The 288,358-nt window shown below is 40.2% G+C and overlaps 1 protein-coding gene across 2 annotated transcripts; it reads left to right on the top strand.

The window, feature by feature from the left end:
* Window positions 1-103,316: 103,316 nt before the first annotated feature.
* Window positions 103,317-221,442, top strand: Nectin3 (nectin cell adhesion molecule 3). 2 transcript variants are annotated; one of them, XM_051150012.1, is made up of 9 exons: window positions 103,317-103,519; window positions 140,231-140,572; window positions 144,471-144,767; window positions 146,257-146,374; window positions 149,451-149,602; window positions 165,797-165,935; window positions 169,014-169,098; window positions 220,332-220,397; window positions 221,150-221,442. In XM_051150012.1, exons 1-9 carry the CDS (start codon window positions 103,354-103,356, stop codon window positions 221,324-221,326), a joined length of 1,542 nt encoding a protein of 513 aa, XP_051005969.1. In that variant the 5' UTR covers window positions 103,317-103,353; the 3' UTR covers window positions 221,327-221,442. The 2 variants fall into 2 exon arrangements, with proteins under 2 accessions (XP_051005969.1, XP_051005968.1); XM_051150011.1 differs by lacking the exons at window positions 165,797-165,935; window positions 169,014-169,098; window positions 220,332-220,397; window positions 221,150-221,442 and adding an exon at window positions 155,507-157,644 and having other exon boundaries at window positions 103,320-103,519.
* Window positions 221,443-288,358: the final 66,916 nt, after the last annotated feature.

Genomic DNA, 288,358 nt, shown 5'->3' with positions numbered 1-288,358 from the left:
AGCCAAGAGCTCTCCAGCAACCTTTCCTTATAGAATGACTCCATTTCAATGACAACAGCAGTACCCGGCAGGAGAGACAGCAGGCCAGAGAGACCAGCAGGGCTGTGTGAGCCACATGGGAGTCTTCTTCTTTTTGTACCTCAGCAGAAGTAAAGGTACTGTGAGGGATAGAATGGAAGCGCAGCCGATGAGACAGGACACCAACTCTTAAAATGACCTTATTTCCACTCAGGCTGGCCTGCATGGAATACAATACTCAGGGTGGCATGTCAGCAACACAGCTTCTATCCATCAATCATTCCAGAACCTCATATTTAGTTAAATTAATTTTATATGGTAAGGAGTAATATTGTCTTCCTTTCAGATGAGAAACCTGAGTCTTCATGAGATGAAGTTATTGGTCCAAGGCTAAGAGATGACGATCAGTTGTAGCCTTGGGATATGAACTCAAAATTGAGCTTCCTGAGACTCATGGGGAACCAATCATGGGTTCTATAGACTGTTCGTTTGCAGTATGTGATAAGTGAGTTTATTAGAAACAATGAATAGAAATTCCATGTTCCAACAAGGTCCAGAATTCTGTGGCCATTTAACATTCCCTGAGCACTCACCCGAGAGTCTACATAGTTTGTAATGGGACATCCTGGGACAGGCAGCCTGCCATCTGGACAAACAGGTTAAGTCAGCTCTGACTATACTATCTCTGAGACTGTGTGGTGCCCAATGGTGAGATGACACATTTGGGCATTTTTTTATGTAGATAGAGGCACAGTGAGATAGAGTCTCTCTGAATGTTGCAAATTGGGAAGGCTCAATTCTTGATGTGCTTCCCTGGGCTAGACTTCGGAAGATTTGAATCTTCCTGAGTTTTTCCCGGAAATTCACTTCCTCACTCTGGACATCAGTTTCTTTTATTATAAAATGATGGAGATGGAATAGCTTACCTGTCAGTTTTTCTTTTAAATTAGGAAAGACACTAAGAAAATTGAAAACACTCCTTTTATGTTATTTCTATTATTTTATTTAGAGAAAGAAAGGGTGAGTGATTTCAGGACTACATTAAATCTTCCTTCGTTGTGTTAAAACACCCACTGGATATTTTATGGGCCAACCTACGAAGCAGGCTCCTCCAGTCAGGACTTAGTGTGTGAAAGGAATGAAGTGGCTATTCCCAGGGGGCCCTGAAAGTGACTCTGTCAGCTGACACTCGGGACACACTTCTTGACCTTGTACATGTTGAAACGTCAAGACTGGCCTCCTTTAGAGGGAAGTGAAACTTTATCCCTTAGAAGATGTGAAAAGAAGCAGGACAAAGAAAGCCTTGTTCTTATAACACCGTGCATTGTGAAGAAGAGCAAGCAAGCAAGCAGAGGACCTGGTGGGAATCCCCAGGGGCTGGAAAGAGGCTGACCTCCAGCTTTCTATTCTTGTGAATTTCTGTATCTCAAACTTTTTGTAACAAGCAGCAGGTCCCTGAGGAACGGGAGAATTGAAATACAACAGGTGGTTGGGCTGGCTCTGACCAGCAGATGCAGAAGACATGTTCTGTCGCCAAGATCACCTACCGTGTCTGCGTGTGCTCCAGCTCTTCCCCTCTGTGTCAGTCTCTCTGTGTCTGTTTCTGTGCATGTGTGCATGCACACACGTGTGTGTGTGTTGTAGGTTTTCTCCCTCTCCCTCTCTCTGTCTCTGTCTTTCTGTGTGTCTCTGTCTCTCTCTCTGTCTCTGTCTCTCTGTCTCTCTCTGTCTCTCTTTCTCTCTCTTTCATACACACACACAAACACACACACACACACACACACACACACACACACACACACACACACACACACTTTTTCCTGCCCAGGACTTTAGCTAGGGCACTATGAGGCATGCTGAGGAAGGTGGCTTTCTACCCTGCTCAGTGCAAAGAGTTCCCCATAAAGTAAGGCACAAGAGGAGACATTCAACTGTGCTTTCACGTTGTCAGTTCCCTAACTCTGTACCCAATTAAGCTCTACCTGTAGGCTGACATGCACAGAAAGCTAAACAAGAAAACAAAGCATCCTGCAATGCAGTAATGACACAAGAACACGTCCATGCAAGAATCATTCAATTATCCCACCTTAATATAAACAAAACCCAACACACCACCTGAGAGAGAGAAAGATACTGGCCGTTATGACACTATTACACATAGACTTTTATAGCATCAGACCTAACAGAACGTCTAAAGATGATTCCAAGTAAAGAAAACTGAGAGAAGTGGAATGAATCTTGTGATCTCTGCTTTATGAAATGTCATCATTTTTTATTGAACCTTTAGTAAAAATTAGGCATGGTAAGAATAAGAATGGCCATTGCTCCATCCCTCACAGTACTTTCAGCTTACTGCATAAAATAGGTGAATAAGCAACCAAGTGAAACAGAGGGTTAGGCTCTAAACAAGAGAATACCAGAAAGGAAAGGAGAACCATGAAGGGATGGCCTCCATAGTCAGAGCATGTCACCTGGGCAGCAGAAAATGGAGAAGCGGGGCCTTTTCTTAATGATTTTGCTTTTTTAAAGAAAAGAATTAGTCTTACGTATGCATATGTGGGAGGAGAGTGTGCACGTAAGTGCGGGTGACAATTCAGGCTGAGGCGTGGCATGCCACTGGAGTAGAATGGCAAGCAGCTGTGAGCTGCCTCCTGTGTCTGCTGGGGACCAACCTTAGGTCCTCTGCAAAGCAACATGAGTTCTTAACTTCTGAGCCACCTCTTCGACCTCTCTTATACATCTCTTAATATTGCAGTTTGTAAACAAAGGCATTAGAGCAGAAAGGGAATAAATCACTTGCCCAAGCTGAAAGCGACAGAAATCCCCGTCTGCCTGCAATCATTATTTAGGAAAAGGTTGCCTTCTTATATTATCTTATAGACTCAATACTTGCTGCTAATAGCTAAACTATTATTGTTTTTCAGTAATCATTTGAGAAATGAATGAGATGTTTTAAAGTATAAAATATGGCTTAAAAGAAATCGAGTATGATGAGATTGGGAAAACGGAGTTTACAGAAGCAGACACACAGATTATCCTAAAGCCATTACTCTTACGTAATCTTCAAGGTCCTTGAAATTCTATTACTGGCCCATGCTGAACTAATCCCCTGTGCTTTAATAATGGGGTTGGAAAAATAAGGTCATATGACTCACAAATTTGCACAAACACCATAAAAGATAAATCTTTGGGGATGTTCCCATTAGTTCATCTTCTGCTCCCTCAAATTCAACCTCATCCCTGCAAAATATTTTTCTTTATGACTCAATTTAATCTCATGCTATGATTCCAAACACTTTGGTGTTAGTCCTGACATATAGACTTAGTTATAACATGATGCTTGTTCCATAATATCTATACTGTATGACAAAACTTTCTTTTAAATACTCAAATTATTTAAGAATTGTATTTTTTCTCAATGTCATTCTTATTCAGTTAAATCTGACTATGTTTTCCCCTAGGATTACTTCACAGGATCCAAAATATGGCTATTCCTTTATCTGTATAGAATACTAGATTAAAAGTATTACTTATGTTTCCCTATAAAGTTGAGACAAATCACAAACTTACCAGGTTGTAATTAATCCAGTCAATAAAAGGTAAAGCCAAAATTTCTTAAGATTGTTTATAGTGAAAGTGTCTGAGATTCTATTCTGAAGCTACACTGTCTGGTAAATCTGTACATCCTCTAGTGAATGAAGCCCTGCATGAGAGAATATTTGGCTTGAGCTGGGTTACTCTGTTCTAAGCACTCTGATGTACCATGTCTCCTCAATAGTGTTTGTATTGCATAAGAGATTCAGCCATTCCCCCAGATCCACACTGCAGCCTATTGGACCCCACCAAACTTAAAATGAATAAAGTGGAGTGTTTTCATCCTATGAAACTGACAACTCTTTCTGAAGAGAAACCATAACACAAATATAACTTATAGAAGATTTTTCCCTCAAAACTACATTTCTCAGAAGTGAAAAATAATAATCAACTTTGAAAATGATTCACTGTGGTCTTGCAGCTCAAGAATTCAAGAAGTTAAAGATACCATGGGCATTAGCTTTGTAAGAGAATAAGACCAAACATAAAGGTTTATTTAACATTTGTCCAAAGTAACCTTTTCCCTGCTCCACCCTGATGCTACTCTGCCTTCAAGTGCGGGGGGGGGGGGGGGGGAGGAATACAATATTCCTTGAAAAGTTTGAGTGTAATTTCTTGGTGTTGATGCTCTTATATTTATATTGTTTTAATTAAATTTGTTCATTGGAAATTACATGCATGCACATAATGCATCCTGATCTTACACTTGTCAACTCCCCAGTCACATTCCCTTCTAAACTATTTCCCATATCATGTTTTCTCTTGTTTAGTTGACCCATTGATTTTTAACTAAGACTGTTTGAGTAGCCGTGGGTTTAGACCTCCCTGCCAGAGCTTTGTGGGCTCAAAAATGAAGATACCGGCTCTCCATTCCCCAGAATCTACCAGTAGCCACTAGTTCATCAGGGAGGGTAAGAGCCCATGAGCCCAGCCCAATGCACCCAATTCACTACTAACTGTCTAAAGACCAGTCTCTGCCAGACTCAATGCAAATACCCACAGCTGCTTTGAGCTCATGACTGTTTCATGCCCTGAAAATAGCATTGCTCCTCTTCCTTCACCACCATTCACTGGAGAGAGAGAGAGAGAGAGAGAGAGAGAGAGAGAGAGAGAGAGAGAGAGAGAGAGAGAGCGCTCTGATTAAGGCAAACCCTATCATTTGTCCTGAGTCAGCTCTTGCCCAGGCTACTTGCACAACCTGATCCATGTCTTACGAATCATTTCCAAAGCAAGTTCTCTGACCTGGAAAGGTCTATTCAAGGGCTTCTCTCATAAACTTCTATAAACCCTGTGCACAGTTCACAAGCTGCATTGACTGACTCAGTCGCACTGTCTTTGAGTTGCTACTTGTCCTTCAGAACAAGATGCATAGCATACTCAACAGGGTGTTCTTTATGCCTGTATTCGGGACAAAGAGCCTGTCCAATAAATGTTCGTTTGGATAAGTAAATGAGAAGCAAACAATATATATTCAAAATATAATAAATTCTTTCTATGTACATTTAGAAAGTTGCATCTTTGGACCTTCCGATTCACTCTCCACCCTATATTTTAATGTACAAAGATAATCTAATTTTGGCCTCTTTGAAAAATCTGGCACCTAGATTTTGATTTTCAGCATTATGGATTCTACCTTACCAAAAGGTTATATATATATATATATATATATATATATATATAATATTAATATATATATGTATATATATATATATATATATATATATATATATATGTATAATATATATTATATATTATATATACTTATAGTATATGTCTACATACAAAAAGTTACTCAAAAAACAATGGCAAAGGCTTATGAAAACAGTAATAAATGTATAATCTGAAACTCAGTGATTGTTTTCTACTGTGACTGGGGTGTATAATTCTTTCTTCAGGCAAGGGGCTGTCAATAGGCAGCTTCCAGAAGTAATGAATGTTTGCAGTCATAATTTCATGGGTTGACTGAAACTTAATAGCCTTTATTTCCAATTTAGTTTGTGATGTGTTCCAGTAGAAGTAGTCGCAAATGAAATATAGTCGATCATAATACTATTTAACCCTCTATTCTTTTGTTAATCATTCAATGGTGTTTGTTTGGGTTTATGTGCCTAGCTGTGGCAGACTGTGTGAGGCACCTTCATTCTTCTCTGCTGCTTCTGGCTTAGGCTTTCTCAGTCTAGTCGCCAGTACAAGGAGGAGGTTGTCCAGCAACTGTCTCAGAGATGCTTGCTTTGTCTGTCAAAGCCAACTGTTAGTCATCTGTTATTAAAGTATGGCTACCAGCAAGAAGTAGAAGAGGAAACAGAGCGATACACTCCAGGGTTGCTTTTTCTGCATATTATCCAAAGATGAAATTAGGACAAATGTTAGGATTCACAAATTAAATTCTTGTTATCTATATCTGTGGAAAAGTCTGACTACTTAGGATAGACTGTTCCTGGGTTAGTGTTTAAAGATCCACATACACAAGGATGACAGAGAACTTTGTTACCACACAGAACGTGGTCAGCATTCTGGGAGAGGAAGAGATGAGTCACCCTGGAGTGCTGTGCTGCTTCTGGGTGAGCTAGAGAACATTCTTGAAAATGCTTCTTGGTCAGGGGCTCACCTGAGGCTAAAGTGATGGTCTTCTTTCTTGCTTTGGAGACGAGAGTCTCAATATACAATTCACAGTGGCCTGGAGCTCTTGATTCTTCTACGGCAGCCACTCTAATGCTGAGAGTGTACACCTGTACTCATACCAGGGCCACTTTTGCTTGCTTCACCCCCCAAAATACTCATAACTAGTGATTATTGAAAACAAGAATCAAAAATCTCCCAGAATGTCTCAAACAAATGACTCAAACTCATTACATTTTTTTTGTTTGTTTGTTTTTGGAAAAGCAATTAACTCTCCAAGTGGCTCAGGTACACATTCTTATAATAAATTATCACTCAATGATCATCTGGATTGTGTCAAAGCAAATTATTTTCTACGAAGACAAAGTTTAGCATAGTTAATGCACAACTCATTAGCAGGCCTTTACTCTTCCTTGCAGTGGCCCCACCTACAGGAGTGCATAGCTTCCACGGCACTGGTGCCAAAGACAGCAGGCCTTACATTCATTCTGCAAGAGAAGAGGCATCTCACTGTTCACCTAGACACGAGACCACACAGACCTACCAGCCATAAGTGGTTAGGGTAGCTGGTACCCAAATGACAAGTGGCTGCTGGTAGGGCAGGTGAAGAGGCAGAAGGCCACATCCAGTATTGAAGGGAATGTAAATTGACCAAACATCACAGAGGTGACTCCAAGCCACAAAAAATAAGACTTCCACACACCAAACAACCATAGTTCTGAGTACATTTCTTGGGCAATGAAATTGTCATCTCAGAGAGAAAGCTAGCTGTCCTTAGCAGCATCATTCCAATAGGTGAGATATGCATGGGTAAAGGTTTTTGGTTTGGGAGTTTGTTTGCTTTACATATACACATGAAAGCAGAATCTGAGGAAACCCTGCTCAGTGAAATAAGCCAGGCAGAAAGGTAACTACTGCATTATATCCATGATATGTAGAATCTAAGAAGAACCAATTTCATACAAGTAGATAAACTGAGTGGTTGCCAAGAACCAGGGCGTTGGAACTACACAATACAGTCTTTCTAAAAGGAGGTACAAACTTTGAGTTCTGAGATGAACAGTTTCCATGGATTCTACATTTAACTCTGTTAGTTACATGAAACTCTCTCCCTTCCCTGTGCTAACAGATAACAACGTAAGTGTAGCAATGTGTAAATTAATTTGATTGTGAAGATCATTTCTCCCAATCTATACACAAATGAAATCATTAACCATAAGCCTTGAGCATCCAGCCTACCCTAATAACCATGTGCTCCACATCTGTGAAGTCAACAAAGATTTAAAATGTTTGGGAGGAAAGCTGAGCCACATTCAACAAACAGACAGTGTGTGTGTGTGTGTGTGTGTGTGTGTGTGTGTGTGTGTGTGTGTGTGTGTGTGTGTGTGTGTGTGTTTCATAGTTCCCTAAACAATATGGTGTGGCAGGTATTAATCTATCATTCACATTGCATTGATTGTGATATATAATACAGTACTTTATATAAGGGGATGTGCAGGTTACAGACAAATACTGTCACATTTAATATAAGGGACTTGAGTATTCAAGGAGTATCATATTCTCAGGGGATCCAAAAACTGACTCCCCAAAGATGCTCAGGGATGGCTGTATCCTTTTTTTTAATGGATTCTAATTCAGTGAAGCTGGAAACATAAAATCATGTCACAAAGAATCACATACTTTGGACAAAAATTCAGCAAGAACTAATTTGTGTATGCACGTTCATTAAAGTAAGTGTAGATGTGAGCCTGCCACGCTGTGTGTGAAGATGAAAGGGCAGCCCCGGGTGCCAGTCCTCACCTGCTACCTTGTTCAGGATTGTATCTGTTTGATGCTGTTCGCCACTGGGTAGGCCAGGCTAGCCTACTCAGGAGGTTCTGTATATCCCGCCTTAGCCTCTTCTTTCTGGAAGTACAGACGCACACTGTTGTGCCTAGCTTTTCAAACTCAGCTCCTCCCACTTGCACAGCATACACGTTATGTACTGAGCCACATCCCCAGGCCAGGAACTCATTGTTAAACCCTAATGAGTGGCTGACAGAGCATGTGGTTCCTTCAGTGCTCTTCTTGATTGGTCTGGAGCTGATAAGGTCCTTACTAAACTGAGGACTTAGGTGCTCTGTGACAGTGAAACTGCCATTTGAATAAGCCACCAACCACACTTTGTAGCACCTACTAAAAGGAATGTGATGATTCTCAATGTGTTTCTTTTTTCCAGAGTAAAGACACTGGGGCTGCAGAAGAAAGCCTTTGTGTTTAAAGACGATGTCTGGGATAGGATTCATGACAACAAAAGCTTGGTCTCTTTGAGTCAGCATAATTGACACCTCGACAAAGAAAGAAATATAGGGACAGAAACCCTCAAAATGTTGACCTCTTTACAAGAACAAATGATTCCCTGAATATAAATCTGGGATGCTGCTGTGCCCTTTACAGCGCCCATCACTTCCTGGCCTTCAGTCAATGGTAATAATTACAGCATGCCTGTCCCACTGTGACTTCTGAAAGAACATGCCTTCTAAGCCCTCCCCCTGCAAAGACCCTCCGTTTCTTCTGCACCAGGGCCATCCCACTTCCTTAGATAGGGATGGCTCTCATCCAGATCTAGGCTATCCTGCTGGCTGCTCTTGTCTGGACCCAATAGGACTCAGCTAGACGTCCAGGTGGCCCACTCCTCATTCCCCGGCAAGGCTTCCACAGAATCCACCCCTTCCGGATCTAGCTACCATTAGTGCAATCAAGCCTGGAAGGTCCTCCCTGCATCCAAATGCAGTTCAGAAGCTCACACAGATTTCAGTCCCAAAGAAGAGACTGAGCCAGCAAACAAAGATTTAGACAAGATGCATTACCTTAATACAATGCAGAGAAAAAGGTACAACTACAGAGTGCTCCCCAAACTGATTTTTACCTATAAAGCTTCCTGATACATATATAGTCACGTGTGTCCCTCTAAATAACTATATCTGTATTTGATACATGAATCCACTAACATATTAATGATACATAGATAATTAAATAGATGATTGATACATAGATGATAGATTATAGATAGGTTTAGATGACAGGTGAAAGAAAGAAAGAAAAAAAGAAAGAGAAAGAAAAAGAAAGAAAGTCAAACTCTGGATTAACAGAAACTTTGAAAAAATAATATATTTCTATGTGCAGATATGAGAGGCTTAAGTGCATGGGCCGAATAGACAAATGTGTATCTAAAGCTACATCTAGGGAGACAGAGACATAAAAACTTCAAACTAACAACTATATAGACATTCTGCTTAAAAAATGGGATCACATCCACCCATCTGTAAAAGTATTTAAAGGCATTTTTGACAATTTGTTACTTTCATTGCCACACTGTGCATAACAAGCTAAAAAGATTTTCAGCAAGTTTGAAAGGTGTGCTGGGAACATTGTAATATGACATAAAGAGACTCAGTCAAATGAAACATCTGTCAGACTTTGCAAATGGTCAAAACTGAAGATGGATGTTTGGTATGCACTAACAAAATATTGATTATGTGACAGACAAAAATTCACTCTGTGGGCTTGAAAGAACTTAGTAATCTTCCAAAACAGGTCAAACAATTGAGGAACTTCATTAGTTTCCTGGGGCTGCTGTAACAAGAGACTACACAATCTGAGTGGCCTAGGAAGACAACAGAAATGTAATTTGTAAAGCGTTAGAAACTAAAATATGAAATCCAGACAGTGATCACATTGAACCATCTAAGAAATGGTGCTTTATTGCAGCATCTTCCCGTTTCTTGTGGTGTTGGCCATCCTTCACAGTCTCTGTTAACTCTAGTATGTAACTCCATTTGCACATGGTCCCTTGGGTGCCCTCAAGTCTTTCTTTCCTCTAGCATCTCTAGTCACTGGATCCAGGGCCCAATTCAACCCAGTCAGACATTGTCTTGACTTGGTTACTTCTGCACTGACACAGTCTCTACCTAAAGTCACATTCACAGGTTAGGACTTTGCATCTGTTACTTTTCTTGTTGCTGTGAGCAAATGCTTGGCAGTTTCAAAGAAGAGGCTTCATTTTGGTAAAACCTCTCTTGGTCGGAGGAAGTATGGCAGCAGATCATATTTCTTTGGTAGTCAAGAAACAAAGGACAGGAGGGAAGGAAGGAAAGCCAGGCTATCAAACCACAAAGTCCCACCCCCAGTGACTCACTTCCTTCCCCAAGGCTTCTTAAAGGTTCTGCTTCCAAATTGCATAACCAGCTGAAGACCAAGTGTTCAAACACAGGAACCTATGGGGAGATGAGTCACATTCAAATCACAACAAACAGTCCAGGTACATTTGTGGTAAACTCATTGAAACTGACAACAAGAAGTGGCTAAGGAATACAGTTTGAGAATTTACTTTATGGCAGACCCTAAATACCAATGAAGATGTTAAATCCAAAATCGTTGCTCAGAGACCACCACTCACACATGCAATAGGCAAGAATGTTTTTATTTGGAGAAAGTAAGAATCCTACATGCAGGGGTCTGCCACCTTACAAAATGGCAACCACAAGGTGAGCTCTCATGCTCTTTATAAAGCCAGTTAGGGGAATTCTAGATACAGTTAGGTTGTCTTTATTTCCATTGGTATAAACTAGAAGCTCCGGTATGGGTGCACTGAGGATTGGCTGACGCCAAGTTAGGAGTTAGTCAGGAGCTAGAGGCCCACTTAAAAGGACAGTTGAAAAACCTAATCTCCCCTGGCCAGGTGTCTTGGTCAGTTTTGATTGGCTGCCCATTTTCTGTGTTTTTTTTTTCCCTGTAACTGAAGGTTCTATTTCTGAGAAACAGAAACTTAGGCCTAGGCTTGCTCCATGAGAAAATGGAGTCGGATAGGCTTATTTAACCAGGCTCCTGACATATAAGATATGAAAAACACAGGATATAAGTGATCTGAGGTTAGACCTCTAAAAAGCTATTTTAAAATGTTGTCTAAACTGAGTTACTTTTGATACTGTAAGTGGGAGCAATTAATTTTTAGATCAAAATGATAGAAATAAAAACAATACTTTTTGTTTGTTTGTTTTTGTTTTTCTTTTTGGAGACATGGTTTCTTTGTGTAGCCTTGGCTGTCCTGGACTCACTTTTTCGACCAGGCTGGCTAGAACTCACAATGATCCACCTGCCTCTGCATCCCGAGTACTGGGATTAAAGATGTGCACAACCACGCTCAGCTAACAATACTACTCTTAAACTTCCTTAGCCTTAAAAAAAATTAGATACAGCCTTAATTTTGAAATATTGTTTTGCATTCTAGTTGTATTTTGAAAGGGTACTCCCATGTTCTGAGTTGGAGGCAAGAGGTATTTATATATTTAATGATGGATAATGATTTCTTTAGAGAAATGCTGGATAATTGAGAGAAATAAATTATTTATAAGCACATGGGTGTTTCAGTTCACCTCAAAACTCTGCAACTAGCTTTTGCTGTGAACTTTCTCATGTACATATAAATAAGACTTTGCTGCCTTTAAGCATGAAACCCCTTTCTTGAAGAATGTACACAGCTTAAACGCTCTCGGTTGAACTGTCTCTACATTTCCTTCCCTCTGTGTGTTTCATGCAACAGATTTGGATGGGGTGATCTTTTATAACTTTTCTGAGTCTGGTTTTTTATGTTTCCAAAGTCAAATCTACCATTTAGATCCTTAAGGAATCAATCGGGTTGTACAGTAAGTATTTAGCTATCCATAATCACTGAAATTCAAACACATTAATAGGGTGAGAAGCTTGGAGTTTGGCTTTGATTTTTACAAGAAAAAAAAATGTGGAAAAAAAACTCAGCCAGCTGATAGTTTATTTTAAAAAGTAGGTCAGCTCACAGAATGAAAGGCCATTTAATTAACTAGAAGCTTAAAAGCCAAAGTGGGTAAGCTACTGCTTGCCTTATTAGAGATTGGCCTTTTAGACATAAATCTGGGTGGGTCCTACAGAATAATAATCAATGGCATGGTTACTGGAACCCCTGGTTACAACATACAATAATACGTAGTATAATAGCTACATAAAATAAATAACCCCAAGTCCACAGATGTTATTCCAAGTATCCGGGATAGTCTTATACATATAGCTGGGGGGCGGGGATTCCAATAACAAAGTAATGATTCCCAACTAAAAATAAGAATTCTTAAAAGTGGGCTGCCAATCATTGTGAGCTGAAGCACTTAGGAAATTCTCAGGGTAGGCATTGTAAGTGCAGCTCCTTGAAGTGAAAAGGCAGGGGAGAGGACAGCATGGAGGGAAGAAGATGCACAAAGATACAGTGAGCAGCGGGAGGGACTAGCGGAGGTTGAGTAACTACCAAAGGACAGGCAGAGTACAGGACTCCTCGCATTCATTGTATAAAGGCTGGGAGGTGAGCATGAGCTGGCCATATTTAAAGGGACATGGCTAAAAGGTGAAAGATATAACATCTGTGCAAGAACTATCTGAAGCCAGAACCTGCTTCCTTGCTAAGGTAAAGCATGACCCCAGTGCCACTTTGTGGGAAGACCACCCTAGCACCAGCGGAGCCTGAGAACTTAGCAGTGGCACTCCACACAGCAAGAAGAACCAGCTCGTAGGAGCGCTCCTCACCAAATACACACCCACAGAGGTGCTGCTTCCTGATTTAGAAATTGGCACCTCGCCTTCAGTTTTCTCTTCTACAACTATTTAAAGGTATTACTCTAAGACTTCACATATTACAAGGGAATGTGTGAAAAAAAGTGGCTTTGCACAGCTGCCTACAGGAGTAATTTTAGCAGTTTGAATATATATTAATATTAACTATAGTCTAAGTGTAAATGTGGTGAGTCACTGCACTGCCGTTTGGTATATTTAAGGGCCATTTTTCTTTACTTGTTCGCCATCAGTTATGAGACAAATTTTTCTCTCTAAAAGAGAAAAGAGATGGGAAAGAATGGTAAAAAATGATAACTCACCTTTTCCTAGAGGTTACTTGGCCTGCCTATCCATTTAGGGGTCAAAATTTAAAGGATTCTTAAATAACCATTCCCCAGATCATCTATATAGAAATGACCAGCAAAGGACACCGAAGTTTCCAAGGCAAAGAAATGCCTTGAACTAACACAGTGTCCAGTGTTCCATTTCTCACCGTTGGAAAGGAATCTGCTGTTAGTTTCTTATTTCGGAATTTAACAGGGGCTATTGATGCCATCTTCACCTCTGCACATGGAGCCTTGCTTCTATTGCCTCATTAGTTTTGATAAACCCCAGTGAAATCCTAGGAGAAAAATGCTATTACGTTATACATAGGCGATGTCGGTGACTGTGTTGTCAGCATAATTTCAGTTCTCTCATACTGAAATACAGATTCCGCTTAATGCTTTTTATTCCTTAATATGAGGATTGTAGCAAGGTAAGTTCGATGCTTGTTAACTCAGGGTTTTACAGGGAAGTAAAAGTACCTAATAGGAGGTAAAAATGCTTTCCTCCCATGGTTAAAGTGGGCAGATGTGCAAAACATTAACTCATAAACAGGCTAAGTACAAAACAACTTTTCTTTTGGTGGATTTTGCTAAGGAAAACTGTCTAGGTAGAGAAAAGCAGCGAGGTGGGGAAAGGAATGCTTTAAAGGCTGCTGGGGGAATGAAATAAGATCTTCTTAATCTGAACACTCAGTTGAAGCATTTTCTTAAATTATATACAGATTGTATACCAGGTACTTGTGGCTCAACCTGATGATGGCCAATACAGAGCTTAGAATCTCACTGGGGAGGCAAAAAAGTGGGGCGACCGTGAAGACAACGTGGTGAGTGGTGAGGACACTGCTCTCTGACTGGAATGTCTAAGAAGGTTCTTCACTGTGAGGGACGTGGAACTTGAGATGTAGCTTATAAGGATGAGTTGTCTAGTTGAGCACTGGCGGTGGACCAAACTGGAGTCAGAGTAGGAAAGGGGCTCATTTGGGATGGGCCAGGCCATGGTAGTCATATATCCAAGGAGCTATGGTATATCTTACTATATTTTAAAGCAATGAAGAGCAGTGTCCACAGAAAATTCCACAGTAGGGATCCCCTAATACACATATTCTAAATATGCAGAACTGGGGGGATTCCCTTTAAACAAGTTAAACCGACTGGAGCAGACAATACTGAACTGTGATGTAATCAAAGACTAGCCACACAGGAGTGTTCAAAGAGGATCCAGGGGGTTGGGAGAAAGAGGCTTCAGTGCCCCTCTGTGCTGTAAACACTACATGAAAATGCAGAACAGCATGAGGCCAAGTGGCTCCCTCCGATTCCTCAGAGGAGGCTTAAACTTTGTGTGCCATGAATATGCTCTCTGCCTCTCTGGTGAGAAGAAGAGGCAATTACGTGTAAGGAAGCCCAAGAAAGTGTTTGATTGACATCAGGTGCGTACAGCAAAGAAGCTATCATGGCAAAGCATCAGATAACCTGACCACAGGCAGAATTCCATGAAAAACACAGCAAGCTCTTCCATCTAAATGGGATTACTGTAGAGTGGACTGAAAATGTATAGCCGGAGGTGCCTGGAGAAGAGTGTGTCCTAAGATTTTTTAAAAATTGTATTATTTAAGGCTAAAATATAACCATTTCTCTTTTCCTTTTTCTGTTCGCTAACCTCTCCATTTCTCTTTTCCTTTTTCTGTTTGCTAAGCCCTGCCATGTACCCACCCTGGCTCTGTCTGAGATCTATTTTAATGGATTAAGCTTGTTTGACAACTTCATGCATGTATTTAGTATATTCTGATGACTCTCTCCCTCAACCCTCTTTCACCTCTTTTATCTCCCTCTCATCCTCATTGCACGTACACTGCCTCACAAACGCACCAGCCCCCATCACTCCCTTGCCCAGATTCATAGCCAGCTTCCATCCACACCTGTAGGTCTTGTATCTTCAAGAGTCTGGATTCTGCGATACAAACTAAGTTTCATCTTCCAAGTTTCACACAATGGTCCTTCAAGCCTGATTGCAGGGACTCTGATTCTGCCACATATGTTATAGTCTCACCTCATCTCCAGGACTCTTTAAAGTGTTGCATCGTTCATGCTTTAAAGCCAGTAGCATGCGGGATGCCATGCTAGAGACAAGCCCTTTCCCATGGAGTACAGCTGTCTCAATTTCTCTGTGCTGACCCAAAAGGAACACTTTTATGTTGTCACAGTGCAGTGCCCTAGGTGTCTCCTTAATGGTACTGACCTTCGTATAGTCTGAGATGCTTTGTTGTCTGTGCAGTCCTTATCTGAAACATGAACTTTCCTCTCGAACTTTTCTTTAACAAAATTAGTCCATTATAATCTTTGTTTGTTTCACCCTCAATTTCACTCAAGTTCACGGGACACAAATGTGATAAAGTCAGATTCATGACCGTCGTGTCACACAATTGGCCTTAGGCAAATTCATGGTAACAGTTCTTGTTCTCCTTTGAAACCTCACAAACTGGAACTCAAGTGTCCACATTTCACTCACTGTCTTTCAGCTTCCCACTAGAATGGTCCATTTAACTTTGCTTCTACCATTCAACTGCTTTTTTAGCCCAAGATTCCAAACTCTTCCACATTCTTTCCACAAAACAGATCCAAAGACCTAAAAGCCATGTGGACAAATTGATGCCTCTTTTGCCATCAATATCTGTCTTAGTTTCTTTTCTGTTGCTAATGATGAAATGCCCTGAGTAGCTAAGAAAAGGTTTATTTAGCTCACAATTTCAAGTTAACGTCCATCGTGGCAGGTACATCGGAGCAGCAGGAGCTTCAGAGAACTGGTGGCAGTACGACAGCTGGAAGCGGAGAGCAGTGACGTAATACTTGCATGGTGTTGCTTAGCTCCATGTCACCACTCTATACAGTCTATCATCTCCTTCTCAATGGGCTCATCTCCAAATACAATGAGTTTCTCAAATTGCTTACCTTAATCAAGGCAACCTTGTCCAAAATCCTCAGAGGCTAAACTTATTCTAGACAAGCCTTCAAAGTATGCCCAGAGGCCTGTCTTGTAAGTACCAAATTGACAAGTAATATGAACTATCATAAGTAAGAAACTACCATTGCTTCCATCACCAGAGAAAAAAGAAAAGACCAAGGAAACCATAGTGTTACTCGATGGTCAGAATTTACCTAATACCCACAAAGGGAATGCTTTTCCAAGAAAATTATTGAACTCTTGAGTTATCCAAGAGTTTGGATATTTGATGCCAACAAACTTACCGTGCTTTGCTGAGTGGACTTAGTAGGCTATTGATGGTAATGAAGGCCACAGCACAGAGTACCTCTGCAAAGGTTTTTTCCCAGGAGAAGGTAGGGAAAATTTTCTCTGGTGTTCTTTCTGGTATATAGTTTAAATAAATATTCTCATGTGTTCAAAGTGAAAAAACCCAACAAATATGAAGAAAGAAATTACCAAAGAGTAAATATGAACCACACGTAAGTGTGAGAAGAAAGAACATACAAAAGACAGGGCAACAAAAGTAATGAAAAATGAGGAACTAATTGGCTAAGGAAAACATTCCATACTATCGTTCATATATTTTTATATGTGCAAACAAAAGTATATATTGTTTTAGGGACAGGTTTATAACTAGCTTTTTAAAACTTACTGCAAGGTCACAGGAAGGTCACTGAGAGATGCTCTTCGTTAGAAGACGAAAGGATTAATTAGAAGAGGCTTGAGTCCAGGAAGACTGACAGCTTTACCTATGGTGCTAAGTTTAAACATAATGTGACCATAATCACATTTTAAAATTCCTTGTTCCTATTCTCTGCAGCCTCACATATGTTCTTTTTGTTTCATTTTTACTTTCGTAACTTCTCAAAGACAGGGATGTGGAAAAGATTTTAAGAACAAAGTGAAAAATCAAGGCTATGGAATCCCCAGACAACAATCAACCGAGGGAGTCAGCCAGTACTTAAAGCCATAGCATGGAGCCAGTGACTGAAAGGCAGCTTCAGATCTAGGGCAGAAATAATACTCTTTAGAGTCCTTACTAGTGTGCTTTTCCCACAACTACCCGGAAGAGCCATTCTGCGTGGCTCAGGATTGTTCTCTGAGGCTTGGCTTTGTTTATTGTCTGAGGTTGATGATTAACTGATGTGTTTTCTGTCAACCTCTGTTTACACTCATGTTATCATGTTTGACAAGCACTGTGAGCCTGCACAGGTACACACTCAGAATTCATGTGTGCAAGATCACAGGGCTTCGCACTTCTCCAGATGAGGCGGCGTTCCTGGCTCCACTTGAACTACTGCTGTGAAAAGTTCACAAAGTTTCTCATTAACATTCCCTTTTATTATATGCCTGCATTCCCAAATGGTGACTTGATTCTAAACTAGTGCCAATATATGACATATACTTGTTGCACAAAATATTACTAATATTCTAAATATGACTGATAGATTGTGTTAGAAGAAGAAGAAGAAGAAGAAGAAGAAGAAGAAGAAGAAGAAGAAGAAGAAGAAGAAGAAGAAGAAGAAGAAGCTTTCCATGATCTACAAACAAAGACAGAGTGGGGTTTAAAGTTTACAAGAAGTAACCCAGAGCTTTAAGTTCTTGCAGAACTATGTAAGAGAGTCTGAGAAATTTTGAAAGACAAATAAACAGAACCCTAACACAAAAGAAATAGATCACAGTGTGTTTTTTACTTTTCAAGAGTTTGAAAGAAATAGCAGCTCAGAGGACTGGGCAACATAATGCATTCTCTGAGATAGATAAGTGAGTTGAGGAATAGTCTCAGAAGATGAGTGCTGGATGCCTGTAATCCCAGCACTCAGGACACCGAGGATGAAGGATCTAGAGTTCAAGGCTAGCCTGCTCTAAAAGGTGAGACATAGTCTCAAAACAAATAGGAGCTGACAAGATGGCATAGTGGAAAAACAAGTGCCTGTCACACAAACATAAGGACTGAAGGTCACACCCTCTGCACATGCACGGAAGCCAAGCGCCTATGTCGGTGTGTGCCTGTGATCCCAGCATTCATGTGTTAGATGCAGGGACTAGAGTAGCTGAGTTGTCAAGCTCCAGGGGCATCAAGAGACCACTCCTTGGTAAATCAAGTGGACACGAATAGAGGGAGATACCCATTGTCAACTTCCAGCTTCAACTGTCACGTGCTCGCACACACTTATACACATGCAGACACATGCTTAAATAAACATGCAAATAACACAAAAACAGCTAAACAGAATCATTAGTAATCCTGCAAATGAAATAAAAAACTCAACACAGTGTGGTTTTTTTGATCTTCAAGCACAAGGAGACCTCGAATATAAATGTCAAACTACCTCAGAAACTTTCTGGGACTCTGTGATTAAGAAGCACGTAGAATTTTTACTTACTTATGCATTGTGAGTCATGTCAATACTCAGTCAGCCTACTAGTCCCATCTTACCAAAAAAACGAAGCAAAAAGTGTCTGAGGGTCACAAAGCAATGCAGATTATAAATTATCACTTCCAGGCCTGTTGCTTAGCGACCAAAAGAGCCTGTCTTCTTGCTAGCAGCATCATTTGCATTCACTTACATATACTTGAGTGAATTCTCCAGCTGAAACAGAAGCCAAAGAATTATTACCTGGCTACATTAAATGAAACAGACATTACTGCATAAATAAGATAGAAATCTATGGCCTCTGTAGGAGTCTGGGAACCCTGAAAAGCTTAGTGGTGGCTTTAGAGGACACCTGGACCACCGTAGAAAACTTCCTAATGGAACTCGACACTGGGAAACAATAGACTACTCACCTGAAACAACTTCCAGACACACCTGACTCTTCAGTGGTTTTGTGCTAAAGAAGAAATGGGTTTGTTTCCTGCCTGACAGGAACTGACAGTTTAGCTGCTGGTCTTCAAACCCTGCTACACATTATACTTGTGACCATGTGCATCCATGTGTGTGACATATCACACAGAGAGAAATGTCATTCCTGAGTGTATTTGTGTAGACACAACATTAGTTTTGCTATAGTAAGAGTGGAGTGTTACAATAAACGTCAGTTTCTCCTGTTACTAAATGTAAGAAGAAAGAAAGAAAGCACAGGGGAATGAAAACAGCTTTAGCAGAGGCCTCTCTTCTCCTGTGGGGTTGTTTTCTAACCAAGGATGAAATTCGGATGAAAATGAAAAGTGAAGGTTTAAATGTGTTTTGTATAAAGTGAGGAGTCAACATGTCGAGGGCTGAATACATAGCGTCTGTGCTGAGAGAAGTGTGATATCATTGGAAAAGCTGGCCGCGGAGGTGAGCAAGGACAGAAACAGAGAAACATACTGTTCAGGTGTTAAGTTTCAATATAGGAGATGAGAAACAGCAGGGCAGCTGCAGAGGGGCTAGGGTAAACAGTCGGAGCAAATTACATTCGGTTGGGACTTGAGAAAAGTGTAGGGAGAGGAATGTGGGCTAAGCTTATGATTAAGAAAAAGAGGCACAGAAGCCCACCTCACATACTTTCATAAGAAACCAAATAAATATAACTTTAAGTTACTTTTGCATGAAGATATCAATGCACTTTTAAAAGAACTTGCGCAAAGCGATGAGGGCATGTGGAGGAAGCATGGAACTTGGTGAGTAGGAGGACCAAAACTTTAGTTCATGGCACCTTATGTTTCCAAGTTGCTATGCCAGGAATGTGATGGACATTTCTTATAAGTAATAATTAAAATATAAACCAGTGAAACCATATTCTTTAAAAACCTCCTATAAAGCAACGTAACCATTCTGGTGTGTAATGCTTTTTTTTTTTTTTCTTGCTCATGATAGTCTCTGGGATAGCATTTAGCTTTTTTTTCCTGGAAAATAGAACCTCTTTCCTGGGTGTCATATGCTAACAGTCTGGATATCTCCAGGTCGTTGAGGACTGAGGCCTCAGACTAACTAGTCTAGTCTGCTCATGAGCTTTGACTCCTCTTCCCCAAAGTGGTGATTCCAGGGGTTCACAGGGCGGCTGCTGGAATAAATGACTTTAGATGCTCTGCTTCTTCAGATATTAAGCCAGGCTCTTCCTTTGTCCCCTTGATGCCTTCCCCTGAACCCCTTGCTTACTTCCCGACTACAACCTAACATGAAGGGAAAACTGACAGGAAAATCTGTTCTTGTTGTTTGAATTTGTTTCTATTATATAGTATTTACAGACACAGACAAAGGAAAGCAAAAATGAGCTTCTGCTAAGTAAATGTTATTCAGCTAAATAACAAAATGTATAAAGTTCATATGTGTGGGGGCTATAATCATCTCTCTCTCTCTCTCTCTCTCTCTCTCTCTCTCTCTCTCTCTCTCTCTCTCTCTCTCTCTCTCTCTCTGTGTGTGTGTGTGTGTGCACATCTTTGCACCCATGTGGAGACTAGAAGAAGACAGTGGGTGTTCTCCTCTACCATTCTCTGCTTATGCCTTTTGAGGGAAGATCTCTCCCTGTTTTCTTGGGCTGGGAGCCAGCAATTCCCATCAACTCTCTTTGTCTCCACCACTCTCAGAGCTGAGATCATCAGCAGCCACAAGATAGCTGGCTTCTTACACCAGTGCTGGGACCTGAGCTGCAGTCCTCATGACTGTCTGCTGAGCACTCTAATCTGCTGAGTCATCTCTACAATCCACAGCAGTTCAGTTCGGTGATTCCCAGTCAGTTCTCACCTTCTGCATCTTGGTTTATTTCATATGTCCTGGTTTGTGATGGAGCAATATAAATGCCTGTCATTTTGAAGGTTCCCTTGAACCATTTCCTGTAATTACTATCATCATTATCATCACCATTATTATTATCACTATTATTATTTTTACTAATCATGTGACAGGCATATTCAGATTTTATTTGGTAAAGTATTCACTTTGTTTGTTTGTTTTTTTTTTTTTTTCTGAATAGCCTGTTTGGGTATTCATCCTTAGATTTTGTTTTATTTTTTTATCTACATATTTTGAGGTTATAAAAGGGATTTGAACTCATCTTAAGTCACTTTATATCTTCAGTTCACAGGCAATTAAGTTTTCTCTGTTGTTTGGAGCTTAAATTGCCGTTTGGCTCCTACCACTGTCCTGGAACAAAGAGTAAGGCTTTGAAAATAGTGTGCTTACATTTGATTTTAAGAAAAATTTTTTTAAATCTCTGTTGTAATTGGTGTATGAATTAAAAAAATATATCAAATAAGTGCTGTCTTGGTGGCCTTTAGGGGAAATTCCTGCTGACTTGCCCGCTCATGATCTCAGAGTGCACTCCAAACTAATTTAACAATTTTTATATGTAACTTTACATATTAGTCCATGCTTATGATAATTCACTTGATGGAAGTTGAAAATTGATGGCTGTATCAATGATCTAATTAAAGATGCATAAGCATACATGATGGCCATTTGAACTTCAAAGAAGAGAAACAAATAGCTTTGCTCACTTGGGTGACTGCAGCATCTTAACAGATGTGTCAGCAGTGTATGACAAAACCATATGTAGAACTCTCACAGACACTCAGTTAGGAACATTCTAGGCCTGCAGCACTCCAACAGTATATCTGCAAGGCATTTTTGGGGTGACTCATACCACACCTGGATAAAAATTTTCTTCCAGAAAAAAACTCTAACTTTGGTAATTTTTCGTGGTTCTCAGATTATGTTGTTTCTTAGTGAATATACAATGTTTATATCTATAAATGGCACTTGTGAGTTATCTGGAGAATAGACAAAACTTTATATAGTGCTTTTAAAACCTTGTAAGAAAAGATTTATTTGTCATTGGGTGATTCAAATCAACACGCTGTTTATTAGGTTTTTTCTTTTTATAATATTTTTATTGATTATTTGGGAATTTCACATTATGAGCTTCCCTGATCTCCCAGATCTGCTTCTCCACCTTTGTCACTCCCCATGAAAAGAAAAAGAAGAACAGTTTGTGCTGCCCATATATTCATTGGAGCATGGTCAAACTACCTGTGGCCAGCCGCTTAAAGAGAACAGAGCCCGTCCACACTCGCACCTGCCAGAAGCCCTCAGTTGTGCGCAGCTACACTTGAGCATCCTTATCACAATTTTTAAGAGTTCTCTTCTATGGTTTCCTATCTAGGTTGTTACTTGGTGGGAGGGGGGGAAGGTTAGCAGTTGTCACATAAGCCTTCTATGTCCCTCTTTCTCAACTATGAAGTTATATTCCTCTACACCACTGAAATCGTAGCTTCCTTGCCCTTTACAGTCAGCAGGGGCAGAGATCATTGACTTCCAATTCACAGTCTATAAACTTTTTTGAATATTAATCTATTTTAAATTTTTAAAAAGACTAACATTAAAAGACTAAAAAATGCACTGTTTTATTTTTCCTGTTGCTATTTTTCTTCATACTGTTTACAGAAGATTCTAATTATGTAACAAGCACATTATAGCACTGTTTAAATGGCCTGACCACATGTGAGGTACACTTATTTTCGTTTATGCTATTTTCAAAACTTTAAAAGAATATTTTAAAATGTGAATTTTCTAAAGGACTTTCTATGGTAAACATTTAATACACCACTGTAAATGGTGCCTAAATCTCAGTGTCTGAACAATCAAGACATTCATAAAAATATTATGTTGCTTGTAGTAGCATTGTCAGGTAGAACTGGCATGAAAGGGGCTGGGAAGATGCACACACACACACACACACACACACACACACACACACACACACACACATACACACACGGGAATAAAAACAAACTCTCAAGTATTAACATAGAAGATAAGATTTTATGTTGAATTTAGATAAATTTGTATGGTTTTTCCTGATTTTTTTTTTCCTTTGGGATTTTGACTCCTTAGGAAATTTAATCTTAACAAAGATTATTTCACTTGAGTGTTTGTTTGGGTTAGAGGCTTTCAATGACACCTGTGGCTTTAAGTCAACTCTTGTACCTTTACTGCCCTGTGTATCCGTGACTAGAAACAGGCAGAGCTGTGCTTTAGAATGCTATCTAAACCTCATGCCTACACTTGCATGGTTAAAATCTAAAATACATTTAAAATATAAAAAGTGACCAGGAGATAATCTCTCATATATACTATTCCACCTGGATTTTAGATAGGTAAATTGGCAAAATAATTGACAACTTTGCTATGTTTCAATCGGTGCAACTCAGATGAAAGGCAGACTGTCTGGGTAATCTTGCTTTTAAAAAACGCTGGTCTATGTCTATTTTCCTGAGACAAATGAGTAATTTGTTATTGTACCTAAGAGAGGTAGTTGTGCATCAGAAAATGAGTCTATTTGTGGTCATTAAGAGTTCGCTAAATTTGAAATAAATGTTAAAAATTCTGCCAGTGCTTATTTTCAAAGTAGTTTCCTTCTCAGTGTTGTATCTTGTTGGCTATGATTTGTACTTCTCTTATAAAACTTGGTCATTGTTGTCTTTTGACCTTGTGCAGAAATTTCAAATATCAGTGTACTTTAAAAAATTTTAAAGTCTAACTTGAAAAGATGAAATTTAATGTGTTTTTTTCCTAGCCAAGAATCTAAGCATCATTATTTGAGGTGCTGTCATCCATGGAGCGGACAGAGTGAAGCTCTAGAATACTCCAGGAAGGCATGGCCGGGAGCGACTCCTTCTGTCTTGTGGAGGTTTGAATTTGTCCATGAAGGGTTTTATTGACGCCAGTTCCTTGACATCTGTCACTTATTCTGCTGCCCTCCCCCAACAGACACACATTCTTGGTGTGAGATCAGAAAACCGGAGTAGATGTCCCTGCTTCAAGGAACAGTTGGAATCAAACCAGACAGTTAATCAGCGGTGGCCTCAGAGAATATTGTTACAAGACAAAAAAAGATATTGTCAGAATAAAATGCAGTCACTGTGGACACGCAGCACTGCAGAGCCTGAACCAGATGGTCCTGAGGTCAGAGACAGCCTGGACTGGGAGGACTCGATTGGGACAGTCCTTGTGAATGTAACCAAAGCAAAGAGGTTATTGGGTAATGGATTTTGTGCATCAATCAACTAACAGTAACTGACTTTATTGCAATGTTGATTCCTGGTTGTATTTTATTTATGACATTTGCTTTAGGCTCACTTGTATTGCAGGAAACTGCACACCAGCTCTAAGATGTCATGCAAAACTGTGCAAGACTGAAAAGAAAGAGAGGGGCATTGTAACTGCCCTGGGGTGTGAGTGCATGCATGGTGTGTGCATGTGTGTGTGTCCTTGCTTTTTCTTCTATTATTTTTTTCTATAAAACTGTAAGAGTGCTACAGGCAAGGAAAGAAACTAGGGAATCTTTGTCTCCCAATTTTTGCTAGACTATAAATGAACCCATTTCCTCTATGAATTTATTTTCTACTATCTTTCTCAAAGAAGCATGTTTATGAATCTAAGTACCTCTCCAATAATAATAATAATAATAATAATAATAAGAAGAAGAAGAAGAAGAAGAAGAAGAAGAAGAAGAAGACGCCTGTTTTTCAAAGAGCTCTTGGCAATACACCTTCACCTCTATTCCTCCTGCATTCTGAATCTGGTCTTTCTTATAGCATATGTAAGTAGATCAAGCTTTCATCTTTTACAATCTTGGGGAGAATTTTACACTTTTCACAAGAGAGCTCAGAATTCCTAGGGTCAATGATTTTGTCACCACTTCTTATTCTACTTCACGACAGTACTAAATGGCCCCAAACCAACTACTATACATTCCTGGTTTTTTATTATAATTTATTCATATTACATCCTGATTGTTATCCCCTTGCTTGTATCTTCCCATTTCCACCCTCCCTCCCTCTTCAGCCCTATTCCCCTACCATAGATCTCTGAGCAGAGGCTCCTTCCCCACCATCTGACCACGGCCTGTCAGGTCTCATTCCGGATAGCCTGCATCCTCATCCTCTGTGTGCCCCCATGGTCTCGCCGACAAGGGGAGGTGATCAAATCAGAAGCACCAGAGTTCATGTCAGAGGCAGTCCCTGATCCCTCCACAACTGTGGAGAATGTGCTGTCCATTGGCTATACCTGAACAGGGGTCTAGATTCTCTGCATGCAATGTTGTTGGTTGGTGCAACAGTTTGTTCAGACCCCCCTGGATCCAGATCCACCAGTCTTGATGGTCTCCTTGTGTGGTTCCTGAACTCGTTGGGTCCTTCCATCCCTCCATTGTTCAGTACCACTCTCAGCACCCTGCCCTGAGTGCAGCAGCAAGTCCCAGCATCTGTCTCGATCCCCTGCTGGGTAGAGCCTCTCAGAGGACATCTATGTTGGGCTAATATCCACTTATAAGTGAGTATATACCATAGAAGTCTTTCTGGGTCTGGGTTACCTCACTCAGGATGATCATTTCTAGTTCTATCCATTCACCTGCAAATTTCAAGATTGAGGGATATCTAGGTTGTTTCCAGATTCTGGCTATTACAAATAAAGCTGTTTATGAACATAGTTGAGCAAATGTCCTTGTTTCACAGTGGAGAAACATCCATGTTTTTATGTGTCTTTGACATCTCCTGATCCCTCTACCATGGTGCTTTGGTGTCGCTTGGAAGCTTTTCACTGGAGAACCTTTTCCTCACAAAGCTCGGCTTCCCAACATATTAATGCATGATTCACCATCAGCACCCTTCAGTATTATTTTTATGAAATCCCTAACTGCTACTTCACAGGCAGATTTTTTTTATGATAAATTATTCACCACTCAGCTTTGCCCTCTATTTCACGATCGTGGCTGCTCTTCAGGATCACAGAAAGAATTAATAGCATAACAAAGTTTAGGCTCCACCCAACCCCAAAGGACTCACAGAACCAAGCCACAAGATCATTATGTTTTAAATGGTCTCCAGGTGATTTGTTTGGCTTTAATATCTTGAGCATTAATGTGTGTAGGAGCCACATGGGGCTCTTGCTAAACTATACTTTTTGTTATAGCACTAATGTGGATTCCCAAGACCCCACATTTCTAAAACGCACCCAGGAACACACTGGCTCTGGGCCAATGGTTTAAGCTGGCTCTACAGTGAATCACCTGAGGAAATTTACAAATCCCTGCTCCATGGTTTCCAGCGTCAGACACTATCGCTTCAAGTTCCCTGGTTGCTTCCAAGTCTCAATTTTAGACCATGACTACAGGAAAGATGAGGATGTCATGGCTGTCATCTCTTCCATTTCCAGACCTAAAGCCATCTCCACAATATATCGTTCATGCAAAAGCTTCTGTAATTGGCTCTTACTTTATTTTTTTTTTAATTTTTTATTAATTTATTCTTGTTACATCTCAATGGTTATCCCATCCCTTGTATCCTCCCATTCTTCCTTCCCTCCCATTTTCCCCTTATTCCCCTCCCCTATGACTGTTCCTGAGGGGGATTTCCTCCCCCTGTATATGCTCATAGGGTATCAAGTCTCTTCTTGGTAACCTGCTATCCTTCCTCTGAGTGCCACCAGGTCTCCCCCTCCAGGGGACATGGTCAAATATGAGGCACCAGAGTACGTGTGAAAGTCATACCCCACTCTCCACTCAACTATGGAGAATGTTCTGTCCATTGGCTAGATCTGGGTAGGGGGTTAAAGTTTACCACCTGTATTGTCCTTGGCTAGTGCCATAGTTTGAGCGGGACCCCTGGGCCCAAATCTGCCTATCATAATGTTCTACTTGTAGGTTTCTAGGACCCTCTGGATCCTTATACTTTGCTATTCTCCCATGCTTCTCTCATCTAGAGTCCCAATAGGATGTCCTCCCCTCTGTCTCAGTTTCCTGGTAAGTGAAGGCTTTCGAGGGACATGCCCCTTGGGCTAGTATGCAGATATAAGTGAGTATATCTCATTTGAGTCTTTCTGCTTCTGAGTTAACTCACTCATTATGATCATTTCTAGCTCGATCCATTTGTCCACAAATATTGGGAATTCCTTGTTTTTAATAGTTGAGTAGTATTCCATAGTGTATATGTACCACAGTTTCTTTATCCACTCTTCTGCTGAGGGACACTTAGGCTGTTTCCATGTTCTAGCTATTATGAATAAGGCTGCTATGAACATGGTTGAGCAAATTTTCTTGTTGTGTGCTGGAGCATCTTCTGGGTATATTCCAAGGAGTGGACTAGCTGGGTCTTGAGGAATTGGCTCTTACTTTAAATGGCATTTTCCATGCTATTGTGTGTATATTGTATGTATATCCGAAACAACTGCTTAGTAAATAAGTGATAGTTGTTAGTGGTTAGGAGTTCTGTTTCCATAGAGTATGATAATCCCTTTAAGTATTATCTCTGACAGATATTCTAAATCCAGGTGAACTTTTTCACCTATCAGATCTTAATAAAAACATCAAGATATTGCTTCATAACTGGTACCATGGCATGCTTTCCTTTCAACATGAATATATAATCAGAGATTCTAAGATCTTAACTTGGCATGTGTGTTGGGGGGATGGCTCAATTAATACACACACACACACACACACACACACACACACACACACACACACTTGAAATGAAATTTTGCTACTGGGCTGACAAAGCTCCCCTCAACCACTGTACCAGGCATGAGAAACAGCCTTTCAAGTTGTTGGTGTCACAACAAACCTCCTTCCAAGAGACTACAACAAAAATATGGGGTACTAAAATTGCCCTTGATTATCTCCCAGAGGTCAAGAGGAAGCCAAAGATACTACATACCTAAGGACAAAGGACTCAGAATACTTGATCTGGATTTGTCCTGAAGGCAAAGCTGTCAAAGGAGGGGAAGAATCGGTGTTCTAAGCCAATGGTGCAAGAGTGGTTGCCACAGTTGGCAGTAACCAACTGCTCTCTCATTGAATATAAGGCTTAGTCTATTTGAAGGAATCATGTCTGGTACTAGATAGCTAGCCAGCTAGCCAGGACTAACGAGGTCCTGGATCTTTGAGGAGAACCTACAACTGCCCCTTTACTAAACCAGCATGAGCCCTAACTAAATTCCAAACTTTCTCCTTACACCCACAAATAAGTATAGCTCTCACTTTGCATCAAAAGCGGACAGAAACCATTACAGAAAAGCACAACTGGTCAAAATGCAGAGATCAGTTGATTGCAGGATACGCAGCTGCAGCATGTGCATCTATAACGCAATTCCCCCAACTAAGGCTCTGGTCACTTCTCAGAAAAGGAGATGGAAAGATTACAAGAGTCCCAGGAGAAGGAAGCCTGTTGTGAGAGCATGCTGCCTAGAAATGACAGGGAACCTCAACAATGCTACCTCAACAATATCTTAACGACTACCTTAAAAAAGGTCTGAACATCAACAATTCTGATAGGCATACCAAGATGGAAGGGAGAAACCTTACGAGGCTCCACTCATTGACAAAGAACTATAGGCAACCTATCACAGCTGAGATAGGCAGACTACATCTTTCCCAAGGATAAGCCCCCTAATTAGTTGTCCAATGCTAAATATTCAGCACTGAAATTGTAGACAAGCAATGAACACTAAATTGACTTTATAAGTTGTAGTAATATATTTATGTATGTATAACTATATATCATGTTATATATAATATACATTGTGTACATAAATATATAACTATATGTTATATCAATATAAACATAGATCATAATATATTATACATAAATATATACCAATAATAAAAGAAAAAGGAGCCATGAATTAGAGCAGGAGTAAGAGGGGTCAAAAGTAGAAAATATTTTTTAAAAATAGTCACTGAAAAATTTATTGAGAGGCAGGCTCTAAAACATTGTCTATTTAGGCATGCTATCCTCTATTATAAATCTCTTTTCACAAAGATAACCAGTGTGAGCTTGGAAGCTAAATATTTAATTCATTTTTCTCTATCTACAAAATTAAGCATAATTAATCCTACAATGACAACAATGACTACTACTACTACACACACACACACACACACATACACACACCCTTTTATATTTATACAAAAAAATGTAATGTATATATTAAATTATTACTTTTAACCAACACTTCAGAAAATTGGCATCCTTTATTTTCATGGTATACGTCAGCCAATCAAGTTGTAATTATAATTGGCTACTAAGATTTTTCGAAATGTCAGTGCTTCATAGTTTGATTTTCTTTTTATTTATAATTGAGAGTAACAGCATACAGCAGAAAAGAGTACTAGATTTGTGGAGAGCTGTGAGGAAAGTAGGTATGTTTTCTGAATCTAAAATACATGTCATCTACATGCAGACAGGATAAAGATAAACACGTAAGTATACAAAAACACACAACGAAATGCACAGCTACTTTCAGCTCTACAAAGAATCAGATATGAGCACTGCTGTTACCAAGAGACCAAGCCTAGAGGCCATCTATCTGTGAAAGCCACGTAAAAACTGTGATTTTTGTGCAGAACCTTTAAGGCACAAAGGAGAGAGTCCTTGGTGTGACTGGATGGGACCTGGGGAGCAAAGGACAGGAAAACAAAGAAGCCTGTCCTTTAAGCAGCATCATGGTAGTGGTTGATAGAATTCTGTTGGCAAACACTGTAAGACAGGACTTAAAGACGACATTATCAAAAAGTAAAATATACAATGGATTTGAGTCTTAAAAATAGCTTAAGATCCAGAGGCACTATTAGATCCTGTTCTCTGGCAACATCTTCCAGTGCTATATCTGAAAGGCATAGTTCAAGGGCCTGAAAGAGTATCTCGTTACCTTGAATGTCGGTACGATCTGCTGGTGCCTTGCTATTGTGTATTGTTACTGCAGAAACTGGAGACCTCTGAATAGTTTTCACTTCAGGGTACTTTAAAATCTGTCCCTAAGTGCATTGTGTATTTTTAGTATATATCCAGCAGGAAGGTACAGAACAGTAGATAACAATCCTATTGTACTCGCTACTCTAACAGTTAGAGTTTCACTCACCTACAATGAGGTGGATGAACCTCACAATGAACAACAGCTGGAGCATCCTCTGATCATCAGGTGTCCTTTCTTGTGTAACTAGATTTCAAGGATCTGTGGGCCAAAAGGCAGTAATCTCACTACCCATGAAAAGTGTTGAATTCATCCACTATCCTTTAAGAGCTCAGGGGAACAGGCACTGTGACATGAGAGCTTGGGGCTCTCCAGCACCATCTAACACTAGACTTGGTTCAGTTGTCTTTTCTCTTTTTAAAATAAAATCAACTATCAAAGCAATTTAAAAAATCATGATTATAAGATGCAGTTTATGTAGCTTTGTTTCTGAAATTATTTTCAGTTTAAAGAAGAGGTAAGGATTACTCTTTGCCCAGATCTTCTCACATGTAAAATCTTCACATGATAGAGCTTTCCTGGTAAGGAAAGCATCTAATTTCAGCTTCAAAAGCTCCTCTGATCAAAAGTGCTATGAATGGAATAGGTGGCTGCTCTGGCCACCCTGCTTGAGTGCTCATGATATCAGCTCTTGATTGGAGTCTATATTCAAGATGTCGCAGGTCACTCAGAAGTTCCATTGTAGCCTTACATTGAATGCTAGCAGTAGATACTTGAGTCTACCATTGAGTTGTGATATATAACAACAGACTTGAAGTCCAAGAAAGAAAGAAAGAAAGAAAGAAAGAAAGAAAGAAAAAAGAAAGAGAGAGACAGAGAGAGAGAGAGAGAGAAGAGAAGAGAGAAGAGAGAGACCGACAGACAGACAGACACAGAGAGAGAGCGAAAGAGCAGAGGACAGAGAGAAAGAAAGAAAGAGAAAGAAAGAAAGAAAGAAAAGAAGGGAGGAAGAAAAGGGAAAGAGAGAACAACAGGTACATCTGAGGATAACTTAAATGCAAGAATCTGCTGACCTGACAGTAATGCTGATGGACACATGTCAAAAGAATTCAGCTAAGAATATTTAAAGAACTAGCTAGCTAGAGAATACAGAACTCCATGGGCTGCAGACAGGACACTTGTGTTCTCTTATGGGCTTTTCCATACAGCCCCAGAAAATGTGGACAAAAACAGTAGAGAGGGAACTAAGACAGCTTTTCCTGAGATTCTGCCCTTGGAAGAGGACCAAAGACCTTAAGCTGAGACTCTATGATCCTTGGAACACTGTTGGATATGAACTTTATCTAATCACTGGGAATAGAAAAAATAGCATGTCTACCAGCAGAAGAGGGGAAAGGAACACTGGCTGGGCACAAGTCTTCTGGAGCTGAATGAGAGATTGATAGCCCTATGAAAATTAACTTTAATGGTAAAGAAAACAGTGCTTACCTGCATCTAAAGCTTTATCAAAACAACAAAGAATACCCTAGTAGTGCATGCACATACACACACACACACACACACACACACACACACACACTCACACTCACATTCACAAACCATCATCATCACCACCAGCACCACCATCATCATCAACATCATCATCACCACCATGCAACTAAAGTCGAATGAGAAACAAGGAATTTTCAGAAAACGACCATAAAGGGAGAAGCTCTCTTTTAGAGAGTTCAAGGAGTTGGGCTATTAGTGAGGCCAACATTTAGGGAATTCTATTGGCTCCAACCATATATGCACAAAGTAGTGCTATAGCACATGGAGAGCCAACTGTAAAGAGAGCCCAACTTACCTAATGGCTGCGATGTCTCTCCTTCCTAAAGGCATAGTAGAGACAGAAGGACTCAGCCATGTTGAGCACAGGATTTACTCATCTCATTCTTTCCTATCTATACAAGATGTAAAACTTCTAACCAAAATTTAAAAGGCTTCCAGAAAAGCAAGTAAAAGCAGTATGTTCTTCAAAGAAAAAAGGCAGGAAATACACTTAGTCTCAGAAATGAAACAGGTGTTAGAAATATCAAACTGGGAATTAAAGATAACTAAGATTAATACGTTAAAAGGCTGCGGGGGGGGGGGGGGGGGGGGGGGGGAGGGAGACCACATGCAAAGCCAGACGGGTAATTTGAGTAATAAAATTCAAACTAACACAAAACTCAAGTGGAAATGCTAAAAATTAACATATAACACAGACAAGAATGACTTCAATGGGCTAAACAACAGACCTGGTTCAGACGAGAAGAGAATATGAGATATTTATAATAAATTAGTGGAATTTTTAAAAAAGAAACATAAAACAAGAAGTGCCTGATGAAATGAATAAGTCATTCAAGAGCCATAGAATAAAATCAAAGTAACAACTGAAATGCCAGAGGAGAGAAAAAACAGGGTCCAGAAAATATTTTCAAAGAAAGAGTAGCTGAGAATTTTCCAAAATACAAACAAATTCAAAATGATACATCCAGGAAGCTCAGAGAATACTTACCAGGATCAACATAAAAAGAAAAAAAAGCAAATGTATTGTATTTTAGCTGGTAAAATCCAAAGGGAAAGAGAAAACACAGAATATAGTTCAGAGAAAAGATACAGGAAAACAAAATAAGAATTATAGTAGATTTCTCAACAGAAACAATCTAAGATGAAGAGGAGGAAAAGATGATGATGAGGAGAAGAGTGTACAAACTGAAACAAAAATTCAATGCCTAATTTCCATTAAATATATTCATTAATTATATACATTATTAACTATCAAAAAATCAAGAATAGAATAGGGGAAAGTCTTCCTTAGACAAATAAACTCAGAGAGAATTGGTGGCCAGCAGAGACAGACTATCCCAAATAAAGTAACAGTGATGTATCACATCAAACTACCAATTAAAGGTTTTTAGGCCAGTGGCACTTTACTTATCAGAAGCTTAGATCCACAGAAGGAGTTGAAGAACACTAAAAATAGGTAAGAATGTAAATATAATGTTTTTTCAGTTTTAAATATTTCAAAAGTTAATGTATAATGTCTACAAAAGGATTGTATAAACTAAAGCCAGTTGTAAAGTGCTGCCCGATTGCTGTATGACTACAAGGGTCTGAGGCATACATAGCATGACAGAGGGATAAGACTGATGCAAAGGTCTTACTTTATAAAGTGCAACATTATGAGCTGTCTGTAAAGATGGATAATGTAAATACTAGGGCAACTCTTAAGAATGATGAGGAAGAATAAACGACAAGTGAATAAAGATGAAAACAATAGTACAGTCTACAGTAAGGGGGTGGCAAAGAGCAAGCAACTGGCAAGTAAATAACCAAATAAACTAGTCTGAAAGGCAAACTATTATTCCATGAAAATGCACAACATAAATGAGTGCTCTTTTTAATATAGCTACTTTAAATGTAAAGCTTGTTGTATGTACATGTAAAAATAAAAGTAGAGCTATAAAAGGTAAATCATGTGTACAGTAATAAGGAAAATCTGAATACTCATTATGCTATGGGAGTTTCATCCCAAGTAGACTTGATTACCGCAGATAAAGAGGTCAAATTGAAGTGTATAGTCACCTGAGAAAACACAATAATCCACAATTTTTATGTGCCCAATAGTAGAGCACCAAAAACTGTAAGGCAAAAACTAAATGGAATAAAAGGAGTAGATGAACTCCTAATGGCAGTTGAAGATTATAACCTGCCTCTCAATACTAAAGAATGAATAGTCAGAGCTGGTAAAGATTTGGGGGACCTAACATCACTCTTTCCTCACTGTTTGTGTACCACTTCACCCAACTAAAGCACACAATTTTTAAAAATACATGGAATATTCAGCAAGACATGACATTTAAATAGAAAAAAATAGAAGAGAACTTAAATTATATATATATATATAACTCCCACATAATCAAAGAACTGTACATTAAAATTAAAATGCAACCACTAAATTTAAATGAATATCCTAAATTATAAAATGTAATTTTGATAAAGATTTCCAAAGTAGACACACTAATACACAGTGGGAATAAAGATTGGTACAGTCACTCAAAAGAACATCTAGCAATGTATTCCAAGACTTAAACACTGAATAATTTGGCTTCTAAGAATCTTCCTTAGTTAGAGTTTTTATTTTCATGAAGAAGACCATAATCAAAAGCAACTTGTAGAAAAGAGTGTTTACTTCAGATTATCATTCTCAGGTCATTCACCATCATGGAGGGCACTCAGGATAGGATCGCAAGGCAGGACCCTGGGATTGGAACTGAAGTGTGGGGGAATGCTGCTTACTGGCTTGCTCTTCATGCCTTGCTCAGATTCTCTTCTTCTAAAACTGAAGACCTCCTGCCCAGCGGTGGCACCACCCATGTGAGATGGGCCTACATCAGTCACAAGTCAAGAAAATGCACACAGACTTGTCTTCGTGGCCAATTTGGGGCAGCGGTTTCAAAATTAAGGTTTCCTCTTCCTTAGTGACTCTATTTTGTGCTAAGTTGAAAAAAAACTAGCTAGGGAAGAATGTATTCCACACAAATCATGACAAATATGCACAAAATATAATATTTCATAAAGTACTATCAATAATAGTAAGTGATGCATTAGTAATTTGAATAGGTAAAAATACAACGAAGCCTAAATGGATATATGGAATGTATCTATTTAGTGACTACTGTCTGTCAAGAATTATTTTATTCAGTAAACAGAAAGAAATACGACAAAATGAAACCAATTTTCCTACTTCCATAGATCTTCTAATCTGCTCGATCTTCATTTTTTAAAGAACCAAACTATAAATAAATGTAAATAAGAAAGGCTAGAAAGATGGATCAGTAAATAAAGCATTTGCTATATAAGAATGAGGTCTAATTTCAGAGGCCCCCCAATGCCCACAAAATGTTGGTATCTCATGATGGCTCACCTGCAAAGACAGGTGATTCCCAGTGAAGAAAATTTAATTTCATGTGGCCAATTTTTTTTATTAAATATTGGACTCATTACAACATAATACAAAGAACTTTCTATAAACCCATGAAACTTAGAACTTCCAGTTGCATATACAATGGCACAAAGTTGGAGAAAATCCCATGGAAAACTGGGCAAACTGAAGGCACAATAGTCAGATGCTTGCCAGAGTTGAGGTTAAATTGAACTTGACCCCATTAATAATAAGTGCAAAGGAGTAGCTGGCTAATAGAATATATACATAGATATATATACACTTTATTATATTCAAATAATATATAATTATTTCAATGTGTGTGTGTGTGTGTGTGTGTGTGTGTGTGTGTGTGTGTGTTTGCCTTTACTGTTACTTCAAGCTTCAGGAGAGGTATGGGACAACAGTGGGCTTCTTAACTCTGCTGCCAGTTCTACATAAATTAGGTAGAGTCCCTACATAGTGGTGCAGAAGGGAAGCAAAGGCCTGCCTCCGGTTACACATCTTTAGTCCAGACTCCCAAGATGGGCAGAGTAATACTCTCCCCCAAGCCTGCCGATGATGAGATGTTAATTCTTCCTTTAGGAGAAGCCTGTTAGAGAAAGAGAACACCTTCAGTTTTAATGTCTTCCCCAATGAAACTAGAGAAGGCTGAGATAAAGATTCCTCACACCAGATATACTGAGTATTGCCTCTGAGAATATCATTGCTGCTTTCCAGGGAATATGTGGAAGAAGAAGAAGAAGAAGAAGAAGAAGAAGAAGAAGAAGAAGAAGAAGAAGAAGAAGAAGAAGAAGAAGAAGAAGAAGAAGAAGAAGAAGAAGGGGTCCTCTTTAGCGGGTGGAATTTTAAATGATGCTATGGAAGGAGAAACTTCCAGTTTCTATTCAAGGGAGTGTTTCATGGTCAAGGGACAGATAATGCTTTATCTATCTTACAATTCCTTTGCCGTACTAATGGCCAGTGGATACTTTACACGCCAAGATGAAATAGACTGAGCTCGCTTAACAGCAAAGAGTGATAACTGATGATTATCTGTTGTTTTATAGCCATGTATACATACATGATGCATTATAGAGTTCAGAGGGGGCCAGAGGCCCCTGCCGGCAACTGACCTTGTTGTCAGAGGTAGTCATCAGGAGCAACATGGCTTATTTTTCTGACAAGTTCAATGTTGGAAAATAAAGTGCCTCGATTGTTACGCCTGGTTTTATTAATTCAGTCATTCAACTTCTTCGTATCTGAAGACAGTAGATTATCTCCCGTCCCACAAAATTAAAAGTAGTATGATTACTTTTTAGCCAGTGTTGAGTGTTCTGATAGACCGCCTCATGCTTTCTCATTCAACTTTCGTTTCTCTCTGTAATTAATAATTCCATCTTTTTTTTAAAAAAAATCATTTTAAACTTGTTAAAATTTGTGATACTTTTTTCCTACGTTCCAGAAGGGTGTTGCTTTATCCTGAAGGAGAGATAAACCTGGTTTTTAGCATCCCAAGTGTGGCATGGTGAACAGTCTTGTAAGAGAACAGGTGATGTTAATCCACTAGAAGACCAACCACCTCATGCGGGCGCTGATTGTTGCCAGCTGAGAAGATCCCATGAAAAGACTCTGGGAGGAGATATATGAATGAGCCCAGAACTGGAGGCAGGGCTTATTGGAGACTTGGGATAGTTTTGGCTGTTCATTGCTCCACTTTGCGACACTCCTAGAGAGAACCACTCGAGGGAAGACTCCAGAGCTAGCTTCGGGCTCCTGCTGAGGTTCCGGGCTCTGGTTACTCCAGGTTCCAGCAGAACAAATCCTGCTGATTATGCCAGGAGAATTGTTCCTCAGAACTGATATCCTTACAGTTTTGCTATTGTGTTCCTTAATCCTCATTTCCTATTGTTTTGGTTAGTCAGGTTATAAGTGACGTACACTCAATTAATAAGTTGTAATAAAATATATTGGTTAAGAAAATTGAGCCTACATTATCCTTTCACATGATGTACGGCATATGTTTAGTGTCTGACAGTTTTGTGCTTTTCCAAAATTCAGCTGCCTCTCTCTTCCCACTGCGACTGGGACACTGCATAGCTCTGCACTGGCCCTTGCCCTTGAAGCACCCTGGGTACTGTTTTCACATCTCCTGTATTGGGTCTTCTGTTATGAGATCCCTGCCTTCCCTTTTCTTGATTGACCTATCCTTTTAGAGTAACAACTAAAACAGTCGAACGCTGAGGCAGGAGTGCAGGCTATCAGCTCTTACATGTCTGAAGATGATATTATGCTAGCCTAACAACTTTGTGCATGGCTCATCTGTGAGAAGTCTAAAAATCCCATTTTCATTGGGATTTTAAAGCATAGCTCTCTTACTGGCTACTGAAAAATCTGCAATTCATTTCCTTCTTCTATACACAATCACTCTTGCTCTATGGAGAATTGGAAACTTCCTTATTATTCTGGTGCTCTCAGTGTCATAAAGGAGCTCACTGGTTTGAATCTGTCTTCTTTCCTTTTTCAAAATTAATTTTCCTGTATTCTCAGAAGGTCCCTGAGCTGGTTCGTTTCTGTCAAGTTGACACAAACTAGAGACACTGGGAAGAAGACATTTCAGCTGAGGAATTCCCTTCATCAGATTGGCCGTGATCATGTCTGTGGGATAATTTTTCCTTCTAGTTGATAGAGGAGAAACTAGCTCACTATGGGCAGTGCCCCTTCTGCTCAGGTGTCCCGGTTTGTGTAAGAAAGACAGCTATGCATACCCCTGAAACGAGACAGTGAGCGGTTGACCCGAAGCAATGCCGCCTTCAGGTCCTGCCTGGAGCTCCTGCTCTGATTCTATTCACTGATGGGTTGTGACGTGTGAATTGTGAGAGAAAATCAACCCTGTCCTCCCCTAGGTGGATTTTCATCAGTGTCTTATCCTGCCAACAGGGAAGCAAGCTACGATGGCTCCTTTGATCTAGACTCCGTATCCTTCGTTAGTTGAATGCTTCCTATGTTGTTTCCTAAAGAACTTTTCCCCCCACCTCCTCTACACTGTATTTATGGGTCATATCTACTCAGCTATAATGGATGAAGGATGTGTGTGTGTACCTACCACAGATCTGCGATGATGATCTTCCATGATGTTTACCCCTTCTTTTGTCCTCTCTTAAACTATGTTCAAAGGCATCTCTTTCACTTAATATTCTAACCAGTGTGCCGAGTCTCTAATTTTAGGTACAAACTGCTTATTTTCTAACACTTTATTCTTAAGTTGTTATTGAATTGTTTGCATTGATTCTTATTTCACAATAATAACATCATTTTATATCTCTAAAGAGTGTGTGAATCAATCTTTGTTAAAAATTGTCTTCTGACTCCAGGATTCCTTCTATTTTTGTGAATTTACTTGTATTAATTTTGTTCTCTCTCTTAATAGGGACATTCCTCTGAGATCATGCTGTCATGTTTAATAATGGCACGTCATAAGCCAATCTGTACCAGATGGTAAGTTTTTCAGATATATGTGCTTTGCTATGAGCACTGTGTGGCCAGCTAGCCTTTAGGAAGGTACACAAAATACAGTATCTGTAACTATTTTCTCTTTGAATCTTCAGTTTTTTCAAAGAAGGGTTCTCTGGGTCTGGCTTACTACTGGTTTTCATGCAGTAAGGTTATGTTATTATCTTTATACACACTTCTTTTAATACAGTACAGCTTTATTGAGCCAATTTACCCTTATCTATCTCCGTGCCTGCCAGGTGTAAGCCTCAAGTATTTGTGGTTAGTTTTTTTTTTTCCCAAATCAATATCATACACTGGTTGCGTATTTCATGCTTTTTGTTTTTTATTTGTTTCACTCTTCATCATACCTTTCCTTCTCAACTACTGGTGCCTGAGCCGTTCCATGGTGCGGCAACTGATTGGTTTGACGTTGCTGTCTTTCTCCTTTGCTCTTTAGACATTTCTCCTGCTGTGCTGTTTGTCTATCCACTGGCCGAATATGCTGAATGCTGTTTTAAACATTCCCACTTGTTGCAATCTTTTCTCCTACATCAGTAACATTCTCTCTCACCATAACAGAATACTGGCAAAGGCCACTTTATAAAAAGATGGAGCAGCAGCATCTTTACCTACAGTTTCAGAGGCTGGAACTCCAAGAGGCATAAGACAAACTCCGTTTTTTGGGCCAATCTCCTGCATCACCTGTGACACAGATAACTGTGAGAACAAGCAATTTATTCCATCTTGACCCAGGCACAGAGGGAATTTCATGGGGCCGGCCTACTTTTCTCATAGCATCCCTCTCTTGAGAGCTGAGGAGGACACAGAGGGAACCTCCTTCTGTGAGCACACCCTCAGTTACCTGTGGGAGCCCACTTCTTAATAGCAGGCTACCAAGAAGAGACTTGATACCCTATGATACCCTATGAGCATATACAGGGGGAGGAGGTCCCCCTCAGTCACAGAGGTAGGGAAGGGGAGTAGGGGTAAAGCAGGAGGGAGGGGGGAATGGGAGGATACAAAGGTCGGGCTAACAATTGAGATGTAATATGAATAAATTAATAAAATATTTTTTAAAAGCATACCATTATCTCCCAGCATGGGCCCAGTGCGGACCCGGCCTCCAGTCACACAGACACTTGGGACACACCTTAACCTATTTGTGTTGCCATTTGTTACACAAACCAGAACGCCCTTCCTCTTCCTTTCTTTAACTGTGAATAGCACTCAGTCTTGTTCATGAATTTTAGTGAGATTTTTTAAAGTAACTAATCCACGCTAGGCACAGAGAAGCATACTAAGTAGTAAGAATTGAGGCGTTGCCATAGGAAACATTAACAAATTCACTCTTTAAGAAGATGCTCCAGCACACAACAAGAAAATTTGCTCAACCATGTTCATAGCAGCCTTATTCATAATAGCCAGAACATGGAAACAGCCTAAGTGTCCCTCAGTAGAAGAGTGGATAAAGAAACTGTGGTACATATACACTATGGAATACTACTCAGCTATTAAAAACAAGGAATTCCCGAAATTTGTGGATAAATGGATTGAGCTAGAAATGATCATAATGAGTGAGTTAACCCAGAAGCAGAAAGAATCAAATGGTATATACTCACTTATATCTGCATACTAGCCCAAGGGGCATGTCCCACGAAAGCCTTCACTTACCAGGAAACTGGGACAGAGGGGAAGGCATCCTATTGGGACTCTAAATGAGAGACGCATGGGAGAACAGCAAAATAAAAGGATCCAGAGGGTCCTAGAAATCTACAAGTAGAACAATATGATAGGCAGATTTGGGCCCAGGGGTCCCGCTCAAACTAAGGCACCAGCCAAGGACAATACAGGAGGTAAACTTTAAACCCCTTCCCAGATCTAGCCAATGGTCAGAATATTCTCCACAGTTGAGTGGAGAGTGTGATACGACTTTCTCACGTACTCTGGTGCCTCACTTTTGACCATGTCCCCTGGAGGGGGAGACCTGGTGGCACTCAGAGGAAGGACAGCAGGTAGCCAAGAAGAGACTTGATACCCTATAAGAATATACAGGGGGAGGTAATCCCCCCCAGGAACAGTCATAGGGGAGGGGAATAATGGGAAAATGGGGGGGGGGAATGGGAGGATACAAGGGATGGGATAAACATTGAGATGTAACAAGAATAAATTAATTTAAAAAAAAAAAAAAAAGACACAATAACGTAGCGTAAATAAATGGTGTAGATAAAAAAAACAAGCATGCTGCCAGATGAAGGACTGAGCAACATGTGAGCTTCGTGCTGAAGGACTCAGGAGACTTAGCTAGTTCCTGTGCTGTCATACAGGCCTAAGAAACTAACATTCCCTGTCTCTGGAAGACTGAACCAATTTCCTAGCTTTTCCTTCTGTACACATAACTTAAAAAGAATTCAGCTTAATTTCCTATTATATTGAAGTTTGGTATAAAGTTCAGCAACAGAACTCTTGCCTAGCATGAACCTCCTCATTGGAAAAACAAGTATCACACAGCCAGTGCCTGACATTACAATGGGCTTTCCATTTTTCAATCTATTCATCTAGTATTCCTCTCCAAAATGTTTTGTTAAGAGCTGCTCACCCAGCCTTACAGTTTCTCTTTTTTCTTTATTGTTCCAAGGAAAACATAGTATTGTAATGACTAAATTCTCTAGTGCCTCCCAGGCTACCAAAACCCCAATAAAATCACATCTAGACACTGAATTCTTGCCTGTTACATGTGAATGGACATGTTTCTCCGGAAAAACCAAAGACACTGTGTTTGAAGAGGTAAGGAATGAGAAATTTCTATTATTTGATTTTACCAATTAAAATAATGAAACAAAATAACCTTGCCATAGATTTCAATTATAAAGTTTTAGTTTAGGGCTTTACGGAAACTGTGAGAGTTTCAAATGGAGCGTTCTAACATTTTGCAGGACTGCCAAGCCAAACACCAACAGTTGGGAGATTTAGCTCCAAAGCACGTGGCTAATGACCTTTAAGGCAACTGGCCCCATATGTCAATAAGGAAAAAAATATGTGCTATAACTGTTGAGGTCAGATGCTTTTCTTATTTTTTCCCCCATTTAGGCAACTCAAGATCTGGTTTAATAGCTGTACCATAAGGACACAGAGGTGTTTTCAATAACAATTTTTCTCTTAGAAGATGTCATTTTTGAAACTAATTATTAAGAAATTCAGATTTCTTGGCATTTTGATCTAAAATATGTCCTTGTTTCTTGAAGTAGTTGGGTTGCATTTTTCTACAAATGTGTATATTGGCTTGTGATATTCTTGGCTGTACAAACTGTTACCATGAGATTGTGTTTAAAACAACTAGTGGGGCTTGTGGAAAACACATTTCAAACACTAGTAACTTCCCTTCATATTATACATTTCTACAAGCAACTCAAAGGAATTTGTAAGATGTGTGTTTTATTGCATACCTTAGAAGAACTTCCAAATATGAGGCATTACATTGATAATGGTGAATTTTCCATTCTTTCTTATAAGAAAATATTATCAGTAAAATTTAAAAAAATAAGGAAACTAGTATATTGATAGGGCTAGCTGTCTTCAAATAAACCTTGTTCTTAAACAGGTAATGCTATTATATTGGATTTACATTTATGATTTATAGCTATCATCAAAAATATAATAGCATTGACAGCTATCTAGTTAAACGACAATTTATTGCATGCCAAAAAATGTACTAGTATACTCTAATGTGCTGAATATGGTATTTATAGGCTTGTGATCAAACAAGCTTGAGGTTATATAGTTCCTACCACTTCTGTATGCATATCTGTCTGTCCACCTGTAAATCTGTCTGTCAATCTGTGTATGCAGGTCTATGTGCAAATATGCATTTGTGTGGATGCCAAAAGATAACGTCCAGTGTCATTCCTCAGGTACCACCACCCAGTTTTCTTTCAAACAATTTTTAAACATGGATTCTTTCCTCGGGCTGCAACTGGGCAAGTAGGCTAGCCTGACTGGCCATGAACACACAGCTCTGCCTGTCTCTTCCTCCGCCACACTGGGATCACAAACAGTCCATCAATCTACCCAGCATTTCTTACATGCTCCTAGCAATACAACCATGTCTTGCCCAAGCACTTTGAAGGTACTGAGCAAGCCCCAATATCAACCATGTCTGTATGACCTGAGTTTGTTCATACATGCACAGCTCATGCAAAAACAACTGGAAATTGTTGTTTACTTGTGCAACACGAGAGTTAAAAATGGGTCAAGATTTGGCGTATAGTCAAATGGACAGGAACTTGTCTGTTTTCATGGAAATATATTTCAAGAGAAGAGAGATGTTGTTCACCTTACTTGGGAGAAAGGTCTTTTCTCTTTTGTTCTATAGCCTGGAGAGTATTTTGCACTTCTGTTTGACACCTAATAGTTCCTTGTTTTCTTTTATCTAGTGCAGCAAAATGGTTGCCTTCAGTTTTGGTAAAATAATAAATACATAAGTAATTAAAATAAAATCACAGCTGGAATTCTGGGAATGCAGAACGCTACTTGGTGTGCTATAATGAAATACGTGTCAAAGAATTACCAGAGAAAAAAACAGAGAGTTAGCTATAAATCTAATAATGAAGAACTCTGAGGATTAAGACTGAATTTGTCATTTATCGAGAAGGCAGTTAGAAGCCATCAGGTACACATTCTGAAAGGATGCCTCTAGTGAAAGTGTGAGGAAAAGATACCAGGAAAATGAGACTAGTCATTAAAAGCATTAGGAGAATACTGTAGAACATCTGGCCATGCAGATACTGAGGATGCTGGGACACTGGGCATGGTCTTTGGCTTTAAAAGGAAGAAGGCATCACTACATGGAAAGTAGAAGACTTTGTGGGCTTTATTTTGTGTGGCAGATTTAAATTGTTATGTTCTTGTGACGTGTACTTTATAGTTCATTTGAGAATTTCACAAATATGTACTATGTATCTGGATCACATCCACCCAGCACTTTCTCTCCAATTGTATACAAACAGGAAATTTAGTTCAAAACTTCCTACACATCAAATGTCGATCCCAGGTGGCTCAGTTACTAAATTTTATCAAACACTGAAAAAGTCATACCAGCCCTATTCATGCTCTTTCATATCACAGATATAAGAAATTCCCCAACCCATCTGTAAGAGCTTTATTAGGTCAATATATCCTTAAAAAAAGAAAATTACATACCTGTCATAAATATAGTCTCAAAGTCTTTAACAGAACTGCAGAAAGTAAGTACAGAGATACATAAAACACCATCAGTGAGGGAAAATGCCAGAGAATTGAAGGATTAGTGTCAGGCATTGACTGTTCAGTGTTGGGATCTAAGGAGGGAAATGAGCCGAGAATCAGCTACCAAGGCTTTCTATAATTTTGGACTAATTGAGGATTTATAAGTGGTAGTAGCCAAAGGAATGGCCATCAGTTGTATTTGGTGGTAGAATGGGCACTTATTACGTACTAGACCTGCCTAGGCATTGTCCTGTTTGAATTTCATGCCACCTCTATGACAGTCTGACTCGTCTTTTTTTTTTTTTTTTTCACAGATGAATAAACAGGAGTTCCCAGATGTTGAGGAAGCCTGTGACGGGCTTCCCTAGATTAAAATCCATGTATGTTCGGGCCAAAAGATGTAGTTTCTAATCTACCATACACCAGCCAGCTACCCTGGGTCTAAGTGAGAAGCAATGTGAAGTAAGGATGCAGGCTGAGAAGAGGCACAACGTTTGGAAAGGGGAAACAGCCCATCTCCAGCTAAGCTGGAAAGGAAGTAAGCACCTACAACTTGAAAGGAATGAGAGGGCTTTGGAAAGACTTGTCCCTTCAAAGATACAGAATGCATCATCAATTAATTAGCCAATGGACTCTTCTATAACGCCTACATGTGTAACAGAGGGTTTTGTATTTAACTCAGGGTTCTATAGTGGACCAGGCAAAGATTTCCTACTTTAAACCTAAAGTGAAAAACTCCTAAACAATTATGTCTCTAATTATAGAGTTGCTAACTTTTTTCCCTTTGTTCTTTGCACTCATATTTTCACAGTCACTGAAGTCTTTGAATACAGAAGCACCTCTCCTTTTAATAAACATGTAAGTATTTACACAGCATATAAGTGTTTATGCAGCATAAATATCTAATACTTTATATAAACATTTATTTATTCAAATTTAGACCACTCATCTTTATAGCTGTTGATATACCACACACACACACACACACACACAAACATACACACTCATCCAGTATGTGTATATATATATATATATATATATGTGTGTGTATGTACACATATATCCATATATATGTTTTAAAAAGATCACCCTAAGAAGGTCATAAAGGGCAGAGCATGTTATTCCCCCAATTATCGCCTGATACAAGCCCATCCGTGTGGAAAGACAGGCTGGGGAAATCCATGCTGTGGGCCTTTTTTTTTTCTGATAACACACTGAGTCTCTGGAAAAATCAACAGATCCTTACACCAAAGCTCTAATCTAGGTAGCAATTGGATTTATTTTTTAGGATAATCATTACCTACAAAACTTTTTGTTTGCTTAAGGAAACTTTTTACCAACTCATATAGTGCACGAAGAGGTGTATTTAAGATATAGATAACTGTTACAAATAAGTCATATTGGAAGTTCCTTGCAACTCAGTGTTTCTTCGGCAAACAGCTGTTCATGGGGGGGTGCCACTTTTTTTTTTTTTTTTTAAGAGAAATTGCATCTGTGTGCCTTCAGTGTGATCTTGGGTTCCATAATGATTTGGTTCAGCAGCATACTTCCAGCTGAACTTCTGAAGAGCAATCTGAATAAATGTTTACTGTCTCTTTCACTTTTGAATATGTAGTGCATTTAAATTTAGAGCTGAAACCTTGGGCAGCTCCTATATGAAGTAATGGAAACTACATTGTAATCAACATATTTGAGTTTGTGTCTCCTAACCATGGCATTATGTTTGCATGCAAATATAAAGTATTTAGCCTTGTAAGAGGGAAGTGATATAAATAAACTTCACCTTGAAAAACAAAACATTACTCAACCGCTTTCAAAGCCTCTTGTGAATGTTTGCAGAATTTTTAAAGAATGCGCTGGAGAGGAAAGTGTTGTTTAAAAAAAAATAATAACCTTAACATTTAACATCACTGTGTCATATTGATTTCTTGGGAGAAATTTCATAAAACCAAATTGCCTGTGCATGTTTTCTAGTACATAATATTTGAAAAAATCCAACTGCAAACAATGATAAGTAAATTTTCTTATAATTCACTTCTTCCATAGTCTGGCTGCAATAGCATGAACACTGGTTCAAAAACTAGGTGGTAGATGCAAAACCAAGCCACAATACAGCCATTGAACTCTCCAAATTAGATTCCCAACTCCTATAGGCATTTCTATAATATATATATTATAGCAAATTCAGTTTATCTTAAAAATCTAGCTTTTCACATTGCTTCCCCCAAATTCAAACATAGAAACACTCATTTTGTAATGCAGTGATCAGGTTATGAGACACAAAAGCCTGAAATACTGCTTCATCAGGCATGTTTTTTCAGCTATTCAATCAAGCCATAAAGTCCTCTTTGGGTTTGGTGTCACTGTCATTGTCTCAGAGCACCCACTGAACTTTATATTTCTCTAGTTAGTGATGAATCTGTTCTTAATACATTCTTGCTCCACCCCCATGTTTCTTCAGTTCCTAAAAGCAGGTTCCTCTTCCATCTCCCTCAGCCAATAGACTTTAATTATTCATTATTTGGTGCTAGGCTTCTGCCTGGCATTGGTGTAATTCTCTATTACCCTGGTCTAGCCCAATAGTTAGCTGATTTTGTGTACCTGGGCTTTGTAGGGAGGGCCTTTCTGGCATTCCTGACTCTATTCCCATGGCAACCAAATCTTTCTTTGTTTCTATGGCTCATTTAGTCTCAGGCCCTCAATCCTTTCTTTGTGATCATCCAATGTAAATCAGGGAGAAAACTTTGTAAAGGACTCTGAGCTTGGGAGGGTGCGCAGGGGGGAGAGGGAGCTGCCTTAGTCTTCATGTATTTGTTAACAGTTCATGTGCCTTGTCACTCATTCAGAAGCGTCTGTTTTCCTAGGAATTTACTGGGGACAATTATTTTTATTCTGAATGCTGACTTTTTCTTGTTGTGGGTATAGGGACAAAACTTTGTAAACAGAAGAGGAACCTGCAATTCTCAATATTGTCTAAAACAAAGCATCCTTCATCCTTTCTCAAAATATTTAAATTGTATTCATTTATTAATAACTTTGTTGAAGGGACAGACACAGAGGAAGAGAGAAACAGAGAAATAAGGGTGGCATGCCATGGCATGCATGTTGAAGTCAAAGGACAAGTTAAGGGAAGTCCAGTCATACTTTGTACCTTGCTTTTGAGGTAATCTACTGTGATTTCTGCCACTATACTGGATATGTGAGTTTCCAACTGTTTCTTTGGTCTCTACCTCTCACCTGATCACTGCATTACAAAATGAGTGTTTCTATGTTTGAATTTGGGGGAAGCAATGTGAAAAGCTAGATTTTTAAGATAAACTGAATTTGCTATAATATATATATTATAGAAATGCCTATAGGAGTGGGGAATCTAATTTGGAGAGTTCAATGGCTGTAGGAATACTGGGGTTGGGTTTATAGACTGTGCCACTGAATCTAGCTATAGCCTTTTTACATGGGTCCCAACAATTGAAATCTGGATGTCATGGCTGTACACAAGAGGCTTTAGCTTCTGAGCCATCTTGCCAGACCCCCCCCCAAAAAAAAAAAAGTTTTCAGTCGTCTCAGGGAATTAAAAGAAAATAACAAACAATACACTTGGCCTACAGGTCAAATATCAGGTTAATAGGCTCTATACAAGGGCATGGGAAGTAATTCATAAAGATGAACAGTCTCAGGACTGAGGCACTTAGAGTCTGAATAACCAGGAATTGAACAATCAAGAGTTTTAGCCTAGAAATTTCTTGGGGGGAATGAACACTGTTGTCCTTTTGCCCCAGATGGTGGGAGTATCTTGTTCAGGGAATGCTAGTTATCAACAGCCATGAATGTTTAGATGAGTAAAAACAAGCTATTTGAAGAACTGTGCAAGATCTGTGTGATCTGACGGTGTGAAGTCACTCTGTATGATGGTCAACAAAGGGAGCAACCATGAATTCACTGTCCCAGACACACACCCTGGTAGTGACTTTCCTTTTCTTGTGTCTATCATCTTCATGTCTTTTGAACTTGATTTAACATTTAAACAACTGTCTTGGTATGACCACAGCAGATAAAGACCCTGTGCATAGTATGAAGTTCTTGTTCTTGTAATAGGAAACAGAATTAGGCAGTGTTTGTGATAAGTAAGTGGTATACTATTCAGGAAGTTGTATGTGCTACCAGGGAAAGGGACAGTCACAAACCACTGGGGTGGTCAGTGTTGATTTTAACTGGATAGGATTCAGTGCAATGACCTGTAGGAGAGAATGGAATTAGCCACAGAGATGTCTGGGGAGAGATATATTGTCCTACATAGGGAATATCCTGCTGAAGGCCAGGTTCTCCTGCAGGAGAGGAGCAGAAAGAAGGCCAACAAAGGGAAAAGCAGCAGTGGATGCAAAGACAAAGCACAGAGGCAACAGGTTAAATAAATACAAGTAGCGCAGCTTATTTGTGCAAGTTGTTTCTATCCCCAGGCTGCTATCTACTTGTCAATGGACCCTTTCTTTCCCTATCTGCCTTTTCAAATAAAAAAGAAACTTGAAATGTTCATGTTAGGAGTCGCCAGATAGGGATTGACTCAAGAAGAGAAGTTCAGCCCCAGATTTTTTAATAGAGCAGTTAATGGAACAATTGTTCCCAGATAGTCTAAAGAAGGTCAGGGTATAGACTTCCAAATAGAGGCAGGGCAAGAATTTTGTTAGTAACTGTGAATAATGTATTAAGATCATTTAAAAAGAAAGAACTACCAATGCCTATTAAGAAAATAGCAAGAATATACAATCTTGATGCCATCACACTATAATTTTCTGCTCTCTGCAAAGATTATTTCTATATGGCATAGTCAGATTACAGATTTTAATATCTAGAGTGCATCACTGAAGTGCAGGTGACAACTCCCCTGAAAAACAAATTGGCTTCATCAACAGTGTTCTGACTGGACTCTTCTCCACTATTCTAGATGAAGCAGCACTCATGCTTCTCTGGAAAGGACGTGGACTGGGCTTCTTTGTATGGTGAGTGCCTGAAGCTTCAAGACCTATCTCCGACTCCACTAAGTAGAAAATGGCTACTAACTATAGGCTGGATCTGCCAAATCAGTTAGGTTTTTCCTACACTTAGTCCTTCTAGGTGTAGGTATTGCTGAAATGATTCTTTGGTTCATATTATATAATTAATGAGACGAAAACTGGTTATTTTTCTCAATGGAAATATCAATATATATTGATAAGTAAACCAGAAAATGAAAGATGCTGATAAATAAGACGTAGGTAAATCTAATTCAAAGAAAAAAGGTTTGATATGGAAAAGTTCCTTTTCAAATGCTTTAGCTTCTGTCTCCATTTTAAATAAGTGGAAACAAGACTCATAAGAGATTGATTCACCATCATGCTCATTTATGAAAGATGATGACTCAAAACTCCTATCTGAAGAACTCTCTAACAGCACAAATATTGCAGAGAATAAAATCCTGACTGACATTAAAATATTGGTGAATAAAGATCTATAAATCAAATAAAATATAAAGTATGCATTATTTAAAAGTGTTATCTTTTTTAACGTATTCTGGTTTGGGGCTGGAGGAATGGCCCAGCTTTAAAAGCACTTGATGCTCTTGCCAAAGACCCAAGTTCAGTTCCCAGCATCCACAGTGAGTCGCTCACAACTGCCTTCCACTCCATCTCTAGGAGCTCTTACACTTTCTTCTGGTCTCCACAGACATCAGCGTACATGTGACATGAATTCATACCACATGACATATACACCTAATTAAAAGTAAATATAAAATCTTCAAAGGAAAGGTATTGTGCATTAATTTCCTTTTATGTAATCTGTAACTAATATTGGGTAAGATGACTTTCAATATTTACATCAAAACAGTTTTAGATACGCAATTACCTTTCCAGTCTTATCAGGGGCAAAGCTTAGCGAGGTCCAAATTGTGCTAACTAACTAGTATTCTTTAAAAGTGACAAGTCATGAAAAATGATTTGGAAAACATTACAAAGATATAGAAATTAAATGCAACATATTTTATGAATTGGACTTAGAACAGAAAAAGAGCACCGGTACTGTAACTCAATCAGTACTACTAACAGATTCTTAATACCAATAAATATGCCAAGATTATGATAAGATGCTTATATCAGAGAAAATTAGATGAAGATAAATTAGAGAAAAATTAGAAAACCAGAGTTAGAAAAACTGTATTAGCATTGCAATTCCTCTCTAAATCTAAAAGCGTTTCAAAATAAAGTTTTATAAATATGCAAAATATCCTCTATTGAAATTCCAGAAATTCTATTACTGATCACTTATCCAAAGGAAAAAAAAAGGACACAGGCAAAAATTGAACTACAAGATAGTAATTGAAAATAACTTAAAGGCCCAATTAAGTAAGTATTAAACATTAAAGTTAGAAACATTATAGAAGCATTAAAGTGAATTTTTATAAGCACAATAATATAGAAATATTTGCTATCAAGTGACAAAAGATTGACTTGAAAATAGTGTTTAAAGTATAAGCTTATTTACATATAAGTATATACATGCTCCCTCAGGAAAAAATACACACATATGAAACATATAAAAAGACTTTTGGAAGACTGAAAGTATTTTATTAATAGGAATTATCACTGGGTTTTGAGCTAAATGCTGTTTGCTTTCTATTGAATGGAGGGCTTCAATATTTTTTACTTTCTTTGATTTTATGAATAAAACTCTACTCTCCTTCTCTTCTTTCCTCCCTTCTCTCCTCCCCGTCCTTCTTCCCTCTCCTCCTCGTCCACCTCTTCTAGTCTTCATTCTCTTCTACTCCTGTTCCTCTTCCTCCTCCTCCTCTCTTTCACTTTTCTACAGAAAGTGCTGCTGTTACTTACATCTGTGACAGCACCTCAGTTAACCACATTGGTGTAACATTAATGACCCCAAGACTCAAGATTATTAAACCTTGTCAACAAAGATTAGGATAGCTCCAAAAGGGGTCCATTGACAAAGAAAATGAAAACAAACAACCCCACCCCCTCAGAAATCAAAGCTGCTGCTGTGAGGATAGCAAAGGCTAGAGGCAAGCAGCATGCTGTAGAGCGGAAAGTGACTCTGTAAGCAGGAGGCCAGCCAGGCAAATCCAGTTTGCCTTAGACAGCCTTACATCTTCCCGAAATATGAACATAAGCTAAAAGAGCTAAAATAGTCAGCTTTAAGACAGTGTTACCGGGGAGATCTAAGATGGCGGCGAGCAGTGTGGACCGCGTTTGGAGGCTCCAGTGAACAATTCAGGGAATTGCACAGATTTCTGAGCCAGGAACACCGAGGTCCGAACATCACGGCAGCAGGAGTGCTCCACGGTTCGGAGGGACCAGGGTGCGGAGGACCTGCGTGCCCCTGCACACGGGAGGAGCGTGGTTTTTCTCTGATCGGAGCGGCAGCGGCAGAGGCAACAGCACCAGCGGCACCAGCAGCGGCGGCTGAGGTTTGCAGCTCATAGCCTTCCGGTGGAGGCGATTGGTGTGGTGGCTGGTGGGAATTGCTGCGGGAGAGGGGACTCGGGGCAGGATTTGGGTCGCGTGGAGCCTTTGGACCCAGACTGGACTCGGCGGACAGTTCGGCCCCAGAGTCCCGGGTATTGGCCCGGCCCAGCAAACAATTCTGCCTGAGGCACTAACTCAGCGTGGCCATAGCTCCCCTGCTGTGGCGCAGGCTTAGTTGAGCTCGCTGCTCCACACTAGGCACCACCTCAGCTCAGCGGCAGCTCCCCTGAGGTGACACAGTCCAGGCGGAGCACTTGTTCCACCACTGGCACTAACTCAGAGCAGCCGCAGTTCTCCTGCTGTGGCGCAGGCTTGATGACGTGCTCGGTTCCATCCTAGGCACCACCTCAGCTCAGCGGCAGCTCCCCTGAGGTGACACAGTCCAGGCGGAGCACTTGTTCCACCACTGGCGCTAACTCAGAGCAGCCGCAGTTCTCCTGCTGTGGCACAGGCTGGACAGAGCTCTCGGTTCCACCAGCTCTAAGACTCTGGTTGGACACAGTGTGCAGTTTGAATCCAGAATTCCTGGCTGAGATTGGTGGTCAGCTCGGGCCCTGAGTCAATAACTGACCACAGCACGCACTTTGGGCCAAAAGGCCCTAGTGGAGCTTGGTGCGTAGTCCCAGCCCAAAAATTCTGGCTGGACCCTGTGTGCATTTTGGGCCCAAAATCCCTAGCTGAGCTTGGCAGACGGTTCAGGCCCTGAGAATCTAGCTGAGTTCTGCCCGTGGTTCGGTCCCAGTGCTCCTGGCTGGACTTGGCAGGGAACACAGAAGGCTGTGGATACCTTGGCCTGACCCAATGCTCATTCAGAGACCCAGAACAATTGCAGGATCCACAGCAGAGGGGGACTGAGGATCACTGGCTGTGAGAGACCAGAACAACAGGGCTAACCTCCTAACATCCACACCAGTGAAGCTTTGAGCTCGCAGCCTAGGGAAATCATGAGAAAACAAGTGAATCTATCGTCAGACACCCTCCATTCAACTCTGGAAGCTACCCAACAAAAACAAAGACGGCAAGATGTCTAAAGGACAACGAAAAAGCATACGCAAAAAACCCCAAAACAACATGGCGTCTCCAGTTTCCAGCTATCCCAAAGAAAACCACCCAGAGAACTCAAATACAACGGAAATACAAGAAAATGACCTCAAATCCTTAGTAATGAGGATGATAATGGAGGAAACAAATAAAATTCGTAATCAAATGCAGGAAGACGCAGACAAACAGGTGAGAGACATAAAAGAAGCACATAGAGTGGAACTGGAAAAATTGCAGGAAAATGCAAACAACCAGATGAAAGAAATAACTAAAACGGTTCAAGCTCTGAAGACCTATAAAGAGGCAATGGAAGAAACTCAGGAATATACAAAAAATCAGATGAAAGAAATCAAAAAATCAGTTCAAGATCTGAAAATGAAAATGGATTCAATGATAAACACACAGACAGAAGAAAAACGAGAACGTGAGACCTCAGAGAAGAAGGCGAGCAACACAGAGGTGAGCTTTTCTAACAGAATCCAAGAGATGGAAGAACGAATCTCAGGGCTAGAAGATACAATTACAGATATTGAATCAACCATTAAAGAAAATGCCAAATCTGGAAAACTCCTGACACAAACCATCCAAGAAATTAAGGACACCATGAAAAGAAGAAATTTGCGGATAATAGGCATTGAAGAAAGAGAAGACATCAGACTCCAGGGCCCAGAAACTATTCTCAACAAAATCATAGAAGAAAATTTCCCCAATCTAAAGAAAGAGATGCCTATAAACATACAAGAGGCCTACAGAACACCAAATAGAATTGACCAGAAAAGAAAAACTGCCCGCCACATAATAATCAAAACACAAAACATGCAGAACAAAGAAAAAATATTAAAAGCTGCAAGGGAAAAGGGCCAAATAACATTTAATGGTAAACCTCTCAGAATTACACCCGACTTCTCAGCAGAGACCATAAAATCCAGAAGGGCCTGGACAGAGATCCTGCAAACCCTAAGAGAACACAGATGCCAGGCCAGACTACTTTACCCAGCAAAATTATCAATAACCATTGATGGAGAAAACAAAATATTCCATGACAAAAACAAATTCAAACAGTACCTATCCACAAACCCAGCTTTACAGAAGGTACTAGAAGGAAAACTCCATCCCAAAGGGTCAAGCTACAACCAAAACTACCCAGGAAATAGATAACTATCCCATGGCAAAAACACAACTACACAAACACTCGACTGGAAACAACATCAAAATTAAGACTCTTAACAGTCATTGGTCATTAATATCTCTCAACATCAATGGCCTCAATTCTCCAATAAAAAGACACAGACTAACTGAATGGGTACATAAACAAGATCCAACATTCTTCTGCATTCAAGAAACACATCTCACCCATAATGAAAGGCATTACCTCAGGGTAAAAGGTTGGAAAAAAATATTCCAAGCAAATGGTCACAAGAAGCAAGCAGGCGTAGCCATTTTAGTACCGAACAAATAGACTTTCAACCAAAATTAATCAAAAGGGATGAGGAAGGACACTTCATACTCATCAAAGGTAAAGTCAACCAAGATGACATCACAATTCTGAACATCTATGCTCCCAATACAAGGGCACCCACATATGTAAAAGATCTCCTAAAAAAGCTTAAACCACACATCGATCCCCACACAATAATAGTGGGAGACTTCAACACCCCACTCTCACTGAAGGATAAGTCATTGAAACAGAAACTAAGCCGAGAAATAACATCATTAACCAATGCCATGGGTCAAATGGATCTAACAGATATCTATAGAACCTTTCACCCAAACAAGAAAGAATACACCTTCTTCTCTGCACCCCATGGAACCTTCTCCAAAATTGATCACATCGTAGGTCACAAAGCAAGCCTCAACAGATACAAGAGGATTGAAATAATACCTTGTATCCTATCAGATCACCATGCTCTTAGGCTGCAATTCAACAACAACAGAAATAACAAAAAGCCTACACGTTTGTGGAAACTAAACAACTCTCTGCTAAATGACACCTGGGTCAGGGAAGAAATAAAGAAAGAAATCAAGGAGTTTCTGAAATTCAATGAAAATGAAGAAACAACATACCCAAATTTGTGGGATACATTGAAAGCAGTGCTAAGAGGAAAATTCATAGCACTAAGTGCCTTTAAAAAGAAATTGGAAACATCGAACATAAGCATCTTAACAACACAACTGGAAGCCCTAGAAAAAAAAGAAGCAGAAACACCCAACAGGAGTAGACGCCTGGAAATAATCAAACTCAGGGCTGAAATTAACAAATTAGAAACTAAGAAAACAGTCCAAAGAATCAACAAAACCAAAAGCTGGTTCTTTGAGAAAATCAACAAGATAGACAGACCATTAGCCAAACTAACTAAAAGGCAGAGAGACAGTATTGAAATCAACAAAATCAGAAATGAAAAGGGAGACATAACAACAGACACTGAAGAAATTCAAAGAATCATAAGATCCTACTTTGAAGGCATATACGCCACAAAATTTGAAAATCTAAGGGAAATGGACGATTTTCTTGAACAATTTCACTTGCCAAAGTTGAATGAAGAACAGATAAACAAGCTAAATAGTCCCATTTCCCCTACAGAAATAGAAGCAATCATCGATGGTCTCCCAACCAAAAAAAGCCCAGGGCCAGATGGTTTCAGTGCAGAATTCTACCAGACCTTTAAGGGCGAGCTAATACCGATACTCTTCAAGCTACTCCAAAAGATAAAAATGGATGGAAAATTACCAAATTCATTCTATGAGGCCATAGTCTCATTGATACCTAAACCTCACAAAGACTCAACAAAGAAAGAGAATTTCAGACCAATTTCTCTTATGAACATAGATGCAAAAATACTAAATAAAATACTTGCAAAACGAATACAGGAGCACATCAAAGATATCATTCATCATGACCAAGTAGGCTTCATTCCAGGCATGCAGGGATGGTTTAATATACAGAAATCCATCAATGTAATCCACCATATAAACAAACTGAAAGTAAAAAACCACATGATCATCTCCTTGGATGCAGAGAAAGCATTTGATAAAATTCAACACCCATTCATGTTTAAAGTTTTAGAGAGATCGGGGATACAAGGCACTTTCCTCAACATAATAAAGGCTATATACAGCAAGCCAATAGCCAAAATCAAAGTAAATGGTGAGATACTCAAGGAAATTCCTCTAAAATCGGGAACAAGGCAAGGCTGCCCACTCTCTCCATATCTCTTCAATATAGTACTCGAAGTTCTAGCCAGAGCAATAAGACAACAAAAGGAGATCAAGGGTATCCAAATGGGAAAGGAGGAAGTCAAATTATCCCTCTTTGCAGATGATATGATAGTGTACATAAGTGACCCTCAAAACTCCACCAGAGAACTCCTAAAGCTGATAAACACCTTCAGCAAATTGGCTGGATACAAAATTAACTCAAAAAAGTCTGTAGCCTTCCTATACACAAATGACAAGCTTGCAGAGGAAGAAATTAGGAAAACCACACCCTTCACATTAGCCACAAGCAATATAAAATATCTAGGAGTTACCCTAACTAAGCAAGTGAAGGACTTGTATGAAAAAAATTTCAAAACTCTGAAGAAAGAGATTGAAGATGACCTGAGAAGATGGCATGATCTTCCTTGCTCATGGATCGGGAGAATTAACATATTAAAAATGGCCATCCTACCAAAAGCAATCTACAGATTCAATGCAATCCCTATCAAAATACCTACACAATATTTTAAAGACATTGAAAGTTCAATTCTGAACTTCATATGGAAAAACAAAAAACCCAGAATAGCTAAAACAATCTTGTACAATAAAAGGTGCTCCGGAGGAATCTCCATACCTGATCTCAAACTGTACTATAAAGCAATAGTAATTAAAACAGCATGGTACTGGCACAGCAACAGGCTGTTTGATCAGTGGAATCGAATCGAAGATCCAGATATGAATCCACACACAAATGGTCACTTGATTTTTGACAAAGAAGCCAAAACCATTCAATGGAAAAAGGATAGCATCTTCAACAAATGGTGCTGGTCTAACTGGAGGTCTATGTGTAAAAAAATGAAACTGGACCCTTATTTGTCACCTTGCACAAAACTCAAATCCAAGTGGATTAAAGACCTCAACATAAAACCAGAGACACTAAGCCACTTAGAAGAAAAAGTGGGAAAGAGCCTGGAACATATTGGCACAGGAGACAACTTCCTGAACAGAACACCAACGGCCCAGGCCTTAATGTCAACCATTAATAAATGGGACCTCATGAGGCTGAGAAGCTTCTGTAAGGCAGGAGACACTGTCAAGAGAACAAAGTGACAGCCTACAGACTGGGAAAAAATCTTCACCAACCCTACATCTGACAAAGGTCTAATATCCAAAATATATAAAGAACTCAAGAAATTAAACACCACCAAACCGAATAACCCAATTGAGAAATGGAGCTTGGAGCTAAACAGAGAATTCTCAACAGAGGAGTATCAAATGGCTGAGAAACACTTAAAGAAATGCTCAACCTCCTTCGTCATCAGGGAAATGCAAATCAAAACAACTCTGAGATTCCATCTTACACCCATCAGAATGGCTAAGATCAAAAATTCAAGCGACACCACATGCTGGCGAGGATGTGGGGAGAGAGGAACACTCCTTCATTGCTGGTGGGAATGCAAACTAGTACAGCCACTTTGGAAATCTATCTGGTGCTATCTCAGAAAAATGGGAATAGGGCTTCCTCAAGACCCAGCTATTCCACTCCTTGGAATATACCCAGAAGATGCTCCAGCACACAACAAGAAAATTTGCTCAACCATGTTCATAGCAGCCTTATTCATAATAGCCAGAACATGGAAACAGCCCAAGTGTCCCTCAGTAGAAGAGTGGATAAAGAAACTGTGGTACATATACACTATGGAATACTACTCAGCTATTAAAAACAAGGAATTCCCTAAATTTGTGGATAAATGGATTGAGCTAGAAATGATCATAATGAGTGAGTTAACCCAGAAGCAGAAAGAATCAAATGGTATATACTCACTTATATCTGCATACTAGCCCAAGGGGCATGTCCCACGAAAGCCTTCACTTACCAGGAAACTGGGACAGAGGGGAAGGCATCCTATTGGGACTCTAAATGAGAGACGCATGGGAGAACAGCAAAATAAAAGGATCCAGAGGGTCCTAGAAATCTACAAGTAGAACAATATGATAGGCAGATTTGAGCCCAGGGGTCCCGCTCAAACTAAGGCACCAGCCAAGGACAATACAGGAGGTAAACTTTAAACCCCTTCCCAGATCTAGCCAATGGTCAGAATATTCTCCACAGTTGAGTGGAGAGTGTGATACGACTTTCTCACGTGTTCTGGTGCCTCACATTTGACCATGTCCCCTGGAGGGGGAGACCTGGTAGCACTCAGAGGAAGGACAGCAAGTAGCCAAGAAGAGACTTGATACCCTATGAGAATATATAGGGGGACGTAATCCCCCTCAGGAACAGTCATAGGGGAGGGGAATAATGGGAAAATGGGGGGGGGGAGGAATGGGAGGATACAAGGGATGGGATAAACATTGAGATGTAACAAGAATAAATTAATAAAAAAAAAGGAGAAAAAAAATAAAAATAAAATGTGACAAGTTTGAAAAAAAAAAAAAAAAAGACAGTGTTACCCTGAAATATTATTGTCTCGTAGAATATTGAAAGGGTGTTGGGTGGACATGCCTTTCTTTGAAATCTTGAAATAATCACTAAACAACTACCATGCAGAAAATCTACTGAGAAAAAAATCATTTAAAATCCACTCTCAGGTTTTTTTTATGTACAAGAATGTTAAGAACATCTCCAGTAGTAAACCCTGGACAAGAGGATTTCATTCAAACCTGTCATATACTTGGAATGATCACTGGCAGGGAGTCTTGTACTGTGGAAAGAAAGCGAGCTGCACTTTGAACACAGCTCAGGGAAAAGGAGAATTAAAAGGGTAGGTTTAGTGGTAGAACAATGATGAGGAAGCAGTAAGGATAAGCCAGGTTCTGAACTGATAGACCTAATAGGATTCAGCCTTAAGATGGGCCTGGAAGATAGCAACACCCAAGGGTGGAGGATGAAGCAGCCAGGCCGGTCAAGGATCACATGATCTTGAGTCCTTACTAAACTAACTCAGCATGTATTTTAGCTAGAACAACATTTTACCAAAAAGTACACAGGTGCCTCTAAATATTTGTCAGAGACACCAGCTCCCTTTAATAATTACCAAATTTTTCTTCAAGGAGGGTGTCAGTCCAGCAGTGTGGAAGCTACAACGAATTGGAGGAAGTGACCAATGTCTATAGGCATTTGGAAGGCCTCCATCTCAAGGACAAAGACAGCCAGATTTAGCCAACTATTTCATAAGATGCCAGTGAGATGTGAATGTCAGTGAAACCGTGAATAATTGTTTGGTATAAGCGTGACCCTGGTGTTGCAAGATGACAGACTTACATAAACCACTATTGTACTTACTGTGCATCTGAAACCGACATTTAGCTGAGTAATTTTTATTTGGTTTGATGTCCCTGTCGGTAGAGTCTAACTATTCAGCCTTCAAGGATAGTTCACATATACTTCTCATTCTTGTACCTTTCAATGTTACTAGATTTTACTTTCAATGCAGGAGGTCAAAACCGTATTAGTCAAGTGCTCTTAGCACTGAACTACATTCTCAGTCACAAAATGTGAGTGAGAAAAGTATTATAATGGAAACATTTTTTGTTAGATAATATGGTGCTTAGAATCTACCCACTTAGCAGGTAGATATAAAAAAAAGAGAGGGAGAGAGAAAAAATATGGGAGAAGAAAGCTCACTCAGACACTCTTTTAGTGAGAAAAGTGCTATTACTTTCTTGCTAACAGTCACAGCATGTTGACTTTAATGAACTTTTAAACAGAGGAATTGTTTTAAACATTTTTAGATGCAAGAAATAATATATATATATATATATATATATATATATATATATATATATATATATATATATAAAACTAGAAACTGGGTAGAAAAAAAACATGACCAGCCTGCAGAATTCAGCAAGAAAAGAATGTGAGCATCAGGAAGTTCCAATTTCTTGTTAAGCCCCTGATAAAGTTTGGTGATGTTCAGTAAGAAATACAGTTCACTACTGGGGGAAATTTTCACATTCCAGAAATAAATCAGAATATCCCTACCTACACATGCAATGACCAATGAGGTGTGCTCATGAGGATTATGCAACAAGGAATAGGAATATTGGGGCTGGAGAGATGGCTCAGCAGTTAAAAACACTGGCTGCTCTTGCTAAGGACTCAGGTTCAATTCCTAGCACCCACATGGTTGTTGACAAACCGTCCGTCTAGGGGATTTAGCACTCTCACTCAGACACAAATGCAGGCAGAACAGCAATTTACATAATAATATAAAATAACCAACTTTTAAAAGAGAATAGAAATATTCAGAAGTTTAAAAATAAACATTTGTCTTGTTGTCAAAGAAATTTAGAATTTAAATGCCATATTCTGTGTATCTCTGGGGCTTTTGAAGACCTTATTCAACTAATTTACCACATATATTAATAGAGTTATATCTATCTGTTAGACTAAGGAGATATTGTCTTGTGTTAAGATTTGCCAAGTATTTGACATGCCCATGTTTTGTATCAGTATACCAAATTCTATAGCAATGACTTAGACATAACCTTCATTATAAGTAACAATAAAGCCCTTGAGTTAAAGAGCAGGTTCAGTCATCTAGCTTTTGTCCATCCTCCCTCTGTGTTCCTAAATCTCAAGTCTCTGAGGGGCATTGAAGACAAGATAGTATAGTTTTACAATCAAGCTTAGTTGGTTAGGGGGCAAGATCATTTTAGATCAAGATAAAGAAATTAAGCTATTAGAGTTGAGATAGGATAGATATTGAATCTCATTCGGAAATTTAGACCCAACAAGACAGGAAAGACACTTACTTCAAACGGGACGAATGCAGATGGCCAATTCACTATGAATGTAACATGTATAGAACTCATTATTCTCATGAGTGTCACATGGTTCTCCCTGCTGTATGTAGTTTGTTTTATAAGTGTGTGATAAAATAAAAGTATAAAAAAATAAACAAAAACTTTTGGAAATAATCATGCCAAGAAGAGAGAGAAAGAGAAATCAGATATGTCATGTCACTATTGTCAAGAAATCCACCGAAGTGTACCATAATGGACAAGAACACAGACAGCCTTCATCGCAGGCAGGAAGCACTTGGCTTCTTAACATTCTGTGCCAGAGGGAAATTCTTAACAAATTCTGCTTCCCTGGAGCTGCAAACGCCTGCAGGGATATTATTATAGCTATTCATGTGCTCCTATTGTCTAGGTTTTGCTCATCATAAATCAAGATGTTCGTTGATAATTGATCTTAAAATGAGAACTCTAGCACAAGATGTGGTTCTACTGTGCCTTCTTCAGTAATGAGGGATATCAATCCACTTTGCAGCCTTGATTCTCCTTGCAATACAGTGGATAAACACGTAACAGATGTTCTGAATCTGGAATGCCATAGACGATAATAAAAGGGGCAGAAAGAAACTTGAAGGCAAATTGACTGCCACCCATACAGAGAGAGACAAACCTGACAGGAAAAGTCAGCTGAACAAATATTTGACTTACTGTATTTGTCTCTATCTGTCACTGCCCCCAGAAGGATTTTTTCAGGGCTTAGCTGGGTAAATGTACTTTTGCTAGGTGGTCTAGCAAGGGACACATATAATGACAGTGAGTTATCTCTTTCTAGCTGTGTCACATTTCCTTCTAGAAGAAATTAGTTCCTTTAAGAATGGCTAAGTCAGATTAAACAATCATGGCATCTTTACCTTGCACTGCATCCACAAATATGTCCTTCAGATGTGATGTTTCGTACATATTTTGAAGGAAACATTCAAGTAGACTTTAGAGTTCCTACCAAACCATTAAAATAGTTTCACTCAAGCATTTGTCAGGACCTGCTATGGGCAGATTTTGTTTGTATTAAAAATTAAATTTCTTGGATGAACAAAACAATCCCTGTGGTGAGCAAATATCTGAGGGTTTCCTGAGTGCTATCAGTAATGGCAAAATTGGAAGAAACCCAAAAGTTCATTGACAGTACAACGAATATTTAGACTTTATAGCATTCATGTAATGAAACATTTTTCATCAATGAAAGGAACTAGTTCACCCTACACTATTCAACATGAATGAGTCGTAAAACTCATGTTGCTGAAGTCACAAGCAAATTCAAACAGCATCTCTCAATTCATATAAAGACTAAAACCTGGAAAGACTAAATTATATAATAATGTTTGATACCAGGTCTTTCATTTGACAAAACTATAAAACAAAACAAATGAACAAAGAGAATGCAATATAAGAACAGAGTAAATGAATGCATTTGGCTAGGTGCCTCTGAAGCACTGGTCGTGCCCTGGGTCTTTTTTCTTTTGTAATTGTACCTAATACTTTATTCATGCAGTCATTACTGGTATCCATGCAGGAGTGTTTCTTGAACTCCCTGCATATACCCAAATCTGCAGATGTTCAAGTCCCTCCATGCATTGTTTCTGGACTCCAGGTGGTAGATGAAGAACGATTTATTGCTTAATTTTATTAGGTAAATTTTATACATCTTATGTATGTGCTTCATATTATTAAACATAAATTTAAAAATAATTGGAGAGTTTGAGGCAATGATTCTTTGAGTAAAAGGCTTGCCACACGAGTACGAGCCTTAGTTCAAATTCTTAGCAATTCTGCAAAACGTCAGGTGCAGCCATGAGTATCTATTATACCAGCACAGGGTTGCAGAGGCAAGAGGATCTAAAAAGATTACACCCAGACAGCCTCATTAAAGCATAAAAAAAAATTACTCTATCTCAAGACCTAATGCAGACATTAATTAAGGAAGATATTCTAATATCACAACCTATGTCACCGTCAGGCACACGCATTTGCACATGCACATATACATGCATATACCACCCTCTCACCACACGTACTAATAGTTAGAAAATCTGTAATGGAAATAGATTTTCTATTGGAATATTCCAGAAATAGCAAGCCTTTAAAATACTTGGTTATTTATTCTACTAAGAAAGAGATTTCCTTAGGTTTCTTAATATTCTGAGGTTGGCATTCAGTGAAAACTTGAGGTAGCCACCATTGTTGGGGGTAACGCAGAGAGGTGTGGCAGCTCTGTGGAAAAATTTTGTCCTCCGTCCAAACATGGCTTTGGTAGTCACATCTTATTGGATAACAAACCGATGCCTCTAGGTACAATGAGTCAACTGAAATGACATCTTATTTCACATAGCTACCATACCTTTTATCTGAAAATAATCAAATGAATGTCAAACAAAATTAGGCATACGACTGCCTGGATGAGTCAGTGACTCCATTACACAGACGATAGGACGGTGATATAGACCTGATCCACATTAAATTGTAATGTTGAACCGTCTTGCATTTGATTAGAGCACTTTACTCATAGACAATATTTGTATGTGCTGTGAAAGGGGGGAAATGTTATTTTAAATATTTAAGTGGATTTACCAACAATAAACTAGCAGAACTGAGACAAAAATGAAAAAGCAGGTGGTGTCTGGCCTCAGATCCTGAATTGTTGATATAGGAAAGGCTGGAAGAAATGTCACCTGTGTCTGCGGAGCAATAAACAAGAGATGCAATATTTAAATTGAAATAGGATGGGTAGGTAGGTATGCATTTTAGTGGCAGGGTCGGATACATACATATGCAAAATAGTCAGAGGGATGTGCAACAGCAGTCAACACAGATTTAGTTCCGAGACAAGTGTAAGCCTTACCTACTCTTCTTTCAAATTATTAGGAAAAGTTTTAATGGAAAACATTTTAGCCAAATAACATCATAGTTCCTCTTTCAAACCACTAGACACAGCAATTATGCTAAATGCTGTTGTAAAATGTGTGACACTGCACATGATTTTGGTAATTTCATAATTCCTTTTAGAGAAAATACACCTTTTAGAGGTAAAATTTTGAATGGTCATCTTCAAAGAGCCCTGAAGTGATTATTTCAGATTTAATAAATAAAAAACTTGTCAGCAACCTCAAAATTCCCAGCCAGTGTGTTCCTTTGTTATCTAACTGTGGTCATCGCGGGGAAGGCCTCATACAGGTAAAGGATGTGTTTTACAAACCAACCAACCAAATTTGTGAAGGAGCAACTACAGATGCCATCCTTGCTATGAATGGCTTCATTTAACACAGTTCCACCAGGCTTGTAGCGCTGATACAGTTTCATGATGATCACAGGGGCTACAGCCTCCATCTTGTTTCAAATTTCCCTTGATTCATCTCTATAGATCTGTATCTATGGAACACCTTTCTCCAAGTTTAACTGCTCGGTAGTGATTTCCCATCTGATTGAGACATTCGTTTATTTACTCAGCCCCTGAACTGAGTGGGGGCGTTTAGTTCACACTGACCTGAACCTAACATCGTGTACAAGGATTTCCTAGGCTGGATGGCTCAGCCATTCTTTAACTTTCTCATTTGATTCAGACCTGTAAGGCTCTCTTGGGAGACCCTTGACTTCCTTCTGTTACTGTTCAACTGTGGCCACAGTTTCAGTTTGATTCATCTGGAGCTCACTAACGTCCTCAGGGATGAGACCTAACTTGGTCTTATGCTGATTGCTCATCTGGTCCTGGACTCTCAGTCTTCAAAAAAAAGTCCTTTGAAATGACCATTGATAGAGGAACTAATTTTTTTAGAATTAGGATCATTCACCTCGGGTTGGTCCTGAATGACAGGATAGATGGGTTGGGAGGATTCTGAAAAGCAGTTTTGCTGTGTGCATGAAACAGCTGTATTCTGGTCACAGACAGGCCAGCAGCAAGCTGCTGTGTTTTCTTGTTGGCTTGTTTGAAATGAGCGCACTGCACTATAGCTGAAAGGCTTCTTGAGGTGCCATTTGGAGAATACTCAACAACATAAATGACAGCGTCTGCCTGATCATCTGGCAATGTTTTAATACCCTGCACATCTACAGTAAGAGCCTGGTTCCCTCCCAAAACTTTAAGCAATGATTCTACCAACTGCTACTGTTGGCTTCCACTCTACTTCTTTCTTGTGGAAAACTAAAATCATTAGCCCATGTCCGTCATTTTTTACTGGGCATGCACCTATAGCCTACTGATGATTTGCTGCTCTTGTGTGTTGAATCCTTCAAATCTCAGTGCAGTTCCAAAACCAGTACTTAAAACAGTGTTGATCCCATTGCTGACTCAAAAAAGTCCCAAAGCCAAAACCTTTATTCTAAGCATCATGGTTAAGTCTCGTAGAGCCAGTGTTTCCTGGGGCAGGAAATCCAAAAGCAGAATGTACAGTAGTAAATGTTTTCTTAACACCTCCAAAATCACTCACTGGTAGGGGCTAAAGCCCTGTCTGAAGTAATGGAGAGACCCTCCAGAATTAACGGCCATATTGAGACAAAACTAGTTAGTTGGCCTGGACTTGCATTATGCCATTTTCAGTGCACTTCTGTCTAGAAGGAAATGTCTAGTTATGCCATGGAGTTCTGCCTCCTCTGGCTTAGCATCATGGTTCTGATTCTGAATCTGCTATCCCTATTTATCTGCCGTCTTGGCATTTGGAAATGAACTTTTATCCACAAGCTTTAGCACAGGGAAACATTGTAGAGCTGAACTGATGTTTGACCTAGCTTAAGTAAATCTCTTTCAGAGGACAGGAAGTTCAGAATAGGAAGGAACAAGAAAGCCATAGACAAGAGCCACCAATGCAAATGCTGTCTTCTCCCTGTTCCTCCGTGCTTCATTTACACTGCTATTTCTTTAGTTTATGTGCAAATAGTTTTCCTACTCTTCTATACACAAAAGATGGTGTTACTGTAACAAAATGCCTAAAGCTGGGTATTTGAGGAAAAAAAGGAAGTTTCAATATGACACAAGTGTCTTGGCAAGTATCTCTGGCTGTTACATAACATGGCAAAGGAGGTAATAGGGAAATGCTTGCATGCACCAGGGACCAGACCAAAGTGCAGGCATTATTGTGTAAGAACCCATTCTGTCTAGAATTAACTTACTCTGCAAGGGCAATATTAGTCTTTCTGGACAACAGTATGGGAACCTGCTGTTAAGGTCTAAGTCTGACTTTACCAGATTGTCCCGGAGCTCAGTGCTAAAATGATGGACCCCCTTTGTCAGCAGGGCTCCCTCTTCTCTGCCTGATCTAGTGAGCCTGAATCACCACATTATCTACCTGAAGAATGTCATGTAGTTTTTAGAGAAAAATAGGTTTAATTCCCTGTCTCCTGGTAAAAATCTGTCAGCAAACACCTGGATTCCTGGAAGTACCCCATCTTAAGCTAATGAGACCTTAGCTTTCAGCAAATGACCTTTAACCATACCTAGAGTTATTCCCCCACCCATAGGATAATTAAGTACTGTATTTCCCTTCTTGTGATTGGAGTGCACTATTGCATGTAAATGAAGTATCGCTGGCACCCCTCTCCTAGCCCAAATGAATCAATCACATTCTCCCTCAATACGCCTCCCACTGCCCAAGGTTTATAATGTCCCTGATTCACGAAATAAATGCTTGCTCCCTCTCTCACTCCATTCCTCCACCATGACCACCTGAGACTTGTCATTTATTCTGGAGAAAGATAGGCTTCCCTGCTCCTTGAAGAATTATCTGCTGGACCCTTAGGGCTTTGCTTTCGGTCAGACAGCCATAGCTGCCTTGGTCACTGCTGAAGAGGAGGCTAGTCACGACAAGGAACGCGTCCTCTGCTTTTAGCAAGACAGCTTAACCTGAAACACTGCCTGTGGTATCACCATCAGCTTTGGGACCCCAGGTTTTCCACTGCCTTCTGGTACCAACAATCTCATTCAAAAAAGCTAACTGTAACACCCAGTGAAAAACTCTTTTCCCACACCCATGAGATTAGGATCCTTACTCACTGACTTTGCTCTGAGCAGTCTGGCCATTCCTGACAGAAGCAGAACCTTTGATTCTGAGATTCCATCCACCCTGCCTAGAAGCCAACAGAGCCTGAACCAGCCCAAGAGAAACGTGCACTTCCAGTGTGGCACTGAGCAGGTGGGCACCATCAGCCATGACCTGATTACTTGGCACTATACCCTGCCTCTTAAAGATTCCATCCATCTGGGGAGCAAGTTTTCAGCACAGGAGTGCTTAAGCATACAAACAATAGCATTGCCCCCCCATTTCAGAATATATAATACTTTCCAAAACTAGCCTCTATGGTAAGATATATCAATTTTATTTAATTTTACCAGAGTATAGGATTTTTATTTTAATTTTTCTACCTCATTGGGGGAATAATATTTCTGAGAATGAGAAATGGAGATGTTACCTAATTTTTGTAATGTCCCTACATAAGAGGAAAAATAACATCCTTATTGTAAGGTCACTGGAACATCCTGCTCAGGTGTGAGTTTTAGACGTATTCCGTCCTTATTTTTACAAAGCTTAATAAAATATAATAATAATGTTCGTACATGATTTTCAATGACATTGCACTTGAATTTTTATTTAGCTATATTATCCTTTGACATTTTCTCAATGTTACTGTTATTATTATTCAAATATATTTCTATGAAAACTTAAATATATAAGATATATTAAATATATACAATACTGTATATCAAAAAGATTTGTCTTATTTTTATTTGTATGGTATATGTAGGCATGTTAACTCCCAAGTGTGCATGGGTGCCTACTACAGAGGCCAGAGGATGCCATTGGATGCCGTGAAGCTAAAGTGTCATGTGGTTGTAAGCCACGCAATATGGGTGCTGGGAATTTAGCTGGAGTCTTTTGCAAGAGCAAAACCACTCTTATCTACCAAGCTATCTCTCTAACCCTGTGGTGTACTGTTTTTCTAAAAGAGAGTAGTCGCCATGTAAATAAAAAAGTATTTCAGAAAACTAAAAAATTGGGAGAAAATAGTTTAAAAGTCTGTGGAAAGTCATTCTGGGACTCTAGACATTCTGAGATTATCAATTCTAAGTACCCTAACAGTGGCATGTCCAAAGCAATTCTTCCAGTCTCCTCTAGGCTGAGAGATTGTCTATGGTATGTGGGTGTGTATGTGGGATCATGAAAGGCAGACAGAGAACAGAAATTCAAGCATGAGGTGTAAAGATAATTTGTAGGAACATGAGCAATAGAAACCATTTGTAACAACAACAACAACCCTGGAAGCCGCAATATTATGTACAGAGGAATAATTGAAAATACGCAAAGCCTATTTTAAGAGTGTGGTTTTTCATTTATTCCCCTAACCTTGAAAGTGAATTTTCTATGCCTGTTTCTCATCTTTACTTGAGAATTTCTATCTGCCTTAATTTAACTAGACAGAATAACCTGGAATTTAACTAGACAAAAGCTAAGTGTGGTGTTTATTTACAATGTAAATCTGTTGTTAATTATGTCTTAACAGACTGGTATCAAACATCTGGTCACAGAAGCTTCTTATTCAGGCAAGGAAGATGCAAGACAGTGCCACCCTGCACAACCTGCATCCTGGAACCAGGCAGTCAAGGAATGAAGAAAGGACAGGCACTGGAAATGGGTGCACCATGCTCACACTGATGGAGAGCACCTACTATTGGCAACATGCAAGCTCGCATGTTTATGAAATGCAGCATGGAGTCTCTGTAGGCAACAAACCCCAGAGAGTCAGCATCCAGATGAAAGGGAAGCTGCAGTCTCTAGTCTTTGCATGCATTGGTCATCCACTCATACTCCGGCTCCCTAGGAAAGCATTGCCACCCCACAAAGCATCTCCCTGGTAAAGCTATGCCATGTAAGTGGGGTTGAGGTATTGGAGTCCTGAACACGGCCATGCCCTGGTCAGAGATACACATTTACTCAGGTCTTCAATAACTTAGGTCTTCTTCCACTCTCTGCAACAAAGTACAGGCTAGATTAATGTCTTTCCCAAAATGCCTAAGTACAAAATGTTTTGAAAAAGAGCCCTAAAAACAGATGCAACATAAGTTGTTAATCTGTAGAAAGCCCTGAGTCACTGTAATGCTCTGCCAAGGTGCGACCTAGAAACATACTGTCACCTCCCTTTTTCCCTAGGGTCAAGATCAAATATATTGAAAATATTTCATTACAATTCAAATTATAAAATTTATTTTTTTTATATTTCAATATAATCCATATGTTGAAGGATTATTATTATTTAGTACTGAATTATGATTTTAGTAAAATTAGAGGTTATTCCGTTTTTTAATATTATCTGAGGTTTATTGTGTGAGCATGAAGAGAGAAGGAAAGGGGAGGGGTACCACAGAGAGAGGCGGAGACAGAGGAAGAGAGGAAGAGAGGGAGGGGTGAGGTGGGTCTGTCTTTTTATAATCTTGGGCAAGGGCATGCTGGGTGGCAGGTCGGCAATGACATCATAGGTAGGCAGACTGGGGCAGAATCCTAACTCTCTTCCCTTTTCCCATAATTAAAAAAATGAGGACCATAAGGTTAGTTGAATATATATATAAATGTAGGTTCCTTGGAAGCAGCTTTTGGCTGTCATGTAATAGGGAAAGAGAAAGAGAGAGAGAGAGAGAGAGAGAGAGAGAGAGAGAGAGAGAGAGAGAGAGAGAGAGAGAGTAATAGCAAGAAAATGTCCAGATTATATTGTGAAGAGGAAGGAAAAGCTCTGGCCTGGCAAGTTCAGGGTAGAGGGCAGGGTATGTCAGCCATGTCCTGCAGCAGATAGAGACCGAGGAGTGCTGGGAGAACCTGGAGCTGTTTGTCCCAGGTCTGGGAGCACACCATTATAACCTTTTGTATATGGATAAGGGGTGGATAAATTAGTCTTTGCCTGCTTCCTGCTTACAGTGGGTGTATCCTGTCAGACTTCCTACATCCAGGACATCGTGAAAGCAGCTGCCCACAGTTGCTCCAGTCCAATCTCACAGATCTGTGCCAGCTGGACCTGCATTATTCCTCCTAGCTGGACCTGTTTTGCCCCTTCTAACCACAGATGTTCTCAGGCCCTGGACAGTAAATGCAACAGCCTGATCTTCCAGGAACTGGCCAACATTTCTGCCTTTTAACCCCCTGTCAGCGGTTACTCTTTAATCAACTTTATACCCAAATAACCAGACAGAGTATGATCTGTTTAATTAACCTATAGCACAATGTTGCACAATAATTACTCCATCCTAAACCTCTCCGTGTTAGTATAGTTTCCTCCCATTCTGATTATACTTGCTTTTTGTTCACATCTTAGGTCTGGCTCGTTCATTCTGGTCCTCCCAAGTCTTCTCCTCATGGCTCCATACTCTCCCTTCTTCTCTTTGTCCTCCCATTACTGGATAAGGGTGTCCCACCCTATTCTCTGTTATTGCTCAGCATTGGACAGTTTGGTTTTTATTGACAACAATGAGAACAAATGGTGACATGTTTACACAAACTTGAAACAGGAGATACTTAGACTAAACATCACAATGCTATGTCCTGATAGAAACCAGATTACTGGGGTAGAGAAATCAGCATTTGAATGAACAAAGGCAAACTGTACACAGTCCACAAGAACACTATGACAACACCCATACTTCTCTTGAGTTAACTATATTGGTATTGGGAGATAGATATCATGGCCTAAAACCTTTATAAATATTTAGATATCAATTTTTGGCTAGGACTTCAAGCTTTGCATAAGCTTTAAACCTCGAGAACATGTACTGTAGTTTAGTCAGGAATGATACTTGGTATGACACAGCAGGAAGTTCAGTACATTTTACTAGGCTCACCTTATATCACTATTTTTGAAAGTCGTTCTTGTATAGTCAGCAGTATATTTCCAATAAAATATGCTATGTCATAAAACCAAGCAAAATGATTTAATCAGGTATTTCCTTTACCCTCACTGAAACTGGTGAATCTCTCCTCTCAGAGGAAGATGACTGGAAAATGACAATGAGTGAGTGGCAGTCTACAACTTGTTGGTGTTATACAATTTTAGGATTTGCAGAGAACTGCTGAACTGGAAACTCCAGAAGTCGGAGCCCTACAATGTTAACAAGCCTTCCAAGTGACTCATGCATACTAAACATGAGAACAAGCTTTAGCCCACTCGCAGCTTATGACCTGTACTGAAAGGGGGAAGGAAGAACCATTGATAAAAACAGAATTCCCCATTAAAACACCTGCCAATGAGTTCTTAAGTCTTGATGGATTAACCATACTGCCTGGGATATAAAAACTAAGCAAAATAATTTTGCAATTCAAAAGTCTTTAAGCAGTATATTATTTTTTGATAAAAGAAGACAAGTTTCCACTTTCCAAGTGAAAAGTATTACAATAGTATTGGAATGATTTTTTTTCTGCCGTTGAAAGTTCTAATTATGGTAGTCTCTAATCACAGCACTGAGAAATCACACTCTGGTGATGACTGAGAATGCATTTAATGAGGTCATCTAATTCAAGAATTTAAATTGAAATTTTAGGGCATGGTTTTCCTACAAGTAAAGAAACTTCCATCCTACAACCCACCCCCCAATCTCTGACCTTTTCTCTTTCCACACTTCAGTTACTTGTAGCCAATCAAGGTCTGAAATGTTAAACAGGAAATTCCAGAAGCAGGCAAGTCATAAGTTTTAAGTTGTGCGTTTTTCTAATGAGTGTAATAAACTCTCCTACCATCCATCGTCCAGCACACTCATGCTATATTTACCCCGACCTGTGAACCATTTAATAGCTCTCTCCATTATCAGATCAACTATGCCATAGCATGATGCTTATGTCGCAGTAGCCCTGGCTTCAAGGCACTCTGCATGTGCCTATGTCACTCACCTCACTTCATCTCACCATGTAGGCACTCTAGAAGCTCCCGTGGTCACAATATTACAAAATCTTTGAAATTAAAAAAATGGATGGTATTGTCATAATTTTATTGGGCTATCTTGCACTCTTTGTTCTATATTATTATTAGTTGTTATTGCTAATCACCTATCAGGACTGTTTACAAAATTAAATTTTACTATCAGTCTGGAAGTATAAGGAAAACGCAGCCTATGTAGAGTTAGTTATCATATGAAGTGTAAGCATCTACTAATGTCCCCATGGATAGAGAGGATGACTATACTTATTGGTGTACTATAGAATAATCCAAAGATGTATCTTTCATTTGTACTTCATCTTTCTCACTTCACTATTTTTCCTAGGGTTAGAACTCCTGAGGATTTCAAGCACGTGATCAATGCTAGTTAACATGGAAAAAAAAAAAAAGGCAATTACTCTCTGTTTGATGGCCTATTTCCTCCATTTTCTTTTACCTATATGTCTCTGTATGCATCGCAGACCCCCTCATTAGTCTATTAGAGTCCTTATAGACTAATAGTGTCCAAGAACTAATGAAGCCAATTATGGAAGAAGAAACCAATTTAAATTACTGAGGACATTAACAAAAACTTGTATAAGACTTTCAAAATATGTGTTTAGATAGTCATAGGCCTAATCAAGCTTCCTGCAGACAAATGACCCATTTTTTTAAAATAGGCTCATTTATATTACATTATTCTCAAGAAGGGTTTTAAGTATCCTGTCATTTATAAAGAAAATAAATTACTTCTTTGATTAGAAAGGAGAAAGACATTATAGATCAAGGAAGGGGGACATAGTCTCTTGAACATAATTCTTTCTGTATGAGTAATATAAGAAGAAAACATTTAGTCCTGTTTGTAAGATAGCAAATGTTATTGCAATATATTTATAGACTATATAAGTAGATAGAGCATCTCTGCCTTGTTTTCTGGCACAAAGTTCTTAAAACCCTCAGAATCATTGAAGTGTTGTGTCTTTGTGAATACTAATGAGATGGCTGATGGCTGTGGTCTCTGGGTTAGCCTCAGGATGCAGGCTGGTTGCCAGGGCAACCAACCATGTGAGTTGGGAGTTGGGACTTGCAGCCTCACCCCTCCCTCAGCCTCTGCAGAGAGAAGAACTGAAGGTTGAGCTGCTTAGAAATAGCTAATGATTAAATCATGCCTATGTATGAAACCATTACATCCCAAAGGATGGGTTCAGAGAATTTCCTTTTTAAAGACATGGCGCTGGGAAGGTAGTGTGCACAGAGGGCATAGCAGCTCCCCATCTCTTTCAGCATAGCTTACCCTATGCACCTCTTCCATCTGGTTGTTGCTGGGTTGTATCCTTTAATGGCAAACTAGTGAAAGTAAGAAAAGTGTTTTTCCATGCGTACTAGGAAGTGTTCAAACCAAAGAAGAGGTTGTGGGGACCTCCTTTTTATGGTCAAGTCAGCTCAAGAATACTGAATGTCCTGAACAGGAATTTTGGGCAACGTGTAGACCTACTATTTGTGTCTGATTCCTAATGTAGGGCAGTTCTGTAGCATGACCACTAACTTGGGCTGCTGTCAGCATTGGGTTGAAGTGGAAGCTATCCAGGATTGGAAAAGTCATGGTCACAGGAGGAACTTTCATGTATTTGGTGACTGTAGTAAAGTTCTGGGTGTTGTGGGTGAGACTATTTGAGACAAGGAAACACTATGTGGCTTTTCTCTCTCTCAGCATTCATTCATGGAAATTCTCTTATAAGAATTACAAATGGAGTAAGACATTTTCTTTGATAAAACTCATGTATTTTCAATATATATTCTTAGTTTTTAATTTTGTAAGGACAATATACGAATTACAGGTTTTGAGAAAAATCTTAGGTGTTATTAAATTTACCCAAAATACAAAACTTGCCTCTATATGAATTATATTACTAATAAAATTTAAATGTGGCTTTTCTTAATATATTATTATTATTAAAATTATAGACAGATGACCAAGCTGTTTGTTTGTGATAAAATATATATGTCTCTGTTGGTGTATTGCTGTTGGACATCAGTCTACAGAAATGGTAGGACATGATGTCCTTACGGTATTTTTCCAAAAAAGTCAGGAAGCAGTGATTTTTGTCCTATTAGCCACCCTTCAGTTTAGCAGAAATCGCATATCCATTATTTTAGACCACAGTTGTATTAAACCCTCACTATTGGCCAGATTCTAGAAATATAAATAACATATGAACAAATTCACATTTTTACTTTTATGGAATTGACCTTCTATTTGGTGTAACAAACCATACACAGATGTATCAAATACATATTTTAGTATAACAGATGGGGAAAGTGTGCTGAAATGAAAAGTAATGCTAATGAAAAGGACTGATAGAGTTTGGAGGTAAAGCTATGTGTGTACATAAGCTAGCTATGTTAGGAGGCACAATAAAATGAGAGAAGCAGATCTGTGAACACAAGGTTGATTGCAAGGGTGTGTGAATGAGAGGAAGCTAAGGAAGATAAAGTTACAGGGGGCAAGAGTCAGAGTAGTAGGGCCCAAGTGATACCGATACATCATGTTTTCAGAAAACACTGATGTAAGTGTGCAGAACACTAACCTAACATAGGTTTCTAAATAGCCGTTGTGGCTGCTTTATTACCACCAAGGACCTTGAGCAGGAAATAGCTCCACCACCAAGCAAGAAGGAAGTAAAGTCACAGAGTTAGATGAGGTGGAAGTTAGTCATATTTGGGGATATATTTAATGGTTAATTCAAGTGGGCTTATTAATTATGAATTAGATGGCAGGTGTGACCAAAGAGTGTGGGGCAGGTGACTCACAAATCTTTCAGGGTTTCAGAGTTGAGCACTGGAAGGCTGAAACTGAGCAATGACCATACTTCCTAAGGTAGGAGCAAAAGAAAGCAAATTACTACCATTGGATATTTTAACTACAGGACTTTGTCGCATCAGTTTCCTGAGATAGCAATAGAGGAAGGCAGCCAACAGAAGAGTAAGGACATAGCAAGAGCAATTCTTGCCATAGCAGCTTGTCAGAGGACCGCCTAAACAGGCCACCTGCAGGCGGCAGACAGGTGGGACGGAGCACCTTCGTACAGCCAGGTGGACAGGGGGAATCTCTCACTATTACGCAATGTCAAATGCAAGTCAGGCTTTGAGATAGGAAATGGAGACCAGGAGAGCCAGCACACCGCAAGAGCTGTCAGCACTGGAAAGAGGAAGAGAGGGTCACATGGACAAAGCAAGACTAAATAGTGCGTGTTTCCGCTCACAATACACAAACATAAGCAACATGAAAGCAGAAAGCAGGCATGGGAAATGAAGGGGCTGGCCAAATGTAGGGAGGAGAGACATGAGTAACCTACAATGTATGTGTGTGTGTGCGTGCGTGTGTTATATGTATGTGTGTGTGAGTGCGTGAGCACGTACACATGCATGCGTGTGTGTGTGTGTGTGTGTGTGTACATGAAACGTCATAAGAAAACCAATTATTTTGTACACTAACTTAAAAAATTAATTTGAAAGGGGATGGGGCATGGCTCCCTGGTTCAAAGCACTTTCTCTGCAACCATGAGGACCAGAGTTTGAGTCCGCAGCAGCTGTGTAATAAAGCTCTTCACAGTGCCCTGGTAGGCCCAGGAGTGGGATGGGCAGAGGTGGAGGAAGCCAGCTCCTCTGAGCTCACTATCTAGCAAGAGCAGCCAAATACAGGAAGCCTCTGGTTCCGTGAGCGACCTTGTCTTAAGGAAAAAAGCAGAGAATTGATGGAGGCACCCCAAGTCCTTTTCTGCCTTGTGCATGCACTTGCTTGGGTACACACACCCTCCCCTACATGTGCATAAAACTCACCCACACACGCACGCGCAAGCGCGCGCGCGCGCACACACACACACACACACACACACACAACCACGTGCTCAGCCTCTCTGCAGGAATTCTTTAGAAATAATTGTGAGGAAGTGGGCAGGGAGCCAGGGATTTCTGTGAGAAAAGACCATTAAGAAAAAGGTTAAAATTCATTTAATGTTTATTTCATTTAAATGGGGTGTGGCTCACAGAGGGTTGGTTATACATCTCACTGGCTTCAGAGACTTTATAAGCAAAGAATTGCCTCTCTTGTTGTCATTTTTATTAGTGGAGTCTTTCGTTCTAAGGTGCCATAAAATAATGTTTAAAATAGCTACAACTTTCCCCATATGGTTTTATCAATAAATTATACATATGCCATCAATGTAGATTTCACTACTAGTAGGAAACCTTAATTTCTGGGTATTTTTTTTAACATTTTAAATATTTCTTATGTGAGCCTTTTGTTATCTTCTAAGACTGGATTATAGCCTCCTAATAGCCTTGTTTGGTGTAGGTATGACACAAGATATGTCTCATCTATGTGCGCTCAGTGCATATCATGCCTTCTGCAAATGGTATTTTAAATCACTGCAAATAAGATAAAAGGGAGATAAGAGGTTTTTCATATCACGTTTTAAAATATAAGTAACTCTTCTCTGAATATGCAGCTTCGACTGAGAGGAAGAATTGATCGTTATTTACATAGCAGAAGAGATACAATTGAGCCTCTCTGATGCAAACAGATATCTTCCTCTCTTGCTCACGTCACATCAGCCATCGCACCAAGAGCTACCTCAGAGACAGGAAACAATATCCATTTTCTTCCGGGAACAAAGTGAGGCTTATTTTGCTTCAGGGTGTGATTTTTATTTCTTTTACAATTCTGAGAACAATGCTGGTGTGCAACAATTCTTTCTTAAAATCTGTGCATTAAATACACACACACACACACACATACATGTATGGTGGGAACTCAGAGACAGATACACACAGAGACAGAAAGACAGACACACAGACAGAGACAGACAGAAAGAAGGAAAGAGGAGGAGAATAGCATCCTGTTTCAATATAGAAAAAAACAGGACTGAACATAAATTATAAAGTATAACTGGATGTTCAGGGGAAGTTATAAGATTATGGGGAAGATTGAGCATGCCATGTCAATTCCCTTTGATGGAAAGTGTGAACTCTGAGTGTGATGGGTGAGAGTGTGAACTCTGAGTGTGATGGGTGAGAGTATGAAGGCCTTCTACGACAGAAGAACCATGGGACGGCTGGGAATCATAGTGCATTGTAAACAACTGTGTGCGTGTTCGTCCTGGGTGTTCTAGCGAGCTTGTCTTTATGTTAAAGAAGAGAAAGAACTGGTTTTTTTGTTTTTTGTTTTTTGTTTTTTACCAAATCTATAATTAACCCAAACGACTTTCCACTGAATTTATAGCTTAGCAAAGATTTGAGATGGATTTTAAAAGGAGGTTGAATGTAGCTATTGCATTTTCATGAAGAACTCTCAAGGGCTGCAACTGACACGTAATAAGGATATCACTCTCACTTTCCCCAAGCATCGGTACTACTTCTGAGATGTGTGAGAATCTCAGTGCTGCCTAAGTTGCAAATTTCTTGAGTGAAACTTGGAATGAAATCTTCATTATAGTAGTTCACGTGTTAGGTTCATGCACACGGCATCCAGCACATGATCTGGTCCATAACAGAAGCTTGGGAAGTCATGCGTCGTCACAACTAGTAAGCTATGTGGTCATCTGAGTCCCTAATGCATGGGAGTGGGCACAAAGGAAAAACTACCTGGAGGTGTTGCAAGGACGCTCTCCAAGGGAAGTAAGAAACTTCCCATGTTTCCATTGGGAATGAGAAATTACCAGTAGGAATGTGTCTGGAGAATTTAAATCTCCACATCTTTTACAGGTGCCACACATATTCCCTAGGGTTTTGTTTGTTTGTTTGTTTGTTTGTTTGTTTGTTTTGTTTTTTATCATTGTAGTTCCCTCAGGCAACTAGCCACCAGCATCTTCTTTGCTAGCAGGCCCATCTGCTTAGTAAAAGCAGAGCTGGCTTCCAGCAGGGCACTCTAATCAGAATGGGATACCCCGTGCTTGGGGTTTAATCATCTGCAGGTGCTGTGTTGAAGTTTGTCTTTGAATTTGCATTCTGTAAGTGAGTTCAATGGGACAAAAGAACACACCAGAGGCAGAGGCATGGTGTCTCCAGTTACTAATGCTGCCCCTTTCCTGCCTCCTTTTCAGGGTACTTCCATGCCTCTTTCCAGTGACAGTTACTCTCTGTCACTAGAGACCTGAGTGCTTTTGGGAAAGAGTCGGAGTCAGGTATGTGTGTCCAGCACACCACACGTGCCTAGCTGCTGGATGGTATAGTACAGGGATCAACCAACTGCAAACTGGAAATTTGTTTTTAGGACCAGTTGTACTTGCCTATGAGTTCACAGAGAGGAGGACAGTAAAAAAACAAATAACACCAGGTCTAACCTGGGAGGGGAAAAAGAAAATGTGTGACATGCTTTTCCACAGAGGGGCTCACCCTCACTTTGATTTTCCTTTGGACCACATAAAGTTGATGTGGGTACCCTGTCTGTCCTTATAGCAGACCAACAGGACCAATGAAATGTTCCTCCCCACCCCCATCTTGATGAACAATGAACAAATGACGGGTTGTTAAAGAACGTGAGAAGTCCGAGTTCTTCAGAGTTTTGTGACAGAATTAAGTTTCTTTTATGCCTTTATCCTCAGTGGTAGGCTGTTTGATAACACCTTTCAATCTGTCTCTCTTTCCTTTCTCCATTGCTTTTGGAGTAATATTCTCTGAGATAACCAACAAGTATGGATTTGCACCCTGACTGTCTGTGTCTGAAGAAATACATTCCAAAGCCAACATTCAAAGCCATCTCTAATATCTCTGGCTGAGTAAAAAATGAACATCTTCAGAAGAGTCATGTCCCTTTCTCTATAGGTTCCGCTGTGATGTAAAGCCGAGAGTTTGTGTATGTATCTACAATTTAATAGCTAAGATGCACAGCCACCCTACTTTCCGCTGAAGTTTATTTTTTCCTTGAGTCTAACTGAAGAAGGTTTGAATGTCCAGTGGATTCTTTTCCCACTCCATAATTCTATGAACTTTATGCCCAACTTCTGAAAGAATGGGTACGGTTAAACCATGGCCTATTGCCACAAAATAATGCTGTGAACACTCCTACAATACACAGTCTTCTACGGACTTCTCAATTCCAGCCTTGAGGTGATTTTTAAATGTGATCCTCAAGGTAGAAAAGCCGTATGCCTTATATATTTTTATCCTTGGTTCAAATATGGTCAAATGAATCCAAGGTTGTGACAACAGCTTTTTGATTTAAGCAAGAAATAGGAAGTTCTAGAACAGTCATGAAAATTACTGGTAGGTAGGATAATTTAAGTCTAAAATATGCTTTATAGTTAAAATGTCCTATTTTAAATCTTTATTTTAAAAATTGATTACTGCTGATATGGTTGCAAAAGAAAGCTAAAAGGGTCCCATCCCTATTGGGACCTGGGCCACTCCTTCCAATTTGAGAATTGCTTTAGAAGGAAAAACTATTAAGCTCAAAATAAATTGATTTCTACACGCTGTTCCCTCTTTCCTTTTAACAATTCATAGCCCATTGGTTATTCTTATTCTCAATCCCAATATTAAAGGTTCTGTTCCTTGAGATTTTCATACCCTGGTCAACACAGGATAAATAAAGCCAAGCTGGAGCTGCTTAGGGGAAGTCACCAGGAAACACCACCCCTCTAGTGACAATATTGACAACAGCGTTCTGACTGTCATCTATCTGCTCCAACTCTCTCCTTATCCACCCCCCACCCCCGTCCCCCCACTCCAGTCCCATTCATCCTCTCTATTGATCTCACTTCCCCACCCCCGACCCACCCCGCACCCTTGTCTTGATGAAACGCCCACTCATCTGTTTGCTTATACTCCTCGAACAAAAAAATGAACTGATAGCCTACTTGATCTGCAGTTCAAGTTCAAACACAGTTCACGGAACAGCAGCGTCAGAAAAAAAAAAAAAAAAGCCAGGGTTGTTAGCAATCTCCAGTCCCTCCACACAAGCGCTGACTCAAGAGTCCGTGAGGAAAGCCACAGCACTCCTGCGTGAGCTTGCTGTGCGAGCGCTTTCACCTAGAGCTTGGGAAATGTGTGTCTGCGTCTAGCTCTGAAACGCAGCCCAGGAATTTGCACATCTACCAAGTTTCCAGCTCATGTTTTTGCAACCAGTCTAGAGAGCATGGAGAACTGCCCATCCACACACTGAAGTTACTGTTGCTCTTACTCAACAAAAGCCTGAGGACCGCTCTACACAAAACGCGCTTTTCAGCTTTAACTTCCGTTTGTCCTTTTTTTTCTTTTTCTTTTTTTTTTTTTTTTACTATGCAACTGCCCCTGACTTAAATTTAGTGAAAGCGCCGGCAGGCACGGTGTTGTTGAGGTCATCCTTCATTATTTTCATCTTTGCTTCACACATGGGTTGCCACGTCCAGCCTTGTTTATGAGGGTCTGTTCCTTTCCTGTCTTAGGGTAACTTGTTATGCTGTGTTTGGTTGATATCATTGGGAGGTCTGTTCTTGTTTGTTGGTTTGTTTTTCAAGACAGGGTTTCTCTGTGTAGCCTTGGCTGTCCTAGACTCACTCTAAAGACCAGGCTGAGCCGATCCACGTTCCTCTGCCTCCTGAGTGTATACCTCTGCGCCTGGCTGGGAGGTCTGTTCTTTTTCTGAAGGGAAACAGAATGGTGTATCTGGGGGCAGGGGGGTACTGGAAAGAGGGGAGGGAGGAAAGGCTGCGACTATTTGAGAAAAGAATACATTTTAAAACAAGAGGAAAAAAATCACCTGGCATGTTGAACTAGTAACAGACATAAAATTAGTTTTCATGAAATTACCAAATGACGTGTAAATTTGAACAAGTTGCTTAACATTTATGAAACTCGTTTCCTTATATGCACAATGAAAATAAAATAGATTTGAAAACTGGCAACAGTGTCTGACATATAGTAAGTGCTCAAATAAAAGTCATTATGTTTTTATATGACAGTAGTCTCTTTCTTCAATACTGTCTTATATGAGGAAATGACATGAAATAAATCAAATCATTTAACTTTTTAAAACATGTTTATGTCTCTCCAGAGTACATTTTTATTACATTTAAAATCTGACTTAATTTTTATCTTCTTCGTTGTTTTACTCTTCATTTTGATGACCTCTAGAAAAATTTTTTAAAATACTAATTTTCCTTTGGCTTTAAAAAATAAAGCTGTAAAAAGCAAAGCAGGCTAAAAGAACCTCACAGTGGCAGTTCTCCAGTATAGCTCTCCAACTGTCATGCCATTTGATGTCAAACAGAAGTCATAACTAAATGTACCTTAAACTTTCTTATTAGAAAACAAACAGCTTCAACATTGACTAAATCCTGTTTTTACAAGTATCTAAGATACCTTTACAGGTATCAACTAATAAAATTCAAAGTGTGTGGGTCAGGAGAGTAAGAATCACAGCACGTGAAGTAGACCTGCATGGACTAGTTTAGAAGGAAGAGGCTCACGTTGTATCTGAGTAAACTGAACAGATTACAGCCTCGCCAGCCTGCTTACATACATCATCTTAGCCGATGTGCAACTCCAACTTAGAAAAGAGAGTTTTAAAAAAACCTAGCAATTTTTATATTAAAAAGAATATATTTAGCTGTGCTTGGTGGTGCATGCCTTTAATCCCAGCAGCCCGAAGGCAGAGGCAAGCGGATCTCCGAGTTCGAGGCCAGATTGGTCTAGAGAGCGAGTCCAGGACAGCCAGAGCTGCACAGAAAAGCCCTGTCTTGAAAAAGACCAAAAGCCAAAAACTATATTCTTATTTAAGCCACATGGTACTAAAGCACATATGAATAAGAACCATCTTTTGCTTCATACTTCCCAACCTTATATTTGGTCCTGTAGAGGTGACGTCTTTTTAATTACAAGACATTTTGCATGATAGGTAACACGGTTTAGAGGACTATTCTTGATTTCCTAATGTTGTTTTTGTACTTAGACCAAAAGCTCTCTTACAAAGCAGTCACCATCCTTCTCCCGTTCCTGGATGTGTAGTTAAATAATTTTTATCTAAATAACCTATAGTATTTAGAATATTTTGATTCGCTATAACTATCAGAGAGGCATGTGGCTTGGGCTGTCAAACACAGTGCTATGCTGTGGTTATGGCTCCTGTCTTGCACATTTAGCATTGTTTTTAGAATTTCTAGTTATTTTATTTTTCCAGTTCCTTATTTTTAATCACCCTTACTTATTTTGCCAAAGTCACTCCCATCGGGCATCTGTGAATGAGTGTCCCTCTCATGTCCCCTTTCCTCCACAGGGCCCCAGGAACTGTCTGATTCACTTGCAGATACTGCCCTGGGAGGAATGTTAGAATTCTGCTTCAGTCTGACCTACCTTGCCCCTCCCTCTCTTACCTCTTACCCCCTTCCTCAGTCTGTTTCTGTCTTTCTCTTGGGTATCCCTCCCCCCTTTCATTATCTCCCCATGCCCACTTAATAAACCTCATATAATATAATATCTTATTCTCTTATTTCTTTATATAAACATAAAATTGCCTCAGTCGTGAAGACTGGGGTAGGGTACCTCTGCTCCCAGTGAACCAGAGAGGTGTTGATGGTGGAAGGGTACCGCAGAGAGAGACAGAGACAGAGACAGAGTCAGAGACAGAGAAAGAGGGTAAGATGTGTAAGGGCAATTTTAATGCCAACCATATTCTTTTCGTATTTGTTAATTTATGCATATTACATCTCAATTGTTATCCCATCCCTTGTATCCTCCCATTCCTCCCTCCCTCCCATTTTCCCCCTACTCCCCTCCCCTATGTCTGTGACTGAGGGGGACTTCCTCCCCCTGTATATGCTCATAGGGTATCAAGTCTCTTCTTGGTAGCCTGCTATCCTTCCTCTGAGTGCCACCAGGTCTCCCATAAAGGGGATGTGGTCAAATATGGGGCACCAGAGTTCGTGTGACAGTCAGTCCCCACTCTCCACTCAACTGTGGAGAATGTGCTGTCCATTGGCTAGATCTGGGTAGGGGTTCGAAGGTTACTGCACGTATTGTCTTTGGCTGCCAACCATATTCTATGCAATGTATATTCTGCAACTAATGCCATGGTCTGTGAATGTTCTGTGAGAACTTGTCCCCCATGTGACTTCACTATGCACTGCCATAAACTAGACCTGCCAGCAGTCTCCAGAAACTCCACCGGAGGGATTAGATACAATTAACTCCCAATGAGCCTCTGAGATAAAACAACTTCCCTGGAGATTCAGCCTCCTGGACCCAACCTGCCTAAAGGTTACTATTCCTGAGACCCACAACCTCCCCGCCACACTTCCCTTTATGAACCCATAGCCCTTGATGCTCTGGGTCACTCTCCTATCCTGCTGCATCTGGAAGGATTGTGACTCAAAGCTCGAGCCCGTAATAGAGGACCCTGTGTATGTTGCATCAGTATCAAGTCCTTGTGGTCATTTTGGGGGTCTTGCAATCTGTGTGATGTTGGTATTACAGAGGTAAGAGAGGGAGGGGCGAGGCAGGTCTGTCCTTTTATATACTGGGCAGGGCCTCGCCCCCAAGGCAGTTAGGGAATGACATCATAGGTGGGAAGATTGAAGCAGAACTCTGACACTGACTATAGATTACTAGGCAAGCTTAAGAGCCTTCCAGTGGTAGGGCCGTTTGCACCAGCCACATCATCACTGGTGCAGAGCTCCAAGTCTCTCAGGAAATAAATGCTGATCTCTAACTCTATACTGATTACATGGTGGTCACTTGGGTTGTTAAAGACAGAGTAATTCAATCAACCTAGGCGGAATGACCTTTCGGTATACATAATCACATTTTCACACACTAAACAAGAAGATTTAGTTGTCACTGGTGTTTGCTCTTTCCTGACACTCCAAGAATTTGCCCTACTTAATGGCTCTCCTTCTTTAGTCCTCTTTGTTTGTTTGAAACAAAGTTGCTGCCTAACAAGGACACGGCTGAGAGCCATTCAGACCCAGACTTGTTATGCTAGCCTTTTAGGATACAGGAGAGTTAGAACTTCAAGGGTGACTCAGCATCATTCCAAAGGTCTTACCTTTGGCCTTAATTCCAGGCCAGCCCGGCCTACATGGTAGGACTCTGCCTCAGAAACAGCTGGGCATGGTGGCGAATGCCTATAGTTCTATCACTCCAGAGGCCGAGGCAGGCCAGCTTCGTCTACAGAGTGAGTCCCAGGACTTGCCAGAGCTGCACAGAGAAACAAAAACAAAACCAGAAAGAAGTGTACTATAAACTGGCCTGTGCCCACTCAACCTCTGTGGGAGAGCCACAGCTGCAATTCAAATGCTTAATTTAAGAGGAAGAAACTAAAGCCCTAAGAGACAAGTTGATTTGCTTAAAGTCTTTCATGATAAGTTCTAGACTTCAACCCACACCTACCATTCTGTATGATCTCTCTGCTGCCTCTGGCTTCTTCAATCAGCTGTTTTAGTTCCATATATCTGTGTGCGCGTGCGCGCGCGCGCGCACACACACACACACACACACAGTAAGATGGGACGATCAGAATCCCCTGCAGATTCTAAGATTCCATTATCAGTCACTGGATCTGTGTGTGCATATGGGAGTGGATGTGAAGGGAAATAAACAGTAGTAATGTTTAGCTTTAGCCAATTCTTCCTTCCCATATCTGTAACTGTAAAACAAGTAAGGAGACAGACTTTATCTGATCTAGTGTTGCCCATGGAAATTAGTTTGCAGCTGGTCTGCAAACTAACTTCCGTAATCAGCCTGAATGTCACTGTGAGCATCAGGCTGTCACTGGGTCTTGGGATTTGCAGATGGACTTGTCTCAGCCTTTCCTTCTTCGCCACTACTCTCCAGGTGTTTCACCCTAAAAATCCACACGTGATCGTGAATGCTCCTCATGAAGCTGCGCCTGTTTGCAGTGCACTCACATTGTGTGCGGCCCTCGGCTGATACTCTCTCTTTGGACTCTAGCTTTTAGGCAGTTTTAGGTAATCTTCTTTGTACAGTTGGATTCAATTATTCATAGTTGTCTTAACTTGCTCAGTTGCAATGACGGAGCCTCATCTTCCTTTTGGCCTTAGTAAGTCTGAAAGAAGTTTTAAAGTTTGGTAAATTATTCAATCTTTTGTATCAGCCTTGATTTATAATCCTCTTCATCCAAGAGAAGCTGCTTTTTAATACCTTTCCAATTTGGACAAAACCAAACAGCCACTAGCCAAGTTGTTGCCCTGTGGGCCCCACACAGTGTCTGGAATCTGGCTCTAACTTCTCTGAGTACCTCTAAATCAAAGAAAGGAGTGGCATAGTAAGTCACCATGGGTTGTCTGGCCTTGTGAATGTCTTCACACACATGTATTCACTAGTTACTTTTTGAGGAAAAGTATGTTTAAGGGATTCTAATGAACAAGCTACTGCTCAAATGCCAAATATTATAATACTTGCACTGTAGAGTATAATAGGAAACACAGTGTCCATGGAAGAGTAACGTTAAAAGTCCAATCTTTGATTACTTAGAACTCATTTTTTAAATAGTACTCTACCAATGACCAGCACATCTGAAATTGTTTATTTCACCAACATAAAAGAGTGTCCCAAATTGTGCTTTATATTGGTAAATATCAAGCTTTTGAAAAATATGAATTTTTTAAAAGTCACCATGGTCAATGGACAAGCAAAAGTTCAGTTCAGGAGAGATAGAGATGGAGAGAGAGAGAGAGAGAGAGAGAGAGAGAGAGAGAGAGAGAGAGAGAGAGAGAGAGAGTCAAATACATATTTCAGGATAATAGCCCTGCCACAGGGCTAGGCAGTAAGTAGGAAGCTACAAAAGCATCAATCATTTTCCCAGTTAGTAGCATCTTCATCCTTTGGGGAGCAATTTGGTGTGCCCTTGTCCTCATTGGGCAGACAGTAGAAGCTGAACCAGGAGACTGGCTGGCCTGATCTGGGCAGGAAGGGAAGGGAGGACAGAGCTGGTCTTGGCTGGCTCTACACCCTGTCCTTGTTTGCCTCCTCTTGGACTTTTATACAGATTGGCCAAAAGTTACCTCAAATCTTCCCACAAACACTGGACAGTTAAATTAGACTTTCCTGAGCAGCAGGATGCCACTTCCTCTAGACTGACTTTTCAGGTTTGGGATCGGAAATGTGAATAACAGAAGAAAACTGTAGGGCACTAATCATTTAAAATTACTCTTTATCTCCTCTCTTTTCCTCCCCTGTGTGTTATGGAAGGAGAAAATACATGAGTCAATATACAATATATTCATTGCCAACATGTCTGTGTTTTGCTCTTACCGTTTGTTCATTGAACAAATATTGACTGGGTGCTTCAGCTAATTATCATATGTACAGTATACATACCGTGTCTTAGAATAAATAAGCTTCAAGGGCTTGTACTCTTGGAAATTAGACACTAAGTCAAATAAACTTTGCTATGAGGGCCAGGGAGGGCTTCTTTGAGGGAATAACACATATAAACACCTGAAAAATAATTGAATATTAGTAGCATTATTCTGGGTGAACTATTCTAAGTTTCCTGATCTAAAAATAGTTCTGGGTACATTTACATAGATGAAAAATAAATGTAGTAGGTGAGTGTGAACAGTTGCCAATAGGAATTTTAACTTTTCTAGGCTTAAAACCAATTTTGTCCAGCAAACTCATATCTTCTAGCATTATGAGAGAAATCCCTAAGTAAATGGCTTATTACTTGATGTCAACAGGGCTTACCAGAGTGACAGAGTAGAGAGAACATCAGTGGGGAGACACACCTTCCCCCAGATATGGGAAAGACATCAAAAATTGCAGTATGAATGAGAGAGGGGGGCTGGCAGTTATGAAAACCATACCCAAGCCATCTTCTGATCCCACTGTTGTTACTATAAGCAATGATTGGGGGGAAAGGGGCACAGCAAATAGCAATATGATTTGCAGACATTGTTTCGCTTAGACTTAAATTCTGCTGGAAAGCCATGAAAGAGGCACAGTGAGCGTGTGTGTGTGTGTGTGTGTGTGTGTGTGTGTGTGTGTGTGTGTGTGTGTGTGTGCTTTGTGCTCATCTTGGTGGAATTTGGAGAGTCATGTGGAAGTATGTATGATGGGACAGAATATGATGCTCTTTCTCTGGAGTAGATCTTGAGACTTAAGATGGGGAGGGGCAGGGCATAAAGAGCAGAGGACTTCCTATACCTAGACAAAATATTCTTAGCTGAGAACTCTTGGAACTAGCCAGAGACTAATGTGATCTGGACAATTTCTGCAAGTTCCTCTGTTAATTACTATTTCATCATATCCTGTCCAGTCATATTGCCACATGACTTTCAAATTCCATCAAGATGAGCATAGAGCATACACAAGCTCACTCATTTCTCTGGGTGTTTATTTCCTATGGAGGTCCCTGTGTAACATAAAATTCATATTAAATAAGTTTATAGGATTTTAATCTTAATCTGTCTTTTGTTATAGGAGCCTCAACCACAAATTTAGCAATGTGTGAGGGAAGCCTGGATTTCCTTGTGTACAAAATAGGAAAATACCAAATTCTTTTGGATGTAAAAATTCTCTGAATCAAAAGGTACATTGTTCTTATTGTATTCAGAAACAAAGAAAGCTACTTTCATGGTTTAAGTCTATATTTTAAATTGTGTAAATAGTATTAGCTGTGCAGTGTCCATGGGGACATGAAACAACATACATTTTAAGCATGTTTGCAGTCATTTATTTACTACTAAAATGGTTATATACTTTTAAATACAGAATACTTGTGTTTCATGATTCTTTGTTGTGAACTCTCCTCAGTGCAATAGAGTCTTTTCCATTTTTTTTAAGACTTTTTCCTGCTATAAGAATGTACAACTTAAATTTCTCCATGCAAATGAATATAAATCTATTGTCCCATCTTTGAGCAATGTCTATTTGAAGAGAACAAAAACAATTACAAAAAGCCTATCAATCAATTCTTTACTCTCAGCCTAGCAGAAGGAAAATACCTTTTCCAATGACAACTATGGAGACAAAGCTCTTTAGTGTAACTATTTAAAGATCTCTATGGGGAGCAGCTCTGGGGACCTGAGAATGAACTTCCTCCAAAGTTGCAAGCATGAGCCAGGGCCTCCGAAAGAACTTCTTAAGTAGATTTGTAACAGGCTTTCAGGAATGGATATAACTTTCATTTTCAATAGGAGCCTATGCTGTCAGGATAAAAATAAGCTGTTGTGTCCCCTCACAGATAGTTTTCTGAGTTCCAAGCACGAGGAGGGCGACAGCTTTATTTCAATATTAAATTTCATAGAAATTACACTTATTTTCAATCCTATAAATTAGGATTTTATAAAATGGTTCTAGTGATCAGAGTGTAAGTGCTATACTTCAGGTAAAAAGCTTAAAAAAAACAATGCATTATATGTATATTTCAAGTTTTTAATAATCAATATATCATGAATCATCAATATGCATCATCTTTGCATTGTTAAATTTTTAGTAATTGCAAATAGCATGATTCATGGTCCTAGTCCTATCCTTTGGCTTAAATGATAGAATTCTTTTTTTTTTTTTTTAATTTTTTTATTAATTTATTCTTGTTACATCTCAATGGTTATCCCATCCCTTGTGTCCTCCCATTCCTCCCCCCCCCATTTTCCCCTTATTCCCCTCCCCTATGACTGTTCCTGAGGGGGATTACCTCCCCCTGTATATGCTCATAGGGTATCAAGTCTCTTCTTGGTAGCCTGCTAAAATGATAGAATTCTTAATACAATTATTTAGTATACTATATTTTTCCAAGTTTCTTAAAATCTCTTAAAACAGACATGCCAAATTTAACATGAATGGCACCTTAAAAACAGTTTTACTAAGTGACAAATCTGACAACCTGTTGGCCGTTTTATAGATGGACGCTGAGCACTTTCTGAGTATCTAACACTATTTCAGGGAACTTAAGAGAACAAGCAGAGTGTGTCCGTATTCTGTAGAAGGAAATCCCTATCAGTTAGTTCTTGCCTCATTGACAGATGACGGACAGTGAGGAAACAGTACTTTTCTCTGCTTCCGTGGCATTTCCTGTTGGAATCACCTTCTCTTTGGTATCTTTCCACTCGCAGATATCATCTAGTCCTTAGTTTTCCTCTTAGCAAGAAAACTTTAAGGTTAAACACTGACTTTCACTAATTGTTTTGTCTCCTTCCAAGCAGCTCAGAGTTGATGGAGAAACAGAGTCGAGCAGGTACGGTTGTGTAGCACCCATGTGTCTATTGTCAGCACATTCTCTCCTATTCACATAGTTTCTACAATCTTCTTTTCTTTTCAGATTCTGTCCTTGGATTTCCTTTTTTTTTTTTTTTTTTTTTTTTTTTTTTTAAACAGTCTCCTGACAGTACCGTCAGACAAAGAAAACAGAACAGAACAAACTCTCCTAAAAATAAACAAACAAATAAGACCAACAAACAAATAAAACAAACAAACAAAACCCCTTCCATGGAAAATGTCTTTAACTGGACCCGGCCAACTAATGCTACATTTTGTGTGATCTGTAAAAATTGAGGGAACATTTTTCTCTTGGTCTTGCTTAAAGCCTAACTGCCCGTTATTCCTTGCATTCTGCTTTCCTCTTAAGACCCCATGCTTTTTTTTTTTCCCCCTTTGGTCTCATTTTAGTTATTTTGTATAGTGATATATTCAAATGATTTGAAGTTCAAAATTGATGATGAAAAAAGAGAGAGAGAGAGAGAGAGAGATGATGTAAAGTCTCAGTTTCTTCCAAGGGCCAATATCTCCTAAGAACAAGGTCTCCCAGAGATGTTTTTGACATGCCAAATGAGGAAGCACAATCAGTCTTTCCTGAGACTTAGAAAAGGGCAAAGCATTACAGATCACCCCATAGCTGTTTTTTTTCTCATTTAAAAATTTATCTAAAGGATAATAACAACAACAAAGTGCTAATTTATCCTTTTTCAATGGCTTGGTATCAATTATGAATTTTCCATATTCTTTTTATCATTTAAAAAATTTAGTTATACACCTTACCTCCTGATTGCAGCCCCCTGTCCTTTCCTCCCAGGCCCCCAACCACACAAACACCCCTCCCTCCATTCTCCCCTCTCCTTCTTCTCATAGGAACCAAACTTACCCTGGCACGCTAAGTCTCTGCAGATTGCATCCCCTACTACTACTACTGAGGCCAGACAAGACAGCCCGGTTAGTGGAATGGGACCCAAAGGGAGGCATTAGAGTCAGAGAGAACCCCGCCCTACTCCAGTGCTGGGGGATCCAAATGAAGACCAAGCTGTGCATCTATATATGTGCAGGGGGGCCTAGGGCCAGGCCATGTATGCTCTTTAGTTGGTGGTTCAGCCCATGGGCCCAGGTCAGTTGACTCTGTAGGTCTTCTTGTGGAGTTCTTGCCCTCCTGTTCCCTCAGTCCTTCCCCCAGCTCTTCCATAGGCCTCTCTGAGCTCTGTCTAATGTTTGGCTGTGGGTCTCTACATCTGTTTCCATCAGCTGCTGAAATTTCCCTTATCTTAACTTGAACTTACTGATGGACATTTTAGAGTGTCTCTAAACCTTCACTGTCATAAATAACACTGCAAATTGCTAACTTCATGCATTATTTTACACATGTAAATGTACACTCTGTGACTGTAACCCTTTAATGCAGCTCCTAATGTTGTGGTGAAACCCCAGCCATTAAATTACTTTTGTTGCTACCTCATAACTGAAATGTTGCTACTGTTATGTATTGTAATGTAAATACCAACAGACTGAGAACCACTTCTCTATGTATGAAGTAAATTCTTATTAGAGGGTTTTAAATATAGAGGGTATGCAAATGAAATTTTGACAGGTGTTTCCAAATTATCCGCTCACCAAAATATATGAGCACGACAGTACACATCCAACTGAAAACTTCTGCTAAATTTCTTAGAACTTCAACATTTCACTCTCAAGATTGAGCATCATCAAGCATATAGGAAGCGTTTCTGGTGGTTTTGATGTGATCGCTTTATTCTTACGTTCTTCGGTTTTCTTCTATTCTCCTTTTCTCTTCATTCTCTGAAATCCAACCACCCCAAGTCCTACCAGTGTGTTTCCTAAAGATTACTTTTTGGAAGTTGTTCATATGCCGGGATAGCTTCTGTAATATGCACTGCAGCTTTGTGGCCATGCAGAAAATACCCTAGTATACGATTTATTAACTTTCATGTTTTTGGCTTCTTGCTTTTGTGTTATACTTAGAAAGCTGCTCCCCGCCACACACTCATTGCCATGTCGGGATGATAAAGGAAGGTCATGTTTTCTTCTACCTCTTTTATAAATTGTTTTAATGTTTGCTCATATTGAATATGCATATTTATTACATTATTTCCATAGTATCTTATTATTATTTTAATTCCTACTGTAAAGGGATTTTCTTTTTTTATCATTACTTAACTCATTGTTTTAATTTGTGAAATCTACTAATTTCTGTGTATTGGTTTTTCAGTCAGTCACTGAATTCTCTGGTGGGTTCTTAATTAATTGTCTTGAGATTTTTCCCATGTACAATTACCTTACTTGCAAGTCCTAACAACTTAACCTCTTCCTACCTCACATTTAAGCCTGAAAATTCTTTTTCACCTGTTGTGTTTAACACCCTCCTGGGAGGTAAGGACAAGTCAGACAATCACATGCTGGTAGGGATTTGTGCCTCTTACTCAGGTCGTCCTACATTTTAGATTGTTTTCTCATTTCTATTATTGTTTCTTCCTTTTCACTAGCATCTTCTAACTTTAAAGACCCTTTAATATAGCACACATCCTCCATCTGCTTGCTCTCTCAAATCTATCTGTTCTTATTCGTTTTCCAGTATTCTCCTGTTCTGCTTTTATTCATTGTTACTTTCCTTCCATCCCCTGTTCCCATCACTGGCTGGTGAGCTGCAGTGGAAAGGGGACTGTGTTCCAGGAGACACAGTGGCATCATCGTGAGGCCTGATGACTAATATACTGTCCAAGCTTTCTCACTGCCTCATGGGGCCACTCATGCCCAGTGTGGGCATGGACAGTGACTTTTGTAGTCCCTCCACAGCTTGATTTGTTGTCTTGTGTCTGGCTGCTAGGCTGCACTCTGGTTTGTTGCTCCTCCCTGAAATTAATCTTTTGATTCAGTGCTTGTTTTTTATGAGCTATTCTTGGTTTTGTTCGTGATATTACCAATATTCTCATTTAATTCATATGAGTCATTCTAATCGACCATTCTTTCTAAAAAACAGTCATATATTTACATTTTTGTGATATCACATTTTAAATTTCACTTTTTCTTTTTTCTTTGTCTTTCTTTCTATCTCTCTCTCTCTTTTTTCTAGCACTGCTTTCCTTTCACACACAATTATATAATTCACTTATTTCCAGCTCTCATGGTAAAGCCTAACTTCCTGTGGCATGCTCATAAGTGGCCTCATATACTTACCTGTTAGAAACTTTAGATTTACCTTTGACTTCCTCCCTCCCAATGTCTAACTTTAGCCAATACTAGTTCCTAGTCAGACTTGGTGTTTATAACTGTACCTTTAACAACCATCACTTCTTACTTCAGCTCTTGTATTCACTGGACTGACGGGATTCATTCTAACCAATTCATTCATTCAATTCTTGTATTTACCTAACTGGTCCCTGAACTTAGTTAATTCAAGTCTCAGAGGGAACTCCTATCCTAGGTGCTCATGCTCTTTATAGTAGCCAAATTGCCCTTTTTAAATGGAGAATTGATGATGCTATTTCTCAACGGAGAATTCTGTAAAGGATCACTTCCCACTATTGATGGCAGAAACCCAAAGCGCTTAGCATGATCTTTGAGAATTTCTTCTACCTGGATTCTTTCTACCTTGCTAGGCTTACAGTATGTTATTTTAAAAGTTATTTTCACTCTTTTTTGTCTCTACAGTATCATACTTGTATACAATATGCTGTGATTGTATCACTCCCCCAAGCTCACGCACTCCCTCTCATCCCCCTGAGCAAGTGGCTTCTATAGGACAGAAAGTCACTGTCTTCATTGATGCAGTTCCTGGTGAGTTACTCACACTCCTGTGACCGGCTTCCCACGCTCAAGCTCATGAAAGAGGCCTTAGTTAAATCCAGTGAGTCACAAAGCAAAAGTAAGTAAGTAGAATAACACTAAAATCAGGAAAGGATTTCGGGGAGGGCCGATTGGTGGGTGTGGGAGGAGGATAGGGGAGCAGAAAGTGTGACCAAAGCGTATTAAATACGTGCACAGAGTTGTCAAAGAAAAAGAATCAATAGAAATGAAATATGTCATTATTTTATGCTGGATAGTCATTGTAGAGCAAGAAAAACAATATCCAAGGACGGTCCAGAGATACCATCTGGACCAGGAAGATGCTTTCCTCCTTGGACGGATACTCATTGCTTTCCCTTCTCCTTCATAGACCAGAGATGCTGCCTGCTTGGCCTCTACTGGTGTTAAATAAGCTCCTGCCTTTCTGTAGAAGCTGTTAGAACCCTCTGTTAACTATGCCACTCCTTGTGCTGCTATTAAAGGCTCCCCAAGAGGCAGGAAAAATAAATGCCTTGTCACTTTCTAATGGCTTCTGCCAGAGCTGCCCAGTGCCAGACATGAACAAAAAAATGCGTTGACACAGGAATCTGCAAATTTCAGTTTGCAGACTCTCAGCCTCTGTGATTGGGATGAGAGCACAGTCAAGAGTGGAGCTGGCAGGCATATGATCCCACTCTTAACTTTCCAAATGGATCAAAGTCCTCGCTTTCACGTCAACCTTCTCATGATATGCACACCCACGGCAAGTTGTTGTTGACGCGTTAGTGCCAATGTATCATAAGGGTCTTGATGGAGATATCAGTTCGTCAGCAAAGCCATTTTAGTCTCACATTAATCTTATACCTTGATATGTACTCTCTGCCATTCTGTGCCTTTCCTTATCACTTTAATAAAAACCAAGAGTAAGCAATGAATTATGTAATTACTCGTTTAAAATCTGCCTCCCACACTAACCTGGAAAGTCACTGAAGAGAAGAATCTATATGTCTTACTCATGGTGACCAAATGAAGCGTGGACACTCTATATTAAACATTGTTGAATACACAAAGTGTCTCTTTTATCATGGAATTTGAACGAGGCGTTGTCGGTGATTCTTCTAGGGACAAAACATTTACTAGTTTGGAACAGTTACTTATCATTAGGCAAAAGGGTCAGTTCCTCAAGGATTTCTCTCTTGTTATTAATTCAGAGACAGGACAGAAAGCACATTAGTTATTCTGTGTAAGTTTTGCTGAAATTAAAGTACAATGTCTGTATATTTTTCAGGAACCTAAAATTACTTCACAGTAATTTAAGTCACTGTGAAGATGAAAACACATTGTGGAGGCAAATTCAAGGAGTTAGATGACGTTCTGTGAAAAGTTGGAAGGGAAGGCAGTATGATGAAACCAAACAAAAAGAAAATCAAGAACAAAAACAAGGCCTGAGATTCCAAGACCTCTATTTATTAGTCAGAGTAATAATAAAAAATCTATTTGCTTATCAAAATACATGTATTTCATGCAAAAATGATGTTTTCCCACACCAAGTGGCAGCACCTAGATGTGAAGTTGCTGGTTGATGAGGCCAACAGCACCGACGCCTATGAGAAGGTCTCTATCTTGTTCTCCTCATTAGGCCGGATGCTTTGACTTGACATTGCTGTACAAATGACCCCAGGGCAGCATCTGAACTACCAGCAGACTGTTACCTTTGAATCCAGGTTTCAGGCTATGACTTACATTTTAGAAGTTCTTTATGTTTTACAAATTCTAAAATTCCCATGGTTTGTCTATTTTTAAGAAGTGAGCTACCTGGATGGTCTTCGCTCCTCCTCAGCTGCAGAGAGAGTAATTATCCATAGGCTGTGACATTCCCAGCAGTGGGTATTGAAAGTACTTTACAGAAGAAAGGGTTTCAAGTTAAACAAGAAGGTGGTTGCTAGGGCATCTAGAAGCATCTCAATATTTTTCGAAGGAATTCGGAAAAGCAAGCAATCAATCAAACATGACCTGAGCGGAGAGCGTGCAGGATTCAGGACAAAGAAAAAGAAAACTGGGCTGTCACTGCAGTGGGCTCAGTTATGCTCACAGTAGATTGTGGCATAGCTTTGAGAAACTGAAGCAGAAGTTTGCTAACACAAAATGTCAGGAATTAAACCTGGCATGCTGCTGAGATTCTTATCAAACCACTTGCCCTAGGGCAGGAATGTTGGGCGCCATTAGTGTGGCACAGCAAGTCACGTCACACAGGCCTTGCTGAGTACAGTTTTGAAAAATTCACCATGAAATCCAGTCTGGATAGGAAGGCGCCGCCGACAAGCAAGAACGGGAATCATGAACTTGGAGATGTGTTAGAATACAAAGCCTGGGAGATAAAGAGCAATTGCACATTGACAGTTGATAGGAAAAGAGGAACTAAGTTAGAGTAAGATCTTCAACCAGACATTTTTTTTTTTACCAAGACCCAACGTTCACATGGTGAAAAGTATGGAAGCATTAGATCAAAGTAGTTTAAGTAGAAGCGGACTGAGAGAGTGCACACAACAGTCTAATAGCAGCGCAGTTGTGAAATGCAAACTCCAGACAAAACACTGGCCTGGAAGTGGATAGACTCAGCCCCGTGCAAGGAAGCGTGATTTGAAGGACGTGGAAAACCAAACCAAACCAGAGGCTTTCTTTGAGGACAGGAGACGCAGATCTTAAGTTTTCGAGACATGAATGTATGCTTCATTTTGAAGGGAAAAAAAATAGTAAAGGCAAAGACATGAGGAGGCCTGTTCCTCGTAGCATGATGACCCTAAAGGGATCAAAGACAAAGTTTGGTAGTGCAGATGGCATGGAGCATGCTGATTGGCAGCTGTGCGGTTAGAATGACTTCAGCTTTGAGGTCTCCGCCTCTCTGAACGCTGTCCAGGGGAATTAACGAGGTGCGAGTTGCTGTAATACTGCTGCTGATACAATGATGAACTATAGTTGTGCAGGTTAGTCCAAGGGGGGGGGGTGTTCATGTGACAGAAATAGAGGTGGGCAGGGCTGTGTTTCTTTTTGGTGTCCCCAGGAATAATGCTTGGTTTGCCTTTTCAGTCTTCCAGGTAGTGCAATATTTCATGGTGCATATGTTCTCTTTCCTCCATCTTCAAAGTCAGGACACAGGCTCTCTCTCTATATTCTAAAGCATCATTTTCTGACTTCCATCTTTCTTGATATTTAAGGACGCTTGTGTACATGTGATACACACCTGGAAAATGCAGGGGAAACTCACCATTTGTAAAGTCAGCGGAAGTAACCTGAACTCTGTCCAAAGACTTTTTTTTTTTTTCCTTTACCACTTAACTGAATGTGTTCCTAGGTTTGGAAGATGGTCATGTGAACATCTGCATGCTACCAGAAGTGAACCAATGAGATTTGTAAGCCATAAAGAAAAATATGTGCACTATTATTAATAATAGGTAGAGTTTGACAGAACAGGTTTCAAGATCTGAATGGCATCCTTGGGAATGTAAACCTGATCATAACTGCTCCCAGTTTGCTGTGATCAACAAGCAATCACCAAGTTTATGTTTAAAATGCCTCAGTGGCTAATAATAACTCAACCTCCGTCAGAATTAGTGTCTCTTGGGTTTTGTTTCAGACTTATTCTTAAATGTTACATAAAATAAAGTAGCCTTAATACTCCTAGGAGTGAATAATCATTTTTCATACTTTCATGAGGAAACTAAAGAGAATTAGTAACTTACCAAATATCACAAAGTGGGGAGCCAGGAACCAAATCCCTGACAGCAATGCGCTTTTAACATCAATTGTAACTTATGGATGGGTATGTGCATCTTTCCAGATTGGTGTTCATAGGCTCACTGGCGTGAATCATTATGAATAACATATCAAAGGACAATTTTAAAACAATGCCTTAGCTTGGGCAGGAACTACTGGAACCCCAGGGGACAGCAAACTGGCTTTTCATTACACAGCACATGTGGATGGATGGTAAAATGGGCCTTGTTAGTTCAGTGTGACCAAAACACAAGAGCAAAAGCACCTCTCGCCAGGTCTAGTACCTCTCCTTTTCTATTCCATTGAGAAAACACCTATTGATTATTGGCAGCTGGAAAGAAATTGAGCAATATTTTAGTTGGGCAATTAAGACTTAGAAGTCTCTTCTCGGTAACCTGCTGTCCTTCCTCTGAGTGCCATGCTGACTTTCAGTCTTAGTTTGGTTGACTTTTCCACCTTGTCCCCTATTACTCCCTCTGTGGGTGGGATTGTCTACTTTGCACTGTATATTGGAAGCATGTGACTTGAAATTTTGATTTTGTAGGGTTTCACAAATAAGATTTTGTTTTGCGTCTCCAAAGGGAAAACAAAAACAAAAACAAAAACAATTTAGAAGTAATACAACTTACCGTAAGGCTGCCTAATAATGCATACAACCATTAACTGCATTATTGCAGCTTCTGTAGTTTATTCCTTTCCAGATTTTCTGACATGTTCCATGATCTTAAGCCATCCCCAGCCTTGACACATATTTTCAGGGCTTCTCCTTTTGTTTTGCCCAATTAATTTTGAGAGGCATGCTCTCTGTGTCTCGCCTCAGTCTCTGTCTCTGTCTGTCTGCCTGTCTGTCTGTCTGTCTCTCTCTCTTTGGCTTGCTCTCTCTTTGCCACGCTGGCCTCAAATTCACAAAGATCCACCTGCCTCTGTGTCCCATGTGTTGGAATTAAAAGCCTGCACTTTCACACGTGTCTTAGTTAAACTGTTCTTTGTTTCATCTGAGTTAATTCATCAATTTGCTGCTCCTCACTACCCCCTTGCCAAATTCCCAGTAGTGGTTTCCCTGGACTGTCCTGATGTCACTTCAGTCTGCACCTTCCCATTGCTCTCCAACTTCCTTCCTCACCAAAATATCTTGTCATTTTCTTACTCAAAGTTCTCACACTGTTCTCAGGATCTCAGCCACAATCCAATCTTCTTTACAAAATTTAGAAAATCTCGGTCAGATGTTGTGGCTCATACCTAGAGTCCCGTCACTTGTGACTAGGATTGCCAAGACTATGCATCTGGCCTGGGCTAGACCCAGGGTAAGACCCAGTCTCAAAAAATCCTAACCAAAACCAAACCAACAGCCAAGCCAAACAGAAATCTATGTCAACATGAGTTCATTTTAATATCTTGTCTTATATCCCTTATACTCTATCTTCTAGCAGTGCTGAGTTAAGACATTAGTGGGGACTTTTTCTAATATCCTCCCTGCCTCCCAAACAAGCCACATACAGACCGACTGGAGCTATTCAACAAGTTTTAAGCTCTATAACTGGGCAGATACTCATCTATTCCAACCCAGTTATGCTAGTCTTGCTACCTCCCCGCGTGGCCCTTTAGCTGCTATCACAGTCTTGCCTTGGCCTTTTGATGTAACTCTCTGTCCTCACGATGAACGCTTCCTGGTCCTCCTCATGGCCATGGCGACTTCCTCCTTCTCTGACTTTCCCTTCATCTCTGGTCCCTACCTGAGACCCCGCCCCCAAGCCCAGACTGAGAACAGAAGTTCCACCTCCTCTTTCCTCTGCCTAGTCATTGACTCCTAAGCTTCTTTACTAATCAATCAGAGATAAATGGGGAGCAGTGTTTATACAACATTGATACAGGAGATTCTTCATAGAAAAGACAATGCCCACATCCAGACTGCAACCAGATCTCTAGGCAGAATTCACAAAAACATCCTCCAACATGGCAGCATAGAACTGCTTGTGGGTTCCGGAGCATATAGTGCCATGTCTTATGTCTATAACTTCCTGCTGTCACTACTCTCTTCTTTTTGCTATGTTTCTCTTACCTTCATGGAAAAACTCCTGGCTACACTTGAAGACTGTTTGCTGGGCATCTTTTCCAGTCTTTTAAAGGTAGGACTTTGTCCTCCTCCTCTCTTCCCCTTATAGTATGTATCTTTAAAGGAATACTGTCACGTATTAGGGCTAGTTCAATTCTATCTGTTAACTCAACCTATTTTTATTATTTAACAGATCAGACTTGTAGCACAGTTCTTCTTTTCAAGATATATTCTTTGGAATGATTGCATTACTACAGAAAATAGCAAAGTACAACAGCTGTTTACCAGTAGACTGATGTACCACATGTTTGGTGTCACTGTTGGCTTGAGAAGTCCAACTCTTCCAAATAATGTATTAATTCCATAACGAGTCATAAGTTGGGTCAAGATGTATAAGTGAAGTAAATCGCCGAGCCACGTAAAATGAAAAGTTTGTATTTGTTTGTTTGTTTGTTTGTTTTTTACATATCTGGATGAAAAACCCAAAGAACTAAAACCAGTGTCTCAGTATCAACTAAAGTACCAACATAATCTCACTGGTTTGAAGATTGCCTCCTTTAAGTGTGGTGTACTGCCCAGGAAACAAAGTTTTGCTCTTTTGTCATGTGGCTTTTAGTTATATTTATTGATGGAGTAATGTTGGCTCTCTGATGTTTAAGCAGTTTTACACAAAGAAAAACAACTTCTCTAAGATGTGAAGACATAATCAGAAAAAAACTGAGTGTCACTTAGGGTCTAATGAGGGAGGCCCAGTCTACTTAACCGAATGAAACTGAGGGAAACGTTACACACAGGGAAGTGAAATCTCCCAGAGATCGGGATGTATCGGCCAGGAAGGAAGTTATTTTCACCTCTGGAGTCTTGGAGACAAAGTAGAAAGTTTGGATTCTCAGAGCTCAGAAGTTCAGAGAAGAAGTGCAGCACTCAGGAACTGAGCTCTGAGGAATGGGAACAGCTTGGCTGGAGATGGCAGCTTTGAAAGACTGTGAGGAATCTGATATCAGAGTGTAAAAAAGAAAGTCTAGAAGCAAGCCCTAAAGGCACGAGTGGTAGTGTGTGCCACTGGGGTGAGGTAGTTGGGAGTAAGAAGCACATCCAGAGAGACAAGCGCCTTGGGATCCAGTGACTTATTGATATCAGGGAGCCGACTGGTAAAGGACACCTGTAGACTGCAGAATCCCAGCCCTAGCATGAGGAAACCAGAGTGTAGGAGTTTGTGAAGATACAGTGGAGAAGAGATGATTGAAAATGCAGCACCGCAGCTGGCTCAGTCGACAAAGTGCTTGCTGAGCGTACGTGAGGACCTGAGTTTAGATTTCCACTACCCACACCGAAGAGCTAGGACCCAAGCCTATTGTCCCAGTGCTAGAAGGGCAGACACCGAGTGACCGCAGGAGCTCCCCATTTCGGTGGTTTAGCTTATTTGATGAGTTCCTGTTCAGCAAGAGGCCATCTCACAAACCAAAAGTATTCAGGAAGATATTCAAGATTGAACCCTGCCTCCACGTGCATGTACACACAGGTACATATGCACCCCTAAACACACACACACACACACACACACACACACACGTAAAATTAAAAGCATCACTAATGACAATTAACCAAAGTCTTAAGGAATTGTCAAGATAATCATTTCATAGCTTCAATATGCATCATGATCAATACATACTAAAGTCTTGAAAAGCTTAATGGACTTCTACTGAATTTTTTTGCCATTAGACAGGAACTTGAGTATGTTACTATAATGATTATTTAATCATTCGATCTGGGGTCTGCATGGCACTCTTTCAAGTGCTTCTTTATTAGTAGTGAAAAAATAGGAGAAACTCCGTGAGTCCTTGAAGAACTTTCACTTTAAGGGGAAAAGACAATGGACAGAATTAAGTGGACAGAAAGAGGGGGAGATAGTCCCCCAACAGGTGCTGCTCCTTGAAAATCTCAACAATAAAGTGGAAGTTGAGCAAACACCTGAGGAAATGGGAGGAGGGGGAAAGAAAATAATCTTACTAAGAATTGCATTTGATATAAGGCTGAAACTTCTTTAAGTGGTAGACACTTTTGTAGGGTTGTAGCTTGTTTGTAATCACTTGCACAATTCTTTTTCAGAATCCCGGGGGTCTAAAGCAGCTCATGTGGCACCAAAGCTCAAACATTCCGTAAGCCATTGTTCACCTCCCCTGCTAGGGAAAAGCTGTGCTTCTGTATGTGGCTTAAAGTCACTGGCAATAGGACACAGTTAGCTGATGTATAACGGCGTTCAACCTGTTCTACAAAGGACTTTCTTTGTCACAGAATTTTACCAGTCTCAAACTTTAGAACCAAAGGAAAAAACCTCAGCACTGCACATAATTACTTCATCGTTGCTAGACAATCTTTGTTTTTAAAACTCTAATAACTGGCAAATAGTCTTTAAAACTACAAGTGGTAGTGAACTCCATCAACACTTAATCTGAACAAATGAAACTAATGCTGGTATTATGTTTGTGCTACCTTTTCTTTAGGTGTTTTTCCATACATGTAAATATATATTTCAATATGCAATGGTATCATTTTAATGAATTAGTTATAATTATATGTTCAACCATGTTATTAATGTGAATTTATTTGTAAAGGCAGACAACTGAAAATTATATAAAGCCCAATAATGTTCTCATGTTACAGATTTAAAAAAAAATCCATAATTCTAGTCTTGGAGGAAAAAAAAAGTTAAACCATGAAATGTAAAATCTGTTTGTGTGCCTACTAATAATTTCTATCAGGAAAACCAGAGCTTGGTGAGGAGAATGTAATCTCAGACTGGGTATTTAGAAAGCAGAAAACCACACTGCTTAAGTAAAGTTTTTACGTAAAAAGGAATGCTGAGGGATCTGTAGTGCCCACGGGAAGGCAAGAAGGCAATTCTGGCAGAAAAACAACACTGCTCATGGCTGGCAGGGTTTGCAGAGTACCTAACCTCTGTGCCTAGGTTCCTGGTGCTGTCAAGTAGAGATAATAGCAGGTGCCACATTCCCTGCCATAGGAACAAGAGCTTTGAGCTCTCTGGCTGAAGATGCCATATCAACACAGATTATGATTATTAGAACATAATGTATGTATTCACATAAAACACCAGCACAGTGCTCCTCTGTCCATTACATTGAGTCTATAAGTACTGTCCTTCCATGTTCTTGCTTCATTTTAGGGGATAGAATACAATCATAATGAGCTACTAGTCACTGTCTCCAGATATGGAGGGTAGTTTAAAAGCTCCACATCATCCTTTTGAGGTATCCTCAACCTGTTAATTCCTTATGGTCTTTGCAGCAGATTGCACAATAGCCCCGGAATTAAGCCTCTGGCACCTTTTTAAATGTGTGCTAAATTATTTTTTTCCTGGACTCTGGAACCATCAGGGAAAGACTAGGGGAATGAAATTGGCTAACAATATTAGAATTTTGGTTGTTTAACATTTGACTGCATCGCAACAACGTGTTAAAGTGCCATCTAAACAGCTAATTAGCCAGTAGTTGCAGCAGTGGGCTCTCTCTAAATTTGGCAGTGAAACTAGATTCAGGGAATGAGAAACTAGGGAAAGAAATGCTCTCAAGGGAAACAGTGGTGTCAGCACAGATGAAGAATGTCACAATTGCTACATGTTGTCAATTATGAGCACCATCAGGAGATCTCCTAGCAATGCAGGGCAAGGGTTATTCTTTCCTAAGTGCACCTTGAAGATGGGCAGGTAGCTGATAGAAAGCGGTGATTGCTGGAAGACGGGGCCAAGCATGTGGAGAAAAAAAGGAGGAGCAGGTGGAGTTAATGAATAGAAGTAGCTCCACAGCTGGGAGACAGGTGAGGAAGAAGATAAAAAGAAAAGAGAAAGGGGGGGTGGTGGTGGTGGTGGTGAGAGACTGACTGGGTAGGATGCTGTGTGGTCCTGGAGGTGAGTAAAACATCATAAATCAGTGTGTTAAGGTGGGGAGATGCCGGTGATTCAAAGTCTTGAGCACAGCCTCGTCTTGAGCACAGGGCAAGCTTTAGCTTAGCTACCACAGGCTCATCTCTGGGTGGCTGATCTTATTCCTATTGGAGCAGATCTGTAGTTATCTGTTGGAGATGGCTGCACCCACATAAAATTAATGGTGTCAGGCTTTAGGACTGGTGTCCTCCGCTTCCACTGCCCCCGCAGATTGCCCAAACTGTCCATCCATCTCCTTCCCCCTTAAGGTGGCTGGGACTTCAAGGTCAAGTCATTCAGGCTGTGCGTGGCGGATAGATGAGGAGGGCAGGGCAGATGAGAATTAGGAGTTGAGGGAGGGTTATGGTTGAATCACAGACACTCCTCTTAAGGGTAAATGGTTAATACTTCCCGAGGTCACTTTTCTGAGAATAACTCAAAGAGAAACAAGCAAGAAAATAAAATTACACGTGCAACATGCAAACGACCAAAGAGAAAGCAAGACCACACTCTGAAGCCCTCGGAAGGGGGAAATCCATGGCCTCCTGTTGCCGGTCGCCTGGCGCAGAAAGTGAACAACCCGGCGGCCCAGGAGAAGCAAGAGCTAGCTAGACAGCAAACCTTCTGGGGCCCCCGGTGTCCTCAGTCAGCTCCGGTGACCCTTCCAACAATCCACCCTCCCAGAGAAAGGAGAAGGCTAAACGCCTGGACCAAACCGGGGCCGGGACGGTCGAGCCAGGATGCCCCCTGGGAGGAGGAAGGAGCGGAGAGTGTCTCCTTTCAGTCCCTGGTGCCGGGGGGGGGGGGGGGGGGGAGGAAGGGGGGGCGGGGAGAAGGGCTGGTCCAGAAGGCGGCATCTAGCTTTCCAAATAAGCATCTCCCGCTCCGAACGCCCGAGAGTCGGTACCCGCATCCTGCCTTTCTCGTCCTCCTTCCCCCTCCCCGTCCCTCCCGACCCGGTTGTCCCTGGTCCCGTTGAAGAATCGCGCCACTCGAGAGAAGAGAAAGCCAGGACTGGGAGTCCCGCTGCCCTCCGCCTCGGTGCGCCCCGGCCCCGCGAGGGGCGGAGTGGGCGAGACCATCTAAAATGCTGGCGAGGGGTGACGGGGCGGGGCCGAGGGGCGGGGCCGCTGTCCCTGGTCCAGATTGCTTTGCCTCGGGAGAAGCCCGGTTTTCCAAGAGCATGAAGTTTTTTTTTTAAATTGGGAGGAGCGTGTGGGGAGAGCGGGTGGGAGGAGATTCGGCGGGCGGCTGGGCGTCCGGGCAGCGGGGCGGCGGGGAGGGCGGGCTCCTCCCGGCGGGGAGGGTCGGTGGTTCCCCCTCCCGCAGGGCGGGGTGGTGCGTTCCGAGTTCCCAGGAGTTCGCGGCGGGCGGGGACCTCGGGAAGGGGAGTGGCGGCGGCGGCGGTGGCGGTGGCGGTGGTGGCGGTGGTGGCGGTGGTGGCGGTGGCGGCGGGCGGCTCCCGCTCAGCCTCGGCAGTGGCGTCGGCGACGGCGGAGTCGAGGCAGCCGCGAGCGCTCGGCCGAGTGGCGGCGGGAGGCGACGGCGCAGGAGCCGGGGGTTGAGGACACGCGCGCTGGCCCTTCCGCGCCGCGGCCGCGGCCGCCGCCGCCACCCAGAGCCTGAGGCGCCGGGGCGCGGGCGAGCGGGTGGGCCGGGGCAGGGCTGGCATGGCGCGGACCCCGGGCCGGGCCCCGTTGTGTCCTGGAGGCGGCAAAGCACAACTTTCCTCGGCGTCTCCTCCCGCGGTTGGGCTGCTGCTGCTGCCAGCCCCGACGCCACCGCCGCCGCTGCTGCTGCTGCTCGTCCCCCTGCTGCTCTTCTCCCGGCTCTGTGGTAGGTGAAGCGGGCCACCGCGGGACAGACCAGGGGCGGGAGCGGGCGACTCGTCCGGGCGGCTGGGCGAGGCGGTTGTGCCGGGCGGTTGGCTGCGCGAGCGGCCGCGGCGGACTTTGCCTGGAAACTTTTCGCCGCGCCCCGGGCGAGGCCCGGGAAGGGCAAGGAGAGCAAACGAGAGGCGCCGGCCGCTGGCTTCCCGCTCCCACCCCCCCCCCCCCGTCCCCGAGGCCGCGCGGGTCGTCGCGCTGGGCCCCCGGGGCTGGCGGTGGAGCTCGGTGCGTGGAGCTCCGCGCGCCCCGGGAACCGTTACTTCCGAGCTGGTGCGCCGAGGGAGCGGAGAGCGCGGACTTGTGGGCTGAGGTTGGGATGCCTGGATGCACGTTGCAGCCTCCTTTCTCCCGGATGAAACTTGAGCTGGGAGTCCGGAAACCCTGCGGACACTAGCCGGGCGTTGTGAGGGCTTGGGGTCCACGCCTCCTGGCCTGGGGAGAGGGCACCATCTTAAAACCTACCCTGCGGCAAGCATCCCCTTCCTGCCTGATTTGTGCGCTGGCAACCTTTGGATCTTTGGGTTGAGCTCTGATGCTGTCCGCACGCCGCCTTCCAGTTGTTGGACGTCCTTCACTCTGCCCCTGCTTATTTTAGAAGAAAACCTTGTTCTCGAAGACCCAAGATTTACCTTTTAAATACGTATAGCGTCTACTGTCCCCTGGCTGTTGGAACAAGGAGCCCCTGGTTTCTCCCATGTGTCTTTTTTTTTTTTTTTTACTCCAGGTGTAGGAGCTAATCTCTTTGTAAGTTCTGTTCCCGGGATCTGAGACTAGGTTAGAGACCTACTTTTTTTAAGGGTGATGAAAAAAAGAAAAAAAAAAAAAAAAAAAAAAAAAAAGAATTGATGAATATTCACTTTTCGTTCGTTATAATCAGTGGACAGCACTGATTTGGTAAAATAAAGCTACCAGTCTTAAGGAGATTAGATGTCTGGGTACTATCAAAATGCCGTAAGATGTTCATTTAAGGATTGCTGGTGGGAAAGATGGAGGACTAAAACTTAGATTGCTCATACACAGGTTTCTGGTGCATCATGAAATCTTAAAGCTGGTGTTCTGTTAGCGTTTATTATAAAGGAGAGATAGTACAGATTTCTTTAGTGCTGTGATGTGGAAAGGATACATCTTACTGTTAGGTGAGTCAGGGTAGGTGGCTCTGAGGGAGAGGACATTATGTTGAGATTGAGTGCCACTTACAGACTGAGGATTTTAGTACATTTCCAGTGCTGTAAGGCGAGTTACTGATTTCCATGGAGTGCGTTGTGATAAATGGCATGCTATCTAAACCAGTTTCCATTTCCCCACTCCCCAGATGTTTGCTTCCAAGAGGAGACAGCAGTTTTTAGCCCCGTTGCCTCCTTCAAAGTTAATATGAGATTCTAGAATGAGTTTGTATATTGTCCTGAGCCATTAAAGGAGGATTGTGGATGGCGCTTATGATTTCAGTTCTAGGATTCTTGGAAGTGGGACGGGTATAAGCATTTTGCTGTCGTGAGTCAGTTTGTGGTAAGTGCTGAAGGACTGTTTGTAGGTCTAGAGGGCTTTTTGTCTAGAAAACCCAATGGGAGACTGAAGTTATGTAGAAGTTGATACAGAAAATAGAGTTTACATTGGTAATTCCATAGCGGCTGTGCCAATGAGTTGTTGATTACTTTTGGGAACAAACCTTAGTTTTTCCATAGAAGAAAATAGGTTTTAAGGAGATCTTGTATAGTGTTCTGGTGGAGAAGGGTGATCAATTACTTTAGAGCCCAGAAAACTAAGCAGGGTAGAGAAGGGCACTGCAGTTTAGAGGAGGTGTGAATTGGAGTTTTTGGAGTCAACTCCACTTGCTGTTGTAGATACAGACAGTAGTGTGTGACTCATTTAAAGGGCTGCCTTTTGGGGCTTGTACTGTAACACCCTAATTTGTGAGCTAATGTATAGCACCTTTTAAAGAACCTGCCTCTATTTTAGAATGCAGTCTTTGAATAGGGCACAGTTGTCTTGACTTAGAGATGCTAATAAGCATAGAAGCAGAATTCTCTTCATGTAAGCGTTTATTCATTGTAAGAACCTGTTGATCTGTGAATTATAGTGATATTAACATTCCTTGGTACAAACAAGATTTGCCTCAAACGTACTGTTTGATGGATGGACTCAGTTTTAGAGTTGATTTTTCAGACTTTAAAAAGGTGACAATACCTGATTGTTAATCAGAAGGTTCCTGTTTTATCATTTGCAGTTGTTTCAGACTTTGTCTTGATAAGTTGTTTACATTTAGCATTGCATTACTGTGGTTAACATCATCACGTTAATTTGTTTGCCAAAAACATCCCTCATCATTGGTAGACCTTATATTTTGAAAACTATAAAGTGCTGGGATTACAATATGTTTGAGTACTGTATACTGTTTGATTTGAAGAACTGAACTTTTCTTTACCTCTGGGGCTCCTGGGCAGGGTTTCACTATATAGTTGAGATTGGCCTTAAATTCCTGATCCACCTCTTACCCACCAAAATTCTGGGATTATCTAAATAAGCAACCCTATTTCTGATTTGAGAGCTGAATTTTTTAAATGAGAGTTTCAGAGGTGGAGAAATTGCCAGATTTTTAAAGTCTAAGGAGACATTTCTAGTTGTGAGGTCCAAGAGACCAAGTTTCTATGACACCTGACTCAAACCTACTTTCTTTAATTCTGAAATTGCATATTCTTTTGAGATGATAATTATCAACTGATAGATTATCTTATTTGCCTCATTTTTTTTCTTCCTAGATTTTTTTTTCCTGGGAGTTTGAGAATGTTGTTTTAGCACGAATGTGATGCTGAAGAATTAGAAGGTGAAAGATTCGACCCTTCTGAGGGCCCCTTTGTTTTGGGGATCCTGTCACCATGAGTCTGCTTTTTCTTTCTTTCTTTCTTTCTTTCTTTCTTTCTTTCTTTCTTTCTTTCTTTTATTTTTTTTTTTAAACCAAAGCTTTGTCTTAGGATACATGTTTAACAAATGAGCTATCATATAATAGCAAATCTTTAAAAAAAAAACACTTTGAATACTTTTAGGGACTTTATAAACACGTGGGAATGCATACTTGGAGGTGTTTTGCCCTCGGCGTGCTTGCAGTGTCCTGATAGACAGAAAGGATGCAGATGACTATAGGACAGTTGATGTTTCTGTAGAGATGTGTATGAGAGCCTGAGAGTTTCCGGGGATAGGAGAACATAGCTCATTAGGCAAACAGACGTAGATGAGGGAAACATTTATTTTGTTGTTGAATGCATGTTTGGATGTGTGCATTTTTTTTTAGGGATGGAATCTAGGGAATTGTGTGCATATTGTAAGCCAGAACATTTACCACTGAACTACATCCTGACTTTACAAATTACTTTTAAAATTTGAGTCCCATCTTCTCGAAACTAGACAGTTTAATGATATAAGATCAGTCTGTTTCTCTTTCACAGTCCCCTTTTCTCACTTTCTCACTGAAATTTATAATTTAATCACTAAAAAGTCAGTCTGATTCTGAATGAAGACTGCCATTTCTATTAAAAGTGAATCCGTGGCAGGTTACGTATTTATCTTACTAATAGTGTTTTTGGGATATTAAGCGAACGATAAACTAAAACACTTAGAGTACATGGGAATGGTAGTTTCTACATGCTAGCTTTTATTATATTGTACATTATAAGCTGTTAATACTGCCATAGGTGACTCTTAATCCCAAGTAGTTGAGTTTTCTAATTAAATGACATGTTGTATGTTCATGACTGTATAACGTAATCAGTACTCCAGAAATATTTATTAGATATACTTTATTATAAATATTGAGGTAGCTGTTTCAGAAAATTAAAATATAGTCACATTAAATGTGTATTAGTGTGGAAACTACTCTAATCCTCCCTCAGATGTTAAACGTGTTTTGAGATTTGGCAGTTTTCCATAGGGTCACTTAGAAAATTAGTGATTATATTGAATATGTGGGGTGGAGAAGGGAAGGGAGACACAATTTGGACACCACTGTTTATCCATACCATCCTGCCAGTCTTTATTGTAAACATGAATTAATGGAATGGCGACCAAATCTAGAAGCAAATGAAACAAACAAACAAAACCTCTTGCTTCCACCTCCAGCATCAGAAAGAGGCATAGCTATGGAGTTCAGTGTATGTGCTTTTATCATGTATGCATGTTGGCACTCTTTATTTATGCAGTCTTGTTTATGTCATGAGAATCTCTTATTTGCTTAGGATGAGGTACGTTTCAGATTTAAGAAAACAGATTATTTGATTTTATATTTATGAATGATTTGCCTGCTTGTGTTTATGAGTACGTGTGTGCCTGGTGGTCATGGAGGTCAGAAGAGGGTGTCAGATCCTGTGGAAGTGGAGATGGAGATGGTTGTGAACCACCTTGTGGGTGCTGGGAACTGGACTTGGATCTGCCTACACAAGCAACAGAAGCTCTCTGCTGCCCCCGAGGGTTGAGTATTTGGATGTACATGTAGGTAATGTGGCTTGATACTGTCAGGATGGGACTGGTCTAAAGGGAAATGTGTTCCAGTTTCTTACGTTCCATATACACTTATCTTTAAGGTAATTTTATTTAACGTTTTTAGTTATTTTGTGGATACTATGGGATTTTCTACTTGTGGCATTATGTGCGAGGGTTTTTTTTTTGTTTTTTGTTTTTTTTTTGTTTTGTTTTTTGAGCATTTTGAGTTGCAGCTTTTTGTATAATGGTGTTCAATCTATTCACATATTTACATATGCAATCATATATACATATGTATTAGCAGCTTACAAATTTTGGTATGCATCTTGTATCTGTATAGTTAAAAAAAGATTCCAGTTATAGCTAGTCATTAAAAACTAATTGCAAGGGGCATGTCCCATGAAAGTCTTCACTTACCAGGAAAGTGGGACAGAGGGGAGGACATCCTATTGGGACTCTAGATGAGAGAAGCATGGGAGAATAGCAAAGTATAAGGATCCAGAGGGTCCTAGAAACCTACAAGAAGAACATTATGATAAGCAGATTTGGGCCCAGGGGTTCCCCGCTCAAACTATGGCATCAGCCAAGGACAATACAGGCAGTAAACTTCCAACCTCTACCCAGATCTAAATGGACAGGACATTCTTCACAGTTGAGTGGAGAGTGAGGTCTGACTTTCACACGTACTCTGGTGCCCCATTTTTGACCATGTCCCCTGGATGGGGAGACTTGGTGGCACTCAGAGGAAAAATAGCAGGCTACCAAGAAGAGACTTGATACCCTATGAGCATATACAGGGGGAGGAAATCCCCCTCAGGAACAGTCATAGGGGAGGGGAATAAGGGGAAAATGGGAGGGAGGGAAGAATGGGAGGATACAGGGGATGGGATAACCATTGAGATGTAATATGAATAAATTAATAAAATAAAATAATTGAAGGGAAGCTAGCTATGACAGTCTTTTTAATTTTAAATACCAATGAAATATGAAATATATGTACCATACAACAAATATTATATGGAGAACTTTATGAGCATGGGAAGAGAAGAAAGGTGGGCACTCCGGGTCCGGGGGGGGGGGGAGGAGAGAGAGACAGGAAGAGAGGGAGAAAAACAAGAGAGGAAGAGATAGAGAGTGGAAGATGGAGAATAAGAGCAAAAGGGAGAGGGAGGAAGAGAGGTAGGTGGTTTTGTCCTTTTATAATCCTGGGTAGGGCCATGCCTAGTTCTCACAGGTTGCTAGGCAGACTGGAGCAGAATCCTAACAAGTCTTTTTAAAAAAACACAACAGTATTTTGACATTCTGTAATTTATCTATTAAAAGTAGTAAGTGTATTTTTATAGATTATTGTGTTAACTGTTAATGTCTTCATAAAAATTGACCCTAAGCTATATGATTTGACAAGATAAGACATTTCACTAATAATTAGTTAGTACGTAAATTTGGGTAAAATCAAATAATCCTTAAGTCAATAATGGAATTTTAAATATTCTGCGTGCCAAGCATTCAGAAAACACTTCAAATATCCAAATACCATTAATTTGTCATACTTTTGTTTTTTAAATGTTTTTTGCTTAAAATTGCCTTTTAATTCTTAATACATCTATACCTTCCTGAATTTTGTCAAACTCATTATTTTAATCTTTTAAAGTTATTATTTTATTTTATTTTTGGACACAAGTGTGTCACTGTGTAGGTTGGCTAGCTTAGAACTCACTGTGTAGACCAAGTTGGCCTTGAACTCAAGAGAGCTCCAATATGCCTCTCCCTCCCAGGGCCTGGGAATCAAAGCATGTGTCACCACACCCAAATTATGTATTTTTCATGTGTAGTATGCATGTAAGTGTATGCATGTCCACAGGTGTACAGGTGCACATGCTTATGCAGGTGCATGCATGTGGGTGTGTACGTGGAGGCCAGAGGTAGAGATTGGCAGTCTTTGTCTAGTCTCAAGATTATTCATTAAAGCAAGTTCTTTCAGTTGAACTCAGAGCTGGAAGATAGGGCTGGCCTGGCCTGCCTGGGGATCCCCTTGCCTGTTCATCCCAAGGTTGGAATTAGAGCCTCCCAGCATCTGTGTGGACTCTGGGAATCTGAACCATAGTGCTCTTTTCTTACTAGCATGACAAGCTAGCTAATGACTAGACCTTCTCCTATCCCTGAAAGATTCTTATATTTTAGTAGATTCTGACAGTTTAGTCATTTATTTAGGTTTGTTGGGAACCTTTTTATTGGTAGGCTTGAAGTTTTTTCCTAAATGGCTCTTATAGGCCATCAACTTAATACTTTAGTGAGAGCTGCCTCTCATTTGTCTTGATAAGTATATATTGCACACTCTGTGGTTACCTTAGAGAGGATACTAATTTATGCTTATTATGAATTTCACGTGTTCACTTTAAACTAGTGTCAAGGAGGTTATTTTTCTTCTAGGCTTGTTGATTGCTTATCATTCGTCCTGCTAACTGTGTGAGCAGGGAAGAACATTGTATTGGTAGTTGGAGAGCTTGGTGTTCTGAGGTGTTTTGAGAGACCTTCAGATGCTTCCCCCAGATAATTTCTACTTGTTGCAAACTTTTTGTTTACAGCTTGCCCAGATGTAATTACTCTCTGAAAGAAAAACCCTGTAGCACCATCTTTACAGCTTTGCACTTTTATATGCTTGTCATGTAGGGACACTCAAGTCTCTTCTACAGTTTAGCAACGATATCAGGGTTAGTCTTAAGTGAGCACACAGCACAGTAAAGTTGGACCCACACATCTTGTTTTCCTAACACTGCATTAAAAGGTTTAAAAAGTAAACGTGACAAGAGATAACCAAGTGACATTTCAGGATATAATCGATAGAAAAATTGTAGATACTTAGTTTTGTGTACAGGTTTTGAAGTCTTGTTGGCGTTTTTCACTCAGATGATTTCAATTTGGATAGGCCACAATTAACACACTTGGGGAAGAGGTGCCGGGTGGCTGGTGGCTGCCACTTGACTCTCACTGCTCTTCTCATTGAGGCAGCCCTCACCACTGCTTGCATACAGTGAGAACGAAAACCCCTTTTCCTGTGGTTTTATGTTTAGAACATTGTTGGTAGTAGTTTTCCATGGAACATTCATCTTGGGAAAAAATACCATGTATTTGGGAATTGGGAAAGGTATATACTATATAATTAATACCCCTCACAAAAATTAACATTATGTGTTAGAATATTAGTGGTCTAAGACCTTTGATGCCTTCTCTTTTAACTTTTCTTTTTTTGACATGCTTAGTGTGTTGTAAAAGGTATCCTATGTAATGTGTATTAAGGGAGACACGAAACTGTTGAGATAGATTTCAAATTTGAGGTACAACCTAGGTAGGGAAGACTGATAGGCCTGGCTTTGTTAACTGAGATACTTTTCCATTGTGGTTTGTTTTGATTTGTTTTATCTGTTGAGTTTTTATTGGTATTTTGAAGAGGGTCAAAATTGACCTTTTGGAGGACTGTAAGTTTTCTTCAGTGGTATTGTAAAATCAACTGTATATTATTTAGCTAATGTGCCTTTGATTTAACAGTTTCCAGCAGGAGGCATATCATTATGATGTGCCATGAAGTGGGTAAATTTATGGTTGATAGCATGTTATCTTATAATGGAAATATTCCAGAGCTGCTTTTGGGGAAGACATGAAAGCACTAGGTGGAAAATCTGAAAATAGGTTCATAGAGTTAGCGCTTTAACTCAGTAACTGATACGTTACAACTAAGAATGATCTGCACTCTTCAAAGACAAAGTACAACAAATGCGGTGCTGGAAAACTGACAAGATCAACTTTACACACACATTATTTCTGTGATTTGGCATGGCTAGATATGATTGTCTTTACAGAATATTTTATTTTATAGACTTCGGTTACATTTTTCCTAAGTATAGCTACATTGAGTTAGGTTAGATTAATTTTATAATGGTTAAAATTCATTTCATATGGTCTTACCATTGTGAATTTAATTTGATTTAAATTAGAGATAATTGTCTATGGCTCTAAGTTCAACTTAATGCTAAGGCAGACAGTAAAATGGTTTTAATGGGTTTAGAAATCGGTTAGGTTATTTATTTAGAAAAAACTGTTTTTAAAAAATACCTTTCACTTAAGTGTTTTTGAAGAGATTGTGGCTCAGGGTGGAGTGGGGTAATGTACACAGAGAGCACTTGGACCTTGGTTTCAGTGGTTCAACATTAATAGCATTTTTCACTAACTTGTAAGTCTGCTTATGTTAATAGTTGACAGCCACTCTGAATCCTTGCAATTCTTGTAAAACTTGAAAGAGATAAACACATAACCAGCAGAAGATTCTAAAAACATGTCAGTAATGCGTTTGTAGTCACTATCAATTTTTATATTAGCTTCCTCATTCTTATGAGCAATAATAAAACAAAATGAAATTTAACATAAAAATGTCAGCAAAGAGTTGCAGTTCTTTTACAACTTTTCTTCTGTTGTTTATTAGTATAATGTCAGAGGGTTCTCTTTTTGTTTAGTTGCTGTTGATCCTACACTTGACTGATTTTGAAATAAAAAAAGAGGATATATCAAGTCCAGGATTGACAATAATAATGAACAAATCTGTCATGGAAAAATATGGCTGTCTGATTATAGTATGCTATTTCTGTACTTAAGAAGATAGTTAAAAAGTGAAAATATTTTCATGGTTTTAGTGAAAAAACATTTTCAACTTCAAGACTCTAAGTAATCAACAATTAACTTGATATTTTGAAGCCATGCCTTATTTATCAAACTTATTTGTGCATGTGTACACACACGTAAATACATGGATCTAGATGGTCATGAAAATGTTTACATATATAAATAATCTGCCAAGTTTTTATAACATTCCAAAAGTCTCTTGTCCTCCAAGGCTTTAATTTTGAAGGTGTAGTTTAAGATCCAGGTTTTCTTTGAGGCTACTTCTGCATCTCTGCTGCCCTCTACAGTCATCTGGAGTAGTGCTTCCGCTCCTAGTAGTAGCTGGTTCTCCTGCCAGATGGTTAGAGGACTGGTGATTTGTGAACTTTAACGTTCAAGAGTGGGCTGAATAATATTTAATGTTTAAATAGAGAAGGCTTAGGCAATTATAACAGTCTTGTTCTGCAAAAATTAAAGGGCTTACAAATTGGAGCAGGAGAGAAGACGCTGGCCACTGTTAATCAAACCATGATATCAGCAATCATGTATGTGCCGTGGTAGGTTCAGGAATGACACTCTTCGGCTTATAGACTTAGTAGTAAGAGTGGTACAAATTCATGAGTGGTAAGAATAATATAAGATTCAAGTGTGTGCATATAAATGCATATATATGCAGAAATACGTGACACCTGTGAAAGCATACCAGGTATAACTTAAAATATGAACAATAAGGCCGAAAAGAGACACAAGTAGAGTTATGCTGGGTAAAACTTATTTCAAATAGGAGAGAAACTTCCCACCTTCTACTAAACATAGAGCAAGCCTTTGGAATACTGGACCTTAAGACATGTGGAGTTTATTTCTTTTTTCAGTGCAGTGATCAAATTTCAGGCCTTGAACATGCTAGCTAAACACTCTCCCATGGAGCTGTATGGCTTTTCCTAAGAAATGTGAAATTCAATGTCAGGAGATCTGCATTGAAGCTGCGTGTGTGTGTGTGTGTAAGAGAGAGAGAGAGAGAGGGAGGGAGGAGAGAGAGAGAGGGAGGGAGGAGAGAGAGAAAGGGAGGGAGGAGAGAGAGAGTGCGGAAGGGGGTGGGATGGGGGAGAGAATCTAGTTAACTTTGTACCTGTTTTGAAAATCTGTAAGATTGGTTAAATTATTCTTCATTCACAAAATTGCTGTGAAAATTAAGTTGTTGATGTGCAATAAAACCAGTGTCAAGTGTTGTGGAACAGGACCTGGTGGTGCAGGTCTGCAATCCCAGCCACTCAATGGGCTGAGACCAGGAGGCTTTCTGTTCAAAGTTCAAGACCACCAGCCTAGCAGCATAGTGAGACCTTGCTTCAAAGTAAAAAGTAAAAAGAGATGTGCTCATATATCTTAGTGGTACAGCACACGATTAGATGCATTCTGCCTTGGCTTCTTTCTTCAGAACTGTAAAAACAAATAAAAGTTAAGTTTATAGGATTTTTTTTTTTTTAAACTCTTGATGAAGAGACTTGTAGAGGTGGAATTTAACATTTTCAGCTGAATTGTGAAGGAAGTATTGCTATTTCCTTTATGACGGAATCTAATGAAATAGATGATAGTAAGTTGACAAGATGACAGGAGTGAGGATTCCAGAAGGAACTACTGTTTCCATGGCATTCAAACATGGGCTGTATGGAAGCAAGTGATTATTTTTCTTGGCTCGGATTAGACTGTTAAAGAGTCTATGGTAGACTGCTAGGAGCTGTGGTGGTTTGAATGAGGAACGTTCCCCATAGGCTTATGTATTTGTACACTTAGTCTTCGGTACATGTTGTTTGGGGAAGTTATGGCAACTCTGGGAGTTTGAGCCTTGCTGGAGAAAATACATCACTTTCTGCACCTTCTCTTTGCTTTCTGTGTATGGATAGGAATGTCAACAGCCAGCCTCCTGCTCCTGCTTCCACACTATTCCTTCCCCACTGTTATGGACTCGTTTCCTCTGGAACCATAAGCTCAAATACATTGTTTTCTTTCTTAAGGTGCTTTTACTCAGAATGATTTTTAACAGCAACAGAAAGAAACTAGTAAGGAAACAGGTGGCAGAGAAAGTGGAGTGTTGCTGTGAAGAACCTGGGGACATTGTGTTTTGAAGGAGCATGGAGAGCTTTGGAAGTTTGGACTAGCAGAGCTGGTGAATGCTGTAAACAGAGCTCAGCAAGGCATTGTTACAGGAACCTGCAAGACAACAGTGTTGGGAGTAAAGTGGACAAGGAGACCTGGCTTTTTCAAAGAGAGCACAGAGAGTTAGCAGTTGGTCTACAGTCCATTTGTGTGATGTTTTTGCAAATAATCTCTTTGCATTATGCCCTTGCCCTGTGAACTTGCCTGAAGCTAAATTAAAAAGTAACACATTAATTTTTTTGGGATAGAAGATTTGATGGTAGTCGATGTTTGATGTTGACTCTGTGGCATGGTTATTACTAAATTCTCTTGGGCAAGTCTACATTTATAAAAGCAAGTAGGGCAAAAACAAAGGATGGTTTGAAGAAAAAAGGAAGGCTAGGAAAAACTGCTGTAAATGTTGTCCAGGTGACGCAGGGTCTACCCAAGCTGGCAATAGATTTGAACTTGGCAGTGTAATTCACATCCTGCTGTTTTTGGAAATAATAAAGGTGAAAGACAGAGGGTAGTGCATTCTTCCTCTGCTTCTTCAGAGAGCCATTGAGGCTAAGACATGTATGACAGGATTGATGTTCTCAAGAGAAGGCCCTGTGAATCTATGAAGGTGAAGCCTGGATTGTGGTGGAGATGCCAGAGCGTGCGACATCAGCAAGGAGAGTTTTATACAGGAGTAAAACTGGCCCAAGAGAAAGATGTGTGTTGCAGACAGCAAAGCTGGATGGGTAGAACTATCTAGATGGCTTTTCAATACAGAAGCTCCAAATACTGGACGTGGAGTTACAGAGATTTAGTGTTTGCCCTGTTAGGTTTTCAGTCTTGTTTTGGTCCAGTCTTTTCCTGACTGTGCTTCTATTCCTCCTCTTTTGGAATGTGTATTCTATGCCATTGTGTGTTGAGTATGTAATTTAGCGTTGATTTTAATGGGGTCATGGTAAGAGACTGCCTTAAGGCTCAGAAGAGACTTGGGCTTTTGAATAGTACTGAGACTTAAAGATTTTGGGAACTTTTGAAGTTGGACTAAATGCATTGGTGTTATGATATGTATGGCCATGAGCCATGGGGGCAGGGGCTGGATGTGGTTTTTTTTTTTTTTTTTTAAATGAGAAATGCATCCCACCCTGATTCATGTATTTGAGTAATTGGTCCCAAGTTAGTGTTGCTGTTTGGGGAGGCCAAGGGACATTTAGGAGAAGGATCCTTGCTGAAGGATGTAAGTCACTTGGTGGGCTTTGAGGGTTTGTTTATTCCCTTCACTTCCTGTTTCTTCTCTCTGCTTCCTGGATATGAATGGAAATGTGATCATCTAGTTTCCTCCTGCTGCCATTTCATGCTTCCCTGGAATGCTGGTGTCTCTGGAACTGTATGCCTGTTCTGCCCTATAGACCGTTTTATCACAGCAATGGAAAAATAACAAATACAGAGGCTTTTGAAGGAAGCTACCTATAGACTCACTTGTGATTGAGCGTATATTAGTAGGCTCTAGTACTGCCACCTCAGGGCTACTAGAGGCAAAAGTGGTCCTTGGGAAGACAGGGTCCCAGGTAAATGGCAACATGCTAGAAGGACCGGAAGGCAGGAGTGCGTCTGTGAAGTAGAAGCACTTGGAGATCGTTAGGACTCAGGAAGGAGACTTTGTCCTCGAAATGACTAGGACAGGTAGTGAGAACACTGATGAATCGATCCATGAATTATGGTGCCTATGGGTATATTCTTTGGATGTACTTGGAAATGACGTGTGGGATGTAGGATGTGACATTGGGAATTGCTAGGACGAGGATTTGAAGCTATGTGAGACATAATAGGGTGCAGTGGAAGAAGAGAGGGATTGAGAGGAAACCCAGGGAAGGGGAGCTGCAAAGCTGGGCTTATTTGGATTAGATAAGCTGTCAGGAAGAGGGAGGAAGAGAGCAAAGGGTAATCTGGAGGAGCTGATGACACCCTTACTAGTCCCCAGACCAGACAGCAGTGCAGTGCCCCTGTGTTGTTAAAGGGTGTGGCGAAAACCACTCCAGAGATGAGTTTCAGGGAAGCATCTGCTTTGTTACACATGCGCAACCATTTCCACATAGCGGAAGCCTATGGATTATGAATGGTTAGCACATTATGTCAGACTGGATAGTGAACACTAATACCACCGGTTGTAAGAGGAGGATACATGTTAAAGGAGACATGGAGAGTGCAGACTTGTCCACAGACCAGCTACTAGTTACTCACACTGCGTCAGAAGCCAGGGTTCTGACTTCAGGAGCATGGTGTGCCATTCCTCTTAATTTAGAAGTGACTGTGCCAAGTACACCGCCATCCAGGTCATGCCTGCATTTTCTCCTACAGCTGGTAGAATGCTTGCTTAACATATATGGGTCCTGGGTCAGATTGCCAGCATCACACAAAACACATGTTGTGATTTACACCTGTAATCCCAATACTTGGGCAGGTGGAGTCAGGAGGATCAGAAACTCAGGGCCGTTCTTGGAGGCCAGTCTGGAATACGTGAGACCCTGACTTGATGGGACAGAGAGAAGAAAGAGAATAAAAAGCTTTTTAAATAAGTCGGCAAGTAGATTTACTAGTTAGGAGGAAAGCATTGAAGCATCAATGACTCAATTTTATTATATTAGATGATGTGTATGTGCCTGTGCATGTGCATGTGCATGTGTATACCCATGGAGTGCAATAAGAGGGCCCCAGATCCCCCTGAATATCCTGGAGCAAGAGTTACAGGTGGTTGTAAGCTGCTCTGTGTGAGTGCTAGGAACCAAACTCAGGACCTTTCTAGGAGCAATTAGTGCTCTTTTTAAAAAAATTATTCTTTATTTTTAATATATTTTATTAATTTATTCATATTACATCAAATTGTTATCCCATCCCTTGTATCTTCCCATTCCTCCCTCCCTCCTTTTCCCCCTTACTCCCCTCCCCTATGACTGTGACTGAGGGGGACCTCTCCCCCATGTATATGCTCATAGGGTATCAAGTCTCTTCTTGGTAGCCTGCTATCCTTCCTCTGAGTGCCACCAGGCCTCCCCATCCAGGGAATGTGGTCACATATGGGGCACCAGAATTCGTGTGAAAGTCAGACCCCACTCTGCACTCAAACTATGGAGAATGTCCTGTCCATTGGCTAGAGCTGGGTACCCAGTTAGTGCTCTTAACCTTAGAGCCATCTCTCTAAGCACCAGGACTCAATAATTTTTGTACAGATGGTTGGGGGAAAATGTCAAATCCCAATGACTTACCCAGTGAGGGTCTAGTGAATATGTAGGGCAGTGTCCACTCTTGGGAAAAATAAAATTGAGAGTAAAGAATGACTTAATTAGGAACTGAGTAGATTTGTCTTCCCCTCATTCATGTGTTGACCTCTGATCTCCACTGTGATAGTGTTAGATAGCGAGGCCCTCAGATGATTGAGTTTGGGTAGGTCAGAAGAGCAGTACAGCAAGAAAATGATTATCTGCAAGATGGGGCGATCTGTTGGCAGGAACTGACAATGCTGCCACCTTTTCCTCAGATTTTCAGTCCTCCAGAGCTTAAGGTAGTAACCGTGTGTAAGCCACTCAGCCTGGTATTGTGGCAGCCCAAGCTAAGACATGGAGATTGACAGTTCTTAGTTAACAACTGCCAGGAACTTGACTCTACCTGAAGTAGATGACTGAGGCTATTGAGTGGTGCAGACATGGAAATGAAGGGCTGAAGCAAGCTACTTGGGCATGTAGAACAGGCAGATACCATTGAGGAGGCAATCTGCCCTGGATTTTACTTGCTGCCTCTTAAAAACACTGGATAGTTTTAGCTTTGCCTCTGACACTGCGCTTTGGTGAAATTGGGTATTAGATTTTGTGTCATAGGCCTGTAAAACCATACTTGGGAGACTAAGGCAGGAGGGTCATACATTTCAAGGGCTTCTAGGATGACCTAGATGCTTAAAAAAAAAAAGTCCAAAGAAGTCTAGAGATAGTGCTTAATGGTAGAGTACTTGGATAGCATACACAGGCCATAGGTGTAGTTGCTAGTACTATCAAAGCCCTGCTTCCCAAACCTTGATGTTCTTGCTGTAGCTCAGGAAAATACATTGGATAGACAATGAAAAAGAAAAGTCTTTTCTTGCCCACTTAAATGTAGGGGGAAGGTCAAAGGGGTCTACAGTGGCTATAACAAGGCTCAGGAGCAGAAAGCATAGGAGAGGCTTGTCTTTAAGGGAGCCTTAGGAGTGAAAGAACCTTCTAAGTTGGAGGGAAATAAAATCATAGGGAGAGGAAAGTTAGAGTGAAGATTTGATATTTGATATTAGTGATAATATTTTGAGGGTAAATCAGTGTGAATGATAGCTGGAGGGAAATGGAGTAAAACATAGTGAAGAATAAATTAGGAATTAGCTTTGAAGTCATGAGTTGACAGAAAGACTAGTACAATATAAATGATGGTGTGGGTAGGAGCAATCTTATGTTGGTGGATTCAAATATTGAGAACTGAGTCTCCCAGAGATTATTTTAGGTACCATGAAAAAACATTAGCCAGCTAATAAGGAATAAAAATAAGCTCATGGGTTATTTATTACTATATTTATTGAAAGTAGTAAGATACAGTGCCCAAATACTGCATGCCTTTTGAGTATCATGTAATGGGATGCCTGACAGTTTAGGACAAGAATGTCATAAGGAAAGTAATGTTTGGCTGTTGGGGAAGAGAGAACTTCTGTAAGGAAAGTAATACGGTTTATCATGAAAAGTATAGAATAGGAGGGATAAACATGGGTGGGAAAGGTTTAAAAAGAAGAGATTATTAGAAGAAAAAATAGTAAATCTTGAAGATCCCAGGATACGAAAAATGCAGGGAAATGAGTAGATTGTGGTTTTAGTAGTGGATAAATTAACATAGTATATAATACTTGCTGAATGGGAGGCTGAGGTAAGAATCAGAAATCATGGCTTCCTATGGGTACCACATAAAACACCACAAACCAAGTTACTTAAACCACAGTCATGCATTCTAGAATATTAAGTCAGAAGCCGTGTTCTTAGACAAAAGAACCTTTCTTTTCAAACTAGTTCTGTGGCTTTGTTGGCTGTAGCTACGTCACTGGAGTTACTCTGTGCTTGTGTCATAGGATGCATGAACAGCAGTCTTACGTACTACAGGCGCACTCTGTTTCAGCATGACCACATTTTAAGTCACATGCGAATTACATGTGTGGATATCCTATTTCCAAATAAGCTTATGTTTACAGGTACAAGGGCTTAGGTCTTTGGCACAGCTTTTTCTGTGACACACTTGAATTCTTGACAAAAGTGTGATTTTTGTTTTGATATGAACTAAGAATTGGGGCTATTTCAGATCAGAATGCCAGGCGAACACAGCATTTTGAAGTTGCTAAGTGTAGCTGTCTTGAACAAAATTTCAGGCAGGTGAATCAAGTGTTAAAACTTACATATGTAAGTGTGCTGTTGAATGGACTGAAATAATTAATATATCTGTGAAACCACAACTCTGGCCAAGAAATAGAGCATTAGCAACTAATTCTCCCTTTCAGCTGAAAGTCTCCACAAAACAACAACAAAACAATAAAACAACCCCCCCACAAAACCCACAATTCTGTCTGTTAACACTAAATTTTGCATCTAAATTTGCAAAATACTACTTTGCTGATACTAGTGGACTGAAACACATTATTATATGTAGCAACTTTGAAAACCACTGTATAGTGTTCTTTGTCCTGTCTCTAATGTTACTTTGAGCTGTTTTCACTTTGGCAGCTTTTGTGAATAGTGCTAGTCTGAACATCCATGTCACCTGTCTTGGTATAAATTGTGGTCACACATAAGCATTTGCTTTGAAAAGGCTTGTAACAGTCTTACCAGTAGACTTGAGTCTTTCTTCTATAATAGCAGATTTTTCTTTTAGTAATTCTAACTACTAAGTAATATTTAAACATTAATTCAATTTGCATAGCTCTAATTTCTGGAGTCTCAGGATTGTGGACCATGTGAATACTTGTTTTGTGAAATATGTGTTCATTTATCGGTTTTTTATATTGTGTTGTCTTATCTTCATTTAGATTTTGTAGGAGTCTTTTACCTGTTCTCTTTGAACTCTCTCTTAGCCTTATGTATTCCAAATATATTCTGTGCTTTTCACTTACTGAAATGTTTGTGAGTGGAAGTACTTTAATGTTTGTTTGGGTCATCAAAACCAATGTTTTTCTGTGATACACTATCATGAAAGATTTGTTTTCAGTAAGATATATGTGGAATTTACTTCTGTGATGATATGTACTAGAGTCCATATTTTATTTTCTGTTGGCTATTCACTGTCACTGTTGCTTTGTGTGTATGATCAGTCTAGTTGCTCTGCATAAGTTTCTTACTTTACTTTATTAGACAAATAAACAGTTGTAATATTTTATTATCAACACACACACACACATGTATATGGAGTTAAACTTAGTAGACTTTTACATTTGTGAATACTTTACCCATAAACATAATTTTAAAAAACCACTTTTGTGAATTTATGACGAGCAAAGTCAAAGTTGAACAGTTTAAGATTTTCCTATTTCTTGCTCCCATTGTGTCTTTAGTTACTTTTTGCCTGTAGGCGCTCTAAAGAGTTCCTAGATGATTTTTTTACTTTTTAGTTGTTTTTGTTTTTCATTTTTGATACATTTCCCCATTCCCTTTCCTCTCTCCAAGCCTTCCCATGTACTTTTCTCCTCAGATTCATGGCTTCTTTTTAATTGTTGTTACACACACACGTCCCTAAATACATACCATATAAGTACAACCTGTTTGACCTGTATGATATTATTTGTATGTATGCTTTTAGGCCCCAGGGATGTACACCAATTGATGCTTTCTTTCTTAAAAGGTATGTTAGAAGGGGTTTCAGGAATTCTTTGGGACTCAGCATACTTTCATTTCAAAGGTTGTGATTGATTATAGCAAAACAATACAAGCATTCTTAGCACAGGGTCATAAGGTAGTCTGGGGAAAAACAGGCAGAGGCTTCCAGAGTTCTTTCCCCTAGTCCCAGAGGACGCACTTACTGCTCCCAGGAAAGGCTGTGATGGCAAATGTCAATGCTGGTAACCATTGAAGCGGGTGTGTGAGCCAGTGCACAGGAGCGGATCCTTTTGTGCTTCCTGGCTTGATGGATGCCCACATTCCAGGTTCAGGAGGAAAGCATGTTGGTGCACTATAGAATCCAGCTAGTTTTACCTAAACCTCAAATAAGTTTACTAAATATTCCTGGTGCTTAGTGAGTACTTGTTCTTGTATTTGAATGTTTTCTTTTAAAATTTGTTGAGGCTTTTAACTGGTAAGATAGACTTCTGTACCCAGGGTGGCACTAGTAATAATTTAGAGATGCTGTGTATCCCTGAGTACCGTTTAGTGTGTCTCAAAGTTGTCTTCGTATTTCCATCCTCTTACTTAGCTACACTTAAAAGTTTTTATCTATATTTTTTATGTACAAAGTGTGTGTTTGCAAGTCTCTGTGTGTGTGTGTCCTTGTGTGTGCCTGTGCGCTCTTGTGCATGTGTGCACCCACTACAGCAGGCACATGCAGTGGCCAGAAGAAGATCTGTGGAGTTGGTTCTCTCTACCGTGTGGCCTCTGAAGGTGCAGCTCAGGCTTAGGCTCGGTGGCAAGTGCCTTTGCCCATCAGGGCTCTTCTTGCTGGTCCTTATGCATACTTTTATCCCTCAGTGTTGTATCTGAAAAGCATGCCACCGGCCAGAGAGCTCTGTGCGTGTCTTTGGAGATTCTCCTCCTAACAGTTAGGGAGGGTCCTAGGTTATCCAGTCGTGCTAACTTGTATATAAAAATTTGTATTTAATCATTACAGAAACTTGATGTGAAACTCAATAGTAGATTAGTGTTTCTGCTATGAAAATTGCCTATTTATACAATCCTGCTTCCTTTTACCTGTGTTACATTTAAGATCAGAAGTACAGGACTAAGAATAAGAAGTCAGAAGCGAACTCCTAAGTGTGGTTGGAAAATAATGCATTTGGTTGAAAATTTGCTTACTGTTTATAATTACAATCACTAAAATATTATGGGATACTCATTTTGTTATGAGTAAAACTTCAAATTTTTAACTAATTTAATTACTTAAAAATAATAACAGAGCCAGGAATGGTGGGACACACCGGTAGTCCCAGCACTTGGTTGGCAGAGGCAGGAGTAGTATCTATCTCTGTGAGTTCAAGGCCAGCCTGGTCTACAAAGTGAGTCCAGGACAATACAGAGAACTATGACAAAATACCTTGACAAGCAGTATAAGGAAGGAGAGATTTACTTTGGCTTTCAGCCTTAGGTACATAGGGAAATCGAGGCAGCAGGGCCTCAAGGAAACTCTTCACGTTGTAGAGGCAGGAAGCAGAGATAAAGTTGTTCTCAGTTAATGGAAGAGTAGTCCGTCCAGTGGAATACCACTGACATTCAGGGTGGGTCTTCCCACTTCAGTTAACCTAACCTGGATGATCCCTCATAGACAGACCCATAGGCTTGTTTCCATGGTGATTCTACAGCCTGACAAATTAACCATCTTGGGAATCAAAAGGGTAGATTCTTGGTAATTACACATTTGTCTGGTGGAAGTAATGCTGACTTGTGAACCACAACCTTTCTCTGCCTTTGAGTTTTGAAAGTCACCAAAGCTTGGGAAGACTGGATAAGTAATCCAATTTCTCTTCCTGCAAAAATATCAAAATTTTCTCATATATACTTTGTACAACATGATGAGCATGGGAGCTGTTTCCTGGCTGCATTTTTGTTATGAACTGGCTATATGGACAGAACACCTTACTACACTGTAGAATAAGTTAGATCACATACCCTGGAAATTTTTCTTTTTGATACTAGTAATTTGCTTTTTAGAAACTGAATTTTATTTAGGCATATCATGAACTGTTCCAAATTTTGTGACAGATCAAATATGTGTTCTGAATTCAAAAGCATAAAGTGAAATAATTTAAGAGGTTCTAAATACATTTGGTAATTGCTTTTCAATTTTCCAGTTAGCATTAATGAAGTGGAAGCCTTAAGTTTGGCTCATGACTAAAGATATTTAAACTCTGAAGGGTTTATAATTTGGGAATGATAAAGTTAATATCTAGGCTTTATACTTTTGTTTTGCTAAATTTAACATAGGAAGAAATTGATTGCATTATTTCATACACCAAAGTCATTGTACTGTATTCTTTTCTATTATTGTTAATTAAATTTGTTCTTTGTCAGTTACACACACACACACACACACACACACACACACACACACACACACACACACACAGCAGTAGCATTGCTCTCATTCTCCTACCCTTTCTTTTATCCCTCTCCTATCAAACCCATTCTAGTCTCTTTCTAAGATACATGGCTTTAGCTGGGCATGGTGGTGCACGCCTTTAATCCCAGCACTTGGGAGGCAGAGGCAGATGGATTGCTGTGAGTTCTAGGCCAGCTTGGCCTACAAAGTGGCCTAAGACAGCCAAGGTTACACAGAGAAACCCTGTCTTAAAAAAAAAAAAAAAAAGATAAAAAGATACATGTCTTTTTGTTTTGTTTTTTTGTTTTGTTTTTTTTTGAGACGGTTTCTCTGAGTAGCTTGGCCTCCAACTCTCAGTGATCCACCTTCCTCAGCCTCCCTGAGTGCTGGGATTAAAGGCAGCCACCACCATGCCTGGCTGTCTTTTTGTTTTGTTAACTACTGAGTTTAAGGCCATGTGGGTGATCCTGGCCATGGAACTATTGAAGTAGGTTCCCAGCTGAGGACAAGGACTCTTCTCCCAGAATCTTTGAGTACCACTGTTTCAGCACTGAGAGGTGTAGGGCCTGCTCGTGCTTGGTTGTTCACTGGCCTGGGGAGGTAGCTCTTTATTGCTGTTGAGTTCATGGTCACAACGTGTATGACATGCCCAGAAGATGGTATTTTTCGGCCCTTTTCACTCTCCTTTGGGTCTTACATTTTATCCACCCTCTTTCCAACAATGTTACTTAAATATTTAAGGGAATGGTACAGCTTTTCTGTTTACGGCTGAGCATTCAGCTGCCACATAGTCTCAATGCCTTGAGCAGCCACGAGTTTCTACATTCACTGCATTTTTACTGGAAAGAGGCTGTGTGATTAAGGCTGTTAGTAGCATTTGACTATGGGTATAAACACAAGAAGGCAGTTTGATGTTACGCCAGTTTAGCTGAACAGCAGCTGTACGTTCCCATCAAGGGCCTCTGACTTCCCAGTCATGAGTTTTTGACCAAGTTATATTTCCATGCGTGGATTTCCTTCTGTGAGGCAGATGTCATATATGGCCAGAGTTGTAGGCTATTCCCAGCCATGTCACTGCTGCATAAGGAGACTCATCCAGTCTGGGTAGTGAGATTCCTAGCCAGCTGTGACTACTGGAGCCTCTTCACCACCACCAGCCTTTAACTTCTTACAACACTGTGATAGCTGTTCAGAAAGGAGGAAGTACTCAATGCCATTCTTGTTTAATTTCTTTCTGTCTCGCATCCAAGGTATGTTGTGTTATCACCAATAGGATTTTGTCATCTAGTTCTGGTGGGCAACCAAGGGAAATGCCAACCTACCTACATTGTTTTGATGCATGTGGGGCCTCCCTGACCCACAGTTGTCATATAGAGGTATGCCACACTTGGCACTGGAGTTTTTCAGTATTAGCCCACAGCTCCTAGAATCAGCATTATCGAGCTATGCAGAGTTTCATCTGAGAAACTCTTTTGTTAAAATTGTATTTTAATTTTTAAGCTGGATGACAGTGAACATTTAGAATCTGTTTTCTAAGAAGGGAAAGAAATAAGCCATGGGATTGGATGGGTGGGGGAGGTGGAGAGGACCTGGGAGGAGTTGGAGGAGGGGAAACCAGATCAGAATATGCTGTATGAAGAAAATAATTTTCAATAAAAAGTGTACCATTTACATGAATTCCTCTAAAACAAAACGTTCATATAAGAATCTAATAAAATAAAGCTTTGATATACAAGACCCACATGTAGAAAACTATAAAATCCTAATGAAGGCAAGGAACTAAATAAGAGATTTCCTACATTCATGGATCGGAAGACATAAGATGTTCATTCTTCACAAATGGACATACATGTGCAGTGCAGTCCCAGTGAACACTTGAGGTTTTATTACAGATACTGACAAGTGGGTTTCACGCTTATGTACATGTGTTTTGTTTTGTTTATCTCCATTCTCAATTTGATGATATTCCTGCTAATTCTGAGTTGAATGTTCATCTTTTACTATGGAATAATATTTTACTGTGTAATATATCACAGTTTGCTTATTTGGTGATGAGCAATGGGATTATTTCCAGTTTGGTGCTGTCTGGATTAAGTTGCTGTGTACTTTGATGTATAAGCCATAGCGTATGGCCAGAAATTATCTGATGCTTCCAGTGTGTTTGTCATTTTATAGTCCATCTGCTGTTTTTGAGGGCGTCTATTTGCCCACATTCTCTCCAACATTGGAGTTGTGATTCTTTTTAATTTTTGTCACAGTTGTGATAATGGAGTCATCATCGTATTGTGATCTCAAGTTGTGTTTTTCTAATGATGTCAAATGTCACTGTGTACTCTCACTGTGTACTCTCACATTTGTACATATTTAAGTGTTGTCTTTAAAACATTTTAGAATAACTGAGTTTGTGTGTATTTTGGTCCTTATCAATATCATATATATATACATATATATATTTATTTATTTATTATAAATCTCTTAGTCTGTGGCTTGTCCAAGAATGTCTTAAAGAACAGAAATTTATTGGTGATGTTCACTTAATGTTCTTGTGATAACATAGCCAAGAGATTATTGCCTGGCCAAGATCACTTTTATAATTCCACTTGAATTTTACAAATATTTGTTTATTCCTCCTAAAATCCTGGCAGGAATTTGATTGCATTGAGTATACAATCAATTTAGAGAGAGATAATGTCTCACTATCCAGGCTCTGACTCATAAGTAGAGTCCATCCTTTTATTTAGGCCTTTACATTTCTCTTAACATTTATTTTTAGTTTCAGTTGTGCAGTACCTTCACCCTTTTGGTCAAATTTATCTCCATTTCTTCATTTGGTGCTATCACTGAGTGTTTAAAGTGTTTATTTTCTGACTTTTCATTGTTAGTATGTAAAAATTCAGTCAGTTATGTATATTATTCTCTAGTCTCCATGAAGAGTATCATTGTGTTAAACAGTTGCTTGTCTTAGTAGATTTTTAAAAATCAGATTTTCTGCAGGTTTGTGTGCCCTGCCCCTCTTTCTATGTGTGTGCCTGGATGTATCTGTGTATGCATATGTGTGTTTGTGAAGTGGTCTTTCTTTCTCATACAGATAATTTTTATTTTTGACTGCTTGTTCTAGTTAGAACCTTCAGAACAGTTTGACTATAAAGGAAGACTGCCTGACTCAGTTTAGTTTTTTCTGATCTGGTGTTGTGGCCTTGCAATCGTTTCCATGTGGCAAATTAAGGCCAGTCACAGTAGTCACTATGTTTATTTCCTCTCACAAGGAGTCTTGATATCCTCAAAGGATTGGTTCTGTGACAGCTTACCAGGAAACCTCCAAATTGTCAGCTGTTCCAGTTTGAGGTGCATCTATCCATACACTTGACGTCATTCTAGATCATTTGTTACCAATACGATACATGCCCATGTGAATAGTGATTATACTGTATTGTTTAGGGAGTGATAGCAGGGAAAAATGGCTTGGGCATGTTTTCTACAGACACGTCGCCTAGTGAGACGGGAAGCAGGAATGCTGAGGCGATCCTGAGAGCTGGGCAGGGGAGGATGACCACAGCAGGGTATCCTACACACCCTCCACTCTCATGGACTTAGCCTAGTGCTCACTGCACAGTAAGGTCAAGATTTGCTTTTGGACCTTTAAGGAATCTTTTTTCTCTGTGGATATTTCTATCCACAGATAAACCCTTGGGTACAAAAGGCCTATTATGCTTCACTGTTGACCATGCTCTGAATTGGTGGGTTCATGCAGAAGGGTGAATCCTGCTGCTTCTTTTTGTATGAAGACAAAAGTGTCTGGCTCTATTTTAAAGGCATCTCAACCAATTTTATGTTCATCACAGTTGCTAAAAGAGTAGTTATCCTTCCTCCTGTCCATGTATTGGCAGTGTTTAGAATATTTAGCACTCATTTTTGGTTGTTACTTAAGTTGGTGTGCAGGATGCTTGGCTCTTCCTTCTCCTCTGTGTACTCCTCTGTCATCTTTAATGAGCCACCAATACTACTATTCGCGACTCTGATACTAGTCTTCGTGGCTCACTTCTCTTTGTTGTTTACTAATATATAAATGATTTTAAGCAGTCTAATGTCTTCACAAGCCAAGCCCTCTGTAAATTTGTATCTTGAGTCTGTCGATTTGTCCAGAGCAGCATTCTCTTATAGATCTAAACATGCTTTTCCACATGTCTCTGATTATGAAATAAGCATCTCACACATAAGTCTAAGACTGTGTTTTGGAACACTGTCTTGTCTTTGCTCATTAAAGAATCACCCTTGCTATGTCTCTTTGATAGTTGGACCTTCTGTAGTAATTTTGCCAAATCTGCTTCCATTACACTCTTGCACATCTCATCTGCACTGCTTTTCAGAGTGTAGTTCCAGCCCACCTTCTATATAACGTGATGAATAACTTCTCTGTGGTTGACATGTGCTTGGTTTCAAGGGATGACCACTATAAAATATAAGAGATGTACATACTTCCATTAGAAATTCCCTAGCGGTTTCCCATCTCACTTAAGACAAAAGCCAGCTGACCTGGTCCCTGCTCCCTTTGTGGCTTCATTGCCTGTCACTCTTGCACTCACTGTACTCCAGTGAACTTGAGCTGCTCTTTATCTCTGTCACTTTTTAAGGCTTTTCCACAGTGTTAGCTTAAGAAAGCCTCCGTGTATCCCCGCTGTATCACGTGTCCTCAAGCGACTCTTCTTGCCGTGCTTCATTTTCCTCCAAAGTTCGTTCTACCGAACATGTGTATGTATTTGTTATTTCATTTATTTTATTTATGACTTCTTACGGTTGATATCTCTCTGCTCTATTAGTGTTCCTACCACCTAGAAATGTGTCAGGTACAAAATACATGTTTCATACATATTAATGAATGAAAATGTCGGTTCTCTCAATTTTTATATGTGACACAAGTTTCTCCTAAGAATATAGAATACAAGCCTCAGAGTTCATCTTTTCTATAATGGCATAAGAAAAAAGATTCTTTCATCTTTGAAGAATGTTTGCGTTTGCAGTATATAAATATTTATTTCACTTTACTATTCTAGTATTTGTATGTAAGTAATTGAGGATCTTAGTGAGGAGCCTTTTTTTCTTGATTTTGGAGTTGATATATGACATTTATCATTTTTAAAGACTTTGGATTACTTATTAAAAATGTGGTTTTTGAGGTCTACTGGAGTTGATAAGGTATACAAATCTCAGTAAATCTCTTAAAATTATTGTAAGTCCTCAGAATTCTTTTTTTTTAATTTTTATTATTAATTTATTCTTGTTAATTTATTCTGGGTTAACTCACTCATTATGATCATTTCTAGCTCAATCCATTTGTCTACAAATTTCGGAAATTCCTTGTTTTGAATAATTGAGTAGTATTCCACAGTGTATATGTACCACAGTTTCTTTGTCCACTCTTCTACTGAGGGACACTTAGGCTGTTTCCATGTTCTGGCTATTATGAATAAGGCTGCTATGAACATGGTTGAGCAAATTTTCTTGTTGTGTGCTGGAGCATCTTCTGGGTATATTCCAAGGAGTGGAATAGCTGGGTCTTGAGGAAGCCCTATTCCCATTTTTCTGAGATAGCACCAGATAGATTTCCAAAGTGGCTGTACTAGTTTGCATTCCCACCAGCAATGAAGGAGTGTTCCTCTCTCCCCACATCCTCGCCAGCATGTGGTGTCGCTTGAATTTTTGATCTTAGCCATTCTGATGGGTGTAAGATGGAATCTCAGAGTTGTTTTGATTTGCATTTCCCTGATGACTAAGGAGGTTGAGCATTTCTTTAAGTGTTTCTCAGCCATTTGATATTCCTCTGTTGAGAATTCTCTGTTTAGTTCCAAGCCCCATTTCTCAATTGGGTTATTTGGTTTGGTGGTGTTTAGCTTCTTGAATTCTTTGTATATTTTGGATATTAGACCTTTGTCAGATGTAGGGTTGGTGAAGATCTTTTCCCAGTCTGTAGGCTGTCACTTTGTTCTCTTGACAGTGTCTCCTGCCTTACAGAAGCTTCTCAGCCTCATGAGATCCCATTTATTAATTGTTGACATTAAGGCCTGGGCTTTTGGTGTTCTGTTCAGGAAGTTGTCTCCTGTGCCAATATGTTCCAGGCTCTTTCCCACTTTTTCCTCTAAGTGGCTTAGTGTCTCTGGTTTTATGTTGAGGTCTTTAATCCACTTGGATTTGAGTTTTGTGCAAGGTGACAAATATGGGTCCAGTTTCATTTTTTTACACATAGACTTCCAGTTAGACCAGCACCATTTGTTGAAGATGCTATCCTTTTTCCATTGAATGGATTTGGCTTCTTTGTCGAAAATCAAGTGACCATATGTGTGTGGATTCATATCTGGGTCTTCGATTCGATTCCACTGATCAACCAGCCTGTTGCTGTGCCAGTATCATGCTGTTTTAATTACTATTGCTTTATAGTACAGTTTGAGTTCAGGTATGGAGATTCCTCCGGAGCACCTTTTATGGTACAAGATTGTTTTAGCTATTCTGGGTTTTTTGTTTTTCCATATGAAGTTCAGAATTGAACTTTCAATGTCTTTAAAAAATTGTGTTGGTATTTTGATAGGGATTGCATTGAATCTGTAGATTGCTTTTGGTAGGATGGCCATTTTTACTATGTTAATTCTCCTGATCCACGAGCAAGGAAGATCATGCCATCTTCTCAGGTCATCTTCAATCTCTTTCTTCAGAGTTTTGAAATTTTTTTCAAACATGTCCTTCACTAGTAGACTTTATTCTTTAGTGATCTTTAGAGTTATTGAATTTGTACATAGACTGAAATAAAACATTTTGGTTTTATAGAACTTTATAAATGTTGACATTGAAAGAACTTAGGACCTGAAATGTATAAGTTGGTTATAGGTGGGAAGTAAATTGAAATATGATGCAAGATAATATTAAAGAAGATAGAATCAAATTTGTGAAAAGCTCCTTTCCTTCTGGAGGCTGAGGCTGAAGAACAAGGGAACTACAGCCTCTTCACACTCATGTGGCACTGCTTGTGCTCCTCGGCGTGTGTTCTCTTCACACTCTCACGTGGCACTGCAGTGTGCTCCTCAGTGTGTCCTCTTCTCACTCTCATGTGGCACTGCAGTGTGCTCCTCAGTGTGTCCTCTTCACACTCATGTGGCACTGCAGTGTGCTCCTCAGTGTGTGTCTTCACACTCTCACGTGGCACTGAAGTGTGCTCCTCAGTGTGTCCTCTTCACACTCATCGTGGCATTGCACTGTGCTCCTTAGTGTGTGTGTTCACACTCTCACGTGGCACTGCAGTGTGCTCCTCAGTGTGTGTCTTCACACTCACGTGGCACTGCAGTGTGCTCCTCAGTGTGTGTCTTCACACTCACGTGGCACTGCAGTGTACTCCTTAGTGTGTCTTCACACTCACGTGGCACTGAAGTGTGCTCCTCAGTGTGTGCCTTTACACTCACGTGGGACTGAAGTGTGCTCCTCAGTGTGTGTCATCACACTCTCACGTGGCACTGAAGTGTGCTCCTCAGTGTGTGTCTTCACACTCTCACGTGGAACTGAAGTGTGCTCCTCAGTGTGTCCCCTTCACACTCTTACGTGGCATTGCACTGTGCTCCTCAGTGTGTGTCTTCACACTCTCACGTGGCAATGTACTCCTCAGTGCTTTTCCAGTTGTTTGTGTTTGAAGAACTGATGCATACTAGTCATGATATTTGGCATTTCATTTTCTCTTCAGCAAGTTTCCAGATGCCTTCTGTGTTCTGGCAACACTAACTACTGACTGAAAGTCAAATACACAAGGAAATGCTACAGTTAGTTTTTTGTGGTTGTAGTGTTTTCATGGAGCAACAGGTTCTCCCCTGTCTGCGATGATGATACATTCAAGTTAGTTCAATAGTGAATAGTACAAAGCTTAACTGTTAAATCATAAACAGATAAAGAGCAGAAATAGTTTAATTTAGCATAGGCTTCCTGCCTGAAGCACGTAGGACAAAGATAGTGTGCTTGGTAGGAAAAAAATGACTTTTCATTATTCCTTAGACTGTTTATATTCTAAACTTCAGGTAATGGTAAATTTTAAATAATTGAGGTATTTCTTAAAAAGCATTTGCATGTTTCAAAGACTCCTTTGTCCTTTAGTTAAATGTAGCTTCACACAAGAAAACAGGAACAGAGTGTGTGTCTTCTTCCCCTGTGGCCTGGCAAGGCAGTCTCTTCAGGGGGAAGTGATCAAAACCTGGAAACAGAGTCCATGTCAGACAGAGCCCCCTATCCCATTACTAGAGGACCCATGGGAAGCCTGAGCTGCTCTTTGGCTACATTTGTGTAGGGGCCTAAGTCCAGTCCATGTATGGTCCTTGATTGGTGCTTAAGTCTCAGCAAGCCCCTCTGGACCATGGTCCGTTAGCTCTGTTGGTCTTCTTGTGTAACTCCTGTTTTCTCCAGTTCCTTTTCTTCTTACCCCCACTTTCCCACAAGACTCCCTACATATCATCCAATGTTTGGCTGTGTGTCTCAGTATCTGTTTCAAAGTACTGCTTGGTGGAGACTCTCAGATGACAACTCTGCTAGGCTCCTGTCTGCAAGTATAGCAGAGTATCATTAATAGTGTCAGGGGTTGGTTCTCTCCCATGGGGTGGGTCTTGGGTTGGGCCAGGTATTGATTGGACAATCCCTCAATCTTTGCTCTATGTGCTCTCTTTATCCCTGCACAACCTTGTAGGCATGGTAAATTTTGCATCAAAGTTTCTATAGGTGTGTTGGTGTTTCCCTCCCTCTTCTAGGAATCTTGTCTAGTTAGGGGGAGTCCTCTTCAGTCCCTATGGCCCACACTACTAGAAGTCTCTGATATCCTCATATCCTCCCAGGAGCCTACCCTGGCTTATGTCTCCAGCTTGTTACAGAGGTTTGTGTTTTTTTCCCCCTCTATAGGCCTTCTGTCCTGTTCCCCCAACCCCCGCTCCCTGCTCTGCAGAGGTCTGAGCTCCAGTCTCGTATCTCTCTGTGCTTCCTTTCCTACCTGTTCCCTCTATTCCACCACTCCCTCTGTCTATTGTATTTCCCCTTCTGGGTGAGATGTAAGCATCCTCCCTTGGCTCCTCCTTGTTCTTGTTACTTACCTTCCTTGGGTCTGTGCATTGTAGTATGTTAATCATGTACATTATGGCTAAAATCCACTTATAAGTGAGTATATACCATGTGTGTCTTTCAGAATCTGGGTTACCTCACTCAGGATGATTTCTAGTTTCATCCTTTTGCCTGCAGATTTCATAATTTCTATGTTTTTAATAGCTGAGTAGTATCCACTGTGTAAATGTACCACAGTTGTTGTTGTTGTTGTTTTTTTAATCCATTCTTTGGTTGAGGCACATCTAAATTGTTTTCAGATCTTTCTATTATGAATAAAGCTGCTATGAACATAGATGAGCCAAGTGCCCTTGTGGTATGGTGGAACATCCACCAGAGGACTCCTACTACTGATAAACACCTTCAGCAAAGTGGCTGGACACAAGATTAATTTAAACAAGCAAACAAACTGGTAGCCCCTTCTGTATACAAATGCCAAGAAATTAGGGAAACAACACTCTTCACAATAGCCACAAATAATATAAAATATCTTGGTGTAACTCTAACCAAGCAAATGAAAGACGTGTATGACAAGAATTTCAAGTCTCTGAAGAAACTAATTGAAAAACGGTATCAGAAGATGGAAAGATCTCCCACACTCATGGATTGGTAGGATTAACATAGTAAAAATGGCCATCTTACCAAAAGCAATTTACAAATTCAGTACAATCCCTACCAAAATACCAACACAATTTTATTCAGTCCTTGAAAGAACAATTTAAACTTCATATGAAAAAACAAAAAACCTAGAACAGCTAAAACAATTCTCTACACTAACTGAGCTTCTGGAGGTGTCTTGATCTCTGGCTTCAGGCTATACTACAGAGTACTAGTAATAAAAACTGTATGGTACTAGCATAGAAATAGACTGGTTGATCAGTAGAATCGAATCAAACAATGGAAAGAAAAAAAAAGACATCTTGATTAAATGATGCTGATCTGAGTATCTACATGTAGAAGATTAAACTGGGAAGAGCCTTGAACTTCTTGGCACAGGAAACAACTTCCTGAACAGAACACAAATCACCTCAGGCTCTAAGATCAACAGTAAATGGGACTTCATGAAACTGAAAAGCAAAGGACACTTGTCAATAGGACAAAATAGCAGTCCCAAGATTGGGAAAAGATCTTCACTAATCCTACATCTGACAGAGAGCTGATATGCAAAATATATAGAGAACTCAAGAAATTAAACACCAACAAACCAAATAACCCAATTAAAAACTGGGGGTGTGGCACTAAGCAGAATTCTTAACAGAGGAATCTCGACTGTCTGAGAAGCACTTAAAGAAATGCTCAATGTCATCAGTCATCTGCGATTCCATCTTATACCAGTGAAAATGGCTAAAACCAAAATCTCAAGTGACAGCACATGCTGGTGAAGATGTGGAGAAAGGGGAGCACTCCTCCACCTCTGGTGGAAGTGCAAACTTTTACAACCACTCTGTAAATCAATCTGGCACTTTCTCAGAAACTTGAATAGACCACTCCTGGATATATACCCAAAAGATGCTTTACCATACTATAAATATTCTTGTAGTAATGGCGACCCATCACGTTCTAGTTCTTGTGGTCCGTGAGCCTGCCAAGTTTATTCTGATACTATCTGTGTTGGTTAGCTTCGGCTGCTGTAACAAACAGGATCACCATATAGATTCAACAGCATAGGTATTCTTTTTCACAGTTGAGAGGCAGGGACGTCCCAAGATAACAAGCGCCAGAACACTGTTGTTTGTGTAAGTTGTCAGATTTATAAACTCATCTATTTTATTTGTGGACTTATTGGATATTAAGTCATAACTTTCCACAGTAAATTTATACAAATTGCATTGATCATAACACATAGTTATGGTTTATATGCTGTGTGTTTTGTTATGTTAGCAACGAGATTATTTCTTTTCTTCTCCTACCCTGATGCTTTGCTTTCTTGATTTTTTTCAGATAATATGTTATTCAGATAGTAACTCTACTTTTTTTTTTTTTAATATTTGTCTTCAGTTTCCTGTTTCTTAACTTATTGCACTGGTTTAAAGTCACAGTTTCTGTTGCACAGTAGCACTGATGGCAGAGTATCCTCAAGGACTTTGCTTTTTTTTTTTATTTTTTATTTCAGTGTGATGATTGCAACTGTTTTGCAAAGTAAGTTATTATTGGGATGCCTTGTTTTCTCAGATTTTAGCTTTTTATTCGACAAAAGGCATGTAGTAAATGTTCCTCTTACTACATTTTTTTGGTATGAAATGAGAGAATTATGTCAGCTTTATTACTTTCTTTGAATAATTCAACTTGGTATCACATTTTTATGTATAAAATATAGAGCTTCATGTAGCTTAAATGTAGAGGTGGTTTTTATGTCATAATGGGTGCATTTATTTAATATAAAAGCAACTTTTTTATTGAAATAATTTTAATGCAATATATTTCCTCTTTTTCAGCTCCTCCCACATCCTTCCCTCTTTTCCACCCACCAAAATTATTCTCTTTCTCTCATTAGGATGCAAACAGGCATCTAAAAGCAAATAATAACAAATACTATAAGATAAAAACAAACCAGAATAGGATGAACCACACAAACCAAAAGAAAAAGACAAAAAGCTCTGGAAACACATACAGACACACTGACACAGGCTTGTACACATAGAAATTCCATAAAATCAGAAAACTGGAAACCATAATACATATGAAAAAAACCTGTAAAGAAAAGTAAAAAATTACAAACTAAAACCAAACAATAACAACAAAACCTGACAAAGCATTAACAAGATAAAGAACCTTTTAAAATGCCATAATAGCTCATTCTTTATTGCTCCTGTACTACTGGTCATGAGACCTGTTATAAGAGTGCTTTTATTACTTGGACTTGAGTTTTGTGCAGGGTGGTAAATATGGATGTCTTTGCATTTTTCTACATGTAGAAATCCAGTTAGACCAGCACAATTTGTTGAAGTTGCTTTTTTCTATTGTATGGCTTTGGCTTCATTGTCAAAAATCAAGTGTCTATAGGTGTGTGGGTTTATTTCTTGGTCTTTGATTCCATTCCATTGATTCACCAGTCTGTTTCTTGGCCAGTACCATGACATTTTTATTACTATTGCTCTTGTGGTATAGTTTGAAGTCAGGGATGGAAATACCTCCCAAAGTTCTATTAGTGTATAGAATTGTTTTAGCTATTCAGTTTTTGTTTGTTTGATTTTTTTCCATATGAAGTTTAGAATTATTCTTTCAAGGTCTGTAAAAAAAATCGTGTTGGTATTTTGATGGGAATTGAATGGCCTCTGTAGAGTTCTCTTGGTAAGATGGCCATTTTTACTATGTTAATCCTACCAGTCTATAAGCATGAGAGATCTTCCCATCATCTGATAACGTCTTCAGTGACTTGAAGTTTTTGTCATACAGGTCTTTCACTTGCTTGGTTAGAATTACATCAAGATATTGTATATTTGTGGCTATTGTGAAGGTGTAGTTTCCTCATTTCTTTCTCAGCCCTTTTGTCATTTGTATGCAGGAGAGCTACTGATCTTTTTTCTTTTTTCTTTTTTGAGTTAATTTTGTATCTGGCCACTTTGTTGAAGGTGTTTATCAGCTATAGGAGTTCTCTGGTAGATTTTTTGGGATCACATACATATTATTATATCACCTGTTTATAGCAATACTTTGACTTCTTCCTTTCTAATTTGTATCCCTTTGATCTCTTTTAGTTGTCTTATTGCTCTAGCTAGGACTTTAAGTACTATATTGAAGAGATACAGAGAGACTGGACAGCCTTCTCTTGTCCTGATCAGTGGGATTGCATTCAGTTTCTCTGGGTTCGTGATGGGGCTCTTTTTTTTCTGAGGTATAGGGGAAGGGGCATGAGGAAAGAGGGGGACAGGGTGGGACCGAAAGCAGAGGAGGGAAAGGGCTATAATTTGAATATAAAGTGAATAAATAAATACAGTTTAAAAGAGGTGCCCCCCGCCCCGTGAGAGATTCTGTTGGAGAAAACTAACTTTTCATTTGTGAGTGGTTACCCATTGCTGATAGCTTCTGGGATATGGATGGAGGCATGTATCTCTTCCCCTCTCAGTATTGGGACCCTACTATGCAGACCCAAACCTAATCAGGCCCTGTGCATGCTGCCACAGTTTTTGTGAGTGCATATGGATTTAGTCCTGCTGTATTCAGAAGGACTTAGTGTTCTCCATCCCCTCTAGCTCTTAGTGTCTTTCCATTTTCTCTTCCTTAAGATTCCCTGAGCCTTAGGGGAAAGGAATTGATGGAGACCTGTTTAGGACTGAGTGAGTGTTCCAAGGTCTCTTACTCTGTACTCTCTGTTTTTACTCTGTGTAGTCTAGTTGTGACTCTGTGTGTTTGTTCCCATCTCTGCAAAAGCAAGCTTCTCTAATGATAGCTGAGCAAGTCTGTGGTGTATAATTCTAGTAGAATATCCTAAGGAGCCATTTTAGTGCTCTGTTCCATTAGCAGAACAGTTGTATATGGTTTTAGCATAAGTCCTTGGCCTAGAGAATGTCAAGTTCTTGGCCATCTGAGCATTGTTTGGGATGGATTCCATCTTATGGAGTGGATCTTAAATGATAATCTGATACTGGTTGGTTAGTTCCACTATTACAGTTGTGCATCTTACAGGCAGGTAATCATTATAGAAGGATTTGTTTAGTTGGGTTGGAATTTACCCTTTTCTTTTGTAGCTTGCAGAGTACCTTGCAGTACCATGAATGTTAGTCCATAGGGGCAAAGGCTCAAAGGTAGGCCCAGCTCTGCTTCTGTGTTCAGTGAGTCACCTTGTAGCTGTCTTCAGCAACGGAGCCTTACAAGCAGTTTGTGGATAGGAACCTTGGCAGTAGCTTGGGTTGTTTGGCCAGCAACTCAGTTAGCTGTAACCCATTCCCAGAACTGGAGGCTTTATTTGATGATGAGTGATTTACAGCTGGGGCTATGTCTCTCCATTATTTAGTGATTCCACTTAGATCACCTTCAATTATGTATATATTTTGGGAAGCCATTAGTAGGGGCCTTTCATGCTACCCACTCTTCCTCCCAAATAATCAACACAGAGACCTATTGGATTGATTCAACAAGCTTTAAGCTCTGTAACTGGGCAGATACTCATCTGTTCTAACCCAGTTATGTTTGTCTGACTATCTCTCGGCTGTGTGCCCTTTTAGCTGCCATCTCAGCCTTGCCTCGGCCTTCTGCTGTAACTCCTCATGCCAAACTCCTAATGGTGCTTCTTTTTCTTCTCCTTCACTCTCTCAAACTGGCAGACCAGGAGCAACGGAAGTCCACCTCTCTCACCCAGCTATAGGCTGAACAGCTTTATTAACCAATCAGAGATAATTGGGGAACAATGTTTATACAACATTGATACAGGAAATTCTTCATAGAAATGATAATGCTCATATCCAGATCTCAGCACGGAAATCAGCGTCTGAATACACAGTGTACAAAAACACCCTCTAACATCATACTTTCAGACCACTCCTCAAATGCCCTTAGTTTTAGCTGGCCTCCCCCTCCGCCTCCCTCCTTCCCCTTTCCCATCTGCTTGTCCTGTTCCTGCCACCCAATACAAAGAAATAGTCATGAGACTTTCATGCGTTTATTCATAATCTTGGGCTTTGTGCCTGACTGTACCCATCTTTGTGCTAAAACACCTTAAAATACTGCGCATCATACATCTTGAGTTATGTCAACATTTAGAATCAGAATTAGTAACAGCCTTCTTTCAGGGCTGTTAAATAGTGTCATAAATGATCAGTACCTTCCTGTGATAACCTTAGTCATCTGTTAGAAGGTACATTTTCCCATCTAATCAATTGTTCCAATAATATATTCCCTCTAAAAAGAGAAATGATATTGTTTCAGATTGTTGCCTAGGACTGAGGAGTGCTCCAAGTGGTGGCACAGCCTGTGAATCCGTGAGATGGGGCTGTGAAGGGGGTCATAAGGTTGTAGGCCAGACTTGTCTACATAGCAAGACCCTTTCAAAACGAAACAGAAAACATTAAAAAAAAAAAAGGGTTTAAATAAAATTTAATGTATTTAAAAGTTACTTTGATTCCTTCTACATATGTATCTTCATTTAAAGTGTTAGACATAAACTTAAGTTTTAAAGCTATTGTTATAATTTATATTTGGGATCTTAGTTTGGCTCCTTAGTTCTTGTGTATCTTTGTCAGGTCACATGTGTGGCGAGCTCTCTAAGGGCAGCCTCTTTGTTTTAAAGTGTTTACTGAGCAGTGTCTTAAAGACGGTGTGATCAGTACTGGCCAACTTCAGAGTGACCCTGATTCTCTATGGCTTCTGGGAAAGAAAGCATGGCAAAGTTTGGTGTCATTTCAGTTTCCACTTGCTCGTGGGACTTTGCTTCACTCAGATGAAAAAATCAATTTTATAATAATAAATATAATAATATTAAATATTTCATCAGTATTTTCTGGAAGGTGGTTTATCATGGAAGATTTTTTAATAGAGAATTTTAATGTGGAAGGATTTCACAAGAAACTACTTTGGTCTTATATTTGACTTGAAAGATCTTAATAAGTTGTTTATTGTTATATGTTTTTTAAACCACCTTAAAACTTGGTGACTTTGAGATAACATCCACTTGTCTTAGGTCCTATGGTTCTGTGGGCAAGGACACCTAGACATGGTTCAGCGGGCCCTGCTTTAGATTGTCCTGATGCTGCAGTCAAGGGGGTGAGCTAGGTCTGAAATCCTGTGTGGACTTCTGAGGGGCAAGGACCTGCTTCCATGCTTGTTCCCAGGGTGGTTCACGTTCTGCTAAGCTCACTGCTGATTGATTGGCAGTCATGTTGGGTCTGACTTGCACCTGAATCTGGATAAAAGCTCTTTTTAGTTTTGTGTTGAGGTTTGTGAGTGAATGGGATGGGGGGGGGGGTCGAATAGGTGTAGGTGTGTAGAGAAAGAGGGAGAGGGAGGATATGTTAGCACAGCGCTTCCATTATCAAAACTCTATTACATGTGTTTTCTGTTTTCCCTGTAGGTGCCTTAGCTGGATCGATTATTGTGGAGCCACATGTCACAGCAGTGTGGGGAAAGAATGTTTCATTGAAGTGTTTAATTGAAGTGAATGAAACTATAACACAGATCTCATGGGAGAAGATACATGGTAAAAGCACACAGACTGTTGCAGTTCATCATCCTCAATATGGATTCTCTGTTCAAGGAGATTATCAGGGAAGAGTTTTGTTCAAAAACTATTCACTTAATGATGCAACGATTACTCTGCATAACATAGGCTTCTCAGATTCCGGAAAGTACATATGCAAAGCTGTTACATTCCCACTTGGAAATGCCCAGTCCTCTACAACTGTGACTGTGTTAGGTAAGTGTGCTTGAATTGGGTTTGACAACTATGATAAATATAATAAAAATGTTTTCAAGAGCATAAAATGAGGATTTCTGTAAATTTTATTTAAATTAAAACCATTTAGATAGACGTTCTCAAATTCTGTCTTAAAGTTGTGTATTTCTTGGAAGCAAAGTCTGTGTGTACTTATCTTTAATGCTGCATAGTTTTTTCATCATAGTTAGCTCTTTAATTCTAATGCCAGGATCACATCCTCATTGTGATAAATGTCTGGCCACCCAAGTGTTCTCTGAGGAAGTATAGGATAGAAGGGATTGAAATGTTTGGAAATGGACCACTGAAAAAGTAGTCTGTTAGTTGATGGGAGGGTATGTTTGAAGTATAAGAAATTTCAAGTCTGGAACATGTGAAAATATCTCAATGAATGAATGGATAATGTGATGTTCCCACTGTAAACGCAAGCTTGTGCTGCTGCCTCAGCTGCTCTTGGGCTTTCACTGTCTAGGTCGTAGTTCATAGGCATGCAGGCTTGCTCTCACTTGCAAGTGTGTTAGGCGCACAGCGTTGGGGCTCCTTTGTGTCTTATTGAATGGTGTTCCCTAGGTACGAGAAGCTGCTCAGGGGTTCAAGGATGCAGATGATGAAAAATGCTTAGTAGAGGGCATCTGAACTGAGCAGCCAAAAGTGTATCAACTAGTTGTAGATGAGCAAGAAAAAAATGTATCATTCAAAATATCATTCAAAATTGACTTGAGCATGTTCTCAAAGAGGAAAGAAAGCTTTAGTGAGCGTGTAGGCTACTTACGCCAACTCTTCAGCTAAGGCATTTGGAACCTTGAAGTATCTCTGGGGAGCATGACTGCATTAGTGCTGGGACAAGACGACAGTAGAGAATCTACCCTTGCACTGAAAGCGGATTCAACCTGAAGAATTAGGAGAAACGTGAAGCTCAAATGAGCTTTATACATATAGAAGGGAAAGATGGTTTCTCAGCCTTTGGGCTAAGACAAGTGAAGCAAGAGGCAAAAATCTAAGTGTAATCTTGTCCAGTGTTGAGTGTCCAATCTCATTTACTTTGTGTTTCAAAGATTTGCCCACTCAGAGTAGTAGGAATTTCAAAGCAAATCGTGCTTGAAGTCGTAGACCCAGTGTATATTACTAAAGTAGGCTGAGCTTGAAAGTCCTGGCCTGGCTAGATTATAGGAGCTTGTCAGAAAGAAAGATATTTTCTGGAAGGAGATATCTTTAAAGTATTTCTACTTTAATTCAAATACAGGTCTGCCGTGTTTGAGTACCATCAGTCTTACCAGCAAGGGCAGTATTCAACACCCTGTAAACAGGACAATAAGAACAAAGTTGTGGCTGGGGATGTGGCTGAGTTGGTAGAGTACCCAGCTACAATGAAGGCTGTTTTGACCCCAGTGCTGCATAAATTTGCCATAGCATGGGGTGGGGGCGGCAGCGGTGGAGCACATTCTAGTAACTCCTCCATTCTGGAGGTGGAGGCAGGCAACAGAAGCTCACAGTCACAGCGTGCTACCAAGTGGCTTTGACACCAGCCTGGGAAACATTGGCTACCTTATAAAATACCCAAATGTATTTATACAGACAAAGGATGTTGGAATTACCAGAGTTTTTTCTTGTGCCATTTGGAGAAATACATCAATCTATAAATTTATGGAAAGAACTAGAAAGAAGAATCATGTAGTATTTGGCATCAAATTGGAGATTATTTCCTAGTATATAAATAGCCAGCCATTTCGAATAAAAAAAAACAAACAAATCACTCAGTTCATTTGAATTACTGTATAAGACGACATTTTAACCCTGAAAAATCTGTGCCAAAGTCAGGGGTTGTCTTATACTGGGTACTTACCTGCAGCTTGCTTCCTCTTCCTTGCTTCATATGTCCAGTGCGTATAGTGGGGGGAGCCACAGTCAATTTCCTGCTCTGTGCTGGCAGGGAGGAACAGGCTGCACATGTTTTCCCGTACTGCGAGGAGGAGAATGTGAGTGTGGATTGGCTCTCCACCAGAACCTGCCTATTCAACTCAGAGGGTTGAGTGTGGAGCACGCCTTAAAGGGGCAGTGTGGGCTGGCACTAGCTGTCTGCTGGCATTTTTATAAAGCCCCTGGCTGGCTGTGCCCTGCCTGGAAATAGACACATGTCCAAATCTGCTGCATAGGGTGTGTGTTAGAGGACGGGTAGTCTTATATGGCGAGTAGATTCCAAATTCATTTTTAGCTGGAAAAGTTGTGGGTTGTCTTATATGCTGGAAAATACAGTAACTTTTTCAAAGGACTGAAGATGTAATTCAGTGACAGCATGTATCTGGCATCCATTGGACCTTGGCTCAGTTGAAGGATCTCAAGACAAACCAAGACAAACCAAACAACACCAAAAACCATACAGAACAGTAGAATGGCAAGCTTGAAACTGTTAAAAATATGTGCTACATATAATTTAAAAGAACCTATTTTTTAAGATTTATGTATGACCATTACATGTCATTAAAAAATTTTTGCTTCACTTTAATATGCACCTGGCAGAAAAAAAGTTTAAAATGAATCCTAGTGTGGTGGTGCATGCCTCAGGGAGTCAGAGGCAGATTGCTGTGAGTTTGAGGCCAGCTTGGTCTACAAAGTGAGTCCAGGAGTCTTGAAAAACAACAACAAAGTTCTAAATGACCCAAACACATATGTGATGTTCTCTGTCTTCACTTATAACCTGAGAAACTTACATTTTAATGATATGTCCTGTCATATATGAAATTAGTAAATAATTGTCTGGTAACATAAGCTGGTGGGATGGATCCATATCTTGAAAATTGCAAAATAACTGGCTCCTTAAGTAAATTTAGGTAAAAATGAAAATAAACATGATAGAAGCAGTTCTAGTATTTGGGACAAACCAGAAAAAGTTGTGTATAATTATATCAATATATAAATATGAATGATGGTTATAGAACTATTTAGGAAAAACAGGGAACAACTCTAGTATATGCCAGTAGTAAATTCTAGTATAAATAAATGATTCTGCCATACAAATAAATTCTACAATAATTAAAACTCCACACGGATCTAAATTATGGCAAAATAGTTGATGTGAATTTACAAATAATAAAGCTAAATAAGTGGCTATTTAGTGGGTGGTTGAATAAAGAAAGCTTGAACAAATAATGTACAACAGTTGTGTCATACACTCTAGGCACAGGTTAAGTAAGGCTGTCTGCTTCGGATTTGCCTTACTGATTTTGATGAGAAGATACTTAAAATTCATTTACCAAGTTAGCGTTGTGGTTCCACATTAAAGCAGATAGGGTGTGACAAGGAGAGACACGAGGAACTTGTGTGCTGCCGCTATTGGTTCAGATGGTGGGGGTTACATAGGTATTTGCTATAGGTGTGTTTGCTACCTGTGTTTCCCTTCTTCCTCTTTGTTTCTCAGTGAGGAAATACATAGAGAAATATTAATAGCCTTTAAAGTAAAATACAGAACAAAAGAACACAGATACACATCAGAAGTAGAGCAAAACTAGTAACTTATTTAAAGGTTATTTGCTTTAAACTTTTTGCTTATGATGAAGTAAAAAACATACATAAGTATAAAAGTCTATTTCAAAAGTAATGGCTTTAATATGACAAAGGATATTATGATCACAGTCATAGAAACTTTTAATTGGGCTATAGTTCATTCATCCCAGAATGTGAAGCTTTATCACGATGGCCATCTTGTGTGATAATTTAAAATTTGGCCTCTTGTTCCAGGAATGCAAGTGATGTTGCCATTACTTAAAAAAGAATACTTCCATGATTTTATTTGTATTTGTCCTAAGATTATGAAATTCTAGATGTGGCTAGAACAAATTGTGAATACTTTCTTAATTGAAGTACAACTTTTTTTTCCTAACAGTTGAACCCACAGTGAGCCTGATAAAAGGGCCAGATTCTTTAATTGATGGGGGAAATGAAACAGTAGCAGCCATTTGTATAGCAGCTACTGGAAAACCAGTCGCACATATTGACTGGGAAGGTGATCTTGGCGAAATGGAATCTACCACAACTTCTTTTCCCAATGAAACAGCAACGATTGTCAGCCAATACAAGCTGTTTCCCACGAGGTTTGCTAGAGGAAGGCGGATCACTTGTGTCGTAAAACATCCAGCCTTAGAAAAGGACATCCGATACTCTTTCATCCTAGACATCCAGTGTAAGTATGCTTCAGCATCCACCTACAACGTAAGCCGCCCACTATATTTTCTTCTGTCCACAGAGGTCCTTTCCAAATTCAGATATTCCTATAGCAGAGTTGCTCAACTTCAATGTGCTTAATTTTGTCATTTTGAGACTTTGAAGTAGCTGGCCTTAAGGAAATTGTGGAAACTTGTACTTCTTACAAGACGAACAACTGCCCTGTCTTTAATTGGCTACTCACTCTGTCCTGGGTCTTACTGTTTTCAATAAGAATCTTTTGCTTAGCCAGGTGGTGGTGGCAGTGCATGTCTTTAATCCCAGTACTGGGAAGGCAGAGGCAGGAGGATCTTTGACAGTTTGAGGCCAGCCTGCTCTACAGACTGAGTTCCAGGACAGCCAGAGCTACACAAAGAAACCCTGTTTCACCATTGCCCCCCACCACCCCAGAAAAAAAAAATTGCCTTTCCAGATACAGTTGAGCTAGCTTGAAAGTCTGTCTTTTTCCAGTACTATTCTAAGCTGATCATACTGAAAATATCACAATTTTTATGTGGTTAAAAGTATTTTAAAGATATCATCTGGGGTAGCAAAACCATACACGAATCAAAGCCTGCAAACTTTGTACCTAAAAATTTGAAGCAGTCTCTCACATGTGTCTTAATATTTTCATGTGTATGTACATTTCACTTTTCATCAGTTTCTGTTTTGATACATTGTGATTTGTTTGTCATTTTAAATTTTTGAGTAAAAAAAAGGTGGTTGCTTATATCTTTTTAGCAAGGGTGCCTAACCCAAGGCAGATTGGAGATATGATTAGCAAGTGTTTAATTTGCTATCAGTTCTGTACCTGAAGCATGACATCATCTACATGGGGCTCTGAGATGGTTTTACTGTGGCTACTTCTTGCGGGAATGCCATGGTACGGTGTTTAGACTATACTGCTCATTAATAAGACAGGCCACGGTCATGCTGTACATGTACCATGGACTCTGGCTACAGTAAGTGCTTTATTACTGTCAAAGCCCTAGCTATTTACAATACTTGCAGATAGTCTCAAAAAGTGTGTGCCACAGCTCTATATGTGCACTGAATATTACTTAGTTTTAATGTATGAATCTTCTCTTAGATAAGCATGCTTTCCAAGTCAGTTTTATAAGGTAATTGGTACTAAAGCTAAGGCGGTATCTACATGCTGTTTCTCATGATTTAACTAAGTAGTATATATTTTTGTTTATGTCTATGATTTATGAAGTATTATATTCAACATCTATGCTAAATGGTTCAAATGGGTGATTTTATTTATTTGGTGTCTGAATTTGTTCATTCATTCATTTTCTTACTTAAGTACTATTTACTGAATATTGTCTTCCCTAGTGATTATGTTGAAAGTAAGGAAAAATAATTTCCATTCTTCCAAAGCTTATCTATTGCATTAATGTTTTTCATTGTATAGTGTATTTACTCATAACAAGAGATATTTGTGTCCTGCATGCATTGATTTACAGATGCTCCTGAAGTTTCAGTAACAGGATATGATGGAAATTGGTTTGTGGGAAGAAGAGGTGTTAACCTCAAGTGTAATGCTGATGCAAATCCTCCGCCCTTCAAGTCCACGTGGAGCAGGTAATACTGAATTAAGCTCACAGTAACCGAGTGTTTAAAAGAGAAATGTATTCTTAAATGTACTAAGGCTGATCTTAATCAGTGCAGTGTGTAATTAATAGCTGAAGAAATTAAACAAATGAGAGGTTTCTCAGTATTTTTCTACCCTTTTGTCTCTTACCATCCTGTCCTGGCATTTCTGTTCCTGCACACTGGCAGCAATGGTCGAGATTTTAGCTTTTTTCCCCCTGTGATTACTGTCATAGGTCTGATGAAAGCTAGCCAGCAGGGAGGAAGATTCCACTTGAGTTTCAGCTCGGTTTCTCTATATCCTATAATTAAGGTGTGTGATACTTTCAGCAGTAGAGTCTTAACTAATTCTGTTAGACAACCAAGAGAAGTAGTAAGAGGTTATATTATCGGGGCTTTGAGGGCCGAGGTGATAAAGGGGCGTCTCATATCTAGCACTAGGGTTTTTGTTTACTAATTGATGGCTTTAGAGACAGCACTAAACAAGACCTACAGAATGACTCTCATCTGTCAATCTTGGTTTTGGCTTACAGTTAAGTTAGTGAATCTCCATATGGCCTTTTCATATGTACATCATTGAGGTTACCCCCTCCCATGTTCCCTCCCTCCCTTCCCTACCCCTACCTTAGACTGTCCATTTGTAGTGGTTATTTTGCCTGCTTTCATATCACCCTTGTTGTGCTGCACTCTTTATGGCACACCCCACTCAATGGGCCTGTCTAACTTCCCTGGCTCCCACAGGTATTCCAAGTTAAACACAGATTTAGATTCAGTGCTAAGGTCTATATATGAAAGAGAACACGATGTGCTTTGTTTCTGTGCCTGGGTTATCTCACTTACAACTTTTCCAGTTCCATTTACTTGCAAATTCAATATCATTTTTCTTCACAGCTGCATAAAATTATATTGTGTCTATCTACATTTTTATTATCCATTGATGAATTAATGAATAAGCTGATTCCATTTCTTAGCTATTGTGAGTAGAGCAGCATTGGACATGGTTGAACAAATATCTCTGTAGTATGGTATAGAGAAAGTCCTTTGGCTATATCCATACCAGTGGTATATCTGGGTGATATGATAGTTCTATTTGTAGCCTTTTGAAGAACTGATTCTCATAGTGGCTGCATTACTTTATACTACTAACACTGACGAAGTGCTCTTCTTTGTCTGTACCCATGGAGACAGTAAAGATCTTAGATCATCTGGATCTGTAATGAAACAATTGTGAAGGGGCCATATGAGTGCTAGGAACCAAGCATAGGTCTTGGTTCAGTAACAAGTACTCTTAACTACCTAGCCATTTCTTCAGCCCTTCATTTGTTTTCTTGATGATAGCCATTCTATTGAGTGAAATCAACTCTCAGAGTAGTTTTCATTTGTATTTCTTTGATGGCTAACAATCTCTAAATTTTAAAGATGTTCATTAGCTGCTGTTATTGTTATTATTGTTGTTGTTGTTGTTATCAAAGAATACTCTGTTTAGATTGTTCGTTTGGTCTCTGTTGCTATGGTGAAACACTCTGACCTAAAGCAACTTAGGGGAAGAAATGATTTATTCCCATTTACAAGTCATAGTCCATCATTGGGAAAAGTTGGGTCAGGAAACAAAGCAGAAATCATGGAGCAATGCTGCTTGTTGGCTCTGCAACAAGTCCGAACTTAGCTAGCTTTCGTGTACAGCCCAGTTCCATCTACCTAGGGATGTTGATGCCCACAGTAGGCTGTACCTTCCTTTATTAAGTAATAGTGAAACATTTCCCCTACCATGCCTATAATCCAGTCTGATCTGGGAAACCCTTCGGTTAAGATTCCCTTCTCATGTGACTCAGAGCTCTAACAGACTGACACTTAAGCAAACTAGGTCTTAGCTCTATAGCCTGTTTTTAAGATTAGATTCTTTTCTTTGTGTGTGTGTGTGTGTGTGTGTGTGTGTGTTGTTTTTTTTTTTTTTTTTTTTTTTCATTTTCTTGTGTGTGTATTCTGTAGAATACAAAGATTTGTCTTAAATTGTATGGGCTTTCCTTTGTTGCACACAAGCTATTTATTTTCATGAAGTCCAGTTTGTTGGTTGTTGGTTTTGTTTTCTGAGTGACACAAGTCCTGTTTAAAAAACATTTTCTTGTAGCACATTGCCCTGCTGGTCCTGTAACAGTTTCAGAGTCTGTGGTTATGCATTGAGTTATTCTATCCATCTAGAGTTGATTTTTATGCCAGGATAGATCTAGAGATGTAGTTTCCCTCTACAGTTAATGATGTTGAATGCAGAGCTTCATAGCTGCTCAAGGTCCTGAGGCAAAGTGAAGGTTGAGGACTCAACCCTAAATAGGACATTTGTACCACTCCACCAAAAGCTCAGGGAGTATTGTGAAGAGTGAGTGGGAAATAAAAGCAGGAAGATGAGAAGAGCTGTGAAGTGCTCTCTTCTGTGCCCGACACAATCAATGCGTCATGATCTTACAGTAGCTGTGGCGGCCATACAAGACTCAACCTATCACCAGTCAATCATGTATCAAGAAGGGACTTACAGGACCCATCCCTGCTCACTCCTAAATCCTCAGGGAAAGGGGAGAGAGAGACCTTGTTTTCAGCTAGGTACTCTTGGATGAGCCCACTAGACTACAGTGAATAGTTCCAAATTCATGCACACCAACAATTTTGGTTAAAGTCACAGTATCACAAAATGACGTGAATAAGGAAAGCAACTGTTGAGGTGTGGGGGTGGGCAGAAGGGGTTTGGAGCTTCAAAGATGGTGGAGGTTGACAATTATCAGGATGCAGTGCCTGTGTAATGATGAAATTATTGGGATAAATTTAATAAACACTATTAAAATTTTCCTTCTCATTATACTGACCTATCTAACATACCTGGATTAATTTTCCTAAGAAGTGGGTGTATTTAATGGGCTTGGGTAGTTCATCTTTATTGAAATGAAAATTACATGCTCTCAAAACTAACTATATTCAAAAGATAAGGAGTTTTACTGGTATCTTAAAAAATAAGTTTCAATAATTATGTTGCTATTTGAAGCTATTTAAAGTAATGTTGTACTTTTTAAACATCTAGACTGGATGGACAATGGCCCGATGGCCTGTTGGCTTCAGACAGCACTCTTCATTTTGTCCACCCGCTGACTTTCAATTATTCTGGCGTTTATGTCTGTAAAGTGACAAATTCCCTTGGTCAAAGAAGTGATCAAAAGGTCATCTACATTTCAGGTAAGCTACTGCCTTTTTCCAAGAGGAGTGAAAGTGGTCATATAATAATTGTAGTCTGGCATTGTGCTGTAATTTATACCTGGAACACTTTAGGTTCAATTATAGGACGTGTTTAAAATAACATAAAAGTGATATAATAAAGTAACAGCATTTAAACTATATATATAAAGTGGCAGTTCTTTGGGGGAAATGTCAAAATGTGTATGCAACAAGGTCTGCATTTCTTTGGTAGCATGCTTTTTAAAATTTTGTGTTTAAATAATGAAGTGTTTTGTTTTTGTTTTTTCCTTTATTTGCTGCTCTGCATGTAACTGTCTGATAAGTAAAATGGGATATTAACTTTGTTAATTTGGCTTTGGGAATAACATTGTTTGGCACTGGATAAGGGACTGCCATTTTAGGTTAATGAGGGGTGAAGTGAGAATGCGACAGTAAGGGTAGCACATAGGAAGTAAATTTTGATATTTTAAAAAAATTTTTAAGCCCTGAAAATGTTGATTTTTGTTTTTCATATCCTGTTCATTTCACTAAGAAAGTTAATTTGGTTTAGTATATATTTAAGCATTCACAAAGTATAAGAACAAAATCCATGTTTTTATTAATAGCTATAATTACTCATGAGATACTAATATAGGAAAAATACATTAAAATATTTGAATGATTCTTAATGTTCAGAAGTATATTGGAATGTTCATCTCTAGCTCATGGTAAATGAGGATGAGAAAAAGGACCCTGAAATTAAGGTTTGTATTATGGGTTAGATAGTTACAGCACTCAGTCTCTTCAAGTGTAAGAATAATTATGGATTTTAGAAAGTATTATACTTGTGTTTTCAGTGCTGCATGGTCCTGTGTTTGCCCCCAATGTCACTGCAACCTAGTGACATGCTATTGCAGATGCTCATCTGTCTTCAAGACAAGCAGTGGATTAGGGCCTGGGGCACAGCAAAGGCTCCTGTTTTCTGTATGATAGTTGCAAGGAACATAAAGCCATGAACATCCACATACAGCTCCTTAGCAACAGCGTTTAGGTGGGAAGTTGATTAGTATGAGAGTCGCTTTTTTCCCTTAAAAGACAAGCCACAGGCAGTGTATATTTAAATTATATTAAAAACTTGAATTTTAGTTTCCTGGAGAGTATTCACCTTTTGTTCTTTTTACACAGCTTCCTGTGGAGTATTTGATCTTAGCTCCAAATGTTATTGTGTCATCTTTACATATTCAGGTTCAAGTTGGTCTCTTACATATGTGTACTGATACATCTGTGATAGCCAAGCTTTATACTGTGTGAGTTCTAGAGTTATGTTATCTTTTGAAGAATTCTCAGCCTTTGTTTGCAGTTGCCTATTTAGGATCATTAATTATATGTAGAAATTGAGTAGACATTTACAACTCACCCTGTTCAAAATCAGGGTCGGTTCTGACTTGGCTCATGCTTCTAGATCCAAACCTGTTTCTCTGTCAGTTTTTCCTTTCAGTTGCTTGTGTGTTCTGTCATGAACATTCACTCAAGATACAGTCCTTTTATCGAGCTCCTTTTCAACTCTTTGTTCTATACCTCTCTCAGTCCATCAACAAACCAGTCTCAGCTTTCCTGAACACTTTATGGACTATTATCCACTCTACACCTTTTCTACAGTTACTGCTTTGAACCATACAATCATTACCTATAAGGTTGATAATCTCCTGCTTTGGGCCAGTCACCCGTCAGTGAATATTCATATAAGCATCTAGTCTTCCTTTTAAAGAGTACATTAGATTATGTCACTCCTCAAAAGCTTCCCCGAGCTTCCATTTACCCTTGGTTAAAATCAGATCTATACAGACCTGAATAACAGGTCTTTGTGTGCACTTTGACGTCATGTCATCTTCTATGTTCCTTGCTCATGGTCCATCCACAGTGGCCTTCCTTTTCCTTGAACATAACAGGCATGCTTCTGTCCCGGAATTTGCATTTTCCATTTTCATAGCCTGGAGATCTCCACCAAGCCTCATCATAGCCCTTCCCTTACTTCCTTCCCAAACTGTCAGATTCTCTAACAAAGTCTCTCTCCTCTCTGTGATTCTCCATACCCTTTTACTTCCCCCTGTCTTGTATCTATTCTTCTCTTTGGTACTTGTCAATATTGACATATTTCATATTTGTATTCATATGCTTATCTGTTTTTACTCCCACTAGAAGTTATTGCTTAAGAAGTCAAGGATTTGTGTCTTCTTTAATCATGGCTATATTGTTGCCATGTATAATAATCTGTGACACACAGTAGGCATTCAGTACATTTTCATTGCATGAGTGAAAAAATTAGAGTTAGGAAAGAAGTAACTTTATTTTCTTTGTTTAGGAAACTGATGACTAACCCTTTTTTAAAAAATCAAAAGCTATTAGGTATTATAAAGTGGGGAGACAACTTTGAGTAAATAGGAGAAGTCAGTTTAAGTACTCAGAGTACTGCTGGAGAAAATAACATTGTGAGATGCAATGTTTATCAAGTAATCAAGAATTGGATCTTCTGAGTCTATGGTACTGTCTGTCACTATGCTGGGTATAGTAACTGTCTCTTTTGCTGAGTATATTATCTTAAGTAGCCTCAATGTGCTGGTGCTTTTACAAGGTACTTTTTCATCAACCTATTGGGGTTTTATCAGGATAAGAGGCTATAATTTGACACAGTAAGATATCATCTCAGTGTTAGATTAGCTTTTAAAAATATATAATCTTAAAATATATAATAGTTTATTCATATTACAAGAATCAAGAGTCAAAAAATTTTACTTAGAAAAATATGAATTAACAACTGTGAATACATTGCTTTCTTAGTATCTTTCTGTTTCTCACATTAGTGGCCATCAGGTATGGACAGAAGGCCATGGCTCATGATTGCAGTAGTCAGCTTAGGTTGCTGCACTGCCCTCTAGCACAGTGAGTGTCCCTCCAGGGTGCTCCAGTGGCTCTTAGGCTAATACTAGCTGACTGTTGGAAACTGTTTTCCTGATTTGCTGTTTGCTTGTCCTTTGCCATAACTAGTTCATTACTTCTCTGAAAGTAGAATATCAAACTATGACATTTCACATGAGTCCAGCATTGCTACTCCTCTGCACAGTTGAATTTCATATTACTGATTTTAGGATCCAGGCCTTAAATTTAAGAACCTACAAATGCTAAATTCTGACTTTAAGATATGCAATTTAAAAATTTTGAAAAGTATATATGCAAAAAATTAAGGTCAATAGATTTAATTTTTAACACAATTATTAGACTGAATTGTGTTTTATGGCTACAAGGTATTCCTAAATATGCTGTTTGTTCTCTTATTTGGCAGAACTGAATAATTATTTGGCAAAACAGACTAAAAAGACACTTCCTTTGGTAGAGACCTCAGAATCAACTGCAATTTTTGTATCTGTCTTCGTCAGATGTTTAGCAAAGAATATAAAAATGACTGATTGAAACAATAATTAGTGATGATGTCATTTTAAATCACTCTATATAAGTAGCTGTTGATGATTATGAAAACCTTTCACCAAGATTCATTCTATGTAAAGATAAAGATAGGACAGCTATACATTGCCACGTGTCCATTGCTTACAATGTAAATGAAGTGTTTTCTCTTGCTGTGCTGGCATTATGGCCATGATATCTTTAACACTAGTCAAAGGACAGGACATTCTCCACAGTTGAGTGGAGAGTGTGGTATGACTTTCACATGTACTCTGGTGCCTCATATTTGACCATGTCCCCTGGAGGGGGAGACCTGGTGGCACTCAGAGGAAGGATAGCAGGTTACCAAGAAGAGACTTGATACCCTATGAGCATATACAGGGGGAAGAAGTCCCCCTCAGGCACAGTCATAGGGGAGGGGAGTAAGGGGAAAATGGGAGGGAGGGAAGAATGGGAGGATACAAGGGATGGGATAACCATTGAGATGTAACAAGAATAAATTAATTAAAAAAAAAAAGTAAAGTAAAAAAAAACAGTGAAGAAGAGTGAATTGAAAAGTTTCTAGGGCCACTAATAAGGCTAATGAGGTTTTAAATAGTTTTGTTAGACAAATCTTTATTTTGTTAAATATGAAGGGGAAAAGTAGATACTCAGCTTTGTACATATAAAAAACTTTGCAAGTGGAAATAAAAGTGTTAAATTTTTATCAATAGATTATAACACTGTCGAGTATTATATTTTCTACTAGATGGGCGCTCAGGTGTATGCATTGCTCTAAAAAAGTCAGGGACCATCATAAGCATTGTAAGTCTCCATGTATACAGACATATAAAGATGTATAAGTTTAAATAATGTAGGCAATTTGTATTTTTATTTCAGTGTGCTGGTACATTTTTTTCTTGGTAATCATTACATACGCATCATTCAATAACTTGGCTGCCCTGTGACTCCCCTAAAAAATGCATACATTGTCTCACAAAGAAGCTTAGGTTTTTGTCTTATTTCTTTAGTACCTTAATTACTCGAAGCTGGATTATGAGAAGCTTTACTTTTTTGATACTAAAAAGAATCCTTCAGACTCCCAGTTGGTTTCTTCAGCATGAATTGCCCCACTAGAAAGGATTGTCTCGTTAGCCCTCCTGAGTTCGCATGCACTTGCACTCCATAGCACCTGTCAGTGTTAACTGTTACAGCAGCTTAAACCATAGGAACAGAGCTCTACGACATTTGGTGTATTTTTTTTTTTTTAATACTGTACTTGCTAAATTTTTACCACATTCTATACATATGGCATTCCGTGATGAAACCTGTTTCAGTAAGTATATTTCTTTAGCTTGTGATGTTAGAATAACTTACCCCATGTAGATTTAGTATTTTTCTAACAATCATTTTTAAAAACTCTGTCAGAGCCACTCACGTAAAAATTAATTTTAGGAGCTTACCATTTGGGTCATTTATTTCTATCTATGAAAAACTCAACATTTTAAAACTCATCTTTAAACTCTAGAGCTTTTATATAACATGGCCTACAGATACTACTTAATGGAAAATTAACCAATCTTTAATTTTTATGTTTAGTTGCTTTTTAATATTAATGGCTACTCTGTAATATGTCAGTAAGTGGTCCATTTGCATCTAATACTTAAATATTATTAGAATGTTCTCTCTAAAATATTAGCTATTCTCTTTTACAATCCTAAAACAATGGCATGGAACTATGCAAATATAGTTGGAATTCCTTAATTTTACAAATGTTCAGTCTATTATCCGTTGATTATTAGAGGCAACTATTATATTTTTACTTTGTGTTTGTTAGTCTCATTTGATAATAGCTCTTTTGATTGACAGTTTTACATTTATGCTTTTTATTTTTAAAATTGCCAAATAATTGACTTTACTATATATATCTTTTATTAAAAAATTATAGTATATTTTATTTAAGAAAAATATTTTTGAGAGAATTATTAAACCACAACTTATATAGTATGCCCACTTAACAAGTTCTATGGTTTTTCATTCTTTTAAAAGATAAGTTCTGATATTAAGTGAAGATAACATATTAAGAAAATATGTTATTTTATTTCCTTTTGCTACTGGCTAAGAAGCTACACATTTGAAATATTTCATTTAGCTGAAATTTTATATGCTTGTTCATAAGCTGGCCATGTATAGAGTAACAGTCTACATTGAAACAGTAACCCATCCTTAGAGCACAGTAGGACTCAAATGTGGACCGAATGACTTGGGATTCTCACCACTGGTTTCATTCTTCTCATTATTGGTAACTGACTAAAGTGCCAGGATTAGTTTTTTTCTAAGTAACATTACTTTCTAATCTTAAATTAAGAATGAAAAACTATTGTTCCTGTGAATATGTACTTGTTAACTGAGCTGCCTTTCAGCCGCTGCTGAATAGCCTCATTGACGCTCTCTGCCTTTCTGTGTCTTGTCTGTCTTTACTGCTAGATCCTCCTACTACCACCACCCTTGAGCCTACAGTTCAGTGGCGTCCCTCAACTGCTGACACCGAGGATCTAGCAACAGAACCTAAAAAGTTGCCCTTTCCATTGTCAACTTTGGCAACAATTAAGGATGACACAATTGGCACCATCATTGCTAGTATAGTGGGTGGGGCCCTCTTCATAGTGCTTGTGAGTGTGTTGGCTGGAATATTCTGCTATAGGAGACGACGGACGTTTCGTGGAGACTACTTTGCCAAAAACTACATTCCACCCTCAGACATGCAAAAAGAATCGCAAATCGATGTTCTTCAACAAGATGAGCTTGATTCTTACCCAGACAGTGTAAAAAAAGAAAACAAAAATCCAGCGAACAATCTAATTCGTAAAGACTACTTAGAAGAGCCTGAAAAAACTCAGTGGAATAATGTAGAAAATCTCAATAGGTTTGAGAGACCGATGGATTATTACGAAGATCTAAAAATGGGAATGAAGTTCGTCAGTGATGAACGCTACGATGAAAATGAAGATGATTTAGTTTCCCATGTAGATGGTTCCGTAATTTCCAGGAGGGAGTGGTATGTTTAATAGCCACTAGTGTGACGTCACTATGTACAATGTTTCATTCATACGAGTTGATCATTTTCAGATTGTTCATACTTTCTCTTGAGGAAGAATAAGCTTTTTCAAGTTGATTTCGAGCTTTTTATATTCTGATCTGACAAATGAAAATGTAAAATCTGGGTTCAATGTATCTGAGCTGCTTTACAATTTTTTTTCACTGCTGTACTACTGTCTCAAGATTTAATTCTAATGCAGAGTACTTTATTGGTCTGAGGCACACAGGTAAGAAGAAATGTCAACGTTAAATGTATGACGTTTTTGGTACAAAAATTAAAAACAGAAAAAAACGAAACTACCTTGGCATTGTGTATTAAATGTTTACCTAAGACTAAAATCTCAAGTATAATATTTGTGTAACATATACCTCTCAAAGCTTATCACCACTAAATGTACTCCATCAAATTTGACAGTAAAGCTAATTCGAAAAATGCTTATATATTTTTAGTATACTAAAACCATTCATCCTGATGGAGTATCTTTCATGGTCAAACATTATTTTCCAAGTTTCTATAAAGATAAGAATCTTTACCTCTGCATTTTAATGAGCCTTGCCATAATTACTGTAGAGTGGCTTTTCAACGATATTTTGTTGCACTAAAACTGTGGCCATAAACTCAGTGAATATGATGTGTGGAAGAGCATAATTAGCTGGTCAATATTTTTTCCAAAATACATGCAAAAGTAATAAAATATATGCCTCCTAACACAATAATTATTCATTTTTCTCATTTCTGGAAGAAAGTTCTTAAGTTGTTTTGTGAACATGGTTTTGGTACATAAAGCATTAACCTTATTTTAATGCTTTATTTGCTAAATGTATTAATAGTGAAGAAAATATGGTACACAGATAAGTACAGAGAGGGTATTTGAGTATATTTGTGTGCCAGATTTAGACATGAGCTGTTTTAGCCAGGAATCTATACAAAGAATTTTCTAGGTCTTCTTGTTTTAGTTATTTAATGTTGGTATTGTTCAAACGGGTATGTGTACAAAAACCATTAAAATAAACTTTGAAGCTTGAGGTCTCATTAGAGAGATCTGAATTACAGAATTAGTTATTGATAACACTTGCTGATGAGTATTGGCGATTCATCCCTTTTTTCTCCATTTTCTTCTAAATGTATGTATATGATTCAAGCCTTTTTTGTTTGTTTTTTTGTTTTCAAATTAAAACTGGAAACATATCATAAGATTTTTTGGGTTTATTTTGTTCATTTGTTTCACCTAGTTCATTAACTGTATTCTTTCCAGAGTCCTGTAACTTCTGAGAGATGTTATATAAATCTTCAAATGTTAATCTTCTTTGTATAGCAAATTAGTTCTGCAGTAGAGTTCTTAAGATTGTGATGATGGAAACTGTTTTAAGGCCCAAAGAATGTTTTTCTAGCAATTGATTAGGAAAAAGGATTGTGTAGAAGAGGGGTCTTGCCAGGACAGTGAAGTTATTAAATGACTCAATAGATAAAGTATTTTTAATAAAAAGGCAGATTAGATACTCTTAACTTCACCAACCACCCACTCCCAATCCTCTTTCATTCATATATGTGTGATTTTTATATATAAATACATAATAGTATTTCATTCTATATGCTTCATATAGAAGAGACAATTGTGGCATATTCCTAAAATATTGCAAATAGTGAAAGCTTTATTCTGAATGATTAGACACTATTTTTCTTTAGCAGTGTTATGAAAATTGCTCTACTCTAACATGTATTATAAGGCAATAATATCAGATTAAGAAATACAGTTAGTTCACCAATATCTCATTGAAAATATGTTTTAATATATTTAATCACCTAATATACAGATAGACACAGTAGTTCAAGTCTTTGGAAGTACACCTGCTTAGTAACATTACAGTACACTGTGACAAAACTGACTTTATTTTCACATAAGTATCAGTAATGGTATAAGCCACAAGAAAGATAGGTCTAAAATTTCTTTCTGTGAAAGATAAGGATTTATTGCTCTTTTGATCAAAGATTTTTATCTTTAGAAGTAGGGTTTTGATATGTTGTATGAGTCCAAGCAGAGTGATCACATTTAGGAGTCTATATGAATCCCAACTTGGTTATATCTTGACAGCTGTTTCTAAAGTCCAGATACCTGCTGCTGCTGAGCTCCCTCCATGGTGTGTCAGTTGTGTGGCTGGTTTTAGGCATCTTGTTTGGTTTTGTGGGCAAAAGGCAATTTAATGTCCATAATCTGGATCATTTGGCATGCTGGAGGCTTGGCAGGTTCTAGAATCTTACACTGGTGCTTAAGGCTTTTGGAAGCATTGCACTGCTGTTCATTAAAGCTTTATGTATGTACACTGTACACAGGGGGTTGTCTGTGAACCTGAGTATTCATGTGAATACCAGTGATGTGCACAGCTGATTGTCAGGTATATATAAATCATATCTCCTTAGAACATTGAAAGATCATTTTTACTCGGTAGAGATCATGTTTACTTTTGTTACTTTGATATGTTTTCAATTGTTTTTACATTTTTATATGCACTTCATGGTTTCTTTTCTACTGGTTAAAATAATTTCAATAATAATACAAATCACTTTTTTCTGTAAATTTTACTGAAATACACTAAACTTCTATAAGCTAGAAGTTAACTATAAAGTAGAATTTGACTATATTTGAACATTTAATATTTAACCATGTGCCTGGTAAGTGCTGTGTGTGTCTGTGCCCATCCCCTGCCACACACATGTGTACACACACAGACACACACACACACACACACACAGCTATATATAAAGAAATCATTAAGGTTTTTTTAGTAGTAGTTGTTGCTTCTGATAGTCATTCATGTGTGAAAAGTTTTAGAAAGAAACTGTAGCTACATTTTTACATTAAGGGATTATAGGAATTAGAATTAGTGCAAAATGTGACAAAAATGTAGCCATGTAATATGCAAAAATATTTGACATAATTTTGATAAAGATTGTTAAAATGTATCATTATAATAGGTTATTTATATATGGAAGTAATCAACATAAAACATGAGAAAGGAAAAAATGGCACACATAGAGAGTTTTTAACCTTACAGGGTCTAGAGTATAAACACACTTCCCTACTTGTTCATTGGAAATGACCTGTCAGGGGAGAGCTGGGGGTGTATTTCTCAGATTAATTTGACATTCTGGGGTTGCATTCAGTTTTTCAGTTACAGTCTTTAACAAGTAATACTTTTTTTTTTTAAGCAAGTAACTTCTTAGGTGTTGGTCCTCATTGCCATGCAATAAATCGTGAAATAAAGTTTCAAACAAAACTTTTCAGTGGCATATTTCTAAAGTGAGTCTAAATTCTATATTATTTTCTTCGTCCTTATATTTGCTCATGTACCTATGTTTGTATGTTTATATATGCATAACCCACTTTCATTTCAATTAACAATTAAAATGCCATTAATAATTATAGGAATTGGGATTTACTTCATTTTCCTTCCCAACAACTAATATCAGGTTAAAGATAGAGTTAAGTAAACTTTGACAGTGCCTATAAGTAGACGTTAGCCACATTGACATGTTAGCTATTATACAATTGGTTTTTAGCATATATTCAGCAGGTATTTTGTGTATTCATCATCAGTGACACTCAAATATTTTAAAAACTGCATCTTTACCATACATGGGCAACCTATTTGTCTTACCTTTTCTTAAGCACCATGTACAGCCATTACACAGAATTCACAATTCATTCGGCATTTTAAATGATCTGAAGATGAAAGTGCATAGGATTTGTGCAGACTGTGTTCATCTACTACATTGCCAGAAGTTTGAACATCATTGCATCTTGGCATTTTGGGATCCTGGAACCATTGTGTATAGATATCAGTTGGTTTTATTTTGAAATCAGCTCATTTTAAAAGATACTTAGCTTGCCATTTAATCGTGTTTACTTACTGCTTATGAACTGTTTTGAATACAAAAAATCCTCTTTGTTATTTTTAATAATGCTATATATTTTTCTAAATTATTTTTGAAGAAGCAGCCATTTCTTCAAGTGGCATACACTTTGGATGGTTTTGTTCACCTGGTGATATACCAAAACAAATTCATTCATGACAACATTTTTCAGAATCTTTGTGTCAACAGTACCCCAACTTTAAAATAATAAACATGTCTCTGTTTACATATGCCTGTTTTCTTCCCTTATGGTACATTGGAATTTTAAAACAAGAAAATGAGTAGTAAAATTAAGCATAAGACACTGTATATATTTTATTGGCACTTACAGTAGTTACTATGTGTTTCACTTCAGATGAGTAAAGTTTATTTGGTTGTGGGAAGAAAGTAGCATTTCATTGTTGTAGCTGCAGACTACGGTGACAGCAGTGACACCGTGAGCATCAGCTGGGTCACTTGCCGCAGAAGTAATCCGTAATGCTTGAGAACAATCCAGAGCCTTATTTCCATCCGTGCATAGCATTTCTGTATAGACACACCGATACAGAAATGACGCCGTTCCAGTTACCAGAAACGTCTCAGGGAAAACCTACTTGTAGATTTTTTTTAATCCACCTGCTTTGGTTTTTACCAGTTCACTTACACTGGTATTGCAGTGTAAGCCCATCAGCATTGCTGTCCTTACCTCTTTGGCAGTAAGTCATTATGCATTCTAAAACAAAGATGGTTCTAAAAATCAGCCATTGTACCTTTGTAAAAAGTTTTTTTGGTATCCTTATTATACCAAAAATGAATATTTCTCTAATTGCAAGCAGTAAGTATTCACATTTCTGTCACTCTTACCAGTTTTAATCAGGATCCAAGTATGATCTACATAATGCATTTTAGAAATACCTTCTCGTGTGGTGGGCCACATTTCTTCCATCCATTTTTTTTTTTTCTAAAATGGCTTCATTTTTTTCTATACCTTTGCTGTGTGGATTGTCCCATTGCACCCCAAACATATCCTCTGCATTTTTATAAGTTGGTGGTAAGGTCTAGAGCCTTGCTTTCATTCCAGTTTCATGTGTACGCAAGGCTACTTCGTTGGAGATGATGCACTCTTCCACCAGGAGGCTCATAATACTCGCTTTTCTGCTCTGACATTAGCAACCATTTGGTCCTCGATGCTGAGACACAGTAACAGAAGGCTTACTCCTGTCCAGATGGATTAACTGTACTTTCCCTTTGCGGCGTGCCTGGTACATGACTAATTCTGTCCATGTTTCCCCTCTATGGAAAACCTTTTACCCCCTTTCCATACTGAGAGGCCAGTCCATAAGTAAGTGTATCTCAAATGATAAATTTATGGTACTTCAACAGAATTTTAAAATGCTACCCATGGTCTTTTTTTTTTTTACCATCTTGTATGTATACCAGGTTTACATCTTACTATTTTTGTTTACCTTTTGTAGATCAGTGAAAACTCTTGATTGTAACATGAGCTAAAAATATGTATTCCAAGTATATTTGTGCTTCTAGAGCAACTGAGCTGTATGTATTTTAAAATAGTCTGAAATGGACATTTTAACTCTGGTAAATAATTCTTTTAACATGTCAGTGTAATTGTCACTATTTGGGATACACAATGTGTTTCATTTTAAAAGTTAACCTCTTTTCTCACAAAATGATATTTAAAAATGATTAAATGTGCTTCCTTTTTAAAATCTTGGTTTTTAGACTTCTTTGATTCAATTTTAAAAGACCTTATTCATTCTATGCTTCCTGTCTTCTGACACTCGGCTTAATGTGGTGCTCTGAAAGGTAACTGAGTTCCCATGGAAGGAGTGTGTTGCTGAGAACGTGAATGATTTCTTAACCACTACCAGCTTGAGAGCCATTTATTGGGTCTCTTGATACACCTGAATTAGTTTTGGTTGATTCACCACAGCTCACTAGGATGCCATGGTTTTACTTCAATACTACAGTGAATTGGTGGAAGGTTGTGTGTTAAGATGCTGGTCCTGCCTTCATCTGAATTATGTGATGCCTTTGTTATGCTGCTGCTTTTGCAGGACTAGCATGTACGAGGTTCAGTGAGCTCTCAGGGTGGGCACAGATGGGGTCTGCGAGTCTCATTTGCTTAGGTGCTCGCCTGGCACATGGGATACCCATGGAATTGCACCTGTACAGTTTTTAGTGTTAAAGATGAATACTGGGTCAGGTGGCTGAATTCCCTTGTGTCATACATGTTGATTAAGCTTGGAAGGGACACACAAATGTAGGGCTTGAAGTACTTCAGTTCACATTTGTTCTGGACATGTTCCACTCCTTTTGCTCATGTGGGGCCCCATGTGGCAAGTGTGCAAGAGACACTTGGATCATGTCAGTCTGGTAGTGCCAATTCATGCATTGTTAAAATTGGCTTTTGTTTTTAACCATGTTGCTTTTTTTTGCTTTTCCTTGGAGGGGGATGGGTTGTGATTGGCAAATAATGGAATATGTTTTCTCATTCTAGGCAAGCACTACCATTGAGTTATGTCCCCAGCCACATTAAATGTCATTATTTAAATCTAAGTGTTATTTCTCTGCATATGGACTGTGCATATTTCACTAATTCTATAACCTCATCTTGGAGCTGCTTCTCCTTGTGAGGACCAGTATTATATCCTGTTCACCTGTGTAGCCCTAGTGGCGCTATGGTGCTCAGCACAAGATGCCTGGTAATTGAACAGCTAAAAGTGACCTGAGATAAACATGGTACTTAGGAAAACAAAACAAGACAAACGGTGAGCTTATAGATCTTTGCGTGGGTTAAACTTGGATGACATGTTGAGAACAGGAAGGAGCCATTGAAAATGAAGACTGGAAGGCTGGCAGTGTAGCTCAGAAGTAGATCATGTACAAGGTCTGGATCCTCAGCACTGAACACTGAAGGGTTATTTATAAGAAAAATTGGTAATACCAGTTTGGTGTAGTATGAGAGTAAGTAAAAGATGGATAATAAAAACAAAATAATTGTATTTAACAGCTATAATATTTACTCTGTGGTCTGGGAATCTCATTTGCTTAGGTGCTCGCCTGGCGCATGGGATACCCTTGTGAACCTTAAAGAGTTCAATATATATTGGTTGGCTGATAACTAGTTTTTAAGCATTTGTCTTAGATGTTCACTTGGTAGCTTTAACTACAGGTATATTTTTAAGGTATAGGAGATTGCTATTTTTCTTTTTGGATAAAGGAGTTAGTTTCCAGTGAATGTGAGAGAATATAACTGCTATGATAGCAGCAATCTTGTTTTTAGAGACTCATATACCACCTTTTCCTGGTAAAATGGTAACACTTATTTTCTGCCAAGTCAATCATTTGAGTTTTGTTGGCCATCTCCTAGGGTGGTAAGATGTTTCTTCAAGGCACTGGCTTGGGTTTAAAGAAGGCAAGTTTCACTTTCATACTGAACTTTTTCACTTACACAATGTAAGCAGCCCCTATAGTGGCTGTATGTTTATCTGAAGTGATATTTTTGGACCAAGTTCTCAAGTTTCCATGAAAATACTTTGATTTGAATACAAAACATTTTTACAACTTTTGTATTTCATAATGACAGGCAACAACTTATATACGTAAGACATTGGACTGTCCTTAAGTATGCTCTGTCCTTTTCCTTAGTAAAAGAGTCAGGAAAGGAAATGTGAAACATAAAAGTATTTATCACCAGCCGTACCCATGTGAACAATTTTGTGATGATCTGCAGATTGACAATCTTAGTTTGCTTTCCTACTCAAGAGTAACTTGAAGAACAGTTTTGGAAGTGCTACTCTTACTCTCCTGTAAATATCAGTATAAAACAAGGCCCACTAGGGATAGGGCCAATTTATGCTTATGTATTAAAGACATATTTAAAAGAGCTAGTGTGTAATGAATAGTAAATTTGACACTTGGGACTTTGATTTTTGCCACTGCTTTTAGGTGGTCAACTTGAGCCTGTCATTAAGACAGAGTACACTCTTCAACAGTGAAGGTTGGCGTAGTGGTTGAAAATAATAATTTATATTCTGAGGAAAACATTACATAGAATGATCCCAAATCTCTCATGCATTTACAGGCACTAAGAAGTCTTTACTGCACTGACAAATACTTGGACCTTATGCTGTTACATTGAGAGTCAGGATTAGACTGATGAATGGAAGTTGATAGTCTCAGTTGTGTTAAAAGTAAAAGTTGTACTTTGAGCATAATTGCATGCACTTCCCACTCTCCCTAGTTGTAGTCATTGATGGTTTATTCCAAAGATGACTTGAACTGACGTATAAGAGTGTCTGAAACGTACACTATATTGTTAGTTTGCTAAAGAAAATTAGAGAACGTAACAGCCTTTCAAGCCATGTAAGACACATGTGAATAGCATGCACCTGCCTCAGCCGCCCCAGTGCTGCAGCTGAATAACATTTCCAATATGCCAGTGTGTCAGGTCCATTTCAGTTGCCATGCCTGGTGTGAAAATACAAATACAAGGATTCACAGCATGCGACTAGTGCATTTTAATGAAAGCAGTCCACCCTCACATCGGAGAAAAAGCATGGGCTAGAGACTTGTATCTCAGCCCAGCTTTTCTGTTTGTTCTCTCCTGCTCATTAGCTGCATGACTGTGGCCAGGCTGCTTTAGAACCATGTCCTTATTTATGAAGTGGCATTTTACTGTCTGCCTTTCTGGGTAGAAGAAATCAAGTTTATGGAGTGAGTGTGTAGCTCATTTGGTGGAGTATGTACTTACTGTACACAAAACTGGGTTGGTTCCCCTGCAGCACTGGGCATGGTGGCAGATGCCTGTAATCCTCACTTACACGGCCCACCTTCAGGGTCGTGAGTTCATAGTTAGTTACCCTTGGCTACACAGCAAGTGCCAGCTCTACCTGAGATGCATGGTAGGTATCCTGTCTCAAAAAACAAAAACCAAAACGCCAAAACAAAAAACCAGAAAATGGGTATGAAGAAACTTAGGAGTCATTCCACAAAATTGAGCTATTGGATTTCATATGGCTAGAATTAGCAGTGTAAAGCATATAATGATATTACTTAATACATTTGAATTGCAGTGATTCTGTTATTTCCAAATTTATCAATCGTAATACCTTTTTCATATTTGTATGAGATACTAACTGCTATATTAACTACTTATCAAAATGTTTGCTTTAGTCTGAGAAATATATTTCACAAGTTTTATACACATGTATATATATGAGAGAACAGTTGTTGATATGTCCACTATTTTGAAATAGTCTACTTTAAAGCATTTTTAGCGTTTTTACAGTATCTACTATCACTTTTTATACTATATTTTATGTGTGGTAATTTTTTTGTTTAGTCCTTGAAGATTATTACATTATTTTAATAGTGTTCCTTTTCATTTTAATAGAATGGAGATGGTAAGTATATTAAAGATCAACCAATTATTTTTATCACAATTTAGAATGAGAATTTAAAATCGTCTTTGTTTTTTATTTATCTTTTTCTTTAGACATGTTTTGATTGAAGAGAGTAGATTCACTCCCTAATGCTTGTTTGGAGATAGTCTTTCCATAGGTTGAGTAAAGCAAAGCTGGGACACTTCAGGAAATGAAGGGTATTAGCATAATGCTCCTAAAATTGACGAATTAGTTCTCTAAACTAATTATTGGATAGCATATTTCAATCAAATAACCATTGAGCACTGTGAAAATTAAAGCATGCAACTTCAAGAACTCTATAAAGTTGTTTGAAAAGCCAAATTTTTCATTCCTTAACAGACATCCCACTTAAGCAGACCTCATCCATAGCAGTGGCTGGAGCTGTGATTGGAGCTGTCCTGGCCCTGTTCATCATCGCTGTCTTCGTGACTGTGTTGCTGACACCACGGAAGAAGAGACCATCCTATCTTGACAAAGTGTAGGTAACAGTTTTGCCTGTGTTCAGCTGTGACCATCCATTTTCCATCAGCCATTATGTCAACCTTCACATTACTGTTCAACACATGGAAATAAGGATAGTGTTTGGCTCCTGTGAGTTGGCTGTGATTTCATCAGAACACCTTGAACTACATCCTGGTAGGTGAGCATCTTCACAGGGCTGCTATAAGCAGACGTGTTAGGCAAATCCTCAACCACAGGCATTGGGCATCTTTCCAAATTCATCATAATTATAGTTTATGTTATCCAACCTGAATAGAATTCAGGCCTTTAATAAATATTAATTTCAGTATTAGAAACAGCTTAATTGGTTATGTCTATGTTATATATAGATAACATTAAACTACCAAGAGTTAAAGACTTGTTTTAAAGCTTTTTCCTTAAGAAATTAAGCATCTTTTCATTTAATGAATGAATAGCCTAATCACTCAGATTGAATTACAAGATGAATGTTGTGCCTTTTTGTAGAATGGAATAACTAATAAACATTTTAATCTTGTCAGCTCTGTTTAGCTGGGTGATACTTTTTGTACTTTACATGGTTGTATTTGGAACAGAGTAAGGTGGTTTTGTTTTGTGAACTCAGTACTGGGGTTTCCTGTGCATGTTGTTGCATGAGGGCACGAGGCTGGTATTCAAATGATCCATTCCTTTGTTTTTCTATAAAGTGCTTTGGGGTGCCTGGTGGTGATACTGCACACATTTAATCCCATGCACTTAGGAAACCGAGACAGGAGATTCTCTTGGTCTGAGGCCAGCCTGGTCTACAGAGTGAGTTCCAGAACAGTCAAGGCTACACAGAGAAACCCTGTTCCAAAAAAAAATGCACAAACACTTCTTTACTCTGACAAAGTCACTATACTGGCGTTTCTGGATTGTAGCCCCTTTCATAATGTAGTTGGTGCTGTTGCCATGAGCAAGTCACTGGTCCCATAAGCCTGTTTCCTTACCTAAATGGTGCTATGAAATTTTGCAATTTTCATTAGAGAAAAGATGGTAAAATGCTACTTTAATTTGATAACTGTAAGACTGGAGCTGTTTTATACCTAACTGTTTTTATGAACTTTTGAATTCTTTTAACTAGAAAATATTACTATATGCCCATATTGAGAAATGAGTAGGTCATGGTAAATTTATTATTTTAGCATTTAAAGATTGATTTATTTTTAAATATAGATAGCTTTTTATTTTATTTTCTAATAAAAAATATTGGAAATACATCTTTAGTCTTCAAAAATCATTGAAAATTTGTGTGTGTTGTGTGTGAAACTTTTCTAAAACATAGAACTAAAGACTCAAATGTGTTTTTAAATATCTGAGTGACTTTTTGTTTGTTTATTTTTTCTGAGTGACATTTAAAATATATGTGAATATCAGGATTTTACAAATGAGGTCATCAAAAATATATTCTTTAAAGAAATACTGGGTCCTTTGTCTATTTCAGATGGCTTGATTTATAATGGATTTTGTTGGAAAAAACCCTTAATTTATGGAATAAATGTTCTAAAAATGAGTGAAACCCTTTTAAAAGATTTGAATTTTGTTTTGTGTGCATGTGTGTCTCTGTACCATGTGCATTCCTGGTGCCCATGGAAATCAGGCAAGGCATCAGAAGCCCCTGTGACTTGATTGTGAGCACCTTGTGGGTGCTGGATGGGAACTGAACCCAGATCCCCTGTGTGAACACGCACTTCTAACGTCTGATCCGTCTCTCCAGCCCCAAGGAAGTCGGTTCCAAACTGTAATGTGAAGTAGGGCCATTTCGAGAAACACAGCAATACACATATCATGGGCTTGAGAGATGCTTAGTGAGTTAGGAGTGCTTGCTGCTCTTGCAGAGGAGCTGAGTGGTCCAAGCACCCACATCTAGACGTTCACAGCCTGTAACTCTGGCAACACAGGATCTAACTATAAAAGAAACTCTTATTCTTCTGATATAATTGTTGTCTCAGAGGCTTACTGCCTCCATCTGCTTACCTGGGCCTACTCCTGGAAGCTTCTAGTCTCCATACAATCTAATCTAGGCATAAGAATGCTTTCAGCCTCTGAGACTTAAACAACTGAATAAGCTCATTCTTTCTAGTTTTCTGAACTCCAGCTGCCTGGTTCAGCTTAGCTGTTCTGGCTCAAACTCTCCAAGCTGACTGATTCAAACTGACTTCTCTCAGTTTCTCACTAAATTGCTCTGTTTAGCGTCAAACTAACTCTAGCAATCTGTTCTAATCTTATGGCTCCTTCTCATTCTCTGGCTTGTTCTGTCTTCACCAGTGTCTAGCTTTTTCTCTCTTCAACCCTCTGTAAAACTCTCAATAAAAACTGTCCCTGAATTCCATGAACTCACTGCCCACTGCCTCTAAACTCACTCTCAACCAAACTGACTGAACAGCACTAACTAAAACTCAGAGATCGGTGTGCCTCTGTCTCCTTCGTGTTAGGGTTAAAGGAATATATACAATGCCTGGACTTAAGCTTTTCTTTACTTGAAATATGCTCTCTAGATGAGGCTGGCCTTGAACTCAGAGATCTGCTTGCCCCTGTCTCCTGTGTTCCAGCAGGACCCCACAGACCTAGAAGGTCTTTGGATGTGAATGAACTCTTGCCAGAACAGCCATGCGCTAAATTAAAATTCCTCTACATCTGACCTTTCTTCTGGCCTATGGGCATCCGCTTACATGTGACAGACATATGCTCATATATGTAAATAAAAAAATCTTTAAATAATAATACAGTCTTTAAAATGTTTGTCTGCATAATCAAAAGTGAAAATATACCAAACCCAAGAGGATGGATCATGCACAAGATTACTTGTTTAATAATACTTTTCAGTGCTTCTCTTTGAGTTACTTCTTTAATGTGAATAAGTTTGGTGCTAAGTATTAGAAGTACTGCTGACTTTTATTTCCTGACAGATTAACAGAATATAAGTTAAACATGTACAGTATAATAATTATGTATCATTATAGTGTGAAGAAGATATTCTCCAGAGTTGTGAGAACCTTGTTTTCTTTGTTTTTTCTCCCCAAATCATTCCCACATTTGTTCACTATTTTGAATACAGGATTGACCTTCCACCTACACATAAGCTGCCACCTGTGTATGAAGAACGAGCCCCTTCTCTGCCTCAGAAAGACCTTCTGTGCCAGGTATGTGTTCAGGAAGACACTTAAAGTCACCTGAACTAGCTTCTGAAAATCTGCCCCACTGTTGTGTTGCATGTCTGCAGTCCCAGCACCCAAGAGGCTGGAACAGGAGGACCAGAAGTCTAAAGTCAGCCTTGGCCACACAGTGAGTTTGAGACTAGGCAGGGTTACTGGAGACCCCATTGCAAATATTGTAATGAATAAAAATTTTTTAATCCTATGCCATTTTTGGTATTAATTTTTTAAAATGTCATTATCTATTTTGTAATGGCATATAACATATTATATTATATGACATATATTATTCCTCTGAAATAATGGGAGTACTCAGACTTAGTGAAGTTAGTAAGAAAAGTGATGGCTAGTGTGGATAAGGGAAGTCAGTACTGTACTGGCCTTTCTCTAAAAACTGAAGTTAGACACTGATTGTGAATGCAGTTGCACTGACCTACAGATTTATTGTAAGAATAGGCATTTTTTTTAAATGTGGATGAAAAGTAGAAACCATAAGTGCCTTTGGTGGAATGTTGTGGACACCTGCTTTTCTTGGAGAATTGCATTTTACTCCTGTTGGTTTTTTTTCAGTGTGAAAGAGATCTAAATTTTAGCATTTCTTTATTGAGCAGCAGGTGGTATGTATGTCAGTTTAAAATCCTGAGAGTGAATAGTGGACCCTCAGGTTACTTACACTTGTGGTGACTTAGCATCTATGTTGGAGTCCAGTGTGTAGTCGCTCATGTGCAAGTGCAGCACTTGTCCCGTTGTGTCTACACTTGGGCTCATACTTTGGGTTTTTGTCGGAGAAAGATTAGACAAATAAATGAGTTCTTTTATTTTCAATTATAGTTTTCTTTTTTGTTGTTGTTGTTCCTTAGTTTGTTTTGCTGCCATTTTCTCTGTTACGCACACAGTGTATTTTGTTCTCACTCAGTATCTGGGATTTGTCTCTGGAATAGTCTGTTGTCCTTAGGAGACATGCCTTCTGCCTTCAATCCTCACCCTGCATAGTCTGAATACATCCTGCACTCAGCTTGGTCTGTGAAGATATTCTCAGCTTCTGTTCCTTGACTCACCATACAGTCAGTCTGCTGCTAAGCATGGGCAGGGCAGCAGGGGTGTGAAGCTTCCATGTGCTGTCGCTGGCGGGGCCTCTACCTCTGCCCTCCTAAGCGGGGCACCTTGACACTGATGTGCCATCTTTTCAGAGCTGTCTTTCATACAAAGTACAGTCCATGGCAAATAAATAAAAGTGGGAAACAGCGTGAAATGCCTGAGAAGCCCTTGACCAGAGCTGCCAAATGCTAAGCTAGAGAACATTCCCGCCTTAATCCGTGGGTACCCAGACTTTGTTCTGAGAATTGTGTTGAGGATATTAATATTATTTTATAGAAGAAGCTTAATTGAATATAACTGTAGTCTTGCCAGGAAAATCAGTTTGTATGTAATTTATTTTTTGTATTTTCAAGATGCCTGTTTATAGAATTATAAAAAGTTATTTAGTTCAGGTCATATGTATTGGGTTTTAGTTAAGAAATTACAACTATTACGTATATACTATAAGACACTGTATAAAAACTTGAGCTGATCATGAAGCAGAGGGCTTTTAGGATGGCTCAGTTTGGGAGGTTGGAGATAAATTACTCAGATAATAATAATTAGAGAAATTTGATTGTAGTAAGTCTGGTAACAGGCATAATCCTGGGCAGAAGTGAAAAATGATGCTGGAAAGGAATCAAGACCTTTTGTTGAAGGAAACTTGCTGAGAAAAGCCCTTGTGAATAGATGAGCAACATTGGTCCTTAAGAAGTAAGCAACCAGGTAGTGTTGTGATTTCATTTTCCTCACTCACATCAAGCAGTCAACAGCATTAGTCAGCAATGCTTTCTTCTAAATAGAAAGCTAAATCTATAGAATATTGCCTAAGAGAATCAGAATTTGAGTTGGACATGAACTAGACATATTCTTCATTCTTTTAAAATAGAATTAAAGCTTTATTAAAATAATTGATTATGACTCCTATTATAATACCATATACTAATTGTATGGATATTTGAGTTTATCATATATCAAAATGCAGAACATCTAACTATTCTTGTTTACTAAGGAATCTGTAAGTTTATGATGGCCTTGCTCAGATTCAAAAGATAGCTTACGACTTTTAAATTTATTAATTTCTACTGGAAATCATTACTTAGCTGTGGGCCTGGTGACAAAGGGCTCATGTTCCCAGAAGGCCAGCCTGGCTTTAAGGAAGAACCTGAGTCAACATTAAGAACCACCCTCCCCTCCAAGGCAGGAAGGGGTAGTTTATTCTTGAGCCGAATGTGAATGCCCACAGCCCAGGAACAGGGGAACCTCAGACGACGTGCCTCACTGTAGAAACGAGGTGTAGAACAAAAGAAAGTCTTAAATTGAGGCACGCTTTCAAGAATAGTGGTAGACAGGCTACAGCAGAATGCGACATCCCAAATGTAGGTACTCCACTTTTGAGTTGGTGGAAGCTGTTATGTGAGTGCATTATAAGAACTCTGACTAGATGGACACAAAAAAGCCAAGTCTAGCGCAGAAGTGGCAGGGAATGGTTGTCAGGGGGACTAAGGATAGCCTATGATAATTTTTTGCTTTATTTAGATAGCAACATTCCAACAGTCAAGTCAAGTCAGCGTTGTGGAATCTTTATGCTGAGTGCAACTCTTTTTCTGAGAGTTTCTCTTCGTGCTAAACTTTTCATTGGTGGTTTTCCTTGAAAAACTCTAGAAAGAAGCGATTCCTATCCATGTTTTCCTTTCCACAGTGGTGAGCAGTTGCTTTGGCGGTCATACCCACATTCATCCCCGAGAACTTTCCTTCCTCATCTAAGTTATTCAGGAAAATGGAGCCTGGCATTGTGAAGAGACACTTTTCTTGAGTGGGAAGTTCTTTGAACAGAAAAGATGTCTGAAGTGGCAGTACACGTACTCAGGAAATCGGAAGCGCTGTCTTGTCTGATGGCAGAGAGCACTTACATCCACCAGCGCAAACTCCTCCCAGATGAACATCTGACAAAAGTGATCTTCATTTATAAAACCTGCACAGTTACAACACTAAGCTCTAGCTCACCATTTTATGATGCTTTATTTCCTTGTATACTTCATATACAAGTATACTCTTCATACAGAATAGAAAATACAATCTTACAGGAACTTGAAAAGATCAGCTGTGCAAATCTTTTTTTTTTTTTTTCCACTTCACCACCTTCAAAGATCCCGGTTCTTTCCCACAGGCAGCACTGCTATTGGACCTAAACTTCCCAGCACACTTTTCTTCATGACTTTACTTCATATATGTTCATGTTTTATCGATGAATGTTTATTTCCAAACATAGGTGGGGCTGCAAGATACACCCTGTTGGAAATTTGTTTCCCTATTTACTGTGTCCTCCATGCTACAGGAGTTTTCAGAGTGGCCAATGTAGTCATCTTTATCAGATCCTCTGGATTATTAGATGGATATTCAGAAAACAACTTCAATTGCCTAGAAGTAGAATCTTGCTTTTTTTCTCTTTTTTGACAGTTGCCATGTCCCTGCCCGACTAGGTGTGTTTTGATGGCATAAGTCTTAAGTTCTGTTTCGGAGTCACCCAGAGTGAGATAGAGATACACAAACTACTCTATTACATTGATACATAAAATTCACCCAATGATATTCTTTTATTGCGTGATTGTAGTGAAAATAGTTTTTTGCATTTTGTTGTACAAGTATATTTGTGAAATTTATGCCAAGAAGTAAAATTACTGTTTTGTTTTCTTAACATTCCAGAAGGTATCATATTATCTGCTAAAGTATTGATAAGTCTTACAAATAGCACGTGACTTCCCTCTTCATCCTATAGTGTGAGGTATTTTCTGTAAGTTCTTGGGTGAAGTGAGCCCTAGCCTCATAGTCAGTTACCACGAATTCTATACCATGGTATGGAATTCGGTTCACATTCATACCATGAATGATATGCATATTTCTCACCCCAATATTTTAGTTGCATTTTGAACTTTCTTTTTATTTAGGAATTCTGATTTGTTCCTTTGTCTTATATAATTTCCTGTTTTATAATTATATGGTGTCATGTAGGAAATTAAAGTTTTTATGCTATCAGGGATTTTTTAAATTTTATAAAAATCTAGTAGGTTTATGTTTCATTTTAAAACTGGTGTTTTGTGTGATTTCAAGTAGAGACCCGTTTCACAAGTGAGATCACTGGTTGTTAAAATGTCTGAGATATTAATTATAAAATTACTTTTTTCTTGTGTTCTTTTACTAAACTGGAAGTTGGTGATATGATTAACTATTTACTGTAGCAAATTTTCATCACTTTTTTCTTGCCAAAATACTCTTTTCTTTTTTTTTTTCCTTTTTTTTTTTTTTTTTTGACCTTATAATGACTTTTCAGATTTCATAAAACCATGTATTAAACTCAGGGATTACTTTAATGCAAACTGACAACCATGGTAATACCAATTTTAGAAATCACATAGCCTCTCATTTTGATGGTTCTTTGTGTGCTGAAATAAAATGTCTTCTTTGGAGCACATGCATTGTTTTCTCTTTAGGTTTCTTGTACACAGCTAAAGTAATTTGATGGCTAGTTGTGGGGCCCACCTGTCCCTCCACGGCTTCTGCCAGATGGATGTTATTAACATGTGGAAAGACCCACACTAAAACTACCTAGGGTTTTGTATATTCTTGTTAGTAAACATGTAAAATTGTTATGTCAGATGGCATCACTAAATGTAAAGCCTTTAAGAGTATCAAAAATAATTTGAGCAATATTTTTTTGTAAGAATATGCAGAACAGTTTCATATTTGAGGAAGGTGTTGGGTGCATATGTATCATTGTTCTGTACTTTCAGGAAACAACATGAAGCTTACTGAGGAGTCTTCAGATTCAGTATAGCAAGGCCTTAAGGAACTAGCACCAATGCATAGTCTGGGTGTAGGACTGCGCAAGCCTTCCACTTACTCTCTGCCTTGCCGTTCTTTACTTTGCTAATGTGTATAGATGTTTTCATGTGTGTGGAGGATGCAGATGCAGAAGAAGACCACAGCTAATGTGGGAATTCCTCCTCCACTGATGGCTGTTGTACCTTTTTCTTTGAGGCAGGGTTTCTTGGTCATTAGCCTGCTCCAGAATACAGTCTCTGTCTCATGAGGCTTGAATTACAGGTGAGCCTTCATAGCTACTTACTGTGTATGTGGCTGTTGGGTTTCATAGGCTGATTTTGTACCTTATCACTTTGCTGAAATTGTTGATTGTTTCTAGAAGTTGCTTGGTGGGATCTCGAGTATCATTTATCTACCATATCCTGTTAGGATGTAACTACAGATGATTTGACTTCTTTGCTGTTTGTGTCCCTTTGATTTCTTTCTCTTCCCTTGTTGCTCTGGCTAGTGTGTCTCATGATATATTGAAAATGAGTGGGGACAGAAGGCAGCCTGGCTCAGTCCTGTGTACTGTGTATAATGAGATTGCTTCAGTTTCTCACCATTTGAGATAATGGGTTTGTCATATGTAGCCTTTATTTTGTTGAGGTATGTCCCCTGCAGTCTACCTTTCTCTAGGACATTGATTATGAAAGCATGCCAGATTTTTGTCAAAGCCTTTTTCTCTGCATCTCTTGAGATGATCGCATAAATTTTGTCTTTAATCCTTTTATGTGGCTTATTACATTTATTATTGACTTGTGTATATTGAACCAACCACCCTGTAATTTCGGGAATAAAGCTAACTCTTTCATAGTAGATGGTCTTCTTGATATGTGCCTGTATTTGGCTGGATAGTGTTTTCTTGAAAGGGTTGTGCGTCTGTGAACAGTATCAGGGTCTGTAGTTTTGATTCTTTCCTTGTTGTGTCCTTACCTGGTTTGAATATTAGAATAAGACAGGTTTCATAGAACAAGTTTGGGTGTATTCTCTCTCCCTCTTCCCCCTTCCCCCATAGTTTAAGAAGCACTGGGTGTAGTTCTTTGGAAGTATAGTAGGACTCTGCTCTGAAGCCATGTGGGCTATGATATTCTTTAGTCGGAGGCTGTTTATCACTTTAAATCTCCTCTGTTGTTCTGAGTCTGTTGAGATTGTTGGTCTCCACTTGGTTTAACTTTAATAGTTTGGATGAATCAAGAAACTCATCTGTCTCACTAAGGTTTTCCAAAAAACTGGAATAGTGCAGGTGTTTAAAGTATTTGCTTAAGACACTTGAGATTACTTTGGTGTCTGTTGTGATATCGCTCTGTTCACTTCTTTTTTTTTTTTAATTTGTTTTTTTATTTAATTTATTCAGATTACATCTCAGTTGTTATACCCTCACTTGTATCCTCCCATTCTGCCCTCCCTCCCTCTTTCACCCTATTCCCCTCCCCTAGACCTCTGACAGAAGGGGACCTCCTCCCCCACCATATGATCACAGCCTATCAGGTCTCATCCACATAACCTGCTTACCCTTCCTCTGAGTGCCACTAGGCCTCCTCACCAAGGGGAAGTGGTCAAATAGGGGCACCAGAATTCATGTCAGTCAGTCCCCCCTCTGCACACAATGTGGAGAGTGTGCTGTCCATTGGCTAGAGCTGAATAGGGATTCTAGGTTTACTGCATGCATTGTCCTTGGAAATCCTAAAATTTGCAGGCAAATGGATAGAACCAGAAATGATCATCCCAAGTGAGGTAACTTAGACCCAGAAAGATACACATGGCATATACTCACTTATAATTGGACACTAGCACAACAGGGATGTCCCCTGAAAGTCTTCACTTAGCAAGAAATTGGGATAAATGCTGTGTTTTCCTATTGGTACTCCTGGTGAGAGAGGTATGGGAGAATGGGGAAATAGAAGGACCCAGAGGGTCCTAGAAACCTACAAGAAGACCATCAAGGCTGACAGATCTAGACCCAGAGAGGTCTTTTCTGTTCACGGTGTATTCTATTAATTGGGTCCTCACATTTCTTTTGATAGTTGGGTATAGGATCTGTCAGATGTGCTCATTTTCTCACAGAACCACCTCTTAGCTTCACTGATGTGGTGCTTGTTTGTTTGTTTGTATTTCATTAACTCCTCCTTTGATTTTTAATATTTCTTGTCTTCTACTGGGTTGGGTTTGATTTCTTGTTTCTTCCAAACATTCGAACTATGTCATAAAGTCATTTATCTGTGCTTTCTGTTTCTTTTTCAACAGATTTTTTTCCCTTTCATCATATATCCTGAATACTGTTTCCCCTCCCTCTGTTCTTCCTAGTTCCTCTCCTCTTCCCTGCCCGTCTGGATCCACTTCCTTTCTAGGCACTTAGGGCTACAAATATTTCTTTGAAGGCTGCTTTTATTGTACCCCAGAATTTTGTTTTCATGTACTTCCGTGAACATTTGGATTTCTTTCTTGATTTCTTCATTGTCCCATACATCAATCAATAATGAGTGTTTAATCTCCATGAGTTTATAAACTTACTCGATGTTGGTTGCTACTAATGTTAAGTTTTATTACCCAATGTTTGGATACTATACATGGGGTTATTTCAGTTTTCTGTATTTGTTTTGTTTTCCAGCATGCATTCTATTTTAAAGAAGGTTCCGTGTGCTACTGAGTGTAGTTTGAGGAGGATATTCTGTAGGTATTTGTAAGGTCCATTTGGTGTAAGTTACCAATTAATTCTAAGGTTCTGAGTTTACCATTTTGTCCAACTGACCTATCTACTGGAGAATTAATGGTATTGAAACCACCTAATATTATGGGGTTTGTTTTAATCTGTATCTTTAATTCCATTTGCATGCTTCTTAATTAATGGAGGGCACCAGAGTTTGGTGCATGTGTGTTTAGTTTTGTAACACTTTCTGTATTAATTAATCCCTTGACTAGATTTATAGACATTTATAGAACTAATGGGTTGATGAGAAACCTGTTGTCTATTCATGTTGGCTTTTTTTACATTACTATTTGTCCTGGACCTGTGGACTTCCTTTCTTTGGTTTTATGCCTGGTTTGAGAATTTGTCTTGCTTTAGATTGGGCCAATGCAGGAGCTGTGTGACCAGCATTCAGGTAAAGCTGGTGGGCAAGCTATTTAATAGGACCAGGCAAAGATGGCTTCCAAACCTCTGGTCTCAAGCTTGGCCTATAGGTGCTGAGATGGCAGTAGGCAGAGGGAAGGATGACAGTGGGCAGAGGGAAGAGTGGCAGTGGGCAGAGGGAAGGGTGGCAGTGGGCAGAGGGAAGGGTGACAGTGGGCAGAGGGAAGGGTGGCAGTGGGCAGAGGGAAGGGTGGCAGTGGGCAGAGGGAAGGGTGGCAGTGGGCAGCGGGAAGGGTGGCAGTGGGCAGCGGGAAGGATGACAGTGGGCAGAGGGAAGGGTGGGAAAGGAAAGGAGCATCTCACCAGTCAGAGGTGGCTCACGAAAGGGCGGGTTCAAAGCCATGGGCAAGGAGTCCTGCCTGTGGGTGTGGCAATGGCAGCAGGTGGGATGAAGGATGGGAAAGGGAAGATCTGCCTGACCAGGGGCAGGTAGCTCACAAAGAGACCTGGTGCTTAGGGTTACAGGCATGACTGTAGGCATTTTGGTGTGGAGACGTAGGGAGAGGATCAAGAGAGAAACTGGAAAGGGAAGAAGCCACTTAATCTACAAAGGTGCTCACAAACAAAAAGCATTCGTGGGTCAGGTCTAGGGCTAGGCTTGTGGGTACACAGATGCCAGAAGGCAAGGGGCCAAAGAGTATTCTAATTAGACAGAAATAACTTGCATTATTTATGGTTTAAACTAATGATTTGATGTGTGTGTGCCTTGTGCAACAACTAAATCAAGGTAACTGAAATATACATTACTTTATATATTTTGATAAAAAATTTTGAATGAATAATTAAAAGTATCAAGCCCTTCCTTACATTCTCCTTACCTCTTACTCTGTGATAGCTCTGTGTATCTGTGTGTCTATATATATATATGCTTATATGCATATTTCATATACAATTATAGTAAACATATATAATACATTGTAAATATATACTACATTTCAGTATACTAATGTCTATATAGTTCAAGTACATATGCTGGCTATCAATATATTATATATGAAAAGAAAATACCGAAAAAGAGAATGAAGCATTCTGAAGTCTTAGCTGTGTCTTTATGTTTGATGGGGAAAAAAAAATCTTATTTTTTTCTGTAAAGTCAAGTTCTGTAGTAGCTTCCCCCTGCTCTGTTAGTGGTCTTAGAACGGGATGGCTCACATCTGCTGAGAAAACAGCACCATGGAGCTGTAGTCTTAGGTCGGCCGTGCTGACTACTCAGCGCATGCACAGGACTCACTATGTGGAAGACTGGGGGCTTTTCTTCAGTAATTCACTGTAGTTTATTACATTCCTCACTACATGCTCCTGAGTGTTGACATTAGGGTTTTGGTGGTGGTGGTTTTGTTTTTCAAGACAGGGTTCCTCAATGTAGCCTTGGCTGTCCCGGACTTGATTTGTTCACCAGGCTGGCCTCAGACTCACAAACATCACCTGCCTCTGCCTCCCATAATGCTGGGATTAGAGGTGTGCACCACCACACCTGGCTATGTTAGGGTGCTTTACATGAACTCTGTCCACTTACTTTTGAGTAATTAATTCAAAAAAGTATAAATGAGTATTTTCTAAAGTTTAATGCCTATTTCCTTTCTCTACCGCCAGATAATCACGTGTGTTAAGTGATTTGCCTCCTTGCTATTTATTTAAGCACAGGCAAGAAAATGCATATTCATTTAAACATGTTTTTATATATTGTACCATTAGGATGCAGACATTTCACATTTGTTTTTATGGGTACATAGTGTTTTAATGTGTGTGTTTATATTATATACTTTAATTTCATATTTTGTAATCAATGCTACAATGGGTAGCTTTGCATTATGGTGTTTGTATCTTCAGATATAATCATTAGGATAAGTTTGTAGATGACACATTGTTACATCAAAGAATAGGTATTTTTAGAAACTTGGTTGATATTAGCAAAGTGTCCTCTTTAATTTACATATACTATTTTATACACTACTAGTAGTGTATTAAAATGCCACCTTATACCCAAACACACCAATAGAGCATGTTTTCTGCTTGACAAATCCTAATTTACTAGGAGTGACATATCTAGATTTTGTACATTGTAACTATATGTTGATACAGTATAATAAAATAAAAAAGAACTGCAGCTTCAGTATTTTAGTTATTGTATCTTTTCAAGGGTTTTAAATACTGCTTTTCCTACAGACTGTCCCTTTTACATCTTTTTATTTATTTGGATAAGATTATTGTGAGCATTTATGGAATTTGTTGCAGCTGTGAGTGGCTTTTATTTCAACCTTGGCATGAACAGTATATACATTACTGAATCATATCAAAATTTGTAGTAAGAAGACTTGAGCACATGCTGCTCTTACAAAGGGCCTCGGTCTCATTCTCGGAAGCCACAGGGATGCTCACACCCATCTGTAACAACAGGTCCAGGGGATCTGATGCTGTCTTCTGGCTCTGCAGGCACCAGGAATCACATAGTGTATATATATTCACACATGCAGACCACAAACGCTCATAAAATAAAACACATAAAAATGAATCTTCAAATAGTCTTTGTCAGGGAAGAGCTCCATGGTTGGTTATTTAATACCAAGTGGCCAGCTCTAAAATTATACACATATAAATAACATTCTACAGACTGAGGAAATCTTATTTATATATTTAGAAATGTATATGCACCCACACCTATAACAATTAAAAGGGGCATGAATTAGAGACAGGTTACATGAGGAAAGATGGGAGAGAGGAAAGGGAAGTTCAGAAATGATGTAATTATGCTTTAGCTCAACTTTTTAGTTAACAAGAGGACAGATGTCCTGTTAGTATTGATTTATGTTATAAGAAGATAAGAAATGCAAAATGGGTAGAGATGCAGCTTAGATGTTACTGCTCTACAGGAGTTTGAAAGTTTAAGTGCAAGAGTTAGAGGTGCCTGTCTACCATGTATCTTAGCTTAAGTTACTAACCATTCTGATTTTTATTTACCTTTCTTGAGCCCATCCTTATCCTACTTTTTATAGTTTCTTTCATAGATTTCCATTATTATCCTCTTAATGTTGATCTTCCAGCACAATGCTTTCATTCTATATTTTTCAGATAGGCTGCAACTGTTGCTAATCTCTCTTTGATAATCACTGATAGTCTTTTATTTTTCCCCTGAAACTTGAAGATGTTAATGTTTCCATATGCCACCAATAGTTTGAAACTTTGGAATTGGAGGAAAAGAGGCAAAATGATAAAACTCCCCCCCCCCAATTATAGAAACGTATGTTACTGATTAGAGCATGCATAAAAATAATTACTGAGTATTCCAGGCATGCATCTACTGTCATAAGTTCCCAAACATTGTCCTATTTCATTCCGTTGCTATGATAAAATACCATGGCGACAAATAGCTGACAGTTCCCCATTAGGCCCATCAAAATGGAAAGTCCACAGTGGCATGAACTTGAAACAGTTGCTCCCAGTGCATCCAGTCAGGAGCCAAGAGAAGCTGAGCATGTGAATGGTCACTTCTTTGCTTGCTGTGTTCAGCTTAGTTTCTGTACCCATCAACTTAGGAGCCCTGTCTAAGGAATGGTGTTGCCCAAGATGGGCTGAGCCTTGCCACATGAGTTAGTTAAGCCAGTCCCCCGACATACATGCCCACACATCAATCCAGCATGGACAGCCTTCACCGGAACTCTAACCAGGGGACGCTAGGCTGCGTCACATCAAGAGTTAAGCTGACCACTAACCCCCATAAGTATGTATATTTTCCCTTACTAGAGGCAATTAAAATATTTGTGAAATAACCATAGGGTTTTATTGAAGTAAGAAGGGAGAATGTTTTATGACCAGTAAGTCTTAGATGATATAACCTTTATATGCTAATTATGTGAGGAGAGCCTTTCACAGCAGATGGTAAGATCTGAAGGTCAAAATAAGATTCATTGACCTAAGGTGGAGCTGCCACAACATGTGAGGTACAGGTGATAGCTGCCTCTGCCCAAAGCTGTGCTCAGCCCAAAGATGAGCAAACACTGAGTCTACTTTGTAAAGAATGGGTGTGGAGACTCAAAAAGTAATCTGCGCAGTGGTCTGAAGCCCAGTGTAACGCATACTACTACTGCTTACTGTGCCTTCACAGGAAACATAATAAAGACATCAAAGCAATGAAGTTACTTGAGTAAAAATTAAATGCTGCCTCTGACTCATTTAGACTCAGAGGATATTTCTTTTGGAAATTATTGATGCTTTGTTATAATTTTATTGGTGCTCAAAATTAAAATACCATCTTTTTATATTCATAATACAGTTTTTTAAAATTACTGAGACAACGTACAATTCTTCTTTCCTTTCTTGCTTTGCTTTTCCCCTTTTAAAACTTTTTCCTTTTTAAGATTATAATTATACATTTTTCCCTTCCCTTTCCTCCCTTTAAGCCCTCCATATATCAGTTCCTGCTCTCTTTCAAATTCATGGTTTTCTGATTTTCTTAATCATTCTTACATGATATATGTATGTCTTTATACATATATATTCCTAAATATAACCTGCTACAGTCTGCATAATGTTACTTGTTTTGTTTGTTGTACATTTTCAGGGCTGACCATTTGGTACTGGATAACCAGTTGGTGTATTCTTTCTTGGGGAAGCCTTTTTCTTCTGTCCCCAGCATTCCTTAGTTGCCTGATTTTCTTTGTGTAGGATTGAGGCCTCATTCCCCACCCGACCCACATTGTTGTATCTGTTTTTGTCATCATCAGATGTTAGGTTAATGACACCTGCTTGCTTCCTGGTCCCATTTGATTGGAATAATTTCATTCTCTACAGGACTGGTAGGTTTTAGGGTTTGCACTTAACGCATCAGCTGCAGTTCTTCCAAGCATACTTTCCACATTCCTATGCACCACTGATCTCTCTGCCTTCTGTCAGTTTATTCAGCAATATCCCCCAATTCTTGCCAAGATTTCCTGGATGCATGATTGATAGATAGGTAGATAGGTAGGTAGATAAATAGATAGGTAGATAGATACCAAACCTTACCTGTTTTGTTTTTTTGGTTTGTTTGTTTGGTTTTTGAGGGGGAGGGACATAGATAAGTATCCATGGTAGCTTTATTTATAAATTAGGCATGTTAGGAGATTAAAAAAAATAACTACTAATAGAATAAAAGTTGTAGCAATATTAGTAGCTAAAGTTAGATTAATACAGCCCCTCACGAAAGAGCTCACACGCTTACGTTCTCAGATCACACAGGCATCTAAGTGCACTACAGAGTGTGAACCAAGCACAGTCATACAGCATGCCTTTCTTACCTTGATTCTTTCACTTTACTGACAGCTTTGAGATTCATTCCTGCTGTGCTAATCAGTGTATATCTCTTAGATAGCATTTATTGTATGAATGCAACATTTGTTTGTCCATTTACCTGTTGGTAGATGTTTTCCTTGAGTCCAGTTTGGACTCAAGACAAGAGCTGCAGGGAGCCTTTTGATGCATACCTTTGAGTAAATGTGTGATCTTATTTCTCTTGGAATTAATGACTAAGTCATGGGGTAAGCATTTTTTTTTTTTAATTTCTAAGGAAATGCAAAAATGTCATACTGTGTTTTTATCATTTCTGTTTCTGCAGACAGTGTCTGAGTTGCTCCATGTCCTTTCCAATAAAACTTACTATCAGTAATAAATATTTAGACATTCGAGTAGGTGTGTGGTTATAGTTTATCTTGGTTTTAGTGTGCATTTTTCCAGTTACAGTGTAGAGTCTTTCCATGTGTTGAGTGCCTGTTTCTCCTCTTTGGTGAGGTGTGTGTTCAGAAACGAACTCAGCTTTCATTGGATTACACACCCACACTTTGTCTTTCCCTTTCCATTCACTGTATCCCTCTTGCTCGGTCTCCTCTGTCTTGGATTGCGTTCTTACTGTTGAGTTTGAACATTCTTTCTCAATTATGCATAATTGTCCTTTCTCAACAATTTGTAAATATTTCCTCTCATTCTCTGTCATTCTCTTAATAGTAACTTTTGAAGAGCAGACATTCCTTTGAGCTGAAGGTGTGGAGAACCTTCATTCAAACTCTTTTATACATCTTACGATATACCATTATCCTTAATTTTTCCTTTGTGAACTTTCTCACTAACTAGGAAATTCAATGAATTACCTCAAAGGTACTAGTTTTCTTGAGCTATCAAAAATCCTTAGTATCTCCCATTCTCAGGAGACATTATTATATTGAGTCTGTAATCTCCTGAGCTCTGTGGATATCAGAAAGACTTCACATCTTCAGTAGTATTTTGTGACTTATGGCACAGAAGTAGACCTTACCTCTTACACATTGTATTATTTTCTTTGTCAGGTACAATTATCACAGGTGGCAGCTTAGCAAAAATTGAGACTAGGAAATACATAGGCTCTACGGAGCTTATCACAGTCAAATCCGTATTCAGTCATTTTAGCTTGCTCTCAGTGTGGAGCTGCTTTATGGAAGTTTAGTTCAGACTTAACTGTCCATTCATAAGCCAGAGCTAATAGCAAAGCTTGGAGTGGTGATTTCTAGGCAAAGATGTGGAAACACTGACAAATACTTATAGTAGCAGCACATTAAACATGTGCTTTTTCAGGAGCTGAAATTAGTTTTGCTTTGTGTTTTTGGTGATGGAAGTGTGAACCTGGGACGCTGTGTATACTGAGCACACAGTGAAGCACTAGCTACAGGAGTTGAAATCTTCTGACTGCAATCCTCACTACAGTCTGTTTCTGGCTTTTAATTGGATTGCTTCTGAGTGAGGGGGATTGGTTGGTATCATTTTAAGAAAGAAAATGTTAGGGCTGTGTAATGGTTTCTTCAGAAATATATGTAATGCTGGTTGAATTATACTTTTGTGTAATTTAATGATTGAAAAGAGCTGGCTTCATTCTAGCCACCACTACCCAGTATCAGAATGAAGCCGATGATTAAATGCAAAGCATTAAAAATCAGTTTTTAAAAGTCTGTTCTGAACAACTTTTTTTTCATAGCTCCTTAGTCTGACTCCACGTGGTTCTGTTCACACTATAAACACCCCAGCTTCCTTCTTCCTTTTGGATTCTAGCATTGAGTTGTAGGAATGGATTTGTTAACTCTTTTAAAGCTACATAACTACTTGTACTCGCATAGTTCTGATTTTTGCTTTTCCTGCTCTCTTCTTAATTAGCTCTACAAGAGGCACCTGTGGCTGTTACTTCTCCTGTAGCTTTCCCTACATCTGTTAACTGCACAGGGCTACTCTACAGTTGCTGCCTTACAGTGATTGTGACGTTAGTTGCTCATCAAATCAGTTACCCAATCCACCTGAATGTGATAGATTTGGGGTGGGAGCAGGGAATGCTTGAAAGTCACTTTGTTCTTCTACTGAGTAATTGATTTTTAAGCAGTTCGAAAATTGTATAGCATATGGTTTTTGAGCAAGAAATAACAACTTTCGGAATAGCTGCCAGTTTCTTGGTTGTGTCAAGTTCAAAGCATTTATCATCGTCAACTCATAATAATTAGAGATTGATCCCTAATTTTTAATATTAGTAGTACTTTTTTCAAGGGGGAGGGTGGTTTTAAGATAGAGTCTCATCAGTACCAGGCTGGTCTGGATGTTGCTGTGTGGCTTAGCAAGACCTTCATCTTCTGATTCCCCTGCCCTCATCTGCGAAGTGTTAGGGTCACAGGTGTGCTCCATATCACCTGGCATTATGTGGATCTAAGCATCCAGCCCAAGGCCTTATGCATACAAAGCAAGCATTCTATCAACTGAGCCTAAAAATATTCTAAAGCACCACAGAAGCCACAGCAGAGACTTGAAGAATTATCTCTGATGCAGTGCTAACACACTGAAAAAAAAAATGTTTAGAGACTCAGTGCCACTTGGGAACTCTTAGGAAGAGGTATTATCTGAACCAATAATTTACTAAGATTATGGCTTCAACTTTTAAGGAATTAAATGTAGACTATTTTTGCTTGAAATACAATCAGAGCATTAACTTTGTGTGGTTCATTTTAGACTTATGTTAAGTTCCCTCTACTGTTAGGGAACTGTAAGTCATAATTAGAGGCAACTTGATTGACTCATGAGTAAGTGGCAGTAGGAGATTGATTGAAGTTGAATACCAGAAGCTGAATGTGGGGAGATTCCATCCTGGATTTCGAAGGACCTAATGCCTTTTCTAATTGAAAAGCACCCATGGTCTTTTTAAGTGGAGCAATTTTATTTCAAGGCCAGACATGTCTGATCACAGAAGTAGGCCGGTTTTATTTGATTGCTTTATGTGTGTGTGTACATGCCGTAAGTTCATGAGTGTGCCCCAATATGTGTGTGCAAGTCAGAAGACAACATGGTGGAAGCAGCTTTCTCTCTATCTCTCTACCCAGAGATCAAGCTGGTCCTCAGGCTTGGCAACAAGCGCCTTTACCCAATGAGCCTTTTTGTTGATGCAAAACTGTGCTATTTTAAATGTTCATTAAAGAGTGACTATGTTGTGGTTTTTTGTTTCTTTATTTTTAAAAATAGATGTCTTGTAAATGAAATTTCTTACATTATGAATCTAATTTTATTTTGAATGTGGTCATTTAGACTTGGTTTATTGTAGACAAGCTGTTGTATTGAGGTTTTTTGAACTGACAACTACAAGTTGTCCTCTGACCTCTGCTCACATGCTGTGGCACTGTCACACCCTATCTTAATAAATAAATGTAAAAAAAAAAAATACCACCGATTAAAACATAGGTCATACTGTTCAACAAAGCCACAGTTAGAAGTAAGAAATACAGGTATCAACCAGTGTTGGAAAGCGATTGGTTCAAGGACTCTATAGATACCTCTGTGTTTGGAATCCTTATCTGAAATTTAAGACACAAAATTTTGCTGATTTTCCAAAAACATTAAATCAGGTGTGTCTCACCTGTGACCCAAGGACTGTGTGCATACTATCACGGTGCTGGATGCTTCAACATGTTTGTAGATCACAGCATTGTGTCTATATGTAAAAATATGAAGCTATCTTCAGCGTGCTTAATGCAGCATAAATGCTTATAAGTAGCTTTTGTTCTGTAGTGTTTGGAACAGTAAGAAGAAATCAACGTGTCTATTGAGGCATGTATAAAAATCTGTATTTTTGAAATTCTTTGAACATTTTTAACCATTGTTGGTTGAATCTGTGAATGTGGGACCTGCAGATAAAAGGGAACTGACTATCCTAAATTAATTTAAATTTACATACTGGTTGAGAAATCATTAAAACACCAAAATGTAAGAAAAAATGTAAAGATAGTTGAATAGCTTTAAACCAAACCAAAACAAAAACCTAGGAAACACTTGTTTAAGGTTCACTAGTCATGACCACAGTTTATCTCTGGGTAAGCTTTACTTGCTTATTTCATCTACAAACACTAAATTAATATATTTCTTAAAAGAGTTTGGGAGTCCTCCACACAGTCCCCTTGGTAACCTATCAGATGAGTTTCCATAGCTACTGAGCTAGCATGGTACAGATATCTTGCTCTGGGTCATGGTGGTAGACCCTGTTATCACACTAGGGCCGAGCAATATGTTTCTTGTTTCTGGTTACATTTGACATGACATGAGTCTAAATTAATTTTATTTCATTGGTAAACCAAGATGTTCATCTATTCAGTTTTCACATACAGCAGTTTTCCTGACGTGCTAGCATTTGCTGAATTGCAAATGTGTTCAGAGCAAGCAATTAGCCTCTCAGTAAGGCAGTTTCTCCTCTTTTGAATTTTATTTTAAGAATATATTAGGCCACAAGTAACTTACATGTTTGCCAGGCAGATTAAAAGATTGATCTTTTAAAATCACATTTGTATTATTTGTGAGGGCTCACACGCCATGGCCAAGTTGGAGGAGTTGGTTCTCTCCACCACCTAGGGATCAGACTCAGGTCATCAGACTTGATAGCAAGTGCCTTCACCCACAGAGCCATCCTGCTGCTCCTAACTAACAATATTTTGTCATTAATGAATTAATAGAACCAAGTACTTGGTGGGGAGAAGTTATCTGGAGTGTCTCTTTACTTTGAGTCATTAGTGTTGCTTTCCAAGTACTTCTCAAAAAACCACTGGGTGTCACAACTTGCCACCCTTTCTTTTCTGTTATTAGCAAATACATAGGTACACTTTTACATTAGGATCATCCTGCAATGATTTCCATGGCAACCAAACAGTAGATTGGAGTTTCTGTCACATTATTTTAGCTTTCCTCCTCTAACTTTCTAAGAAACCCGGCTTGAGTTCTTTTAACATTTCTAAGAATGGCATACTTGTTCATCTATCTTTTCCTATAGAACCAAACTCTTGACAATTGCTTTGTATTCCCTTGGTTTCTTGAGTATAATTGTTATATTGTTTTGTAAAATGGAGCTAAGACATGCAGGAAGAAAACTCCGTGAGTACTCCCTTTATAGATTCTCTAATGATTAGGCCTATTGAGAAAGAGGTGAATGGATCTCATGAGAAGTGATGATATTATTGTCTATATTGAGAATAAAGGATTTTTAATTCATGTATATTTATTTACATGTGTAGAAGTTTTGCCATAATGTAAGTATATCACATGCATGCAGAAGACAGAAGAGGGTAGTGGGTTCCCTGGAACTGGGGTTGCAGACAGTTGTCAGCCTTCAGTGGTGGCTAGGAGCCAAATCCAGGTCCTGTGGAAGAGAAACTAGTGCTCTTAACTGCCAAGCCATTTCTCCAGCCCTGAAGTTGAGTTTTAAGGCACCTTCATGATTAACCTTCAAACCTTTTCTCTTTTGAGGAAATAATACAGACTTTCTCATATACCTGAGTAACTAAATTGTTATAAAGAAAGAACGTAAATTTTTTTTCTCACTATTGTGGGCATTTGAGTCCTTGATTGGTAATGGTTCCCAGGCCCCTCTCCTGAAGTAGAGAGGGTAGCATGGGATAGCATCTTTTCTCATTGACAGGAAACAAAGGAGAAAGGAAGAGGGAGAGAGATTGAGGTCCCACAATTCCATAGCACACTTCCAATTAGCTAACTTCCTTTCACTAGGCTGCCACCTCCCCATAGCACCATGCTAGGGAGCAGTCCTCTAACACATGGGCTTTCAGGGGCATTCCTAATCCAAACCAGAGCAGTTAGTTCATACTCTTAGCTACTCTAAAAAATGGCTTTATTCTGTTCCATTTCAAGAGCTGCTGCTGATTCCAGTTACTGTTGGGTCTTCCTATAGAGCCCTATAACACAAGCAAATGTTATTTCAGAGAGGTTGACTTTTGTTTTGTTTTCTACTCTTTTTAAGAGCAAAAGAACTTTCTCGTTAAAATGGAATTTATGTGCTGGTTGATGCTTGGTTACTTTCTACTGCTATGACAATGCACCATGACCAGGGCCACCTATAGAAGACAGTGTATTGGGAGCTTGCTTGTAGTTTCAGAGAATAAAAGTTGATACCCATCATGAGAGGGAGTATGGGAGCAGGAAGGCAGGCATGGTGCTGGAGCAGTAGCTGAGGGCTTACATCTGATGGACAAGCACAAAGCCATGGAGAGAGAGAGAGAGGGGGAGAAAGAAGGGGGAAGGGAGGGAGAGTGTAAGCTAACTGGAATGTTGTGGACTTTGGAATCTTCATAGCCTACCCTTAGTGACACACATTCGCTAACAAAGCCACGCCTCCTAGTCCTGGAGTTCAGTTCCCAGCACCAACACAGGGCCTCTGATTTCCAGGGGTCTGATGCTCTTCTGGCTATCATAGGCCTCAGGTACCCGCATCCTTTACATACATCTAGGTAAAACTGAAAGTGCATAGAAAATAAAGTTGCTAAAAAGTTAGATATCTATTTTTCTTTCCTTTTCTTTTTTGAGGCAGGGTCACATGTATACATGTCCTCAGCACCAAGGCTATATAGCCAACAGATAGCCTTGAACTCCTGATCCTCTTGCCTCTACCTTCCAGGTCCTGGGTTTATAGGTATGCACTACCACGTTTAGTCTCTGTGGTGTTGGGGATCAATTCAAGTCTTCTTGCATGCAGGGCAAGCACTCTACCAACTAAACTACATTCATCTTTATAAGTGTTAATATTTTCTTTTGCATTTTAAACTGCAATTATTAAGAACATGTATATATATATATTTAATCTATATGCTGTTAGTATATACCTTAAAGGTTACAATAGCCCTTCAGGAGTTATTTATACTTTTCAGAATTTTTAAAGTCCTCTGACTTATACCATTTTTGTAAACCAACCTGAATGTTCCATTTTGTTTATCCTTATATCATGTAACATATCTTTCTTCTGTTAAAATTGTGGTATAGTATTTGCCATGTTATATTTAACAGAATAGAAAATATTAGTGTGGTAAATGCCAAAATTGTTTAATTATATTCCTCTTTCCAATCCCTGTACTTCTAGCCAAATAATCTACTTCCATTTCTGTGCTACAATTCTTATTTCATCCCTTTTCAACCCACGCGCTTTCTATACAACCATATGTTAGTAATTTAATTACCTTTTCTCCTTCAAATGTAACCTTTATTTTAGATGAGTATTTCAACATGCTGTCAACTTTTCATTAACAGTCAAGACTAGATATTTTTTTTATTTTAGTGCCCTTTGCTAGGATGAGAAACATGTGAAACAGGAGATGTGATTAGCTGGTTAGTTATCAAAAATAGAATCTGTCCTGTGTCCTCTTTATGTTTAAAGACAGTCTCCTGTGACTCACCCTCCCCCACGCCCAACCCTATATTACATGACAGCAACAGAGAGCCACGGAACTCCCTGAAAACCGATTTGGATATGTTATACACGCATATAAGATAATTAATGTGGCTCCTAGGCACAAGCATCACTCCATGCAGGGTGGGAGACTCTAGTTATAGAATTATAATTCAATGGCGCTTAAGGTATTACTTTTATAGAACAATATTTGGGAGATTGTCTGGTTTTAGTTGCAACCAAATGTGTTAAATAAAATAACTTTAAAGTCTCTTCTGAGATGAAATTGCACACATATAATGTATATAGTATAGTTAAATATACAAATTTGCTTACCTTTTGGTAGGCTTTAAATAATTGCTATAAAACTTTTTAAGTGGTCCTACAGTAACGAGTTTTTAGCTCTCCTTAGTGAAAAGGCAGTAAAATACAGATAATTGAATTTCACCAGTAATTCAGAAACCATTAACCTGAACTCATCCTTCTGAGAAGCTCTTCCGGAGCTACTGCTTGGGGCAGAACATGCCTGGCGCTCCTGCAGCATTGTGGGTAAGCTCAGAAATCCCAGAGGAACCAATAGTCCCTGATCTCAGGAGCGTATAGAAAAGGAACACTGCCTTGCCCACGGTCTGCTGCAGTTCTTTGCAGTGACCCAAAGCAGCTAGCTCTCTCTGCTTGTTGACTAGCTCAGTTACACAGCAGTACACACTTCTGCAGCCACAGAGCCAACCCCTGAGCTGTGGGCAGCTTTGCCCCATGATGCAGTGCAGCTCTGGGTGCCTTTTTCCTCACCTGTGAGTGGTCCATGCCCATCACGTAACTCGAGCATATGAGAGACTGGAACCCAAACTCCTAGAAAGAGAAGGGACCTACACATCATCAAAAAATTTATATCTACCAGACTCCTTTCTGGTCTCTGTCCGTTTTCTTGTAACACGATCTATGAAGAGCAAAAAGAAGAGCACAGACCAAGTTATGTAGCCATTTTCTTTGTAGAAAATTAGAAGGATCTCATCCGACTAGAACTGGACCACTACAGCTATTTTCCCAAAGTGGGATGAAAGTGAGGAAATCAACTTTCTTAGGTTATGCTAGTGTGTTTTACTAGCGATTTCTCTCTGGGTTGGTTATTTTCAGGTTTTTCAAGAAGCACACGCATTGCAAATTAGCCAGGAAAGTTTATCAAAAAGCCAAGTGATCCTATAAGCCAGACATACTGCAAACGAGATAAGCACTCAAAGGCAGCAGTTCTTATTGGTGGCTTCCTTTTGAAGGATCCAGAAGGAAGAATTGGTTGCTAATGGGTGTATGTGGCTGAATCTGTTTTGATTGGCAGTCTTGAGTTATGTGAGGCTTTGTTTACTGAGCACACCCTTTCCCATGATGCATCTGATTTTAATCATATGCATGCCTGATTATCCATAGGCATAACATGGTTAGTAAGGCATTTTCTTAAGAGTTCACACGCAGGACAGTTTGCCTTATTGTGAATGTATCTGAAACTAGTTCAGGCAATATCAGTTCCTGCCTCCAGTATCCCCATGTTTTGGATACATTTGAGGAGGAAGTGGTAACTACACCTGTCCTCCTATCAGTAAGGAAACTGAGCCTCTGAGCCTTGCTAAAGAAAACTGTTCAGCAGTAGATGTTAAAGGAAGCCGTGGACGGGTTCATACAGGACATCAGGGTGTATGAAGGCTCCACTACAGCAGGGTGTTACTTAATGTGAACACAGTAGTATAAGTGGGAAGCATAGGAAAGAACAGGCTGGGCTCAGTGGATGGGAAAGTACTGTGAGAAAACAGGGACAAGGAACAGCCTGGCAAATCTGACCCAATAAAGTTCTTGCAGAAGTCAGGCCTGGGTGATGGATCAGACACTGCCTGTCAGGGAGGGTGAAGTCCCAGGTGGGTGGTTCTCAACCTTCCTAATGCTGCAACCCTTGAATGCTTACCATTCCTTATGTTGTGACCTCCAACCATAAAGTTTTATCATTGTTACTTTACAGCTAATTTTGCCACTGTTCCCAATCATACTGTAAATATCTGATATGCAGGATGTGTGACTCCAAAGGGATTGAGACGCGCAGGTTGAGAACTGGTGCAGGAGAGGGTGAGGAATGTTGCCTGACTAGCCTAGCAAGGATGGAGAAACTGGATTATGTTGGATGTTCCCAAAGCAACCCAAGATAAGGTCCAGAAAGCAGACCGCGGTGAGCTGGATCCGCAGGGTCAGTTTTCCCAAGGCCATCTCAGTAACAGTCCCTGAGCTTGGGCTTTTACTGTGCTTGCTCCTTACCAACTGAGAGAACATATGTTAGTCCTAATTATAGCTTCTACTTCGGCTGCGTTTTAAGATGAAAGGCATTGTTCTATGTGCTTTAGATGTATCGACTCCAAACCTCATAACCACCTTGTGTGACACAAGATGGCGGTTTGAGATGAGTGAGCTCCTAGTTACACCATCTCACCAGCACCAGCCACTTGGGTGAGAGGGAGTAGAGCCCCCACCAAGGTCCCCACTGTGATCACTGGCTTGTGAGTCAAGGACTGTGGATTCAGATTGGTGCACGGTTCAGTCTCTCACAGGTGAGCCCTGAGCAAAGTGCTTTTACCTCCCAGGAACTCCGCTTTTCTCATAGACGAAGAGAAGGCATTTGTTTCTAGATAATTCCTGAGGAGATTTCTAGGCAAGTCCTGAGATAAAAAGCTCAGAACAACGTGCCCCTTCTGATTGGTCAGCTGAGGACACGTTGCCGCTCTACTGCTAGGCATCCTGCACCATCCAGGGCTGTGCCTAGAAGACACTGAGGCGCTGAAACTCAGTACATGTCCTTTCGCCATGCAGCAGGTGTCCAGCATCTGTGTGGGACACAGCTCCATGCACCTGTATGTGTTGGCATTTGAAAGCTATTTGTACAAGGATATCACATGACCCTGTTGTTCACATGGATGGACCCTAGTAAGAAAAAAATTATTAAAAAACCACTGACGTGTATGCATGTGGGCATAAGCATTTCGCATATGTGTGTAAGCATGCCTATGCCATCTGTAACTGGATAACCACACTAAAATGGAAGGCACATATTTCCTTGGAACCATTCATGTAGTCATCACCTTGCTTTGGTAAAGATCTGTTAAACAGACTTATAGTGAAGTACTTAAGGTAACTTCTTTTTAAATAAATTTCACCAAAGCAGCAAACATTCAGGCATTTCCCTGGTTTTAGTCATTTAAATATTCTATCTTCTCTTCCTTTGAACTGAATACAGATCAGCTAAGATATTCTAAAATAAATTGATGGGGCTGGAGAGAAGGGTCAGCTATTATTAATTTTCTGCAGCCATATTGGCAGTGTTCCAACTGCCTGTAACTCGTATTGCAGGGTAGCTAATGGCTTCTCTTGACCTCAAGGCATGCATAAACATGATGCACATGCATACAAACATGCATGCATACATACACATATACCTGAATCCTTGTGCACATAAACCCCTAAAAAAGAAAAAAAAACCAAAATGACATATATGTTGAGGCCTTTTATTATAGGCCTCATTCTTCTGGGTACATGGCATGTTTTGTGAGTTTCTCCGTGCATTCCACAGTAGATGCTTTAAACCCTGAACTCTTTTCCCTTGTCTATGCAGCAGCTGCTGCTTGCCAATGTCTACTTTTTTCCTTTTAACTGTGTTGCTCCCTTGCTCTTATACCTCCTGCTAAGCACATGGAGGTGCTCGCGTGCACTCATGTTAACCATCATGCAGACCCCTTGTTATTTTGTTGCAGAATCCTAGATGTTGCTAAGTTAAAATGCATATGAGATACCATATGCATGTTTAGATTTTGGTTGAGAAAGACTAGAAATAAAAATAAAATCCATTCCACCCATGCTTTCACATTAAGAGTCTAAATTAGCCCTGATTTAATTGATACAAGAGATATTTGGATTACTTAGCTTCATCCTAAATAGCCCTGGAATATTCGTTAGGAAATTCTCTACCCACAAATTATCAGGTAGACACTGTTGTCTTTTCTCCTCTTCCGCTGATCTGCCTTGCTGTGCACAGATTAGCAGCCTCGTGTTTTCTGTGAACTTTAGGGTGAAATTCTATGCTGCTCTTTCTGAATCCTTGTACTATTGAGTTTCTCAAAGTCCTGAAGCATGGTTTCAGCAAACCACTCCAAGCTATTCTGAGAGAATGGAGATCATTTTTGTAGCTTTGAAAGCCTCTCTTGTTGAGTATGATCTTTTCTTCCTCTGCTCCAAATGGCTTGCATACAAATGCCATATTTTCCCCCAGAGGGGGATATGGGAAGAGACTGTGCAGAGCAAGCCGTTATGCCCTTTGTACATAGGTGGAGCTCATTCTCCTTGATGGACAGTCTGGTCCACAACGCTTGTCTCCATTAAGGAGGAAAGTGGATTTCTGAACCTGCATCTGTTCCTTGCCTTCTCACAAACAGGCTCCCCATGTGACAGCACTCAGACCTTCTCCTCTTCTGACATCTTGTCAGATTTCAGGCTGTGGGCATCTTTTACCTTCTCTGGATCTTTCTTTTACTTGTAATCATACATGATCTTTTTTTAATCAGGGTTTCTCTCTGGGGCCCATAAAGCCTTAGACCGTCTAGCCTTCCTTCCGAACCTCACAGTTATCTCAGTATCTATAGGACAACCTGGGAATTGCACACAGTCATTTCCCCAGCAACCAGGCCTCTTCCAGCCAAGCTGGAGTTCTTCTTCCTCCCTTTGCACCTTTGTGTTCCTAGGCGGAACTTGATACAGCCGTCTCTGAGGCTCATCTGTGGTAATAGCTCTGATACCTATTCCTACATCAGTCCTGCAGACCTTTGTTTAATAGATCAAAAAACTGCATCTGTCACGTTTCATGTGCCTTCGGCTCCTGCTTCCATGGGTTGGTTTCAATCCATTGGTGTTTTTTGTTTCATTTCTCTAATTTTCCCTTCTCCGGTCCCAGCTGTTAGTGATCAAACCCTGCCGTCTGAAGGACGATGGGAACCTAGTCAGCTCTGTCACCACCACCACCATCATTACTGTCTCTCAGATCCTACTCTCATTGTTGCCCCAAACTGGTATCTGGGTAATTTGGGGGCTTGGATGGACACCTCAGTCTTTGTCTGTGTGATCAGACTGCACTGTAACTGTCCAGTGCTCCCCATGTGGCCCTTCTCTGCCCACCAATGCATCATTGCTAATACTGGTCAGCATCCACCTCTGCTTAATGGATCATGTAGGAACAAGTTCTGGTCGCCTGTAGAAGAACAGAGTAACGACAGTTTCTAAAATGTAGTAAATGTCTCAAAATAGCTATAAACTTGGATAGTTTGAAGGTTCAATGCAAAGAAAGATTAATTGCCCTGATATAATCATCACATATACATGTCTCTAGTTATCAGTTATATCTGGCCTTTACAGTTTCAGATAGTATGGACCTCTAATGTTCTGAGTACTGTGATGAGTGAGGAAAAGGAAGAGCAGGATGCAGGCATATTCCTTGCTTCCAAAGTGCCTTTCTGTGTTAACTATTCAAAAGAAGACTCACATGAAGCAGATTAATGAATTCCTCCAGAGCATAGGCCCATGAGTGTTAGAAATATGAGGCAGCTAACTGAGAAGTTCCAGGCCACTCCCCTTGCATGGCTTTTTGCTGATAACAGAACTAACATTTACATCCTATCTCAAGCCAAACTTACCAGACACCCAACACTTGTCTTTCATACTATGCATGGTGCTAAGGGACAAGCTCGTTGATTAAACATGGTGCCTAATATTATCCTAGGAGGTATTCCATGTAGCCAGTATTAACCAGTCACTTGCTGGCCAGGGTAAGGTGCATTTAATTGCTGGGTAAGTATTCTACTAAGATTGTTTTGGTTTTGTTTGGGGTTTTGATTTTGCTTTTGGTTTTGGCTTAGGCTTTCCCTGCATCGCATGGCTACCCTGCAACTAGCTCTGTAGATCAGGCTGGCCTTAGACTCACAGAGATCCGCTTGCCTCTGCCTCCCCAGTGCTGAGATTAAAAGTGTGGGCCACCACTAAGCATTTTTGGCTTGCTTCCCAGATGTACATTTAGTTCTCTGTTAAATATGTTTATGTGCTAACAGAGTGACTGAGTCCTTTCCTCTCTAGTAATGGAATGTCAACTTGCAATAGCACTTACTAGTCTCAGACAGAGTAGCCTATTTTAGGAGTTAGTAGTAAAATATTCCAACTTAGTTTGATCATGAATTATTTATACATAAAGGGAAAAGACTTATAGCTGTCATTTATTCTTGGCAGGCAGGGTTTCTTGCCTCAGAAAGAAGAGCATCTAATAAAGTGATGCCACTGGGTAACAAGTATGAGTGAGGTAGGATGAACTGACGACAAAAAAAAATGTTTGATCTCGTTCCTATTTTACTAGGCACCATCTGTCTCTCTAGACCAATTTCTCTCCTTGGTATCACCTGAGCCACTTTGCTCCTGAACCACCAGGGTATGCACTCTCATCCCAGTCAGTCCTGCTGTCTGTTGTTACTTAACTCCTGAGCCAGCTTCCAGGCCTGGGTATCTTTGAGCAAAGTCACCTGAAGTGTCAGTGCAGTTGGACAGCATCATACAAACCAGCATTGGGGTCACCTCTCTACTTCAAACAAAGTTGCATTCTCCTTAAGAGTTTTCTATTTGGTGCCCCTGAAAGTTTGTGATTTTTAGACATGAGTGTTCTGCTATCTTACTTTGGACTTGAAATGTCCATTTGGGACCCACGCTAAAAGCTTGGCCTCTAGCCTGTGGAGAACTCCAATTGGTGGAACCTGATGGAAGGAGGTTAGGTCCTTGGTGGGTTACCCTTGGAAGAGTTCCTGAGATGTGTTGGTCGGCTATCCTTTCCCTCTCCTGACTGACATGAAGTGAATGGTGTCCACCAGTCATTGTACACTGTGTTGCCACAGGCCCACAGTGGTGGGGCCAAGTGTCCATGGATTGAAACTGTGAGTAGAATAAACCTGTCCTCTTTGCATGATCCCTTTAGTTATTTTACTACAGTTACAGAAAGCTGAGCAATGTACCTTCTCTATCATCCTTAGGCTATGCTCCCCCAGAAGGGAAACTAGGTCTAAAGTCTATATGCTCTTATCTCAAGAAGATACCATTTGCTTATATTTAATGCCCCAGGATCAAGGGCAAACTTAGATGGCTTCTGGAAAAGTAACTAGTAAGCAAATAGGGGCACTTCTCTTTTTTTCATTTTCTAACTTTATAGTGCCTTCAGTATATCAGTGTATTATTGGCAAGAGACACGATTCCTGGACCACACAGCCTTTCAATAGGAAGAACCTTGAGGAAGTGATGTCTGGCCTAGTGCATTGCCTGTAGACTCAGGTCCATGGGTATGCTCGCTTAAGACAGTAGACTGGTTATGAGGTTTAGCAAGCCTCATATTAATGAGCTCATGGTCTCGAGGGAGGTGTTTATGTGGGGTCTTATTTTGGGTTAGAGAATTTTACCATGTTGTATAAAGCCATCTCTGGGAGAGCTTGAAGCATATGTCCTCTGAAAGTATACGCTTTCACAAGGTGGCAGGTGCTCATATAACAGGAAGTGCTTCTGCTCTTCTGGCATGAGATGTAATACTGTGCTGGATGCAGAAAGGGTGCTTTTCATCTTCTTCCTGTGTGTATGTAATTACATTAACAGGGAAGCCTGGGAAATAAAAGTTTAGTTTGTGTGACTATCTGGAGATGAAGTGCTTTCAGTGTTTCATCAAGAATATGATTAGAATATGTGGATGAAATCCAAGAAACCCTGAGCATAGATCCCATGGTGTAAATGTGTGCCATGTATTGACTGTGAGAACTAGTCCCTAGGCATATATAACCCCTTGATTTGTTCTCTAGAAATGGCTAGGATTCATGGTGAAGGGGCATTTTAGAATCGCATGTGGGCGACTAAGTTTGCTTGTAAATAAATTTATATCTCCTTTTCTCATCTGTACACTTTAATTAGCTACTTTGCTTTGCATATATATTGCAACTTAAGTGAACTTTAGCTATCTTGTGTATTTTAAAGTGAGGATTGAGACTATAACCTGAGATAAGAAATTTCATTAAAATATGTCTTATCAAATCTCACTTTAAAAATTAAAATCCAGGGTGTCTACTCAGCAGAAGTCAGGCAGTTATTTACCCTGGAGAAGAGAGAGCACACCCTTCCTTCTGGAGAAGACATTTGGAATAACAAAGCTCCTAGAGTCTGTGACAACCTCAGAAAAGTGTCATGCTGCCAAACATGATAATGTACCTACTCTTTTGTCTTGAAAATACATCTCATGATTTAAGCCTATATTTGAAGTGATTACCATGTGGCCAGTTCTTCCGTAATTCTTCCATTATAACCTGTAATTCCCTGAATTAGGGAATTGGATATTGAATGTGAGTATTATAACTATTTCTCTTTATGAGACAAACAAACAATCCAAAGGAGAAAGAGCATGCCCTCAAATCTAGTTTTAAAGCAGTGGATCTCAACCTGTGAATCACTACCCCTTTAACAAGCCTGTATCGCCAAAAAATATTTACATTATGATTCATAAGAGTAGCAAAATTGCACTTAGGAACAAGCAACAAAGGTAGTTTTATAGTCGGGGGTCCCCACAACATGAGGAGCTGAAATAAAGGGCTACAGCACTAGGAAGGCTGAGACCCACTGTTGTAAAGCATTATGCTACAGCAGATAACCACTCTGTTTACCCCTGGGGTGTGTCCCATGACTGCTCACAGAAAGCCGTGTCTCTATTTTTCTTCCAGAAGCTGTAGCCCAAGTAGGTGGCGTGATGCCACTTATGCCATAGCCTGGGTCTGATGAGATAAAGATGAACCAGAAGAAGAGGGAAACTGGCAAGGACTGAATATTGCGGATCTTCCCTTGGATTTTCTGCCATTTCCCTTTCATGTGCTTTCTGCAGCCTAATTAGAAAGACTAGATAATTCTTGAGACAGGCAGTTGCAGACTGGGGTTGAAGACATAAACTTTGAAACTATATCCACATGCGTTTAAATCTTGACTCTATAAACGTGGACATTGCTTTCGTTCATTCAAAGACTCAATTTCTTCAATTATAACATGGAAATAATGGTGATATTGCCTATAAGAACTTATATGTCTAGATAACCTTTGCCAAGGCCTGTCTGATCATAACTCTCACCATAGGTATGTTTTCAGGACAATAGACATTAAATTTGTATGGAACTTTATTTTGAGACCTTTAGATTTGAGTTGCATTGAGAAGGGCCAGAGTAAAAGAAGAATCCTATGCATTTCTTGCAAATTACAAGTGTATGCTTACCACAGTCAAGCCTGGTGGTGTCTCTCTTGACCAACAGGCGTCACTGAGGCAGCCTTTGTGATCCCTTTCTCTCCTGGATTTTACTCCAACACTCGAGAATACTGAGGATTGAACCTGTTTTTATGGAGCATCTTCCTTCTTCGTATCTGTCTCTCCTGTTCTTTGCAGGAAGTAATTCAGAGCTTAAGGTTTCTAGTCCCAACTGTCATCTAGTGTCCAAGTTATCTGCGAGGATCCCTTACAAAGCGTGGGGCACAGAACAGGCTCCATGTGGCAGAAGCAACTCTGCAAGGCTTTATTGAGCCCTGCTCTGTGACAGCACTGTGCACGGCTTGAGGGCCTCTGCCAGCCTCATATAGCAAAGGAGGGTGCTGGTGGATGGGAGAATACATAGGGGTGAGCCTTAGCTGCCACACATTGGGAAGGAAAGTCCATATGCAAAGAAATCGCAAGTATTTGAGAGTCCAGTCCACACAGACTTTTCATAGCCAGGAGTGTGGAATATGGACTGACAGTCTGCAGTGAGAGGGAGGGATTGCAGATACCACGGAAACAAGAATTAACTTAAACAATCAGGAGAAAAGACCAAACTTAGCAATACAGCACCTTCCCAAACACCCAGAAGACAGCCCATAAATAAAGACAATCGCAGCCCAACATTCCCAAGTACTTCTGTATTTATAAAAATGATGTGTAAGGTTGGAAATAAACGCTAAGGGTGGATATTGAGTGGTGTCCGAGCTTAGCAGTGGGTCAAGTGATTATTCCCATCAAGAAACCCCCCCACACACACTCCTTGATTCTGATGTGTCTTAACCGAAGGACAAATTATCATGCCACAGGCCTCTTAGGGTCATTCAGAAGCACCAGCCACTGCTGCCATAAGATGCCAAGGGTCTGTTGGACTATGCAGAGACCCTGAGAGCATAAGTTGTTACTCAGTCTTGTTAAACAGGTACCCGGTTAATGCTGTGAATGCTGCTGCTTAATTAGAACCTCATCTTCATGGTGTTGCTCCTGCAGCAGCAGCCGAACGTAGTGGAAGAGAACCTCTGGCCAGCAATTTATGGAGGATGATTTTTGTTGGATTTTGGCGGGGACATCGCCATGATGTGATTCCTTAGCTCAAGTCATTATCCTGCCTCAGTTTCCCAGGTAGCTGAGATAGCATATACTCCACCACACCCTGTGAGGTGTTGTTTTACTTCACAGAGGTACCGAGTAGATAGGAGGACATCATATGTGTTTCTGCAGAATCCGGACATTATGAATTATGTATGATAACCTGTTTTTTTTTTATGTATTTCTCTATTAGCATAGAGAAACCATCTGCAAAGGTCATTAAAACACAAGTGCACACTTGGATACATTAACAGAAAAGTTTCTGTCCCAGAGACAGGGTTATAATTGAGAATTTGCTTTCTTGTGGCAGATGCCAGACTATGTGCATGACTTCCTCATCTGCTCCACTCCTTTACTGGAGTTTCTCCTAGATGGTATAACTGTGATGAAATGAATATGCGGCCTTTTAAACGTCAACTTCATAGAAGTACAGGTTATGTGCCAATGCTACTCTTTGTTCGTTTGTTTGTTTTTCGAGACAGGGTTTCTCTGTGTAGCCTTGGTTGCCCTAGACTCGCTTTATAGACCAGGCGGGCCTTAAACTCACAGTGATCCACCTGCCTCTGCCTCCCGAGTGTTGGGATTAAAGGCATGCGCCACCACACCCAACAACAATGCTACATTTTAAGTGTAAACTTTGATCAACATTGACAGATGTGTGCTTTCTATAATCCCTGCACCAGCCAAAACTATTTCAGTGACCTGAAACATTTCTCTCACACAGTGCTTGTCATCACACCTTCCACACAGGCCTCTAATACCTCCAGCAGGCACTGATGTGATTCCTCTTGCTGAATATTAGGTACGCCTTTCGTCAAGACCCACACATGAAAGGAGCCAATGTTTAGTCCATATCCAATACTCTTGATCAACACGATGTTTTCCAGATTCGTTCATGTTGAATGAATATATCTTATTTTTGAATAATGCATATGTACACACAAACCTAAATTCATTTAATTGTTGAGTTTAAAATTTGGGAACACTGTGGATAAAGTTTATTAGCTGATTTTCTTTTGATATCTTTGGGACCCACTCGATGGCAGTCTCACAAGAGGATTCAGTACATTTCTTTTGCCCCCATTTGCTGAAGTTCAGGCTGGTATTACCCTGTCTTTGAACATTTGATGGAACTTATTAGTGAATCTATCTGGCTAGGAGTTTCTTATGTAAAGGATTTCATTTGTAACTTGGAGACATTTGTCTATTTCATCTAGATTGTTGAAATATTAGCATCAAGTTGTTTATAACATGATTTTATTTCTAATTTATATAGGATGAGTGGAGTCATGCCAGTTGTTTTCATTTCATTTCCAAATTGCTTTATGTTTGCTGGGAGTTTGCAATTTTACAAAATTTTCAAAGAGGCAGTTTATAAGTAGGACTGTGTCTATGACGACACAGTTGTCTTCTGGCCTCCAAATACCCACACACATGCATGTATCTGTGCAAATGAATATGTGAACACACACTCACACAAAGAGAGATATATGTATTTTTTAGTTTCCATTGTTTTCTTAAATCAAAGAATTATTCAGAAATATGTTTGCAAATTGACAAATTGTGAACATTTTCAACTATTTTATTATTTGCCTCCCATTAATTCTCTGGTGTCATACATATGTATCTCCAGTGAGAATTAATGGCTCTAAAATGACTATAGAATTTTAGTCCCTCCAGGTTGAGACTTTTTAAACACGAGCACATGGTCTATTTTACTACTGTGATGTAAATGTCATTGTACTTTGGTTGAATGTAGTCTTCTACAAGTATAAGCTAGGTTAGGGTAGTTGGCCCAATTGGTCAAGTCTTTCAGACACATACACATGGTTTTCTTTCATTTCGTTTGATAGGAAAGGAGTATTTGTTCCAACTGTATATGTTTCCTTTTTGCTTGGTCAGTTATTCATGTAATCTTGTAATTGCACTGTCGGATACACATGGATTGAGGATGCTTTTGCTTTCTCTTCTTTATGCCCTGGTATCTGGCAGTTTCTCTCTCTCTCTCTCTCTCTCTCTCTCTCTCTCTCTCTCTCTCTCTCTCTCTCTCACACACACACACACACACACACACACACACACACACACACACTTTCAGTCCTTTCACCCGGTCCCCAATATCCTCTCTCATCCTCCTTTTCCTGCCAAGCCTCTGCTCCTCAGGAAGCCTCCCTCCTACTTTTCTGTTTTTTGTGTATGTATGACTCACCGAGTTAAGTAGGGTTGTGTACATGAGCATGGGTGGTGGGTAATTCATCTGTGACTAAGCCACTGGAGAAAGTGACACCCCCTCCTCCAGCCACCATCACCTGTCAGTAGTCCCGCAGGCAGGAGAACTTCCTAAGCCTCACTCTTACTCTGCACTGCTTGCTTTTGAGATGCCAGAGGATTCACTCCCCAAGAGGGAACTCATGTCGGCCTGGCACTGTAAAACCGGCTAAGAACCCATGGCCAGGAGGTCCTAAGCCTAAGGGAAAACGTGCTACTGTAGGCTTTGACCTTTTCCAAACCTACTTTATTTGGGGTTCTTTAATGCTTATACCTCCCTTCCAACCCACCTACCCTAGATAGGAGAGAAAAGAGGTAAATGGGAACAGTAGGAGGAGACTTTTTTGGACTCAGTTCCTAGGAACAATTCCCCTGGCGCAGTTGGCAGGATTTCAGCAGACCAGCAATTCAACCTTATATGATAAAGATGATCTGACCACAAAATGTCTCATTTTTTGTTTGTCTTGAAATTTCTTCACTTAACCATCTTTACTTAGCAGTTCTCGGGGCTTATAATTGTTACTCAGCTTAATATTTTCATCTCAAACATTGGAATTGAGCTCACATTGTCTCTTTCCTCATGTTTTCCATCATTGCTGATAAAAGCTAGACATGATTCTAGCATCTTTTTGCATAACTTAATATCTCATTTTTCTTTTTTTTTAATTAATTTATTCTTGTTACATCTCAATGTTTATCCCATCCCTTATATCCTCCCATTCCTCTCCCCCCCCCCATTTTCCCATTATTCCACTCCCCTATGACTGTTCCTGAGGGGGATTACCTCCCCCTGTATATTCTCATAGGGTATCAAGTCTTTTCTTGGCTACCTGATGTCCTTCCTCTGAGTGCCACCCAGGTCTCCCCCTCCAGGGGACATGGTCAAATGTGAGGCACCAGAGTATGTGAGAAAGTCATATCACACTCTCCACTCAACTGTGGAGAATATTCTGACCATTGGCTAGATCTGGGAAGGGGTTTAAAGTTTACCTCCTGTATTGTCCTTGGCAGGTGCCTTAGTTTGAGCGGGACCCCTGGGCCCAAATCTGCCTATCATATTGTTCTACTTGTAGATTTCTAGGACCCTCTGTATCCTTTTATTTTGCTATTCTCTCATGCGTCTCTCATTTAGATTCCCAATAGGATACCCTCCCCTCTGTCCCAGTTTCCTGGTAAGTAAAGGCTTTCGTGGGACATGCCCCTTGGGCTAGTGTGCAGATATAAGTGAGTATATACCATTTGATTCTTTCTGCTTCTGGGTTAACTCACTCATTATGATCATTTCTAGCTCAATCCATTTATCCACAAATTTCGGGAATTCCTTGTTTTTAATAGCTGAGTAGTATTCCATAGTGTATATGTACCACAGTTTCTTTATCCACTCTTCTATTGAGGGACACTTAGGCTGTTTCCATGTTCTGGCTATTATGAATAAGGCTGCTATGAACATGGTTGAGCAAATTTTCTTGTTGTGTGCTGGAGCATCTTCTGGGTATATTCCAAGGAGTGGGATAGCTGGGTCTTGAGGAAGCCCTATTCCCATTTTTCTGAGATAGCACCAGATAGATTTCCAAAGTGGCTGTACTAGTTTGCATTCCCACCAGCAATGAAGGAGTGTTCCTCTCTCCCCACATCCTCGCCAGCATGTGGTGTCGCTTGAGTTTTTTATCTTAGCCATTCTGATGGGTGTAAGATGGAATCTCAGAGTTGTTTTGATTTCCATTTCCCTGATAACTAAGGAGGTTGAGCATTTCTGTAAGTGTTTCTCAGCCATTTGATACTCCTCTGTTGAGAATTCTCTGTTTAGTTCCAAGCCCCATTTCTCAATTGGGTTATTCGGTTTGGTGGTGTTTAATTTCTTGAGTTCTTTATATATTTTGGATATTAGACCTTTGTCAGATGTAGGGTTGGTGAAGATTTTTTCCCAGTCTGTAGGCTGTCGCTTTGTTCTCTTGACAGTGTCTCCTGCCTTACAGAAGCTTCTCAGCCTCATGAGGTCCCATTTATTAATGGTTGACATTAAGGCCTGGGCCGTTGGTGTTCTGTTCAGGAAGTTGTCTCCTGTGCCAATATGTTCCAGGCTCTTTCCCAATTTTTCCTCTAAGTGGCTTAGTGTCTCTGGTTTTATGTTGAGGTCTTTAATCCACTTGGATTTGAGTTTTGTGCAAGGTGACAAATAAGGGTCCGGTTTCATTTTTTTACACATAGACCTCCAGTTAGACCAGCACCATTTGTTGAAGATGCTATCCTTTTTCCATTGAATGGATTTGGCTTCTTTGTCAAAAATCAAGTGACCGTATGTGTGTGGATTCATATCTGGGTCTTCGATTCGATTCCACTGATCAACCAGCCTGTTGCTGTGCCAGTACCATGCTGTTTTAATTACTATTGCTTTATAGTACAGTTTCAGATCAGGTATGGAGATTCCTCCGGAGCACCTTTTATTGTACAAGATTGTTTTAGCTATTCTGGGTTTTTTGTTTTTCCATATGAAGTTCAGAATTGAACTTTCAATGTCTTTAAAAAATTGTGTAGTTATTTTGATAGGGATTGCATTGAATCTGTAGATTGCTTTTGGTAGGATGGCCATTTTTACTATGTTAATTCTCCCGATCCATGAGCAAGGAAGATCATGCCATCTTCTCAGGTCATCTTCAATCTCTTTCTTCAGAGTTTTGAAATGTTTTTCATACAAGTCCTTCACTTGCTTAGTTAGGGTAACTCCTAGATATTTTATATTGCTTGTGGCTAATGTGAAGGGTGTGGTTTTCCTAATTTCTTCCTCTGCAAGCTTGTCGTTTGTGTATAGGAAGGCTACAGACTTTTTTGAGTTAATTTTGTATCCAGCCAATTTGCTGAAGGTGTTTATCAGCTGTAGGAGTTCTCTGGTGGAGTTTTGAGGGTCACTTATGTACACTATCATATCATCTGCAAATAGGGATAACTTGACTTCCTCCTTTCCCATTTGGATACCCTTGATCTCCTTTTGTTGTCTTATTGCTCTGGCTAGAACTTCGAGTACTATATTGAAGAGATATGGAGAAAGTGGGCAGCCTTGCCTTGCTCCCGATTTTAGAGGAATTTCCTTGAGTATCTCATCATTTACTTTGATTTTGGCTATTGGCTTGCTGTATATAGCCTTTATTATGTTGAGGAAAGTGCCTTGTATCCCCCATCTCTCTAAAACTTTAAACATGAATGGGTGTTGAATTTTATCAAATGCTTTCTCTGCATCCAAGGAGATGATCATGTGGGTTTTTTTTATTTTCAGTTTGTTTATAAGGTGGATTACATTGATGGATTTCCGTATATTAAACCATCCCTGCATGCCTGGAATGAAGCCTACTTGGTCATGATGAATGATATCTTTGATGTGCTCCTGTATTCGTTTTGCAAGTATTTTATTTAGTATTTTTGCATCTATGTTCATAAGAGAAATTGGTCTGAAATTCTCTTTCTTTGTTGAGTCTTTGTGAGGTTTAGGTATCAATGAGACTATGGCCTCATAGAATGAATTTGGTAATTATCCATCCATTTCTATCTTTTGGAGTAGCTTGAAGAGTATCGGTATTAGCTCGTCCTTGAAGGTCTGGTAGAATTCTGCACTGAAACCATCTGGCCCTGGGCTTTTTTTGGTTGGGAGACCATCGATGATTGCTTCTATTTCTGTAGGGGAAATGGGACTATTTAGCTTGTTTATCTGTTCTTCATTCAACTTTGGCAAGTGAAATTGATCAAGAAAATCGTCCATTTCCCTTAGATTTTCAAATTTTGTGGCGTATATGCCTTCAAAGTAAGATCTTTTTTTTTTTTTTATTAATTTATTCTTGTTACATCTCAATGTTTATCCCATCCCTTGTATCCTCCCATTCCTCCCCCCACCCCCATTTTCCCATTATTCCCCTCCGCTATGACTGTTCCTGAGGGGGATTACATCCCCCTGTATATTCTCATAGGGTATCAAGTCTCTTCTTGGCTACTTGCTGTCCTTCCTCTGAGTGCCACCAGGTCTCCCCCTCCAGGGGACATGGTCAAATGTGAGGCACCAGAGTACGTGAGAAAGTCGTATCACACTCTCCACTCAACTGTGGAGAATATTCTGACCATTGGCTAGATCTGGGTAGGGGTTTAAAGTTTACCTCCTGTATTGTCCTTGGCAGGTGCCTTAGTTTGAGCGGGACCCCTGGGCCCAAATCTGCCTATCATATTGTTCTACTTGTAGATTTCTAGGACCCTCTGTATCCTTTTATTTTGCTATTCTCCCATGCGTCTCTCATTTAGAGTCCCAATAGGATGCCTTCCCCTCTGTCCCAGTTTCCTGGTAAGTGAAGGCTTTCGTAAGACATGCCCCTTGGGCTAGTATGCAGATATAAGTGAGTATATACCATTTGATTCTTTCTGCTTCTGGGTTAACTCACTCATTATGATCATTTCTAGCTCAATCCATTTATCCACAAATTTCGGGAATTCCTTGTTTTTAATAGCTGAGTCGTATTCCATAGTGTATATGTACCACAGTTTCTTTATCCACTCTTCTATTGAGGGACACTTAGGCTGTTTCCATGTTCTGGCTATTATGAATAAGGCTGCTATGAACATGGTTGAGCAAATTTTCTTGTTGTGTGCTGGAGCATCTTCTGGGTATATTCCAAGGAGTGGGATAGCTGGGTCTTGAGGAAGCCCTATTCCCATTTTTCTGAGATAGCACCAGATAGATTTCCAAAGTGGCTGTACTAGTTTGCATTCCCACCAGCAATGAAGGAGTGTTCTTCTCTCCCCACATCCTCGCCAGCATGTGTTGTCACTTGAGTTTTTGATCTTAGCCATTCTGATGGGTGTAAGATGGAATCTCAGAGTTGTTTTGATTTGCATTTCCCTGATGACTAAGGAGGTTGAGCATTTCTTTAAGTGTTTCTCAGCCATTTGATACTCCTCTGTTGAGAATTCTCTGTTTAGTTCCAAGCCCCGTTTCTCAATTGGGTTATTCGGTTTGGTGGTGTTTAATTTCTTGAGTTCTTTATATATTTTGGATATTAGACCTTTGTCAGATGTAGGGTTGGTGAAGATCTTTTCCCAGTCTGTAGGCTGTCGCTTTGTCTTCTTGACAGTGTCTCCTGCCTTACAGAAGCTTCTCAGCCTCATGAGGTCCCATTTATTAATGGTTGACATTAAGGCCTGGGCCGTTGGTGTTCTGTTCAGGAAGTTGTCTCCTGTGCCAATATGTTCCAGGCTCTTTCCCACTTTTTCTTCTAAGTGGCTTAGTGTCTCTGGTTTTATGTTGAGGTCTTTAATCCACTTGGATTTGAGTTTTGTGCAAGGTGACAAATATGGGTCCAGTTTCATTTTTTTACACATAGACCTCCAGTTAGACCAGCACCATTTGTTGAAGATTTCCCTTAGATTTTCAAATTTTGTGGCATATATGCCTTCAAAGTAGGATCTTATGATTCTTTGAATTTCTTCAGTGTCTGTTGTTATGTCTCCCTTTTCATTTCTGATTTTGTTGATTTCAATACTGTCTCTCTGCCTTTTAGTTAGTTTGGCTAATGGTCTGTCTATCTTGTTGATTTTCTCAAAGAACCAGCTTTTGGTTTTGTTGATTCTGTTTTCTTAGTTTCTAATTTGTTAATTTCAGCCCTGAGTTTGATTATTTCCAGGCGTCTACTCCTCTTGGGTGTTTCTGCTTCTTTTTTTTCTAGGGCTTCCAGTTGTGTTGTTAAGATGCTTATGTGCGATGTTTCCCATTTCTTTTTAAAGGCACTTAGTGCTATGAATTTTCCTCTTAGCACTGCTTTCAATGTATCCCACAAATTTGGGTATGTTGTTTCTTCATTTTCATTGAATTTCAGAAACTCCTTGATTTCTTTCTTTATTTCTTCCCTGACCCAGGTGTCATTTAGCAGAGAGTTGTTTAGTTTCCACGTATGTGTAGGCTTTTTGTTATTTCTGTTGTTGTTGAATTGCAGCCTAAGAGCATGGTGATCTGATAGGATACAAGGTATTATTTCAATCCTCTTGTATCTATTGAGGCTTGCTTTGTGACCTACGATGTGATCAATTTTGGAGAAGGTTCCATGGGGTGCAGAGAAGAAGGTGTATTCTTTCTTGTTTGGGTGAAAGGTTCTATAGATATCTGTTAGATCCATTTGACCCATGGCATTGGTTAATGATATTATTTCTAGGCTTAGTTTCTGGTTCAGTGACTTATCCTTCAGTGAGAGTGAGGTGTTGAAGTTTCCCACTATTATTGTGTGGGGATCGATGTGTGGTTTAAGCTTTTTTAGGAGATCTTTTACAAATGTGGGTGCCCTTGTATTGGGAGCATATATGTTCAGAATTGTGATGTCATCTTGGTTGACTTTACCTTTGATGAGTATGAAGTGTCCTTCCTCATCCCTTTTGATTAATTTTGGTTGAAAGTCTATTTTGTTCGATACTAAAATGGCTATGCCTGCTTGCTTCTTGTGACCATTTGCTTGGAATATTTTTTTCCAACCTTTTACCCTGAGGTAATGCCTTTCATTATGGGTGAGATGTGTTTCTTGAATGCAGAAGAATGTTGGATCTTGTTTATGTACCCATTCAGTTAGTCTGTGTCTTTTTATTGGAGAATTGAGGCCATTGATGTTGAGAGATATTAATGACCAGTGACTGTTAAGAGTCTTAATTTTGATGTTGTTTCCAGTTGAGCGTTTGTGTAGTTGTGTTTTTGCCATGGGATAGTTATCTATTTCCTGGGTAGTTTTGGTTGTAGCTTGACCCTTTGGGATGGAGTTTTCCTTCTAGTACCTTCTGTAAAGCTGGGTTTGTGGATAGGTACTGTTTGAATTTGTTTTTGTCATGGAATATTTTGTTTTCTCCATCAATGGTTATTGATAATTTTGCTGGGTAAAGTAGTCTGGCCTGGCATCTGTGTTCTCTTAGGGTTTGCAGGATCTCTGTCCAGGCCCTTCTGGCTTTTATGGTCTCTGCTGAGAAGTCGGATGTAATTCTGATAGGTTTACCATTAAATGTTATTTGGCCCTTTTCCCTTGCAGCTTTTAATATTTTTTCTTTGTTTTGCATGTTTTGTGTTTTGATTATTATGTGGCGGGCAGTTTTTCTTTTCTGGTCAATTCTATGTGGTGTTCTGTAGGCCTCTTGTATGTTTATAGGCATTTCTTTCTTTAGATTGGGGAAATTTTCTTCTATGATTTTGTTGAGAATAGTTTCTGGGCCCTGGATTCTGATGTCTTCTCTTTCTTCAATGCCTATTATCCTCAAATTTCTTCTTTTCATGGTGTCTTTAATTTCTTGGATGTTTTGTGTCAGGAGTTTTCCAGATTTGGCATTTTCTTTAATGGTTGATTCAATATCTGTGATTGTATCTTCTAGACCTGAGATTCGTTCTTCCATCTCTGTGATTCTGTTAGAAAAGCTCACCTCTGTGTTGCTCGCCTTCTTCTCTGAGGTCTCACGTTCTCGTTTTTCTTCTGTCTGTGTGTTTATCATTGAATCCATTTTCATTTTCAGATCTTGAACTGATTTTTTGATTTCTTTCATCTGATTTTTTGTATATTCCTGAGTTTCTTCCATTGTCTCTTTATAGGTCTTCAGAGCTTGAACTGTTTTATTTATTTCTTTCATCTGGTTGTTTGCATTTTCCTGCAATTTTTCCAGTTCCACTCTATGTGCTTCTTTTATGTCTCTCACCTGTTTGTCTGCATCTTTCTGCATTTGATTACGAATTTTATTTGTTTCTTCCATTATCATCCTCATTACTAAGGATTTGAGGTCATTTTCTTGTATTTCCGTTGTATTTGAGTTCTCTGGGTGGTTTTCTTTGGGATAGCTGGAAACTGGAGACGCCATGTTGTTTTGGGGTTTTTTGCGTATGCTTTTTCGTTGTCCTTTAGACATCTTGCCGTCTTTGTTTTTGTTGGGTAGCTTCCAGAGTTGGATGGAGGGTGTCTGATGATAGATTCACTTGTTTTCTTATGATTTCCCTAAGCTGCGAGCTCAAAGATTCACTGGTGTGGATGTTAGGAGGTTAGCCCTGTTGTTCTGGTCTCTCACAGCCAGTGATCTTCAGCTCCCCTGTGCTGTGGATCCTGCAATTGTTCTGGGTCTCTGAATGAGCATTGGGTCAGGCCAAGGTATCCACAGCCTTCTGTGTTCCCTGCCAAGTCCAGCCAGGAGCACTGGGCCCGAACCACAGGCTGAACTCAGTTAGATTCTCAGGGCCTGAACCGTCTGCCGAGCTCAGCTAGGGATTCTGGGCCCAAAATGCACACAGGGTCCAGCCAGAATTTTTGGGCTGGGACTACGCACCAAGCTCCGCTAGGGCCTTTTGGCCCAAAGTGCGTGCTGTGGTCAGTTATTGACTCAGGGTCCGAACTGTCCACCAATCTCAGCCAGGAATTCTGGATTCAAACTGCACACTGTGTCCAACCAGAGTCTTAGAGCTGGTGGAACCGAGCGCTCTGTCCAGCCTGCGCCACAGCAGGAGAACTGCTGCTGCTCTGAGTTAGCGCCAGTGGTGGAACCAAGTGCTCCACCCAGACTGTGTCACCGCAGGGGAGCTGCCGCTGAGCTGAGGTGGTACCTAGGATGGAACTGAACACTCCACCAAGCCTGCGCCACAGCAGGAGAACTGCGGCTGCTCTGAGTTAGCGCCAATGGTGGAACCAAGTGCTCCGCCCAGACTGTGTCACTGCAGGGGAACTGCTGCTGAGCTGAGGTGGCGCCTAGGGTGGAACTGAATGCTTGGCCAAGCCTGCGCCACAGCAGGAGAACTGAGGCTGCTCTGAGTTAGCGCCGGTGGTGGAACCAAGTGCTCCGCCCAGACTGTGTCACGGCAGGGGAGCTGCCGCTGAGCTGAGGTGCTGCCTAGTGTGGAGCTGTGCGCTCCACTAAGCCTGCGCCACAGCAGGGGAGCTGTGGCCAAAGCTGAGTTAGTGCCTCGGGCAGAATTGCTTGCTGGGCTGGGCCAGTACCCGGGACTCTGGGGCCGAACTGTCCGCCGAGTCCAGTCTGGGTCCGAAGGCTCCACGCGACCCAAATCCTGCCCTGAGTCCCCTCTCCCACAGCAACTCCCACCAGCCACCACACCAATCGCCTCCACCGGAAAGCTATGAGCTGTAAACCTCAGCCACCGCTGCTGGCACCACTGGTGCTGCTGCCTCTGCCGCTGCCGCTCCGATCAGAGAAAATCCACGCTCCTCCCATGTGCAGGGGCACGCAGGTCCTCCGCACCCTGGTCCCTCCGAACCGTGGAGCACTCCCGCTGCCGTGATGTTCGGACCTCGGTGTTCCTGGCTCAGAAATCTGTGCAATTCCCTGAATTGTTCACTGGAGCCTCCAAACGCGGTCCACACTGCTCGCCGCCATCTTATATCTTTCTATTCTCTTCCGGTATCCGTTCCATGGGACAAGTCCTTAGGTGTCTCTGGCCTGCGCACTGGTCCAGCCTGTTCGCTGATCCACATGTGATATCTCATTTTTCTTCTAGCTATATCTTGGACTCTGTCTTTAATATTGATTTCTGCAATTTTATTTTCAAATGTGTTTGGGTGGTATTACATAATTTCATTCTTTTTAGAATGCACTTACCTTTCAGAAATATAGATTTGTATTTTTCACCCATACTGGAACTGTTTACTGAGTCTTTCTTTCTACCCTGTTGCTTGCATAGATAGTTTCTGCATGGACATGAACACTCACTTTTCTTAAGCAGTGTCTGATTTGGAGAGGTTTTCCATTTCAGGTTGTATTTTTTTAAGCCTTTGAAAGTGCTTCATCTTTATTAATACTCACGTTTTCTTTAGCTTTAATCATGTTTATAATAACTTTTTTGAGACTCTTCTCAGTATGTGCCTAGCATGGAACTAATATTCTTCATGCTTTAACATCTCTGGTGCTGGAATTGCAGGTGTGTGCCACTGTGATTGCCTCATGGTAGACATAGACATATTAAAGTATAAGCCAGCAAATGGTACTATATTTATTATCTCCAGGTTAATTTCTATTGGTTTACTTTTTTCATGGTCACTAGATATTAATGAGGCACTGGGCATTGTAAATGTTAATCAATTTACCGAATTGTTCTGTTCTTCCTTGGTAAGAATTGAGTTATTTTCTGCCAGTATTAAATTAAAAATAAACTTCATCTTCTGGAACCTCGAATTCAGGACTTTTTGGGGGGAGAAGTGGGGGAGAGGTTCATTCTAGAAGCCTGTTATCACCCCTAAGGAAGGTGGGGTCTGGTCTCTTCAGTGATTTCGATATGTGTTCAACATCTGTGACAGCTTCCTGTGTTGAGACACAGTCCTTACTGTAGTAAGAGGGTGGAAACTTAGTGCATCTCTAATGCTAAGAGGTGGCTTTGCAGACGTGATGGAGGCCATCAAAAAGGATCCCCTAACTAAATCCTTTATGGGTGGCTTTCTGGGACTGGGACAAGAAAACCACATGTGCCATGTGTGCACTCCCTGGGTTGTCTCAGGACTCTGCTAACAGGAAAGCCAGCCCCTCACTTACACCCACAGGACAGTGAGCCAATCAGTGTAAATCTGTCTGTCCTGGAGGTAGTGGCCCAAAATGGAGTAATTCAGTGTCATGTTGAGCAGGGATTTTTCTACTTTGGCTGGTTGGATACTGAGCGTCTCTGAGCTCTAATCAGGCTCTGGCAGTGGTTAAGATTATAGTTCCCTACTAATCTCTCCTAGTAGTCACTTATTGTCTGTCCCTTGTATGGTCAGACTAGAACTGAGCCAGATAAACTCCTCTGTGCCTTTATCTAGCTTTCTCTAGCTGAGTCTCATTTTCTGTTCCCTCCTTCAGATTCTAGATGCTTCAACTTAACTAAAGGTGGAACTCTTCCCTGTGAGCTCAGCAAGACACTATGATCATCATGAATGGAAAGCCAGGGTTATCAACAGATCAGTGTGTGTGTGTTTGTGTGTGTGTGTGTGTGTGTGTGTGTGTGTGTGTGTGTGTAGTGTGTGTCTGTCTGTCTGTCTGTCTGTGTGCAGGCACATTTGTGAATGTGTGTGCACGTGTGTGCATAAGTACGTGCATGTGAGTGTGTGTGTGTGTGTGTGTGTGTGTGTGTGTGTGTGTGTGTGTGCTTTTGCTCTGTGCAACACAATTGACCAGTGTTTGAAACTCGTGGTCCATGGACTTGATTCATGGCTTATGCTTGGCAGGCTATAGGGAAAGTATTAAGACAAGCTACATTTAAAGAACTTAAGTCCTTTATATATATACATCATAAGAGGAGACAGGACGCCAGTGGACATGTGGCGTCATGTAGAGAGCAAGCTAGGAGAGTCCTGGAGCAAGTTTCCAGCTCATAAAAAAACAAATGGCTAGATTTTCTGTGCCCCAGAATTGTCTGTTTATCGGTAGTTCATTAAAAGTAAATTTATAGTGTATCCAGTGTATTAACCTAAAACTGACAGGGAAGGAAAAGGAGGCACAGTTTCTGTTGTTAGCAGTGAAACCTGGGAGATAACAAAGACTCAAATGGAGAGAGCACTATAAAACAAGTCATCTAGAAAGCAGTAGATAGCAATTTGTTCCATTTTCTGAGAGAGTGGACAAGATTTCATACAGAATCAATATAATTAAACCATTTATTCATTATTCATGTTTGCTTCATATAACCTGTATTCGTTATAAAAAAGATGGGAGTAGACATTAAAGTATGTAGTTATGTCTGATGTGCTGTTAGTGACAGTGGAAGTTACCTAGCGATGTGACAGAGAAGCTTAGCAAATGCTGGGACTGGAAAGACAGCTGTGGAGGAGAAAAAAGCTAGACACTATGGGTGAAGCTACACCTTCACCCTCAGCCTTGGAAACTGAAGGCAGCTGGATGATGCTCTTTCAGGAGGAAGGGACGAGTCATTATAATCTTGTTCATCTGGGCTTTTTGAGATGTTATGTCTTTGAAGATTTTAAGGATATTGAATTTACATTTCTAAGGTGGGAGAAATTTAACCAGATTTTATGCCAAGTAGAAGAGTCAGAGATACAATGATTTGGAGATGAAGTATCCCTCACAAAGGCTCATGTCATCAGCATTCAGTCACCAGATGGTAGAACCAGTTATTAAGGGTCTGTTGGATTATGAGGGCTCTGGACCGCATAACTAATTAATTCACTGGTAGGATCATACCTTGGTGGCATCATTGAGAGATGGTAGAAAGTAGAAGATAGGATGGATTGGAGAAAATGGGTCCCTTGGGCTGAGCTCTAGGAGGACATATTTTGGCCCTTGTTCCTCCTCTCTCTCCCTTTCTCTTTTTTCCCTTCCTGGCATCTATGGTGTGTGCATTCTGTGCACGCATGTGCGCACACACACACACACCAGCAGCAGCAGCATAATGTTATGCTTTCCTCATGCCCAAACCAACAGACCTAGCCAACCATAGTCTGAACTATAAGCTCTTCTTTTAAGGCGGTTACTGTCAGGTATTTGGCACAGCAGAGGAAAGCTGAGGAAAGTGGGTGGCAAGAGACGGAGGCATCTGACAGAGCCTTGGTCTTGAAAGTGGTGGCAGAAGTTCTCACAGCTGTGGGAATTTCTTCTGGAATGGAAAGAAAGATCCAAAAGCAAGATGTGGTATAAGATGTCATGGTTTTCTTCATCAAGATAACTCAATGATGGCACAAGCAGAGACAGTAAGCCTGTGTGTCCAACCCTCAGAAGAGTAATTTGGTTATGACCAATGGATGGTAGCAGAGGTTATTCTGGATTTTCTCAGAAAATACCAGAAGTGGGTGGCAGCAGCTAGCAATGAGAGCTAGTTGCCCTTCTAAAGGACATGGGCTTGATTGCTAGCACCCACGTGGTGACTTACAACTGTCAGAACGGCAGAGCACAGGGGAATTTGGTGACAATGAAACTTTAATATGTGATGCTAGAACGGTTCATCCATGGCATTAGACACTTGTTAACAACCAAATAAGATGTACTGCTAAGAATCGATTCAAATGTAAACTGTGAACTTCTGAAGATAAAAGTGTGTGCAAAAGTCACCATTTGTGGGAGCTGGAGAGATGGCTCAAAAGTTAAGAGCACTGACTATTCTTCCATAGGTCCTGAGTTCAATTTGCATCAAGCACATGGTGGCTCATAACCATCTATAATGAGAACTGGTGCCCAGTTCTGGCCTTCTGGCTTACATGCAGGCAGAACACTGTATACAAAATAGGTAGGTAGATAGATAGATAGATAGATAGATAGATAGATAGATAGATAGATAGATAGATCTTTTTCTAAAGTCCCTATTTGTAACAAATGAGCCACAGTGAAGCTGGGAATTTTCCTAGAGGTAGAGTTTATACATATATATGGAGAGGAAGGAGATGTCCTACCTGTGGGCTTCCAGGGAGTCATTCCTTGGTTTCTTTGATGACACAGAAGAGGATTAGCAACATGTTTGGAAGATGGGGACAATAATGTATTTTCTTATCATGTAAAAGTTCCCATATGGAATTTTGTTGAATAACTTGGAACAACACGTCTTTCCAACACATCTCTCTGTAAATCCCTGCAGCCATATCGTTTACCTAGAGTGTGCATCTTTTTCAGGGTTGATGGTAGCTCTTCTTCCCACACACTGCCCCCAATAGGAGAAACAGACAAGGGCTGTTAATGGGCAAGGCTGAATTGGTGGGCTAGGCTGTATTGGTAGGCATCTTCCACTAATGTCACCGGAGTTGTAACAATTTCTTTACTTTTTCTTTTCTCATTCTTCCAAATGATTCAGCTCTTATAAAAGAGGAACAACCTGCAAGCATTGCTGGTTGCCCTTCCTTTGGTAGATTCCATTCCTTTCTGGAAGTTAGGTCACCTTTGTCTATCACCAAATTCCTTTTTGCTTCTGTGGGGGTATTAAATGTAGAAACTGACAGACTATTAGACAAGTGGGCCTGCTGAAGAAGACAGCGTGGGCAGACTGCAGCAGGACTCTGTCAGAGGTTCTTTGATGCTGATAAAAGGTTCCATAAATTGTGATGGCTTTTATTGACTTATTTTTCTAAAAATCAACACAAATAGGTTTAGGTTTTATTGCAACATAGAGGATACTTGAAGAGGAACAAATAAAGTTATAAATAAGATGCATTTTATGAAGACATCCAGATACCTCTTCAGAAAAGATTAATTAACCTAAGTGATTTAGAAATTCTCTGCCTGCCTTCTCTGTAGCGCTATTAGCTCCTCTGTCTTATCCATTTGTACTTTGTAACGAATGATACATAACAATTTCTTAATTATCTGTATAAAAAATGGAAAAAAAAACAAGCACAGGGATCCTTTATAAAAGCAAAGAAGTGAAAGAAAATACTAATTCTACTTTAAGGCATTAGTTTTCAAATCTGTTTTCCTTGGACCACAAGTAAGAAGATAGTTTATGAGACCTAGCAAGAGTGAACATGCTGATGCTAGATGTCTGGATTGGGTTGAGTAAGAGGCTTGCCTTTCCTGGGATGAGGCTCTGGAGGACGTGCCAATCTCTGTGGCGCTAAAAGGGCATGCACTTCTGAATCTGGCCTTTCCTGAGCTAGCACTCTGTCTTCTTTCAGGATGGAGGGCCATGGCATCACTGGATGGGAGAGTAGGTGAGACCTGGGTGCTAGGAGAGGTGCGTGACATCCAACAGCCAACCAAAGCCAAGCACCAGGATGTGTTCCTCATCCCTAAGCATGCTGCTTTGCCTTCTTAAGCCACTTACAAGATATGCATGCATTCACCGTAAAATTAAGAAACCACATATGACAGCTGCAGAGTATTGAATTCTAAGGGTTCTACATGACTGGCCACAGGTCTGTTAAGCTGACCTGCCTGGGTTTTTTGTTTTGTTTTGTTTTTTTTGTTTTGTTTTGTTTTGTTTTTTTAACCAAACTGTATTGAGTTGAAAATATCATCTGGTCGTGTGACAACTTCATGTTTCAGATGGCATTAGGGGGAGGTAGTGTATCACAGATAATTTGTAATATGGATAACCTTGACACAGGAGACCAAGAACCAGTGTGAGTTTAGATTCCAGTCAGTTCATTAACTATTGACTTGTTATTACAGAAGACAGGGTAAATTACAGGGATGAAAGACTGTCTGAACAGTTTTAGCTGTTATAAAAACAAGCCATAAAAGGGAGCTCATGACTAACAAACTCACTTCACCTAATGTGGAGAGGGGTAAGTTGTTCAAGACTATACACCAGCAGATCCGGTGCCTGGGGAATGCCCTCCTCCTGATATGGCTGTCTCAATGTAACCTCATAGTTCAGAAGAGAACTCTGTAGCCTCTGTAGTGCCTTGTATGTATGTATGTACATGCATATACCAAGCATTAACCCCATTCATGCGAGCCCTACCCCTGTGACCTCATCTCCTTCAAAGTCCCACCCCCCTGGTACCATCACACTACAGATTGGGTTTCAGCAAATGGACTTAGGAGAGGACAAACATTGCAGCCACAGCGGCACACAGGACAGGTTCAGTATTTACTGTAGTTAAAAAATTACAGATGTTCAAGATTATATAAGCCAAGGCCAAACTATGAAGTGAATCACATTGTAGGCGCAGAGAACAGTGGGGAAAGTAGGAGTGAAAGGATTGACTGTGGCAAAGACAGGCTCAATGGGAAGAGAAGAATGACTTTACTCAGGCCACCATCTGTAGAGAGTATTTCAACTACCACAGCATGAGGGGCAAACTTCGACGCCAAAGGGACAGTGGGAAAATGCTGGAGTTATGCACACAGGACATTCAGCCCTTTTCTTACTGCTGTTGCACATCATCTTGTGTAGGCATGGAGGTAGAAGCAGGGGACAGAAGCCTCGAAATTTATGTTTGAGTAGCAGTCTACTAACTGAGATACCTTAATCACACTGAGACACAGATCTAATCACACATAAAATAATATTGATAGAAAAATATAGTTTGTGTGGTACATACACACTATGGAATACTACTCAGCTATTATAAACAAGGAATTCCCGAAATTTGTGGACAAATGGATTGAGCTAGAAATGATCATAATGAGTGAGTTAACCCAGAAGCAGAAAGACTCAAATGGTATATACTCACTTATATCTGCATACTAGCCCAAGGGGCATGTCCCATGAAAGCCTTCACTTACCAGGAAACTGGGACAGAGGGGAGGACATCCTATTGGGACTCTAGATGAGAGAAGCATGGGAGAATAGCAAAGTAGAAGGATCCAGAGAGTCCTAGAAACCTACTAGAAGAACATTATGATAGGCAGATTTGGGTCCAGGGGTCCCACTCAAACTATGGCACCAGCCATAAACTTTAAACTGCTACCCAGATCTAGCCAATGGACAGGACATTCTCCACAGTTGAGTGGAGAGTGGGGTCTGACTTTCACATGTACTCTGGTGCCTCATATTTGACCATGTCCCCAGGGAGACCTGGTGGTACTCAGAGGAAGGATAGCAGGTTACCAAGAAGAGACTTGATACCCTATCAGCATATACAGGGGGAGGAAGTCCCCCTCAGGCACAGTCATAGGGGAGGGGAATAAGGGGAAAATGGGAGGGAGGGAGGAATGGGAGGATACAAGGGATGGGATAACCATTGAGATGTAACAAGAATAAATTAATTTAAAAAAAAGAAAAATATAGTTTGTACTTCAAAGGGAATAAGAGATGGTTTATTCTGGATTCAAATATAAGTGATCATGGCCTGGGAACATAGGTTCTCCCAAGCACTGTGGAAGCAGTAACATGAGATTATATTGGTTACAGAAGAAAGTTCTTGCCAGACGCATGGATGGACACCATATGTATGTGGTTTCAGATGGTACTTGATGACAGTCCTTAGCCTTTGGCTTGGGAGAAGCTAGTGATCTGCTAAGAGCACGTTTTAAATGTTTTGATAGTCATCGGGATGTTAAGTCGGATGGAGTGAGCACTAAGTGGCAAGCAGAGTAAGATAATTTTGGCTTTAGTCTGTAACATTTTAGTTCTCATTGTCAGGAAGTTAGTCATTGGCTTTGGGGAATCTTTACCACAAGTGTGGTGATCCCTCTGAGCCCAGCAACTTCACTGGAGACCAGCCTTATAGGATTACATACATGAGTTAGATAAGTGGAAACTTACAGAACTCCTTCCAGCACGCTCCGTCTCATGTAGGAGACTGATGAGAAAACAGTCCTGTCATTATATGCTCCGATAGCTGCCTTCCCCTGAGGGTGTTACGGGGCTTTACCTATGATGTGGCATTTGAATGACAGTCTAGTGTATCAGGCAGAGGGGGCTCATGTGACTTTCAGAGTGATAACTCCCTTTACAACCTGTGAGGTAGGAGTCCGGGAGAAATTATGGCCTCATGGATGACCACAGATACAGGCTTGTCATTTCCAGGTCAGCCCACTCTCACCTGGTTCAAAACACCAGACTGTTCCACCGGGAAGGGTAGAAGACCCTGGGTGTTTAAACTCTCACGTCATCTACTCACAGTTTGCCCAGCACTTGTGCATCACATGTTCTGGATGTTTTCTCTCTGAAGAAGCCAGAAGCCAGGAGAGAAGGGACGAGGGAAGAGACCGTGTAGCTGGGTTTGGTTGGTTGCTTGGTTTCCATCCTCCTGGAGACTATTTCACTTCATTGGTAGACGTTTCTCAAGACGTGATTGGCTCCTTGAATATAGGAGCCTCCTTGATACTGCTTCGTGTGTTGGCCATTACCATGTGTGTCTTTTACTGTCTTCCAGACTGATGAACACTTGCCTTTGCAGACCCAGTTCAAAGAGAAAGGAGCTGGTGGCCTTCAGCCCTCTGTAAGTAAGGCTCGTGCTGTGTCCACTCAGGTATCGTTTAAAGTTTTGTCAGATGCTCATAGGTGCATTTAGTCCATCACTCCCTGTTTAAGTGTCTATATGTGACTTGGTAAAGTCCCCGAACTTGCTTACTCTTGCAAGTAACCTAAAGAACACTTCTAGGGCATCTCAGAAGCAACTATCAGTCATGTGAAACTAATACCCAGGCAGAGAGGCCATGTCAGAAATACCAGAGAGCCTCAGAGAGCTCCTACAGGAAGTGCCAGCTGTGGCTCAAGGTCAAGTCAGAAGGAAAGGTCTAGAGGAGAGGCTATTTTGAGCAGCGTTTTTTAAATCTCCCTTTGATCAGACATATGGTCAAATGCCAGTTCATTTTGCTGTGTCCACTCCCTAATCCCCCAGTGCTGAATCTTGATGTTTATTTTTGTTTTGTTTGATTTAATTCTCTGACTATCTCATATATTCCTTCCATGCCAGGGCCCTTTTTGAGAGGTTCCTCAAGTTCAAAGCCTAAAACTGCTCACAGCCCCATAAGTTGCAGTTTGTGGTTTCAAAGCACCATTCCTCTTACTCGGGTGTTGCGGCCACCAAATGACTGGAACCTGGGGAGCTGCTGAACTTTGCTTTGCCGTCCGATTCCTTGTGAATCAGGGACGTGGACTTGAATGAATTCGACTTTTCTTGTTTTCACCAATGTGCTAGACAAATGTAAACAGTGTCTCTGCTAATGTAAGCAATGTTTGAATTTCTAGAATGGACTAAATAGCAGCAGATTTGACTATGAGGACGAGAGCGCACTGCGAGAAGACGGGACTGAGCAGATGTACCCCCTTTATAACCAGATGTGCTACCAAGACCGAAGCCCTCACAAACATCACTCAAGCAACCCCGAGAGACTCTACATCAACCCGCGAGAACATTATGTGTGATTTTCCTCTTGTTATATACCAGGTGTTCTAACAAATGTTTATTCTTAGACCTGAGAGGGAAACTGAGGCATCTAAATCATTTCGGTCTAAGTGTGTTAGAACTCTTGATGAACTCAGATCTACTAGTGGATTTCTTAACTTCATTAAGTGTCTCTTAGCCACCAGCTGTGTTGTGAACTTGCCTGCAGCTTTGCTTTGCTGTAACTCCCGAGTTTAACTGCTAACACTTGGCCTACAATGCCATGTGCATTTGAAAGCACTGTATCTGCCTATGATAACTGCGGAGAAAGGCTGCAGCTGCTGGCAGCCACTCCACTTGGGTCTCAGGCAGTGCTCATCTGTAATTTAAACAGGTGGAAAAACAAGCTCCAAATCCAGCTCACTAATTATTAAGCTGGGATTTAGATTTCCCTAGCATCTCAGTGCGGCTACAATACCTGTGCGCAGAGGCCAGAGGAAAGACAGGGACTCTGTTGTATCCAAACAACAACAAAGGCGAGGGGACCCTCCCAGCATCCTGTCGCTTCTGGACCAGTGTTAGTGCCATGTGTCTTTCCTGGCTATTGGGCTCCTCAGGGCCTTCTGCCCTCTATCCCCTAGTGACTAGCGACATCTAAGCTGTCCCTGTTGCTGCAGCCTTGTCTTCCACTGGCCGGCCTAACCTGTTTGTTTCTCACCTATTAAGACCTAAAATCCCTGCCGAAATAAGATTTTCAGCCTTGTCCTCTTCTCATGTACATGACAGGCTCAGTTTTCACTTTTTTAATTGCTTTCAAACCAGTCCCACCACACACAGGCTTTAGCTAGCTACTCCTCTGCCGTCTTTCCTTCTCATCCATGCCCTATCTACCTCAAAGGGGGGAAAAAAGCCACCTAAAAAAATCACTACAAAGTGACTCCTGCTCTTAAAAGCCAGGTGGGAAATTTGAAAACTATTTTTTATAAAGCTTCTTTAATATGACATGTTTGCTAAATCTGCATGTCCTCCCCACATCACCTGGTCAACAAGCCTAAGGAGACACTACACAGTGAATAATACGGCAGCCTCTCTGCCAGGGTAAACAGCTACATTGTGACGCCATGATACCCGCTCATGCCTTCCCGGAGAACTCTCAGCTCTGTCTGCCAGCTGTCACGGAGACTGACAATGGTAGGCACAGGGGGACACCTAAAGGCAAATGGGTCATTGTTCTATCTTACAAATAACAACGCTCTACTGTGTACCCTGGAAGATGAGAGTGTGTCACGGGTATTAAAAAAAAAAAACAAAAAAAAAAAACCACCACATACTTGTTAACATATTTTAAAACATGGTATTAAGAGCAAAAGAAATAGTATACATGCCCAGGCTAAGCTAGAAGAGGAAGTGAGAACATAACCAGATTTATGGTGAAGTACCAAAGATACTTTCTTCATGCCATGCTGGCCTTGGTTCTCCTTTGCTGCTTTTGTTGTTCGCCAGGCTTTGTGCAGTACGTATGGAGGTGGTTCTGCAGCAGTATACCCACCCACCCTGCTCCCTGGGATGGGCAGTTCTAAGAGCAGGGATGCCCCACTTCCATCTTACTTTATCATTGGGATGAGCAATTTTAGAGGTCACAGCTCGAGAGCACCTAGAGTTCTGCTGGTCCTTTCCCCCATCACTGGGTACTTTGGACTTAGTTTCCTGCCTTCATCGCAAAGATGATGGTCAACCTTGTTGCTCTGGACGCCATCGCCAAGTCTGAGTAACTGAAAGTACAGGAATCCTGTGCTTGTTTTCCAATAATGACTTGGCGGTGTGCTGAGAGTGTTTCTTCTCTGACACTGAAGCTCTTCATGAGGCCTAGATGCTAGGGGTTGGGTTGCAGAGCACCCCCTCCTTCAGAAGGCTTTAAAATATCTTAATACTGAGGACGCCTTCCCAAGTCCTGCTGGGAAGCAGGTCATAGAATCCATTTCACAAAAGCGCACTGTGGACCCCGGGAGAGGGGGAGGGATGTCTGCCTTTGTGCCAGAGAGAGGGATTTGGAAGCCTTTTGTCGTGTCCTCAGCGCCCTCCTAGGGGAACCCACTGTCTACCTGTCAACGATCCTTAGTATTGTTATGAAAAAGTTATTTTAGGGTGTGGGCACTCTCTGCTGCCAGCTGCTTACTTCACTATTGTCTGTGTCTTTCTATCAGCTATGAAATTTTTTGGGCAAACTGCTATATTTGATAGCTGTTGGCCCCAGACATGGGTCACATAAGCTTCATAGTAGCTTATTCTAGTGCCGCCTGTCTGTTCTCTATTTGAAAAAAAAAAAAGTTAGCTAAATCCATAACAGCTTTAAAAAGGGTTTGATTAACCAGTCCCCTCAACCAAAAACTGCCATCCAAAATTAGTCTGCTGCTCTCAGAATTTGGAGCCTAGCCCACTTGACCGTGCCATTTAAATTTGGAACTTAAACTGTAAAGGTCAGTAAGTGAGTTTGAGCGACATATTCACAGCTGGTCATGCTCTCCCCATAAAGTTCACTGAGACAGATGTAATCCCAACAGCAGTTTTCCATGGACTGCTGCCACTCTGAGTTCCAAGGAGGCAGGGAGGAGTGCATGCTCATCCTCACCACAGCATCCGTTGCCTGCTTTACCTGCCAGCGTTGTGGCTGCAGTAGCAGACCACCAGGTACCTTTGCATCTCACTGCACTGAGGTGTCTGTTCCAGCTTCGATCAGCCTGACTTAGTGGAATAAGAATGCAAACAGCAGGGCTTCTTCCCATCTTCTATGAGAGTCCCCTCTTTGCCAGGCATCTCATATGCTCTAAATCTGAAGACATCTCCATCCTTTCTTTGGAGTATATGAAACTCTTACCTGTGCTAGGCATCTGTATAATGTGCGCACACACACGACCAAAAAACAGCCATTTAGTTACCAGGAGGTTCTTGTCGTCATCGTTATTTCTATGTCCTATTCACTCAGAAACAGGACCAAACCTTTCACCTCAAATTGTCTTTTGTCAAAGTCCAAATTTCAAAAATTTTGTTTATGATTGCTCATCTTTTCTTGCATTCACTCGCCTCCTGGTGCTATTCTTACTGTAAAATAGGGCCTGCCTTAGAATTAGAGGGTCCATTGTTCTAAGAGTCTACCCAGTTTTATATGCAGTTTTACCCCTAACTTAGGGGGAAATAACTTAAACTGTCTAGGATATTGGTTGTCTCCACTCAGGAAGCAGAGTCCTTCTCTGTCAACCTCTCAGAACTGTGGTAAAAAGTCACAAGTTTTCTCCAAACTGACAAGTACCTATGGCTCCACTGGTACGTATTGAACCTCACTTTCTCGTGCCTTTGGTACTATTTAGAGAACTGGAATGTTCCAAGGTGAGCCATTCAGTAGTATGGAAATCTGGGCTTGATCCAGTTTTAGTATAACCAATTGCAAGTGCAGACATTCCCATAACAGTGTCATATCTGGGCCACTGAGGCGGAGCCTCGTGTAAAGGAGCTTGCCATGTAAGCCTGGGGCCCTGAGTTCAATCCCTTGACGTAACATAGACATACAAGGAGAGGTAAGGCTACCACGTGACCTCCTAGCACCACCTGAGTTACACATCTCATGCACATGCAATAGTAATAATAACAAATACTTTTAAAAAGGTTCAACTCGGTCGAGCTTTAGATAGGACTGAAATGCATGTTACTAGAATCCATGGTTGCTCCTGTTTTACTAGTTACAATTAACTTTACTGAGTGTGTGGGATGGAGTAGGTTCTGTGGCCAGCCCTTCACATAAACCATCTCACCACCTAGGCTCCTGCCCTGCTTTGTCCTCTTTCCAGAGCTCCCATGGGAACAGGCAGATTCCGACTCCTAACACCACACAGTTGCAGGTCATGTAGATCATCACTCAGCTGCTTTGTTGGGGGACAGACTTGTCTTGGTTTTCTTGTTAAAGCAGGAGCATAAGAGCCTAAACATAAGAAATGACAAAGTAGAAAGCAAGCACGTGTGCTCACATTTCACCTGTAAATATTCAGAAGTACTCTTCTGTCCGTGAGGTTAACCTACATTAGTTAAGCTACAAAGACAGATAAAACAGCCTATACCAGTTGCTTTGGTTTTATAGGGCACAGACTTCTAACATTCTTTCCTGGACTTAATTTGACATGCTTCTTGCTATTTGTCTCTGTTCAATAAAGACTCAGCTCCCTGGGTGGCGGCACTCATCCTGCAGACAGCTGGACGGAAGCCAGAGAAGGACAGAAAGGATGAAAACTGGAGATGCCAGTGTCACCACCTGTACCTCTCAGCTTTTGTCTCCTTTTCTGGTTCTTAAATGGCAAGGCCCTGCCATCATCCTTGGGTCATTTGAAGACCCTAAAAGAACACAAAGCTTGTGTCCATATTAAACCAAAAACTAATGTTTGCAAACCTAGACAACTAAACATGTTATTACAGTTCTCTTGTTACAGTCGATGAAGCATATGGATTTCCTCCATTCAGGAATATTATATGCTGGCCCTTGTCAGCTGTTGAGGCTGTTTTGGTAGCTTTTGGTAGAGAGATGTGTACATCACTATGCCTCTATACCCACACCACCAGGCAATACTTTACAGTGGAATCAGTCTTTAGCCCAAGTACTCTATCACATGTGTTAATAAGCCTGGAGGCTCTAGGACAGTCCACTGGGCTCCTATCAAGCTTAGAGAGGCCCTACCCTGCCCTTCCAGACAACCCAACAGCATCCCATGCCCATCTGAAGGAGGCAGCCAAAACAAGTCCAGCAATATTCATCCTGAGTCAGTCAGCCAGACTCTAAAGAGAGAATAGGTCAGGCATCTTCAGTCTGCTGGCCTTGTTGATGGGAAGACTGGCTAGCCCTACATGATTTGGCCCAGTCCAGTCACTATTAACACCAACAAGCTGACCACACAAAATACTTGCTGGATTAACGAAGTCTCTAGTGTTGGGCTGCAAATAAAGCATGTGGTAAAAGCCTCTGAAGTGACCAGAGCTTTGCACATGCTGACTGTCCCTGGAAAATGTGCACTCCTGACTAGGATACATCAGATACTAACCAGCCATCCTTAGAGGCATATTAAAATTGGTCAGTGTGTTTGAAAATAATCATAAAAATGAAATCCATCATAACAGAACTTGGTAAATACCTCTCCGATTTTCCTGCCCTCACTCTAGGGTGGGGCGAGGCTGTTCACTGCTCTGAAGTCAAAAACCTGCCAAAGAGTTTTACTGACATTTATCCATAGCAACAGATGTTGTCCCAGGATGCACGGTCAGCGCTATGCAGATGTATGGAAAAGAGCACAATATCTGTGAATTGACAACCGACTGAGGCTTCTGTCCTCTTGTGCTACAGTCCCACAGTGGATTAATCAGCAAATGTTACCTAGGAGGCAGGTCACTTGGTCTTAACGTTCCGGTCAAGTTCTAATCACTATCCCAAACAATCTTCAGACAAAGGGGCCTCTCTGAGATAGCTCAGTCTCCTGCCACTCCAAGGTGGGAAGATACACAGCGGCCCCTCTATGGATTTTCCCAGAGCCTTTCTAGGATCAGATCTCACAGGTACAACACAGTGGCCAGCTTTGTGACCTATGCTGGATGGAGTTTATCTCCATGTCATGGAATTTGACTGTGAAAGGTGATTCGAGGGAGCCCTGAGGGAAATCCTCCTTGGGGGTCCATAACATCAGATTTGCTACAGCTACTTAGAACTGAGCCCTGTCCCATCACAGATGTTCCTGACAGCCATGGAGAGATGGGTTGTTTGTCTTCCTCAGAGCGTAATTTCCCTTAATGACACACAGTAGATCTATGAAGCCCAGAGTTACAGTTTTCCAAGTGAATGGATACCATTGTTTTGGTTTTCCGTACCCTTTCCAGGGACAATCGGCGTTTCAAATCCACTCTGGTGTATTGATTGAGCTCAGTTAAATCGCTCTCTGAAATCTTACGTGAGTAGCCCAGAATTCATTATAGTTTAACTCGAGGCAGTAGACGCTTGTTGTGCATGTAGTAGTTTATTCCTGGTCACACACGGCCGTGGCACTCTTGTACTCTCACATACTCTCGGGAAACATGAGTGCGAAGATGCTCTTAAACCGAGCACTTTGGTACCCAGAGGAGTGTCCATTATCTGTGGTTACACTGTACACTTAAAATCCTAAATCCTCTGTAAAAATAGGTTCAGTAGCTGGTATTGATAGCTACAAGCTCCCCCAGGTTGTTCCTCTTTGTCTTATCTGTGAGAGTTCCTGTTGTTCCTGTACCTTCTGTTTTCACCTCAAGCCAGTGCTATACAACATTCCATCTCCAGCCCCTCCTCTCCCCATGTGGCCCTCACCCCTCAACATCTCTCCTTCTCAGCTTTGTCCTTTCAAGTCCCTGCTCTCCACCTAACAAGGTTGTCCTGGTGGTAGGGGGGAATAAGATGTCCAAGGGCTACCTTCAAGAGACAGCGTTCTTTCAAAGTGGATTCACAAAAGCCCCCTGGCCTTAGAAATGAGAAACTTTCTAGCTATTATATTTTTCTATTCTTGTTTTGCTATTTTTACTTCTGCAAAATGATCTCTGTCTGAAAAGAGGCTTTATCCTGGCTTTAACTCTCTCCCTAGTAGCCACCTCACACTGAAAGGAGCTCTTCCTTGCGCTCTGAACTTCTTCCTCTGACCCACTAAGTCTCTTCAGTGGAAACCCCAACTCTTGTGCTTCTGTTGTAAAAAGTAATGCTGCCTTCTGTGGAGGAAACTAGCTTTTCCTGTGAGAGAGACCAGCGAGGAGGCCTTTCTCTGCCTCTGTCTAGGTCTCACAGCCAGCCTTGCTTCCTGATATGCAAATGAAGCTACTCCAGTTATCTTTTAGTGCCTGGATGTTGATTCCTGCCTACTGAGTGGTGGAAGCAGTGTGCACATGGCTTGTGCTTCATTAATGGGTAACGGGCAGTCTAGGCAGCCTTCAAGTGGGAGTGAGTCTTGCTCGATTTAGAATCCTTTACCCCCACTATTTTAGAAAGAAGTGTACCTTGCTGTCTTTAATAGAAATTTGTTGCTGGTTTTCTGAATTATCTTCATTTTGTAGAAAGAATTAGATACTACGTATTCTTGCTTGTAAGAAAAGACCCACATGATATATTTAGCATTAAAACTGAAATAGGTAATAGTGTAGTTGGGTGAAGAAAATTCTAGCTCAGATGTTGTGAAACACAAAGATCAACCTAGTATTTGATACTATATTTTAAGTAGTGGTGGTTTTAGATCATCCTTAAATTTCCAGAAATTGTCTTTTATTTTTGCATTTTGGACTATATAGCTCTTTAGATATTTCAAATAAAGGCTTTTATCATAAAAAGTTTTTTCATTTCTATTAATAAATCAATTCTTAAAATGCATATGAAATCAGTAGCCTTATTACACAACTGTGGAATGCACAAACTACAAACGATTGAAATACGTCTATGTTTCAGACTTTCCTAGAAGATTTTAAAAGTAGTGACGAGAGTGATGTGTGCTTTAAACAATATAAAAAGTGGAAGTTATTGTTGTAGTTACTTAAACATATTTCATACATTCATTTTTATTTATGTGTATGTGTGTGGTATGGTTACGTGCATGTGAGTGAGGTGCCCTGGGGACATGAGACATCAGCGACTCCTGGAGCTGGAGTTCTGGGCACTTGTGAGCAGCCCTGATATGGGTGGGACAATCTAAACTCAGGGTCTCCACAAAAGCAGTATGTGCTCATAACCACTGAGCCATCCTGCCAGGCCCCAGAATACTTTTGTAAGCAAGGCTACATTTATTTCAGTAGTCAGATTGTTCATCTTTCCCTGATTCTTTTAATCATTAAAATGTACCTTCCTTTTAGTAAATAATATCAGTACTATTACCCATGCTCATTAAATGCTGATAGGCATCAAAAGCAAATGAACAAATGAACAGCTGTGGTGGATTCCAGAATTTTCTCTGCCAATGCCTTACTACTCTCTGAAATCTCAAAATCTAGGAACCGCGTTTTAAAAACATTTTATTGAGATAAACACATACTCATAAACTTAAAAGCATAACTCCTCCTTGTAAAAAGTGTTAAATTTGTAGGCGTTAGTATATTTACAGGGTCATGAACCCATTACCACGATTAATTTTCAGTTTTGTTCATTGCCTCCAGAACAAACCTATGCACATTAGCATTTTTTCTAAGACCCTGACTTGGTCCTTGGAAAGTCACATTCTCCTGTCTGTCAGCTGCTCGCTTGTTCAGGGCATGGTATATATCTGGCCTTATGCAATAGATGGTCCTTGACGACTCACATCTTTCCTTTGCCTCGTGCTTTGTGCTTTACTAAAGCTTCCTGCGCTTCTCATGGCCGGAGCTGGCTCACCATACCAGACTATACCCATTAGCCCTGCACAGTTGGGACCTTTGCCTTGGGGAGATAATTATGAGTTATGAATGAAACTGCTGTGCACATGTATGTCTAGTTTCTGTGTGGAGTGGTCTGGCTTCTCTTGTACACATACCAAGGAGAGGACCTACAGGTCATGTGGCCACTGTGGCTTAACGGTTTGGCTTTTTCCAAAGCTGCTGTACCAGTCTAACCAGCATGTTCATTTTAGTCTTGGTGACTGTCGCAACCCTAGTAAAGATGTTGCTGGGCTTTTCCTGCTGCCTCCCAGTGTTTACTTATTTACTACCGCTAAGGAAGAAAATCCATTCCTAGCTCATGGGCAGTATGAAACCAGGCTACAGACTATGTTCTACACATAGCTGAGTTCTCCCTAAGAGCATGGACTCGGGACAAATGCATCAAAAAACTCTACGCACTGTATGCTGAAGGACAGAGGATGCATAAGCCTGTAACAGACATAGCAAATTAAAGCAAATATATATATAATAAATCCTCTCATCACATATTGAGTTGCCCAGCATTTGGATGGTAGAGGCAGGAGTATCAGGATATCAGGGTTAGCCTCAGCTACATATCCAATACTGGGCCAGCCTTGGCTATAAAAGACATTAGCTACTTGGAGGGGGGCGGGGAACCAACCCACTGGCCTGTATCAATTGCAGATTCTCTTGTGTGTTTATTGTAACTGCTGCCTGCTTTAAGCTCCCACGGTGATGATAATGAGCCTGGTAGTTAGGAAGAATGCACTATCAGCAGCTGCTTCTCAGATGTCCCTGATGTCACCCCCACCCCAACCTCTCGCATAGCTCATGGTAGCCAGTAAATACAACTAGTATCTACAAGGCTGGTGTAAGTCTTCTACAAACAACCGAAGAAAAGGGGAGCGTTTGCTCCTTTTATTGTCTCATTAGACCATCACAACCTGTAGTGAGAATTTTGGTTTCTTAGCAGCAACAAAAAAGAAACACCAGTTACGTTCTGTGGATATGTTTTTGTTTTAATCCCAGGTGTGGGATATGGGGCTGATTCAGTTTGTCTACAGCCCTTAACTATGATTGTCCCGAGCACTAACAGGGCCATGATCTTTGCCAGCTGCAGATAGTTTAAATCTGGAGAGGGATGAAATGCCAGAATCCAGAGAGATACATAGGTGCTCCGAAGAAGGAGGAGGTGACAAAGGAGGAGGAAGAAGAAAGAAGGAAGAAAAAGGAGAAGGCGGCGGGGGGGGGGGGGGGGGGGGGGGGGGGCGGCTGCAGCTTCCCCTGCTTCTTTGGTTGTTGTTGTTACAGTTTGACAAGAAAAAGCAGTTGGAGCTCTCCTGACAAAGAAGATTGAATTTGCCACAGGAAGCTGACAAGCCTAATCTCCAGAAGTAGTCTCCCCTCTCTAGCCTTCCTCTCCTACCTCTTGTTGGGGTTGGAAGGGAGGTAGAGATAGAAGAACCTAAATAAAATAGCTATTAAAAAAATAGCACGACCAACAACTTATTTACTGTTTCTCAGTCCTTAGCACAGGGTTTTGTTGTTGTTTTATAAATCACATGAACATTTACAGCCTCCAAAATGTAAATACAAATAACAAACAGCAGTGTGCTTCACAATAAACTCAAAACTCTGGCCACCTATCCCCCACCCCACCCCATCCCCACATGAAGAAAAGTTATTTTGAAAGTACATTTAGCTGGAAGTTACATGAGTGAGAGATGGTCCTACAAACCAGATACAAACATCTTCCACACATATGGATCACTTGTGCAACTGTTTAAAACTCACAGTAATTGACAACAAAAATTCAAAGGGCTTTTGTCAGTGGTTAGATACGCATGCAATGCCTGATCAGATGTTTGGCCTCTGTTTCTTCACTCCAGAGATTCCAAGAAAAGCCTCAATTTTAGATTTCTGTTTCCACCAAAACGCAAGGGGTAGGGTGGGGTAGGGGTGTGATACCCTTCTATACCTTCTGAAATGACTGCAAAAAAGCTCTGGAGACATTAGGTGGTGAGTCACCCAGAAAATAAGTAGTTCATAACTCAGACTTTAAATAGCCCTCTGCAATTCTAGTCTCTTTCCCTCTTGGCGTTGCTTTGTGTAGTGTATTTAAGTACAACCATGCCTTCTTGTCCACAGTCTCCCAAGCTCCTATCTTCTCTAAATTCTTTGCCTCCTACTAGTGGTAAGGCTCAGAGTTCAGTGAGGGTTTCCATCTTTAGCCCAAGCATATGTCTGAGCTAAGCAAAGCAAAGACAGACCAGCTTTGCTGAGCAGAAATGCTACCTTGTATGGGCCGGCATGGATGTTCTTAACTGCAGAGAGGCGTAGGGATCCTGAGAACTCCCCACTGTCAGAATGCCAATTGGAGACTTCGCTCAGACATGTGAAGCGATTGGGACTTGAGTGTGTTGTGACTAATTGTAAGCTGTGAGCAGCGCTCTGAGACGTCTCCTCCTGGCTAAAGGAAAAGCAGAATCTTTTCTAACATGCAAAAGATGTCCTGACACAGATGTCCCCTGCTGTGATCCAACAGACTTGCAGGAGTTTCCTGGAATTGCCCTGTATTCCAAAATCAGCCTAGTTATCCTTGTAGGAACCTCTCAGACTGGGCACCACTACAGTGGACTCAATCCACAGGATCTATGCCCTCTGCCCTGGTCAGGGCTTGAGACAGCACAGGGTGAACGCAGGTACTGCAGGAACATGGCCCCCATGCTTCTGCCCAGACTCTTCACATTTCAGCCCCATCCTGTGTTCTGCAGTTGGATGTGGGAAATGGTGCACTGTCCCTTTCTCTGCTTTGATGACAAAGAACCCCACGCTCTACAGCTGCTTGTTTCTAAAGAGGCTGTGTGAGGTCATCAGGAGAGCAAGACATGGCTGCTTTGCTGTGCAGAGAGGATTCCAGAAAAAAACAAGATATCCCCTCATCAAAAGCTAGGTGGGAAATAGCTGGACTGCAGCTCATCACGATGGGTGGTGTGTGTGCATGTGTCTATCTCTGTCTGAGTGTGTATATATGTATGTGCGCATGCGTGCATGCATGAATGCATGTGTGTGTGCCTGTGTGTATGTGGGGGGGGGGGAGCTGTGTGTGGGTGTAGGAAAAGGCAGGGTCTCTAAGCCAGCTCTAGAAGAACTCTACTGAGAATATTCAGAGAGGGTTTGCAGACAGCAAACAGTGTAAATGGATTCTGGGCTGTAGGATAAATATCAGGCATCTGTGGCTGTGGAATTTAAGACAGGAAGTATCAGGGAAGAGAAGAAGCAAACTAACCCACTGCACATCTCACTGCTGCAGCTGCAGCATGCACAGCCTATCAGGCCACACATCGCAGTATGTCTGTGTCTCAATCAGCTGCTGAGTATAGGTCACTCAGGGAGGCAAAGCCATCTATAGCTAAGGAAGCCCTGGCCCTGGAGAGGCTGGCGGATGGCTTTGCAAGCCTTCCCTTGAAGGCGGAACCCTGAGGTGGTATTTCAGGCTGGCCTCAGTAAACTCAGTACAATGCTGACAGATTGACTTTAGGGATCTAATTGAGGGCACCTCCTCCATGGTCTTGGTGGGACCATATCAAAGGCAGCTGCCTTTGGGACTAACCCTGACATTCAGTGTCTCCATTTTCATTCTTTAGTCACCTTATTCTAAATGGTTGAATAGATTTAGTAGTTGGCTAAGGAGCACCATGTTGATTCTCACCCCTGAACATTCTGGGCACCTGATTCTTTCTAAGGCTAAAATTACTCACTTTATATGTACACTGGGGGCACACATATTCTTTTTGTAAACTGGGTGACAACATCCTGAGCCACCTTACAGATTAGAAAAACTTAGCTCTGTCAAGTTGGTAGCATCACTTCTTTCTAGTTAGTCCCTAGGTAGACATAGCTTAGACTTCCCTGGACCTTGCATTGTCTATAAAAAGTGTGTCTCCCCTTTGGAGATGACCCACGGAGCTCAGAAACAGAGAGATTGGTATCAAATTGCTCTGTGAATCAGAAAGTGATGGTAAGTGGGCACACTCCTGGTCCCACACTCAATTTTGCTCCCGCGTTGCCTCTCTGTTACAAACAGTCTCATGTAAGGATCTCCAACTCAGTGTGCATGTTTTTTCCTGGAGGACAGCACAGAAATCTCCCCCTTCAATGGGAGGTCATGGTGATTTGTTTCAATTTCTAAATGTCACCTTATGTGAAATGTTCAGTGAATCTCATACTTTGGGACCTACTTTGATTTCACTGTAAAAGAACCCCTGTGTGTAACCCAATGTTGTGACATGTATGGGGCCATATCAGAGAGCCACACACTCTCTAGGTAACTCAAATTGTGGTGTTTTGTGAAGCCTTACAAAACTGGAACATAAATCAATACACAGGATGTGCCCATTCATTCCCACAATTGTACGAAGGTAGTCTGTGCATCTCCAAAAAGCTACTTGATCTTTCTCTGCCATGCTGGAGACTCAGACTTGCTCTTTGATGCTGCCAGGTTGGCTATTGAGGGCGGCAGCAGTTTGGAAGTCATACTCAAAGTGGCAGCGCATACTGCTGTCCCCATTCATAACACCTGTCTCCTCCTCCATGCGTGCTCTCAGCCTGCCACATTATTCCATTTAAGTGATTGAATGATGCTTCTTAGATGAGTCCTTGCTAGTAGGTGTTAACATGATAAAATAATTGTTTGGGCTCATTCACACATACCTTCCTAGACTCCCTTGTCCTATGTATTATTTTTCCCTTCCAGATCCATGACCAACTGGTTGGCCATTCACCACGTCCCATGAGCCATGCTTCCCCACCTCTTGCATGAGTACAATTGCACCACTATTTGTGTATTTAAACAGGTGTACCTCCTAAAACTGTCCTCTTTGGGAAGATGTTTGTCATCCCGTGTCTTTCAGAGCATTCCCAAATAAGCCTGCAATGTAGCTGCCTTCTATTTGAGCTCACATTCACTTTTTTAAAATTTACTTTTTTTTTATTAATTTATTCTTGTTACATCTCAATGGTTATCTCATCCCTTGTATCCTCCCATTCTTCCCTCCCTCCCATTTTCTCATTATTCCCCTCCCCTTTGACTGTTCCTGAGGGGGGATTACCTCCCCCTGTATATGCTCATAGGGTATCAAGTCTCTTCTTGGTAACCTGCTGTCCTTCCTCTAAGTGCCACCAGGTCTCCCCCTCCAGAGGACATGGTCAAATGTGAGGCACCAGAGTACGTGAGAAAATCATATCCCACTCTCCACTCAACTGTGGAGAATGTTCTGACCACTTCTTACCCTAATGTATCTTATGCTGTTATAACACACCCGAGAATTGGGAAAGTTAAAAAGAACAGTCATTTATTTCTCACACTTTCTGGAGACTAAAGTCAGGAAGTAATAGACTAGTTCCTGGCCAGTGCCTTCTTGCTGCACCATCTTATATAAGAAACCAAAGGTGTTTAAGAGAGCAAAAAGTAGTCAGATGCAATTTTATGGTAACACCAGTCTACCTACCTACTTCATCAAGTTACACCGCTTCATATGGTTACACTGACCATTACATTTCAGTGTAAGGTACAGAAGGACAAGCATGTGTCCCCAAGAGCCTCCTGAAATTGATCTCCTCTTGTAACCAGTTGTGAACAAATCCCCCATGATCATAGTACTGATCTGAGAGAAAGCACAAGGGTAGTAGTGCCCGGGAGGTATGGATTATGTGCACTACGAAGTCCTGATCCTACCTCATCACAGTGTGCCTCATCTGGAAATGGCCTGCTGCTGGACTGTGAATTGGTGAGCTCTGGGAGGACTCCTGACACAAGGAGAACCCCCAATTGTTAACACCTGGTGTCCCAGAGTGAGGCATGTCATCTCTGCCAGAGCCAAGGCATGTGAAGAATAGCTTGGGGTTTTGTTCGTTTCATTTTGTGTTGTTTTAAGCCATAATTATCAGGTAGAAAAGCCCTACACTGTCCTAGTCTCCAGGGTGTATGCCTTGATTTGTACACTGAAACCTTATGTAGGTTTAGAAATTTTTCCCACCATAGGATCAGCCTGGATGGGCTACAGGCCCCTTTCCTATGAGGAGTCTCACTCAACAATGAAATCTGGTTTATGCACCCACATATGCACTAGTGCAGGATCCCCAAGTGTGGAAACTCATGTCTTTAAAAATGAAGAAAAATCCCAGGCCTTTTTATTTAAAACAGTTTACTGACATATTTAAAATAAACTTGGGGTTTCTTTTGTCCTTTTTTTTTTTTTTAGACACTATGTGGGTCTGGTTGTCCTAGAAATCACTTTGTAAACAAGGCTGGGTCTTGAACTCACAGAAATCCACCTGCTTCTCCCTCCTGAGTGCTGGGATTAAGGGTGTACATGAGTGCAATCAGCTACACATACTTTTTCATCCTAGAATAATTAGAGAATTTATCTCTGGAGTCCAAAATATTATTTGACAAGCTCCGTAGCCTGTCAGCCACATCTTGCTTGGCCAGCTCCAAAAGCATAAGGTTAGAGATGTAGTGGATAAATGAGATTCTCTGGGATATGTTCAGACTCTGAGTGTCTTTGGACTACATTTTGACAAAAGGGAGGATAATTAGTATAATCCTGGGTCAACACTATAGCTTTAAATAGACATGGATGAGCATACTTGTTATCCCAGTACTCAAGACATGGGTGCAGCATGACCAGAAATTCAGGACCAGTCTCAGATTATAGTTACTGAGTACAAGTACACCTTGACTATGTGGAGACCTTGCCTCATCAAGAACCCGCATGGCACAGTAAAGCTAAGGGTACAGTAGTGGTGCCCATTGACGGTAACCAACATCTCTTTCCCTGGACTTAAGACCCACTCAACAAGAGGAATTTGGTGCTAGAAACATAGATAACTACTCAGTGCTATTGGAGACAACAGATATTGGAGAAGAATATATAAACACTATTTTACTAAACCAGCATAATCCATAACAGCAATCCATAAACATTTGCCCTTAGACCCAGTGATACGTGTAGTCTTCATCCTTCATCTTTTTCCCTCATCAAGGGAATTTCTCTTATGCAACATATAGAGACCATTACAGAACACCACAATCAATCAAAATCCAGACTTTTAGAGCCCATTTCCAATGCATGCATTTACAACTCCAGCATCTAAGGATCAGGGAATATTTACACCAGATGGGGCAGAAAGATTGTAAGAGCCAGAGGATCAGGGAGTTTGCTAAAAGAGGATGTCTTCTAGTAACATCAGAAGTTACACCCATAAAGTCTCACCTGCATGACTGCTCATGCATGATATGAACAAGAATGATACCAACAAATATGCCAAATTGGATGGAGAAAAGCCCATGAGTCCTCAACCCTACACAAGGAATTATAGGCAGCCGAGTAAAGCAGGGAGTAGGAAAGATGATCCTCCTCAGGGAAAAACATACCAATTGGATTTCGAGTGCCAAGTGGTATATGTGTGAAAACACACATACAAGGAAGATTGTATGGACTCAACAAGCTACATTTAGGAATAATATATATGGCTATAAATATACATGAATACAATAACAGTAAAATGGCCATGAATTTGAAGGAGAATGAGGAGAGATATGTGAGGCTTGGAAGGAGACAATGGAAGAGAGAAATGTAATTAAAGTCTCAAAAATAATGTGTGCGTGTATCTGTGTGTGTGTTTCAAAGACTATAAATACATACTGAAACTTATCCCACAGAAATCTAAACTCTCTGATGTTTTCTGATCAAAAAAGAAAATAATACATTTCCAAATCAATAGTCACATGTGCCATCACAGACTGGGAGCCTCATTACCCATCTCTAAAAGGGCGCCATCTTTAACACAGTGACTAGAACTGAGACCAGTACATGTTTGAGTATGAACCACACACTCTGGAAAAAAAGTGAAAATCAATGAAATCTTCCTCATGCAAGGTCATTGCCCAGCCCCATTTGGCCAAGCCAGATTTGGTACTACTGGTTCACTCCTGGCATCTGCTGATATGTATTAGCAGGACTTATAATTTCTTTAGAGTGGAGATCTGTTACTCTCCTACGATCTCCTTGTATGTCCCTCCTGAGCATCACTTACTCCCACCTATAGACATAGAGGCCAGGGTGAGAGATGGGAGTCACGAGTAATGTCTTAAAAGAGAGAGATGTCAAGTTTTCAGACAAGAAGGAACTACAAGCTCTAGTTAGTGGAAGATGGGATCCTGCTATAGGCTCAGAGGTATGGCAGAGTTGACAGTGTGCCTAGTTTGTTACCAGAGCCTCTCTAGTGAAACCTTAACATCCCAGGAACCCCATAGACGTGAGTCCTGACACACTAGGGTTTATGAGATTTGGGTTTTGCAGAGGTGTCTCTCTATATGTTCTTTCTGTGAGTGTTTCATTTGTTTTACCCCGACCATGTTTGAAGACCAGGTCACTTCAGAAATTCTGTGATAGGTTTTGTGCTGAGCTTGAGTTTCAGTTCTTTTCTATCCTCCTGAAGTAGGATGTGAGAGCCTGTTAGTATCAGGCTTGGGAAATCCTCCAGTTTTCCTACCTGGCTTTCGGTGGCCAAGAGAGTCCCCACAATTACTAATTGTCTCTAGAATATCAGTAGCGGTTCACAGCAATATTCACATAGCCCCACTGTCACCATTACTGTGACCCTCTCACTTGTCATAGACCTCATCTGCTAGTGTGTTTTCCTCTATGACTGCAACATTTCATGTCACCCATTGGACTGTCGTTATATGCCATGAGGTGCCTGGTCCTGTCAAATGTTTTGGTGGTGGAGGAAGGAGATTTTACTCTAGTACAGGCTGGCCCAAGATGTCCCTTAAATTGTAACAGTTCCTTTACTCAGTCTTCCAAGTGCGGGGATTGTAGAAATTAGCTACCATGCCCGGCTCTTCATATTCCATCATTTTTGAGTTGGGTCCTCATTGCCCATCATGTTCCACAGACTCAACTCCATAATTCCATTAGATTAGCATCTTTCTCGGACCGTTCTTTGACAAATTTGCAAGGTGGGTTCTATAGAAAACACATGGGATAGGATTTTGTATAGTGTCCACCAGGGATGAATATCTGTGGGAAAGGAGGGTTAAAAAAAAAGCATAAAATATGTGTCCAGTCCACGCTATACTATGTTGGGCTGGCATGCTGGGCTTTCTTCCTCCTGCTTCTCTCCATTACTGGATATACACTGCACTAAGAATGGCATGTCCTTGGGAAGGGAGGCCCTCTACGGTGGGTCAGCCATGGAAGCTGAGAACTGGGGAAGCTGATCCTGCCTTGAAGAAGAAATGGGAGTATATTTTCTCATTGTCACAAACGGAGATGAATTGGAGGACTCCAGAGTTGCTTTCATTCTCATAAGTGATTATCAACTGCTTTATAAGCCAAAAACATTCTGTAAATGGCAAAGTAATATTTATATTTTCATTGTGTGGGTTTTTTTTCCACTCAAGGGGTAGAGACTTCATATGTTTCTTCATCCTAAGGGACAGGTACTTGGTTTCTTTCTGGACTTTTCCCTGGAAATCTAAATCTGTTGTTCTTTTATTTTTAAGATTTATTTATTTATTTATTATGTATACAGTGCTCTGCCTGCATGTCAGAAGAAGGCATCAGATCACATTATAGATGGTTGTGAGCCACCATGTGGTTGCTGGGAATTGAACTCAGGACCTTTGGAAGAGCAGCCAGTGCACTTAACCTCTGAGCCACCTCTCCAGCCCCTGTTGTTCTTAGAATATTTTGAATAGGAGGGAATTTTGTCCAAGCTAAAGATGCTCCACAAATGAAAGAGCTAAAAGAAATACAGACTGATATGCTAAGAGAGGAAGGGAGGGAGGGAGGGAGGGAGGGAGGGAAGGAGAGAGAGATGGAGGGACAGGAGGGATGGAGGGAGGAGAGATCTGGAGTACAAGAAGGTAAATATAGAATGTGCAAATACCTTTCCATCCACAAAGTTGCTCAGTGGTGGGCCTGTGAAGACACATGGCCTGCCTTGACAGGTGACACAACAATATGCTACCACCGTGGTATTTTGTGACACCTTGAATCTTTGCCACACTGCTAAAATTAAGAAGATAAGCAAAAGAGCCCAGGTACAAGAAGAGCTGTATGTTTCTAGCTCACCTTGAAGAAGCCAGGCTAGGCTTTAGCAGAAGCAGATGAGAAGAAACAACGATGCAGCAGTGTTACATATAAGTTCCTGGGTTGGTTCTAGCTGTCTCTTGCATGTAAGAGACCCAGAAGACATCTCCCTCCTTGCTCACTCCGGTACTCCAAGGTATCTAGACCGTGTCTCCAGGACATCTAGACCCCTTATCTCCCGATGGATGCTGACAGTAGGGTAAGCATTTTCGGCAAAGATTCCTTCCTGCACCTTCTTGTCCCTCTGAGGTCATGAGCAGGCACATCCTCCTCCACACCCATCTTGTTTGCTTTTTCTTACATTAATCGGATCTCATTTCTTGTCCCAAGCATGTTATTTATAGCATCATTTTAGGAGAAATACCACACCCTATTACTGTCTTTTTCTTCCCCACCCCCCTCAGGGTTTTTATTTTCTCATTCATTTGATTTTCCTTGACATCACTTGCATTGTATCATGTTCCTTCCAATTCCCACATATATGGGGCTCTTTGGGACTTTTAATTGTAAAGTAGTGTTTGCAATAATACTCATACAGACCTCAAAATGCCATTTTAAAAATGAGCTCTTGTAGGACTGTGACATACTGATGTTAGAATTCTGACTAAATTGAAACAATCCTCTTGCAGTGATTATTGAACAAAATTAAAAATAGAAATAGAAAAAAATGCACATTTCTCAACCTCATTGGAAATAAATGGAGAAAGGATGTTGAGGCTTATTCATGTAGAGGGCTATTAAAATGAGTCTGATTTATGTTTGCTTAGTTCCAAGATGATTCTCCTTCATAAAACCATGACCTCATTAGCCCATGTTTAAGACACAGTACGTGACTGCAGGGCTTTACCGAGAGCCCTGACTTTCTTTAGTCCATCCTGGTGATCTTCCAAAAGCCCCTGTATATTTAGAATTCTCCCTGTGGTTTTACCCCTTTCTCTATTCTTATAGCTTTCATTCACTTTTCATCAACAGTTCTCATATTTCTGTGATGATCACTCTTGTTTTTGTTGAACAAATACAATAGACTTTTCTCAGAGCTCTGCTCTTGAGAACATGGGAAAAACAATAGTTCCCACCACATGGGCACAGTTGGAGAGAAAACAAGAATAAAGAATTTTAAATAATATGGGGGAGGAGGTCTCCCTCAGTCACAGTCATAGGGGAGGGGCCCTGTCCATGGCCGCAGATCACAAGGTCAAGGGCCATTCTATGCTGCCTTGCCTCCCAGGCTCATGATGAACTGAATTGACTGAAATGATTGACTAAGCCAAAGTAAAACCTTCCTCTCTTACATTGCTTCTGTCAGATACTTAGTTTCAATGAGTATAAAAGTGGCTACTATAGAAAATTGGTACGAGAGAAGCAGGATCATTGCTAAGGTAAGCCTGACTGTGTTGTTCTCAGGCTTTTAGAACTGGTTTACAAGGGGGATATGGAAAAGTTTGGAGCTATAGACTATATGTAGGATGCTATATGAGGATCTGAATGGGCCATTCCCATGGGAAGCCCAAAGAACAAACTCCAATATAAATCCAGCCAGTAATTATTGCAATCGAGATGTTTCAGCTACTAGCCAATACTTGCTTGGTAGGGTGTTCCAAATCATATTTGTCCCATAGCCTGAAAATTTTAGGGATTCTGAATTCAAAATTTTAACATATTGGTTTGGTAGAGGAAATTTCAATGCTGCATAATGTTCCGGATGTGGCATGGTTGTAGCTGGCTGATTTTAACATGGTGAAAATGAGATTTCTGAGCAAAAAGTTGATCAAAATAACATGAAAATGTAAATATATATACCACAGATCACAGACCAGGAAACAGAAGACAGTGAAACTAAAACTGAATACAATCTTCTCTCTCTCTCTCTCTCTCTCTCTCTCTCTCTCTACGCTCGCCTCTCTCTCCCTCCCTCCCTCCATCCTCGCTCTCCCTCTCTTTCTCTCTCTCTCTCTCTCTCTCTCTCTCTCTCTCTCTCTCTCTCTCTCTCTCTCTCTCTCTGTGTGTGTGTGTGTGTGTTGTCTGTGTGAATGTAGGTGCATGTAGACCACAGCATGAATGTGGAGGTCAGATGACAACTTAGAAGAATCAGTTCTCTTCCATCACACAGGTTCTAGGAATCCAACACAAGTCATCATCCTTAGAAGCAAGCACCCTGACCAGGTGAGTCATCTTGCCAGCTCAAGATATGCAGTTTGGTAAATAAAGGCACTTTAAATGTCCTTAAGGTTTCAATGCGTTAAGTACTGTTGACAAAACCATGATAGTTGCTAAAGAAATCCCCCAAACTAGAAACTGTTGACTTTTCAGTGAGATAACAGGACATGTTCCTAGAAGGTAAGACACTTGACCCATTGAAAACTACAAGATGTGAAAACACAAAGATACATGGAAAACTTTCCTTTAAAAGGATTCTACATAAAACAGATAGAGCCAAGAGGATTTTCTTCTTCAAAATAACCTTTTAAGGAAATATTTTCCTGGATTCAGACACCAATGTACACAGAAGATCTTGCAGCCAAGGGAGCCTGCCTACCTCTCAGGCAATATCTCATCCACGTGACACTGATTCTGTAAGTGTGCTGAATGCAAAAATTGTAAGCTCCTGAATGCTTGCACCTAGGTTCCAGAAAAGGCCAATGTAGCCACGCCACATGCCACATGCTCCCATTTCCTGCAGGGAAGCCCTGAGAAGTCAGTGTGTGAAGCAACAAGGCTGAAGCTTGAACTACAGTTGAGAGTCAAGGTTGTTGAAGGTGACAAGAACATAGATCATCACCAAGGAAGTCTTCAGATGCTAATCTAAAAGACGGGCCATGTGTACTACAAATGTCAAAGTCATAATAAGGACAGAGGTACCCCAAGACCTGAGCCTGTTGGATCTCACATCAGGCTGCTTCATCACTTGGATCCTGGATAGGGAATTGTAGGACTTAATATCGGCCCTGATCTACTGTGAAGAACATGGTTCAAGCTATTTTTTTTCTATTTCTTCATTCCTCCCTTTATAATGAGAAGCTTACTCCGGAATTATATGTTAGAATTATTTAGTTTATTATGTTATGTTGTTATGTTATGTTATTTCAGACTCAGAGTTAAGAATTTGCCTTGAGCCTCAGAAGAAAGTCTGGACTAATGCTGAGCCTCTAGACCAATGGGACTTCTGAAGTTAGACAGAATACACTTTTCCTTATGCACTAGCCGAGGGACATTAAGGTCCACAGGTGGAATGCCACGGCTTGATTCTGATAGGTCCTCCACAGGCTCATGTTTTGAACGTTGGTCTAAAGTTCATTTTGTGACTTTTCAGGCTTTACAAGCTATTAGGAGGTGAGGGCTGGGTGGCTGAAGGGACTGACTGGGAGTGGTCCTCCTGCCAGGTCCTTTTCTCTGCTTTCTTGTATGTGGTCATGACGCGAACAGGTCAGTGCATGGCTCTTTGCTGCCATAGAAGGTATTCCATGCTGTCCCCTCCACAACGATGAGCCATTCCTTCTAAAACCCTGAACCAAACCTCTTCTCCCTTACATGGATTCTTCCAGGTATCTTGCCACAGCTTTGAGTAAACAGTAGTAAGTCTCATTGAGAAAGTTAATACTTTTCAAAAGAGCTGAAAGGAGAGAGGGTATCACATTAAGGGGGACAGTTGTCAAATCACAGAAAGCAGGTGCATAGATGACGAGTCCTGTGTCAGGACTGCACTGTCATATATGATGAGCAGCGGTGAGCGAGGGAGATAGTAAAGAATAGATCTAAGGTGGGGCCTGGAGAGGCATTGCGTTGGAGCATTGTATGTGACTTGTGCTTCTTCTTGCTGAACCACGAGAGGTTCTCAAATGAGAATGATATAGCCACTTACAATCTGACAGGTTCTCTCAGTCTACTATGTAGACATTGTACCAAGGGAGCCACAGACAGCAGCAGAGCATCCAGTCAAAGAAACAACTCAGCCATTTAGCCGAGAACTTGTAGAAGCTCAGATCACAAGGACGGCAGATAAAGTGACGATGGTTTTAGAGGCGCTGTCCATGCTCTGATCCAGTAGGTGTTCTTTGTGGATAGACAAAACTACTCTCTGTATTTACGCCACTCTCTTGCTAAGGATTCACAATCAGTCCTAGCTTACTAAACCATGTCCTGTTCTTTTTCTGGACCTTTAATCCCTTGTGTTTGGTGGTCTTCCTCCATTCTCGATTACATTTCTCATAACCCAGCCAAAGCTGTCTATCCTAGGCAGCTTGTGTGACCATCTTCCCTGATGCACACACTGCGCCTGTCCTACCTCTGCAGCAATAGCCTGTGCTCCTCTCCTTGCCTCGCTCTTCCCATCCTTAAAGCCAATGTAAGCTCCACCTCCCTGATGCCTTTCTTCTTCACATTCAAAGTCCATGTTAGCATTGCTGTCCTCTGCGTGCCCCTTAAGGCTTATACCTCACCCACTGACAGGTTAGCTTACACTACATTGCACTACTTTTTAATTGATGTTCTTCTGCCTCGCTAAGTCCATAAACTCCTGTAGAGACAGAGAGTGAGTAAAATATACCTTTATAACTTTTAACACTTCAGCATAGATAAGGCAGATAATGTATGTCTATTGGACATTAGCTGGGCTTACAAGGTCTAACATGAGTACTTTAAAACTAAGTCAGCTTAGGAGATCAAAGGTGATCAGAGTATAATTGCACATATGCGTGAAGATGCCACTATGAAACCTACTATTTTCTATATTCACATAAAAATAAACACATAAAAATTAATAAGTTAAGTTAGCGTTTGCTTGATGATCTGGTGAGCTGCTTTGACCAGGTAAAAGACACTTTGGCAAACATGATGGTGCTAACCACTATCTGTGATTCCTCATGCATGGCCCTACCTACCCTTCCTAGAACATATTTATTGAAGGGCTCATGAGCTTGTGTGTTTGCTTCCCCGAATTCTAATGACGGTACCTTGAACACGTCTCATATAAAGTCTATCTTCCCCAGCATACAAAGTTCACTCTTTTAGGCATTGGCTGCCAACTCTCATCCATTCTACCATTTCTCCCCCCCCCCCTCGGCACACCACTCCTCTCCCTGCATTGGGTGGATTATTTGTAATCATCATTCTTAAGGACAGATTTCATTCCAGACGTGCCGGGCTGCATATTTATACAGGCTCCAGGTTTTTCTTACCAGCTGTGAACATTTTTGAAAGCTCTATATTACCACTTAATTGGAATGACTGCTTGGTTCCATTTCTCTTATTAAAGACAGATTAAGGAAATCACTTCAGTGCCTTAGCCATTTTTAAGTCATCTTTAGTCTCATGCTCTTGATTTGCTAGCAGCTTTTAAAAAAAGAAATTGGCCCTATGAACTTTCCCCCTATTTCCTATCACCACTTGATGATATCAAAACATATTTAAATTTGGCTGCTCATCTCATTTTCTCCGTTCATGGATGTAGTCAGACCTTTTGGAGTGCTTTTGTCCTCTTACCGATCTGTCTTTGGCATTTGTCCTTTGAAGCCTTTTGGATCTTAATGATCTTGAATAGGGAGAGGGAAATGTGATGCTGTGGATTTCACCTAGAGTCGGTGTCCCTCAAATCAGCCTTCTTGTCTTCTCTCATGATTTTCTTGGCTCTTACCACCCTAGCAGGTTAAATAGCATGGATAAGAAGTCACACACCCACCAATGACAGGTTTAGCAACCAACTGCAAGCCTTTCCTGGAGGACGTATGTCACTGATAGAGCAGGGGTAGGGGGGTGTATCACAGGTCTTGAGAATATTATTTTCCAGTCTAGATCCAGTAACTGGTTTTATGTTTAGATGACCTGGGCCTAAGATCTCATTTAATGACTTGTGCTTGTCCTTGGTATATTACAAGTTTTCCTTGCTCTTGTGTATTATTCTCCCAATCCACAGCTAAGAGTTCAGGGCCACATTCTTCATATAGAGACACTCTGATCTACTGGACCTTCTGTTTGAGTAGCACTGTGCTTAGTTCTTTATGCCCAGTTAAGAGCCAAAGACAACCAGTGAGGATCACTCCAGGAACTCCTCAATGCTAAATGGATCCTTGGATGAGTGGTGCCACTCTGTCCACTTGGTTGACTTACTCTACTTTCCTAGACAAATGTCAATCTGTCCACCACTTGCTTCATAACAGTATACCTCACCCATGGTACATCTGACCTGTTATATTTTTCCTAGCAAGCATCCCATTCAGACAGCCAGTTATGGGAGAGCTTTTAGTGACTTCTTCCAATTTCAGTCTCTCTTTAAGCTTTCTTCTCATTAAGAACAACTCCAATAAGCCAAAATATTATAGTGTTTGTTTCAATCCCATCCATATCTCCAAAGCTTCCGCTCCATCTGCCAGTGCCTTCTCAGTGTCCCACACCTTCTGGCCAAGACAATTCTGACCTGTGCCTGTTTCTTGCCATGGTGGTTGGGCTTGAGTATGCCTTTTGCTCCTCCTTGTTTGCAGCCAGGACTCTGGAGTGTTATTCTGCAAAGGCCACCTTCAAGACTCTCTTGTATTTCTCCTGAAGTTTCTTAACTATCATGACGAGAGCATGGTACTATGCATGATGGTTAAGAAAGGCCCTCTGGATAGACTGATGGGGGATGATCAGAAGATGTCATACTCTTAGAAACGTGAGTAACCATGAGCCTCTAAACAGCAAGGACGTCACTATTTTAATGTTTTGCTATGTTCAGCTTTGAAAAATGGTAAATCAAGTCATTCATATTCTACTTCTAAGAATGGAAACAAGCATATAACATGGTTAGGTATTAATTTCTAATTTAATTTTTGAGAATTTCATGTATAGATACTATACATTTTGTTTATATCCCTCCCTCATTCTTCCCCCAACTCCCCATCTCTTTTCTTCATATCTCAACTTCACATCTTTTTTATCTTTAAAAAAATAACCCACTGTGTCCATATATGCATGGGAAACCTAATCCCAAGCTCCTGAAGAAAATCAGCTTTACTTTCTACAGCCTATCAGTCACCAACAACTTCTTCCCATCTGTGCTGGGATTGTGGCTGGCTTCATCTTACGCTGGTCTTGTGCAGGCAGTCACAGCTGTTGTGTGTTTATGGGTGTTACAGCTCTGATGTGTTTAGAAAACACATTTTTTGCAGCAGTCCTCCCTGACATCTGGCTCATAGGTTCTTCCCACTCACTGTGTCTTCCATAATTTCCCTCAACTATTTCGCGCTGAACACTCTGCACTTTGGCCACTTTTGAGTCTCTGTTCACTCTCCACACAATAGTAAGCTTCCATAATGGCGGCTGAGAGCTGCACTAATGTGTGGCTGTAGGTAAAGCATTTATAAGGCATTTTTATACTGTGTCTATTTAGTTAAAAAAAAAAAGAAAGAAAGAAAAAGAAAGAAAGAAAAGAAAACAGGCCCTCCCTGAGGGCCTACGGTTTCCCAGCTACATATTCTCAGCCAGGTTTAAAGGAGGCTCATTCACTATATAACTTAATGTTCCACTTAACACTATGCCTTACGGATACAGCAAAATAATGAGACAAAGACACATGTGTGAAGATATTTATTAAATTATTATACAGTGCTCTTCTGTATTATGGGGGATTGGTTCCCTGAAGACCTTTGGACATCAAAATCCTCCAGATGTCCAAGCTCTGCCAATAAAGTGCTCTGTAATTGCATTTGCATAGTGCAATCACATCTTCCCGTATGCTTGCTAACATCTATGAATTATTTTCTAATATCTAACACATTATAAATGCTGGGTATATAGTCACTATGATGCAATGTCTATGGAATAGTGACAAGAAAATGATGTCCATACATGCTCCACACGAATGCATTCTCGCAGAATGTTTTTGATCTGCACTTGGTTGACTTTGCAGTGTGAAAACCATGAGTGAGGAAGGCCAGCTGTATTCAAAACAGGATACATTGTGAAAGAAAATGTCACCAATAGGAGACAGCTAATGCACAATCATAACTCATGCTGTGCCACATCATGGAGCTGTTGAAATAGTTTTAAAGACAGTTTAATGTGGGAAAATAATGCATGTTAAGTGGGAAGAGTGGGATGCAAAACACTGTATTCTGTGATGTTATGTCACTGTGTCATGGTGTGAACATGTGTCTATCTGTGTGTTATGTAAATAAGGATGGGGTAAAACAATTAAAACGTTAATAACACTAATTGCATTACAGGGCTAGAGTGCATTTTAATTGTATTTTGTTCCTGTGTTTTCTCAGATTTTCCTTAGTAGGCATATATTGCTTCTGTAGGCTCAAAAATGACACTACAAACACGAAAATAGCTAGCCTGGAGTTTAATGTGAGTGTTCTCACTTGCTGGATGTGTTGAGGGATGGAAAGAGAAGGAGAATTAAATAGAGATGCCTGTCTACCTCTCAGATAGCTTTCCTGCTGTTTTGCATCAGTCTTGTTTTCTCGTCGTCAGTCATAACATGGTCGTCTTTATTGAGGTAAACCCTATACAATAAAACTGTTGGAAACAAACAGAGTAGCCAACTCTCGCCCTCCAGTTCCAGTGACTCCAGAGTTCTACAAGTGGAGGAACAGTGAGGCCCACAGCATATGCCTCCTGACAAGTGGGTACAACCGAGCAGAGTGTCCCGCTTCTCTCTGGTGGTATGGCAGAGAACGCAAGGTGCATGTAGGAAATTGCAACGCAATTAATAACTCCGAGAGCACGCAGTGTCTTTACACCGTTTCAAAATCATTTGACATGCTTTGAATAGGTTCCTAGGGAAACGTCCCTGAAGCCTTCTGTGTGAAGGCGAGGATGATGACTGGATGTAGGAGGCAGGCAGGCAACAGAGGGAGAAAAAGGGGGGGTGCAAACAAACCTCAGCCCCCTGCCTGCCTGGGCTGGGCCACATGTGGTTTTGGTTCTCAGAGCCCCAGTGCAGCTATAGAGTAAGATTGCTGCTGGATACTGCCTGCCAACCCCCTCCCAACTAACTCTCCCCACTGAAGGCCTGTGGACAGCTTTCCCTCTTCTTGCCAATCTTCCCTGGGCTCCGTGTGGGCGAGGGATGCTCTGGACTGGGCTCTTCTGCGCTGGCTTCTCTTCCCTCCTCATCAGCAGAGTGCCCTAGTTCTGACGTAAGCATTCCTGACTGTTAAGGCTGTATTTTCCTAACCTCAAACCAGGACATGTGGGAGAAGGACACTTTCGCCCAATTTGTCTCAAAAAAGTCTTTGCAGTATAAAAAAAAATAGATCATGTTTAGTTATATTTAGTAAGGAGAAAGTTGTGCGGCAATTAAGCTCTTGCAAGTACATCTGGTTTGATGGTCACCGTACTTAGGCTCAGTATCCCTGTGATGCCCTACAGATTCAGCCCGGGTTTCCTGGGATTCCCCCGCAACCCACTCTTGTGATTAAACTTGGCAGCTGTTCTTGCCTGGCAGCTGTTCCTCTCCCTTGTAGCTCCTCTCGAGTGGGAGCCTTGCACATAATCGCTTAGCCACTTATGAGCCGCCAGCTCAGCAGCTTCCCAGCTCCAAGCCTCCTCCCAAGGGTGCTGCTGCTCTTCTCTGGACACCTCAGCTCTACAAAGACTCTGTGTATGTAAATGAGCACTCAAAGTGTAAGACCTGTCCTCTCCCGTTTTTCAGTGGAAGTTTCACATTTTCAAAAGGTCAGCCAAAGACAGCCATTTCCAACTAAGGGATGAGCAGAGACTGAAAACCTTCAAGGGTCTTTTCATGGCCTCAAATGCTCCAGCTGGCTGTGACAGTCTCTCTTTAGTGTAAGATCAGCTTAGCCTCTGAGATCTCATACTGAGATCTGTCTGTGTCATGAATTTCACTGGAGTTCACATAACATGAGGGTGTTCTGGTGTGACCCCAAATCTGAAAAAGTGTAAGAATGCAGACACTTTCCTAAGGGAGAAGGGTGTCTCAGAATCTTCTTTCAAAGTGTTATTATGGGCACCTACAGGGTGCCCAACTTTTTGACATTGTAAGTCAATGTTGACATTATCATCCTCAAAGTTAACACTTGGAAACTGTATAATTGGCTTTAAAATAACTAAATAATACATCAAAATAAAATCCCCTGGTGCTTAGGTAAGTTTATATGTTTGTGTTTGGCTGCTTTAAGAGCCGTCCTAGGCAGGTGAGTAAGACCCAAAGGCTATGTGGTTTAGACAGCCTGCTAGAAGTGTGTGTGTGTGTGTGTGTGTGTGTACTTCACTGGCCAAGACAGAACAGTCATGACTAACTTAGGGCTGGATGATGACATGGACTGGCTAATGTGAAGATTGTGTGTTTCAGCCTAGAAACGCTCAGGAAACTGGGTGCCTAAAGCACAGTTCAGTGAGCCCAGTGTGAGGAAGCAGCAGAGTCGCCTGCAAAGGCAGACAGACGCTGGGATCATGCTCGGTTAATTAATGTTCTCTTAACACTGTTAAATGTTGTTTCATAAAATGGAAACTCAAAAGAAAGCTTGGTGTTTTCAAATCTACTCTGACAGAATAGATTTAAAGTATACCAATGGACTCGTCATTAAAGACGTAGAAGTAAGAATGTCTTTACTGGGTTCCGTTTTTGTTTTTTGTTTTTTTTTTTTCAGGAAGTTCTAGATAAACATGTTTCTTTCTTGTTCAACATTTCCAAAGTGGAAATAGATTGTCCTATGGAACTTTAATGCAAGAAGGCCCCCTAGAGAACAAGAGTGACCTTAGCAGGAAACAAGATTGGCTGTATTTCAGGCGTCCCTTGGAACTTCTGTCACTGTGCTAGATAACACATGCCTGGATGACTGAAGAAACTCAGAATTAAAAGGAACTCTGCTAGCTCAGAGCAGACATTTGCTCGTTGGAGGCTTGCCCCCCCCCCTCCCGTTATAAGGCTCTGAGAAACAGGAAAACATCTTTGCATATGCATGTGGCTGTCCAAAATGGACTTCGTTTTACTAAATATGCCAGGAAAAAAAACCAACACGCTTCACTTTAGCTGATGGATGAGATTTTCAAAAGTGTTTTTACTGGCTCTTGCTGTTTTGCTCTATCAAATATGTATACTTTTTGACCCTCTGGGTCTGAACATTCTAGAACTTGTCCACTCTTCTGTAGTGACAGCTGGAAAGAATGCACATTACATACTTGCTTCTCTGGGGATTTGGTGTACTATAGGAAAACCAAACCAAAACAACACAATTCACTGAAATCCCCCAAACCATGGCAGATTTGTAATCAAGTGGGATCAAGTCTTCTACTGGCCCAGTGCAAGAGATATGGAAGAGTCAGATGACTAGCTTGATCATATAATAGAGCAATAAAGAGAACCCTGTTCCAGCATGAGCTACTGACAGAGTAAAGCACATACACCTTTGGGATATGTGTGTGGAGAGAATATTTTATAACCATCCAGCCTTCGTGACTCTGAATTACAGCCAACCAAATTGATTAATGCATTTAATCAAGAAAAAAAATCTATGCTTCATTCCCATTTGAAGATATTTTACCTTCCAACATACTAGACCGGCCTTAACTTTCTTTGAAATGGATTAGTGGTTCTCAACCTGTGGGGTTGCATATCAGATACTCCGTATATCATATACTTAGATTATGGGAGTCACAACAGTAGAAAAATTAAAATTACAAGTGTCAATGAAATAATTTTATGGCTGGGAGGTACAATATTAGGAACTCTATTAAGGGTTGTAGCATTAGGGACCCCGAGAACCACTGAAGTAGATGAGATGCCAGGTTCTTTCCTTCTGTAAAGTAAAACCACATTTGACTGAAGAAACCAGTGATGTCACTGAGGAGCTTAAACCCAGCTATGTAGGATAAGACAATGCTTATGGCATCAGTGCTCTTATTTGATTACCACTACTACCATTGTGAGCAACACTATCTGAATGAATGTGGCTCGTGCAAGCACAAACCATACTGTGGTGGGTAATTCCACAACTATGCTAGCCATGGTCCAGAAGCAGGCTTTCTGACCCTCTTATAAAGGTTTTCTTTCTTTCTTTCTCTCTTTTTCTTTTCTTTTCTTCCTTCCTTTCTTCCCTCTCTCCTTCCTTCCTTCATTTTTTCTTTCTTTCTTTCAATCAGAATTGGGACTTTTGAAATTTTGGCTTTCAGGTTTCACTATTCGGAATTTTAATCTTTCCGGCTTGTGATTTTGAGATTTGTTTCTTACTGATTTTAGACATCAGGTTTTTGGATCTTTCCTAATCATGACATCCAGGAGTGTGTCTTTTGGGCACAGAACTATGACTGAGCATGTCTCGGCAATCTCAGATTTATCTTTTCACCATTATCCTATGAAGACATTCAGTTGATTAAGCTGAGGATTGTGTTTAGTCCTGAATTTTGTTTAAAATCTACTTATGAAATATACCACACAAAATGGTTTACAGAATAACAAGGTAGTGGCTAGTCAGCACTACTGTCATTTGATCTGAAATTTCAAATAAGTTCACTTTGAAAAGGTGGCAAAAGAAAAAACAAAAACAAACAAACAAAACAAAACACCTGAAGGTATAAATACAGAAACGTCTCAACAAATACCTAGTTGGGTTGTTTAATCATGGGAACACAAATACAATGGTGTACATCCAGTGCAACTTTAAAGACCCTTAGCAAGAGGTTTCAGAAGCAGACATGGCTGCCTGCCGCCTGTCAGCCGCTGGCCGCTCCTCTGAGTAGGGCTTCTGGGTTCACTTGTGATGAGAAGAAACTGAATTGCTGGCATTGGCTCCACTGCAGGTGACTGATCTGCCAAGAAGCAGATGATTTATCCATTGGCTCTGTGTACTGACTGAAATCTTCCAGAGAGACAGATGGCCCGGTCAGGGTGGTATTTCACAACAACCTGTGTTTGTTTGAATAACATAGCCAGAAACTTTTCACTCTGGGTCCCAATTAAGTTGTGGCTTTTGGATGTTACCTGGGCTCTCTACAGGAGAGAACATTCAAATGTGAAACTTATGGCACAGTTTCACCAGTGACTTCTACACAATTTTCTATATTCTGTTATTAGAAGAACTGCAGATGTATATGGTTTGGATCGGTATGGAGGTATTATATAAAAAGCCCACTCTCTCAATTCTGATTTACAACCAATCAGACTGATTACTGCAAAGGTTTTTTTTTTATATCATCTCGTGAAAAATACTACAGATCAGTAGTTTAGAATGTGCTCTACTCTGGAATGTCTGACCATCGATGTATCCTAAAGAATTAAGAAGAGGTAGGAAAAGAGGCCCCTACGATTATCCTATGCAGTTATCTGCTGGTGCAGATATTAACCTAAGTATTATGTTTCTCAGGAGAGCCAGGAAAATACTGAACAAAACATAAACGTGATGAATAAAAATGGAAACTAAATCAGTACTATAGAGTTCTGGATGGTTCTTTTGTTGTACGTCAGTATTGCACACTTATAGAAGATAAGATTAAAATTGTCATCTCAGTAAAACCATATACTTGTTACTACTTGAAATATTCTAAGAAATCTTCTTCTAGGCACTTCTTCTGTTTATCCAGCCATTTCCTGTGGGAATAGAAGAACCATTACTGTGGTGGCATGGTGGCAGGCATCATGGAGACAGTTTTCTTTTTCCTGCTTACCACTATGCTATGGTTATTTTTAGCAAACATTTTATTTTGAGATAATTACATACAATTAGAGAAAACAATACACAGGATTCCCTGCATGCCTTTCATTAACATTCTCCACTGGGAACATCTTGAAAAGCAGTGATATGATGTCACTTCAACAACATTCATGGCTTTTTCAGTACATTGTGTCAAGATGAGAGTTTTATTGGTGTTCATTTGAGTGTGCTTGCATTTAGCTGGCTGCATTTTTTAAATGATGTTTAGAGATTTCTGTGAGTAACACAGTCAAAGGCAAAAGAGTTTCTCAGAAGGCAGAAGGATCCCTCATGCCGTCTTTACAGCCCATAGCCACCTCCCTCGTCTCTCATTCCCAAGATCTTGGTAACTTCTCATCTCTTCTACATCTCTACCTCTTACTATTTCAAGAATGCTATAAAAGTGGAAGTATTTTTCAGTTTGCAATATTTGACTATGAGGAATATAATCTGTCATCTCTTTAGTTTTTTTTTTTTTTTTTTAAAGAATGGAGCATAATTCCCTGAAGACCTAGCCGTGCTGTGTACCACGGAACAGTAGGACCTCAGTTTGCATGATCTTTTCTTCTGTGAAAGAGGAAGTGGTTTAAAAGATATGGCCTATTCCCAGTCTGAGATTATTATTAATAATGCTGTCGTGAACAAATGGGTACAAGTTTTCTCTATGATAAACACACAAGAGTACAATTTCTGGGTTTTCTGATAAGTGCACATTTAATTCTGTACCTAACCCCAAGACATGTTTCCAGACTGCTACACAATTTTACATTGCCACTGACAATTTTGGGCACTACTTATAATAATAAAAAAGAAGTCCGTACATATTTCATAGTTCAGCTCACTTCAAGTCCTCAGTGAGGTCTACCTGCCTTTGCCATTTTAATTTATGCTTCCCTTTCTTACATCTCAGAGCCATTTATTTATATGGGTAGACTTCCAATCTTTCTATATTTCTTGTAAAAACTCATTGCAACTGACTTGAAAATGTCCTGAGTCCTAAGATACTTCTATATGATGTACCTATTTGTTCCTAAAATAGCCTTAATGGTTCCTCTATGAAAGATATCAAACCAGTAGCAAAATACCAAAATATTATGCCAAAATTTTAAAAGGAATTGAGTCAGTAAGTTGCTATTTTTTATTGCCTTGTCCCAGATGTTTCTTGCATAACTATCTTCACATTAGTAGATATAAAAATGATACAGTGCTGGTAAATGTTTAAAAACCTGTTTTGTGGCCTTTGCCAATTTTCTTAATGTAAATATTCAAATGATACCCAACTCTGAGAAACTATATTGATGACTTGAATGTAGAAGTGGAAAGAAAGGATCACCACTAACTGGGATGAGCCAAAGCCGGCTGGCTATTGCACACTAATTCTGGGAACGCAGTGAACCCATGTGAGGGCAGAGACTAGAATTCAAAGCTATAATGCTGTTTAGCAGATCTGGATTCAGTTCCCAGACCAAAATCAAACCAGAGCTTAGGTAGTAGAGAATATTCAATGGTCCGTAGAAACACTGAAGCTCATTACATGCATATAGACACTGGGGGTTGCAAATGATTTGTCTCCAAAACCTGTAAGCTGAGATGGTTGAATGCTTTTCCAGATATGATTGACACTATCCACTTAAGACCTGTTCATCTTTCTTATCTTTGCTCAAGATATCTATGTTTCTGCTTCACCCCAATTGAACGTAAAACTGCATGTCATAACTACTCATAGCAGTGTTCACTATTTTTCTGAGTGTAACATATGACTTGTGTACATGTATGTGCTTTTGTTCTAGCTTGTGTTTACTCTTCCTAGCCTAGACACTGCATGAGGAAAGAGACTTTCTGGTTCCAGCAGCAACAGCAAACAGATGAATGAATAAACTCTGTCCATCACCAATGTTGGTGCCATCCTCCATCCACAATGAGGCAGCCCCACCTCTGCCCACTTGACCCATGAGTTTTGCAGTTAAATGTTACCACATGACAAAAGAAGCCACTGCCTTTCTAGTCACTTTCATTGCAGTTCATATCCATCTCAACAAAATGCTGTGGGAAACAGTCACTGGGGGGATGGAGCCTTTAGTCAGAAAATTGCTTTTTCCATTAGCGTTTATTGACTTGTTACTTCTTGAACTGATTCCTCATTATAAAGTCACATATGATCAGTGGGTTTATTCAGCCCTGGAAACTTAGAAACAGTGTCTTTTTTGATGTAGTTGTTTTTTAAAAAAATTGTGTGTGTGTGTGTGTGTGTGTGTGTGTGTGTGTGTACACAGCACAGCACATATGTGGAGGATACTGGACAACTTTGATTCTAGACTTGGTTCTCTCCTATTATGAGAAGATGGAATTCAAGCCATCAGGTTTGATCAAGTCTGAGCACTAAAGAGATTTTACTCACTGAGCTATGTCACTAGTCCTTCAATGTAGCTTTTATTCTACCATCAAATTATATTTGTACTATTGATATAAAAGTAAAAGGTCACTAAGTGGGTTCTATTTGTTTTTTCTTTCTTAGTTTTTTTATCACTTCTACAAATTGAAAAATGAGAAAGACTTTTTACTAAAATGTTAAATATATGTATATATATGAATATATCATTATATGCTGAAGATATCAAATGCAGTATGTGGTACCTATATGCACATATATAATATTGAATGCTGTATCATTGTGGTTCTTAAAATAGAGCCTCCTATGCAGTAGCCATCCAGTCAATGAATATGTATTGAGTACATAAATGAATGAATTCATATGTGAATTGTTTTTTAAAATGAGAATCTGAAAAGCATTCTAGAAAGAAATCTCCAAGGTCAGAGGCTTTACACAACAACAGTGCTTTAACACAGAAAATAGGCTATTTTAAAAATAACTTCACAAAAATTAACAACCACAGAAATAAGAAAAGGAAACAATATAATTTAGCAGAAAAATGGCTAAGATTCATAGAGGTCTTTTCTTGTATACCTTCCAGAACCTCTCTTGAAAGCACCAATTTTCTTAATTACCATATAATAGACTTGTAAAATTTTCAATAACAATACTTTATGTTAATATGGCAATTTGTAAATTACAAAGCTATTTCAAAGAGTGTCACAATGATTATACAAACTAGCATGTTTTTTTTGTGCCTGAAGACAGACTATATGCTACTCAAAACAAGGCAAGTAAAGACATTGTGTGTCTTAGACAGAGTTCTTCTACTTTAAAGAAATACCATGTTCATGGCAACTCTTATAAAATAAACATTTAATTGGAGTTGGCTTTCACTTTCAAAGATTTGGTCTACTATCAGCATGGCAGGGAGCATGGTGGAATGTAGGCTGACATAATGATGGAGAAGCAGTGAAGAGTTCTACATCCAGCTCTGCAGGCAGCAGGAAGAGAGAAAAAGCCTCTGGGCTTGGTTTGGGCTTCTGAAACCTCAAAGCCCACCCATAGTGACACACATCCTCCAACAAGGCCACACCCCCTAATCCTTCTCAAATAGTGCCACTTACTAATGACTATGCATTCAAACATATGAACCTATAGGGTCCATTCTTTTTAGCTACCACACTGTGTCAGAATATACTGCTTGACCCCCATGATCCGTTCAATAATACTATGTTGAAAGTGAATGCAGATTTCACAGCTAAAAGTCTGCTTTTCCTGCTTCCTTGCAACCTATTGTAAATATGTCATAAGCTTCAGATAATGGTTTCTTTGGTGATTGTAAAGACAACTACTCCCTTTAAAGGAAGAGATATTCTTTTAAAAAAATTTTACTCAACACCTTACTATTAGTAATGCACAAGTCACAATGAGTTACACTTCAGAGGCACTTTAGACCATGAGAAAGAGGATCATTTGGTCTCCATTTTGTTTCTAACAACTAGCACAAGAGTGGCATGGCATACATGCACTACACACTGAATAAATGCATCTTCATCATTTCCTTTGTCATTCTTTCTTCTGCCCGTGCATCTTGGGGAGGATATTTGAACAACTGTAGCTATGATGCCATGATTCTATAGATACCAATGGTCTACATTTTCCATGCCACAAATCATGCCATTTCATAAAACTTTATGACTCTCTTGAAGACACCACTAATGGTTCTTGAGAGAGACGCTCTGAGTATAAGCCTAGCAAACTCATAGAAGAGAATTTTGCGTTAGTAGACACATACTATATATGGATATATAATCAGTGTACTTACATGTACACAAACAACAACAAAATTAAAATAATTTCAATAGCTAAGCTTTAGGAAGAATGTGTAGGACCTAGGTGGACATATAGTCTGATTTGATTCAGAAGTACAGAAAGATCTGTCTAAGGTGGTGCCTGAGGTGACCATTGGGATGTGATTCACGTCTGTGAAGCCAGTGCAAGGGGTAGGGTTGGGGATGAACCTGAAGTTGTAGCAGGAGGTGCTTTAAGCCTTACCCATACAGATGTCATTGAGTTCCTGGAAATTCCTGGGATTTCATCAGTAATTTCACTTAAAAGCTCATTTCTGCAGTAACAGCCTCTCCTCTCTACAGAGTGCTTATAGGATAAACTACATCAAAGCTCTTGGGAGTGCATATAAATACATTTATGGCTAGAAAATATTCTTCCAAAAGATCATTCCGAACATCCTGAGCTCTCTATCTTCACAAATCCCTTAATAAATTGTTCAGGCAAAATAACATTAACATAGCATCAAAAAGGTTTCAAAGCAATTTGAGCAAAGTAATAACATATGGAGCAGACCTTACAGGTTTGAGAAAAGTTACCCAGCAATGTCCAGCAAAATGTCTTGGAATATTATACACACCCAGTCTTTTTTTTAAATTTTTTTTATTAATTTATTCTTGTTACATCTCAATGGTTATCCCATCCCTTGTATCCTCCCATTCTTCCTTCCCTCCCATTTTCCCATTATTCCCCTCCCCTATGACTGTGACTGAGGGGGATTACCTCCCCCTGTATATGCTCATAGGGTATCAAGTCTCTTCTTAATATACACACCCAGTCTTATCAGCGTCCATATAGGCTCATTGCTTAATCTTTACAAAAGGTGGATATTTAGTATGAGTTTAATGGTGCACTTTCTTGCAGTGGCTGTTGTTGAGATTTCAGGAAAGAAATTTTGTGTCAGAAATATTTACTCTAGCATTGGCACATAAACCTAGAGCCATTAGACTTTAATGCTCCCCCCCCAAACGTTTTATAGCCTTTCATTTTTAATCACTGCCAATCTGCTGATTTTATTTTAGATAGATACTTCAGTGCTATGCTTTGTCAAAACAGACAGATGTATCATTAAATACCCCCCCCCAAATTACATACTAGACCATGTCTTTGTTTCATGCACTACTGAGGTATTTGAATTTGTTATAATCTGGAGGGGGGAGAAAAAGAAGCTGGAGAGCTGATTTTCAGAGTGAAAAAGCTCTGTAATTTGGAAAGGATTATGCTGATTTCATGTAGCTCCGTGGAATGCAAGTTGGCACAGTGAGAGTGGCCTGGACCTGTTTGCTCATCCTTGGGGGTCATTGTGCCATGGTTTTCTTGGAAACCAGCAGCAGAGGGCACAATAGAGTCTCTGGGGCTGACTCTCCCATGTAGTAATCATCTCTTTTAGGAACAGGGTGAGGGGCAATTCATCGGGTCATTATTAAATATTCCTCTTTAGCTGGGTTGTGTAGTAGCTTCCAGATCCTAGGGCAACAAATCAGTACAACTTCTTGGCTCAAAATTACCCAGATTTAGTATTTTACAGGTCTGGAGGCCACAAGTCTGAAATGGGTCTCACTGAGCTAAAATTTCGGTGTCAGCAGGGAAACACTTGTTTTCAGGTTTTAGTGAAATCAGATTTTTCTGCCCTTTCAGGCTTCTCCTTGCTTCTGGCATACTTTGGCTCTCTGACTTCAAGCCAGTAAGGTCACATGACCAAACCTTCCCCTGGCTCCAACCTTGCCCTCAGCATCCACTGGTGAAGACCTTGTTGAAAATGCAGGGTCACCTCCTCACTGCACAGTGTTAACTTAATCACATCAGCAAAGTCCTTTTCTGTCTTGCTAGGTTATGTTTTCACAAATTTTAAGGTATTAGGGTGTGGGCGTCTCTGTGGGGGCTATTATTGTGCATTTTGCAGATGCATATTAAGTATTCTCTGTGGCACATTAAGTCCCTTTTCTAAAGGTGAAAACCCATGCCTTCTGGCTGGAGAACCTTTTGGTTTTTTTGTTTTGTTTTGTTTTGTTTTGTTTTGTTTTGTTTTGTGTGTGTGTGTGTGTGTGTGTGTTGTTGTTGTTGTTGTTTTAAGTGAACAAGGCTAGTTATTGGTTTTGGTAAGTGGAAAGAAGCCCAGCCTATGAAAAGGCACCTTTCTATCTTCCAATATGGGGGGAGGGGGGCATGTGTAATGCGAGGCTGTGTAGAAACTGCACACACATGGGCCAATGCACATACCACAGGGTACGTAGGCAAGAGGACACAGTATCATTGTGCCTTCTCTTCACCCAGTGAAGAAAACTGAAGACCTAAATGTCAATTTTTTTAAAAATCCATTAAATGTAAGCCGGATGCGCCATGGTGGTCGTGTTCGCTCCACGGTGCTCCTGGGGCACAAACAGGTTAAGATGCTGTCTAATAGGGACAACCTGAGTTCTGAACAGGAAGCCTGGCGCTGAGGCCCATTGAAGGAGGTGCCGAAGTAACCTATGGGAGTACAGTGTCCCCCTAAGGCCCGTGGAGAACCGTGCCTCTCAGAGAGAGTGGAGGCCCCGAGAAACGGAAGAAGAGCAGGCATGTTGTGTGGAGTCTGCCACTCAGGAGACCTGTGCACTGGTGACAGGAGCAGCACTAAATCTAGGAGTATTCCCTTTGTTTCCAACACTGTCCCAACTCTTGAGTCAAACATGTGTTCTGTTCTTTTACTGCTCGCTCCAAGGCACTTTCTTCTTCTTTTTTTAAATTAATTTATTCTTGTTACATCTCGATGGTTGTCCCATCCCTTGTATCCTCCCATTCTTCCCTCCCTCCCATTTTCCCCTTATTCCCCTCTTCTATGACTGTTCCTGAGGGGGATTTCCTCCCCTTGTATATGCTCATAGGGTATCAAGTCTCTTCTTGGTAACCCGCTGTCCTTCCTCTGAGTGCCACCAGGTCTCTCCCTCCAGGGGACATCTCCTCTCGCTGACCGAGCTTGTGTCTGGTTCCCTACCCTGGAGACTGCCAAAGGAAGCAATATCCTGTTGGATACTTGTGTCCTGTAGCCACAGAACCAGGCTGTCTTCACTCACCAGGAGTCAGCAGGGACACTTCACACTTCCACCAAGTTATTTGGCCACATATCCAGAGAGGAGACTCATAGGCTTCTCATGTATTTCCTTCCTCTGGGATGTTATGCCATTCTAGGAAAAGGCTTGGACCTGCCAACACAGGCTGCACAGGGGACCCTCGTTTACTTTCAAAGTAGATTTGTCTCTCCTTTTCCTTTTCTCTGATTAAGATGAAGAAAACAAATTGATATTCTTTTCTCAAGCTTTCTTTACCCCACAGAACGTAATGACTGACCTTTTAAACTTTTACATTAATATACCATCATTCATTTACTGAGCACAATACAAGGCTTGGAATCCTGTTGTGATACTATTTTTGAGTGGGAAGACAAAGAACCCGGAATAGAGGGGAAGAAAAAAAATCACAGGTTCTAGCTGAGATTCTAGATTGAGTTTCTTAAGATATCATCAACACAATCTGCCCATGGACACGCTCTTGCTGGCTGATTTCCAAGGTCCAGCCCAGGCAGCTGCATGCCTGGCCTGCTTGAGCCAGCAGCAGGGTGCTTACAGGAAGGGCAACACTTAGAGGCAGCACTGCTTTCTTACCTGCAAGTAGAAACATCTTCCCCTTCTCAATGGGATGCCAGGAATACAAGAAGAAACTTCTTTTAAGTAAACCCAATGCAAACAACCCAGCGCTTAGCTATTATAAATACAGGTAAGTAGAAATTTTCAGAAAACCAACCACCATTTAAAAAATTTTTATTAGTTTATTCTGATTACAACTCAATTGTTATCCCATCACTTGTATCCCCCCATTCTTCCCTCCCTCCCACTTTCACCCTATTCCCCTCCCCTAGGACTATGACTGAGGGGGACCTCCTCCCCCGCTATATGGTAAATTACAAAAGTCATTACTGTAAAAACTTCATTGGAGAGAGAGAGAGAGAGAGAGAGAGAGAGAGAGAGAGAGAGAGAGGAGAAAAGAGAAGAGAAGAGAAGAGAAGAGAAGAGAAGAGGAGAGAATAAACAGACTTAAACAGGAGAGAACTTAGCAGTAATCCACCAATTCAAAATATACCCACTGTTAACTTCTTAGTGTGGCTCCTTAGAGTCACACAGTTCTTTCTAGTTCCTACTGCCTCCTTTTTAAAATAAAAAGAAGAAATTCGTGATCACATTTAGTTTTCACCTTAACTCTAAGATACTAGTGTTGTGCCTTCAACTTTGTTTTTCTGGGAGATCACACAGCGGCTCTGGGCTGTGTTTCAAACAGTATTGTTTCTTTGGAGATGCGTGACATTTTCCTCCTTAAGCACAGGTAGAACAGCACGTGGCGCCTGCCCTGTGGACTCCTCTCTTGGCTGGCTCAGTGATTAACCTGGCATCAATTACACTAAGTGCTATTTAAGGAGAGAGGACGTGCAACCTGGAAATTAAACCATTAATGCTAAATTAAAGCCATCAGGAAACAGTCAAGAAGCCTTTTAGATGCAAACGCAAATGCCTTTTCTCTTCTTTTTGCTTTATACCCAGACTCTGAGACTCTGTGGCTCTAATAGAGTTCAGCTGTACTGTTTGCACAGGTATTTAAGCAAGTATGGTTCCCTTTCACAATGGGGTTCTTCTGTGTGCTAGGGGAATGAGGGTGCCTGGCTATGCCTCAAAGTTCACAGAGATACATTCCCACTCAAAGAACCTCCTGTTGGTGCACAGTGTCTCTACTGTTCTCTGTGTGTTCATGTGTGCTTACAAATAAAACTTAACAGGGATTTCAGCTTCATTTATAAGCATCCTAGAAGGAATTTACAAAAGGGCTGGAAGTCAGAATACATTTTCTTTTTATAGTTAATATAAAGATCACCATAGCTTTCTGAGGTTGTGTTCTTACAAAGAAGGTTTACTGTACTGATTTGCAAAGCTCATCTCTTTACTCATATATATTATGGGCCTACAGTGTGCCACTCTATTTGGTATTGGAGCTAGAGCAGTAAACTAATAAAATGTCTGACACCTCCACCAGCAATAACTGCTTCGAAGAGACAAAGTATGGAAGTAGATGGGCAGTTAAGCAGATGTGGGTAGCTGTTGGAATGCTGGCTGTTATAGGTAGGAATGACCTGGCCAAAACATGCCTGTGACCTATGCCGAAAGCATGCTTGATCTTGGTGGGTCTTGAGTGGTTTGGGATGATCATGGGTGGCTTGTGGGAGGAGACTTGGAATGTGAAGAAAGGAGGTTGGCAACAATTAGAGGCGGGGTGATTCAGGAAGAGGCATTGGCATGTTCAAAAGCCCTGAGGCAGGAGCACGATACAACTTTCTCTTCCTTTCTTGTTCTCTCTCTCTCTCTCTCTCTCTCTCTCTCTCTCTCTCTCTCTCTCTCTCTCTCTCTCTCTCTCGTAAGAAGGCCACTATGACTAGATTAATTAGGTCAGACCCAGGAAAATCTCAACATCTGAGTATATGCCTCAGGCATTACAGTTTTGAGATAACTATAAAGACAGTTACAGTTACTCCGGAGACCCAGAGCTCCGTTTGCTGACTGTACCTTGTCTTGTGGGTCATGCAACAATTCTAGGATGCTGCGTAGTTCACAGGTCAGGAAACTAGGCTCTACAAAAGAAAATAACTTGGAGAGGAAGTAACAGCATTAGCATGTTCACACTCATGTGTGTGTACACGTATGTATACACATGTGTACACATAGATACATGCATATAGTGGCTAACTGAGAATCTCCGGGAATTATCCATTTTGTGTTATTTGTTTGTTTTGACAGTCTCTCTTTGGCCTGGCTGTCTAGGATGCCCCAGGGGTCCACCTGCCTCTGTCTCCTAAAGCTGAGATTACCAGCTTTTAAATATGGGGTGAACACAAGTCCTCACGTTTGCGTGGCAAGCACTTTACCAACTGAGCTATGTCCCCAGCTCTCTGATCCACTGTAATCTGATTTTTGCCTCTGCCTGTTTCTCATCTAAGGCTGTGCTCTTCACAGAAGGATTCGTAGGCATCACAACCAAGAGCACAGCCCAACAAAGCTAGAAAATACAAATGGCTATAAATGTTTATTATTAATAGCCTAAAATTATTGCAGTGGTTATTATTAATCGGCTTTCTTTAAATATCAATATCAATAAATGACACAGACAACTGTTATGTTTTTAATATGACATAAACCTGGGGCTGGGCAGAATAAACCCCCTAAGCTACCTTGCTATCTCCTAGCCCCACATCTCATGCCATTTGCTTTAATTATTCCTATATGGGCTGCTTCCGACACAATATCCCCATAGATACCTGCTTACATTTTTTGTCTAGGGCTGCTTCTCTCCACTCCACACAGATCCCCAGAGTAGATTCCTTCAGGCCACGTGGTTCTTCCTTCTTTTCCTCTAGTTATTATTCCCCTTCCTGTAAAATTTCTGCCCTCCAATCTCTTGAACCTTAGCTCCGCCTACCTCTCCACCCTGCCCAGGTGTAGGCTTTTTATTTTGCCAATTAGGGATAGTTTTGAAGGCAAGGTTACTTGGGATATGTGATAGACCGCTAGTAAAAGACAGCAAGCAGAACTCAGGGAGAATAATAATTAACAATTAATACAAAGCACTAGGCTGTGTGCTGTAACACTTTCATGTAGTTTTGAGCTGGAAAGGACAAAGAATAATAGTGATGCTTAAAAGTCTGGTCATGGTAGATATAGAGTAGGAGACTAGGGGATAGAGATAGATCTCGATAGAACATGGAAATAGGATAGATAGTTATGGATGAACAGAGAGGGCTGTAATGGAGGATCAGATGATAGGAGGATGGATAGGGGATAGTGGAGGGACTATGAGGAAAGACAGCTAAAATGAAGGATGATTTGAGGGGTAGTATGGAAATATAATACAACAGAAATTTCCTAAATATATATATGCATATGTGAAAATGATCTAAAATAAAATAGTCAAAAAATGGGAGAGACAGAGTCCTAAATGGCTTTCTCTTTTCACCAAATGAAGCTTTAATACCTGGGTTGATTTATATCTAATTTGATGGTTGGCTAAGGTATCAAAACTCATATGAAGTCACAGAGACTGAGGAATCATGCCCAGGGCCTGCACTGGTCTGCACCAAGTCCTCTTGAAATATATTATGGATTCTAGTTTAGTATTTTTATGGGATTCCTGAATGTACAAATGAATAGGTCTCTGACTCTTGTGCCTTCTCTTGGGCTTTTTTCCATCTTTTGGTTTGTCTTGTCCAAGTTAGATGTGTTGTTGTTGTTTTTATTATTATTATTATTATTATTATTATTATTATTATTATTATTACTATTATTATTTAGAAGCCTTTTTGTTTTCTAATGATAGAAAGAAAGTGGTTCTAGATGGGAGCAAAGATGGAGAGTAACTTGGAGGAGTATAGGGAGGAAAAACTGTAATCAGGATATACTATGTAAGAAAAAGTTCTATTTTCATTAAAAGAAAAAATTAAAAAAAATAGTCTGAACATGTTATGCTTATCTTCATCCTCAGTACTCTGCCGTGGAACTCTGCCCTCCAATCATGATGTGACCACTGCCATGTTGATATCAGACAATCTGTGACTACTTAAACAAGACCCTCACAAGATCAGGCCACTAACAGTCTGCTGTGGGACAGAAGTCATCAGGCCCTTCCCAGAGATTGTAGCCACCACGTCTCCCCTGTGCCTAGTTGAGGTCCAGTTGGGTGCAGTTAGTGGTCTTGGCGATGGGGTAGTCAAGCACGTTGGAGGCAGAGGTTGATTGTGAAGGTACCTGCAGCAATCTGGCTCTCATGGGGGCATCTCTGTCAGTAGTCCCTCACCCAGGCTCTTATACATAACACCACTGAACACACTGGGTCACCACTCTGAAGCTGAATGATTTCCAAGTTCTGATAGTGAACTATCAAGTGGACATTCTTCCTGGGGAAGACATCTCAGTCATGTTCTCTGTAGTTTCCTTTCACCGGAATCAGGGTCGAAGCCTATGGCCTGGCAGCCCTGATACATAGGCTCAGTAGTGCCTTAGTCTTAGTTTGCTTTTTTTTTTTGATGCTTTGATAGAATACTGACTACAACCAACTTGAGGATGGAAATTATTTCCTTGACTCACAGGTTACTGTCCATTGCTGAAGGGCGCCAAGCCAGTAACTTAAGGCAACAAGCTGGACGAAGGAACTGACGCAGAGGCCACAGAGGCCACAGAGGCATGCTATTTACTGACTTGCTCTCAGGCTTATACTGCCCAAGACTGTCACAAGTCTTAGGAGTGGTGGCACTCTCACCCATAGTTGGCTCCCCGCATCATATTTATCAACAATCAAGAAAATGTCACTCATAATGTCCACAGACCAATGTGATGAAGGCAAAGGCTCCATTGAGGTTGCTTCTTTCCAGGTGTGTCAAGTTGAAAACCGAAGTTAGCTCTCACAGCCACCCGTTCAATAGGCGAATTAAATAGCAACGGTGAAAAGCAAAGACAGGAGATTTATTCAATACTGCCACGTTGGGTGGGAAAGGAAGCACAGACATCCAGTAATGTCCCAAGTTAGTCATTGATGCCCTACCGTGAGGTTCAGGTTTCAAAAGAAAACAAGAGGTATACATAGCTAAGTAGTGACGCTCAAAGTGTGGTCCCACCCATCCCCACTGCCTGGGCTCCTAAAAAAAACAAAAACAAAAACAAAAAACAAAAAAGCAAAACCATTCACTCCCTACCCAGACCAGCCCTAGGGAGTCAGCCATGTCTGTCTCCCAGCCCGAAATTCCTAGGCAAATTGCAATTTCTTGGTGCCCATCATTTAATAGTGTGATAGACAAAGAGAGGGGCATATGTGTTTCTTTAGACTATTGCTATGCCAAAGACGATGGTTACACTATTAATTTATTTTCATTATTAGCTTCTTGCTTCTCTTTAAATCCTACACCATTTGTCTTGCAGTCACCTAGAAAGCTTGGCTTTTGTTTTGCAATTTTAAAAAACACCATGGGAAGGATTTGATATAGACTTTCCTTTCAGTCATTGGAGAAGACATCTTGGCAAAATCTGGTGTTTTTAGGTAAACAAACAAAACCCTGCACAGTGGATAGAGAATGTTTAAGGATTCCTTGAGCAGCGGGAAGCATAGTGTGGTATGACATTTGAAGGTAGAAAGGTATGTCTGTGTTTTCTCGGTTCCTCCATGAAAAATATATTGTATCAAATCCTCAAATTATTAATAAAAATCTCATTAACAAACCCAACTTTTCTTTCTTTCCTTCTCTGTACAAAGGTTGTGGGAGCTTCGCATGAAGCTATTGGCCACCTAACTCAAAGGAACACCAGGAGCTTCCCCACGGTTCCCCTAGGCAGTGTGTAACTTCTGTGTGAACACTGTCACTTCCCCTCCTTCAGGCTACACAGGCTCAAATATAAGCCTGTGAATAGTGGGAAACTCTTCTTCCAGATGTTTCCTAGACAATTGCACGTCTTACAGCTCCCTTCTCAGGCTTCCCTCATCAGCTCTCCCTTTCTTCACTGCTATACACTAAAGATCTCCTCCATGGCTCACTGTCTGTTTGCAACACACAGCACCCGTTACATCCTTACTCACTGATAAGCATTCAGATGTCACTGCACCATAACCTCCTGGTACCGTGAAAGTGGTGCTGCCATTAGGAAGGTCCAATAAATGTTCTTTACACAGAGGGAGTCACATTGGTTGTGGATGCACTAGCACAGACTCTGCTGTTTAAACCCAGATAATGAAGGGGCTTTCTGGCACACAAAACTGGGTCAGGAACTAGGCTATCTCCTTATTTACAAATGTGTTAAAATCAGAAGCAAATTCAGTGTCTGTCAGTCAAAGTTTGGTCAGTAAAACAAGAGCTAGTCTAGGTATTTGGAGTGTGAAAGACTTTAATACAGGGAATTAGAGTCTGGCACCACTGGAGTGCTACATTGGGTGCCGTGGGAGCCACAGCAAGCAAGGCTGTTCTCAGGAAGCCTGCAAAAGCATGGGAGCCATCACCAATAGCTTGGCTGACTTTTGCAAGGAGTTGTGGGTAACTCTCAGTCACCTATCTGAAAGCCCTGCCAGTCATGGCTGCCATCTGCTGAAACCCACACACTGGTCTACAGCTGCCACTTAGTGGAGAAATAAGGCTCTCTTTCTATTCTAAAAAAAAAAAAAATCTCAAACAAATGCTTCTCATTAACTAGCTCTGGATGAACGGTACTGGAAAAAGAAGATGAGAACAGTGCGAGCCTCAATCCTGCAATACAGAGGGGAGGGTAGGAAGATGGAATCATTCTTAAACAATGTAATGTGCAGACTGCTCATCCATTACTTGGGAAACTGCTACAACTTTAGGACTAATGTTGTACATTTCCACTAATGATTAGAATCTTAACATACTATGAAGCTGAATTCTTATGTCTCAGGCTAGGGGATGTAATGGCACCCTAGAAAAATCACAATCATCCATCTTAAAGTCTCTTCCTTGCTTCAAGTAATACTTCTGATTTTGCCTATGGATATAGCTGCCTAGGAGAATGGAAAGCTGATGAAGTATTGCTTCTCCAAATGTAAGAACGTGTTTTATTTCTCCATTGAGTAATATAAGAGATGCCTCTGATTCCCTAATGAGTCTGTGGCTCCTTTTGGTAGGTATTATGGGAATCAGCCTAATGTCAGTGGCCTGCAGGTTCTATTGGAGCCAATGAGTCAATGACATTATACATCTGGGTCTCAACTGCTCATTCACAGTCCAGATGTGGCCTGAGGTCAGTGGGTAGGAAGGAACAATGCACCAGTCAGAAGTTTTAATGGCACCCTAATGTGATCAGAGACAGAATAAATCTGTGATGATGATATGGACAGGGTTGGCTTTACCCAGTCTCCTGGTGCACAGCAGAAACTCTGTAAAGACCATATTTTCACAAGATGGCTCCTGTCTCATTTTTCTTAAGTATTTCTGATGTACAGTCTCATCTAGATAGGACACATATCACTTCAAGTCAGAGTCAAAACAAGTTAAACCAGCCACATTTATGGATTTCTTATAAGCATCTTCCAACCTAAGATTGTGTCATTTCAAAGTCCCTCTAGCTATTCTTACATTAAGCTGAATATTGTGGTTCAGTCTAAGAAAAGGGGAATCTCATGAACTTCTGGGCAGCAGACACATTTAGCTAACATCACTGGACTTACCCCGGATGAGGCCCACAATGGGAATTAGTGTCAGTGTACTGTGTTCCTTCAGTGTACCAGTGCACAAGACTTCTTGTAGTGAAGTCCTTGACCGTCCCCACAGCATAATGATTACTTACCTAGAAACACCCTAAAACAGTCAAAGACATGAATTTGACCCTTATGTAGATCATCGAAATCTGTCTCTCACCACAAGAACTGTACCATTGCTCTTTGGACACTTGTTCAACCATATTTACTGCAGCTTTATTCGTAATATCCAGAATCAGGAAACAACCTAGATGCCCCTCAAAAAAAACTGAAGAATGGATAAAGAAAACATGGTACATTTACCCAACAGAATACTACTCAGCTATCAAAAACAAGGAAATCATGAAATTCTCAGACAAATGGGTGGAACTGGAAATGATCACCCTGAGTGAGGTAAGCAGAAAGACATGTATGATATATGCTCACTCAGAAGCGGATGTTAGCCATAAAGCAAAGGATAACCATGAAACAATCAACAGACACAAGGAAGCCAAGGAGAGCCCAAGAGAAGATGCTGGAATCTCACTCAGAACAGGAAATACAATGGACATCTGAAGGAGAAGGGAGGGAGAGAATAGGGTGAGAGAAGGGATGGGGAGGATAAGTAGGGTGGGGATCAAGTTGTCAGAGAATGGAGGAAGGGTGTGAGGGGAAGGCCCAGAGGGAGAATAGAAATCAGTGGGCGGGGGTGCGTCTCTGGGGGAGGAGAGGCTCCTGAGAATCTATGGCGGTGACGCTAGCTGAGACTCCAAGCAACTGGTGTTAAGGAGCATGAAGTTGGTACCTCCTGTAGCCAGGTGGGACTCCTTGAGGAGAGAGGGGAACACCAAACCACCCATAAAACTTTTGACCCAAAATGTGTCTTGTTTACAAGAAGTGTAGGAGTAAAGATGGAAGAGAGATTAAAGGAATGGCAAGCCAGTGACTGACCCAGCTTGAGACCCACCCCATGGGAGAGGGCTAACCACTGGCACTATTAATGATACTGTGCTATACTTTCAGACAGGAGTCTGGCATGACTGTCTTCCAAAAGGCTTTGACAGACAGCTAATGGAGACAGATGTAGAGACCCATGGCCAAGCAATGGACTGAGCATGGGGAATGCTGCAGAAGAGTGGGAGGAAGGATAGAGGGGGGTCAGAGGGGTCAAGGGCATCACAAGAAGGCAGACAGAGAAATCTAACCTGGGCCCATGAGGGCTCAGAGAGAATGAACCAGTAACAAAAGAGCATCCATGAACTTAACCTAGGTGCCTACATATATGTAGCAAATGTGCAGCTTGGTCACCATGTGGGTTCCCTAGCAATAGGAGTAGGGACTATCTCTGAATCTGTTACCTGCATCTGGGTCCCTTTCACCTAGCTGGGATGCCTTGTTACTCCCAGGTGGGAGAGGAAGTATTTAGTCCTGCTGTGACTTGAGATGCAGGTATGAGGGTGGATTGGTACCCCTTGGGGGCATCCCCTTCTCTGGGAAGAGGGAGAGGGGGAATAGGAGGTAGGAGAAGGGGATGTGGGCTTGGACTGAGAGGAGAAGAGGGAGGGGTCTGGGATCCGACTGTAAAGTGATTAAATAAATGAATGGGGAAAAAATGAAAAAAATCTCTCAATTCAAAATATTAGGTTCAGAGTTGTACTCAACATTAATGGAGATAAGAGGTTCAGGGGTGAGCGTATGATACCCTTTTGACAGTTGCATGCTTGTGATCTATACCGTTTTAGGATATTACTGAAAACAAAACAAAACCAAAATTTTATCCATGAAGTGCATGCCACTGACTCAGAATTCGTTTCTATTATGTCCCTTTTTTGCCTGCATAAAAAGGTCCCTATGTTGTGTGCTGCATCCATTCCTGCCTAATTCCTAGAGATCCTTCCTTCTACATAGCCATCAGTGTCCTAAGCCCTCCACACTCACACCTTAGTCCTTTTTGCTTCCAAATATGCCCAAGACACTCACAATAGATATGGTGCCATTTTCCTGCTTCCTCTAAGCCAGACTTCTCGTTATGGGATCTCTTCTTACACTGCGTTTTTGGGCCTTTCTGCTATGAATCATTCATTGAAATCTAGTTTTCATGCATGATGTTTTCTGGAAGCAACATCATTCTGTAGGGAGTATGGGCTTCAAATTCAATGGTCTTCTCTCCATATTCCTTCCAACACACTTCCTAGAGTCAGCTGTCACCGTGATTTGTAGAATACTTAACACACCAATCCAAAACTCAGTAATGTAAAGCAGGATCCTATATACATTAATGCTTACTCCTTTTGTGGGTTGTTTGCAATTCTGTTGGCTCAGGATGGATCTGCCAGGTGGCTCTTGCCTTGAGCGGTGGCTAGTGGGGTCGTTTTGCTTGTTTCCAAAGTTAGTCATAAGTCCCTTCTTTACAGCTTTCCGACTCTTCTCTGCAATGATTGAGAAGCAAGCTGGAGTGTCTTTTCATGGACATAGCAGAGACAGAAACATATAAAGCTTTGTAAAAACCTGACCTTTGAGCTGGCACACTGCTACTCCTTCCTATATTTTTCCCATTTATTTATTTAATCACATTATAGTGTGATCCCAGTATCACCCTAAAGCCAGCTACATGAATAAGCTTAAAAGCTGGGAGCAAAACACCCAAATCTATTACCAGATGAGGCCACTGTGGCAGCGTGGATGTAGTGAGCTGTGGAGAACTGAGGCATTCATTTAGCCATTGCACTTGCTGATTTTGTGTGTCAACTTGCCACAAGCTGGAGTCATCAGTGAGAAAGAAGCCCCAGTTGAGGAAATGCCTCCATTAGATCCAGCTGTAAGGCGTTTTCTCAAACAGTGATCAGTGGGGGAGGGTCCAGACCCTAGTGGCTGGTGCTATCTCTGGGCTGGTAGTCTTTGGTTCTGTAAGAAAGCAGACTGAGCAAGCCATGAGAAGCAAGCCAGTAAGCAGCACCCCTCTGTGGCCTCTGCATCAGCTCCTGCCTCCAGGTTCCTGCTCTGTTTGAAATCCTGTCCTGGCTTCTTCCGCTGAGGGACTATGATCTAGAAGTGTGAACCAAATAAACCCTTCCTTCCCCAACTTGCTTTTTGGTCATGGTGTTTTCTTGCACTGTACCCAAGACCCAGCCATTGTTCAGCCTTCAAGACTCATTCCATTCTAAGTCTCTTTCTAGGTTGGCTCTTCCAGTGATATAACTGTAGATTCTCAGCAGTACATTGTTTCCTGTGCTGTGTTCTTTTCAACAATAAGACCCTTTAGGTGGATTACCACCTTAGCCTTGAAAGTCCTTAGGGTCTCTCTTAAGAAGTCCTATTTTCTCATTGGTTTTATGAGTTGCCATTTCTGGAATTTTATATTACGTAACACATCATTACTCTAGAATTAATTCTAAAGATGATGTATTACATTTCAGCAAAAAGAAACTTTTCCTTTTACTCTCTTGTCTCATCAGTGGTGACGTTATTATAGCCCGGAGTTGTCATATTTGCTCATCTATCCTCAGCACTCAGTGTCCTGAACATATTAGATCTTAGCAAATTTCAAGAAATGATTCTCCTACCATCCCAATATGGGCTCTGATTTTTTTTTCTCCTCTCCCAAATTGTATTCTCATTCTTGGAGGATCAACTCATGACCAGGTTGTCTGAAAAGCTGCCTCCTCTAACATCTTCAGACATCTTTGTTTTCCTAACCATAATCCATGTTATAATGATCGCTGGTATCAGTCAAGTTCCATCTGGGATAATTCTCCTACTCAAAGTCTTTGTGACTGCATTCCTCGGGAGACAGTGCTTTGCATGAACACATGGGATGGCAGGATTGGGAGACAAATGTACCATTTGGTATGAGTCATCTCCAGCTTTGTACCTGTGTGCTTTGAGACTTAATTTTGTTTTACATCTTTTTTCCTTGTGTATAAAAATGAAAAATCTTGGGGATGAACAAAGGAAACTGATCATGTGTGAAATGCACTCACCCACAGGAGAATGGTTTCTTTTCTGTTTTCCCTTCTTTTGTCTCCAAGGGCTCTTCATGCTATTTAATATTTCTATGTTCTATTTACCATGCTTTAATACCCTTTAACTATAAATCAAATGTCTCAAAGAACATGCTACAGGTGTCTTTCTTTATGGAAGACATGTGACCTAAAGGTCTCTAGATAATGAGACATTTTTTTACAAAGCCTTTTTCCTCCAAGATTTCGGGACAGAAGTACATGCATTTCTATACACATAAAATAAAAGTGAATAAATCATTTTAAAAAGTGGAGAAGATAGAGTCAGAAGTATGATTGGTAGAAGTAACTTACAGAAGACTAGATGCTAATAAATAAGTAAAGCCTGTTAGATAAAGCCCTATTAGTTATCAGGAAATAAGCTTGATCTTACAATACACACACACACACACACACACACACACACACACACACACACACACACACACACACACACGCCCCTAAAATCTAACACATGGGTATTTCTGTATTTCATGACCCAGAGTTTTACTTTCTGGTTTAGAAATTCTAGCCCTCTGGCAAAGGAAGGTCTATTAACCCTGGGCCATAGAAGCCCAGTCCACAGAGAGGCTCCAGGTGTCCTGAGAAACAGGACATCTGCTGAGTACACGGTTCCTTTGTTTTATTCTACCCCAGGGCACAAAGCTGGCAATATCTAAAAATGGATATCTTATGTTGTTACAGACGTTGAATTTCCTGCCTGGTGTTTTGAACAAGAGCCCAGTGATGATTTGAAAATGTGTGACCACTCATATGTAGTTAGTTTCAGACTCTGGTATGAACATTTACATATTAATATTCACATTTAATTCTTATAACACTCTAAGTCACCTACTATAATTATTCCCATTTTATAGAGAAGGACACTGAGGCATAGCCAGATTTTTTTTTTTTCCCCTCAGGGTTATACCAGTAATTAGTGGTCAGAGCTGGGGTTTGAATGAAGGTGTCATTGTCATTTGTCTCCAGAAGACAGTCAGGGTGATATTTACTATGTGACTTAATATTTACACTTGGCTTGGATACACTCTAACCTGCTTTTCATTTCTAAGCCTTTTTCATATAGACAGTTCATATCGTATAAGGAATAGTTACAAACTCACTAATCTTAGCTGGGGAGATAGCTCGGTTGTTGAAGTGCTCCCCTTATAGGCATGAGGAGGACCCCAGTTTGATCCACAGAACCCATGGGAATTTTTTTGTTTTTTGTTTGGTTGACTTAGTATGTTAAAGAGATATACACCCCGGAGAACTACTCCCAATAACACTCTCAACAAGCAACAGAGGCTACATTGGAACCTGGAGGTGTCTAGTACCAAAGCTCACTTCTCCAACTGCACCATATTGCTTCTCAGTCACAAGCACCAAGGACTCTGTTGTGGATTTCTCCTAGAAAAGGGCAGCAGCACCCATTTCCTATCTTATTCATCCCTTCAAGAGACCTTCAGAGAGAGAGAGAACAGACATCCATACTCTGGCAGGGATGGTGCAAGATGAGCTTGACTGAAGGTAACAAGTCTACAGCGAGAAGATGCCTAGTCTTGAATGACAAAGAGTGGAGGAAAGATTGTTTCAACAGCCAGCCTGACAAGGAAAAGGCCCAGGTTCTTTAATAGCTACTGGTTCCTTCTCCGGCCTAGCCTGCCTAGGATCACTTCCACATAATTCTTGTGCATTGGCTCTCCTCTTCTATGTCTAGAATAACCCCCCCAAAAATGTGCCCAATCATACTCAGGAATGCACCTCTGTGCGTCATTATGGCCCTGTCGTATAACAAAGACCCAGATTTACTGGATTAGTTCTCTATTGCTGCCCGATAAATTGCCCCCAGTTTGGTGGTTTGAAATAATGTTTATCTTGTCATTTTTGTGGGCTAGGAATTGTGGGAATGATTAAATGCTTCTAGGTCATCCCCCAGTTGCAAGGTCACTCACAGGGCACTATAGTTCCTCTCTATAGACACTTCTCCACATGGCTACTCACAGAGTCATTTTCCCTACAGCAATAACCAGATGGAATATAAAAACAAAAGGAAACAACAATTCAATGACTGGACTGATACACAATCTTTTCTGCATAGGTCATTGACCACATGGATGAACCAACCCCAGCGAAAGTAGGAAATGAGTTTCACAAAAGCATGAAGACCACAAGGGAAAGCTCACTAGCAGGACGACATTTTGGAGGCTAGCTACCACAATTTTCTTTTGTGGATCTTTCCATCTCAGTTCTAAGGCAAATATTTCCAGAAAGGGTTAGCATACTAAGAGATCACTACTAATTAACCAAGTTGCTGTTGCTGTGGGAAGCAGAAACAGGTGAAAAGCTGCGTGTTTATGGTGGGAGAGGCTCAGAGACATGAGGATACTTTTTTTTTCCGAAGCTGTAGTGAACAGCCAATAGGGAAGGCTCTATTCTTTGTGGTTGGAAATTTTAGGATAGGTTGATAATAAAGATACCCCCAAAGTGGGACAGAATCCTATCCAGGGGCAGGGAATACTGTAGGGGTGAAGACAGAAAGCTATTCGATCCACCGTTTTTGTGAATATTCAGTACCAAGGTCTTGGCATTGGGCATCCATGATGTTGGTGCAGAAATGGGAAAAAGCAAGTGCTGTGCCTGCTGCTGGTTAATTAAATGTTGACTCCAAGGCAGCTGGTAGAATATGTGCACTATATATTATCCTCAGTTTGCTTTTTCCCTTTTTTCCCCTAAATCACACATTTTAATTAACCTCCAAGCCCTTGCTGGGGCTTTGAAAGAACTTAATTGGCCTGCAGGGATTGGAATACAGAGCAGCTAGAAAAAGGCTATGTCTCAGTTGTTTCCACTCCAAGGACTTATAAAATTGAAATTATTGTTTTATTTCATTCTTTGAAGCCCTGAGCTACATGTGGATTCATATTTGGAACTGGCAGAAGCAGTCTTAGTAAGTGAAGATTGCAAAAGGTATTTAAACAGTGTATTTCAAGCTCAAATCTTTTATTAACCTGGTGTCTTTGCGCTTGCAATGCATTGAACACCCCAGTTTTCCCACTGAAGGACAGAAATACAGTGACTAGAATTTAGCATGGAAATTTCACAGCTAAGGGTGGGGCAGAGGAAGCTCTTGATAACAAGGAATCTTCAAGAGACTTCCAAATATTTTCAGTTTGTCAACAATGCTGAGAATGAGTCAGTGTACGCACTTCATCTTCTAAATGGAAAGCAACTCGCTGAACACCAGTGGTATGCAGAGACAAAAGGAAATGTGAGCCTTCCTAGGTTCTCTGCACAGAGGTGCAAATTATTCAGCTAGGCAAAAGAGTGGGAGAATTCACAAAGGGGTTTTAGGCAGAGAAGCACAGAGGGCTGAGATCATGCATGCTAAAAGACAAGTTGGGAAATGAGCTAGTAAGTGTCTGATGACAAAGGGAAGACTGTGAGGTAGAGGAATCCCAGCAAGACTCAGCAAAGAAAATGAAGGGAAATGGTTCAAAAGGAGAGTGTTCGATGATGTCACAACTTGCAGAAATGTTAAGGAAAAAAGGTTGTTGAATAAGCTAGATCCAACAAATGGATGTGATGGGGTGACACATTTTCTGTGCTTCACTTTTATTTCCTGTTGAGTATTTTAAGGTCCTTTTACCCCATAGGCAGTTATTATTGCTGAGTAAAGAAGCCTAGCTAGAATTTAGTGATTTAAAACTTGCTCACCATCGACATAATGTTTTTTTGGACTGTGTAAAGTTTACCCTTCTTCATTCCAATGCTGATTTTTCTACCCCACTATCTGGTTTCAATTTAGACATGGTTTTGTGATGTTTTCTAAATATATCCTGTCTCAAGCTAGTGTAAACATGGCCCCCATTTGTTCTCTGTATTGCCAATAAAAAGCCAACCAGCCAATGTTGAGCAATACAGAAAATAAGATGGGAGCTCCAAGTCCAGTGAGGAGAGGAGAGAAAGGAGAACTAGGAGATAGACAATGAAGAGAGGTCTGGGAAGCAGCAGGAAAAATGAACTGGACCTAGGGGATGATTAAAAAGCAAGTATAATGTAGGGAATTTGAATGGGAGGAGCCTATACTAGCTTGGAGGTTTAGGGTGGAGTAGTTATTGCTCAGTATTGTGCTCTAGGCTGATTAAATAAATCCTAGTCTCTCTGTGTGGTTATTTGTGAAAATAGCTGGTTGAAGACTAACTGCTGCATCACTAATAATATGAATCAATACTGGTTATTAATAATTAATTCTACAGCTCACAATCCTGTAGGTTGGGACTTTGGACTGGACTAACTAATGAACTTCATGCATTTCACTGATATTGGTGTGATTCATTTGCATGTTCTAAACAGTTGATTGTTCAGCTTTGGGCTAGTTTGTCCCAGAGCATCTCATTTACATGTCTGGCAGTTAGTAACTGTTTCTACAAGGCTCCCATATCCCAAGAAAGCAGATCTTGCTTTGTTCTGTGGTAATAAGCATGTACCCATGGGTCAAAGCAGAAGTTACACACATCTTCAGACTATGATTTGGAAGTTACTCACATTATCTCACCACATTGTGTTTGTCAAAGCAAATCACGAGGGCATCCCAGATTCAGTTGATGGGAAAATACTCTACCCCTTGACAGGGACAGTACCAAATCACATTGCAAAGACATAAGGATATGGAAGGGGTATTGACTGTAGACATTATTGTCACACTAACTAGTACATATGTGTAAAAGTATCATTTGACTGAACCACTTCATGCACATTATTATAATTTGGTCACATATTAAAATATGTCCTTCTGTAATGCCATTGAGTCTATTCAGTGGAGAAAATTTTAATTCAAAAGCAAGGGCAGATCAGGAAGAAAAATCAAAGTGCTGAACAAATCATTAAATAAGGTAAGTCAGACTCAGAAGACAAACATCACATGTGTGGGAACTGGAGGAAGTGTGTGTGTTATTGGCATGAGCACAGACATATAAAGGACCTCAATGCCCCAGACTCATGGGAATGGTAAAGACGTCCTCCAATCAGGTTCAGAGGAATGACAGAAGCCTTCTCAGGTATATGTGCAGATGTTGGCAGTCTGTGCAGAAAATGTGGACCTCAACTTACTCCTCTCAAATGTTTACATGCTCCCTTACAAAGACCATCTACTGATACTAGCAGAATCTGCCTCTTCCCTTAGCTATATGTGATAACTTACCTCTTTATTCAGCTGTAAACAATAACTCCACCTCCTTGATCTAGATATATAAAACACACATACCGAGTTTCTGAACTGCTGTTGGTGCATCTCCGTCAGAGTGCATAGACCACCCAATCTCAACTTGGTTGTTTGTGAGTGCGTCATTATATCATTTCCTATCACCCCAGTTAGGTTAGTCCGTTTTCTGTGCAAATCATATCACAGATCATGAATACGTGTTTTAATTAATATGAAACAATACAGATTTGTATATATATATATATATGTGTGTGTGTGTGTGTGTGTGTGTGATACAATTAGAAAGGGAACTATAAGAGATTATGTGTGTGTGATAGGGATGAGGAAGTTTGTAATAGAATATCTGTGACATGCAAACAGAAGAGAAGAAATATTTGAGGAACAAAACAGGAACAGAAATGAGTGTGCAGAGGAAAGAATAAGAATTTATAGTCAATGTATAAAGACTATATGTATACTCATTATACTTTATTACACACACACACACACACCCGCACACACACACACACGCACACGCACACGCACACGCACACACACGCACACACGCACGCACACACACACACACACACACACACACACACACACACACACACAATGAAGCCAAATACTTTATATTCTAGCTTCATTTATGTCACTGTGATTAAACAGCCAGCCAAAGAGCAACATAGGAGAGTAAAGGGTTTGTTTAGGTTAAATTCCAAGTTATTGTTCATTATTTCAGGAAAATCAAGGTAGGACTCAAGTACCTAGTCACTTCCCATCCACAGTAAAGAACAGGCATAAATGAATGCACACATGTTGATGGCTTATGTACTGCTAACTTTATCTTCTCTACGATTCGGAAAGCTCTTCCTAGGGAGCTTTCCTAGGTACTTCCTACCATGAAATGGGTCTTGCTACATTAATTAACAATCAAGACATTCTCCCACAGACATGGCATGGATTGATCTGATGAAGACTATTGCACTCCAGCACAAGCCTTCGTAGAGCTTCTTCAGGCAAGGGTCATTTCAGGACCTCACTAATGGCCTCTGAGGACCTTAGTCTCTCCTCTCAAACTCCAGCTATGCCAGAACCAGCTGGCTCTGAAGATTTTCAGGGGTGGAGACACATTTTATATGTTAACTTAAAGTTTAATTTTTAGAAGATAGTACACATGTAATCTCAAGACCTTGATTTAAACATAAATCTATAGTTCCTAGGCTGTCTTTACCATCCTCTTTCTCCTAGACAAGGAGATGAGGCTTTCAGAACTATAAATATTCTGAATTTTGATTCTGTGACTCAGATCAAAACTAGAACTTCACTTGTCATATTCCTCAATGTAAACCATTTGGTTTACAATATTCTGGGGTATATGAAGGACCTCCTGTCAGTGGATACAAGGTTTTATACAACTCCACCTCTCTCTACATTCCCACAAAAGAATGCAACATGAATTTTGGTGCATGTGAACAATTAAGTCAGCAAGATTCACTTGTCAACAGTTACTGGGAAATGGAGAAGCTAAGATGGACAACATTATATATTCTGTGAGTATTTCCAGGTACACTTAGAGTTTTTACGTGTTTTAAGTTAAAACTGAGCATGACATGAAACAAAACATGAAGATGGGGAAAAGAAACATCTAACAGCATCATTGCTCCTGGTACAAGTGAGGCACCCAGTCTGCACAGGATCAGTTAATCCCAGAGCTACCACCAAGGCAGCTACTTCAGCCTAAGTTTTAAACAGCAAGAAAATGAAGGTCAAGGGATTGAGTAACTTGTGTGGAGTCACTTGGCAAAGCTGGGCTGGAGTTTGGGTTATGACAAGTTTGTTTGATTTCAGTTGCCCATGTTTCCATTTTACCAGGGAAACAGAATCAATAGATTCACTTTCTAAAGTGGTAAAAATCTCACTAAGAAAATGATGTTCTCTATGCCAGGTTTCTTTTATTCTCTGATTCATATTTTACTTCTTTTGTTCATGAATTTACTGAATCAACAATGGCTTATGATACCAATGCTGTCGAGATAATACCGACTCTGTCAATGGTTTTAATTGATTCTGACCCTATAGTTTCTCTCTCCTTTTGTCAACTCAGGATCAGGGAGGATTAAATATGCAAGACACTGGCTGATAGTCAACATCTTGGTTAGGAAGGAGATAAAAACAACATCTAAAGCAGGTTTACATTTTAAGAGTCTTCAATTGTCTCTGTTATGCCATCCACTACTATTCTGAAAAAGTTGATCTACATGCCTCTATGTCAGCTTCCAATTTGGAAAGAGATTCTCCTTTGATGAAGGGGGCAAAAATCCCAGGAAAGTGAACATTTTAGGAAATTTTTTTCCAAAGAAGAGATAAGGTCATCTTTGGTTTGAGGACTTTAACTGATTTTCTTATTCTTAGCAATTTGGAAAACTAGCAAGGAATTATCTTTATCACTCCTTTGCCTTCATTTAGTGCCCATCCAGCCTTCCACCCAGGCTGTTTAATTGGCTCTCTATTTCACTTAAGGAAAAGGTACATAAACCCGGGCAGTGATTTTGTTTCTACTTCATAAAATTGCTTAGTTTAATTATAAAAGCATTTGCGTCTCATTATAACTTATGCATCTAAGATGGAGCACACTAAACCTTTGCACAGCCTTAATATAAAACCAACTATCCCCGTGTTTTTACCTTGCAATTCTTACAATGTGTGCTTAAAATGATGTTTATTGACATACTGAGAGAAGAGATAGGCGATCAGAATCAGGACTGCCGCTCTATAAGTTCCTTACCATGTGATGAGATGATAGAAAGAGCTTCCTGTACTACACTTGGTGCTACTATAGTTCTTGATGCACTACCATGATATAGATGTGTCACTAACCCCACTTGATACTTTAGAGAGGCTGCTTAACATGATACAGCTGTTAACAACAGAATTCAGATTTTACGGTTGGAAAACTTCTGTAGTCTTTATGCTCCTGTCTTAATCACTTTGGGTGTTATGACAAACACTGTCAAGTGGCTTGGTCTATTAGAAAACAGGTATTTATTATTCACACAGTTTTGGAGACTGAGGAATCCAAGATCGAAACACCAGCACGTTCAGTTTCTGGTGAGGACTCAAGTGCTGGTTCATTGTCACCATATTATCTTTTCTCCTCATAGGGGATGAAAACTGTTCCCCAGGGTCCCCTTTACAGGGGCACCAATTCCCTTAATGAATCAGGGAGGTAGATCCACCTCACCACGCAGTCTTAGCTGTCAGAATTCCAAATCTACAAATTCCATCGTTCATTTGAATTTTGTGAGAAAACAAGTTTTGATTCTTTATAACTTTCCATTTCTCTGCTTGCTTCCCTAGACATGTTTAAAGTTAAAATTTTACTTCAAAATATTATTTTATTATGGTTTGTGTACTTTTTTATTTTCATGTTTGTTTGAGAGAGAGAGAGAGAGAGAGAGAGAGAGAGAGAGAGAGAGAGAGAGAGAGAGAGAGAAGACAATGGGAAGGATCTGGAAGGAGATGGGGAGGGGAACCATAATCAGAAGATAAATTGTATAAATTTTCAATGAAAAAGTTTAAATAAATAAATAAAATGGTAGTAGACTCATATGCAATTGTAAGAAATATTAAACGTAACTCTGAATCTTTTAAATGTATATTCCACACTAATATATTGTAAAGCATAGTAAATATTGAAACCAAGATTTGAACATTGGTTCTGTTACAAAGGAATCCTTATCACAAGGGCTATCCTTTTACATCTGTCCACGCTATCCACATTTTCACTGTCTTATAAACGAATCTATTGGACATTTATTAACTTTTGTCACTTTAAGAATGTTTCGTAAGTACAGTCATGTCGTGTATAATATTTAGGCACTAGTTCTATGTTCAGCATGAAGGCTTTTGTTTAGTCATTTCTTATTACTGCTGAATAGTCAGATCATTGTTGACTTAACCATTCACTCATTTAAGAACATCTAGGAGGTTCCCAGATTTTTTAGCTATTAAGAACAATCCTGCTGTGGATATTTCTTTACAGTCATTCTTGTGAATATAAACTTTTGTTTCTCTGAGTAAATGCTCATGAGTGTAATTGCATTTTTGTGTGATAATTGCATGGTTGGCTTCTTTAAAAGCTTACAGACCCTTTTCCAGAGTTGTTGTATCATTTGTATTCCCACCAGTAGTGCAAACACTGCACTTTGTTATTATTATATTTTTGTCATTCTGGGGCTATTTAGGGATATCACATTGAACCTTAAACATATTTCTTTGTTGGTTAATGATCTTAACAGTGTGTGTGTGTGTGTGTGTGTGTGTGTGTGTGTGTGTGTGTGTGTGTTGCATATGTACACCCCCTTCAGTGGGTGTCTCTCCCTATCTAGTGCTTATATTCTCAAAGAATTTCTTGTTTTACTATGAAGTGTTGAGAGTTCTTTATGTATTTTAAATACTAGTTGTTTTCTAGGTAGATGATTTGAAAATATTTCTCATCCCAAATTAACATAAAGTATCTTAGTGTAACTCTAACCAAGCAAGTCAAAGACCTGTATGACAAGAACTTCAAATATCTGAAGAAAAAAATTGAAGAAAATATCAGAAGATGGAAAGATCTCCCATGCTCATGAATTGGTAGGATTAACATAGTAAAAATGACCATCTTACCAAAAGCAATCTATAGATTCAATGGAGTCCCCATCAAAATACTAACACAATTTTTTGCAGACCTCGAAAGAACAATTCTTAATTTCATATGGAAAAAACAAAAAATCCAGAATATCAATCAAACAAAAAACCAAACCAAAAAAAACCCCTATATAATAATAGAACTTCTGAAGGTATCTCTATCCTCGACTTCAAACTATACTACAGAACAATAGCAACCAAAAGCTGCATGATACTGGCATAGAAATAGATTGGTTGATCAATGGACTCGAATGAAAAACCCAGAAAGAAACCCACATACCTATGAACATCTGATTTTTGACAAAGAAGCCAAACAACACAATGTGGAAAAAAGCAGCATCTTCAACAAATGGTGCTGGTCTGACTGGATGTCTACATGTAAAGTAGTGAAAGGAGGAGAACACCAACCCACCCACAAAAACTTCGATCTAAAACTTACCCTGCCTATTAGATGTGTAGTGATAAAGGTAGAATAGATAGAGCAGAGATTGATGGAATGTCTAACCAGTGCATATCCCATCCCAAGTCCTAGTCCATGGAAGAAAGCCAGCCCCTGACACTATTAACAACACTGTGCTATGCTTGCAGACAGGAGCCTAGCCGAGATGTCCTCTGAGAGACTCTGCCTAGCAGTGGTTTGAAACAGATGCTGAGACTCACAGCCAAATATTTGGTGAAGCATAAGTCTAGTGGAAAAGTGAGAGGGGGCAATAAAAAGACCTAGAGCTGGCAAAAGCTCTGCCAGAAGACCAACATAGCCAGCTAACCAGGGCTCAGAGGGGCCTGTGGAGTCTGAAGCACCAACCAAGGACCATGCATGGACTGGACCTAGGTCCTCTACATAGATGTAGACAATAGGCAGATCAGGCTTCATGTAGGTCCACAAGTAAGGGGAGTGGGGGCTCTCTCTGACATGGACTCTATTGCCTACTTTTTGGTCATTTGCCCCTGCTAGGACTGCCTTGCCAGGCCACAGGGGAGGAAGATGCATTCAATCCTGATGTGACTTCATGAGCTGATGTGGGTGGGTGGAGGAGTCCTCTCTTTTCTGAGGAATAGAGGCGGGGGTATAGAGGAGAGAGGGTGGGACTAGGAAGAGAGGAGGAAGGGGGCTATGACCAGTATGTATAGTGAATTAATTAATTAAAAATGGCTTAATTTCTTACCAAGCTATAGCTTCTTCTTTTCTTTTAATTTCACAAGGCTTTTTATATTGTAAAAGTTTTAATCCTGATGATATCCATTTGCATATTTTGTGCAAAGTATAAGCACTCTTTGTCCAGACTACATCCTGAGTTTGTTTTTGTAAAGGTTTTAGAGATAATGTTTTGCGTTATACCCATGATGTACTTTTAGTGGGGTTTGTTTTGTTTTTCACTTGGTTTTGTTTTTGTTTTTTTCTTTTGCCCGAGGATGCCTGACTATTACAGTAACACTCGCTGAAAATTTTTATTGGATTGCTTTGTACTGTTATCAAACATAAACTGAGCAGGTGGCTAAAGATGACGATTGCAAGGAAAACAATGAAAACACTTGTATACCACTCTTAGTGTATATGTTCAGGTGGAGGAAGCCATCGAGTAGGGAAAGCCTGCATGTGGTAAACATTTCTCAAATTTCACATAAATCTACAACTCCCATACATCTGAGCTATATAATTTCTGGGCATATAGACAAAGGACCTAAGTCAGCATACTGCAGAGATAACTAGTGAAGAAGTGAGAAGTTCATCTAAAGACAAAAGCAGTAAAGAAAATGTAATAAATCCATAGCATGGAACTTTATTCCGATGTGAAGAGAGAAAATGTAATCCTGACACTTGCAGGAAAATTAATGGCACTGGAAATCATTATGTTAAGTGAGATAAGCCACATTCAGAAAAAGAAATCTATGTGTTTACTTTCATACTGTGTCTAGACTAAAATGTGTGTGTGTGTGTGTGTGTGTGTGTGTGTGTGTGTGTGTGTGAGAGAGAGAGAGAGAGAGAGAGAGAGAGAGAGAGAGAGAGAGAGAGAGAGAGAGAGATTGTTAGTTGAAGAATGGGGGCTCATAAGAGAAGAAGAGCTCTTAAAGGAGAACAGGAGAAAGCAAAAAGCAATGGGTATATATGAAATGCAAGGGAAGTAGAGACCCTTTAAGGGGGGGTAGGTGCCAAGCAAGAGGAAGCAGGCGATGGGTAGAGCAGTAGGGGAAGGAGGGAATAAGAACAAAGCAAAATCACATATGTGTATGAAAATACCCCAAATATCAATCATTTCATGTGTTAACTTAAAATGAAAATTTTAAATTTAAAGTAAAATATGTTTTCAAATTGACACATGATAGATTTTGCTCTTGTAGGAGTTCTGAGGACGCAGTGAGATGTGGAGAGGAAATGCTGTTTGGTGCTAGCACTTAGAGAGCAATGGTGCTAGTAGGATTTGATGCTTATAGTTTAGATTATGCTCTGTATCAGAACTTTTGCTTGATTGACACTGTAACAGCCTGAGTGAGTCTTGACTTCTGGTTGCCCATAGTCTTGAGCAGTTTTCCTCCTACACTGATTCTGGCTGTGGCACCTTATAGCCAACTTTGGCTAGACATGACACAAGCAGAAGCTTAGTAATGTCTGGTGGACATGGCTTCATTCCCCTGGGAAACTGTTGTCTCCCTGAAAAAAATATCATGTGGGAGGTTACACCTGACCCTCTGTTGGAGATCTAGTTAAGTAAGATATCTTGGGCCACTCATCCCCTAGTCAATCTGTTGTGAGTTGTCCCAGGCAAGATCAACAAAAGAAGTGTCCAAATGAGTCCACCCTAAACTGCCAGATCATGAGCCACCCAGTCGTTAGCTTAGCACACTCAGCTTTGTATAATTTTGGCAAAGAACAAAAGATATTTGATTCACAAGTATAAAAACTCCTTGAGGACAGGGCTTGGCTCATATCTGTCTAGTTGATCCACCTTATGGCCAGTCTAGTACTCTGTAGCAATGAGGGCAGAAATACAGCTGCCTCGTGAAGTAAGGAACATATACAGAGGGCCAGAGGTTTTCCATGAGGGTAGGTTGCACACAAGACTTCTAGAAAGTCCTTGAATTATAGTGAGGGGCCACTGGAAGTAAAGCTCATGTTGACCCAAATTATAGATTGTTGGCTAATTCAAATACCTCTCTCAGCGCTATGCTCCCTCAGTCCTTGTTGAGGTTCCAGCCTGCATATTATATCTCAATTTAAAAATGCATTTTCACTGAGAGGAAGTAGCATTAAAATGAGCAACTTTATGATCCATTTCATTGTGCTCCTTTGCAGTCTGGTTAACAATGCATTTTAATAAGCAAGAGGCTGTGGATTTGCTGTCCGCTCATGTAAATGAGACTCTGAACTCATCTTTATCCCTCACTGTGATTACTTTTTATTTATTTTTGAAAGCTTCCTGAGTTTCAGTTCATTGTTCAATTGTGAATCATATCTGCACTATATGGAGCAGTTATTTTAATTTCTAGATTTTTGAATAGCCATTCTTTCTGCAATTCATTTCACTCTGCCTTTTTCACTTTGGTTTTATTAAATGTAATTTATGCCAGTTTTTCTGTACCTGCTAGAAATCACTTAGCTGTGAGTTTCTTGTCATCCCTATCCATGTTCCCTACTCTAATTCCCATTAGACAAATCTTCTTCGGATATAGAGAAATCTGTGCAATAAATTTATGCTTTCTAATGAATTTATTTCATACATGAGTACCTCAAGGCTTCAGTGGCAAAAATATTTCTACAGTCCCTGGAAATGAAGCCAAATTAAATTATCAATGTATCATAGGAATATAAAGTAATGAGAGATCACCTTAGTCTGTACTGTTTTTCACAATAATAGACATCCAAAACAAGACAATATGTGTCTAGAATGACACATTGCTAGTCTGGAGTGGAACGGAGGAGAAGCTTGAAAATGAATATGGATTGCATGGTGTGAAATCACGTGGTATGGAATAGTAGCTCCCTTTTGGGTAATATTACAAGTCCTGTTCTGGGTCGCTGGTTCTCAAATGCCTTTTATATCTTCCCCTCATAGCCATCATGACTTAGTCTGCCCTTCATTTGCCTCCAGCGTCCCTCCAACAGATACACAATCCAGTCTACCAGAATCCTAGCACATCTGAAAGTGAGAGGACCCTGATGAGGACTCTCCAAACTCTCAACAATACTGTGAATTTCTTTGGGGTAGAGCTTTCTAGATCACCCTGATTCTTGGGCTATCAGAAATATTTTGAAACTAGGAGAAGCAAGCATATGTGACCAGCGTCTTATGAACTACAGCTAGCACCTTCTTAGGATTTATGCTTTGAGTACACACACACATATATATATATATTCTTAGCTTAGGATAACTGGAGTCTTGGTTAATCTCTTCTGGCCTATTGTCAGCTCTTAGTGCATATAAATATCTATCTAAAAATGTATGGTGATGAAATTGGTCTGTACAAAATGGAACACAGCTGTGCGATTTCAAACACTAGTGTTTAAGACTAACAGTGTTCTTGAGACAACTAGAACATCATTCTGTAGCTTGGATCTTTCATCCGAGAACTCAGAATATGCATTCACTCCTTTTTAGACAAGGATATCTTGTAGGAGAGATAAACATGTTTTTGTTTTGATCCGAAGTGTGGGATGGGGAACAGACTTGTGAGAGAGCAGGTGATGTTTATCTACTTAGAAATCAATCCTCTGTTTGGTGGCTTGGTTGTTGCCAGCTGAAAAACATCCTGGTACTGACTCTGAGAGGATATATATATATATATATATATATATATATATATATATATATATATATATATATATATATGCCCAAAACAGGAGGTGGGGCTTTTTTGGGACTTGGTGTTGCTTGGCTGTTCATTATTCCATTTGGAGACACTCTTAGAGAGAACCACTCCAGGGAAGGCTTCGAGGCTTTGGGCTCTGCCTGAGGCTATGGGTTCCGGTTGCTCCAGGTTCCAATAACAATCTTGGTGGAATTGCTGGTCTGCTGAAATCCTGCTGACTACCCCAGGAGAATTGTTCCTAGGAACTGATAACCAGAAGGTTTCATTCTTGTTTTCCTTAATCTCCTTTCCCTCTTGTTTAGGGTAGTTGGGTTGTAAGGGCGGTACATTCATTTAATAAGTTCATAATAAAGTATACTTCTAAGGAAATTGAGCCTACAATATCTCATTTTTTAAGAAAAAGGAATCTGATCTTCATTGCTGATTCTTTAGAAACTGTCAAGGGCTGGCTTGAAAAATGCCACAGATAGTTAACAGGCCAAGAAGAGAAATAAAAAAACCACAAAGGCAATGTATATATTTTTAAAAACCCATAAATATATGATAAATATATGACTGTATCAAAAGAAGAAAAAACCATTAAAACAATATAGGTGCACTACACACTAGGATACAAAATTATTGCAGCTCTCAGTGCTTGTCAGAGAAGCTTCTTTGTAGAGTGAATGGTGGTTAACATGGAGAATCACAGATGGTCAAAGTGCAGAAAAT

This window comes from Acomys russatus, chromosome 8, assembly GCF_903995435.1.
Source record: "Acomys russatus chromosome 8, mAcoRus1.1, whole genome shotgun sequence".
In the NCBI taxonomy this organism is placed as follows: domain Eukaryota; kingdom Metazoa; phylum Chordata; class Mammalia; order Rodentia; family Muridae; genus Acomys; species Acomys russatus.
The sequence above is the reverse complement of the archived record's forward strand: the minus strand, read 5'-3'. Positions and strand labels throughout refer to the sequence as shown.

Excerpts from the sequence above, each read along its gene's own strand:
- Nectin3 (XM_051150011.1), top strand. The coding sequence starts at position 103,354 with ATGGCGCGGACCCCGGGCCGGGCCCCGTTGTGTCCTGGAGGCGGCAAA. Across the intron at positions 144,768-146,256 it reads TTTCATCCTAGACATCCAGT|ATGCTCCTGAAGTTTCAGTA; the intron begins GTAAGTATGCTT and ends ATTGATTTACAG. Across the intron at positions 146,375-149,450 it reads TTCAAGTCCACGTGGAGCAG|ACTGGATGGACAATGGCCCG; the intron begins GTAATACTGAAT and ends TTAAACATCTAG.